Here is a 246,134-nt window from a genome sequence, read left to right as displayed (position 1 = left end):
CGCCAAAACAGCTGTGGTGGTTGGGTGGCAGTTTAGGTGGGTTATAGCACCAAACTACGACTTTACCCCGAAGAGGACGAATTTGCAATCAATATAAAATTCTGAGAAGTTAATTGATTTAAAAGTATTAATAAATATATTTTAGGCTTCCCAGTTGCAAAAGAAGTAATGCCAAACGGTGGCAGTACTGGATTCAACCAAGTGGATTCGCTTTATTTGTAATGAAATTAGGCTACGTTTGGTGACCTGTAATTGCGTATCAGCTATAATGAAGGGAGGGGGGATGTAGGTCATTGTTTAGGTGGGGGTAGGGTAGATTCCTACAAAAGTACATTTTAATGGACAAACTGCTTATTCTTCCTGAGGCTTCAGATAAATGTTGAAAGAGGTAGTGGGGAGTAGGAATTAAATTAAAATGTTTCTCTATACAGCTAAAATGTTACATTACCATATCTGAAAGCACATAAGTGGAAAAGGCAAGGAAGGTCATCATCAACCCCGCCAAGAAATTTCTTTGGGATGGCAAATACTGCTAGGAACTTAGTTTTCGGCAATTTTATATGGTAATATTTTTCTTTTTCTATTGATATGAAGTACTTCAATGTATTTAAACAAATGTACATAAAACTTTTGTTGATAGGAAAATAATGTTATAAAGGTAGGTATTATCTCAGACACGTCGTTGATCCAAAATCTCACAGAGTTTCCATCCATAGAAACAGTAATCTTTCTTTTATTTCAATAAAAATTCTTCTATTATAATATTAACAAGGACTTTTCACCAATTTTACTATTCATCGCCAATTTTTTAAGCAAATTCAAATTTTATCCAAAATTGAAATTGCAATTTTAAACGTAGGACGGTACAGATCAACATACAATTACTGATTTACACATTTTAAAAGCGATCAACCAGGGATTTAAGTGACCGGAATCTCAAATTATATCTTGGTTAGGCCTGGGTATAGTTTGTAGAAAAGTCAGAAATTAAATAACAAAAAGAGCTTTTCAACTGAAAGCAAGGAAGAGATTTGGAACCTATTTGAACAGAATATTCTTTGTGTAAAGGAGGCTGTCTACTCCCTAGTCTTTACTGTGAAGTTGGGCTTTTTCCCAAATTTTTTAGAAAATAAGTAATTTGAAAAAATAAGATTTTTCGAAGCACTAAAAAAAATTTGTTTAATGAACAAAGTGTTGAGAAGGGGGCAGTCCGCTTTATATACACAGTAATTTATATTTATTTTAAGTTTTAAACTTGCTCCTTAGTTTAGTTGAAAAACCTTATACTTTACTTTAGCTCCTTACTTTAGTTGAAAAACTGTAAGGTTTTATGAAAGCAATACTTTTGGTAGCGCAGGAAAATCTACCAATATTTCAATGATCTCTATTTGGATGTTGATGGATAATCAAACAATTCGGGGTAACGAACTGTAAGTAAGGAGCGCCCCGGCTCACTAGTAACCGAGACTCTGTTTGAGTTGAGAATTTTGATACCAATAGATATATCGAAAGAATTGGCTTATTATGCTTATTCCGAGTACATAAGTTTCATTAAGTTTAGTCTTACCCATCAAAAGCTGCGAGCCTGAGAAAATTTGTCTGATTTTCGAAAAAAAAGAAGGAAAGACCCCCTATAAGTAATTGGATTTTAATGAAAAACACATCATCAGATTCAGCGTATCAAAGAACCCTATTGTATAGGTTTCAAGCTCATATCTACAAAAATGTGGATTTGTAATTTTTGCCAGAAGAAAGATCACGAATGCGTGTTAATTTTTTTCCCAGGGGTGATTGTATCGACCCAGTGGGCCTAGAACGTCGGGAGATGGTTCATTTTAGTTCTAGTGCCCTTTTTAAATGGCCAAAAAATTGGAGGGCAACCAAAATCCTCCGATCTAAATTTTGAGATAGTTTTTTGTTCAGCATTGTTGAAAGGCCCAATAACTATGTCTGGACATAAAATGACCCCTAAGGCCTCTGGGGAAAGGTTTTTAAGTTATAAAATTTGCCCATTGTTTTATTTTTTATTGGAAAGTATACGTATATTTTTCGGGTGGAAGGGGAGGACAAATTTTCTGCTCGGAGAATTTTCCATGGATAGGGAAGTCTCCAGGAGTTGAACTTTTAAGGGGAAAGTTTGCACTGGGTGAATTTGATAGAATTCCTATACGAAATTTGTTATATGTCTTGCTTTTTCTTTATCGATTCAATTTTACGCGTGGAGATGTTAAGTTTAATTATCCGGGGTAAATTTTCGCCAGAATTGAATTGCACAGAGGATATTTTTATGGGGAGGGGGATATTTCCATGGAGGTGGAGTCAGGTAGTCTGGCGTTATTTAAAAAACGATCAGAAAGTAAACAAAAAATCGAGTTTTTTCAACCGAAAGTAAGGAGCAATATTAAAACTTAAAACGAACAGAAATTATTACGTATATGGGGGGAGGATGCCCCTCCTCAACATCTTGCTCTTCACGCTAAAGTTTATATATTGTCCGAATTCTTTAAAAAAAGACTCCTGAAACACAAGGGTCGTTTAATTAGAACAATAAGTAACTTTTTTTAGTGCCGAAAACTGTAGCGTGAAGAGCGAAGTGTTGGGGAGGGGGCAACTCCCTAATATACATAATAAATTTCTGTTGGTTTAAGTTTAAATGTTGCTCCTTATTTTCAGTTGGAAAAACTCGTTTTTTTCTTTAATTTCTGGTCGTTTTTTGAATAACGCCAGGATTTCTTTATTTCATGAAGCTTAGAGAGTAACATTTTTCGAAAGGCAATGAAAAAAGTATGTAAGTTAAAGTAAAACTATATACAAATGAAAAAAGTTCGTAATTACAACAATTACACAAAACAATAGCCTACTTGCAGAAAATAAGATATAAACTCCCAGTATTCAGTTTTGTTGACCAATGCCGAAGAGTTGGACGGATATTTGAACTTGGACGGATATTTGAACTTGATTATCAAACACCAAAATATTTAATGTCTTTAGACTTAGTGTTTATAAAAATAACGTATTATCAAAGTAGTTTCTTCAAAGTAAAACATTAAAACTAAAATTAAGAAAATCAGATAAAAATTTATAAGTCAACATTTTTAATTTAATTTTGAATGCCAAAAACCAATACATTTGACACATTTATGCTTCATAACTGTAAAAAACTAAATCTTTTTCAAAATGACAACTAGATAAATACAATCACTCCTGGAAAAAAATTATAATAAAACACAGAAAACATGTCATTTCAGGGGGAAAATACAGAAATTCTCAGCATTCCGTTCAGGAGAAAGATTTCTGATTATAGTGGCTTCGTGTATCAGCTCATTACTCTTGCAATGCAAGCAAAAGTTGACGGCATATTTTGTACCGAAATTGCCCCTTATTCATGGGCGCCCATAAGCTGAATTCCAGGGGGGGGGGCAAACTTCGTCTAATTGCTACTTTTAATGCTATATAATAGAAATCCCAGAGCAAAAATATAAAAATAAGGCAGCATCATTCAGCCAGGGGGGCCCGCGCCCCCCCCCTGCCCCCCCCCCCATATGGGCGCCCATGCCCTTATTAAGTTGTTTTCTATAATTATACGAACTTTCTTGCGTACTAATAACTGCGTTAATTACTAATGAACAAATACATATTTAGGATCACCAAAAAAAGCTGATTCTTTGATTAAATGTTATCAATAGTTTGGCTCTTATACCTTCCTTATTGACAAGGATCGTTATACTTACCATTCATTGCTATGAAGAATTTGAATTTTTTTTTTTTTTTTGTTGCTCCAACCAAACCATATAGAAAAAATATTAGTGGAAAACTCGAAAGGGGTTACTCAGTCTCAAATTAGAATGTTTATTTTCTTTATTAATGGTCCAAATCTATTGGCAGGCAGCCACAATGGGGCAACACACATTTTTGTCCATGGTTTTCCCTATTCTGCTCTCTTTCCTTTGGTTTCCTTATAATTACTTTATAGTTCCCCCCCCCCCGCCGGTGCCCGTGTTGTAGGTTCTTGAACGTGTGGGTTTGGTGGTATAATTTTCGTTAACATCAGCCCCGATTTTGGTTTGTCTCCTTCTTCTTTTTTTAATTGTGTAAATTTTCTTACACAGCTTAGTTTTAAAGGCTTCCTTTAAACTATAAGAAATTCGCATGTATTGAATCATCATAAACAGTAGATTCATGTGACGAAAATTTGAAAAATAACACTTCCAAAAAGGTTTTCAAAGGAAAGTAGAGAGTTGTATCAAAACCACTGACTAGCAGAAATAAAGTAATATAATAATTCAAACTTAAATGATCTCACTCTTAAAAGGTCAAAGCGTTATTTGTGCTTTACTGACAGCAAAATATATTTTAAATATTTTATTTTTTATAGCATTAATATATCAATATAACTGAGACTTCCAGAAATAACATCATAATATCTTAAACAATCAGTCTCTTTAGTTTCAGTAGTCTTGGCTATTATAAGGATTTTCTTTTGTTTTTTGGTTGTGTTTAGATATGTTTTTTTTCGTTTTTATTTATGTTATGACAAATAAAACGCGCTGCTGGATCTACAAAACGTTTCCGGTAGAGCGTAAATGGCACTCTTGTCTTTAAAAAGTTGAGGATGCTTTAGTCTTGCCCTTGTTTGTGGTAATTTCTTTTCGTTTCAAGTTTAACTTGATTATTCATTTTAATTTCTGTTCATTTTGTTTTTTTAAGTGTGTTTTCAGTTTGAGTTATTATATGGTCTTATTTCTGCTCGTCTTTAGTTGCAACATAACTCTTTACTTTTCTTGGATTTATTTTTCTTAGTTAATTTATGCTCGTTTTTAGCTAATATAGTTTTTTACTAGTTAACAGGAATATTTTTAAATATTTTTTGTTTCTGTTTTTCTGCTTCATAATTAAAATTTTGGCTAGGGATTTAAATTTAGGGCAAAATCATAATATTCAGCCAAATTTTTTGACAAAAAAAAATTTGTGCAACCAACAAGGCTTCGATAATAGTTTTACTATAGAATTTTGGTATAGAATGTTGTTCAAACGGGAAATAAGCTTATTTTTTGTGTTTCTATAGGGTTGAAGCCATCCTGCTACAGCCTTAAAAATTGACGAATGATCTACCATTTTATTATAATAATCTTATTGTATTATATTTATTTATAGCTACTTAATTGTTAAAGTAATTAAAGTAATTGTTAAAGCGTCAAAGTAGCTTAATTGTTTAAGTAAATGTATGTCGAGGTAATCAAACAGTTCGTGGTAACGAACTGTAAGTAAGGAGCGACCCGGCTCAATGGTAACCGAAACTCTAGAAAACGGGTTTTTGATACCAATAGATACATCAAAAGAATCAGATTTCAATGCTGATTTCAAATATATAACTTTCATCAAGTTTAATGCTACCCATCAGTTTTAAAGTTACGCGCCTGAGAAGATTTGGCTGATTTTCAAAAAAAGGGGAAAGACCCTCTAAAAATTACAGAACCTTGATGAAAATCACACCATCATATTCAGCGTATGAAAAAACCCTACCGCAGAGGTTTCAAGCTCCTATCGACAAAAATATGGAATTTTGCATTTTTTGCCTGAAGAAAGTTCACGGGTGCGTGTTTATTTGTTTTGTTTTTTCAGGGATGATCGTATCGACCTAGTGGTCCTAGAATATCGTGGGAGGGCTCATTGGAATGGAAATTAAAAGTTCTAGTGCCTTTATAAAGTAACCAAAAAAAATGGAGGGCAACTAGGCCCGCTCCCACGCTTGTTTTTTTCTCAAAGTCACCCGATCAAAATTTTGAGGTAGCAATTTTGTTCAGCATGGTCGAAAATATGATGAATATGTCCTTTAGGATGACTTAATCCCCCGAAGTCCCCAGGGGGAGGGCTAAAAGTTATGAACTTTACCCAATGTTAACATATGGTATTGGTTATTGGGAAGTATACAGAAGTTTTCAGCAGGGTTTTTTTCTGGTAGTGGGGGGGGGGGGTCGGGGTGATATTGGAGGATCTGTCCATGAAGGAAGTATTCATGGGGAAAGGGAAATTGCCATGAAGGGGGCGCCGGACTTGCCAGCATTATTTATTGGTTATTGGGAAGTATACAGACATTTTCAGGAAGGATTTTTTTGGAGGGGGCTAGAGGAGGGGGATACTCTGGAGAATCTTTCCGTGGAGGATGTTTCTATGGGGTAAGGGACATTTCTGTGAAGGGGGCGCTGGATTTCCAAGCATTATTTAAAAACCGATCAGAAATTAAATAAAAAAAAACAAGTTTTTTTCAACTGAAAGTAAGAAGCAACATTAGAACTTAAAACGAACAGAAATTATAACGTATGTGAGGGGGTTCTCCCCCAAGTCAATACCTCACTCTTTACGCTACAGTTTTTTCAGTACTTTCAAAAGAGCTATATGTTATAATTAAACGGCCTTTGTGATTCAGGGGTTTGTGAATCAAAAAATTTTTTAACTTTTAACGTAAAGAGCGTGGTATTGACTAAGGGGAGAACCCCCTCATATACGTAATAACATATACGTAATAAAAAAAACAATGACGGAATTTTGATGTCAATAAATATATCAAAAGAATGTGTTTATAATGCTGATTCTAAATATATAAATTTTATTAAGTTTAGTATTATTCATCAAAGTCCACGAGCCTGAGAATATTTACCCGATTTTTTAAGGAGGGGGGAAACATCTCCTACAAGTGAAAGAATTTTCATGAAAATAAAACCGTCAGATTCAGCGTATCAGAAAACCCTATTGCATAGGTTTCAAGCTACTATCTGCAAAAATCTGCAACTTTGTATTTTTTGCCAGAAGAAACATATACGAATATAGAAGTTAGTTACGTAAGTTAATTTGTAAATTACGTCATAACCAAATTTAGAGATATCCATTTGGCAAAAGAAAAGTAAAATTTTTATGCAAATTTTGTTTACTTATTCAATGACGGTGAACCAAAATAAAAGCTGCATTAACTAAAAAACGATCAGAAATTAAATAAAAAAAACAAGTTTTTTAAACTGAAAGTAAGGAGCGACATTAAAACTTAAAACGAACAGAAATTATTCCGTATATGAAAGGGGCTGTCCCCTCCTCAACGCTTCGCTCTTTACGCTAAAGTTTGACTCTGTCTCGCAACTTTATTTTTTAAAACAATAAAAAATTTTAGCGTAAAGAGCGAAGCGTTGAGGAGGGGACAACCCCTTTCATATACGGAATAATTTCTGTTCGTTTTAAGTTTTAATGTCGCTCCTTACTTTCAGTTAAAAAAACTTGTTTTTTTTATTTAATTTATTAAGAAGAGTTAATAGATTACCTCTATTAAAAAGACTAGCTTTAAGTTTCAGCAAGCACCAAGCTGCTCTCAAGATCTTGCTATTCATGCCCCTTATCAGGGGAGCTGTGGGGATAATGTCATTCTCGAAGTCATGTTTATTAAATCTTTCGACTATTTTGAATAGAATGGCAATTTATAGATTTTTGATCAGATTTCTTAAGCGGTTGGAGGGGATAGCGAAAAAGGACATGGAAGGGGGTGGGCTACCATTAAATCACTGTCGACTCTAAAAAGGGCTCTACAACTTTCTATTTTAAAGGCCCATTCACGGTCCTGGGATATTACAGATGTCGTATTTTCTAACTTGGATGAACGTGGTCTTCTTTTTATTTACTCCTACCCTTTCCCTCAGGTTATAATTCAATTTCTACTTGCTCCCCCCCTCCCTTCCTAATATTCTGAGAAGGTTTCAACTTAATATCCTAAGCCGTTCACAAGATATTCAAGTTACACCAGTTTTACATAACATCCTTGATTTATTTGGTTTACATAGTGTCTTCTACTTAACGGCGTATAAATTAGGCTCTATAGTATCTTGATGGGCAAAAACATTCTTTTTAACTTGATCAACGGCAAAAGTTGTTTAGCCCCTTCCTCCTGGGCTAAAAGGTATCTTTAACTTGATCGAAGACTTAATTTGTCCATCCCCTCCCCACTGGGGCTAAAATGGCGACCACAAAATTTTGATCGGATTTCTTGGAGGCGGCGGAGTGGGTAGCGAAAAGGGAACAGGAGCAGGACTGGTTGCCTTTCAACGACTTTCGGCTGTAAAAAGGGCACTAGAATGTTCAATCAAATGAACCCCCATCCGAGGCTTCTACAACCACCCATTCTATACTTACAGTTCGTTACCAAAAACTGCATGATTATAACTATCCTCACAACTATGATAATTTTGTGTATGGAAATGTAAAATGAAGCCAAAGCTTCCGCAAGTACTTTTGCAATTTTTATCTGTAGCTAATGCCAAATTATGTTATATCTGTGCGGAAAAAGTGGTAAATTTTGAATTAAAATGATAAGATGTTTAAAGTGTGCTATTTATTGAACTTGACAGGCAAGCAATGAGACGCCACACTAAACGGGACGGAAGACATCTAAAACACGTTCCATATAAATGTTGCTTCGAGTGAGTGTATGGCAAAATGTAATATTGCTTAACTCAGGATAGCTTATTCCATGTCTAAACTCATAATAGCCTATTCAAGTTTCAGACATTTCAGAGAAGAGGGTAGTAGCATTAGACTTAAAGCATTGTTCTAGTAAGACCTACACTCTGTAGATTATTTCTTTTTCTTAAAATTGACCTCTTTTAAATTCCTCTTAAATGCAAACATTCTGTTTAGCATAATTTTGTACTCTTTTGCATTACATTCTAATCATTATCAGCTATTTCTTGGTCGCCATCGATTTCAACTATATCTTGAAATTTCTGGGTGTATCTATCAGTATTGCAGCATCTACTGCCCATGAACCACAGCGGGGGCGGATCCAAGATTTTTTTTAGGAGGGCACAGAATAGGTCAATCCGATAAACTTGCGTTAGGAGCAAGTTTAATTGACGCAAACTTGCGTTAATTAAGTAAATTACACTACTTTAGACGACGTTAGGGAGGAGCCCCGCCCCCCCCCCCCTGGATCCGCCACCGATTACAGTTGTAGTGCACCACATGCAACTATTTCCAACGATATAAAACTTGTATGTTAACGTTTTGTGCAGAATTATACAACTAAATAAATAAGTTTTATGTACACGAAGCAAAGATAAAACTGATACGCCGAAGATGTTATTTTTTTACAAATGTCTTGTGTCCACGAAGCTTTAGTTTTTACCTGTGACGGGCAAGGAAGATTTCTTGCGGTCATGGATCGCCCATAAAACGGTGGATTTACGGATACAACAGTGCATCTTTGCCGACAAATCAAAAAAAAACTAAAAGCTCATATGGCATTTGCTAATAGCAGCAAATGCTCCATAAGGTATCGGATCAGACTTGAATCCTCCAAAAGTTGAAGACAAAACCTCAGCCACTTAAAGCGACCACATTTCAGTGAGGTCCAATAACTAAGCTATACTGGCGGATGACGATGACAAGAATGTGGCGTTCTCTCACAGATGTCCAATCGAGCAGGGACAGCCGACACCTAAACTATAACTGATAACGAGGTTTTTTTGAATGGATCATGACATTGTGCTTATGACAAGAATTTAGCCCTCCCCCCTCTTCTCAGTAAAGGTGAAGTAGATCTCGAACTTTGAAAAGACATAGTTAGGATATCCACTGTTACGTCTGACTGAATTTCGCAGACACCTGGCAACCCATTTTGGTCGATACTGTTGTTGCAAGAACTTGCATACCCTCTATCTTCAACACTTCCGCGATCGGTCAGTCTGCTCCTGAGCCCCCAAACATGTACAAATAAGACCCTGACTGTTGCCTATCATTGAGTTTGAATAGGTCGAACAATGTCATCTGGTAAATGTCCTGATGAAAAGAATTTAGGAACCGCTCCTACTACAGAGGTTGGATTGAATCTGGACTTCGAAAAGGCAAAACGTGGAAATTAAGTGCCCATTCCCACAAAATGTTGTTGAAATCTGATAACTGATTGCGTTCAAAATCCTGATTGCAGGAATTTAAGTTCGATACATATCTAAGAGTCTGCTAATGATAGATGAATTAGAGGGACCTGAAGCTAGCTCCCTTCAAGCTTTCTTAAAATGTGATTAGCCCTTCTGGTAGATGTGCAGATGTCCTGGAAAATCCCTCCCCCCCCTTCCTACATATGAGTTGGATTGCAGCTGGACTTGTTTCAGTCTAGTTGTATGGGGACTAGACAAAAGCCTCATACGTATATATACGAAAACTTAATATGCTTCAAGCCTTAGATGTACACGAAATTTTGGAAAATTTGGTCAAAATAGTCGTAAAGAGGAAAATAATGTGAATTGGCGATTTCAAGAATGACTTTTGAGGATTTATTTTCTACAAATATTTAAGAGATAGAGTTTTGATGGAATCAGGTTCCCCCGGCATTGCATCATCCCTAAATAGTTTATTTTTCTTCGCTACGACAGTTTCGCTTTGTGTCTTGTTTGTAACAGCAGTAAGGTTGGAAAAAATGATTATTTTTCTAGAAACAACTGAAATTCTTCTCAAGGCACTGAGAAGAAAAGATTGACGAAAGCAGTAGTGTTGTATTGCAGCCCAATGAGCGAGAAAATGCCCGGATAAAAATTGTAACGCTTAGTGAACATAAGGAATTAATGAAAAAAACAGATTTAAGAGCAAAACGTGAAGTCGTTTCATATTACAACTTTGCCCTCCAGTCCGATAGTCGCTCGTCAAATCAATTAGGTAATTGTTAAGTTTGAATAAAGCAGATGCCCAAATAAATTTTAAGTTAAGTTCTAGTTCATTTTCAACCACCAGGCTATGACATAAGGAAGCTACAAAGCCACAGATATTTCAGCTTGATATCCATTAAAGCAATCTTCTGCTCTGAAAGTTAAAAAAAGAAGAGAAACCATAAGGAATATTAGAGTATCTGTCAGCAACGCTGTTTATTAAGAGATAAAAGTCTATAATTCCTTCTTACTTTTCTTCTGAAAAAGGAGCTGAGTTAATTAAGAGCTTGAAAATTAAGTCTAGGGTCTGATTAAGTGTCTTGATTTTTTAAAACCATGAGCCCTCAATTGCCCTTCTTCTACAACCAAGCACTGACGTTGCACCTAAGAGAGGAGTTGCATGTGATCTTAGACAATCTTAATAATTTTAACGGTTCAAAATCTCTGTAATTTCAACGGTACAGATTTGTTTTTTCATTTTGTAAGGAAGATTCATAATGCCATCAATTATTGGATGATATTTGACTCGTTTATGCATTTATATAATTACTCGTTTAATCAACTAACTCACCCTCGTTAAAGGTCGGGGTAACCCTCAAAGGGTCTGAAGCCAGTACCTCATGGAAATGACCTCGATCAAGGTCTAAGAAGTAGGCTGCTAATCCCTTTATGGCTGACCATCTGTAAATATGTAACGAAAATGAATTGCGACTGTGTTAATTCTATGTAACCCTCAGCTTTTTATCAAAATAGAAATTTTTGTACTTTTGCATAAAAAAAACTCTTAGATAAGTATGTCTTTATGTAGGCCTATAGCTGAAGAAGAGGGCAGTTTAAAAGGGTCCTGCAAGTAAACATTTTATTTTTTACATTTTAGCATGCGCACTCTTCAAAATTTGGATTTAAAAAGGTTTTTGATGTCCTACCCACCCCCATGAAAAGCCCTTGGCCTTGTCGATACTTTAAAATTCTAGGGGATGTCAACCGATGCTCATATCTGAAAACTGGCCCTACTGGTTCAGCCTCAAAAGTAAATATATTCTTGCTGCTGCTGAAGATTAAAGTCAAGCTTCAACTACAAGGTATTCGCGATGACTCAGGGGTGCAATCTTTTTCAATATTTTTCAAACAGAGGAACAGACCACATCACGTACAGACTGTCAATAAAGATTTTCTTTTTAATTTTTTTTCTAATTTGCTTTTGAACGGTTTTTTTTTTACTTCATGAAGGTTTTTACCAGCCTTTCTATGTAGTGACTGTAATGGTGATATCGTACCAGGGTTAAGGTTTATTATCCACATTGCAAACACAAAAGGGGTCTTAGCCATAAACTGTTTTTCCCAAAAAAAAACATTTACAAATAGTAGTACCCGTTAAAGCGTATGACAAAAAAAGGATAGCTTCCTTTAACCCTTAAAAAAGGGTAGGATTAGGGTTAAAGCTATTGATCCCCAGCAGCTTTTATATCTTTCTTATTGATAGTGATATTACATTGTACCCTTTCGGTGTAAGATATTTTGTTTTAGATTTTATTATTTTATTAACAGCACGTGTGCAATTTAATGAACAGCATAGGTTTTGCTAAAAGCTACCCTTTTGTTGCTAAAAAAAGTGTCGAACTTTCGCAGTATACTGCGTTTCTTAAAGTTACCTTAATGTTTATTTAACATGAAAGCTAGACGAACTTTGATAGTTTCTATACGGGCGATAGCCTGCAATCAGGAGCCTAACTAGGTTTTGTTTTAGAGGAGGAGAGAGATGTAACTACGGAACAGTCTAATATTCCACTGTTATCAAAACATATGGACTCGTCATCCTTTTGGATGAGGAGTCTGGAACATCCAATCCTCCTCTTGCCTACACCAGTGTTTTCAGTGCTCAACAAGATTCAATTAGAAAGGGGTTGAAAATTGTAAGGAAATTTTCAGAGGGCTGCAGCCCTCTGGAGATTTATTTGTCAATTTCCATGAGACTTTCGAGACGAGTGACGATTTATTCGTCAATTTCCATTTGTTTTTCGAGACGAGAGGCGAATGAAATTGGACTTACTAATATTCAATTTACTGTTTTGAAGATCAGACATTATTCTATGTTCTTAGGGCAGGGGTTGAAAGAGGAATAGTTAACAAAGCTTCGAAATAATTGAGCCACATTAATCTCTATGAAACGAAGACAATAGAACATACGTCTGGAAACAAGAAGTAAAACATAACTCTTTGCCAGCAGTACATTTTAACCTAACGTTAACTACAACGATAATGCAAGGGAGAAAAAGCTGTAGAGTTTAAAAATTTCAGTTAGGTTAATGGAATCATAGTCCAAATTGGGCCAAAAAGACCTGACCTTCAGGGGATTTCTATATTTAATAAAATTCCCCAATTTACATAAATAATTTTAGAATTCAATGTAAAGTGCTGGTTTTCATTTACTTTCAAGTCCACATGGGTGCCATTTTAAAAATAATTAAGGGGATCAGTTGTAGACCTTGACCTGAAATAATCACTCCGTGAAAAACTAAGGAAACGCTTCGTTGGTTCAAATAACGTCCCTGTCCCGCCTGACATGTATTTCGAAATTGGCTTTAGATGTGTTTGATGGCAAATGTGTGCGTTTAATTTGAAAAACGGTGAAAGTTTGTTCAAGTTTTGAATTTACTCAAGAAACGCTGATATCCCCTTGAACAAGAATGGGACGATGCACTGGGACCCACAGCACATCTTCGTCGGTAGCTCTGGAGGCAGAGTCTAATGCAGCGATTAAGGCTCATCTCCGAAGGAAAGTTCCATTCTAGAATGTAAATATGTGTCGATGTATTAGCCTTAATCTTTTTAAAACTATTCTCCCTGGTAAAACATCCTCTGATTCATCCCCCTCGTAAAATTGAGTTTTAGGTCTGTCTACCTTATATACCTTGAATGACAATAATTGGAGATAATAAGGGAGGCCAAGGAAACTTGTCAAACTCGAACTTCTCAGCTATCATTTACTCTCTCCTGATAATTCATCTCAAAACTTTACCGTAATGTTTTGATATATTTGCATGTTTTACCGTAATTTTCCCAAATTTACCGGAATTTTCTGATGTGTCAGAGGCACGCTATAGCGTTGGCTGTAGCAAAGGCCATAAGGCTCCAACATTTTTTTTTTCCAGAGGCGCTTCATATGGAAGGAGTCGTCGCATAAACTTCGGAAGGAGCTCATTCGATTGAAAATCGATTGAAATTCGATTGAAATTCCCCAAATGCATCCGATAAAAATTTTGAGATAGCTATTTTGTTAAAAATATTTCAAAGATCATACAAAAAAAACTCCAGTGTCGACACAACCCCCAGGGGCCTGGGGGCAGGCATTGTAATTTATGCCCTGTGGGCATATATGGTTCTTATGGAAGGGATACTCGTATAAATCTCAGAGAGGGCTCATTTGACTGAAAATTGAAAGCAAATAGTTCACTTTTTAAGAGTCAAAGGAGATCGAAAGGCAATTAACCCCACCCACCCACCCCCTCCACGCCCTTTTTCCTCGCACCCATCTGATAAGAACTTTGAGATGACAATTTTGTTAAAAATAGTTCAAAGATCTTATAACGAAAACTATGGGTCGAAACAACCCCCCAGGGCCTGGGGGGAGGCGTATTAAGTTATGCCCAGGGGGCATATATGTTTCATATGGAGGGGATGCTTGTATAAACTTCACAAAGTACTCATTTGATTGGAAATTAAAAGTTCAAGATCAGTTTTTGAGAGTTAAAAGAGATTGGAGGGCAACTAGCCCCCCCCCCAAGCCCCTTTTTCTCCAAATGCATCCGATAAAAATTTTGAGATAGCCATTTTGTTAAAAGTAGTTCAAAGGTCAGATAAAAAAAACTCAGGTGTCGACAAAACCCCCCAGGGCCCGGGGTAAGGCTTTTTTTTGACAGTATGACCGTATCGGAAGGACCCTAAAAGATCGGGAGAGAGCTTATTTAAACAGAAATGAAAAGTGCTAGTGCCCATTTTAAGTGACCAAAAAGATTGCAGCGCAACTAGCCCCCCTCCCATGCCCCTTTCTCCCCAAAATTACGATATAAAAATTTTGAGATAACTCTTTTGTTCAGAATAGTTGAAAGGTCAAGTAACCATACATCAGGGAATAACGTGACCCCCACACCTCTAGTCCCTGGGGAAAGGGTGTTAAGTTATACAATTTACATATTGTTTATATGTAGTATTTGCTACTGGGAAGTAAACCGACATTTTTTCAGGAAGGAGGAATTTTCCGCGGGGGAGGAAGATTTACACAGGGGAATTTTCCGTGGGGAGGCAAGTTTTTGGGGATGAACTGTCAAACGGAAATTTTTACACAGGGGAATTTGACAGAATTTCTATACGAGATTATGTTTATTTGTGTTACTTTCTCTTTGCCGACTCAATTTTACAGGTGAAGATGTTCAGGGGAAATTGCACAGGGGAAATTTTCAAAGGAATTGTCAGGGGGATTTCTCCATGGGGGGGGATTTATGCGTGAGAAATTCTCCATGGGAAAATTTTCTGCGGTAAAAATTCTTCCCGGGGGAGTTTTTCCGGGTAGAAACTCCATTTGGGGGGGAGGGGTAGGAAATTTCCTGGAAATTTTACCATGAGGGGGATTTTCGGGGTGATTTGAAAAACTATTGGAAATGAAACGAAAAACAAGCTGTTGTTTTTTTCAATGAAAGTAGGCTAAGGAGAATATTCCAGGCAGAGCTACCGCAAGCAATTTCCTGGAGAGAATTTTTAGTGAGGATGGAATTGTCCACGGGAGCGGACTTTACGGTATAGAAATTCCATGGAGGAATTTCGTGAGGGGAATTTTCAATTCCCACTCTCCTCACTCTTCCTCGTCCTCAATACCTCACTCTTTACGCTAAAGTTTGAACTTTTGTCCCAATTCTTTAAGAAGGGCTCCCGAAACACAAGGGCTGTTTAATTAGAACCAGAAGTTTTTAAAATTACTAAAAAACTTTGTAAAGAAGAGCTTGGTATTCAGGAGGGCGCATCCCTCATCATATACGGAATAACTTATGTTCGTTTTAAGTTTTAATACTGCTCCTTACTCTCAATTGAAAAAACTTATTTTTTTTTTATTTAACCTCATATAAAAGACGAAACTGAAATCCCGTTAAAAAAATTTGAATTGAATTGAATTGAAATCCTGGGTACGACCTTGCAATAATGTGTCTAAATAGGGACGGAAGGACTTCCAAACCTACCCCTAATAGCTGCGTTTTTTTTCGAAGTTCCGTTTTTGATCGTTAATGTTCCAAGTTTAATGTTATATCCCAAAAGCGCAGTTTATGTCGCTTTAGTGATATCTTTCGATGTTACGGAGTGAACGTATAAAAAATAAATTTAGGAAAAGTGGCAAAATATTGAAAACTGTGGAAACATATTGAAAAATTCTGAGCTTTTTACTTGCCTGTTTTCTTGTACACATGTGTTTCACCTTGGCCTCTATTCAAAAACGCATATTCAGTAGGATCTATGTCCATTTTCTTCCCTTCCATCTTATCCTTTCTTTTGTCATCTACAGATAACTTTTCTCTATCTGGATAGGGACCAATCGAACACGCAACACGCACAAAGAGCAAGGTCCAAGTTTGAGGAAACAGACAGTCGAACAGGCAACACGATGTTTCGTGTTTCGCAATAAAACGAAGTTTTGTTAAAACATGATGTTACGTGTTTTGTCAAAAACGCAAAAATGGCAAAACACGATTAAACCACGGAACCAACCACGCAAAAAAAACGCCACTAATATCTGTAAAATTACAAGAACTGGGTTCATAGAAAATTTCTTTTGATAAGATACTTCATGCATGAGGACTAACCCTCTCCCTGAAAGTGGCAGTTTTTGCTATGCCATCCTAAATGCAATATATGATGATGCCTTTAACTTCTATGAATTACCGGGACATAAATTACGCATTGAAGCAAGACATTACTTAATAAGTAGACGTATTTGCTCGCAGATCATGTAAGTCATAAAAAAGCGAAGCGTTAGCCTAAAGGCTAGCCCACTATGAGTCAAATGCAATTTTTAAGGAAGAGAATTGCAATTCAGTTTTTGCATACTCATCAGGCATAGCTAATACTGTCTAGCCGAGGGGTATTCACGTTTTACTGGCCAGTTAAATACATTGCAGCTTCAAATTTGTCTGCTAATAATTTAAATGTGTGGAAGATGTTTTTTCGCTGCAGCATATTTAACTGGACAGCAGAATCTGAACTGCACACTAACGCAGGGGAATGATGTTTCTCCTGAAACGAAGGTTTTCGCTATTTTCCCTAGAATTCCTACCCTTTTTTCGTCTTTTTTAGTTAAAGTATCCCTTTGTATCTGCCTTCTTACACCATGAAACGTCTTTCTCTTACTAAGTTCTACATTCAAAAATTAAATTAAGGCCAATTCTGAAAAAAATAAGGTTATTTTGAATAAGAATGTGTTTCGTAGCCAGAATTTACTTAAGACGATGAATAAAATAGGTGCTTAAATAAAAACGAAGTAGGGAATTCTACGAAAAATAGAAAAAATCATCATTTCGCGAGAATCCTCATCCCTCTGTACACCGCCGCCTCCCGTGGTTCAAGTTTTGCTTCATCCTTTTCTGTCAAGTTAAATAAATTTCTGCTCAAAATTTGTGTACTTTTTACTGAAATGTACGGGCGATGCTTTTTTAATTCCAAACTTTAAATTCAAAGTAGGGTATAATATGAAAGTAGGAGTGTTTCAACCGCATAATAAAATTTTTGTTTTCAAAAACTAAATAGGCGATATGTAATATGTAAATATTTACATAAAAAATGGCTTAAATAATATTCGACTGATATTCTTTCTCCTCACTATTGTCCTATATTTTTTACTCTTCTTATGTATGTATTATTTGCTGTAGAAAAAAATGGCTTAAATAATATTCGACTGATATTCTTTCTCCTCACTATTGTCCTATATTTTTTACTCTTCTTCCAAAATATTTGACTATATCAAATATTTTATTATTAAATATTGTAGCTTTTATTAACTGAAGGGAATTTATAAGAAATTTTCAGTAACTTCAGGGAACTTATCCTTGGTTATTTATTTATATTGTTTGAAAAAAAATAAGCTTTAGGCTTGTGTCGTTGACACGGGATCAGTAATATGGCAGGCACGTACAGTTCGGGCCTGGACTCGACTATAATTTCCAAGTTTTTTAGTTTTCCTGTCTTTTTCAATGATTTGCCTGTTCAAGGGTGGTCTCAGGGAACCTAACCCACCCAAAATATCCACCTACCTTAGAAATAAATTCTTGCCTTTGTGTCTGCATTGCCCCCACTCCTGTCTACTTGATACGGAAATGCTAACTTTAGTCTAAATAAATAGTTGTGACCTCCTCAGCTTATTTCATCGCTTTTGCGCTTTTTGGGAAACACAACAATGGCGGACCTATCAGAGGTGGGGACATCTTGGAATATTTTGCCTGTTGTCCAGATATTCAAATCATTAGCATATTTAAATTCTTTTCACCATGGTTCTGAAGCCAGACAAGAACAATACAAACAAAATGCAGCTGAGAACTGTTCGTTGTGGTAGAACTTTTACTATCCTCCTCTCACTCGGTTCCTCTTTTCCATTGACTCGTGCTTTAAGCCGTCAATTCTGCAAGAAGTCATCCAGAAAATCAACTGTTTTGTCTGGAAAGCCCATGCTAGTCGGTTTATTGCCCAAAAGGGTACTACCTACGTTGTCCTACGGAAGTCTAGAAGCGCTGCCTCAGAACCAGGCCGTTTGAATGGGGTTCGCAAATAGTGGTATCCAAGTGTCGTGTCGCATTTATGGCTAAGTGAAATTGACAGTGTCCACAGTGTGTCCTTGGGGGGGGGGAGTTGGTTTTCTTTTTGCAGAACCGTCTAACACGGTTATAAACCATCTATTCAAATATTCTACCGAAAATCGGGGAAAGCGTAAAAGGGTAGTATGAAGATGAATTGTCCTTGTCTTTTCCCTTATTTCAGTGCAGGAACTAGGAAAGATGTTTTCCAGGTCCCTGGCAATTTTTTCTTAAGCCAGTATGTGTTGCTTACATGTAAACTCATCTGAGAGGAAAAAGAGTCACTATAGATGAATTTCATCGGAGCCAGGGAAACTTTTAGATTATTGTTTTTCTAGCTATCCCTAGGTTTGGCTTGTTAAAAGGAAGGGGTCATGCAAGCTGCTGCTTCCAAGGGGTGGTGAATTTTGGACTGGCTGTCAATTTTTTTAATCTATGGGTTAGATGCAGCTTCATTGTACTTTCACAGCACTAGCCGATTAGCCAGTGCAGCAGGGCTTGCAGGGTTGTAAAGAGGCTATTATTAACATTGCCTTGTTAAACTCTCAAACAAATCTTGTGAGAAGATTCATTGACTCTTTGGCCATAATACAAAAGATAATTTTAAGCTTCATGATTGTCTGAAAGAAATTTCAATGACATACACTGAAGTTTTGAAAATTATCCAAACTCTCACTACTCTGCCTAGCACAACTGCTACTAATGACAGATTCTGTTTTGCACTATGCCTGACTAAAACTTATTCTAGATCAACAATGTGATATGGAAGGCCGAGTGCTATGGTATTAATGCTAAGTGAAAAGGCTCCTGTGAAATCGCTGAATCTAGACGCTCTGGTTGACATTCTTGGAAAAATGAAACCTCGTTCATTCCCAGTGTTCCAGTAAAGCTGTAACTTTCTTTCCAACGTCAATTGTACAACGTCATTAAATGTTTTAAATTCTGTCTTCCTTTTATTAGCTAATTTTAGGAGAAGTCTGTGCCACATTAAGGTGCTCGTAAAATATACCCAGTCCCCTTGTTTTCAGAAGTACATGACACCACTAGTCAATAAAAATAAAAGACTTATTAGGTCAATAAAATACTTATTATTGCCAACTGGCTATATCTGATATATTATGTTAAGCTTTCTGCTGAGCCCTTGCTAAATTTTAACATGCAGGGAGGAGAAAAAGGTACATGACATGGCAGCCTAATAATACTATAATCACTGTCCGTTCTCTCTCTTCATTTCTTTGACATTTTTTCATCTAATTTTCTGTCTTTTTGATTTTTAAAATTAAATGTAATTATAAGCTGCAAATGGACTTGCTTGGGAAAGAAACACACACTTTGCATCATATCTTTGAGAACTGGTATACCATTTATAATATTTTTTATACCTTCAAGCGAATGAACGTTTTATAGGGACCTGGATGTTTAGCCTAATTTGGGGCAATTTTTATCTTGGGGTGATCCCCCTCAACCCCCCTCCGAACAGTTAAGTGTTTGAATGTGATCTTTTACAGCCTTCATATCCTCATTCATAACCATTGCGCAATAACAGCTACCGCCCCTCAGCACCTATTTTTAACAGCAAATTTGAATACACTCCTTCAATTAAAGATCAGTTACAGGGTAACCCCTCCCCCATATTTCAATCTGAAGGACCAATCAGAAAAACGTGTAACAATTTGTAAAATTTTTAACATGTTTTGATTTTGAACATCTTTATTTCAATATTAGCCTAAAACCTGTTAATAGCAAGCTCATAAACCCTTGAATACTACTTTTGATAGAAATGGACCATTATTTTCAAAGTATTTTCATTATTTTCGATGTATTTTGTTTTTGACAGTCGTGGTTCAATCTCGATTATCTTAAATGATTAAAACTCAAAATCAAAAGTTCGCGAAGCTGGGACGAAGGTTGTTTTAAGAGACATGGCCCTAAAGACTCAAATTATAGCCCTCTAATCATGCAGGTTGAAAATTATTGCATTACTTAACTTCAACAAAAATCCTTAAGGGTCTTGGTTGAACAGAAAAAATCATCTTTCTCGCGATTTTAGACGGTCGCGCGGCATATGGAGTGAATGCATGCCCAAAGTTTTCATTTTGGCTCTTCGAATTGTATATATAGGGAGTCTTTGTGCATTTATAATTTGCCCCTTAGGCTACATAGTTCTTTTCGCACGGGAGGAAGATAATTTAGACCTTTCAAGCGTATGGATTAGAGTGCCTATCTTAAAAATTTCGTCATACAGGCACTATTGGGGCACCTTGGGCGTTGAGGGGCGGGGGTGCAATTTGCCTTCAAATCGGTATCAACTCCTGTAAATGCTACAAAAGTCTAATTTGCAATCAAATGAGCCTTCTCCCAAGTTTATATGGTCATCTGTTCTACATGATGAGGCCAGGGACAAAATGTAATAAAGCCTAGGAGACACATCGCATGTTAATTTTTGTTACTTTAAGTGTGAAATGTATCTATGATCTCTTTGTTTTAGACAGAATACAATAATCATATCACCAACAGAGGCATAGTTTTCCTATCTTCCGACTGTTCTGATTAAAATGGACAGGGATGCATGGGGCTTTGAAGGGATGGCAGATTGATGCCCTGCGATTCTTTGGTATTTTGAAAATGGCATGATAAATTTTAGTGTATGGTTGAACTAGCTCTCCTTCACGTTTCCGAATGGCGCCAGAACTTTCAGTTTCAAGCCGAATGAGCCCCCTCCGAAGTCTCTATGACCAATCCTTCCATACAAAGTGGCCTTGGCAAAAGAAAAAAACTAAACATTGAAGGCATATCGCCCTTTACTTAGGCAGCACTATGGGGCTGCCTATGGAAGATATTCACTTTTTTTTCACATTTTATAAAAGTTCAAAAATAGAGAGGAATGAAGAGAAGAATAAAGCCTCTATACATTTATTGCTTCATTTATAGCTCCTTTTCAACTTACATCTATCGGATCAGCTATGCTAGCAACTAAACGAAAGGACTTACTCTATCATAAGAAATTAGTTCTAAAAGCTTATATTGTATTTTCCTGCAAAATGTACCATAGTATTTTACTCTCTTACAATATTCAGAGTTTGTAGACCATAAAACTCGAGATTTTATAATACCAAAGATTGTACAGCCTTTAGGCTTCTAGATTTCCGGGGATTCCCAGCATGTTGTCTTTATTAATAGCAGCGTTTATACAAGAAGGCTCAAGTTAATTAGCTAATATTTTGGTCCTAGTACAAATGCATTACTTTAGTCAATGAATGTTTGTAGAATAAACTAGCTGAGTCCGGCTTAAACGGGAAATGAAACCTTTTCTGTTCTTCTATTGTTAAACTAATCACCAGCTGGTTTAAATTAGGAATAACTTATGGGATTTAGGTGATCGGGCTGATGTAAGGAATTTGCCTTCTAAGATAATTCTGAAGGACCCACCCTTTCTCAGGAAAAAAGAAAAAATGAAGGTATTTAAAGAGGAGAAGTGGTGAACAACTTGACAAGACATGCGACAACGAGGAGCAGAAACAATTAAAAAGTAAAGCGAAGAAAAAAGAATTATGCAGCTAAGAGCTATGCCATAGCGAGAACAAAGAGATATGAGGTCATAAGATAAATGGCAGCGAGAATTAAAAGCGAGCGAGAATCAGAGCCTGTCAAAATATTTTGGACAATTAGCATGTTGGGATTTTTGGCCTGCAAAATATAACATTCAAATTGTAATTAATCTATTTGCGAAAGGCGTTTTAAGCAGTTTAGCAATGCATAGAGGACAAATGAATAGCCTAGGTTATCAAATATGACAAGACTGATCCGAGCAGCTAAGGTAAAGGGCATTGAAAAAATATCTAAAGTAATGATAAACGAAAATGAAGAACAAAGAAATATACGCTTAGAATACATGCGACATCGACAATAACAACGAGTCAGAGTTGAAAGTGAAGAACAAAGATATATCTGGTTAGAATATAAGCGGCAGCGAGAATCAAAACAAGTCAAAACAAAAGTGAAAAGCAAAGAAATATGCGGTTAAAAGACATATGATAACGAGGAGCAGAACAAATTAAAATGAGAGTGCAAAAAAAGCAAATATGCGATTAAGAGATATACCATTTAGAATAAAGAAATTTGTGGTTATAAGATACACGACAGGAGAATTACAATCAACAGCGAGAATCAGAACTTTTCAAAAATATTTTGATAAGCAAAGATGAAGAACAAAGAAATATGCGGATAGAATACTTATGGCAAAGATAATTGCAAAGAGTCAAAAACGAAAGTGAAGAGCAAAAAATATGCTGTTAGAAGATAAATGAAGAACAAAGAAATATGCGGTTAGAATACTTGCGATAACGACCAGTACAAGAGTCAAAACACGAAAGGGAAGACCAGAGAATTGTGCGATTAGAAGAAAAGCGGCAGTGAGAATTACGAGTCAAAAACGAAAATGAATAACAAAGAAATATGTGGTTACAAGACAAGGGACAACGAGGATCATAACGAATCAAAAATGAAAGTAAAGAACAAAGAAATATGCGGTTAGGGGATACGCGACAGTGAGAAGATAATCGGCAGCAAGAATTACAACGAGTCAAAAACGAAATTGAAGAATAAAAACAAAACATGCAGTTATAAGAAGTGCGACAACGAAGATCAGAACAAATCAAAAATGAAAGTGAAGAGTAAAGAAATATGTGGCTAAGAGATAAACGACGGCGAGAATCACAACGAGTCAAAAACGGAAGTGAAGAACAAAGAAATATGCGGTTATAAGATCTGTGATAATGACAATCACAACGAATAAAAAATTAAAGTGGATCCTCATGAGTTAAAACTAAAGAATAACGTTATGATTATGCTAATGCGTAATTAAAAAATCAAATATGTACAAGCCTGTGGTGAAAGTTAAGAACAAAGACATATGCGGTTACAAGACATGTGACAACGACGAGGAGAACGAATTAAAAATTAAAGTGAAGAACAATAAAATGTGCTGTCAGAAGATATGCGACAACGACAGCCATAACGAATAAAAAACGAAAGTGAGAACTCATGATTTAAGACCTAAAGAAAAGCGTGATGATTATGCTAATGCACACTTAGGAATCAAATATGTACAAGTCTGCCGCGTCTCGAGTGCCGGGGCCTGGCTTCGATGCTGCAGTTTTTAAACCCCGATGAAGCTGTTGAAGCATACCTTGTAAATTCTTTGAATTATGAGATCTCTTGTAGCCGAATGAATCCCTTGGAAAGAATATCAAACAGTTCGTGGTAACGAACTGTATGTAAGGAGCGACACGGCTCAATAATGACCGAAACTCTAAAAAACGATACTTTGATACCAATAGATACATAAAAAAATCAGATTTTTATACTGATTTCAAACATATAATTTTCATCAAGTATAGTGTTACCCATCAAAAGTAACGCGCCTGAGAAAATTTGCCTTATTTTCGAAAAAGGGGAAAACAACCCTTAAAAGTCCCATAGCACTTTAATAAAATTAACACCATCAGATTCAGCGTATCAGAGAACCATACTATAGATGTGTCAAGCTCCTATCTGCAAAAATGTGGAATTTTGTATTTTCTGCCAGAAGAAAGATCACGGATGCGTGTTTATTTGTTTGTTTGCTTGTTGTTTTTTTTTCCCCAGGGGTGATCATATTGATCCAGTTGTCCTAGAATATCGTGAGAGGGCTCATTTGAACGAAAATTAAAAGTTCTGGTGCCCTTTTTAAGTGACCAAAAAAATTGGAGGGCAACTTGGCCCCCTCCCACGCTCATTTTTTCTCCGAAGTCACCCAATCAAAATTTTGAGACAGCCATTTTGTTCAGCATAGCCAAAAAATCTAATAAATATGCCTTTGAGGATGACTTAATCCCCCACGCCCACAGTTCCCGGGGGAAGGGCTGCAAGTTATGAACTTTGCCCATTGTTTACATATAGTATTGGTTAATGGGAAGTATACAGACGTTTTCAGAAGGAATTTTTTCTGTTGGAGGGGGGGGGGGTCGGAGGACCGGTTTACGGGAGAATATATTTCCATGGATGATGTTTTCTTGGGGGAAGGGACATTTCTATGAAGGGGGCACTGGATTTCCCAGCATTATTTAAAAAAACGATCAGAAATTAAATTTAAAAAAACAAGTTTTTTTCAACTGAAAGTAAGGGCCAACATTAAACTTAAAACGCACAGAAATTATTATGTTACGAGGGGGGTTCATCCCCAAGTCAATACCTCGATCTTTACGCTAAAGTTTTTTTTAGTACTTTCAAAAGAGCTATCTATTCTAATTAACCAGGCTTTTTTATTCAGGGGTTTGTGATTCCAACTAAATTCGAACTTTAGCGCAAAGGGCGAGGTATGGAGTAGGGGGCGAACTCCCTAATATACCTAATAAAAACATAGGAATATAGAAGCTCGTTGCGTAAGTTAATTCGTAAGTTACGTCAGAACAAAATTTCGAGAAAGCCATTTTAGCCAAAAACAAGTAAAATTAATATGCAGATTTCGTTTTAATTATTCATGTACGGTAAGCCAGAATCAAAACCTGCATTAATTCAAAAACATTCAGCAATTAAATAAAAAAATAGGTGTTTTTAGCTTAAATTAAGGAGTAACATTAAAAATTAAAGCGAACAGAAATTATTCCGTATATGAAAGGGGCTGTCCCCTCCTCAACGCCTCGCTCTTTACGCTAAAGTTTGACTCTTTCTCACAACTTTATTTTTTTTAAACAATCAAAAACTTTAGCGTAAAGAGCGAGGCGTTGAGGAGGGGACAGCCCCTTTCATTGTACGGAATAATTTCTGTTCGTTTTAAGTTTTAATGTCGCTCCTTACTTTCAGTTAAAAACACCTTTTTTTATTATTTAATTGCGAAACAAAAACAACTATGCCAAAGGTTATATGAAAATGCGAGAAATGGAGGATGATGTAAATCAACGTGCTGCTCCACTGGGACTACAACCTCGGTTAGAAGACTAGCGACAGTGAGAATCAATGTATACCCGCTTGCCCGGTAGACTTTCCGGGGACTGGTGGAGAAGCCGCCGGTATCCTGGTATTATACATACGTTCATATATGTCAGTATTTTTTGGGGGAAATTACTGCATTCATGTATGATAAATAAGCAGTTTTGTTTTCATAGTTATTAATTAAGACTAAGACTCAAATAATCACACACACACACACACACACACAAAAAAAAAAAAAAAAAAAAACTGCGAACTAAATTTAAATTCCCCCTTTAAGCACAATTTTGATTCTCGCCTTCGTCTCTGTTTTCAAATTTACATGTGTAAAGGCATGTTAAGACAACATTATTGTTATTACTGATTAATATTTTTGCTCCATCTTAACAGTTTTAACCATCTTGCCGCGTAGCCGTGCCGAGTCCCGGTGGCGATATATATATATATATATATATATATATATATATATATATATATATATATATACTTACTTGTACTTGTACTTGTTGCACGTTCAAGCCACATCCAGACTCATCGTGGCGCCCAGAAGATGACGACATGTCTCCTCCCATTGGTTCTGCTCGATGGTGGCAAGATCCAGCAGTTCCAGCCACTGGTGATCTCAGTGACGGGCGCATTTTCGGAATCCCCCCATTGGCTCCATACTAGACTTAACTATTGCTAGCCAAGCCTTCTTTTGGCCTCCTGCCCTCTTCTTCCAAGCAGGTAGTGGTAGACGTCTGGGGCATTTTTTGTTAATATAGTCATCTGGTCCTTTCAATGTGTGGCCTAATCCTCCCAGTCTTTTAAGCTTAACAATGCCAGAAACATTTGGGCAATCCCTACATTTCTCCTTACTTGATCATTTAAGATTGTGTCTGAGGAGCGGATACCAAGGATATAGCGCAGGCATTTTTGGTTGAATATATTCAAACTCAATAACTCTGCTGTTTTAAATGACCATGTTTCAAACCCATAGAGGAGAACAGAGAGAGCTATAGCTTCATGCACTTGGAGCTTTGTGCGTACTGATATTTCGCTCCGCTTCCAGAGATATTTCCGTAATTAATGGAACACACTCTAGGCTGAGAATATGTGGCTCTGGATTTCTTCTGAAGATTCACCGAGAGGGTTTACAATCGATCCGAGGTATTTGAATGACTAGACATGCTCGATAGGATTACAATTTAGAGTCACGGGGATTTCATCCATCCCATCTGTTCGCATGGATTTTGTTTTTGGTAGGCTTATTTGGTGACCAGTAGACAGTACCTTGACTGGCACGTCATTTAACATAGCCTGGGTTTTTGAAACGGACTAAGAAAGCATGTCCACATCGCCACGATAGTCAAGATGTGTCATAGAGAAAGACTGTCTAACTACAATGTCCTTACAATTGCTCAGGACCCATAAGGTCAAATTAACGATTAAATTGAAAAATATTGGTTAAATGACACAGTCTTGACGTACACCCTCCTTAATGTGGACCGGATCTAGAAGATTCCCATTGATACCTGCTCGGGTCTCTGTTTTAGCATAGTAGACCTCGAGCAGATTAATGATTTTCTTAGGTACACTGTCCTCTCTTATTGCTTACAATATTGCATCACGATGAACCGAATCAAACGCGGTAATGAAGTCTATGAAGATTTGGATTGTTTTCTGCTGGTGTTTAAACCGGTGTTTAAGGATCTGTCGCAGGCTAAAAATCTGGTCTTAGCAACCCATACCCGGCCTGAACCCTGCTTGGTTGGGTCGCGTTCGGGTGTATCTGGTGTCTCTGAATCTATTTAAAAGTATGACCGCGAACAGCTTGGGAGCAATGGATATAAGTAATATACCTCGGTAGTTTTGGCAGTCCATTTGGTTTCTTTTTTTGAAATTGGAGATAACAATTGATGTCTTTCACTCGTATAAGATTTACTCATGGTCCCAGACTTCGGTAATCACGCTATGAAGTTCATCTACGACCGCCTCGAGGGGAGCTTTCAGTAGCTTGGCGGGAATACTACCTATTCCTGGGTTTTTATGGCTTTTTAAAACTTTGATCACCTTAATTGCTTCATCCATGCAGGTTGGGTCCATGCATAAAATTTCAAATGTTGTGTGGGGATTTCTGTGGCGCTGTGAGTGGTTGCTTTTGATAACTGTTGTCTGTTAGTCTCAATAGTTATTGGAAGTGAACTCGCCATTTTTCGATACGGTCCTCACTGTCTGTGAGTATTTGCCATCCTTCACCTCAAGTGAAAGAATGGTGGTTTTTTTCTTTTTCCTAGTTCATTTTCTCAGTATATGATAGAGTTGTCGTATATTTTTCCTTGATGCGGCTCTTTACATATCACTGGAAACATTAGACCAGTAGGGTTTTTTGTCAGCTCTTGCTGATTTTTGACATTCTTGTCGTAGCACTTTGTACGTGGGGGACTTCCTGTTGGTAATTTCTTTTTTCTTGGGAGAGAGTTTGATTGTGTTTTCTGTGATCTATTTCTAGATTTTACGCTTGAAAAATCCATGTATATTTGCGGTAGCTTCATTGATGTGTTCCCTGAATCTGCTCCTTTTATTCTCAATCTTTATCTTAAGGCACTGGTCAGTCGAGATTGCCTCCTCGGAATCATCTTAAAGGATACCGAAGCGTTTTGAGATTTAAAGGACAAATGCTCCTTAGTACTCATCTACCTTCAACTTTGACACGTCCTTTTTCCGGCTCGGCAGTGTAGCCGCCCTTGCGATAAGTCTGTACTTTAGCCCTGTCTTCAGAAGTAAGTGGTCAGATTTACTTTTCGATCCCGTTGCAGCACCTCTGTTAACTCTCGGGTCCGAACCCAAAAATTTCAATCGTCGGGATAAAGGGATATCATCTATTTAGGCCTTTATTCTTCCATCACGGGATTCCCATGTATACTTATGACAGGGCTTGTGCCTAAACCAGGTGTTAGCCACAGCGAGATTGTTCTGCATTGTGAACAGCAAAAGCCTGTTTCTATTTGTGCACCTGTCTCCAAGGCCGTGCTTGCCGATCGCATGTTCCGAGTTATTCACTTTCCGCCGATTCTGGCATTGAAGTCGCCTCCAATTAGGAGGATATATTTCCGGGGAATCTTATCAATTACTGTCTGCAGTTCACTGTAAAACTGATCTTTTTTCTGTTGAGTGGCATCTCTTATTTGGGTGTGAACGCTAAGGGCAGTCAGATTGTTCTTGCGACCTTTAATTCTTGCCCATACGATTCTCTCAGGCACAGGCTCATATTTGATGAGCCCAATGACTGCTTTGGGGGACAACAGGATACCTACTCCTGCTCGGCCAGATCCATCTAATGGTCCCGAGTTATAAAAAGAGACCGCCTTCCCAGCCGAGGATTCCAGGGTTAAGATGTTACGTCCATTTAGTCTCGTCTCAGAAACGCGCAGAATATCAAGGTTATAAAGATAAATTCATCAGCTACAAAAGCTCGTTTCAAAGAACATTTAACTGAGCATATGTTGCAGCAGCCGATATTCAGGCCTTGTCTTCTTGATAGGACGTTAGCTAGCATATTTTTCGACGAGAGCGTCATTCTCGTTGCATCGCATAATACCGGGGATGCCGTAGCCAAACTTTCATCATTATATTTGTCATCATCGTATATTTGTCATCATTATATTTGTCATCATATATATATATATATATATATATATACATATATATATATATATATATATATATATATATATATATATATATATATATATATATATATATATATATATATATATATATTATTATTATTATTATTATTATTATTATTATATATATATATATATATATATATATATATATATATATATATATATATATATATATATATATATATATATATATATATATATATATATATATATATATATATATATATATATATCAAATAATTCGTGGTAACGAACTGTAAGTAAGGAACGACCCGGCAACATGGTAACCGAAACTGTAGAAAAAGGGATGTTGATACTAATAGATACATCACAAAAATCAGATTTTAATGCTTACTTCAAATATATAGGTTTCATCATGCTTAGTCCTGCCTATCAAAAGTTATGCGCCTGAGAAAATTTAGCTGATTTTCGAAAAAAAGGGGAAAAGACCCCCTAAAAGTTATAGAACCCTAATAAAAATCACACCATCATATTCAGCTTATCAGGAAACCCTACTGCAGAGGTTTCAAGCTCCTATTTACCAAATTGTGGAATTTTGCATTTTTTGCCAGAAGAAAGATCACGGATGCGTGTTTATTTGTTTGTTTGTTTGTTTGTTGTTTTTTTTCCCCAGGAGTGATCGTATCGACCCAGTGGTCCTAGAATATTTGGAGAGGATTCATTGAAACGGGAATTAAAAGTTCTAATGCCCTTTTTAAGTGACCGAAAAATTGGAGGGCAACTAGGCCCCCTCCCATGCTCATTTTTTTTCCCAAAATCCCCCGATCAAAATTTTGAGATAGCCATTTTATTCAACATGGTAGAAAATATAATAAATATGTCTTTTAGGATTACTTAATCCCCCAAAGTCCCCGGGGGAGGGCTGAAAGTTATGAACTTTGCCTAATGTTAAAATGCAGTATTGTTTATTGTGAAATATACAGACGTGTCCTGAGGGGATATTTTGTGGTAGTGGGATGGGGGGAGTGAGTCGGGGGTTATTGTGGATAATCTATAGCCTACGGCCTAGGCAATGGTAGTATAGCCAATTCTATGCCAGGAGTGCCAGCTTTCCAAGCATTACTTAAAAAATGATCAGAAATTAAACATAAAAAAAGCAAGTTTTTTAACTGAAAGTGAGGAGCCACATAAACATTTAAGACAACAGAAGAAATTACGTATATTATTGGGTTCATCCCCTAGTCAATACCTCGCTCTTTAAGCCAAAGATTATTTAGTACTTTCATAAGAGCTATTTATTTTAATTAACGGCATTTGTGATTAAGGGGTCATTTTTAAAGAATTGGAACAAAATTCGAACTTTAGCTTAAAGAGCAAGGTATTGACTAGGGGGCGAACCCTCTAATTTACGTATTAAAAATATAAGAATATAGAGGTTCGTTACGTAAGTTAATTTGTAGGTGACGTATACTTATTACTAGTAAAAACGTTCGTAAATAAAATTAGACAGATTTTAAGAAAGCCATTTAACCAAATAAAAGTAAGATTAACATTCAATTTTTTTTTAATTATTCATGTACGGTGAGCCAAAATCAAAACCTGCATTAATTCAAAAACGTTCAAAAATTAAATAAAAAAAAACAAGTTTTTTTAATTGAAAGTAAGGAACGACGTTAAAACTTAAAACGAACAGAAATTATTCTGTATACGAAAGGGGCTGTCCCCTCCTCAACGCCTCGCTCTTTACGCTAAAGTTTGATTTTCTCACAACTCTATTTTTTTTTAAACAATGAAAAACTTTAGGGAAATAGGGAAATATGGCACCCCCTTCCTGGAAATGTCCCTTCCCCCAAGGAAATATCTTCCATGGAAATATCCTCTGGCGTAACAAAGGGGGCCAAGCTGCCCTCCAATTTTTTCGGTCACTTAAAAAGGGTACTAGAACTTTTAATTCCCGTTCGAATGAGCCCTCTCACGATATTCTACGACTACTGGACCGATACGATGACCCCTGGAAAAAAAAATAAAAAATAAACACGCATCCGTGATCTTTCTTCTGGCCAAAAAATACAAAATTACAAATTTTTGCTGATAGGAGCTTGAAACATCTACTGATGGTTTTTGTGCTATGCTGAATATGATGATTTTATTTTAATTAATTTAATCTTAAAAGCGACCCGGCTCAATGATAACTGAAACTCTATAAAACGGGATTTTGATACCAATAGATACATACAAGGAATCAAATTTTAATACTGATTTTAAATATAGAAGTTTCATCAAGTTTAATCCTACCCATCAAAAGTTACGCGCCTGAGAAAATTTGGCTGATTTTCGAAAAAGGGGGAGAAGACCCCCTAAAAGCTATAGAACCTTAATGAAAACAATTTTGCATTTTTTTCCAGAAGAAAGATCACGGATGCGTGTTTATTTGTTTTTTTTTGTTTGTTTTTTCTCAGGGGTGATCGTATCAAACCAGTGGTCCTAGAATATCGTGGGAGGGCTCATTGGAACGGAAATTAAAAGTTCTAGTGCCCTTTTTAAGTGACCAAAAAAAAATGGAGGGCAACTAGGCCCCCTCCCATGCTTATTTTTTCCCAAAGTCACTCGATCAAAATTTTGAGATTGCCATTTTGTTCATAGTGGTCGAAAATATGATAACTATGTATTTTAGGATGACTTAGTCCCCCTAAGTCCCCGGGGGGGGGGCTGAAAGTTATGAACTTTACTCGATGTTAACATATAGTATTGGTTATTGGGAAGTATATAGAAGTTTTCAGGAGGAGTTTTTTCTGGTAGTGGGGGGGGGGACTCGGGGGTTATGTGGGAGGATCGGTCCATGAAGGAAGTTTTCATTGGGGAAGGGAAATCGCTATGAAGGGGGCACCAGACTTGCCAGCATTATTTAAAACAAAGATCAGAAATTAAATATAAAAAAAAAGTTCTTTCAACTGAAAGTAAGAAGCATTATTAGAACTTAAAACGAACAGAAATTATTACGTATATGAGGGGGTTCTCCCCCAAGTCAATACCTCGCTCTTTAAGCTACAGTTTTTTTATTGCTTTAAAAAGAGATATATATTCTAATTAAACGGCCTTTGTGATTCAGGGGTTTGTTAATTAAATTTTTTTTAACTTTTAACTTAAAGAGCGTGGTATTGACTAAGGGAGAACCCCCCTCATATACGTAATAATATATACGTAATAAAAAAAAACAATAAAGAAAAAACAAGCGATACGGCTCAATAGTAATCGAAACTTTTAAAAACGGAACTTTGATGTCAATAAATGTATCAAAAGAATGGGCTTATAATGCTGATTCTAAATATATAAATTTTATTAAGTGTAGTATTACTCATCAAAAGCTACGAGCCTGAGAAAATTTACCTGATTTTTAAAGAGGGCGGAAACATCCCCTACAAGTCAAAGAATTTTAATGAAAATCACACCGTCAGATTCAGCGTATCAGAAAACCCTATTACATAGGTTTCAAGCTCATATCTGCAAATATCTGCAACTTTGTATTTTTGGCCAGAAGAAAAATATACGAATATGGAAGTTCGTTACGTAAGTTAATTTGTAAATTACGTCACACCCAAATTTAGAGACAGCCATTTAGCAAAAGAAAAGTAAAAATCTTACGCAAATTTTTTTTACTTATTCAATGACGGCGAGCCAAAATAAAAGCTACATTAACTAAAAAACAATCAGAAATTAAATTAAAAAAAAATTTTAAACTGAAAGTAAGGAGCGACATTAAAACTTAAAACGAACAGAAATTATCCCGTATATGAAAGGGGCTGTCCCCTCCTCTACGCCTGGCTCTTTACGCTAAAGTTTTACTTTCTCACAACTCTATTTTTGTTAAACAATAAAAAACTTTAGCTTAAAGAGCAAGGCGTTGAGGAGGGGACAGCCCCTTTCATATACGGAATAATTACTATTTTGACTATTAAAAGTGAGCTCAAACTTTCAATATCCAATCAAATGAGCTCTCTGCGAACTTTATACGAGTATCCCTTTCATAAGAACCATATATGCCCCAGGGCATAACATACAACGCCTGCCCCCGGGCCCTGGGGGGGGGAGGTATGACGACAACTGAGTTTTTATTATCTGAATTTTGAGCAATTTTTAACATAATGGCTATCTCAAAATTGTTACTTGATGCATTTGTGGAAGAAGGGGCGTGGGCGGGTACTAGTTGCCCTCCAGTCTCTTTTGACTCTAAAAAACTGAACTAGGACTTTCAATTTCCAATCAAATGAGCCCTCTTTGAAGTTTTTACAAGCATCCCTTAAATAAGAACCATATATTCCCCCAGGATATAACTTACAACACCTGCCCTCGGGCCCTTGGGGGCTCTCTCGACCCCGGAGTTTTTGTTATATGTTCTTAGAACTATTTTTAAAGAAAAAGCCTATCTCAAAGTTCTTATCGGATGGGTTTGAGAGAAAAGGGCGTGGGGGAGGGCTAGGTGCCCTCCAATCTCTTTTGACTCTTAAAAAGTGAACTAGAACTTTCAATTTCCAATCAAATTAGGCCTCTTTAATACGAGCATCCCTCCCATTAGACCCATATATGCCCCCAGGGCATAACTTACAACGCCTGCCCCCGGCCCCTGGGGGGGGGGGGGTGTCGACACTGGAATTTTTGTTATATGATCTTTTTAACAAATAGCTATCTCAAAATTTTTATCGGATGCATTTGGGAATTGAGGGTTTGGGGGGGGGAGCTTGTTACCCTCCGATATCTTTTGACGCTTAAAAATGGAACTAGAACTTTCAATTTCCAATCAAATAAGCCCTCTCTGAAGTTTAGACGAGCATTCCTTCCATAAAAACTATATATGCCCCCAGGGCATAACTTATAACCCTTGCTCTGAAGACTATCGGCGGAGTATCCTGCTCAAACATATAATTTCTAGAACTTCCAACTACGTTGAACAAAATGGCTATATACAAATTTTGATTGGATGTGTTTGGGGAAATGGTGGGCGTGGAAGGGGTGTTAGTTGCCTTCCGATCACTTTCGACTATTAAAAAGGGAACTACCCATTTAAATTTCCAATCGAATGAGCCCTTTCTGAAGTTTCTACGACAACGTCGTAGAAACTTTCAATAAAAACCTAATATGCCCCCAGAGCTTAACTTACACCCCTTGCCCTGGGGGCGGTGGGGGGGGGGGTTATCCTCAAAGGCCCAATTTCCTGAATTTTCAACTACATTGAACAAAATGGCTATCTAAAAATTTTTACTGGATGTGTTATGGAAAAAGATGGGCGTGAGAAGGAAGTCAGTCGCCCTCCAGTCACTTCCGACTATTAAAAATCGCACTAGCCCTTAGAATTTCCAATCGAATGAGTCCTTTTTCATATTTCTACGACTAATCTTTCTGTAAAAGCCTAATATGCCCCCAGGGCATAAGTTACAAGCCTTGCACTGAGGCCTGTTGGGGAGTGTCCTCCTCAAAAACATAATTTCTATCTGAAAATCAACTACGCTGAAGAAAATGGCTATCTCAAAATTTTGATTGGATGTGTTTGGGAAACTGGTGGGTGTGGAAGGGGTGCTAGTTGCCTTCAAATCCTTTTTTGGCCCTTAAAAAGGGCACTAGAACTCTCAATTTTCAATCGAATGAGCCCCCTTTGAAGTTTCTATTTCGACCCCTTCCATATGAAGTGCCACTGATCTAGAAAAATAAAAACAATAAATAATAAAATATTGGAGCCGTATGGCCTTTACTACAGGCAACGCCAGGCACGTACGCAGGAATTTGTTTCGGGGGGGGGGGGGGCAATTTGTTTCGGGGGGGGGGGGGCAAATCTTTCAAACTCATTATTCTGTGAGAAAAATCAGAAAATTATGGGAAAACGAAAAAAATCGTCAGATTTCGGGGGTGGGTGGGTGGGCCCGGAGGCCCCCCCCTTTGTACGTCCCTGGGCAACGCTATAGTGTTGCCTCTGATAAGAGCAGTTATTAGAACACAAGAACGTTTGTTTCTTGTGTGAAAGTTTGACTACTTTGAAAATTCGTTACTTTTTATAAACAGTGAGTCTAAAGACTTTAAATATTTTGGTGATTGATAATCAAATTCAAAACTGTCGATATTGCTGAAGAATATCCGCCCAACGCCTCGGCATTGCTCCAAACAACTGAATGCTGGGAGTTTATATCTTAGTTTTTATAAGTAAGCTATTGTTTTGTGTATTTTTTGTAATTACTTACTTTTTTTATTTTTATATACTTTTACTTTAATTAACATACTTACTTCATTTCCGTTAGAAAATTGTTTCTTTGTAATCATAATTGGATAAAGAAAAAAAACAAGTTTTTTCAACTGAAAGTATTTAAAACGAACAGAAACGTTTACATATATGAGGGGGTTGTCCCCCTCCTCAACACCTCGCTCTTGACGCTAGAATTATTCGGCACTTTAAAAAAAATTACTTATTGTTCTAATTGAACGACCCTTGTGTTTCAGGAGTCGTTTTTAAAGAACTGGGACAAAATTTAAATTTTATCGTAAAGAGCAAGATGTTGAAGAGGGGGCAACCCCTTCATATACGTAGTAATTTCTGTTCGTTCTAAGTTTTAATGTTGTTCCTTACTTTCAGTTGAAAAAACTTGTGTTTTTTGTTCAATTTTGAACGTTTTTTAAATAACGCCAGGATAACGGGCTCCACATCCACGGAAAAATCCCACTCCCCATAGAAATATCCTCTGGACAATTCAATCCTGGTGAAAATTTACCCCGGACAATTACCCTTAACATCTCCACGCGTAAAATTTGATCGGTAAAGAGAAAATAAGACACATAAAGAAATTTCGTATATGAATTCTGGCGAATTCACCCAGTGTACAATTTCTTCTGAAAATTTTACCCCTGAAAACTATCCTCTCCATTGAAAGTTCTTCCAGCAGGAAATTCGTCTCCCCTCCCTATCCGAAAAATGTATGACTACTTCCCAATAACAAATAAAACAAAGGGCGAATTTTATACCTTAAAAACCTTTCCCCAGGGGCTGTAGGGGGTCAGTTTATCTCCAAAGACATAGTTATTGAGCCATTTAACTATGCTGAACATAAAAGATATCTCAAAATTTTGATCGGACGATTTTAGAAAATAAGTGGCATGGGAGGGGGCCTAGTTGCGCTCCGATGTTTTTGGTCATTTAAAAAGGGGGCAATAGAACTTGTCATTTCCGTTAGAATGAGCCCTATCCCGACGTTCTAGACCCACTGGGTCGATAGATTACCCCAAGGAAAAAAAAACAACAGAAAAACAAATAAACACGCATCCATGATTTTTCTTCTGCTAAAAATTACAAAATTCCACATTTTTACAGATATGAGCTTGAAACGTCTACAGTAGGGTTCTTTGATACGTCGAATCTGATGGTGTGATTTTCATTAAAATTATATAACTTCAAGGGGTCTTCCCCCCTTTTTTCGAAAATCAGACAAATGTTGTTAGGATCTTAGCTTTTGATAGGTAAAACTAAACTTAATGAAATTTATATAGTTGGAATCAGCATAATAAGTCAATTCTTTTAATATTTCTATTGGTATCAAGATTCTGTTTTTTATAGCTTCGTTTACTATTGAGCCAGGTCGCTCCTTACTTACAGGTCGTTACCAAGAACTGTTCGATTACCCATCAAAATCCAAACTGAGATCATTAAAATATTGATCGTTTTTCAGCCTTACCAAAAGTATTGTATTCATAAGACTTTACAGTTTCAAGAAATGTAATTGAACAAATAGAAAAGGTTTTCATCTAAAATTAGGAGCGAGTTTAAAACTTAAAACACATATAAATTATTCTTTAATTCTCGACGCCTTCCTCATTAATTTTTTTATTTGGAAAAAGCTAAACTTCACAGTAAAGAGTAAGGAGCTAAGGAGGAGACAGCCCCCTTCATACAAAGAATATCCTGTTCAAATAGGTTCCAAATCTGTTCCTTGCTTTCAGTTGAAAAGCTCTTTTTTTATTTAATTTCTGATTGTTTTCCAAATCATACCCAGGCCTAACCAAGATCTAATTTAAGGTATTATTGTTTGTATGGATGGAAATTCTGTGAGACTTTGGATCTTCTACATAACTGAAGCCATCACAACCTCTACAATAGGAGTTTATTATCTATAAATACGTTACATATAGTTTTTAAAAATGCATTGAAGTACTTCACATAAATAGAAAAAGAAAAATATTATCATATAAAATTGATGAAAACTAAGTTCCTAGCAGTATTTGCCACCCAAAGAAATTTCATGGCGGGACTGATGATGACCTGCCTTGCCTTTTCCACCTCTATGTTGGTAGATATGGGAATGTAACATATTAGCTGTATAGAGAAACATTTTAGCTAATTTTACTCCCCCTTTTCAACATTTATCTGAAGCCTCACGAGGAGTAAGCAGTTTGTCCATTAAAATTAACTTTTGTAGGAATCTAACCTACCCCCACCTAAACAATGACTCACACACCCCCGTTATTGCTGATACGCAATTAAAGATCACCAAACATAGCCTGATTTTATTACAAATAAAGTGAATCAACTTGGTTGAATGCAGTACTACCATCGTGTTACATTACTTCTTTTGCACCTGGGAAGCCTAAAATATAGTTATTGATACTTTTAAATCAATTAGCTTCTCAGGATTTTAAACTGATTACAAATTCGCTCTCTTCGGGGTAAAGTTGTAGTTTGGTGACTTAAACCACCTGAACTGTCACCAAACCACCATTGCTGTTCTGGTGTCTGCCCCCCCCCCTGTAAAATGTTCTGCTGGCACCCTTGGACCAGAGATCCATTTGCACTTTACTAAAAACAAGTATATATTAAACATTTTCTCTTTTAAAATTATGGCATTAAAAAATCGAAAACCGTTGAAATTTCCAGAAATTATATTTTTGTATAATAAAGGATCATTCTACTTTCACTAGTTCTTTCCAGCAATCTTGATTACTGGAAAAATATATTTTTCAGAATCGGGGATGGGGTGGGGAAGGAAGGTGAACAAATTTGTCGTTTATTCCATTTTTTGAATCAAAAACCAAATGAAAAGTCATTTTCAATGAAAATACCAAAAAGTGTGCTTTTCAAAACGTACAAAAAAGGAGGTAAGAAATCTTAGGGGCAAATGACACCCCTCTCTAATTGTAAACACTAATCAAGAGGCTTTGTGAACTACTCTTTGGGTAACCAACGGTTCCAGAGGAACTAAAATCTAATGCTAGAGTTTTAGTTAATCATAATTTAAGTTTTAAATTCAGTAACCGGAGATAAGAATGCTTGCATTTCTGAAATTTTAGATTTTTGTCTTTATTGATTGGCGTGTTATCGTATTTATTTAAATTTGCCAATTTTTAAATGAGAAAACGAGGCAGGAAGTCAGCCTTAAAAACACCCTATATTCAGGTATTTAGATCCAATCAATAATTAAAGCGCGTACTATTTCCAAAGGAATGACAGTTGATGGGGGGCTATCGCTGTGGTGACAAGTTCTGTGCGTAAAACTCCTCCCACAGCGTCTGCGTTGCGCATCTCCCTCTCTTCTAGTTGCCAAGCGGGGAATACGCGAATTTTAGGCCGGGCACTGAAGAGGCGGGCATTCCCCATTCGTGCTCACATCAGAGATAAGCCTATTCCGCCATTATTGTGAGTTTGAGGAATTAAGCCTTTTTTTGTTATTTTCCTTATACTGGAATAAGTTCGATTGGTGTTGAGTGTGATTAACGAATGGTGGATGTGGTCCATGCTAGAAGCTGTTTAGAATATGAGGTATGTGCTGATTTTCTCTTTTCAGAGAGGAAAATTTAGGGCCTATCCATGTCTTAAATAGGTTGTTTTCATAAAAGAGGTTTTCTCAGTATGGTTATAGCTTGAATTTTGCAGCCTAGTCTGTTGATTTTTCTGTCTTACTTGTGTTCAGGCCCTGACAAGCTGTAGCCTAGGCCTACTTTTTCGGTCAATATCTACCAAATCATAGCCTATTATTGAGTTAGGAATAAAGTGAATACACCATTCGATGCCTTTTTTTATGCTGATTACGAATATAATAAGCAATTCTATCGGAAATTAATTTCAGCCCCCCCCCCTATATCGGCCAATTCCGGGGTTGGTGTGGTTGGGTTAGGTATAGCCTATATAGGGGGGGGGGGCTGAAATACATTTCCGATAGAAATGATTATTATATTCGTAATCATCATAAAAAAGGCATCGAATGGTGTAGGCCTATTCACTTTATTCCTAACTCAATAATATGATTTGGTAGATATTGACCACTTTTTCTTGTGGACCTAAATCCATATTTTGTTTTTGGCAAACTGGAATTTGGCATTAGCCTATGTTTAGGTTCCTAGTTGCCTAATTTTGATTATATTTCTATAGGTCTACACTATTATAAAACAGAAAAACTGTCACTTAGGCTAGGCTAAATACAGAAAACTAAAGTATTACCTTCTCACTAGGCTACCCTAGCCTGCATTGGTCATTTGGTTAGGTTTTTTTTCCTATGATATTTTTCTTTATTGGAAGATAATCCAAACGAAAATCAAAAGAAATAAAAACAATTGGAAAAATATGACATGCCTTTTGTAATCCTTACAATTACCCTTTGGCTTTGGCTGACTTCTAAAAACTTTCATCTAAAATATTTTTTCTTGATGTGCAGTGTTATAAATTGAGCTTCAGCTGGTTTCTTTAAGCATGACACATTTAGGCATAGGCCTAATCTAACTTGGAGGCCTAGGAGAGTCTATGGTTACATTCCTGAATTTTAAAGTACACTGGAAGCACTCATATCCAAAATGGAGGTAGTTGCCCATTTTGGTTTTGGCAAACTATATTCTTAAATTAAACCTTGCTTTTTTTGCAAGGCTAAAGTCAACGGTTTTCAGTATCTACCTCCATCCCTTTCCTTCTCTGGCTGCTGACTTTATGAACTAGGTGAATAAATTATCAGAAACAAATTTGCTTCTCAAATAAGGTCCCTACTTGTGAAGTCTGAAAGATTCTATGAAAATTAGCCATAACTTTCAGTAAAATTCAAACTTGGCTTGGGAACTCTAAGCTAGAACTGAAAAATAGCCTAATCCCCTACTCCTTAGTAAAATAAAGGGCTATAAGTTTTCACATAACCTTCAAAGCATTAGAAATAGGGAAAGGATGACTGTGACAACTTGAAGACACTTTTCCAGGCTCTAATTTTCCTTAAGATTCATGTCTGAAAGTTTTTACTTAGGCTACATCAGCTTACCAACTTCTCCAAGATGGCAAAACCCTTTTGTTGTATTTTTAGGGTACCCAGAAGAGGGCCTGAGCAGGTATTTAAGGTTTGTAAGATGTAAAAAAAAGATTGCAGCCTAATATTGAATAAGAGTTCAAGTTTGGCTTCAAATCCAAATGTTGGAACCATTTTTTGACTATTTTCTAAAAAGCTATGACAGGCATACTCACAGAATGTTCAAAACCTTCAAGTATGAAAGGAATGAACATAGTAGCATAGTAACCACCTTCCCAAGTCCTAATTTGGACTGCAGATCCCTTCATGAAAGTATTATTTGTGTACACAACAACTTTTAGATGTGTATCCTCACTGCTTAGGGTTGCCAGATGTCCTCCTTGTAGAGGACATTTCTTCCTTTTTAGCTGCTGTCCTCTCCTTTTACAAAAAATTTGAATTGATCCTCCTTTTTGTGTTTAACCAATATAAAACTATGATTCCCTGACAGAAAACTGAATAGTAGTAAAAATGTACATTTTAAGATAAGATGTATAACAATTTGTTCATTACAACAGAGTTTTTTTGTTGTGGTATTCTTAGAAATGTTATCTATGATTATAAACCATGGTATATTACCAATGTGCTCCTTGACTTCCAAGTCTGTATATTGTTATTGATTAATTGCATTACCAAACCCTTGTTGTTCTTAGTATTTCTTACTATGTATTATCAAATTACTAAGATGCTCACTGACATCATATGTAACTAGTATGCTTATTATTATTAACAAAGTTAACTTTTACTTCATACTTTGTTATATAATTAAATGTGATGGTTGATTTTTTTTTAATTGACCTGTTAGAAATTCCAAAACACAAAATGTCCTCCTTCAAACAGATGTCCTCCTTTGAGATACTTCAAGATGTTAACCTTGTAGCTCCTTTCCTCCTTATAAAGTTTAAAAATTTTATGAAAATAGGACCTATCCTAACCTTCAACAAAAATTCAAGTGTGGCTCAGATCATAGGAAATATCTTTCCAGGGTCTACAGTCTAAAAGAAGTACACATGAAGCAATTACTAAAACCTGACAAGTAGTGATGGGATGGAAACAGGAGCTTGGGCCAGTTTTCTTACTGCAGCAAATTTTGGATTCAGTTCATAAAATATTATGTTTTTTAAAAATAATGGTTGCTTGACAGGAAAACCCTATTTACAGAGCCTATTAATCTTTCTTTTGGTTATTATTGTATATATATATATATATATATATATATATATATATATATATATATATATATATATATATATATATATATATATATATATATATATATATATATATATATATATATATATATATATATATATATATATATATATATATATATATATATATATATATATATATATATATATATATATATATTGGCTGTATAGACAACAAATAACACTCAACACGTTCAAATCACAAGTGTCCAGAATATTCCGGTGTAATTTAAAGTCTGTGCACCTTATAAAACCCCCTATTTGCTTTTCTAATTATCTTTGTTGCATGAAGTAAATAACCAATTCATTAAATGGTATACTATTCCATAAAAATATAGAGAAGCTGAGGTATATTGCCATAACTCAAAAATCTCTTCTGAAAAATAAGATTGAGGAATCTGTTGTGTTTTTCTTGAATTGGTGATATGTTACTCCTTGTGCATATATTTGCTGAATTACCTATCATTTTGAGTTTCTCTGTGGTATCAACAGATAATGTTTATTCAGCAGATACAGTTGAAATTTTTATATTTCTCTTTAAACCAATCATTGTTCTAAGGTTTTCCAACTATATTTTGGAAACAAAGGCACTGCTATGGTCCAATATCATCTATAGAAGACATCACAAATAGTCTATATTAAGATAGTAGTGGTGGATCACCAGTGAACTAGATATTTGTCATTTTCCAGTTGTAACCGTTCTTCAAAATCAGCGCGCACTCCCTTATCAAATAGTCTTTTTTGCCACATTTTAAAATCTGGGTACATGTATGAACATGGCTCTCCACGTGGAATTATAATATGTGATGAAAAATAGAAATATATGGATACCAGGTATCAAATAAGGAGCATTGAATAGAAAATGCTGAAGCTTTTAGAATATGCAAAATATTTTGGGAGAAAGCATCTCACTGCCAAGACACGTCTGACCATTTAAATATTTGTCTAGATCATGAATTCAAACAAAGGTTTTAACATATTTGTTTACTTTATTAGTTGAAATGAAAGATGATTGTCACCCACTGTAGATGGCTACTGTATTTCAGATGCATTATATTTTACCAGGAAGCCAAATTCTAACGCACCTGTCTTCAAACACTTTGAACATTTAATATGTATATCTTGAAGCACTGGCCTTTTGACTCAAGAACAAAATAATGGGACTCACTGATTTCCATATGAAAGTCTTTGACTTATCTGATGAACCTTCATTTTCTAGGGGAAAATAATTTATATACTCAGTATTAGTCAAAGTTCCTCAGGTGGGTTTGAGTTTTTGTCAATCTGACTATGTTTTACCTTAATCCCAATAACATGATCATTGCTGATAGTTGTTTCATTAAATTACTAAGCACTGTATGGATGGTGACTTTTGCAATCTTTATGTGGGGGATGTCAATTTCCCCTTACTGAGCTTTTCCTATCCCATATATATGCATATATTTATATATTTAGTAATAATAGGCATTTCATTTCTTGTGAATCACACTGATTTGTTTACCCAACCAAAGTTTCAGGAGAGAGAATGAGAAGGTTAATGGATAGGGAACCTGAATTTTAAGGATTATGTTTTTCCATATTATCTAGGGCGAGTTCCACTGGACCTATCTGGGGGATTCCCCCTGTGCAAAGATTTGAATCAATCGGGACATCGATTTTCGTACTTTTGTCAATTCCAATTATTCATTGGAAATCGTTGTATAGAATAAAGTAGTACAAACCACAATTTACTGGAAATAAAGCACGATTTTATTAGTAAAGAACCATGTACCTTCAATGATTATTTTTTATTTTTGCCCCTGACCACTTTTTATTGGAAGGGGTGCTTGTAGAAACTCGGAAGGGGGCTGATTTGATTGGAAACTGAAAGTTGTAGCTTCGTTATAAGGGACGATAGTGATTGGAGGCTAATCAACTCCTCCCGTGCCTTTTTTGCCACCGGCCTCCTGACCTCCCAAGATGTTCGGTGGAAATTTTGAGATAACCATCTCTCACGAAAAAGCTGAGGGGTTCAGTAAATACGCCTCTAAGAACAATATGGCCATCCCGGCCCTTAGGATAAGGGTCGTAAATCATGCGAATTGCCAACTGTTTACGGGTAGATTAGACAGAATAGGAAAAATTGGGCCACAAACTCTATTTCTGAACTGTTTGGAACTTAAAAAAACTCAGGTTCAGTTGAAAAAAAAAAAAAATCTGAACGGCTTGAAACAAGACCGTAAGTTCTCAGTCAAGTAGACCCTAATATACAAAATAATTGCCCGGGGACAAAGACCCCCTAAAAGTTAAGGTCCTAAAACACCTTTTGTTTGTCAAGCCGATTTTAAATAAAAGTTCAAATAGGGATGAAATCCTTTTAATAGACAGTGATGATGATAACAGTTATAGAAATTCACAAAAATACCAGATATTTCGGTCACATGCAGTGACCGTCATCAGTAGTAAAATTAAAAAACAGAACAAAACATACAATTAAAGAGCTGTTATATGTTCAATGTATTACGAGTATTTTTTTGCCCGAGGCTGTTTCATATAGAAGGAGTTGGCGTAGAAAATTCGGAGGGGGCTCATTCGATTGGAAATTGTATGTTCTAGTTCCATTTTTAAGAGTCAAAAGTAGTTGAAGGGCAACCAGCCCCGGCCACACGCCCTTTTAACTGCCTCCTTTTCTAATACATTCGATCAAAATTTTGAGAAAGGCATTTTGTCCAAAACTGTCAAAGGTTTGATAACGATGTCTATGACATGTCCCCCACAGCTCTTGGGGCAAGGAAAATTAGCTATGCAAGGTTGCCTATTGTTTACGCATAGATTTTCTTGTTTAGAAATGGGGATGTCTTGAATCATGGGTCATGGGTCTAATAATAATATATTGAAAACCCGTCGTATACAGTAAATATACAATGACAGAGTATACAAAATAGTGCGAAAAGAGGAAACAAAAAAGGAAACATACTAAAAAATAACAACAAAAGCAATAACTTCTTAAATAATATACAATATAGTTCGAAAAGAGGAAACAAAAAGATAACATACTCAAAAATGACAACAGAAACAAAAACTTCTTCGAAGATAGCAGCAAGGACAACAACTTCTGAAAGGAGAAAAAAAAAAGAAAAAGGAAACAAGAGGGAAAATTAAACCAGCAAACTTGCCCACTCGTTCTTTAAAATTGCTGGTTTTATTTTTTGCCGGCTAATAAGTATCTCAACAGCTAGATGTGGGTCATCTAGGTTGTAGCGCCGAATCAGAAAACTATTTTTTGTCCATGGTGGGAATTTTAGTAGGTAATTGGCAAAACGGAAAAACAAAGAACGGGTTTTAGACTTCACGGTTTGCCAATAATTTCCAGAAAGGGATCACACATAATATATGTGGCAGAGCGGTAGCGTTGACCACAGCAAAAATTGAATGAAGTTCAATCATGGATCTCCAAAAAGACTAAGGATGTTATGTTGCAACTTTCAGGGAATGTTGAGGGGGTTGCTCATCAAATTAAAAAAGTAGCATATTCGTGCAGATTGTTAAAAGGGCGTATCAGCAATATCGCAGGAGTGGCTGAGGGTATTTAGCTGAAATTTTCAGGGGATGCTGAAGTAACGAAAAAACTACATGTGGATGGTACTATTACTACTACTACTACTACTAACAACGCACTGCAGCACCAAGCTGCCTGAGGCCAACACAGCTACGCACGCTCCTCCTCCATCCCAATCTACTCAAAGTCTCCTTTTTTACCCCCGCCCACGAATTTCCCATTTCCTTTAAATCCTTCTTTATGACGTCCTCTCACCCCAGACGAGGACGACCTGCTTTCCGTTTAGCCCTAGACGGTTGGCCGAAAAGAACAATCTTCGACAATCTATCATCCGCACAACGTACCCTAGCCACCTCAACCTTTCTTTCATTTTAGCCCTAGAGAGCGGTATTTAACCACATTTTTCGTATAGCCTATTGTTTGAAATACGGTCAGTCAGCCGGGTACCCAGAACAATCCCCAAGCAATTTCTCTGGAAAACATCGAGCAAATCTTCATCCGCTTTTCGGAGCGTCCATGCTTCAGAGCCATATTTGACCACTGTCATCACTGTAGCTTCTAATATTCTAATCTTGGTTTTCAGACTTGTCTTCCTATTCTTCCAAACTTTTCTAACTGTGAAAAAACACCCTGAGCCTTGGCTATTCTACTTTTAACATCCTCACTGCTCCCACCATTTTTATTAATAATACTACCAAGGTAAGTGAAGCTGCCCACCTGATCAATCTTTTCATTACCCAACGTCACCTTTTCATCTTCACTTATTCCTAGCCTTAGTGACTTAGTCTTCTTAACATTAATTTTCAAACCTATTTTAGCACCCTGAACTTGCAAAACCTCTAAAACTTCATTCATTTTGCTCACACTTTCATCTAGGATGCTTAAATTATCAGCATAATCTAAGTCCAGAGACTTTTTCCTCCCCATTTGATTCCGTGGTCTCCCAGTGCCTTTCCTGTGCTCCTTAAAACAAAGTCCATCAAAATAATCCATATAAAGGGGGATAGAATACAACCCTGCCTAACTTCTGATTTAATACAAAATCAGCTGCTAACCTCATTTCCTACCTCAACCGCAGCCGTGTTATTCTCGTAGCACTAATCACTTTAATGTATTTGTCTGGTATACCATACAAGGATAAAACCTTTACTAAAGCTCTTATATCAACAGAATCAAACGCTTTCTTATAATCTATAAAACTGAGGACCAAAGGAGTTGGAAAACTCAGGCACTTCTCAATTATTAGCCTAAGAGTGAAAATTTGATCGACGCATCCTCTACCTTTTCTAAAACCGCACTGTTCTTCTCTTAAAACTTTGTCTACGGCATCTCTCTGTCTAAAAAGTAATTTACTACCTACAGAGACCAGACTAATGCCTCGATAAGTACGACCCTCACTTTTATCACCTTTCTTATGAAGTGGTTTAATTAAGGTTATTCTAAAATCGTTAGGTACTTCGCCTTTTGCAAAGATCGTATTCATAATGTTCAGTGATTTGTTTCTAGACTCAAAGCCACCGTATTTAAGAAACTAACATACCACATTATTAGCACCTGGAGCCTTATTATTTTTTAATCCTTTTAGTACTGTTGTTAATTCCTCCTCACAAAACAAATATTCCTTCACATTCAAGGTATCACAAACTTTTTCACTTTCCTCTATATCTTTTCCTGCAACTCTATCTCTGTTAAGCAAATTCTCAAAATGTTTGGCCCATTTCTCTTTAGATTTTGCATTGCCGGTAGTTGTGGACTCGTTTCTATCTTTAGCTGTGCCAAGTCTACATCGACACCTCCATCTCAATTGATTGACTTATCTATACAGGATTTTAGTATTATGCTATTCAGCTCCATCTTTCACAGCCTCGGCAACTTTATCCTTGATCTTAACTTATCACGTTTATAGTTCATATTTTAATGCTTTCCTCACCTTCTTTAAATTCCTGTTATTGTCATATCATATGTCGTTAAAAAAATACCTGTACAAGTCCTTTCTTTTTTCTACTAAATATAACGCTTTTTTACCGATAACCTTAGCTGGAAGCCTACCTTTTTTCCCTATGACACCATCAGCAACTTCACAAGATATTTTTCTAAAATTATTCAAACAATTTTCGACATTGAAAGATTTTAAACTCTGAAGTTTAGTATTCAACTGTTCCTGGAAATGTTCTCTGAAATTCTCATCCTGGAGTCTACCAACATCATAACTTCCCGGGAGGTAGTTACCCTTCCGATATTTCAAACTAAATCAAAAGAGCTCTAAGTGCATCAAGTTGTCAAAATGGCATAGGAATATCCCAGGAACAGAATAGGATATTAAGTTGAAACTTTCAAGGAAAGTTGAGGGTAACGTCCAACTATGTGCAACTACGATTTTTATAAGGGCGTCTGTGCAATACCCCATGAGCAGCTAAGGATATTACGTTTGAACTATGTACATTCATGGTTGTCAGGACCGTTCAGGGCATGTTTGAGGCGCGTGTGACCACCATCCAGGTGGTCGGAAAGACGTATCTGCAACATTTCAGGAACTGCTGAGTTATTAATTTGGAGCTTCCAAGAAATGTTTAGGGAGAATGTTGAACTGCGTCAAAAGACACTGTGTGCATCCTGGTTGTCAAAAGGGTATATCTGCAATATCTATAAAACGGATAAGGGTATCTATTTGAAACTCTCAGTTAGTCATCCGGGAAATGTTGAAATAAATCAAAATACGCTATGTGCATCCAGGTTGACTAACAGGAGTATCTACATTACCTTTGGGTATTTGAGCTATTTGACCTATTGGGTATTAAGTTGAAACTTTAATGGAATGCTGGGGGATGTTGAACTAAATCTAAAGACGCTAGACCTATATGGATCCAATAAGTCAAAAGGACGAATCTGAAATATATCATGAACGGCTTAGAGTATCGAACATTTCAAGTTGAACCTTTCAGGGATTCTTAAGCTAAATCAAAAGGTACTGTGTGTATTCATGTAGTCAAAAGGCGTATCTGAAATATCTCAGGTACGGCTAAGGGTATAAATTGAAGGCTTAAGCTCAAGGGAACCTGCTGAGACTGTGAAGGAATATTGGACGGGCAGATAAAGTAGATTTTATATTTTGACTTGGGTAGACCAAGGGTAGCTTATCGAGGATAAAAATTTTTGGATAAAAATTTTGTTATTTGGTTTGTAGTGTGAAATGTTCCGTTTTATGTTAGTCTGGGTAAATTAGTATTTTAATTTTGATTGATGTGTGCTAAGGCAGGAGTTGTGCTGAGTGTTAAGTTAGTAGTAGAAGGTTAAATGATTTCGTAGTTATGTTTTGTTTCTGAGGTTAAATGTTAATCATTATTATTTTTTATTTTTGGGTTTATTTTGATTATCCCTCCTTCATATAATGCTGTGGCATTTGGAGGGGATGTGTTTATGTTAAGTTTTTTGTTAATAATCGGTATTAAATAAATATATAAATAAAATAGTTTCCGGCCTTGAAAACGCCGAAACAAATATGGTTGCATTGATTCTTGACGTTTTTTTTTTTTTTTTTTTTTTTTTACAAGAAATAAGAAATTTTTTTTAATAAATGAGCTCAAAATGCATTTATGTATACATAAGATTAGTTAAAACAGAAGAAGATTCTCATAATAAAAGTATCGATTAGTATTTGATGGGGGCTAGAATGGCATCAGCCCGATAGAAGCCCAAAAACTGTACAGATTTAAAATCCATTTATCTGAATAATATCCGCCGTATCCATCCATCCAAAGTGCTGTAGTAGCCTACAACTATTATCGAAATTTTTTTACATTTGTCCAAAATATTAATGGCAAGCCAAAATATTGATTTTTGAGGAGAAGAAATCAAAAAAAGCTCTACAAAGTTTCCTTCTATTAACCAATAAAAGAAACCCTGTGTATCAAAAATAAGTAGAAATTAATTTAAAAAACTTTCAGAAAAGAAGTTTTCCAAAGAAAAGTAAAGAACTACAGTAAACCAAAGCCGGGAAGAAATAAAGTCAAATAACAATTCAAGTGTAAAAAAGCAAATATCGTTACCATTAAATAAATAAAACCCCAAGGAAGCGAAATTTCAATAAATAATCAAATCAAACTTAAAACAAACAGAAATTACCAAAAACCGGAGTAGGGATAATGTCCCCTACTTCTTCTGAAGACCAGAACCTGTAAAGAATTGGCAACTTGAATAATTTACGACCTTTGCTCCAGGGACTGTGGAGGTTGTATCATTCCTGAAGGCCTATTTATTGAACCTTCTGACTATTTTAAACGAAATGCAATCATCCCTATCCTCATGGATATAGTTTTTGTTTTACCCTTCCTTTACAGAAACCTAGTCACAAGGCCGTATCCAGGGGGGGGGGGTTACCCGGTTTGAACCCCCCCCCCCCTCGAAATTTTTGACCGAGTCGAAAATTAGTAAAACCTAGGTAAAAATCAGTAAAATTAGTCAAAAATTAGTAACCCCCCCCTCCTGAAAAAAATCCTGGATCCGCCCTTGCCTAGTCATTATTTGATGCCTTGGTTGAGTTTGTTGCGCTAGTTCATTTTCTAATTATCTAAAATAATTTCCTGTTTTTTGTCTATCAGTGTACAAGTCCTTTTCTGCATATTTAGTTGAAGTGCATTTATTGCTCACTATAATCACGTATTTTAATAACCTGAATTTGCAAAAATTTCATATCTCTAGTTACCTGAATTGCCTTTTCAAGTAGGATATTTTTTTTCGGCATTGCGGGAACAACGCTTTGATTCTTTTGTGTTTGTTTCCTATTCTGCCGATTTAAGTTTATTACGAGAAATTTGTAAGGGCCTAATCTTCGCAGTGTTTCCGGAAAGTCTGGAACTATGGCTGGATTGGCAAATACGACGTAGCATTTTGGAAAGTTCTGTGTAGTTTTAGGTCCTAGTTTTAGTTAATTAGCTCCGAAAAAAATAAAATAAATCCTCTGCAGAAAAAAAAGCAGGAGGCAAAAGTGGGCTAGTGATCCCTTTGTCACCCCTCCCCTCCTCGTCCACTTTTAGCAAAAAGGTTGGTATATCACGTTAGTTTTTCCAAATGTGAGCGTGCGGCCCTTCTAACATGCTCTCTCCGCCAAGTCATCGGCAGAAAGGTAAGTATGTTGCACTTTATTTGAACCAGAATCATGCACAGATCTTTGACCTGTAATATTAGACGACCAAAATGGACTTGTGACCTCTTTAAGCCCCCGTCCCTTTCAATCCCTTTGTCGACTTGCTTGGTAAAGAGTACAATCACGTTGTACCGTGTTTGAATCGGAACCATGCAAGGATTTTCAATCAGTATTCTAATTTAGTTCAGTCTAAAAATTAGATTCTTTTGATGTATCTATTGTTATCAAAAGTCTGTTTGTTAGAGTTTCGTTTTCTATTGAGCCGCGTCGCTCCTTACTTGCAGTTCGTTACCACGAACTGCTTGATACCTTATTAATCTTATTACTATAAGATGTCATCGACACAAGATGTGTATTATAAGATGTAAGCTTATATTGAATGTGTGAGAAATCATCGACACATTCAATATAAGCTTATTGCAAACGATTGCAATTGATTTTCACCGCTGAAACCAATGAAAAGCATTGTGTTAGAAAGAAGATGGTTTTCGTTGGCTGTTAGTGACGAAAATCAATTGCAATCGATTGCTTATTGACCGAGGGTTATATTTTAGCTCCGATGACACGTCGTCTGATTAATTTGCGAATGCTGCGGGGACCGATATCTCGTACTCTTTTTTTTCCAAAGAGAAGAATGTCTAATCGAAATCCTAAATGCTACCGCCTGTTTAGATGCATGCTTTGTCTACTCGTCCAATCACCCGTCACATATGTTCAATCAAAGTGCATGACATATCTTTTTCTGACTTGCATAAATAGTCGGAAATAAGGAATTGTAGTGTCAAGTTGGATGTCCTAAAAGTTAATATAAAAAAATGGTCATAAAAAAAAACAACCAAAAAATTCGAAACATATTTTCAATTTTTCTGTTCCTCTGTACAATTTATGTAATGTAACAATGATCTCTGAAACTTAACTATAGGTCTTCCTTTCTTCACTGCGTCTGCATTTATCTGATAAACTAATAACAGTCTCCGTACGAGCTAATACGGATATTATGATTGCCTGCACCTGTTTTGTAAATTTCTTTCTTGCAAAGTAAAATTTTCTTGCCCGAATTACAACCCCCTATTTTCTTCTTTCATGTTCCATCTGTTCTACATCCGGAAGGATTTGTCCATTCTTGATTTTAGTTGGGGAAGATTTTAGGTATTGCGCAATTGTGTAATTTGCAATGCTTTTCATCTTGGAAAATATCGGCCCACAAGTAGGTTGAGGAGGACCCTAAGATGTGTCCAGTGAGCCCTCTTCCACAACTGTTTTATGAAGAACGTCGAATATGCATAAATATGAGTGTCTGGTATTTTTTAGGCATCACCCCTCCCCCGCTGTAAAATTTCCATTATGTTCCCCTAAGGCCCTGAACTGCATGGATCCAGTCGCCTTTTGTTAGTGGCAATGCTTCTTATCTTAAAATACATTAGTAAACAAGGGGTGGGGTTTTAAAGACGTGTCTGGCGACCCCACTTTCATGGTCTTTTTGTAAAAATGTTGAAGTATGCATAACTATTGAGTATCTGATCAAAAAATTTACTTTGATAGTAATTGGAACTTGGCCTTTTACAGTTTATATGAAACCCCCCCCCCCCCCTAGGCCGTTACCTGTGTTGATGCGGTTATCTTTATCCATTTTGTAGTAGAATAGTCCCGGGGAGCATTTGGTGAACCTACCAAGAATGTCATGGTAACAGTTTTTTTCTGTCTCAATGAATTTAAACCAAAATCATGGCTTTGAATGTGCGCAAATAAAAAAGAGGATAAATGAAATATAAAAATATTTGCAAAATGAATTGAGAAATATTTGTAAATCTGTGTGCGAAATAGATCTCAAGACTACATAGGGTTAATTTTAAGAGCTTTAAATAGGAGGCCATCCCCTTTAGCAGACTGTGTATCTAAAAAAGAAAGTTTTTGACCTGAAAGGATAGAATGAAATTGAAACCTGAGTCTAACTGAAAAACCTTAAATACAAGGAGTCTGCTCTTCAACCCTTAGCTCTTTACGCTAAAGTTTGACCCGTGTTTTAATTAAATCAATATATAGTACATTTTCAAACGTGCATCTTTATCACAATACTCTGTGAATGAATGAAGGCTGCTAATTTATTGTATTTGCTCTAAAGTATTGGGTTTTCAGTATCATTGGTTCAATTTCAAATATTCTGAAAAATAATAGGCAGATAAAACACTAGAAATTACGTACAGACGTTTGTTTCATTCTAGCTGGCTTTCAGTAAAATGTAAGTAAATCTTTAGCGGGAAGAATAGGGTGCTGAGAGAGGGACGGAAGCCCCGTCGTATTTCTTTAGTGTAAATCCTTATTATTGTATATAATTTTTGAAAGAGGAGAGGAACACCCTCCCCCCCCAAAAAAAGGGGGGCGGTCTTGAATTTGCTACGCCTAATTTACAATTTTCTACACAAGACCGAGGCAGTTTTAACGTCACTCTTCATGGTCATGTGACAGACAATTGTTTTTTTTTTATGTTAATTTCTTTCCATTTTTAATTTAATCGGAGTCAAGGCACTACCGTCGACTTAATAAAGAGAGACGTGCCTCTATCATTTTCAATAAGATGTAAATGGCGTTCTATCCTTAATTGGTTTTGAGGAGTCAGGAACACTACTCATAATTGTCGTATTTTGTATTCGTTTTAGTCTGCTTTAATTCAGTTTAATTTCTGTTCATTTTAAGTTAGTTTTGACAACTTTATTTCACTTTATTTCTTTCTGGATTCCTTTTATTCATTCATAGTAATTTTATCAAAACTTTATGAAAAAAATACTATAATTTAAAACGAGCAGAAATTTTTGCTCCATTTCGGTTATGGTACCCCGCTCTTTACTTTTCTTTGAAAAAAAATATGGGAAATTTTTTTTTAATCAATCACAAAAACATGCTTTTTCTTGGCAAAGATTTAGTTCTTAACAGGATAGACATTCAATAACCAAAATATTTTTTATAAACAAATATTTTGGTTAATTTAATAAAAACTAATTAAAAAATACTTGACTTTTAAGTATTTTATCAGTGAAAATGATGTATATACTGTTTATATGACTAAAGTAGAGTAAAGAAGCGGGTGATTCAGTATTTCTTGATGTCAAGACTCTTAAAAACAGCAAGAGTTAAAAATTAAATTAGTTTCTGACTTGATAAAAGACAAGTAAAAGAAGAAATAGAGACGAAGAAGAACATAAAATTACATTTTTTGTTAGAATCCACTGACTTTATGGAATACAATTACACATTTCCGTAATGCTCTTGGAATTCATTGCTTTAATCTTGGCATCGTACACCTTTTTTTCTTGCTTTTTTCCTGTTCCGCGGTTTAAATTTTTGGCATGGTCAATTTTGCGTGATTTGTTTATTCTGGCCTAAATGACGAAATTATCTTATCAGTCTTGTCCATCCTGTCTATGAAGGTAGGCAAACGGACTATGTTCCTATCATTTTTTTTTTCCCAAGATAAACACTTTCAAACTGTTCATGGTAATGGACGGCAAATAAAGAGCAGACCCTGTCAACAGAAAAAAAGAAAATCTAGAATACTCTATCTATTTATATATATATATATATATATATATATATATATATATATATATATATATATATATATATATATATATATATATATATATATATATATATATATATATATATATATATATATATATATATATATATATATATATATATATATATATATATATATATATATATATATATATATATATATATATATATATATATATATATATATATATATATATATATATATATATATATATATATATATAAAATATGTAACACACAATACTATACAGTTTAAAACAAGGTACTGAAGTTTATGCTGATTGAAACTATACAAAAACTCATAACTTAAAGTTGCCCATCAAAAGCTATTAGCATGAGAAAATTTGTATAATTTTTGAAAGAGGAGGGGAACACCCCCCCCCCCCCGAAAAAAAGTGGGCGGTCTTGAATTTGCTATGCCTAATTTACAATTTTCTACACAAGACATTGGCATATTGTAGTTGTGAATACATTCTTCATGGGATAATTTTGTTAAAATATGCAAAAAAGCCGTAGACAGTAAGGCGTCTCCAGGAAAGTTAAAAATAGTATAAGAGCTATTACTATTAATACAAATTGCATCATCCAGATATGCGTACACGATGTTTTTAAGGCTGTATTTTTACAAATTTGTGATCCTTTTATGTCGTATCTTAGATGCTCTAAAGGATTTGTTCTTACAGAAAAAGTTCACTTATGAAACTAAGCTCTTAAATACTTAATAACGAAATTTGTAAAAGATAACACAACAATTGACGTTAATAATACGTTAAGAAAATCCTGGGTATAGTCACAAAACAGAGGAGTCAATGGGGAAGGGGGCGTTCAGGCGGGCATCCCCCCCACACTCACTAGATTTTGAAAATACATTTTTAGGTTATTTTCATTGAAAATACCTTTTTTTGTATTCACATTGGAAATATCAAAAAACAATCTTCAGAGTTATGGCCAGATCCCAGTTCCGGAACAGTCAAACTACTAAATAGTTTTATTTGGTGCCATTATAAGTCCAACAAATGTTGATACAATTCCTCATTTTGGGGGGGAGGGGCTGATGTCTCTAAACCCTTAACTGGCTACCTTTGCTGCTCACCCATTCATAATACAAAGTTTGTTGTCTAAATCGAAAATTTGAAGAGCTCAAATTCAACTTTTAGTAAAAAAAAAATTCAACTTTTATCAAACAGAAAGAATTCAATTTTTATCAAACAACTAGATAACTTATTTTACGTAACAGCAACAACCATGTAAATCAGTTTCTAAATGTCCTATTAACAACAACAACAGTAGGGATAATCACACGTGAAAATAACGTCATTTGTAATTGCTCACGGATGCAATTCACGAATATAGCCTTTCGTGGAAAATTAGTCTGTCTGAGCCTAGAGTAAGAAGCACACTTTATATTTTATAAAAAATATAAATCTAGCTTTTAAGTCAGTGAAAATATTCAGTAATTATCAATGCAAATTAGACGAAATTTAATGATTAGGTTAATGTATCTTGTTGGTGCATATATCGAGAAATCCAGGAAGATCGAAAGTTTTTCTAAGGGAAATTTAATGAGCAGAAAAACAAATCTCTCGTCTTAGCTTTTAATTTCCCTTTTGCAAGAACATGTAAGCCGTTGTAAATTGTAAGATTTACACCTAAGAGCAGCTTTAATAAATATATTGCAGCATTGCAAGAACCTTGCAACCCTTGTCGTTTTTTCTATTTTCATTTCAGTAGTAATCACAGGAAAAGATTTGACAACACCTTGGGGCTGTGTTGCTGGTAGTGCATAATACTCTTTCAGTTCTTTCATTTTAAGATCTGAATTAGAATGCGTCTAGTCGTTTTGAAAAAAGGGATCTTTAAATTGTATAAAAAGAATCACTAATACGAAATATACATTATATGTATCGTCGCTGATTTGCCTAAATGTCGTATCCGACATTTTCAAACTTCTGAAATAATTGCCAAAACTCTTTGCTGGCTGCTCTTAAAGGGAGGATCAGCAGGGTGATGTATATGCAATCGCACTTATGGTCAGATTTTGGCAATTACCCTAGAAGTGTGAAAATGCCAGATCCAACCTTGAGGCGTAGCAACGATGATATGCTCGTATATGGCTGTGCATAGGAAGGAAGATAGGTGGAACAATTCCCAAGTATCTTTCAAGGAATAACAGAAACATATTCGTGAAAACATGATAAAATAGATATATATCCGACATTCTTTTCAAGACATCACAACACCCCCTCCTTCTCATAACCTCCACGATTGAATAGCTTATCGTATATATAATACAATTCGTAGTAACTAACTGTAAGTAAGGAGTGACTTGACCCAATAGTAATTGAAGTTTTCCATAACGGAACTTTGATAACAACAGATGCATCGAAAGAATTGAATGTTTACGCTTATTCCAAATTATAAAATTCATTAAGTTTAATGTTAACTATCAAAAGCCACGTTGAGGGGGATGTTTAACTAACCACAAGGTACTATGTGCATGTTGCCACTGTCACTACTCTGACGTTTGACACGACTACTATTTCTACTGAGGTTAAGGATATTAAGGAGAAATTCCAGGGAGAACTGTACCTACTGTTACTACTACTACCGCTACTGTTTCTGCTACCATTACTATTATTACTACGACTATTACTACTGAGGCCAAGAGTGGGAAGTTGAATTTTCCAGGGAATGTTAAACTAAATAAAAACAGACTCTGTGCATGCAGGTTATCAAAAGAGTGTATCAGCAGTATCCTAGGAATGACCTAGGGTATTAAGTTGAAACTTTCAGGACATGTTAAGGGGGATGTTGAACTAGGTAAAATTCTAATTTGCATAGGCTGCTATTACAACTACTAATACTACTGCTACAACTACTACTACTAGTACTGCTTAAGCTAAGGATATTTCAGTGAAACTTATAGGGAACGTTGAAGAGGAGAGTGAACTAAATTGAGACACACTATGTGGATGTAAGTTACTAAAAGGCTGTAACAGCTATATCTCAGAAACCGATTAGAACATTAAGTTGACATATTCAGTGCGTGTTAAGGGGGATGTTGAACCAACCAAAAGGTATTATATATATACTGCCCCTAATACTACTGCTACTGATACTGCTATTAAGGCTAAGGGTATTGCTACTGCTGTTAGTACTAATATTACTAAGGCTTATGATATTAATGCGGAACATTCAGGGGCTGTTGATGGGGATGTTGGGCTCAATAAATACATAGTGTAAATTTTTGAGGAAAACTAGAGGATCTGTAAAACTAAATTAACACCTGACAAGGTGTTAACAAGGTTTGTCCAGATTTTAAAAAGGATGTATGCTATAAAAAATTGTTGAAAAATCTTGTTCAATGTATAAATTGTAAAGCCAAACTATAGATTCTTACAGAAAAAACCGAAAAGATTTAGAATATTCTTTTCTTTTCCAACGAAAAAGACTTTGTCAAGAAAAAACGAACATAAATTAATTTTAAGACTTTTTCCACGAAATAAGTTTTTCAAAGAAAAGTAATGAGCTAATCTAAACCAAAAATGAGTAGAAATAAAGAAAATAATTTTTTAAGCGTAAAGCTACAAAAAAAAAAAGATCAATAAACAAATGAAACCCAAAACGAATAGAAACTACAATAGTTAAGTGAGTCAAACTCTAAGCGAGCAGAAATTAAGATGTCGTAAAGCGTCTGAAGATCAGAACTTTTTGCACTTTACTGAAAACAAAATTACATTAAATGTTTTCACTTTTGCAGCCTTAATAAATCCAAGTTATTTGGACTTTAAGGAATAAATATCAGAATATGTATATTAAACAGCCAATCCATATTCATTTGTTTTTTTTTTTATTTAATTTCGGATCGTTTTTTAGTTAATGCAGCTTTTATTTTGGCTCGCCGTCATTGAATAAGCAAACAAAATTTGCATAAAATTTTTTCTTTTCTTTTGCTAAATGGCTGTCTCTAAATTTGGTTCTGACGTAATTTACAAATTAACTTACGTAACGAACTTCTATATTCGTATATTTTTCTTCTGGCAAAAAATACAAAGTTGCAGATTTTTGCAGATATGAGCTTGAAACCCATGTTATAGGGTTTTCTGATACGCTGAATCTGACGGTGTGATTTTCATTAAAATTCTTTCAATTTTAGGGGATGTTCCCCCCCCTCTTTAAAAAATCAGGTAAATTTTCTCAGGCTCGTAGCCTTTGATGAGTAATACTAAACTTAATAAAATTCATATATTTAGAATCAGCATTATAAGCCCATTCTTTTAATACATTTATTGACATCAAAGTTCCGTTTTTAAAAGTTTCGATTACTATTGAGCCGTATCGATTGTTTTTTTTCTTTTTTTTAATTACGTATATGTTATTACGTATATGATGGGGTTCTCCCCTTTGTCAATACCACGCTCTTTACGTTAAAAGTTAAAAAAAAAATTAATTCACAAACCCCTGAATCACAAAGGCCGTTTTATTAGAATAGATAGCTCTTTTGAAAGCACAAAAAAAAAACTGTAGCGTAAAGAGTGAGGTATTGACTTGGGAGAGAACCCCCTCATATACGTAATAATTTCTGTTCATTTTAAGTTCTAATGCTGATTCTTAATTCCAGTTGAAGAAACTTGTTTTTTTAATTTAATTTCTTATCATTTTTTAAATAATGCTTGGAAATACGGCGCCCCTTCATAGAAATGTCCCTTACCCCAAGAAAACATCCTCCAGGAACATATTCTCCTGACTCGCCCGAGCCGCCACCCCCCCCCCCCAGAAAAAATTCTTACTGAAAATTTCTGTATACTTCCCAATAACCAAAACAAAATGTAAGAAATGGGCAAAGTTCATAACTTGCAGCCCATCCCCTGGGAACTGTGGGGGATTAAGTCATCGTAAAAGACATATTTATTAGATTTTCGACTATGCTGAACAAAATGGCTATCTCAAAATTTTAATTGGGTGAATTGGAGAAAAAAATTAGCGTGGGAGGGGGCCTAGTTGCCCTCCATTTTTTTTGGTCACTTAAAAAGGGCACTAAACTTTTAATTTCCGTTCCAATGAGCCCTCCTACGATATTCTAGGACCACTGGGTCAATACAATTACCCTTTCTGGCAAAAAATGCAAAATTCCACATTTTTGTAGATAGGAGCTTGAAACCTCTACAGTAGGGTTCTCTAATACGCTGAATATGATGGTGTAATTTTCATTAAGGTTCTATAACTTTTAGGGGGTCTTTTACCATTTTTTCGAAAATAAGACACATTTTCCCAGGCGCTTAACTTTTGATGGGCAGGATTAAACTTGATGAAACTTATATATTTGAAATCAGAACTAGAAGCTGATTCTTTTTATGTATCTATTGGTATCAAAATTCCTTTTTTAGAGTTTCGGTTACCATTGTGCCGGGTCGCTCCTTACTTACAGTTCGTTACCACGAACTGTTTGACAAGGATCGTTGAGTTTACAAGAGCAGGTTGTTCATCTTCCACATTATTTTCGTAGTGATAAGGAGGATCCCCAAAGGGCAAATCGAAAACTATTTGGAAAACAAATCCTACTAAAGAACAAAATACTTAATATTTGTGCCTAAAAATTGTTGTTTTTTTGCGTTTCGGACCCCTTTCTCGAGAAATCACGCTGTCTCCTCCCTTAAGCCTTTGACTCTAAGCTAGGCACGTACAGAGGACGTCCTACGCCCGCCTCCCTTTCCCGACACATAATGATTTTATTGTTGTTATTTTGCTTATGTTTTTAGAATTCTGATTTAATTCGCTTATTTCGCGAATGTTTCCCCTTCCCCTGGATTTAAATTCCAGCAGACGTGATTCTTCTGTCCTTTTGGCTTCGACCCTTCTCGGTTATAATATTCTTTAAGGAATGCACACACTGAACTTTGAAAGCTTAAACCAGTATTTAAAAGAGCGTTAAACGGCATCATAAGTGTCAAACTGAGCTTAAACTATTTTAGTTGGCTTCGTTCATGAAATTCTAACCTTTTCGTTACATTATTTATTTTAAAGGAGGGTGATGGTTTTTTTAAACTAGCCATATAAACGCAGCCAACACTTTAAAAGAAGAGTCAGTATTTTTCAAGGAGAAAGTAATTTTTGCACAGACACATTTATAATTTGCATATTTTAACGCATCGACATTATCTAGAAAAATCACTAATTTTAAGAAAAAGATTCATCAAATACTTCTAGCTCAATTTATTTGGCTTCTCAAAATATCTAACTGAAATTGGATCTCCTCCTTTTTGGAAAGATTTTCATATAGTATTGTCTCTACTTTTGAACTTAGAGAGTGCCTTTAAGAAGTAGAATGTAGAAAATTATGATTAGGTAGGCCTAATGAAAGAAAAATGCAGAAAAGTTCCAGAAACTATGTCATACACTTATAAGGAAACCAAATTATTGAGGTTTTGTTATTTAGGATGATCAACTATCTTTTTTGGAAATGTGTAATTAAATCTTGGAGCACATAGCTGGAACTGCCTGGGATCAGGTGGAAACAGAGGTGGTTATTTAAATTCTAAAATTATTTTGAAGAATTCCCGCTCCCAGAATTATAAGAAAATAATTTCCAAAACGCGTAATTGTATTCCAGCCCTTGTTCCTCCTCGCAGAAATTGTTTACTTTTTCGTATAGGAGATATTAGCATTCGCCTTAGGAAAGGCTCTTTTGGCATAAATATCTGGTTTTTGCATATTTTCCATGTTTTGTTAGGTTTTATAATTTACGGGATACGGGAGGGGATGATCGACCCATTATTTGTTCTGAGAAGAATTCCCCTTCGCCTCTTATGTGTAGCTAACATCTCTTTCTTAACTTTTTAAGTTAGACCGAATTTTCGATTAGATAGGCTTGTTCAAAAAGGACACTCAATATGTTCAAGATCCGGATCCTTGTACCCTTTTACTCATATTTCCTTGAATTTTCTCAAGTCGATTATAGGACTATTCATACAAAGCAGGATTTCTTCTTATCATCCAAGAAAATGAAGCAAGTTTTCCTAAGTTATTAAAGTTTCAAAATATCGCCCTGGATACTGGTATCTAGAATGGATAAAAGTACAAAAACCATTTTTAATAATGATGGTAGAATTACCAACACACGGATTTGTTTTTTCAACGCTAGAAATATTTTTCTTTTTATTGATGTTCGTGTCTATTGGCTCAAACGAAAACGAACTAAACTTAAAAATCATGACAGTTATTACAATAATGTATTTGTTTAAATTCTTTATTTTCCCAGAGATAGTGCAAAATCAATATCGCAGGAATACAATTCAGGCATTGGATACAATTCGTTTTCCTCTAGGCTGTTTTGTCTTTAATTAACGATTCAACTTAACTTGGTCTATTTAGATGTGTTATTAAAAAAAAAAAAAAAAAAAAAAAAAAAAAAAAAAAAAAACACTTTCCCAAAAAGAAGTTTCTCAAAGAAATGTTAAGAGTCATGTTAAACTTAAGACGAGCAGAACCAAAGTCCTATAAGAATTCAAACTTAAAACACCAAAAATTGCTATCAAAGAGTAAACGAAACCCAAAACGAACAGCAAATAAAATAAATAATGGTCGGATCTCCATCAGACTTGATGGGAAGTAAGAGCTAGTGTCCTATTTGTGCATTTTGGGGATCCAAATCGAAGCGATCTTTAACGGGAGGGATTCATAAATTCTTGTGATCAAGACGATTTACCACATGGGGATATTGAATTTTATACAAAACGGATCGGAAAGTAAGAGTTAATGCACTAATTGTTCTTATTTGGGGATCAGGTTCTCATCTCGGCTTTGTAGGGGAGGGAACAAATATTCGTTCAAATGGGTATCCGGTAGCTCCATTTATTTAGACAGTGAAAACAGGTACAAAAGATTAGATATTTCCATCACATATACAGCGACCGTCATCAGTAGAAATACATCAGTAGAAAATAGATTTATCCCCATTTGAACGTTTATTTGTTCGTCATAGAACGGCAGTGTAGTCTGAGACAAGGATACCTAATTTAAGGTGTTAAAAGTAGGGGAGGGAAAGGCGATACACCCATAAATATTTATCGTTAGAAAAAATAGCAAATGGGCAGGCGGATCAAGAGACCAAATTTGGATGGAAGTAAGATAAAATGTCTTAGTTTGGGATATTGAGGTCCTTACCCATCTTACCTCTGTGGGTAGAGGGGCTCCCTGAATTCTTGCCGTCACGATGTCTGCCAGAACGGGGGGTTGTTGGGTCTCAACCGGTCTCGGTCGGAAGCAAGAGTAGGGCCTAAGTGTCTTTTTTCAGAAATTATTGTGTAACGTGTTGCGTAAAATAGCTAAAACAACTTATGCGTTTTGGGGTGTTAGAACATAATAGCAGCCCCAAAATCTTCGTCATTGAGAAATCTAGGAGAAGAGGTTTAAGGATCTCATCCAAAGTTGCTCGGAAGAGAGATTAAGCATCTTAATTTTGCCTCAGTAGGTGGAGAGGGTCCATAAATTCTTGTCATTACAGCATGCACCAGAACGGATTTTCCAATAAAACTTAGTGCCAAGCAAGAATAGGCATCCTGGCTCTTTTGTTTTTCTTTTTTTTTTAATTTGCAAATAATCTTCACCATACATAGTCAGAGGCAAAATTCGATACGCTATCTGCCTTTTTGAAGTCAGGAAGCCATTCGACCACTCTGGGAGGGGGGATGAAGGGCAATCCTAATCAGAATCAGCCGGAGTAGGTCGTAAAACCTCAACCAAAGCATGCCTGCTAGAAACGAACGCCGTGTCCCAACCAAACGCGACGGGTAGTAAAAAAAAAAAAAAAAATCTGTCTTTGATGTATTTTTGGTGTTCTGACGGAATCTGACCTATGCAGAGGGGAGAAGGTATCTAAACTGTTGTCGTCAGGACATCTACAAGATTAGGTCGTCAGATCTTATCCAAGCATGTTGGAGAATAAGAACAGACTAACTGTCCAAGTATTGCCTCCCTGAAGCTCTTGACCTTTTCAGGTTGTGGGGGAGGGGTCCATCGATTTTTGTCATGCTAGCATCCGTAGAATGGTTGCCAGACATAGATTAACTTGATGGTGTGGGGGGGGGGAGGGGTGGTAATGTCCCACTCCTAATTTTATGTTGGCTAGATTTGATCCTCTCTCTGGGCAGTCTATTTCTCTAAATGGGGCAAATTATTGTAATCGGGGCATATAGCATACCGGGTTTTCATGAACAAATGTGGTAGAATTTGAGAGCGGATCTCCACATTGTGCCTTTGGAGTCCTAATGCGATCGGGCCTATGCAAGGGGGAAGAGACTAGTGAATGTTTTATATCAGGACGTCTGTCGAGAGGATATTTTTCAATCTCAAGCAAACTTGATGAGACCAAATAGCTTATGTGGCAGTTATTTTTTCGGTGTTCAAGATATATCTGACCTCTTTGATGTGGGATAACTAATTATAGTCGTCAGGGTTTCTACCAGAAGGGGATTGATAGATCTTAGCCAAACTTAGTCAAGAGTGACAGTAAAAAAAAAAAACACATGCTCTATTATTAGCCATTCTATATGAACAAGGCAAGTCTCTTTGAATTTCACTAAATTATGTAAAAAAAAAAAAAAAAAAAAAAATGGTCCAACGAATCGTGTAAGGAAAAAACCCTTTGACCTCGCCTTTATCTGTATCCCAAGGCTGTTCTCATAACCAACACAAATCAAATATAGTTTTTGAAAACTATTAAATGCTAATATAGCAAAGCTACACTTTATCCTGGATCCTATCCTATAAGCATCTCATATAATTGTATGCTATTTATTTAGTGATTTTTTAGATTACTACATAGTCACTTTGAGGTAATGATGGCATGTTTTTAACCAACCTTTCTATTCTTCCTCTCGCTTTCGCTCTAAAAGAGAGGGAGAGAAAAAAAAGTAGAAATACACTGTATTGGAAAGGCAATTTGATGTACATTGATATCCTGTTGGTCACCTGGGAAATCGTTAATACTAAGCTATTTATATGGTCCCGAGACTTTTTGAAGGTCTCCTGGAAATCATACTGACAGCCGACGTTTGGCCTCTTATTTCTAAGCCTGTTTTAATTTCTAATTTAATTTTGAAACTTTTGAGTTTTTATTGAAGTTCTCTAAAATGTTTCTTAACAAATAATATCCAAAACACCCTTTACAAAGAATCTGGTTTTCAGGAAGCTTGGTTTATATTATATGTATGTATGAATCATGCAATAACAGTTTCAGGAGAAAAACAAAACCCTAGGGTTAAAAAGGAATTTTAGGAGGAGGGGGGCTGGGGGATCTAGAAGTTATTCTGTGCATAAGAGCGTCAGTTCGTCTAGGTTTTATGTACATATTATCAAGGCCGCATCCAGGGGGGGGGGTTAAGGTGTTTGGACCCCCCCCCCGAAATGTTCGACCGACTGATACAAACGTAATAAAAAGGAATATAAATAAATTTTTTATGCGTCTTTGAAGTTTTTTGTACCCCCCCCCCCCCGAAGAAATCCTGGATATGTTCTTTCACATTATATAGTAAATGCTTCAGAAAACGTGTAGTAGAAAGTTTATGACTATAGCATTGCTGCATTTTTTTTTGTGAAGTGAGCTACTACCTGCACTTCACTCCATTTATCCTAAATAAGCTGTATCTTCGATAATTGTAATTTAGAAATAGTATAATCTCTATGTAAAAAAAAAAAAACACCCTCGAAGGGAAGAATTGATGTTATTTTTCGGTATATGTGATTTTTTTTAATCTTGTTGTTTTATTCTAGGCCTTTGAAGGGGCTTCAACAGCATGGGCAGCCCCAATGATGTGGCAGAGCCCGGTCCAGCAGAGCCTCCTCTTTCAGCTGGCTCTGATGCCTTCTGCCTGCGATGGAAAGACCACAGTCAGCATCTGCTAGATGTGTTTGGACAACTTTATCAGGCAAGTCCTGTGTGTTTTAGCTAAATAAGTGCCCAAAATAATTACAAGATCGAAGGGAGAGATAAGGGGTTTTCTAGGGAACGGTTCTATAGACAGGGACGTTTTCCCTGGGAAATTAGCGTGATTAATTGTTGAATTTATGTGAAAATTATGCTTCACCTTCGCTAAAATTGATTGCTAAATCTCCAGTGATGGTTTAGCTTCTGGTCCGATTGACAGAGGTATATTTACTTACTAGGAGGTAGGGAGACCAGCCGCGATTGGGAGGCGACTATGTCATTACCTCTAGCGGAAAGGTTACCTAAGATATTATACCAAAATGAAGCCGCGCAATTCAGATAATAACTGTGATTTTTTTTTTTTTTTTACACGGATATTGAAGGTAAAAGCAATATGAGGGGGGGACCCCCTGAAATTTGAGATACGTTTCCTTCACAATTATTACAATTACTATTCGATTCACCTGCTTTTTTGGCTTTTGTTAAGTTATGAGTTTCAAATTTTATTTTCAAAAATTTTCTTAGTCTTATTTTCAAAAATTTTCAGTAAGAATAAAGAAGAAAATAAGTTTTCTTCAAGACTTGTGGACAAGTCTTTTGTCCACAAAAGACTAAATTATACCTAGATTCTTGGTCTTGACGTGTTTTTGTTTGTTTGTTTTATTTTGAATTCTGGCAGTGCAACACATAACATTTTTTTCGCTTTGGGGGGTTATACAGAGACCCACTAACCACTACGTAAGACTTCTTTTTTCCAACATCGACCTCTCCTAATTTTTCCAAATATGAAATAATGAAACGTACGTAAACTACGGTTTCAACTGCGTTTATCTATGCAATGGCTTTTATTTCACATGGACAATAGTCAGTTTATTTCAAAGCACTTGGACCTGGTTCCTGAAAACTGTGCTTGAGTTAGTAGCTTTAAGGCGCACCTAAACTTAGGGATGGAAGTGATCTTTAAAGTTTTAATTACATCACGTAGACTACCAAGTGTGGGTAGAAGACACAAAACTGGCTAAGTATCTGATTAAAAAAAGAAAAACTTTTATTTCTATCTCCTTAACTTACACTTTCCTGTTAAACCAGTCTTTTATTTGCCTATCTCGGTACAATCGGTCATTATGCTGAAGGTGTTTGTTTAAAATTAAATTGGCAAAGTTTCCTTTAGTTAAGCCTTTAATTCAACTTTAAATATTCCCAATGAAACTGTTATAAGAGTTTTTGTCATTTAGCTATCAATGCAACTAAGTCAAGTGGAAATACAACAGGTAACCAACCTTTTTGTAAAAATAAGAAAAGTATTAGTAATTTTAACTAACTTGAGGTAACAAATTTCTCTCTTTATTGTCTCTGGGTTAGAAACGTTAACAGAATATAATTTTTTCTCTTCACCAAAGAAACGATTGCTCAAGTTTGCTCTTAAGCCACGTAAATCAACTGTAAAAAAGCATATGTGATTTTATTGGATATTAATATTGTTTTAGTTCGATATCGATATATCAAAATTGATATATCGTGCTTTTACACGTATAATACATATCACAAGCAGCGCTGTTAAGTAAAGAGCGAAGTGGGCACAATGTATTAATTTTGTTTTTCTGATCGAGGAAGTTGGTAATAGAAGGAGTTGCCATATAAACTTCGGAAGGAGCTCATTCGATTGGAAATTGATAGTTCTAGGGACCTTTTCAAGAATCAATAGTAATTGGAGGGCAACCAGCCCTCCCAACGCCCTTCATTTCCCTAAACGCATCCAATCAATATTTTGAGATAGCTATTTTGTTCAGCATAGTTGAAAGGCCAGTAATTATGTCTTTGGGGATGTCAATGCCCCACATCGTTCAGGGCAGGGGCTATAAGTTATTCTAGTTGTCAATTATTGAAAAATGTTTTTATGGAAGGGGTGGTCGTATAAAAGTTCGGAGGGGGCTCGTTCGATTGGAAATCGGAAGTTCTAGTGCCCTTTTTAAGAGTCAAAAGTGATCAGAGGGTAGCCAGCCCCCACGCTCTTTCCCTCCAAATGCTTTCAATCAATTTTTGAGATAGTCCTTTCTGTTCGAAATAGTCCGAAGGTCAAATAACCATGGTTCTGGGTTTTGTAATCCCCCCAGCTCTCGGGGCAAGTCCTATAAGTTATGTTAGTTGCCCATTGTTGACATATAAGGTTTTTTTGGAAAGGGTGGTCGTATAAACCTCGGAGAAGGTTCATTCGACTGGAAGTCGTATGTTTTAATGCTCTTTTTAACAGTTAAAAGTGATCGGAGGGTACCCCCCTCCCCTCACGCCTTTCCCCCCAAATGTATCCAATAGAAACTTTGAGATAACCATTTTTTCCAAAATAGTCCGAAAGTCAAATAATTATAACTCAGGGATTGACAAATCCCCCAGCCCCTGGGGCAAGGGTCGTAACTCATGCAAGTTACCCACTGTTAACATATTGGAGGGTTTCTGTGTAGGGGGTAGTCGTATAAACTTTGGAGGAGGCTCATCCGATTGCAAATTGAAAGCTAGTTCCTTTTTGAAGTGCTCATTTTAAGAGCCAAAAGTGATTGGGGGGGACCCCCCCCACGCCAATCAATTCCCCAAACACATCCAATCAAAATTTTGATATATAATTTTGTTCTTAATAGTTGTAAAGTCCATTAACTATGTTATTTGGGATATCCACCCCCCCCCCCCGCCGTCAGCTCTAGGTAAGGGCTGTAAGTTATGCAATTCGCCCCATGGTTACATATTGTAATTCCTATCGAGAGAGTCAGAAATGTTTGACCTACAGGCTTGTATCATAGGCAGCGCAACAGCGCTGCCTAAGTAAAGAACGATGTTGGCACAATGTATTATTTATTTATTACTATTTTTTTTTCCATACCCGGGCACTTATGGACGTATCGAAGGAGTTGTCGTAGAAACTTTGAAAAGGGCTCATTCGATGGGAAATTTGAGTGGCTAGTGCCCTTTTTAACAGTCGAAAGTGATTGTAGGGCAATTAGCCCCCCCCCACGCCCATCATTCCCCCAAACACATCCAATCAAAATTTGATATCGTCATTTTGTTCAGCGTAGTTGATTTCTATATAGAATACACGTTTTTTAGGAGGACACTCCCCCACAACCCTCAGGGCAAGGGTCTTAAGTTATATCCTGAGGGCACATAAGAACGATGTTGGCACAATGTATTATTTATTATTTTTTCTTTCGAGCAGGGCACTTCGTATCGAAGAAGTTGTCGTTGAAAGTTTGAAAAGGGCTCATTCAATTGGAAATTGGAGTGGCTTGTGCCCTTTTTCATAGTCGAAAGTGATTGGAAGGCGACTAACACCCCTTCCACGCCCACCATTTCTCGAAAGACATCCAATCAAAATTTTGTGATAGCCATTTTGTTCAGCGTTGTTGATTTCCAAATAGAAATTATGTTTTTCAGGAGGACACTCCCTCACAGCCTTCAGGCCAAGGTTTTAAGTTATGCCCTGAGGGTATATAAGGTTTTTATAGAAGGCGTTGTCGTAGAAACTTCAAAAAAAGCTCATTCGATTCGAAATTCAAAGGGCTAGTGTCGTTTTTAATATTCGGAAGTGATTGGAGGGCAACTAACCCCCCTCTCACGCCCACCTTTTCTCCAAACACATCCAATCAAAATTTTGAGATAGCCATTTTATCCAACGTAGTTTTAAGGTCTGTAAATTAGTTGTTTGAGGATGACAACCCCCTAACAGCCCTCAGGGCAAGGGTTGTAAGTTATGCCCTGGGGGCTTACAAGGTTTTTTAGAACGCATTGTCCTAGAAACTTCAAAAAGGGCTCATTCGATTAGAAATTGAAATGGCTAGTGCCCTTTTTAATAGTCGAAAGTGATTGGAAGGCAACTAACACCCCTTTCACGCCCAGCATTTCCCCAAACACATCCAATTAAAATTTTGAGATAGCCATTCTGTTCCACGCAGTTTAAAGTTCAGGAAATTATACCTTTGAGCAGAACACTGCCCCACAGGCCTCAGGGCAAGGGTTGTAAGTTATTAACTGGGAGTATAAAATGCTTTTACTGAGATCTTTGTCGTAAAAACTGCAAAAGGGGGTTATTCGATCCAATACGCAAAGGTCTAGTGCCCTTTTAAATAGTTGAAAGCGAGTGATGGGTAATCATTGCGCCTTTCACAACCAACTTTTCCCCTAGCACCTCCAATTCCAAATTTTGAACCGCCGTGTTGTCCAACGTAATATCCAGTGTTTAAAATAAGTTATTTATGGATGACAACCCATTCCCCCCACATCCTTAAGGGCATGGGTTGTAAGTTATGCCTTGGGAGCATGTAAGGTTTTTATAGAAAGCGATGTTATAAAAAACATCAAAAAGGGCTCATTCAGTTGAAAATTGAAAGGGCTAGTGCCCTTTTAATAGTGGAAAGGGATTGAAGGGCAGCTAACGCCCACCCTTTCCTCAAACACATCCAATCAAAATTTTGAGATATCCATTTTGTTCAACGTAGTCGAAAGTTCTGAAAATTTGGTATTTTAGGATGATAACCCCTTCAGAGCCCTCAGTCCAAGGGTTGTAAGTTAAGCCTTGGGAGCATATAAGGTTTATATAGAAAGTTGTTTAAAAATTTCAAAAAGGGCTCATTTGTTTGGAAATTGAAATTGCCCTTTTTAATAGTCGACAGTGAGAGAGTAATTGACCCCGCTTTCACGCCCACCATTTCCCCAAACACATCCAATCAAAATTTTGAGATATCCATTTTGTTCAACGTAGTCGAAAGTTCTGAAAATTAGGTATTTTAGGATGATAACCCCTTCAGAGCCCTCAGTGCAAGGGTTGTAAGTTATGCCTTGGGGGCATATAAGGTTTATATAGAAAGTTGTTGTAAAAATTTCAAAAAGGGCTCATTTGTTTGGAAATTGAAATTGCCCTTTTTAATAGTCGACAGTGAGAGAGTAATTGACCCCCCTCTCACGCCCACCTTTTCCCCAAACACATCCAATCAAGATTTTTAGATTGCCATATTGTTCAACGTAGTTGAAAGTTTTGGAAATTAGGTCTTTAAGGATGACAACCCCACAGCCCTCAGGACAAGGGTTGTAAGTTACGCCTTGGGGGCACATAAGGTTTTTATTGAAAGTGTTGTCGTAGAAACTTCAAAAGGGCTCATTCAGTTGGAAATTGAAAGGGCTAGGACCTTTCTTAATAATAGAAAGTGATTGAAGAACGACTAACGCCGCTCTCACGCCCACCATTTTCCAAAACACATCCAATCAAAATTTTTAGATATCCATTTGTTCAGCGTAGTTGAAAGTTCTTGAAATTATGTCTTTTAGGATGATAACCCCCTTAGTTCAAGGGTTGTAAGTTAAGCCCTGGGGGCATATAAAGTTTATATAGAAAGTTGTTGTAGAAATTTCAAAAAGGGTTCATTTGATTGGAAATTGAAATTGTCCTTTTAATAGTCAAAAGTGAGTGGAGAGTAATTAACCCCCCCCCCCTTTCACGCCCACTATTTCCGCAAAAACATTCAATCAAAGTTCAGAGATAGCCATTTTGTTCAACGTAGTTGAAAGTTCTGGAAATTATGTATTTAAGGATGAGAAACCCCCTAGAGCCCCAAGGGCAAAGGTTGTAAGTTATGACCTTGGGGCATAGTTATAGATAGAGTTGTTGTAAAACTTCAAAAGGGGCTCATTCAATTGGAAATTGAGTGGGCTAGTGCCCTTTTTAATAGTCGAAAGTGATTGGAGGGTAACTAACCCCCCTCTCACACCCACCATTTCTCCAAACACATCCAATCAAAATCTTCAGATAGCCATTTTGTTGAACGTAGTAGAAAGTTCTGGACATTAGGTCTTTGAGAATGATACCCTCCGCAGCCCTCATGGCAAGGGTTGTAAGTTATGCCCTGGGAGCATATAAGATATTTTTTGAAAGTGTTGTCGTGGAAACTTCAAAACGGCTCAGAACAAAATTTGCACTTTACTGAAAAAAATACAAATGAATGTGCATTGTCAGTTTAATATACATATACTGATATTTAGTAATCGAAATGTTAATATTGGTTTATTAAAGTTATAAAAGTAAAAAAATTATATTTTTTTCAGTAAAGTGCAAATTATGTTCTGGCCTTGGGAAGGCATAGGGGTTTTGAGCCCAACTTATGTTAATTTATGCTTGTTTTGATTTTGACTCGGTTAATTATTCTAATTTCTTTTCGTTTTGGGTTTCATTTAGTTATCGATGCTGATTTGTGATAGTTTCACGCTTGGTAGATTATTTGATTTTATTTTTGCTCATTTTTTGTTTAATGGAGTTCTTTACTTTTCTTTGAAAAAACTAATTTGTCGAGAAAGTTTTTTTTAATTAATCGTAGCCAAAAGACGAAGGGTATTCAGGCGAAGCTTTCGGAGAATATTGAAGGTAGTGTTGAACTAAATTAAAACACGGTATGTATATAGGGGTTGTCAAAAGGGCGTAATTTAGGAATGACTGAGTGTATTAATTTGAAACTTTCAGGAAATCGTAAGGAGAATGATTGATTGACCAAAAATGTATTTTCACGATACTACTACTACTGCTTTTGCTACTACTACTGCAACTACTCAAACTGTTACCACTACTACCATTACAATCACTGCTTCTGTAGCGAGTACAACTAAGGCGGAGGGCATTAAAGTGAAAATTTGAGGAAGTGTTTGGGAAGTTGAACTAAATCAAAACATTATGTGCATACCGATTGTCAAAAGGGCGTATTAGCAAAATTTTTGGAACTGCTTACCGTATCGAGCTGAACCGTCCATGGCATAAAGAGGGGATGTTCAACTGGCCAAAAGGCAACATGTGCATACTACTACCCCTACTGCTCCTACTACTACCACTGCTGTTATGACACTAGTACTATTGAGATTAAGGGTATTGAGCTAAAAGTTTGAGAGAATGTAGAAGGGAAATTTGAATCAAATCAAAAGACACTATGTTCATGCAGATTGTCGAAAGGGCGTATCTCCAGTAAGGATTAGGTTATTAAGTTGGAACTTCCAAGGAATACTTAAAGGGGAAGATCAATTGACCAAAAGGCAATACTTGCACGCCACAACTACTACCACTACAACTGTCGCTTCTCTAGCGAATTTTACCAAGGCTGAGGATATTGAAATGAAAATTTGAGGAAATGTTTTGGGGAAAGTCGAACTAAATTTGAAAATAGTATGTGCATACAGATTTTCAGAAGGGCGTATCAACAATTTCCTTGAAAATTTTAATTGATCGGATTGGAAATTGAAAGCTCTAGTGCCCTTTTCAAGAGTCAAAAGTGAGTGGAGGGCAACCAGACCCCCCCCCCCCTCCAACATCCGTCAATTCCCCAAACACACCCAAACAAACAAACTAATATAGATTAATTAATATAATCAATTTCATTTGTCTATGGCTCGTACTCCAAGGTTCGTCCTCTCTAGGTTCCAAAGGGAATCCTCGGATACCGGCTCTAAGTGTTCAATTGCAAACCTACGATTTATGTTACTAACGGTAATTAGTTAATTGAGATGAGGCAAAAAGAAATCAATGTTTATTTTTACTATCAGTTCCAATTTTTCTTCTTCTTCTTTTTTGCGAGAAATCTCCTCAAAAAAGCAAAGAAAAATTAGGTTTGCTTCGAAGCCAGTTTGGCTGCTAAGAAATATTCGTTCATTATTCAACTTGAAAACAGTTGATCGCAAAATAAATGACTCTGAAACAGTTTTTATATTGCAAAAAAGAAGCTATATTTCATCATCCCTGCTTTATATTCAAACCAGAAATAAAAAAATAAACAGAAAGCCAATCAAAAGAAGCATACGAAAGGTTTTAATATAGCCATGAAATTGGGCTTATCAGAAACGAACCGAACAAACAGGTTTGTATTTTTGTGAGGTTGCACGAAATAACCGAATTTTCCCTTGTAAATAATAACTGAATTTTCTAAGAACCGAAATATCAAGAGAATCGAATAGAAGAAATATCAACAAAACTTAAAAACAATTTTTTTAAATTCCAGTCGGTTCACGATGATGAACGGTAAGTAAAGAGTGACCCTTGCTAATAGTAACCAAATTTCTAGAATGTGGCATTCGAAAACAACATACATCAAGATAGAAAACTTATCTTATTTTCTCAAAATAGGGAAAATATCCCCAACCGCTGTGAAACTTCGATAAAAATTATACCATCCAATTCAGTATGTTTTGGAATCCCACAAAGCAACCTTAACTTTCTATTAATGCAAAATTTAGCACTAGACTCGAAGAGGACGATCACAGATGCGTGTTGGTTTGTTAACTTTTTTTCTGGTCTTGTAAAATCCGTAGAGGGCTCATTCCGACAGAAATCTCGAATCCTAGTACCTCCTTTTTTTATTAACTAAAGAGTTTGGAACATACTAAAATACCATATTATGAATTTCGGCCCTAAGAGGGTCAAATGCTAACAAAATCCGGGTATAACCAATCACTGGGAAACGATCGAATACCTTTGTAAAGAACATCCCAGTTCCTGAGGGCAAACAGAGTTGGAGGGGGGAGTGACACATTCGACCCTCGGCATTTATACCGTACATACACCATGAAAAATCGTAATTGACAATAACTTCAATAGATAAATATATCTGAGACCTCATTCATTTATGTACATTACTGCATATTTGAATGCCAGTTCTCAACAGCGGGCTAGGGGAAGGGGTCAGTCGATTAATTCGTGGGGGAAGACTCAAAGGTACGTTTTAAGGCTAGTTTTTCCAAATTTTTTTTTAGTGAGGGCCTTCAGTTTAATCTAAAAAAGGGAATTTACCTTCCCTCCCCTTATCTTTGATTGAAATTGTGATTTAGCCCTAAGGATTGATGCTGAGGGGGTGAGAGCTCTCCTCTTGTTGCAGAAAAAAATAACTATGGAAGATTCACTTCCTATGCGTACTTTACAGAGCGATAGTAGGTAGAGGGCATCGGAACGAGATCAAGACTGTCCAAAGGACGATCATCCCCTTGAAGAGTAGAGAAAGAGTAGCCCAAAAACTGTCATGATTGGAAAAACCGTCTGAAATTAAATATAAAGTAAGTTTTTTCGATCAGTAGTAAGGAGAAGCATTAAAACTTAAAACCGAAACAAATTATACCATATATTAGAGGGAATACCGCTTCCTCAACCCTCGCCCTTTCGGCTAAAGTCTAAGTTTGTGCCACAATTCTTTAAGAAAGACTGCTCAAACACAACGGCGGTTGAATTTGAGTGAGACATGTTTTTAAAGAAATTAAAGACTTTAGCGTAAAGAGAGAGGGTTGAGGAAAGGGTAGCCTCCCTTATATATGGAATAATGTATTTTCTTTTTAAGTTTTAATGTTGATCCGTACTTAAAGTTGAAAAAAATATTTTTTTTTATTTAATTAAGATAGGGGTCATACAAAGCATTAGACTGCTGATTCAAACGGAATTTTAAATTCTAGTGCCTTTTTAAGTAGTAAAATCTATCGCACTTAAAAAAAAACTTCCCTTTTCCATCATTTATCATAGCCAAACGGCTATTTAGGTCCAAATTGGGCCAACAAGCCATAAGTCAACAAATTATGAGACAGCCATTCAGTTTAAGGCGTCGAAAAGCGTAATATGGATCAACCAGTTTCCAAGGCCACATTTCCACGCCGTGGTGCGTTTGGTTTACACGTTTTTGGGCAGTCTATAATTTCTTTGCTATAAACGAATTAAAATGAACAGAAATGGCATTTAAAAATATGAGATGTTTCGACATGATTAAATGAAAGCAAACACCAATATCTAAGAGTTAAATCAAACAGAAATGGCTAAAAAAAAATTATGAGAGGAAGGGTCTGTCTTCCTTTAAGCTAAAGTTTAACACAAGCTTCACTGAAAGCTAACTAGAATATAGGAGACATTTTTTTAAATCTACTTGTTGCGTTAAAAATTTTTTTTTGGGAGTCAATTAAATGCGCTTGAATAAGCGAAGAAAGGGCTCTTTGAACAGGCCAAAGAGCTTTCGGGAGAAAAGTAAAGTGTAAATTTGAATGAATATTATCTTTATAATATCTTTATAGTCAAGAGACATAAGGCTTCAATGTTTTACTATTTACTTATTTTTCTCAGAGGCGCTTCATATGGAAGGAGTCGTCGTACAGACTTTGGATGGGGCTCATTGTATCTGATCAAGATTTTGAGACAGCCCTTTCGTTCAAAATAGGCCGAAGATCAACTAATTATGCTTTCAGGGTTGACATCCCCCCCATTCCTGAGGGAAGAGGTTGTAAGTTATGCTAGTTGCCCATTGTTAAAATACAAGGTTTTTATGGAAGGGATGGTCGTTAAACTCCGGAGGGAGGTCATTCGATTCGAAGCCGAAAGTTCTAGTTCCATTTTCAAGGGTGATTGGAGGGTGATTGGGTGATTGGAGGGCAACCAGTCCCCCCCTCATGCGCCCATTTTCCCCAAATGTTTCCTGTCAAAATTTTGAAATAGCCATTTTGTTCAAAATAATCCGAAAGTCAAATAGTTATGCTCCCGGATTTGAGAACCCCCCAGTCCGAGGGACAAGGGCTATAAGTTATGCAAGCTGCCCGTTGTTGAAATATAAAGTTCTTATGTAAGGAGTTGTTGTATAAACTTTAGAAGATGTTCATTCAATCGAAAATCGAAAGTTCTAGCTCTTTTTAAGAGTCAAAAATAATCGGAGGGCAACCAGCCCACCCTCCTCCCCTTTTCCCCAAATACATCTCATCAAAATTTTTAAATAGCCGTTTTGTGTAAAATAGCCTGAAGGCAGAATAACTATGCTTCTGGAGTTGAAACCCGCCCCCCACCAACCCGAGGGGCAGGAGCTGTAAGTCATGCAAATTGCTTATTTTAATATATAAGGTTTTTATGAAAGAAATGGTGGAGGCTCATTCGATTGGAAATCGAAATTTTTAGTGCCCTTTTTGAGAGTAAAAAATGATCGGCCCCCTCCCCCCTCCCACTTTCCCCCAAATGCGTCAAATAAAAATTTTGACATATCCATTTTGTTCAAATGTCAAATAATTATACATCTGAGGTTGACGTAGCCCCCACAGCCCCTGGGGCAAGTGTTGTGAGTTATATTAGTTGTCCATTGTTTATATACAAGGTTAGTTATTCGGAAAGGGGCTATGTTTGATACTGAGTCTCCAAAAAGGCTAAGAGTAATAAGGTAGAACTTTTAGAATGTTACAGAGATGTCAAACAAAATCAAAGCACGCTATATGTCGGAGAATTGTCAAAAGGATACGACAAAACTAAGGAACGGCTAAGGATATTAAGCTAAAACTTTAAAGGTATGTTGAGAGGGGTATTGAAAAAGGAACGAAGGGTAATCCCCCCTTGCCCTTTTAGATGCTCTCCTTAACACTGATAGAGATCTTAAAGAGCCATTTTATTTGAAATAATCAAAAAGTCCAATAGCTATGCTTTTATGGATGTCATGCCACCACAGCCCCTAGGTTCAGGAATGTAAATTACGTAATTTGTCCATATTTTATATGCATGATTTATCATTGAGAAAGGGGGGAATGTTTCTTTTTCGATTTAGACGGTGATCCAAAAAAAAAATCCTACAAAAAAGGGCTTGGGCCGAAAGAACCCTATTAGCAGGCCTAGATTTGCCAATCGGCCCTCTAGGCCCGGGTCTAGGGGCGCAAAATGCCATGAGGTGCAATAAATTATTACTGAGTGATTTTTTCTTAACGCAATAGGGCTGATGTGACTTATTGTCAAAGTGCCAGGTGCACTCCGCCGCCGCCCTGCCTATTCACAGAGAGCTGATTTTGAAACGATACAGGAATTCCTTGGCCACTTATAAACTGTCAGATGTCTCCCAATAATGGCTGCTGAGATGATCGGATGAGTTCGGGTGAGAGTAAACGGCTTGGGCCTAGAAGCGTCAAAGCTTCCGGCCCTGCCTCTTAGGTGCAATTTTTATTTTCCATCCCCCGAAACATTACATTTTCTCACCTTTTTCAGTGCAGGATTATAATTTCAAATCGTAGCTGATCGAGATTTGTTAGTGCTGGATTTTGTTTCTGTTTTATGGCTGGATCGGCCTGAACATCGGTTATATACTCAAATGGGGAGGTGGGAAATAAAAAAAAAGAAAAAAGATTCTAATCTACCTCTGATTAGATGTGATTCCCAAGGCACTAAAAATGTTTCCATGGATTTATACTTTATTATAAAAAATAGTATCTTCCATCTCCGGAATCAAAATTACGTCATTAAATGTTGAATTGATTAAAACAGGAACATTAATGTGAAAATTTTGGGATTGTAAAACATGGTACAGTAAGGTAAAGATAATTTTGTTTCAGTAAACATTTACAAAATCCATGTGCGCCTTTGGTTAGCATCGTTCAACTATGCAGGGTGCTGACAAGCCTGCATGTAGATCTAGAGCAAAGTACCGACTCCCTACGCTTTTGAGAGTTACCACTTATTTTTTTAGGGTACACAGAACGCTATAGGCCTCTCTTCATATTTTAAAGGGATGTCGCTCTGAATATTCATTGTCTTTTGCGCATGCTGACTACCATCACAATTGGTAGGCTATCTAAAGAGACTAGAGTAATTGATGGTACCCTGAATCCTACAATTAATAAACGCAATAAAAAAAGTAACCATAAGGGTATTTCGTCTTATACACAATAAATAGAAATAAAAGCTCGCATACACTGACATTTGGTTCTCTTTTTTTTTTTTTTTATTGATGTGCTCGATTTAGACACACCCAACTATTTATTGCAAGTCAGAAATGCCTACAAGGCCTTAAATAATTCTAAAGACAGTTGAAAAAAAGAAGCAAATCTGTTCATAATGGCTGCGGGACATGTAGATACTATCAGATCCTCTGTAATGACTCATCAAATAACTCTGAGGAAGACAAATTAGCAGAAGTGGCAAAAAATCTGAGGGTTCGCTCAGGTTTTACGTCGTTGCACCTATGCCCAGATCACTGATCCAGTTGTCTCACTATATCTTTTGGTAAATCTTACTCCAGAGTCATTCCGAGCTAAGCCAAGTATGCTTACAAGATGTCTAACCCAAAGCGTTATCTATTGAAGACATTGCAGTAGGATGCGATCAAGGGGTTGTGCACTCGGTAATCCCGTTGCATTCCAACGATTCGTTTAACATTTTCGTTTTTAATTTATTTGTATTGTTAGATTTTGTTACTCACTGTTATATTACATTTGTATCCATACTAGTTCCTGGAAGGATAGAGTGAAGCCCCCCTCTCGATATTGGTCTTAGAGCACCGGTATCCTATCGGCCTAAACTGAGAAATTGCGGGTCGAAAAGGATTTTTCTTTTTTGGCTTTATTTCACTCCTGGGTAAATCCTAGAACAGCTCTCCCTAAAGATATGATCCTTGTGTATACCGGTGCTCTTCTCTCTCTCTCTCTCTCTCTCTCTCTCTCTCTCTCTCTCTCTCTCTCTCTCTCTCTCTCTCTCTCTCTCTCTCTCTCTCTCTCTCTCTCTCTCTCTCTCTCTCTCTCTCTCTCTCTCTCTCTCTCTCTCTCTCTCTCTCTCTCTCTCTCTCTCTCTCTCTCTCTCTCTCTCTCTCTCTCTCTCTCTCTCTCTCTCTCTCTCTCTCTCTCTCTCTCTCTCTCTCTCTCTCTCTCTCGTCTCTCTGTCTCTCTCTGTTTCTGTCTCACCCTTTCTCTTAATTTTATTGTTGTATTTTTAGTAGATTTTTTCAGGGTTCTTTAAAGTGATCTTTTTTAAATTTTATATTTAAGTAAATAAGTCGTATATAGATAATTTGCAATATACAGTGCCATTTTTTTTAGGACGAAGCTCTTGTGGATGTTACTTTGGCTGTGGAAGGTCGCTCGATTCGAGCTCACAAGATGGTGTTGTCTGCATGCTCAAGTTTTTTTCGTGATTTATTTGCGTCACATCCTGAATCCCACCCAATAATTATATTAAATGATACCCCTTACTCAGAACTACAGACCCTCTTGGATTTTATGTACAAGGGTGAAGTGAATGTTGAACAAGAAAACTTAGATAACCTTTTAAGAACAGCTCATGAACTGTGCATACGTGGACTGGCTGATATATTAAGTCAGTACAAAGCTAGATCCAGTAAACTCAATAGCGCATCGGCAACACTGGACGTGGCAGCATCAGACGACAACTATTTGAATTATTGCAATAGGCTAATAAAACGAGAATATCCCAGTGGCGAGGAATTATCTGACAGCAACACAATGAGAGCAGGTAGTGTTGAAAACGAGATGGAAGGTGAAGGCCCGATGGAGGATAAAGTGGATGATGTTGCGGATGTAGTTAATGAAGAGGCTCAAGACTTGAGTCGTCCTTTTGTCGCTCTGCCCTCCTCCCCGCCTACTGTGAATATGTATCCAAATAGTGTAATATCAACCGTGCAGAAGTTTAACTGGCCAGCTATTTCCGATTCGGAAGAATCAGATGGGGAGATGGAGGAATCTTCCATACCACCAGGAGTTGCCTCATACTCTCAACCAGTCTGTGATGCACCATCAAAACTCTCTCCTGAGGAAACTGGTTGTGTAAGTACTCTCTTTCTTAGCCTTTATCATTGCATTTAGTTTTTCATAATAATTAAATTTTAAATTAGCTTTATTTGAGTCAAAAAATTCTATACCCAAACGATTCAACTTTCGATGATTTTCAAATCTTGTTTTCAAGAGTGGGGATAATACCATTTTGGCTGTGTCTGGTGCTAAGAATCATGTTATTATAAAAATTAAATTTTTGCTATAACTTTTTTTATGACAATGCATTTATACTTCGAATTATTAGGGAAAGAGTTACATTAGCACTTATTTCTACTTTTTCAATAGTTAGATTTTAATACAGTCAAATCTATATCTATTTAATTGTGATGATGGCTATGCATATTTAGCTGTCATTGGTTAATTCAATATAAACATTTTCATAACTTCAAGCTATAATCAAGAACTCTTTTTAGTGCAATTACGATAAGCGTAAAATATGTATAATCAATCTACAGAATGTTAGTCCTTCTTCAGAAAGGGACAAAAAGTGAAAGGGTCAGCATTAATATAGTTAACTTTTTGCACCCACAGACATTTAGCTATTTTAATAATATTTAAGCTAAAAATGTTTTAAGTTTAGGATTAAATATTGATCAGTTCTTGCATTTGTTCTTACCAATTTACTAGAGGAGGGGTTTCGTGGACAATTTCTAAGGAAGGGAATGGCATCAACATCCCTATGTAGAGGTACGACTCTAATTTGCCGGTCCCTGTATCTAAATAAACTAATAAATTGTAAATAAGTAAGTATGACGGCACTAAATCTTCAAGGTCCAAACCGTCAGTGCTGATCCCCGTTTCGCAGTCCTTCAGCAAGGAAGTGCAAGGGGGAGGGGCAGCCATCCTATGGTGTTCGTCTATAAAACGGACAGCCTGTAATAATCTTGAACTAAGACAGTTTTTTTTCTTTTGAAACTAATCTAATTCTTCATTGGTTTTAATTATTTTTTTTTTGTTTCAACTTTACGACTGTCTCAAGTTCTCATGCCCTTAAACATTATTCCTTCCGAGCAAAATGCCAGGGGTATTGAATCTATATTTTGATCTCCGACAGATTAGCAAAAAGTAGAATCTTCAGTAACTTGGCTATTGTCTTGTATAAGACAAAAGGGGATAGGAAAGCTTTGGTTTCGGATTTCCTTTTTTTTCAGTATTATTTTTTTTAAAAAGGTTTTCTACAAAACAGGTTTTTCGGAAAAAAGTAAACAGCTACATTAGGCCAAAGAGGAGCAGAAATAAAGTCAAATAAACTTTAGTTAAACCTAAAACGAGCAGAAACTGACCACAATGGAGAATAGGGAGAACGCCCCCCGTACCTTTTGAAGACCAAAAGGTAATATGTACTTTATTGAAAACGATTTCATCGTAGCACACTATGTGTTAAATATGATTACCTACTTTATTAGATATGCCCCCCCCCTTTCTAAATAACCAACCTTGTATAGAAACTATGGGTAACTGATATAACTTACAGCACTTGGCCTAGAGGCTGTGGTGGGTTACGTCATCCCCGGAGGTATAGTTATTTGACTTTTCAACTATTTTGAACAAGATGGCTATTCCAAAATTTTTATAGTATATCTTTGGAGGAAGGACAGCTAAAACGGGTACAACTTACTCTCGGCTGTTCTTGTGTAGTTGCAGATGCACCTTTTTGATAAACAGTATTCACATAGTATTTTTATAATTAGTTTAACAATCCCCCTCAACATTCCCCGAAGTTTCATATTAATACTTCACTTTTCACTGTTCAATCATATCTAGAATATACATCACCCCTTTTCCTATTGATAAATCCTGCCTGTAAAAATCCTGCCTGCATAGTTTACAATCATTGCCCTAAGGGTTGTGGGACATTGCATCCCCGGAGGCCTAGTCACTTGGGCTTTTCATTGTTTTGAACTGAGTTGTTTTTTCAAAATCTGGATCAGTGATGAGGAAAGGGAGGATCTAAAATCAGCAAGGGGGGCTGGTTGTGCTCCGATAGCTTTTCAACATCCCCTGAATATTTTAACTTAATACCTTGAGCCGTTCCTAAGATATTGGTGATGTCTTTCTGACCACCAGCAAACACACAGTGTGTTCATCATCCCTCCCTAAAGATGTGGAGAGGGGCATGGGTGTAGGCAGCATATTGTCTACGGGGGGCAGTCGATAGTGTGATGGAGTTTTATCAACTGCTTTTTCCAAACCATCTGCTTTTTCAGCCATATCTAATGTAAATTTGAAGGTCTAGGGGGGGCAGCTGCCCCCCTGCCCCCCCTCCCTACGCCCATGGAGGGGTGGGTGTCATCCCCACAGTCGTAGTTATTGGAGGTTTTCACTATTTTGAACAAAATGTCTCTTTAAATTTTGACCAAACATTTTTGGTGGAAGGAAGGCTGAAAAGGACGTGGGAGAGGGCTGACGACCCTCAACCACTTTTCAATGCACCCATCAAAATGTCCTTAGAGTTTCAACTGAATACCCTCAACCGTCCTTAAAATATTTCTGATCCTCTTATTTGATAAACTGGATACACATAGTGGTTTTTGATTTACTATTACATTCCCCTCAATATTCTCCAAAGTTTCACCTCAATGACCTTAGCCTTTTTGAATGCACCCAAAATCAAATATTTCCTCATTTCCTAATGATAAATCTGCATGAAACATTGGGCAAGTTGTATAATTTACCATACTTGGCCTGGGGCTATGTGGGCATGACATTCTTGGAAGTATAGCTATTGGACGCTTGACTAGTTTGAACAAAATGAAAATTCCAAAATTTGTGTCAAATCACCACTGCTACTACTACTACCACACTGCTCCATTTATAATATTGACGGGAAATTTGAACTGAATCAAAAGACGCTATGTGCATGTGCGTCGAAAGAGCGTATCTCAAGAATTGATTTGGGTATTAAGTTGAAACATTCAGAAAATGCTAAAAGGGGAAGACCATCTAAACAAAAGGCAATATGTGCATGCTGCTATTAATACTACCATCACTTTTTTTTCTTTTTTATTAGTAGTACACCCGCGCAAGCGACGCTTTTGATGTGCTACCGATTAATTTTGTCTCAATCGTGGTGTGCTACTGTTTTTTTTGCTTTTTCTTTATAATAAATTGCTATCACTACACTACTGCTACATTTACTACTACTACTACTATTGCAGCTACTTGCAAAGGCAACACGTCAATACTACTGCTGCTACTATATGTACTGACACTACTATGTTCTGGTCTAAAGACTAGAACATAATTTGTACGTTACTGAAAACAAAATACATTTTGAAGGTTTTAACTTGTTTTGACATTATTAAATAACTTTTATTAACTTTAAGGAATAAATATCGGTATATGTAGGTTACTAACAATCCACGGTCTTTTTTTTCTTTTTTTTTCAGTAAAGTGTAAATTTTTCTCTGATCGTGAGAAGGCATGGTCAGCCCTACTCATGTAATTTTTGCTCGTTTTGAGTTTGACTTGGTTATTTGTTGTAATTTCTGTTTGTTTGGGGTTTCATTTATTTATTGATGTTGATTTATGGTAGTTTATTTCTTGGAAGATTATTTGACTTTATTTTTAATCATGTTTGATTTAATGGAGCTATTTACTTTTCTTTAAAAAACTTTTTTATGGAAATTCTTTTTAATTAATCTTAAAATAAGCAGAAAAAAAATTCAACCATGTTCTCTGTTGCAATCCCAAAAAGATCTCTGGGATGGTGTTACAGTAGCGCCACCAAAAGAGTTGCCAGGAAGAGCAAGTGGTATCAGGTTTTTGCCAAGATTTAAATAAGAATATTCATCATATTTTTATTTTATGCTCTTTTCATGTTTCTTTTTTTGTTTCCAAAAGGAGGGTGCACTGCTCTCCTGGCCCAGAAGAAAGACCAGAACATATTGTATCAACATTAATTTGTTTATGTTTGTTTTATTTGTATCTGATATCACATGACAGGTGGGCCATAATTAAGCTAAACGTTGTTCGAGGACCTCTATCTCAACAAGTACCTTACTTAATTCTCATACAATTTTTGTTGTTCTACCTCGATTTGTTTCACTTTAACTCAGCTCAAGTAAAAGCCAATCAGTACAGTATAATTGAAGCCGTCAAAACCCAAACACAACAGGTTTAAACTTGAAAAATCTTCTGTACTTAGCACAGGAAGGTTATTCTACAGATTTCGCAAAACTCATTCCAGAATTCAATATTTTAACATTGAAAATAAAGAAGAATGCATGTCCGATTTTACTCTTGCTTACCTACCAAATCATACTTACATAGGGAGGAACAGTGGTGTTAATAAGCCCCTCCTCAAACACATACACACACGTAAAATCATCTAATGTGCTCCAGCCTTCATGGAAAACATGCAAATTATTGCTCCAAAAATGAATTTGTTCGTATTTTGATCTGCTTTCTAGAACAGTCTTCTAAGACTCGTGTCTGGGCATTCTAGATTCTTGAGTATCGTAAGATCTTTTCACGTGCAGAATCAGAGGCAACGCTGTAGCGTTGCCTATAGTAAAGGCCATACGGCTCCAATGTTTTATTATTATTTATTATTTTTTTTTTCCCAGAGGCACTTCATATGGAAGGAATTGTCGTAGAAACTACAAAGAGGGATCATTTGATTGCAAATTGAGAGTTCTAGTGCCCTTTTTAATAGTCGAAAGTGATTGGAGGGAAGCAAGCCCCCCACGCCCATCATTCCACCAAACACATCCAATCAAAATTTTGAGATTGCCATTTTGTTCAGCGTAGTTGATTGTTTTTGAGGAGGACAGTCCCCCACAACCTTCAGGGCAAGGGTTTTAAGACATTTTATTATATTTTGGTGTTTCATGCAAGAAAATGCATGTTCCACAAAGTTTGAGGTACAGTTTTCCGCTCAAATAGAAAAGCCTAGAAGCCATAGAACATAACCAACTAGGGCGATGAGTTTCAAAAAATGGCATAGTTAAAAAAAAAATGGCAAAACTTTACGAGTCTTGAACAGTCTTATAAAGTATAAATCAAATCAAATATAATATTAGATATATAATGATATTAATTGTTGAAATATACATCAGTACATGATTTTTTTTTTTCACTGTAATTTTATTTACATTTTCAATGCTGTAAGAACTGGAAAATAATAAGTTTGTAATATACGAGTAATTCGTTTTCAGTGAAGCACCAAAAACGCAGAAGGCTTTAGGTTTTTACAGTTAAAGAAGGGGGCAGTATCCAAATTTTGTTTGTAGTGAAACTATATTTGTCTTGACTAATCTTGAAAAGAACTAATAAATTAAACTGAGTATTTGATGCACAATTATATTAATTGCTAAAACCTCATCAGTTCAAAATTTTACTGTGATTTTAATACTTATTTTAAATAATAAGTACAAAAGAAAACATTTGTAATATAATTCGCTTTCATTAATGCACCAATGAAGCAGTATCTTTTATGGCTTATGCACTAATATGAGACCGGCACTCTTGTTCTTAGTTATATTTATTAGATTATAACTATAGTTGAATATTCAATTCCTGTCTTACTCGTTCTAAGATTTATTTATTTATTTAATTAATGTGTATTGTATATTTGTTCGCATTGATACTTATTTAACTTCTGTTCGTTTTAAGTTTCATTTATACTTTAATAGCAAAATATTTGTTTTCGTTTTAAGCTTGATTTTCATATTCAATCTAAGCCTTACTCGGTTTAAGATCTATTTATTCATTTATATTATTTCTTGTTGTATGTTTTTTGCTATGATTGTTGATTTAATTTCTGTTTTGGGTTTCATTTATTCTTTAACAGTAATTTCTGGCCGTTTTTAGTTTGAATTTAAAAAGGTAATTTTATATACTGGTCTTAAGTTTAAAATGGCCTTTACTTTTCTTTGAAAACTTATTTTTCGGAAAGTTTTTTTTTTAATTAATAATGTGAAAAAAGGAAGTGTATTATAAAGCTCAGCATCTTTCAAATTTTCTCAGAGGGTCTAGGGGATATGCTAGAAAGGAGTTTCTCTGTCGTGTGTGTGTAAAGGTGCATACAGATCTGACTTTTTTTTGGAGGGGGTCGAGATTGGAAAAAGGTATATTTTTTTGCTACAAGCTTTCATTTACCAGAGAAGGGCTCTTTGAACCAATCCTGGGACCCCTTCCCATTTGTGCAAGTCTGTCCAGTTAAAAGTTTTTTTTTTACTCTAGGGTTCTCAGACATCTTAAATTTGAGGGTGTAATTTTCATTAACACCCATGTTCCTCTCTTTGGGGGAGTTTTGCTGTTTCTCTAAAATTATACAAATTTTTCTTGATTCTAGCTACTGATGGGTAACTTCAAAATTAGTAAATTTTACTTATTTGGAATCACAATAAAAAGGCTTGTGTACATATTGTTGTCAAAATTTGGTTGTTAAAGTTTTAGCTTCTGTAGACAAGGAGAGCTCTTTATTTACAGTTCGTTACCATAAGGGATTTGATAATATTTGTAGTCTTCCAAAACCTAACATTTGAAATTAATATTTGATTGTATAAAATAAAAATTACTGAATGAACAAATATAATTTTACAATGAACGAACACCGGTCCAAATCCCAGGTGTAGAGACCGGATTATTTTTCACACGGGGGGGGGGGGGTGAAAAGCCAGAAAACTTGCATTTTAGGGCTCGATTCTTAGAGGGGTCACTTCCCCCACTATCCTCCTTCATCCCCCCCCACAATATTTAGGTATACATTATGTCAATAGAAAAGTATAGACTAATCGTCAGCAAAGACAAAATTGGAAATATCTACGAGCTGACATCGAGAAACAAACCATTAAGGTTCCTCATTTGGCCTTTAAAGTGCCTTTGTTTATGGGCATTGCAGTTTGTTATAAAAATTCATTTAGCCAAATAAATCTTGCTAAACGGTGGTTGTAAATACTTTTACGATCCCAAATAAAAGATGCTAGGCCCTCGGAACTTGTTAAGAAACGGCCTCTGGTTCTTTAATTCTACTGGTTGCAGCCTATTTTAACTAACCATTTGTGCTATCATGGTCGCAGTGACAGCTGCAACCTAGTTAACAGCGAAACATGGCCCACCGTAATGAAAAATTAAAAAATATGGCTTTCAATAAATTTTGGGTATTTATTCTTATCCTGATCCAATTTCATAATGCTGTATAGTCGGAAAAGTCAAATTTTTGTGTTTCTCGAAAAAGAGCCTAAAACTTATGAATAGTGGTGTAAAAAAACAACAAAAAAAAAAAACAACATCAAACGCCATACGCAAACTCGTAACTAGGACTAACAGTGCCTCATCTGAAAAATCAACGAAAATTGTAGTATTAGTGGTAACGCTATTTATTTTTCCTTTTTCTTCTTCAGCACCAGCAGCCTACAGGGTGGTCGTATGCGGGTACAACATCTGTTGGTGGTCACATGGTTGTAATAGCTCATTCGACAAATAATTTTGTGTCTATTCTTATTATAAATACTTTGCTTAACACCAGCACAAAGTGTCTTACGGTGCAAAGTTTTAACTTTTGGTGCTAACTCTGCTATTATTGAAGCTAAAAAGCCAGTTAGCCCCTGCTCTAAAGAACTCTTTTCAAAGATACTTTTTGATGAGAATATGAAATCGATGGGTTTCTTAGCCATCATCATGCCAAATGAACCGTTACCGCATAGAAATCAACTATATTCCCTCCTTAGGTGATGAAGGGGTTTGATAGAAAATAACTTTTATAAGCTATTCAAAGGGTAATCTATAAAGCTGTACAAGAACAGCTCCAGACGGTTTATTCACCTCAGTGCCTATGGTGCAGATAAAAATAACTTCTGGGTGTCACCTGTGGGGTGGGTATGGCTAGAAGACTGGTTAGACTTATTTGTATTTATATTGTCCAGGGATTATTTGATGCGGACAATGTCTCAAATAAGCATGCTCTTAGCTCCTTGGCCCCTTGGTGCCACAGTCCTTCCTTTTCAGAGGACTCAAGAGTCATTCATTATCTCATACTTTTTTGTTGCTGGGCCATGCAACAACATTGAAACAATCTAACGAATATGTTTCCTTTTTTCCCTAATTAAATAAAAAATAAGTTTTTTCAACTGAAAGTAAGGAGCAATTTAAAACTTAAAACGAACAGTAATTATTACGTATATGAGGGGGGTTGCTCTTCTTCAACACCTTCACGCTAAAGTTTTTTTCCAGTACTTTTGTAAATAGCTTCTTATTGTTGTAATCAAACGAACAATGTTTCAGAAGTTGTTCTTAAAGAATTGAGACAGAATTCAAAGCTTAGCGTAAAATGCTTGGTGTTGAGAAAAAGCAACGCCTCTCATATACGGAATAAATTTCTGTTCGTTTTAAGTTTTAATGTTGCTCCTTACTTTTAGTTGAAAAAACTTCTGTTTTTCTATTTAATTTCTGATCCTTTTTCAAATAATGCCAGGAAATCTGGATACTCTTCCATGGAAAAATCCCTCCTCCTCAAGGATTTATTCTCTAGACAATTCAATTCTGGTGAAAACTTACCCCGGACAATTTTTCTTAACATCTCCACGCGTAAAATTGAGTCGGCAAAGAGAAAGCAAGACACTAGATGAATTTGTATAAGAATTCTGGCAAATTATCCCTAGTGTAAAATTTCCCCTCAAAAATTCACTCCCTGGAAACTTCCCTTCCCGTGAAAAATTATCCCCGTGGAAAATCCCACCCAGGAGAAAATTCCCCCCTTCCCCATCCTAAAAATGTATGCATACTTCCCAATAACAAATACTAGACGTAAACAATGGAGAACTTTTGCAACTTAAATACCTTTCCCCAGGGGCTGTGGGGGGGGGGGTTATGATCTTGTCGAAGGCATAGTTATTCGGCCTTTCAACTATGTTGAAGAAAATGGCTATCTCGATTTTGATCGGACGATTTTGAGAAAAGAAGGGGCATGGAAGGGGACCTAGTTGCCCTCCAATTTTTTTGGTAACTTAAAAAGGACACAAGAACTATTAATTTTCGTTCAAATGGTCCCTCTACCGATATTCTAGGACCACTGGGTCGAAACGATCACTCCTAGGAAAAAGAAAAAAAAACAATAAACACGCATCCCTGATCTTTCTTCTGGCAAAAAAAAATACAAAATTCCACATTTTTGCAGATAGGAGCTTGAAACCTCTACAATGGGGCTCTCTGACACGATAATCTGATGGTGTGATTTAAGATCATTAAGATTCTATGATTTTAAGGGATGTTTCCCCTTTTTTCGAAAATACGGCAAATTTCTTCAGCCTCTTAACCTTTAATGGGTAATACTAAACTTAATGAAACTTGAATATTTGAAATAAGCATAAAAATCCGATTCTTTTTATATATCTATTGGTATCAAAATTCCGTTTTTTAGAATTTTTTGCTACTATTGAACCGGGTCGCTCCTTACTTACAGTTCTACCCTAGGATGGATGGATGATATTGAACAACAATTGAAAATGCCATCATTTTTTATACAATCCTGAAAAAAGGCTTATGCTAACTTTGCTTCTCATTAAGACTACCTGTCTTGGCTTTGTCTCCAATTGGCCGATGGCTTGATGGCAACTTGATTTTAATTCAAAAATAAAAGAAAAACAAGAACCGTTTGATTATGCCTGTTAAAACTTAGATACATTATTTGAAATAGCTTAGTAATGTTTTTGTAGCTTAGTCGTAATCTTTAGCCGTCCCAGTATCATTGCAAGGGTACGGGTTTGAATGTAACATTGGGCATTTAGTAAGTAAGTAAGTAAGTTTATTTATAACTCGCAATATAAAATAAATGCGGAGTAATAAAGAAAAAATCAAAATAATATTATCCACAAGGAAATAATAAGAAAAATACAACATAAATAACATAACAATGTTTATAAATCTCCCTTGGAGTATTGGTCCTCAGGTCCTTAGCGATTTTATCAAGCAGCACTAGAGGGTCGATAAGTCCAAAATGAGAAATAATATTGTGATTTCTGTACCACCTTGGTAAATATAGCAGGAATTTACAATATTTAAAATAGCCTTTCCTTAGCTGAAGACGGTCTTTTTTGCGCATTAAAGGCTGCAAATCGGAAAGAAAAGGAATTGTAGGAGAACAAAAACTATGGTAAAGTTTACATAAGCCTCGGCGGCTGTACCTCCCTTTTGTTTTTGAAATGTTTTCTTTGTTTTACTTCACTATCATACTTTTACACTTTTATATACTTTTATTTTTACAAACATACTTTACTTAACATACTTCACTTCTTTTTTTTCACTTCTATATATCTTGATATTAAATTTATAATATAAGACGAAAATTCATTTTATACGCATTTTAATGGCACAACGTTAAAATATCAAAATAAAAAGAAAATAACTTGTTTCTATTATTTATTATTTCCGGTAAAGGAAAGATTATAATGTATTATTTATATACTAAAATTGGCTTATATAAATAAGCGTTGTCTTTCAGCTAAAAGAGAAACAAAAATCGGTATTTAAGTGCAAAAAAAAACAAAAAAAAACAAGCTAAAGTAAAAAAAAAAGTTAAAATTAAAAAAAACTTTACTTAACATACTTCACTTTTTTTAGATTCACTTCTATATATGTTGGTATTAAATTTATAGTAAAAGACGAAGATTCATTTTATACGCATTTTAATGGCACAACGTTAAAACATCAAAATAAAAAGAAAATAACTTGTTTCTATTACTTATTATTTCCGGTAAAAGAAAGATTATAATGTATTTATGTACTCAAATTGGCTTATATAAATAAGCGTTGTCTTTCAGCTAAGAGAAAAATAATAATCGGTATTTAAATGCAAAAAAAAACAAGCTAAAATAAAAAAAAACAAGTTAAAATTAAAAAAAAAACTTTACTTAACATACTTCACTTTTTTTATTTCACTTCTATATATGTTGGTATTAAATTTATAGTAAAAGACGAAGATTCATTTTATACGCATTTTAATGGCACAACGTTAAAACATCAAAATAAAAAGAAAATAACTTGTTTTTATTATTTCTTGTTTCCGGTAAAATTTACAATAATACAACATACAACCTATTTGGTAATCACAATAGTTTATAAATTTCGAAAAAAATGAATTGTTTTCATATTTATATCGAAAATGTGCCGTTTCAGTAGCGCAAGCAACCATGGCAGTTACGAGTGGTTATAATTTTTGCTCGTTTTTAATTTTTAGCGTCACTATTTACTTGTATTTTAATTTTTTATCTCGAAAGAAAATATGAACAAGACAAGAGTATTGTTGTCATATTATCATATGTTTACAAAGTTTAAACACAAGATGGGTAGACCTAGGGGTGTCATGCAGTTTTTTTTTATGGCTCTTCTGTTTCATAGAAACGTATATTCTTAGACGAAACGTTCGAATTTTTCATGGTCTCAGTGTGTCTCGCTCGTTTTTGGGGGAGGGGAGGTGTTCTTCATATTATTACCTTGTCCTACTAAATCTCCACCATATAGTTAGTGTATTGTCAATTGGGACACCATTTCTTGGGCATCAGAACTTTTGGGGACAAGGGTCCCACGGCTAGTTGTGGCTAAATTATTTATTTTGTCTAGTTAAATTCCCTCCTTTCAGAGATATGTCCCATCTTGGAAATTAAGTGAAAGTAAAGGCCTCACTTTTCAGTTCTCTATGCTGCACAGTATACATCTGGGATGATACTATATTGCCTTTGGAAAACTATGGGGGATGGCTCCTATGTCCATCTTTGGCTTGAATGACTCAGTGTCCTTGTTAAACAGCCTTTTTCCAAAGCTTCCTGTCTTCTCTTGAAAATAAAGTAAGAACCATGGCTTTTTTGGTCCATCCCCCAATGCATCCCGGACATTTGATTTTACTTGTAATATTGTTGTTAGTATATTAAGAATATAAGATCTATTAATAAGAGATGAAGTATAACTATAACAATTAAACAAAACACGGGCAGAAAGTATGTGCAGGAAATAAATTTCTCACAGCAGAAAGCAGAGCTCAGTGAGCTGAGTATCAGAACAATGTAAAACATAGTGCTGGAAAATGACTCTCTATAATCAATTGACAAAATAGTTAAGGGGGAAGAAATTAAGCAAAAATTAGAGGAAGTTTTGATGACTGAGTGAAAGAAAAAGTATTTGCGAAAATACGAGTGTTGTATTTTATTGCAGATAGCGGTCCAGGACCTCCGCTTAAGGGTTCCCAGATATTTTGAATTTACTGATGTATGTTTCACCAAGACTGTAATCCTTTTGGGATTAACCTCTTGTTGTCCCTAAAATTATGCAAATTTTATTACGCTGATAACTTTAGATGGGTAAATTATAAACTCACTAGTTCACTTATTTGGAATCAATATTACCAGCTGTTTCTTTCTATGTATTAACTAAAAAAACAAGTTTTTTTAACTGAAAGTAAGGAGCGACATTAAAACTTAAAACGAACAGAAATTATTCCGTATATGAAAGGGGCTGTCCCCTCCTCAGCGCCTCGCTCTTTACGCTAAAGTTTTTTATTGTTTTAAAAAATAAAGTTGTGAGACAGAGTCAAACTTTAGAGGAAAGAGCGAGGCTTTGAGGAGGGGATAGCCTCTTTCATATACGGAATAATTTCTGTTCGTTTTAAGTGTTAATGTCGCTCCTTACTTTCAGTTAAAAAAACTTTTTTTTTAGTAAGTTTCTAAACGTTTTTGAATTGATGCAGCTTTGATTTTGGCTCACCGTACATGAATAATTAAAACGAAATTCGCATGTTAATTTTCCTTTTTTGGGCTAATTGGCTTCTCGAAATTTTTGTTCTGACGTAACTTACGAATTAACTTACGTAAGGAATTTCTATATTCGTATGTTTTCATTACGTATATTAGGGAGTTCGTTCCCTAATCAATACCTCGCTCTTTACGCTAAAGTTCGAATTTTGTTCGAATCACAAACCCCTGAATCACAAAGGCCGGTTTATTAGAATAGATAGCTCTTTTAAAAGTACTAAAAAACTTTAGCGTAAAGAGCGAGGTATTGACTAGGGGGTGAACCCTCTCATATACGTAATAATTTCTGTTCGTTTTAAGTTTTAATGTTGCTCCCTATTTTCAATTCAAAAAAACTTAATTTCTGATCGTTTTTTAAATAATGCTGTGAAATTTTTCATTAAATGAATATCTCTAGAAATAAACATCCTTCATGGAAATGTTCCTTCCCCCAAGGAAATATCCTCCATGGAAAGATCCTCCCCCGTAACCCCTACTCCGACCCCGACCCCCGACTAGAAAAAAATTCCTCCTGAAAACGCATGTATACTTCCCAATAACCAATACTAGCCAATATGTAAACAATGGGTAAAGTTAATAACTCGCAGCCCTTCCCCTCGGACTGCGGGACTGTGGGAGATTAAGTCGTCTTCAAAAACATATTAATTAGATTTTCGACTATGCTAAACAAAATGGATATCTCAAAATTTTGATTGTCTGACTTCGGGAAAAAAATTAGCGTGGGAGGGGGCCAAGTTGCCCTCCAATTTTTTTTGTTTACTTAAAAAGGGCACTAGAACTTTTAATTTCCGTTCAAATGAGCCCTCTCACGATATTCTAGGACTACTGGATCGATACGATCACTCCTAAAAAAAAAAAAAAAAAAAACACGCATCCGTGATCTTTCTTCTGGCCAAAAAAATACAGAATTCCACATTTTTGCAGATAGGAGCTTGAAACTTCCATAGTAGGGTTCTCTGATACGCTTAATCTGATGGTGTGATTTTCCTTAGAGTTCTATGACTTTTAGGGGTTGTTTCGCCCTTTTTTCGAAAATCAGGCAAATTGTCTCAGGCGCGTAACTTTTGATGGGTAAGACTAAACTTGATGAAACTTATATATTTGAAATCAGCATAAAAATCTGATTCTTTTGATGGATCTATTGGTATCAAAATTCCGATTTTTAGAGTTTCGGTTACTATTGAACCGGGTCGCTCCTTACTTACAGTTCGTTACCACGAACTGTTTGATATGCTACCGTGAATGTCCGAAATCTGGTTAATATCGACATTCACTGGTGAAAGTCCGTAATTTCTTGTTCTCTGTCTGAACTCAATTAGCTTTGCGGGTAGGATTTTTCAGTCTTATGGAAGCTATGATGGTAAAGTTAGGTTAGATTATGTTAGATTAGGTTATGTTAAACTTGGTTATAAATATCAGAAATGGGTTAAAAACCTAAGCTAACCCAACCTAACCTGTCATCATCAAACCTCGAATTAAACTGAAAAAGTTGACTGACAACGCTGACTAAATCCAAAGAGAAAACAAAGGTATTTCGGACTTTCACCGGTGAATGTCAACATTCGCCAATGTCGGAAATTCACGGTAGCATATTTACTGTTACCAGAATTTAGTTTTTAGAGTTTTGATAACTTACCTTTCATTAACATGAACTGTAGGTTTGCTAATTTCGAAAACCACAATGCCTTTCCATGACGATAAATATCACTTTGAATAGGGATAAATCCTTTTATTAGACAGTGAAAAAGAACAATCAATAATATACTGGATATTTTGATCACTTGTACAATGTACAGTGATCGTAGTCAGCAGAAATTCTAAAATTTTAGCATTTCTGCTGATGACAATCACTGTACCGGTGATTGAAATATCCAGTATATTTTTTTCTTCTCTGTCTAATACAAGGATTTATCCCTAGTTGAACTGTTATTTATTGTATTGTATGCTAGCAAATTGACAATTAAATAAGATAGCAATTGTCAGTTTTGTTAATGTTAAGTCATCGTGGGGGACTACTTTTGTCTTTCGAACATCGCACCTTGAAAGCCGTCCAAGCGTGAAGAAGCAGAGAATGCAGTAGTAAAATCTCGTGAAGTAGACTTTTATTCTATTTTTGTTTTTGCAATATCATCCAAAAAGAGCTTACATGTAGCATTTTTTTTTAAGTGTGTAAAAGGCGAAATAAAAAAAAACAACTTATTTTTAGAACTTGACTCTTTGTTTGCACTGAGAAAAAATTATGGTTGTCATAATTCAGACCGATGTATCTCATCTTAATTTTTTTTTCCTGACCTCTTATAAAACTTTTTATTCTGTATAGTAGACTCATCGACCGCAAATTTGGAGTTCTAGTGCCCTTTTTGGTAGACAAGATTGTTTAAAGGGTATTCAATTTCCCTTTTTGGTCCATGTGGTATTGCCTTAAGATTTCAAGATAATAGTTTTAATAAAGACGATTGAAAAGCCTGAAAATATGCACCCCTCGGTGGTAATAGTCTGTTTCAGCTTAAGGCTTTCGAGATACCACTTTGTAGAAAAATGGACGTTTTTTGACTTGTTGAAGTCAGAATTAGGTCACGATGATTCTTCTGTATAATCAGAGTGCCTTGGATCAGAACCCCCCCCCCTCCTCTCAACTTTGTAAATATAAACATGTTGTTTTCGACTCATGGTCATTTAAGGATCATTTAGTGAATGGTCCTAAATTATTTGATGTTAATGATTAAGAACCAATTACTTAAATAAATTAGATGCATGAACTAATGAACATACAGCTGAAATTTAAGGTAATGTTCAAATTTACTGCTAAACCAGATAAACTGCTACTGTTGCTATCGAAACTATTCCCACTCACAACTGCTTTTACGACATTAAGAGTACTCTACCTCGACTTTTTGTGGCACCGCTTCTCTTGACCATGAATAGTCTTGTCATGACTACTCCTGGTAGGTCACCACTACCACTTTCCGACTACTCTTACCATGACTAAATTTTCTGGGCTAAATGTCCGGATTTTCTCCAAATATTTTGGGGCAGGGGAGTATTTCAGATTGATGTTACCCCCGCCTCTTTCATGTTTTTTTTTTCAGATCCGGACATAAATACATAAATCGATTCCAGCGGAATTTTCATCACATTCATTCTATATCTGCAATGCTTCCTTTTCTTTATCTTTTTCAAAGATCGGGCAAAGTTCTATTGAATTCGGTAAATTTTCGGTAAATTCGAAAAAAATACCAGTAGAAAAAATCAGTTAGTATTATCCTCAGGTGGTCTCAGATGAGTTTTCTGAATCGAACAAGGCGTTTTTTTAATCGGCTCTAATAAGTGGAGTGCGGCATTGTGTCCTATTTTTAGTATCCTCGCGACCCTTGGGAAATTGGCACGGAAGGTTCTATACGAAATGCATCAAAATTTATTAAACACCCAACTTTCAACAAACGCGGGCAGTTGCACATTTTTCAGTTTTAGTGAATGCCGTTAGAAATAGAATAAATTGGATCATCAATTTATTATTTATATTCCCTCATGAACTCCTGAATCGCTAATGCAACCAACATAGGCACCATCGGCAGCATAAGAAAAAGCAAAACTATGTAATCACTCAAGTGCTTCCGTGTCTTGTAGCCTACTAGCTTGGAAAAACCTTGAATTCGAAAATTAAAGTTTATTTGTTGACAAGCAATAAAGCGATGTTTGATAAATTATTTGGTTAAATGTTCTGAAGTCTATAAATAAACAAAGAGCAAAACAAATTTACATGCAATTACCAAATGGTTATATGTGTTGCCCTCAGAAGAGCTTTCCGCGAAGCACTAGTAAAGCTTTAGCGTAAAGAATGGAGGGAGACTACTAGGAGTAGTGGCTCCCCTCATCCACAAGATAATTTTTGTCCCTTTTAACTTATTTTGTCGCTCTTTACTTTCATTTAAAAAACTGGTTTTTCTAAAATTAAAGGCGATTCAAGGTCAGCAATTTGAGCTATATAAGCCTGAACTAATTTCTTCAGACACCCAAAAAAAAATGGCAAGAAGTTTCCTAGATTATGTTAAGCAGAATTTGCTTGAATCGCAATAATAGATGTACCGGTATCATTATTTGTTGCTTGGTCGTGAGGTATGATAGTGGTATTTACAAAAAATGTCATGAGATATCACACAAATCGGTAGGCATGGTAGCACTGTATATCTGGCATGATTTCCTTTTTGATGCTAGAATAATGATTGAATTCATTCACTGGAATTAATATTTTGACTTGGATATTTTTATCCTAAAATATAGTTTGTGGTACCTGGAAGCTAATTAAATATCACAAGATTTCTTATTTTTGTATTTTAATTTAATAGAACAGTGCCCAATTTTTGCATCATTTAGCGGTTTTTGTGGTACATCTGAAACTCTACACTGCAGTCTCTATTCCCTCTTGACTTAAATTGTTTTCTGCATCTTACGAAAAACAAGGTTTGCTTCAAATACTTCCAATAAGAGTATTTCTGAGGAACTAATAAATAGAATAAGATATGTTTTCGAGGGGCAACCATGCATTATTTTGTTACTAGCTATTGCCTCAGCAACAATCGAGAATTCGTGTGGCTCTCAAATATTCATGCGATTGAAGTTGTGTTTCCATGATAGTTCTTTTTTTTGCCATTCAATTTATTATTTGTCGCAATTCTTCTATTAAAAGTATTTTTGAGAAAATGGCCAGTGGAATAAGATATGTTTTCGAGGGGCATCCCTGCATTATTTTGTTACTAGGCTATTGCCTCGTCAACAATCAGGAGATCGTGGCTCTTCGATATCATAACAATTGAAATTATGTTTCTAAGATTTTTTTTGCTATTCAATATGATATTTGTTTAACATTTAGTTTTGATCAGATGTACTGTACGTAAAGAAAAGCATTGGAAGGGGATCATGTTCGATAATAAACGGCGGCACTGGCCATCTTAACACAGTAACATAACTTGTCTTCCCGGGAAAACACTGTTATTTCAACTACATCGAATAATACGAATTTAGTTCGAGTAAGAAGACCAATGAAAAGGTCTCTTTGAATCTACTCAATGTTGAATAAATTTCTTAACATAGTCCTGTGGTGGCGTAGGGGGTGTAACCCCAGCTTGATAATGCGGGGCCCAGAGATTGAACCTGACTGTAGCAACACACTACATGATCGACGCAAGGACCTTAGCAGTCAAGAAGCGTTGCTAATCCGATACAGTACAATACAATTTCTTACTATGGGTATTCTTGGCCACCTGAAAGAGGGAGGGAGTAGGATAAGTTAAAAGAGTATTCAACTCCTGAGCAGCAAAGACTGCGAGCCACAAATTGTTTTAGGCGCTTGTGTGCAAGTGGCCTTAACATGCCGATTTTCAAAGGATTAGTTACCCTACATGTAGGGTTTGTGATATTTGTCTGGGCTTCAGCATTTTCTGAAGGGATCGAGGGTTCAAAAAGACTCATAATCCATTCATGGGTGCTGTAAAGCAAACCCACCTTCCTCTGTTTTTTTTTTTTTTTTTATCAGCTTATAAATGAAATCTATAATAATGAATAGTTCTATTTATATAAGCAATCATAGTTTAGAATAAAAATTCCAACTAGATGGCGCAAGTACTTACAACGAAAACAAGAAAAACACGAGACTATAACTTATTAAACACTGACATGTAAAAAGGAATGAACGAATTGGCGTAATAGTTTGTTCTTCGAGTAGGTAATTGCAGTCTCACTTTGTTAACTGCCCTTGTGTTTATTTTATTCCTGATAATTGGTGGTAGAATCTCTCTATGTTTTCCACTGCTAAAAAGAAATTGGCCAAATTTGCAGATGGAATCCAAACGCCATTCATGAAGGGGCGGTAGGTTCAGTAGAGATAATGCCGATTCATAACTTACTTATGCGTCTGAAAGAATAACTTTAAAGGTTCTTTTTTGTAGTGACTCAAGTTGATCGCTTAGGTAACTTGTGTTGTTGACTTGAGGGCCCTATACGAGGCAAGCATACTCGAGACTTGGTCAGTATGTAATATAAGCTATTTTAAGTTGGGACACAGGAAAACCGAACGACGTAGTAAGATAAGGGTACGCATCGCGCCATTTGCCTTTATAGTGATTGTATCAACATGAGTACTAAACGAGCAGTCAACGCTAAATGTGGCACCGAGAATTACAGCCAAAGACACACTAGGATACGGTGGAGGAGGACTGACAAAGTTCCTCTTAAGAGGATTAAAGCGAAGGATTTTGGTTTTTCCTTCGTTGATTTGAAGGCTGTTGATAGTACATTGGTCTTTAAAGTTGCTCATTATTGCATCACTGAATTGGGGAACTGCCTCTAAGTTTTCAATGAGATATTTCAGAAGAACTGACAAGTCGTCTACATACTTAAGCCTGTCCTCAAACTCAGAAAGAACAAAGTTTATTACTGCTAAAAACAACAGCGCTGCAAGTTTCGTGCCTTTTGCAGAACCACCCATGAGCTCAGCCCTTTCGGAGTTTGTGTCTCCAAGGAAAAGGTTGTAGACGCACTGGAAGCGGTCTTGCAAAAAATCGATCATTAAAAGGATCATTTGCTTGCGTGCACCCATTGCGCGTAAATTTGTCACAGCTATGAAATGGCGAATAAGGTTCAAAGGCTCCTATAGCCTTTGAACCTAGGCTCGCATAGTTCCTATTCAGCTTCTGAAGTTCCTTGTAAACCGCAAACTCGGAAATTTCACCTGCATCATCAATCTCTGCTTCAATAATGAGTCTCGATTTCTGAACTGGTGATTGACGGAAAGGTGGTACAGATGCCAACAAAAAGGAGTTCACTTCCGTAGGCGATAACAAGGTACTATCCTCTTTCAATACCCTTAACTCACTGGGTGACGCTTTACCAGCAAGCATTTTTACTGACGAATGCCATTTGTGTGGATCTGTCTTAAGTAAGGGCATAATTTTGTCCTTCACATATTGTCTCTTCGCTCGCCTGTTCAGTTTGACAATATGGTTCCGCAACTTGGCGAAAGAACTGAATCGCCATTGCTATGAAGGTGGCAGCGAGTCTTAATTAGGTTCTTGAGGTCGCTTGTGATCCATGGTTTATCAGTATATGTAACGGTAATGACTTTATTCGGGAAACAAGCATGGGACTTCTCCTGAAGTAGGCTATTTAGCTTACTGACTACTGAAGTCTGTAAGGTTCGTTAAGATCAAATTAAGTATGCTGCCACTCTGATGGGTCGGTATTGCGACAACTTGCCGCAAGTCCAAGTCACTGGAAACCCACTGTTTTTTTGTTTGGTTAAAGTCACCAGCAGTTACAAAGGCAGGAGAGGCATACTTTTGGCGATTTTTTTTTCTACGAAGAACTGTATGTGCTCAATAAGTTCTTTCCTGTTTCTATCACTCTCAGGGTAAGAGACCGAAGCGACTATCAAACACGAGAATCTTCTTGATAAATGTGTTGGTTTACATTTTTGACTCGTTTGGTTTTGGGGATTGCTGAATTTGCTTCCCAGAAAATTATGAAATGATCGGAATTCTAGAGGGGTCCTAGGGACCGCGGTGCGTCGTAGAAGTCTGTAAGGTTCGTTAAGATCAAATCAAGTATGCTGCCACTCTGATGGGTCGGTATTGCGACAACTTGCCGCAAATCCAAGACTGGAAACTCTGTGTTTGTTTGTTTGGTTAAAGTCACCAGCAAACAAAAAGGCAGGAGAGGCATACTTTTGGCGCATTTTGTCTACAAAAAACTGTATGTGCTCAATAAGTTCTTTCCTGTTTCTATCACTCTCAGGGTAAGAGACCGAAGTGACTATCAAACACGAGAATCTTCTTGATAGATGTGTTGGTTTGCATTCCACCCACAATATCTCATGGTCGGAGTAAATTGGATCGCTTAACAACTTCGACGGTAGATCGTCCCGAAAGTAAAGTCCTACGCCACCTCCACGACGATTCAGGCCGCGGTCGCGACGAGCATTAAATTAGCCAGTGTAGCCTTTAATGCGCGCTGGCTCATAAGTAATGTTCCAACATTCACTTATTATTGCGATTGAGGCGTTGTTCTGCTTGATTATAACTTCGTGTTTGTCGATTTTATTGTTCAAGGAACGCGCGTTACACACGAGTATATTAGGCAGCTTTTGTTTAGGTGAAAAACACTGAGGACGTAGAGCAGGTGGCGTTTTGTCACAATCGCTAATCACAACGGGTTCACTATACCAAGAAGTGAGCACAGGCGGCGTTTTGTGAGCAGGAAAGCAATTTACTGGGTACTAGACAACTTGGTCTACGCGGTAGGGCTTTAGGCTTGGTCCTAGTTGATATAAACACTGGTTATCTTCATCCCCTTCTTGAGTCTACCTTCACGTTTCCCAAGATGAGAGTATTTGATAGATGATGTGGCTATGGTAGAGCCAGCTGGTGGCGCTTTTAGAAGTCCAAATTGCTGTAAGCTACAAAATGTAGATGGCGCCATCACCAAGCAAGGTGAAGTAAGTTCAAATAGGGTGATCTTCTCGTATTTAGTTTGCATGACAATAGCACTAAGCAAGGTCAGGAAAATTAAGTCTTTGGTTACATACACCATCAGTGCAGGAAACTCGAAAAAACAGGACAAAACAAGATACAAAATGTAAATGACGCCACCGCCAAGCAAGGTGAATGAAGTTCAAATCGGGTGATCTTCTCATGTGCATGACAATAGCACTGAGCAAGGTCAGGAACGCTAAGTCTCTGGTTACTTACACAATCACTGCAGGAAACTCGGAAAAACTAGCACAAAACAAGCTAAACTGAGATGACGAGGGTCAGCTGTTTCATTGTGCTCACAGCGCCATCATATGTCGCTGTTACCGTGAATGTCCGCAAATTGGTGAATGCGCGGAATAGCTTTTTTTCTTCTTGGATTTAATCAGTGTCGCCTGTCAAATTTTTCAATTTAATGCAAGGTTTAATGATGACAGGTTAGGTCAGATTAGATTAGTTTTGGTTAGGTGAGGTTGGTTTAGCTTAGGTTTTTAACTCATTTCTGATATTTATAACCAAATTTAACCTAATCTAACCTGATCTAATCTAAACTAACATGATCTAACCAAACTTTAACTTTTACCATCATAGCTTGCATAAGATTGAAAAGGCTGACTTACAAAGCTAATTGAATCCAAGGAGAGAAAAAGGAATTTCGAACATTCACCGGTGAATGTCGAAATTAACCAGATTTCGAACATTCACGGTAACATCGCCACCATAATGATTTATCGTAGCCAATTTGCTTACAGAACCATAACCAAAGTAGTCAGGGTCTCCAGTGTAGTCACTTAATTTTAGAAGCCAGTGCCACAAAAGTTTTATTTTTCAAAATTGATGTACTCTAATGCTGAACCGAAAGAGTATGGTAAGCTGATGAGAGATGACACTTTATCGCTCTAAATGAATTTATTAGGAATTAAAACTACTAGCGTCATTGAAAGCTTGATGTTACTGAGCAGAGCTTGTAAAATTTGAAATAATATCAATTTTTTATTATTACAGTTAGGACTTCAATAAAAGTCTCAAGTTTATTCGCGCCTCACCTAAAATTTCTGCAATATTAGGCATATAATTCCGTGTGCTCACTGTCTTCCTTGAGTTTGCAAAGTATGTTGGGTCAGGTTAGTATGTAGAACTGAAGCGAGTTAAAAAACAAAACAAATATGTATAAATACAGTCTACCTATTGTATCCATTTGTCAAAAATGGTTCTTCCATCTTAGGCCAATTTAGAGCAATAGCAAAAAAGGGGAAATAATTTATGTAACTAATTTTGATAGCTAAGTACGTAAAAATTAAATAATAACAATACCGAAGGCTTACTAATAAGTGTGTAAGACATCTTTTTCCAACACGGGCGGCCTCTGGCGAGAGATATTGAAAAACACCTTTTTTTCATTGAAAGAGGGCTTTCTTTTTTGTGATTAAATAAGAAATCTATTTACGTATAATCCACATTTGGAAAAATTTAGGGCACCTAAAACTTGTGAATTATCTACTCCTGCGTTAAAAATCCGCCGGAGAATTGTCTCTATATAAAGCGTATCCCTGTTTCTGGACTTTCCTATTTTATTGATTTTATTCCTTTCTCTTTTGAAAAGCTTGCGGAAGTATAGCCACCGATAAGTCTTCCTTGAAGTAGTACTTTTTCTCTTACATTATTAATTAGCCATGAAAATGTTGCTGCCCCCTCATCCAAGTTTTAGTTGTGTTACACCAAAAAATCTTATTTTTTTTTTTTTTTATTATTTACATCAGAAGAATGTTTTTTGGCTGATATCGAGCGCGTTATCATTTTTTTTTTTTTCATTACTGCACTAAAGTGTTCCCCTAATATATCTATGAAATTTTATCTTCCGGAATCTTGGGCGATTTTATTCTATTTAAAAATGTATAGCTCTTATTATCAAATTTTTTTTCTTAAACGACTATTTGTGACGAAAAACAGTTTTTTTATTTAATTTTTCAAATGCATGATTTGAGCAAGCTTTCAGTTTTTTTTTAAATCAAAATTATTTTAATAGACGCAGCCTGTGGCGTTCTCGGTTGTTTTGTGCCACAAAACATCAGTTTTGCCCAAAGAGGGTCAAAATGTCGGGAAATACAAATTCTAAGATAGTCAATCTATTTGTTATGGTCTAAAACCCTCAAATGGAGGTCTTCACCCCTCAACTTGAAAAACAACCCTACAATATACAGATCAATCATTACAATATGACGTGAATGCCGCAGTTTTGATCTTGAAAATGAGGAAAATCGTGTTAGTGCTAGAGGAAAATGGTTAGAATTCATTTCATTATTTATTTGTCTTTATTTTTCTGCCAGGGGAAGCAGGTTAAGATTACAGATACATATTTAGTGGGTTCTTTAAAACCTTCTGCAAATTTCTACATACCTCTTATAAAGTCGTCTTAACACCTCATCGTAAAGCATTAAATGGTGCGCCAAAAATTGCACATTTGATGCCATATCTGGAGTGAAAAGGCTGAAATGGTTATGGTCGAAAATCCTATGCAGGAAATTTAAGGTTCCCTGACTTGAACAACAAGGAAAATCGCTTTTTGTATGGGTAGCACTAATGTGTCCTCTTCTCCCTTTTTTTTCCTTTTTTTTCCTTTTTTTTCCTTTTTTTTCCTGCTAGGGGAGCTCTGGGACATCGTAGAGAGCTGTTCAATGACTGATTTTAAAATAACATGCTATATCTACGTGCTTTTTATGCAACAAAACATAATATTTAAAATAAAATGAAATTTTTGAAAAAAAAACTGCATCTTCATATGCAAAATGATGTAACATACGTATCTTTGGAAAAAATACTTGGTATGATGTCATATATGAACGATTTCGCTGCCGACTCCTTCTGGTTTGTTCTTTACTAGATCCCAACAAAGAAAAAGCCGGAGTTTTTTTTCTGTGTGTGATACACAATTAAATGATCGGTATAGAGCCTTATAAATTAGGCTTAGCTTCTGCAGGCTACTTATGAAGTTTATACTCGTGATAAAACAGCCTGTTTTTGGGGTGGGTGTTGTCAGTAAAACGCTAGTTTTAGAATTCTACAGATGCTGGAAAATATTACGAGTCAGGTTGTTTGATCTATTTTATAGATTTATCTTCCGTAATCTGAGAAGCAATAAATTTTTGTTCGTTTTAAGTTCCATCTTTGCTCTTTACTTCTGTAAGAAAGATTTGTTTTTTTAATTAATGAGGAGAAAAGAGGAATCATGGTCCTTTTTTACTTTTCAAGAAATAGCGGAAATTGCTCAACGTCATGTACTCTAGTGACAACAACCTAAAATCCTTCTCCCATCTCTAGCCACTTAAACCTGGTTTGAAGATTTCCACTTCAGGGCTGAACACGAAGAGTTATTGTGCCCTTCCGAAAGCTCAGGTAAAAAGTGGATCTCAGATAGTGTAGATCCATCACGCCTAATGCGGAAAAAGCCAAGTATTAAAAAAAAATCTGGCCATCAGCTTGGCCCTCTAAAATCTAAACATGTCCCATGAAAAATAAAATAAAAAATGGACAGCTGTAGTTTGAAGTTACGGGGGTTATAAAATGACCGCCAACAGTAGGCCGGAACAGTGGTGAAAAAGGAAATATGAAGGACTTTGTGGGTATTCCCAATCGAAATAGCAGGAGTGATTACAATATCCGATGCATCTACCACGAATCCTGTTTCTTGCAAAGAACGTGTTTTGATTTTGCATAGCCACCCTTGTTAGAATTAAATAAAAAAAACAAGTTTTTTTAACTGAAAGTAAGGAACGACGTTAAAACTTAAAACGAACAGAAATTATTCCGTATATGAAGGGGACTGTCCCCTCCTCAACGCCTCGCTCTTTACGCTAAAGTTTTTTTATTGTTAAAAAAAATAGAGTTGTGAGAAAGTCAAACTTTAGCGTAAAGAGCGAGGCGTTGAGGAGGGGACAGCCCCTTCATATACGGAATAATTTCTGTTCGTTTTAAGTTTTAACGTCGTTCCTTACTTTCAGTTAAAAAAACTTGTTTTTTTTATTTAATTTTTGAACGTTTTTGAATTAATGCAGGTTTTGATTTTGGCTCACCGTACATGAATAATTAAAACAAAATTTGCATATTATATTTGGTTAAATGGCTTTCTCGAAACTTGTTTAATTTTATTTACGAACGTTTTTATTAGTAATAAATATACGTAACTTAGAATTAACTTACGTAACGACCTTCTATATTCATAAATTTTTAACATGTATATTAGGGGGTCCGCCCCCTAGTCAATACCCTGCTCTTTAAACTATAGTTCGAATTTTTTTTTTCCAGTTCTTAAAAAATGACCTCTTAATCACAATAAGTTGATAATTTGAAAAACTTTTTTTTTTTTATTTAATTCCTTATATTTTTCTTTAATAATGATGGGAAATCAGGCGCCCCCTTCATAGCAATGTCCCTTCCCCCATGAAAACTTCCTTCATGGAAAGATCCTTCCATATAGCCCCCGACCCTCTCCTTCCCCCAACTACCAGAAAAATCTCCTCTGAAAAGAACCAATACTATATGTTAACATTGAGTAAAGTTCATAACTTTCAGCCCTCCCCTGGGGACTTTGGGGGATCAAGTCATCCTAAAAGACATTTTTATCATATTTTCGACCATGCTGAACAAAATGGCTATCTCAAAATTTTGATCGGGTGACTTTGGGAAAAAAATGAGAGTGGGTGGGGGCCTAGTTGCCCACAATTTTTGTTGGTCACTTAAAAAGGGCAATAGAAATTTTAATTTCCGTTCCAATGCCCCCACCAACCATATTCTATGACCACGGGGTCTATACGATCACCCCGGGGTAAAAAAAAAAAAAAAAAAAAAAAAAAAACAAATAAACACGCATCCGTGATCTTTCTTCTGGCAAAAAATGGAAAACTCCACATTTTTGTAGATAGGAGCTTGAAACCTCTACAGTAGGGTTCTCTGATACGCTGAATATGATGGTGTGATTTTCATTAAGGTTCTATAACTTTTAGGGGTCTTTCCCCCTTTTTTCGAAAATCAGCCAAATTTTCTCAGGCACGTAACTTTTGATGGGTAAGATTAAACTTAATGAAACTTATATATTTGAAATCAGAATTGAAATCTGATTCTTTTGATGTATCTATTAGTATCAAAATCCCGTTTTTTAGAGTTTCGGTTACCATTGAGCCGGGTCGCTCCTTACTTACAGTTCGTTACCACGAACTGTTTGAAAGAGACTCTTCATCGATTAATAATAAACATCTTTTAAGTTTTCCCACCTTTTCACTAACGATTGTTTAGAAAGAAAATGTATTTCGCAATGATTTATTGAAAAGAATTTACGTATTCTTCTGAGGACGTATCTTCTGTATTAATCATATGAATGTTATGTTCAGAAAAATGCAAAGTTCAAGCAATCTTCCCTTCCTAAAATTTTGCCACGCATAATATAAGTGTATGCATGTATTATATATTTATAACTCCGGAAAAACCGACGAACGAGATTACCATTTGCAAAAGTTTTTGCATTCAAGTTTCGTTTGAAATTGCAATTAGCAAAAACTTCGGACTTTGCCACATTTGCTGTGTACGGGATGTTTGCAAAAAGTGGAATATCTTCTGCGTTTGGTTTTGGCATGGCAACCGGCTTATTTGCGAATAAATTATGCCGAAAGGGTCAATCGCTCATGCGGACCTTTATTTCTATACAATCAAATAGGCTTGCGAATGTATTGCAAATGTGCAGAGTTAAATATCTAGTTAGAGATTTTGGTCTTCTAAAATATAAACGTGGAAAGACAAGTTTGGAATATGCAATTGAAATTTATGGATTTGGAAGGGACATACGCAGGGTTAAATGTCTAAAATTAGGCGCATAGTGATAGCACATTGTATTATTATTGTTATTGATTTGCTACTTGCAAAAAAACAAAATAGAAAAGACAGCACAGAAGAAAAAAAAAATCAAATGTACTTCAACAAAGCATTATCAAATCACAGGAATGATTGGATTTAGTCACATCAGCTCTGATTTTTTTTTTTTTTTTTTTTGACAATAAGGAAGGGGCCTGTAATGTTGTATTTGTTGGATGTGCTTAGGCTACATTTCTTTGCCACTCGGGAAACATTTATACTGAATGTGTTATCTATACGGTCTGTAGTCGGAACACAATTCTGAACATTGTTGACGGCTTTAGTTAAATGCAGTGCGTGCTTAGGTTGTGCTCTAGCGATTCGTGACTCTGAGTACGCGCCTGATAGTTCTTTTAAAATTTGTCACGATTAAAGGATAAGCCTGCTTGGCTATTTTAGTATTTATCCATTTATTTTGCCTGTATTTGTTTATAGCACATGTCTTGAGTTAGTTTGAGATAACCTCAAGACAGACAAAAACTATGCCTTTAGATGTTCATTGAATAGCTGGCTGGAGGGGTAGGGGAAACACTGGGGGCCCTACCCCTCCGCTTGAATGAGACTAAACAAAATAACCTAAAATTATCCTAGGCTTCTGAGGATGTTTGTTGAAGCAGAAGCTGTAAATAAAGCGAAATGTAAGAAAACTTGTTGTCCATGAACGATTAAGGAGACGTAACACCTAGTAAAGTTTGTGATAAAAAAAAAACTATTCTAAATAGGATCTGATCAGGTTAAGTAGCTTTTTGATAAAGGCACTAGTTCTGTTGACAGTTTTTTTTTTTTAGTGGAAAGAGAGTGTGTTTTAAGGCATTGCTTATTCCAAAGAACTCAGTACTCAATGTGTGTGGAGAGTTAACACAGATTGAGTGCTTAAATATTAATTCAAATATGCCTAAACGAGTGTTCATAAACGTTTAGCAAACAAAAGTGATTTAAAATTCCCAACATCATTTTAAGTCCTTATTAAGACAGAAGTGATTACGAAGAGCATGAACAGGGTGTTCGTAGGGGAGAGTTCCATCCTATTAAGTTGGCCTATAAATGATGCTCTGTGACTTGCCTTCGCTTCTGAGTCTTGAAGATACAAAGAAAAATGCTGACCTTTTTTTTTTTTTTTTTTGAAAGAAGCTTTACATGTGTTGCTATCAGCTAATTTTCAGCAAAAGGACAGTTATATTTAAGAATGAAAAGAGACATGTTTTTCAGAACAGTAATCTTTCCGTTATAAATAGGCTGTTACTGCTCGTTCTAAGGTCTAGTGTCAATCTTAGATGATGGAGAGGCTGTTATATACGCTATGTGTGGAGCCATACGTTTCATGGCTGTTTTTTCTTCTTTTTTTTTACCATGGAAATATATTTTAGACAAGTACATTCTGTTTAAAGGAGGACCCCTCGGAGAGGAATAAGTGGTTTATTGCAATTACTTATTGCATGTGTGGAATTTAATAATCTTACGCTTCTTCTTGGCTTAAATTCATAGATATGTGTGTTCAAAAGTAAGGGTGAGAATTGAAGCTATGTGACAAAAAGAGCTCGAGGTCTCATTTAGGGGATATGCCTGAAGAATGAGTGGCAGCAAAAAGATTTCTCGGCAAAAATAAAACAGAGTAAATATGGATAAAGAAGAATATCCTATTCTTTTGTAAAAGAGGTTGGGTTCTCGATGCAGAAATATATTTTTTTCTTCTACATTATTTGGTAATTATTATTTGTTCTTGTTTCTGGGCTTCTGCTTATAATATTTATAAGTCTGAATTATTATTTGCAAGCTTGCAGCTACTGCTGCGACTATGAAAATATTGACATATTACAAAACTGTTCTCTATCAACAGTTAATTATTTTCTTTTTCAAATATTCTAAAACTGACAATCTTTTGTGTCCTTTGTTTGACTCAATCAACCCTCCCTTTTTTTAAAGGGTGTTCTAAAAAAACGGTTTGCTGAACTGCTTTTCAGGCATTTTTCGTTAAAAACCTGGCTTAAGCATTTTCTCCAAAGCCTGGTAGTATCTCACTTGCAGCGTTAAATTAAACCTACAAAATCATGTTCTTAATTTTAGATTTTCCGATTCATATTTTTTTTTTTTTTTTAAAAAATACTTCATTTTAGGGTCAAATCTAGTAATAATTGTTCACTCCGAAAATCGCCTTTGTTGGCCTACACCAGTGAAGAATATCTTGATGTAAAAATCTGTTCCTAATTGAATCCTATTTAGTGCCAACTTCTTAATTAATGTAGAATCTTTAAATTCTTACTTCACGGCTTCTGTGGTGTACGATTTCATCTGTACTGCCTAGTTTCCGTTTCAGGATTCATTAATCAATTCAAATAATTATTTACGACTACATAAAATACAGCTGAGCCCCCCCCCTCCCCACTCACTCAAAGCAATTTATAAGTTATGACGGACAAAAAAACGTACAAATTTAAACAAATTTGTTTAGAAGCGTCCCTTCGAAGAGATGGACTGTAGAATCATTGTGCAAACTGCACAAAGACTCGACTTGTTTCGCGAATCGAGATTACAACCTTCTGGGAGAGGAGACTCGTGTAAAAACTCAAACTGCAAGTTTGCTTAGAGCATCTATCAAAGAATTCATATAAAACACGATTTAGATAGCGTACACAAGGACTCTTAAATGAGTCCACGTTACTCCGTGTTTAAGATCCGTAGAATATATGTGTAAGGTGTTGAGGGAAAATGTACTCTGGGCAGGCTTCCAGTCAAAGTTCTTCCCCCTCTTTTCAACTAGAGATTTTTTTTTTGCTAATCTTTCATACCTTGTGTTCAACTTGTTTTCATGAACAAGGATTTCTGGTAGCTGACGTCTTACCACAGCCTAGGGACGTACGCAGGGGGGGGGATCCGGGCCCGCCCTCCCCCCGAAATCTCACGATTTTTTTCATTTTCTGATAATTTTCTGATTTTTCTCACATAATAATGGATTTGAAGGATTTGCCCCCCCCCCTCGAAACAAATTCCTGCGTACGTGCCTGCCCCAGCCCATCAATGTGTGACGTACTCTCGGAGTTTGTGTTAAAAAAGAGGCCGAAACTCTTGTACACAAGAGTAGCTAGGACGGAAACAATTGTATAAGCTGCTATGAATTATGCTCCACTATTGTAATATGAATTGTCTACTTGCCAAAGCTCATTTAAGTAAAACAAAAAAGGTTTATTTGAAATTTATTCCAGATTAAAAAAAAAAATATGCGTTGTATGGACTGAAACCAGCGTGCAAATTGTTTTGCTTCAAGTTTGAAAAGCCAGATAAAATAAGTTTAAACATTAAGATTAATTGCAAAAATAAAAATCAAATACCAAAAAGAATTGAAAAAGAAAAAAGAAACGCCAGCAGTCTATAGCCCCGGTGCTCTGGGATATCAAACGCTGCCCAGAGTGCCCAGTGGTGCCTCTCCGAGAATTCCCTCCACTTTATCATTTTCAATGAGTTGCGCATAATACACAAGTACCAAAATTCCTTCCCCCTACGGAAATTACAAAAATAAAACCCAAATAAAATTCTCAAATTCGGAAGGCCTTATTTTCCACGGGGGGTATTTTCCGTGGGGGTGGTATTTTCCGTGGGGGGTGGGGGGGTAAAGACCTAGTATCACCCCGAAGTATCCTTAGACGATTCCTCTGAAAAATATTTAGGGTATCTTCCTCAACGTTTCTAAGTGTCTACGATTAAGAGTCGTGTTCAGTGACAGTTATCGTCATCATTTATAGCATCCTAGGCCTATTTATAAAATTATCTTAACGTATTCAAACTGTTGAAAAATACTCTGCACTCCGGCTATTTACTTTTTACCTGCATCCACGAGCCTTGCTATTAGCTACCTAGGTAAGCGAAGATTAAGTTAGGTTAGCCTTCTATTAGGTTAGGTAAGCAAAGCGTTGTCAATTTGTCTACGTTGGTCAATTTTCTCGTTACCTAACATGACTTCTTCATGCTCATTTATTCACAATTTAAGCGACCTAGTCTTCCTAGCATTATTCTTCAAACTTCCTCTTTCACACCCTATTCTCAAAACCTCCCAATTCACTTATCTGTATGTATAACTATATAACTTATCGAGTATTCCTCTCTTCATTCGAGTAATCCAGACTGGCTAATTTCAAATCAATTTCTTAACATGTCGCATTTCTAGCTTGTCGGTTTTAATTTTTCATTGTTTTTACAACATTTTCAAGTAGGTTCGGGTTAATTAATGGTATCCCGCGCTATTCTTCTTAGTTTAATGTAAAAAAAAATAAAAAAAAAAAAAAAAATAGAGCAGTGGAAGACAGCTTCCGCATTTTACTGAACGTTAGGGGACAAATGATTTGCTCATAATAAAGCAAACATAAGAAACGTTTCACGTCTGCCAGCGTTAAGGCATTAACTTAATGAGCTAAAATTCGCCTGTATGAAAATCGGTAGGTTGTGCCATTCTTATATATGAAATTCACCATAGTTGTTAAAAAGATGTGGTTTTATTTTTAGGACTTCGGTTCCCTGATGAGGCACTAGTCTGGTCAGTTTCATTAAGATGCTAAGAAAGGGTGATAATTTTTGACCTTCTCAAATTGTTGAGCTTGGATTGCCGGTTTGACCGTGCTATCTTGAAACTAATTTTTTTTAAGATATTTAAAGTTACTCGAATTTTTAAAGTTACCCGATGTTGCTATTTTTCAAGCATGAAAAAAATACCGTGTAAACTGAGATAAAAAATTTCTTTATCGGAGGTTTATTCCCTACTGAGGTGAAGTTGGAGCTGCGTGCAACATTGGGCGGTGAGTCTCATCCCTCATCAATGGCTGTCCAACGTGGATGGCGGACTTCAAATAGGTCGTACGAGAAAAGTCCTAAAAAATTCACAAAACAATCAGGAATGATCAGTGTTTGAAATTAACCGATGTGGCCGAGATTGCTGGCATGTCTGAAGAAACAACGCATCCCTTCCTAATTGAGTTATTGTAGATGAAAAAATTGGTTGCAAGATGGGTGCCGTGCTTGTTGACTCCTGACCAAAAATGACAAGTAGTAATGAATAGTATCGGACAACACTTGGCTATATATCCAGCTCAATTTTTTGGAGTATGTTGTGTTGAAGGAGGTCATTCTTATAGCTTCGAGACCAAAATAATGGAGATAGAAGGGAGAACCAGGGGCAAACAACTTTTGTAGAAATAAAATGAATTTCCGTCATAATTCAGTTTTTTCCGTATTTGGCCAAAAACTTGCCATCTCACCCTCATATGCTACCTGATCTCGGCTATGGTAAATGCAAATGTTTTTGACATAGTATACTCTGCTATTATTATTTTTGTAGTAATCATAGTAACTCGTTATGGCTGAAAATTTCCTCTGATCAATGATGCATCTAGAAGATTTATAGATGGCGAATGAGTTCTGTTTTCTCTGTCAAAATGTTGCCTTTGTAAGGACTCCGTTCATAAAAACAATCGATTGAACTACTCACAACGGCTGTACACAAATACGACGTAAAACTTTCTTGTTATTCTGGAAGGGCCAGAGGTATTGATGTAGGGCAAATCAATGGGCCGAAGACACTAATTCGTATGGATCCACGAAATTGAACGGCACTAACTTAAAATCTGACACTAAGTTTAGATCCCCGACCCATGCGGGAAACAGTACAGTATAATTTACGTAAAACAAATAATCCACATCCTATATACTTACTACTTATCAATTGACGAACTACAATGATGACGTCCAAGCAAGAATGGCCAATTCGCAAGACTCTAAAATCAAGAAGAATGGAGAAATCCTTGCATTTTTACAAAGGAGAGGGTTCTTCGGAACTTTTTTGAAATCACTGGCGTAGACTTTGTAACATTTTGAATATATAACATAATCTAAGGAAGTTTTAGGGTATATCCTGTCTGTATTCAAAAAGGCTTTTAGGGAATGGTCGACTCACAATAGAAATATGTACTACCTGCTTCTATTGTCCCCATTTGCTGTAACGTTTACTCTCCAAATTCTCTTTTAGCTTTTAATTTGAAATAGTGAAGCCTTTTTAAGTGGAATTGAGCATTCAAATGTCTTTTCTTTCACATAACTTTCCTAGACTTATTTGTAATCGCCTCTTCAATTAGGGTTGAAACCCATTAGCGAATTACTTTTCTAGGGATCTTTTTTTAAAGCTAAGGTACAATAGCCTTAATTAGTATTCTCCCTATTCTTTTTTATTAATTCTAGAAAAATAGCTTTCTCAAAAAATAAATTTTTGAAAGAAAAGTAAAGATCCATATTAAACACTAAAAAAATTAGAAATAAAGTCATATAATAATCCAAATATAAAACGAACATAAATAACTATGAATGAATAAATGAAACCCAAAACGGACAGAAATTAAAATCCATATTCTCATAAAACAAAGATAACAGGTACTGCTATGGATGAACAGATTAATCCTTATTCCAACAGAAAGTAAAATGAATTTTCAAAGTCAAACTTAAATCGAACAGAAATTATCACAAATAAAGTCCGACATTTTAGACCATGACAAACCGATTGACTATCCTAGAATTTGAATTCCCCGGCCTTTTTGCCCTCTTTTGGCAAAGAGTATATTTTATAGCGCAAAAATGCAGAAAATGGCAGTTTGCTGTACTACAACTTTTTTGCTTTAAGTTTCTAATTTAGGATTTCTGATAATGTCAATTTTAGTGGTGTACTTTTTATTTCGATTCGACGTCATTTTTGAGGGGTTTAGGGCTCTTTTTGATCTTCTCAAATTTTGTTCGTGAATTAAAAAATAACTATTCTGTTAAGCCTGAATAATAGTTATTGTTTCTAAACCAGCGCCCATTGGAATATGTTTCTCCCTTGACAATTTCTTAGAAAATGCGCTTTTAAGGTTTTGGTTTCTATGTGCCGTTTTTAGAACTTTACTAGGTTGCATGTATTGCTTTAACAGTGATCAACTTCAGGACTGACAAATCTAAATTGTTCCTGTTTATTTGCTTTTATTTTTTTGTTTATGGTAAACCGTCTTAACATGGGATACGCTAAACATAAAAAAAAACAACTCACTTCCGTATCGTCTATCTTCCCAGCATACACTTTTGTGCCACTACGTCTCACGGCTCAGTAAAGTAAGTGCTCTTTGGAGAATTTGAAAGTTTTTGTCCAAAACCATTCCGCACATCGCCTTACCATACAGTGTTGTTATATTTCAGGAATAAGATAGTGCAGTCAATAAGGTGAAAATAATATAAAGGTGCATTTTTTTGGGGGGAAAATGTCAATTTGCAAATTTTAACGCATAAGCACCTTGTAAAGGCACCCAAATAGCCCATATTTGGACACCTGGCTGTAAAACTAACCTGAAAGATATTTCCCAAATTGTTCCATGTTACAATTATACCCTTGTTATTAATGAGCTCAAAAACACTTGAATACTGATGTTTAATGGGAAGTGAAATATTATAATTTTAATGCCATAAGCCTCAAAAGCCGAAAATTTGAACCGTGACGGAAATTAGTTAGCTTTGACAATCCTGACTTGTAAGGAGTTCTATGGATTGGGCGCTGTTTAGTGTATAGTTGAGTAAGAACTGTCTGACCACACAGCTTCATCGAATTATGGAATGGAGCGAACCACGTAAAGGGCGTAAAGAGTGAACCACGGCCCATAGTAAGCAAAAGTTAAAAAAAACTGTCTTATGAGAAAAATTCTCGGTTTTTGCTGATTCAGGAATGGTAGCTATTATTCCTATTAATCTTAATAGTAAAATAGTATTTTGAAAATTAATTTACAGCCGCAAACCCCTCAAAAATGACCTGTACGCCATTCAAAAATGAAAATGAAAGCACATCATTGGAATGGCCATTGTTGAAAACCTTGTGCGAGAAAACTATATCCTCCCCCCCCCCACCTTGAACAACAAGGAAAATCACTTGTTTGCTTGAGTAGCACTGGCGTGTCCTTTTTTTTTTACTAGAATATCTTAGAGAGCTATTTAATGGCTCATTTAAAAGCTAATTTGTATATCTAATCTCTGTTTTGAATTCGACTTGAATGATCGCTTAACTGAAAACACGAAATTGACACAACAAAACACATAAGGAACAGAAAAGCCCTTAAGTATCCTGCAGAAAATAAAAGACTAATTTATAAGTTTGTCATTAGTCTATCACTGGCCATGTAATCAATAAATTCTAGCATACAATTTTAATTATCTCAAAAGCTCGAGTAAGATCAGTTTTCAGTAAAGCGCTAGTCTTAATTCTACAAATTTGGGGACATATTACAAGTCAGTTTATTTATATCAATATTGCAGATTTATGTTGCAATATCAGCGTAGCAAAATTTTTGTTCATTGAAGTTTCATCTTCGTTCTAAACTTCCTTAAAAACTTGTTTTTTAGAAATATACGTCGAGATTGCATATGAGCAAGAAGTGCATTCTGTGGCTGTAATTTGTTTATTTCTTCTTTATCTGACCAGATTACTTCCCCCTCCCTCCTCTCTTGTGCTTGTAGTTTTGCTTGTGAATTTACTTGAGGAATTGATAACCTTTCCCATAGATCAAATATTTGTTCTAACTTCGCTTGCTCGGAGCTTATTTCTACATTGTCTATTCCGTACCCCTCTATAATAGTTTCAATAAATATTTATTGTGCTTAATGGAACAATGACATTTTCTTTCAACACCCTGTTTCTTGCATCTTTCAACTTCCATAGGGTTCTCTTTTATTGCGAACTTATGGGATTTCGCGAAGTTGCGAAAATACTATAGATTTATAAGGACAATAAAGGAGGGGGTTTTCTATTTCCTAGGCGAATGTTAATCAATCAAACATGCTTTTGTATTCGACTGGGAATGAGCGAGGAAGCTCTGCTTTGCAAATTCCATTAGATCTGCAAAATGAATATAGAGGGAACGAAAGTGCCTTGAGGGGGATTGCTTAGAAGATAGAGATAACCCTCTTGCAATTCAAAGAGACGCTCTGATAGGCAATTGGGTTGATTGTAGAGACGGATGTTTTAAGGAAAATGAGTTGCAGTTACTATGGAAGTTATTGCTTCAATAAACCTAGTGGATTTGTTCTGTTGCTTGTTCTTAGCGACGCTGTTCAATTTTTCTTGCTCTTAGCTCGTGGAGGAGGTGCGGTAGTAATCAAACGACTTCTCTAGATGATAAGACCGTCGAAAAGATTTATTTTGATGCTATATTTGGTATGATGTGTCCCTCTTTGATACATATTTCATAACTTTTAAAGCGTGCAGAGGAGAAGAGTAGGCATAGTATATCCTTTTCCATATAGTATATCTCATCCCCTTGGAAATAACCTTGTAAAAAATGAAGAAAATATTCAAATATATCTCACTTTTAAAAAGCATGATCGAACGGTGTCTTCAAAAAACACCCACCTCGCATTAACATGGAAACGGTAAAGTTGGGTTTACAATCAGCTATATTAATTGAATTGATAAGAAATACAAATAGAGAGAAATCTTTACCATTGCATTACCCAATACCTTGGCTAACCCAATAATGTTTGCAACTCAATATTTCAGCAGCTCTTATCACTCAAGTGAGAGGGGAGGGGGAGAGACAGACTTCAGAAGGGACATTTTAGAAATAATTTAAACCGACTGTAGAAGGAAGGAGTTGATAAAACAAAAACTCGCAAAGAAGAGAGAAACAAAAACAGCCATTGAAAATTAGAAGAAAAATGATGCAAATGTTTCAGTTGATACCTCCGCTCAACCGTCCTCAGTGCAGATAAAAAAATGCAGACAAAAGTTCAAAGGACAATATAAAAACCAAACCTCAAAATAAACACTGGACTAAAATAGAGGACCCTTTCGAAGCAACGATGAAAGGGTAACTGAATAAAAATACAATACTGAATAGCATTTCACAATTTTATTTTATGTAAAGCATTCTTAAAGGCTAATCGCTTGCCATGTAGGGTATCATCAGACTTTTATTAGATTGCGAAATATAATTTTGTAGACGGATATAAAAACAATCGGAGTTAAAGTTCATTATAAATGGGGCTTAGAAAAGTTTCTCCAGCGTCTCTATTGAGGGCGCAGTTTATTGAATAGAACAGTAAGCTTATCGCAGATTATTTCTGGTCTTCGTTCTCGGTACAAACAAAAAGCTCCTCCCACTATTTCTGCATTAGCGGTTTAGTCTGTTTTCGTCAATCACTGAGAAATGGTTACCAAGTGCATTATTCGTAATAGCGGGTTTCCACTTGTTTCAGATTAGATCACAGTCTGACTTGTCTATCCATGAAAAGATCTGACTTCGCTTATGTTTATATCTGCAAAAACGTTCTCCGGAGCACTCGCACCCCGGTCCGGGTTTTTATAATGGGTGAGATAGAGAATGATCATACTGCTATTTATATAAACTGTGATTGAGGGCGACCTTTAGGTGAATTTGCTTCTTTATTTCAACTTCCTCCCTGAAAACTTGCATGAGCGCTGCCTAAGTAAAGAACGATGTTGGCACAATGTATTATTTTTTTTTTCTAGACCAGGGCACTTTGTATCGAGGGAGTTGTGGTAGAAACTTCGAAAAGGGCTCATTCGATCGGAAATTGGTTTGGCAAGTGCCCTTTTTAATAGTCGAAAGTGATTGGAAGGCAACTAACACCCCCTTCCACGCCCACCATTTCCCCAAACACATCCAATAAAAATTTTGAGACAGCCATTTTGTTCAACGTAGTTGATCCCCAGATATAAATTATGTTTTTGAGGAGGACACTCCCCTAAAGCCCTCGGGGCAAGGGTTGTGAGTTATGCCCTGGGGGCAAATAAGGTTTCTATAGTAGAAACTCTGTCGTAGAAACTTCAAAAAGGGCTCATTCGATTGGAAATTCAAAGGGCCAGTGGCCTTTTTGATACTCGAAAGTGATTGGAGGGCAACTAATCTCCCTCTCACTTCCACCTTTTCCCCAAACACATCCAATCAAAATTTTGAGATAGCCATTTTGTTCAACGTAGTTGAAAGTTTTGGAAATTAGGTCTTTGAGGATTACAACTCCCCCCCCCCTACCCCAGAGCCTTCAGGGCAAGGGTTGTAAGTTATGCTCTGGGGGCATATAAGGTTTTCATAGAAAGTGGTGTCGTAGAAACTTCAGGAAGGGCTCATTGTATTGGGAATTGAAATGGCTAGTGCTCTTCTTAATAGTCGAAAGTAATTGGAGGGCAACTATTACCCCTCTCACGCCCGCCATTTCCCCAAACACATGCAATCAAAATTTGGAGATATCCATTTTTTCAACGTAGTTGAAATTTCTGGAAATTAGGTCTTTGAGGAGGACGCCCCCCCCCCAAAGCCCTCAGGGCAAGGGTTGCAAGTTATAATTTGTACTTTACTGAAAAAAAATTCTTTTAAATGTTGTCAATTTTATAACTTTAAGAAATAAAAAATTAATTAAGATTTTCGGGAATAAATATCAGCTCATGTATATTAAACTGACAATGCACATTTTTTCAGTAAATTCATTTGAATTGTTTCGGTAAAGTGGAAATTATATTCTGGCTTTTAGAAAGCATAGGGTTTAGAACCCTACTCAGATTAATTTCTGCTCGTTTTGAGTTTGACTTATTTTAAGTTATGTTTATTTTGGGTTTTTTTTATTTATTGATACTGATTTGTGGTAGTTGTATGCTTGGTAGATTATTTGATTCTATTTTTTTTTTTCATTTTCGGTTTAATGAGTTCTTTACTTTTTTTTGAAAAACTTATTTTGTGCAAAGGTTTTTTTTACTAATTTTCAAACAAAATGAATGATAAGGGTTGTCATAGAGCCAAGGCGGAATGAAAAGTCTCAGATCTTTGGTGTGTCCCCATGGCTTTGTCGATTGAGGACCTGTGTTCCGATTGAGGACCTCTCCCCTAATTGCTATTGGATTCCACCAACATAAAAACAGCCACAAGAACAGGGAATTTTATACACACCACTACCCGGAATGCGGCTGGTTTTATTTTTGCCGCTATTGAAAAAGCTCTGTATTGTATTTGAGTTTTTAAAGGTGACAATAAGGTTAGGCTATGTTTTTTTTTGTTTTTTTTGTTCGATTCTTTTCAGTTGGTCACCCAATTTGGGGATACAGGGTAGAACACTGAAAAGTTTCTTATCACCCACCTAGGGGTTGATGTCTGTTGGGGGTTGTTGAGTTGATGTATTCCTTTTTGCCTTTTTTGGTCTTTTTTCTATGATGGATTCAAGTAATTTTATGGGATGCCCATTGCAAAATAGTATGTCCTTAAGATAGTTCAATTGGGGGAACACATGAGCTTCTAAGCATATTCTTATTACACGGTCAACCAAAGATATAACTAATGCTCTTTTTACGCAAGGAGAGTGGTTGGAAGGAAAAATGTAAACACCTTCCAACCACTCTCCTTGTGATATGGAAGCAACTAGAGAGAGAGAAGTGGAGATTGTCGTTTCAATAAATAATATATGTTGTGGGAGGTAGCGTCATACATGTAGAGGGAGGTAGTGTGGAACTTGTATTTATTTTAGCCATTCCCATAAGTTTTCCTTTCATAATAGGGGCTTACCATATTTGAAACCCCCTATTCCTGAAATGGCACACAAAAGAAGCCCTTTTTGACGCCATACAGCATTCAAACGTGTTGCTTTCGATGTCGATTTAAATAAGGACGTGAGGTTATGCTGCTTTAGTATCCAATCGATTTTGTATGTCTTTCAATAATTCATAGGGGATCAAGAGAGTAGCATGCTAAGTATGGATTTGCTTGCAGGCATAGGAATTCCCATGCTATTTGCTTGCAGCTATAGGAAAAACATTTCCAGAGCATATACCTATGGATTCTAGCAGACTATGTTCCTTCCTGTGCTATTTGGGGCCTTTACGTTCCTTGACACTTTTCCAAGACAGATTACCAGACTGGTTATTGCTATTGATATCAATTGCACATGGAAACAGTTTGACGTGTTTGGGGAGATTACGTTCCTTGGCACCTTTTCAGAGTATGTACTTATGGATACCTTTCCAAGCAACGTGATTAAACACGCTTTTACAATCGGAATTGTTTGATTAACATTTTTGCAAAAAGGGATAAGGAATTCGCAAATTGGACACTATGAACGATATTAATTAATGTTTTGAATAAAAGGAGTGTGATTGATTCTAATTAGTGATTGGATAATTTTTTAACAAGAAATCTCTGAATAAAATATTTTTGGAGGGATGGGAGAGAGTTTTGCTTGCCTTTCATTGGTACCTTTCCAAGCGAGCGGGGATTCCCTTCCGGTTCCTAAACATTGCAAAAAAGATAACAGTATGAGCGGGGATTCCCCACACAAGTTTGTTTCAACTCCAAGTTTTTCAACCAGACTGTTTTTTTTGCTAACAACCGTTTTTTAGGAGCCAATGAGAGACATTGGAGCTTGGAAGATGGAGAAAAAAAAGGGTTAAAGTGATCAGCAGTTAAGGTAACCCTGAAGAGTATGTTAATTCATACCTTATTTATTATAAATTTGGAACAATATCAATCTATGAAGATAGTATATGATGTTAGAATGACATTCTGAGTTGACCTAGCTTTACTTCTTCGATGTCTTCTGTATAATACACAAGTTATGTTTGAACAGTGTTGTTAGTTTAAAGTATGGTTCAACATTATAGTATACTTAAAAGGTGATACTAACAGAGATGTAGATGGCAAAAAAATAATTTTAATAAAGAAATTCAGAACAAACCATAGAAATCCTTGCAAATTAAGTAGTAAGGTGTATGTGAGTACGAACCATCAAGGATCATAAGCACCAATGACCCTAACCAGCAGAGACATCAACCCTCCATAGGTCCCCTATCCCTAAACTCGAAGGGCGCCCCCTCTTTTATTTTTTTTAATTTTTTTTGGCAATTGACATTTTTTCTGATAACAAGTATCATTCATTACGATCATAGCTTTAAAATGTGAAATAAGTCCATTTTTGGATCGAAAAATAAACTATTTATATAAAATCTGAGTTAATAAGAGTTTTTGACCGTAAACTCTAGTTTTTTGTAAGAAAATTATGGAGAATACAATTCTCTGGTTCAAATGTGAAACTTAAGTCCCTTTTTGGATCGAAAAATAAAATTATTTATGTAAAATCTGAGTTATTAAGGGTTTTTGACCACAAACTCTAGTTTTTTGTAAGAAAATTTTAGAACATACAATTCGCAGATTCAAATGTGAATTTCAAGTCCAGTTTTGAATCAGAAATAAAAAGTATTTCTTTAAAATCTTAGCTAATAAAGGTTTTTGACCGTAAACTCTAGTTTTTTTGTAAGAAAACTATGGAAAATACAATTTTCTGGCTCAAATGTGAAACTTAAGTCCCTTTTTGGATCGAAAAATAAAACTATTTCTGTAAAATCTGAGTTAATAGTGGTTTCTGACCGTAAACTCTAGTTTTTTGTAAGAAAATTATAGAAAATACAATTCTCTGCTTCAAATGTGAAACTTAAGTCCATTCATGGATCGAAAAATAAAACTATTTCTGTAAAATTTGAGCTAATTAGGGTTTTTGACCGTAAAATATAGTTTTTTGTAAGAAAATTATGGAAAATACAATTCTCTGATTCAAATGTGAATCTTAAGTCCATTTTTGGATCGAAAAAATAAATTATTTCTTTAAAATCTGAGCTAATAAGGGTATTTGACCGTAAACTCTAGTTTTTTGCAAGAAAATTATGGAAAATACAATTCTCTGGTTCAAATGTGAAACTTAAGTCCATTTATGGATCGAAAAATAAAACTATTTCCGTAAAATCGGAGCTAATAAGTGTTTGTGGCCATAAAATCTAGTTTGTTCTAAGAAAATTATGGCGAATACAATTCTCTGATTCAAATGTGAAACTTAAGTCCATTTATGGATCGAAAAATAAAATTATTTCCGTAAAATCTGAGCTAATGAGGGTTTTTGACCGTAAACTCTAGTTTTTTTATAAGAAAATTTTAGAACATACAGTTCGCTGGTTCAAATGTCAATTTTAAGTCCATTTTTGAATCGAAAAAATTAATTATTTCTTTAAAATCTTATCTAATAAAGGTTTTTGACCGTAAACTCTAGTTTTTTGTAAGAAAACTATGGAAAATACAACTTTCTGGTTCAAATGTGAAACTTAAGTCCATTTTTGGATCGAAAAATAAAACTATTTCTGTAAAATTTGAGTTAATTAGGGTTTCTGACCGTAAACTCTAGTTTTTTGTAAGAAAATTGTAGAAAATACAATTCTCTGATTCAAATGTGAATCTTAAGTCCATTTTTGGATCGAAAAAACTAAATTATTTCTTTAAAATCTGAGCTAATAAGGGTTTTTGACCGTAAACTCTAGTTTTTTGCAAGCAAATTATGCAAAATACAATTCTCTGGTTCAAATGTGAAACTTAAGTCCATTTATGGATCGAAAAATAAAACTAGTTCCGTAGAACCTAAGCTAATAGGGGTTTTTGACCCTAAACTCTAGTTTTTGGCAAGACAACTGAGAAAAATACAATTCGTTGGTTCATAGGTGAAACTTAAGTCCAGGTATGGATCGAAAAATAAACTATTTCTGTAGAATCTGAGCTAATAAGGGTTTTTGACCATAAACACTAGTTTCCTGTAAGAAAATTATGGAAAATACAATTCTCTCGTTCAAATGTGAAACTTAGATCCATTCTCTGGTTCAAATGTGAAACTTAAATCCAGTTTTGGATACTCATAATAATGAGGACCGATGGTTCTAATTCAATTTTTTTTTCATAAAAACAAACTATTTTTTTAACTTCAAAATTATTCAACTGTATTTAATTATTTTTGACCAGAGGAATTTTTGAAATTTTTCATTGGTCGGAGATACAACAATGGTACAGTTTTTTAAAAGCATGGATAAGAAAGAGTATTGAATGCCTCGTTGTTTAATTTAAGAGGTGAAATCAAGACCAGAGGAATTTTTGAAATTTTTCTTTGGTCAGAGAGTTTTATGGCTCCTCCCCACAATGAATTCAGATGGTTTTAGGAGGATTTACCTTGTCACAGTTACATTCTCTTGATTTTTCAAAGTTCATTTTGGATTTCCTTGCTTGAAAAGCAAGAGTTGCAATATTTCAGTAGTGTTCAGTCGGGGTCTACCTTGTCACAGTTACATTCTCTTGATTTTTCAAAAGTTCATTTTTGGATTTCTTTCGTTGAAATGCAAGAGTTGGAATATTTCAGTAGTGTTTTGTTATGGTTTACCTTGTCACAGTTACATTCTCTTGATCTTTCAAAGTTCATTTTGGATTTCCTTCCTTGAAATGCAGGAGTTGGAATATTTCAGTAGTGTTTTGTTGTGGTTTACCATATCACAATTACATTCTCCTGATTTTTCAAAGTTAATTTTGAATTTCTTTTTTGAAATATAAGAGTTGGAATATTTCAGTAGTGTTTTGTCGTGGTTTACCTTTTCACAGTTACATTCTCTTTATTTTTAAAAGCTCAATTTTGATTTATTTCGTTGAAATGAAAGAGTTGGAATATTTCAATAGTGTTTTGTCGTGGTTTACATTGTCAAAGTTACATTATCTTGATTTTTCAAAGTTCATTTTGGATTTCTTTCATTGAAATGCAAGAGTTGGAATATTTCAGTAGTGTTTTGTCATGGTTTACCTTGTCACAGTTACATTCTTTTGATTTTTCAAAGTTCATTTTTGGATTTCTTTCGTTGAAATGCAAGAGTTGGAATATTTCAGTAGTGTTTTGTTATGGTTTACCTTGTCACAGTTACATTCTCTTGATTTTTCAAAGTTCATTTTGGATTTTTACATTCTCAGATTTTTCAAAGTTCATTTTGAATTTATTTCGTTGAAATGCAAGTTGGAATATTTCAGGAGTGTCTTGTTGTGCTTTACCTTGTCACTATTACATTCTCTTGATTTTTCAAAGTTCATTTTGGATTTGTTTCGTTGAAATGCAAGAGTTGGAATATTTCAGTTGTGTCATGTCGTGGTTTACCTTGTCACAGTTACATTCTCTTAATTTTTCAAAGTTCATTTTGAATTTCTTTCATTTAAATGCAAGAGTAGGAATATTTAAATAGTTTATTGTTGTTCTTTACCTTGTCACAGATACATTCGCTTGATTTTTCAAAGTTCAGATTTAAATTATTTCGTTGAAATGTAAGAGTTAGAATATTTCAATAGTATTTTGTTGTACTTTACCCTATCACAGATACATTCTCTTGATTTTTCAAAGTTCATTTTGAATTTCTTTCGTGAAATGCAAGAGTAGGAATATTTCAGTAGTGTTTTGTCATGGTTTACCTTGTCACAGTGACATTCTCTTGATTTTTCAAAGTTCATCTTGAATTTCTTTCGTTTAAATGCAAGAGTTGGAATATTTCAATAGTGTTTGGTCATGGTTTACCGTCTCACAGTTGCATTCTGCTTATTTTTCAAAGTTTATTGTGGATTTCTATTATTGAAATGTGCTTTGTTGTGCTTTACCTTGTCACAGTTACATTCTCTTGATTTTTCCAAGTTCATTTTGGATTTTTCTTTTAAAATGCAAGAGTTAGAATATTCAGTGGTTTTTTGTCGTGGTTTATCGTGTTACAATTACATTCTGTTGACTTTTCAAAGTTCATTTTGAATTTCTTTCCCACGTACGCATTTTTTTTGTATGTAAGTTTTTGTGTGTGTGTGTAATTTTTTGTTTGTGTGTAAGTTTTTATGTGTGTGTAATTTTTTATGTTCGTGTAAATTTTTGTGTATGTGTGTGTTAGTTTTTGTGTGTGTGTAAGTTTTTGTGTGTGTGTGTGTGTGTAAGTGTGTAATTTTTTTTTGTGTGTGTGTAAGTTTTTGTGTGTGTGTGTAGTTTTGTGTGTGTGTAGTTTTATGTGTGTGTAAGTTTTTGTGTTCGTGTAAATTTTTGTGTGTGTGTGTAAGTTTTTGTGTGTGTGTAAGTTTTGTGTGTGTGTAAGTTTTTGTGTGTGTGTAAGTTTTTGTGTGTGTGTTAGTTTTGTGTGTTTGTGTAAGATTTTGTGTTTGTGTTTGTGTTTGTGTGTGTGTTTGTGTGTGTGTTTTTGTTTTTTTGTGTGTGTATGTTTTTTTTGTGTGTGTAAGTTTTTTGTGTGCGTTTAAGTTTTTGTTTGTGTGTGTGTGTGTAGTTTTGTGTGTGTGTAAGTTTTTGTGTGTCTGTGTAAGTTTTTGTGTGTTTGTAAGTTTTTGTATGTGTGTAAGTTTTTGTGTGTGTGTATATTTTTGTATGAGTGTAAGTTTTTGTGTGTGTAAGTTTTTGTGTGTGTGTAAGTTTTTGTATGTGTGTATGTTTGTGTGTGTAAGTTTGTGTGTGTGTGTGTGTGTAAGTTTTTGCGTGTGTGTAAGTTTTTTTGTGCGTGTGTAAGTTTATGTGTGTGTAAGTTTTTGTGTGTGTGTAAGTTTTTGTGTGTGTGTCTAAATTTTTGTGTGTGTGTAATTTTTTGTGTGTGTGTGTGTGTAAGTTTTTGTGTGTGTATCAGTTTTTGTGTGTGTTAGTTTTTGTGTGTGTGTAAGTTTTTGTGTGTGTGTGTAAGTTTTTGTGTGTGTTAAAACATAAGAAATTCACATTTAATATTTTCCAATTTCAAAATGGGCACAGACACAAAAACTTACACACACAAACTTACACACACACACACACACACACACACTTACACACACACACACACACACAAAAACTTACACACACACAAAAACTTACAAGCACAAAAAAACTTACACACAAAAAAAACTTACACAAAAAAACTTACACACACACAGAAACACGCACACACAAAAACTAACACAGACACAAAAACTTACACACACACAAAAACTTACACACACACACAAAAACTTACACACACACAAAAAAACACACACATACACACACACAAAAACTTACACTCACACAAAAATTTAGACACTCACACAAAAACTTACACACACAAAAACTTACACACACACAAAAACTTACACACACACAAAAATTTAGACACACACACAAAAACTTACACACACACAAAAACTTACACACACATAAAAACTAACACACACAAAAAAAACTTACACACAAAAAAACTTACACAAACACACACACACAAAAAAACTTACACACACACACAAAAACTTACACACACACAAAAACTTACACACATACAAAAACTTACACACACAAAAACTTAAGCACACACAAAAACTTACACGCATACAAAAATTTACACACACACAAAAACTTACACACAAACAAAAACTTACACACACACACACACAAAAACTTACACACACACATAAAAATTAACACACAAAAAACTTAAACACGCACACAAAAACATACACACACACACACACACACACACACAAAATCTTACACACACACAAAAAAACTAACACACAAACAAAAACCTACACACAAATAAACACATACTCACAAACAAAAACTTACACACACACAAAAACTTACACACACAAAAACTTACACACACACATAAACTAACAAACACAAAAAATTAAACACACACACACAAAAACTTACGCACACACAAAAATTTACTCAAAAACTTACACACACACGCACAAAAAACTTACACACACACAAAAACTTACACACACACAAAAAAAACTTACACACACACACACACACAAAAAAAATTTACACACGCTCAAAAACTTACACACACATAAAAACTTACACACACACAAAAACTTACACATACACACAAAAACTTAAACACACACAAAAAAACTTACACACAAACAAAAAAACTTACACACACACAAAAACTTACACACACACAAAAAAAACACACACTTACACACACACAAAAAAAACTTACACACACACACAAAAACTTACACACACACACACAAAAATTTACACGCAGACAAAAACTTACACCCACTTAAAAACTTACAAACACATACAAAAACTTACACACACACACAAAAACTTACACACACAAAAAAAATGCATACGTGGGAAAGAAATTCAAAATGAACTTTGAAAAGTCAGGAGAATGTAACTCTAACATGGTAAACCACGACAAAAAACTACTGAAATATTCTATCTCTTGCATTTTACGAAAGAAATCAAAAATGAACTTTGAAAAATCAAAAGAATGTAACTGTGACAAGGTAAAGCACAACAAAACTCTACTGAAATATTTCAGCTCTTGCATTTCAACGAAAAAAATCCAAAATGAACTTTGAAAAATCAAGAGAATGTAACTGTGACAAGGTAAAGCACAACAAAACACATTTCAATGATAGAAATCCATAATGAACTTTGAAAAATCAAGAGAATGCAACTGTGAGACGGTAAACCACGAAAAAACACTATTGAAATATTCCAACTCTTGCATTTCACAACATAAATTAAAAATGAACTTTAAAAAATCAAGAGAATGTAACTGTGACAAGGTAAACCACAACAAAAATACTATTGAACTATTCGTACTCGTGCATTTCAACGAAATAATTCAATTCTGAACTTTAAAAAATCAAGAGAATGTATCTGTGATAGGGTAAAGTACAACAAAATACTACTGAAATATTCCTACTCTTTTATTTAAACGAAAGAATTTCAAAAAGGAATTTGAAAAATTAAGAGAATGTTTCTGTGACAAGGTAAAACACGACAAGACACTACTGAAATATTCCAACTCTTGCATTTCAACGAAAGAAATCCAAAATGAACTTTGAAAAATCAAGAGAATGTAACAGTGACAAGGTAAAGCACATGAAGAAACTACTGAAATATTCCAACTCTTGCATTTCAACGAAATAAATTCAAAATGTTCTTTGAAAAATTGAAAATGTAGAAATCAAAAATTAACTTTGAAAAATCAAAAGAATGTAATTGTGACAAGGTATACCACGACGAAACACTACTGAAATATTCCAACTCTTGCATTTCAAGGAATGAAATCCAAAATGAACCTTGAAAAATCAAGAGAATGTAACTGTGACAAGGTAAACCATAACAAAACACTATTGAAATATTCCAACGCTTGCATTTCAACGAAAGAAATCCAAAAATGAACTTTGACAAATCAAGAGAATGTTACTTTGACATGGTATACCACGACAAGGCACTACTTAAATATTCAAACTCTTATATTTCAAGGAAAGATATCCGAAAATGTACTTTGAAAGATCAAGAGTATGTAACTTTGACAAGGTAAACCACGACAAAACACTTCTGAAAAATTCAAGCTCTTACATTTCAATGAAATATATCCAAAACTAACTTTGAAAAATCAACAGAATGTAACTGTGACAAGGTAAACCCCTACAAAACACTATTTAAACATTCCAACTCTTGCATTTCACGAAATAAATTCAATATGAACTTTGAAAAATCAAGAGAATGTCACTGTGACAAGGTAAACCATGATAAAACACTATTGAAATATTCCAACTCTTGCATTTCAAGGAAAGAAATCCAAAATGAACCTTTAAAAATCAAGAGAATGTAACTGTGACAAGGTAAACCATAACAAAACACTAATGAAATATCCCAACTCTTGCATTTCAACGAAAGAAATCTAAAAATGAACTTTTGCAAAATCAAGAGAATGTAACTGTGACAAGGTAGACCACGACAAAACACTACTGAAATATTCCAAATCTTGCATTTCAAGGAAGGAAATTCAAAATGAACTTTGAAAAATCAAGAGAATGTAACTGTGACAAGGTAAACCCTCCTAAAACCATCTGAATTCATTGTGGGGAGGAGCCATAAAACCCTCTCTGACCAATGAAAAATCTCAAAAATTCCTCTGGTCTTGATTTCACCTCTTAACTTAAACAACGAGGCATTCAATACTCGTTCTTTTCCATGCTATTAAAAAACTGTACCATTGTTGTATATCCGACCAATGAAAAATCTCAAAAATTCCTCTGGTCGAAAATAAATAAATAAAGTTGAATAATTTCGAAGTTTAAAAAAAATAGTTTTTTTTCATTAAAAAATAAATAAATAAAGTTGAATAATTTCGAAGCTAAAAAAAATAGTTTGTTTCTATGAAAAAAAAAAATTGAATTAGAACCATCAGTCCTCATTATTATAAGTATCAAAAACTGGACTTAAGTTTCAAATTTGAACCAGAGAATGGATCTAAGTTTCACATTTGAACGAGAGAATTGTATTTTCCATAATTTTCTTACAGGAAACTAGAGTTTATGGTCGAAAAGCATTATTACATCAGATAATAGAGAAATATTTTATATTTCAATCTATACCTGGACTTAAGTTTCAGCTATGAGCCAACGCATTATATTTTACTCAGATGTCTTGCAAAAAAATAGATTTTAGGGTCAAAAACCCCTATTAGCTCAGGTTCTACGGAAATAGTTTTATTTTTCGATCCATAAATGGACTTAAGTTTCACATTTGAACCAGAGAATTGTATTTTCCATAATATTTCTTGAAAAAAACTAGTTTACGGTAAAAAATCCTTACTAGCTCAGATTTTAAGGAAATAATTCATTTTTTCGATCCAAAAATGGACTTAAGATTCACATTTGAATCAGAGAATTGTATTTTCCATAATTTTCTTACAAAAAACTATAGTTTACGGTCAAAAACCCTAATTAGCTCAGATTTTACAGAAATAGTTTTATTTTTCGATCCATAAATGGACTTAAGTTTCACATTTGAACCAAAGAATTGTATTTTCCATAATTTTCTTACAACAAACTAGTTTACGGTCAAAAACCCTTATTAGCTCAGATTTTACAGAAATAGTTTTATTTTTCGATCCATAAATGGACTTAAGTTTTACATTTGAACCATAGAACTGTATTTTCCATAATTTCCTTGCAAAAAACTAGATTTTACGATAAAAAAACTTTCCTAGCTCAGATTTTAAGGAATTAATTTATTTTTTCGATCCAAAAAGGGACTTAAAATTCAAATTTGAATCAGAGAATTGTATTTTCCATAATTTTCTTACAACAAACTAGAGTTTACGGTCAAAAACACTAATTAGCTCAGATTTTACGGAAATAGTTTTATTTTTCGATCCATAAATGGACTTAAGTTTCACATTTGAACCAGAGATTTGTATTTTCCATAATTTTCTTACAACAAACTAGAGTTTACGGTCAAAAACTCTTATTAGCTCAGATTTTACGAAAATAGTTTTATTTTTCGATCCAAAAAGGGACTTAAGTTTCACATTTGAACCAGAGAATTGTATTTTCCATTATTTTCTTACAAAAAACTAGAGTTTACGGTCAAAAACTCTTATTAACTCAGATTTTATAGAAATAGTTTATTTTTCGATCCAAAAATGGACTTAAGTTTCACATTTGAAAGCTATGATCGTACTGAATGATACTTGTTATCAGAAAAAATGTCAATTGCCAAAAAAAAAAAAAATGGGTGTGGGGTGGAGAGGGGGCCCAAACAGTAGGAGGGCGGGGCCGCCCTTCGAATTTGGGGATAGGGGACCTATGGAGAGTTGATGTCTCTGCTGGTTAGGGTCATTAGTGCTTATGATCCTTGATGGTTTGTACTCACATACACCTTACTACTTGATTTGCAAGGATTTCTATGGTTTGTTCTGAATTTTTTTATTAAAATTATTTTTTTACCATCTACATCTCTCTTAGTATCAACTTTTTAGTATACTATAATGTTGGACCCTATTTTCAACTGACAACACTGTTCAAACACAACTTGTGTATTATACAGAACACATCGAAGAACTAAAGCTAGGTCAACTCACAATGTCATTCTATCATCATTAACCATTTTCATAGATTGATATTGTTCCAAATTTATAATAAATAAGGTATGAATTAACCTACTCTTCAGGGTTACCTTAACTGCTGATCACTTTAACCCTTTTTTTTCTCCATCTTCTAAGCTCCGATGTCTCTGATTGGCTCCTAAAAAACGGATGTTAGCTAAAAAAAAAAACAGTCTGGTTGAAAAACTTGGAGTTGAAACAAACTTGTGTGGGGAATCCCCGCTCATACTGTTATCTTTTTTGCAATATTTAGGAACCGGAAGGGAATCCCCGCTCGCTTGGAAAGGTACCAATGAAAGGCAAGCAAAACTCTCCCATCCCTCCAAAAATATTTTATTCAGAGATTTCTTGTTAAAAAAATTATCCAATCACTAATTAGAATCAATCACACTCCTTTTATTCAAAACATTAATTAATATCGTTCATAGTGTCCAATTTGCGAATTCCTTATCCCTTTTTGCAAAAATGTCAATCAAACAATTCCGATTGTAAAAGCGTGTTTAATCACGTTGCTTGGAAAGGTATCCATAAGTACATAGTCTGAAAAGGTGCCAAGGAACGTAATCTCCCCAAACACGTCAAACTGTTTCCATGTGCAATTGATATCAATAGCAATAACCAGTCTGGTAATCTGCCTTGGAAAGGTGTCAAGGAACGTCAAGGCCCCAAATAGCACAGGAAGGAACATAGTCTGCTAGAATCCATAGGTATATGCTCTGGAAATGTTTTTCCTATAGCTGCAAGCAAATAGCATGGGAATTCCTATACCTGCAAGCAAATCCATACTTAGCATACTACTCAAGAGTTCAGTCTTTTATTCCGCCGCATTCTGGAAATTGTACCCACAACTGTGCATGCCGTATGGCACTCAAACTTGGCACTGTCAGTGCTCATTTACAGATAGTACGGGGCAATTAACATTGGCTGTTGTATAAGCCCTCGTTCGCTCCTCTACGCCCATCTGTTTTACACCATGACCCCCTGGAAAAAAATAAAGAAAAAAAGAGACATTTGTGCCGACGGACAAGCGCGATTTTTTTTCAAGATGGAGGGGGATGTAAACCTCCATTGAAAGATTGCGATTTAAGTATATACTTTTTGTTTTTATTTGCAGCCATGTCTGAGAGGTTTCAGGCTCTTTTCTGAAATGTCTGAAAATTTGTGTTTGAATCAACAAAATATTTTTCAATTGAATATGAATAAAAAGCACCATTTCCGAATCAGTGGGAGTTGGGAAGTTACAAAACGAGTGATACTTTCTAGCCAACTAGTCACTCTAGCCACTTACTAGCCAGAGTGTTGAAGTCTGATCCGACTGATGGACTGAATGGAATTTGAATATTGCCATAATTACGAAGATAATATGTAGAATGGTCAGAGAAAAGAGACGATCTAGTTTTAATGGCCACTGGAACATCACCGTATAATTTAAGAAAAACTAAGGAAACACATGAAACAATTTAACGTGAATTCAAATCAAGCAACGTGTAATTGATAGAGCTATCCTTTCGGGAATAAGGTCCTTGCTTTGTCATATGCCCTAGGGACTGGTATCAAAAATGAAGAAAATGTTGAGATCCATACAGTGGGGCAATGTCAGGGAGCCATTTTAATCAAAACGGTTTAAAAATACAAAAAATGCCATCGGAGATCGTTACTTTCATAAGGAAGGTAGGTGGGGCTTGTACCTCCGAAAATCAATCAATTATAAACAATTATTGCACCAAACTACGCCTGATTGGAAATTTCAATTCAACAATCGCATTTGGCCTAAGATTTAAAACTACACGCCTGTGGTTTAGTTCTTAATCAGAAAAGCTGAAAGAAAAATTTACAAATACCGCTACAATTAGCACACTTGAAAGTTATGTCAGTTAAAAATGGACTGAAATTAGTTTGAATAAAGGCTTTTCAAAGAAAGTGGGGAGTCTATATTGCGCAGAACTTGTAACGAGCAGAAAAAAAGTCATATGTCAAGTTGTGTTGAAAACGAATGGCAATCACTGTGGATGAATGAATGAAACCAGAAATGAACAGAAATTAAATTGAGTAATCAAGTCTTAAAACCTGCAAAAATTGCCAAAAATAAAGTTAGGTAGTTGCTCCATCGAACCCCTAAAGGCTAGGATGTCATTTGTGCTTTACTGAAAGCAAAATATATTTTAAAATTTTTTTGTTACCGCTTCAACAATAGTCAAAAATTTAAATACTGGTTAAGTTTACAAGAAAGAAAGAAACAACTTGTTAGAACACACATGTATATTATATATATATATATATATATATATATATATATATATATATATATATATATATACTACTAACAATTCACCGCAGCACCAAGTCACCTGAGGCCAACACAGCTACGCACGCTCCTCCTCCATCCCAATCTATTTAAAGCCTCCCTCTTAACACCCGCCACGAAGTTCCAATTTCCTTTAAATCTTTGTTCATTACATCCTCCCACGCCAGACAGGGATGACCTGCTTTCCGTGTAGCCCTAGATGGAAGGCTGAAAAGAACAATCTTCGGCAATCTATCATCCTTCTTCCGCAAAACGTGCCCTAGCCACCTCAACCTTTCTTTCATTATAGTCCTAGAGAGCGGTATTGAACCACATTTTTCGTATAGCCTATTGTTTGAAATATGGTCAATCAGCCGGGTACCCAGAACAATCCTTAAGCAAATTCCCTGAAAAACATCTAGCAAATCTTCATCGGCTTTTCGGAGCGTCCATGCTTCAGAGCCATATTTGACCACTGTCATCACTGTAGCTTCTAATATTTTAATCTTGGTTTGCAGACTTATCTTCCTATTCTTCTAAACTTTTTTTATTCTGTGAAAAAAACACCCTGAGCCCTCGATCTTTTACTTTTAACATCTTCACTGATCCCACTATCATTACTAATAATACTACCAAGGTAAGTGAAGCTGCCCACCTGATCAATCCTTTCATTACTCAACGTAACCTTTTCATCTTCACTTATTCCTAGCCTTAGTGACTTAGTCTTCCTAACATTAATTTCAAACCTATTCTAGCACCCTGAACTCGCAAAACCTCTAAAACTTCATTCATTTTGCTCACACTTTCATCTAGGATGCTTAAATCATCAGCATAATCTAAGTCAAGGAGACTTTTTCCTCCCCATTTGATTCCGTGATCTCCCATTGCCTTTTCCTGTGCTCCTTAAGACAAAATCCGTCAAAATAATCCATATAAAGGGGGATAGAACACAACCCTGCTTAACTCCTGATTTAATACAAAACCAGCTGCTAACCTCATTTCCTACTTTAACCGCAGCAGTGTTATTCTCGCACATAAAACTAATCATTTTAATGTGTTTTTCTGGTGCACCATACAAGGATAAGATCTTTACTAATTCTCTTCTATCAATATAATTAAATAATAGCTCATAAACGATAATCCTGCCAACTAAGGCTCTTTGAAAACTCAGGCACTTCTCAATTATTAACCTAAGAGTGAAAATTTGGTCGACACATCCTCTACTTCTTCGAAAACCACACTGTTCTTCTCTTATAACTTTGTCTACAGCATCTCTCAGTCTAATAAGTATCACATTACTAAGTAATTCGCTACCTAGAGAGACCATACTAATGCCTCGATAATTACCACACTCACTTTTATCACCTTTTTTATAAAGTGGCCTAATTAAGGTTTTCCTAAAATCGTTAGGGATTTCCGATTTTTCAAAAATAATAATCATAATTTTCAGTAACTTATCTCTAACCTCAGAGCCACCATATTTAAGAAACTCATTTACCACCCTATCAGCACCTGGAGCCTTATTATTCTTTAATCCTTTTAATACTGTTGCTAATTCCTCCTCACAAAACAAATCTTTCTTCACATCCAAGGTATCACAAACTTTTTCATTTTCCTCTATATTTTTTCCTGCAACTCTATCTCCGTTAAGCAAGTTCTCAAAATGTTCGGCCCATCTCGCTTTAGTTTTTTCCTTATCGCTAATTGCGACCCCATTCCTATCTTTAACTGGGACAATTCTGGATTGACTACTCCCTCTCAATTTGTTAACGTGCCAGTACAATATTTTACTATTATGCCGTCTAGCTGCATCTTCCAGATCCTCGGCAATTTTATCCATGGACTCCACTTCACTCCTCCTTAGATCATATTTTAATGCTTTCTCCACTTTCTTTACATTTCTTTTGTTTTTGCCAACTTACATTGAAAAAGCGTTTCAGACAGGCAATTGATGTTTAAAAAAAAACTTGGATGGGCTCTGGTGTTGAGGACTTGTTTTGTGTGTGCTGGTTGATGAAAATGTAATTATCTTATTGTTTTTTTTTGCGGTAGAAAGAAATTTTTTTTTTTTTAATTTGTATTGTTGCCTTCTGCAGTAGTGAGCTAGAGCGAGCAGGAAGAGCCGTATTGGGACCAGCCGGTTTGTAGGCCATAGATCACTGAGAACAGGCAGCTCGAGTACTTGTACTTCCCACAAGCCAATCAAGTTTTATATTTTTTTGTGATTTCTTGTTGATATGTTTAAAAAATGGTAAGAAAAAAAAGAATAAGCAGTTATATTTTGAGGTCAAGGACGCATCCAGGGGATAGGTAGGTGATTTGAACCCCCCCCCCCCCTGCTGGAATCTTATCCAAGTCGTAAAAATGCATCTAAAGCAAATTTTTGATGTGATTTAAGTTTTTTTGTAAATCCCTTTCCTCCTCGAAAAAATACCCCCCCCCCCTTCCGAACATGGAGCTGTTTCTCCTGTGTTGTTACCAGGTGTTTTTTGTAGGAAGAAGAAGAATACTTAATGGTGAATCAACATTATTACAATTTTGCATAGAATAAATTACATAATTTAGTAGAAATTTAATATTGCCCTATCCGTGATATACATTTAATGAGTTAAATTATGCATCATAAATAAACTCAAATTTTGAGCATTTGTTTACATTCTTTAAAGTTGTTATTTAATTTTGGCACAGGAACGCTATTTATAATTTGGCTATTTAACAGGGGTATTTCTTTTTCTGGGGTATATCAATTTATTTTTTCATTTCGCACAATTACGCTAAATAGGGAAACTTGTTTAAACAGGTTAATTTGTGTCTGTGTTTGTCCCGTTACAAATGGGCTTATGAAAGATTTGTTTTAAATAGTTAAACCAAGAATACGTGTGTAAATTTTGAACTTGTACCTATAAAAAGAACCTATAGAATTCGTGTCACTTAAAATTTGATTTTAAAAAGAGCACTGTTACAAGAAGTTGACTTTCATGAGCTCAGATAAATTGTGCGACTCTAGGATGTTGTATATTTCTGGAAGAAAAGAACTTGTTTAATTTTGATAATTACTTCATCACTTAAGGCTTTTCCGTGAAGAAATGAGGAAAAAATGAAAATAATGATTGTCAACTTCTTGTGCTTAGAAATCGAAATTCGATTTTAGAAGTGGTCGGAAGTCGATTTCAGTATTGCAAGAAGTTGAGGTTACCATTTTCATTTTTTCCTCCTCTCTTCTAGGCAAGTCCTGGATTTTCGCTACGACTGCCACGACCAATGGATCACACAGTTATAAAAGGATGCGACTCAGTGCAACCTCAGTCCCCGGTTTTGGATGCCGAACATGTCTTAAATTTGAGTTTTGGTTCACGAAGCCGGCAAAGCAGTGGAAATCGTGATGGCAAACCACCAGAATTTGAGGCTTCGCTGCTTGACCAGAAACCGTTAATGTATCCGATTGAGACTATTCCACGTCCACCTTTTCGTATGCCACTCAGCGGCAATATGTCAATAGACAATCATTTTTCAGCAATAACTAGCCAAAATGTTATAGCTTCGTTAATAAACGATGCAGCTCATCTGTCAGTGCCTGCAGATCTTAGCCTAGCCAGCACTATGTTTCCACGTGTCTCTCATGGCGTTCAAGAAGGAGTTTCTGGCATAAATTTACCCTGTTTTCCTCGTATGCCAATGATGAGACGTCACATGTTGACTCCAACACATAGGTTTAGCCTTCCTACTTTAGCTCTCTCTGATTCAGGTCAAACACAACTCCGTTTTTGCCCCCCAGGAACCATTTGCAAATACTGTGGGAAATCTTTTACAGAAATGAGTGCACTATTAGCACACCTCCCTTTTCATACCGGTGATCGTCCCTTTCGATGTGATTTCTGCGGAAAGGCATTCAAACTTCGTCATCATATGAAAGATCACGCCCGTGTCCATACTGGTGAGCGGCCCTTTTCGTGTCGCACATGTGGAAAAACGTTTTCACGCTCTACCATACTCAAAGCACACGAAAAGACGCATTTACCTAAAGCAGAAAGAGTTTTATCACAGGATGCAAATCATTTTCCACCATGAAGTCCCGTTTTTGGTTTAGTTTTAGTAATTAGTGAATTTGGTGGGTGATTTATAAGTGCGAATACTTTTTGCATATAGGGTGAACACTTATACCGGCTTCAAAACTCCTATGTTGCACTGAGAGCTGTGATAGTTTATTATATACTTGTAGAATTTAAGCCGAAATAGAGGCAGACGTTGTTATGGGGGAATTATTTTTAGGTTAATTTATTTCGAAGTTTGGGCTTTGAAGTCGCATCGTCTGTGATAAAGTTTGTTTGCAACTTGGATTGTAAGATAAATTGAACCTGGATTGTGATTTATATATGTGGTTGGTCATTTTTCTTACTCCTCTTTTACAAGCCAACACTAATTCGCTGGTATTTCCCTTGATATTAAAAGCTTTGGACCATATGGTCGAGTTTTAATTATTTTTAGGGTATGTGGGTTGAGCGGTCAACCGTTATTATTAAAAATACAGTAGATTATTTTGAAGGCTTGGAAATTTTATTGGGTGCTCAGTGAGTCCAAGGCGGTCTCAGGGGTGGCTCTTGCTCCTTATCCCTTGGAAGTTGGTATACATACTCATACCGAGAAATAACAAAATAAAGAATAATTGCGAGCTCTCTAAAGAGTGCGATGAACAACGAATAATTGTTGTTAAACCAGCAGCATTGTCTGTCAATTATCAGTAACAGTATTTTATTTATCAACAAAGATGACTAACAGACATTATTACCTGGAAGAGAAGAAAAATGCATACTTTCAAGTCTCTTTTTTTTTTTTTTTTTTTTTTTTTTTTTTTTTTTTGTTTGCCAACCCAGTAGTAAGTTCTGTCTCAGAGCGACTTGATTCTTACATCGCATCAGTGCTGGTGGGATTTTGCTATCAGGGGTGGGATGGGGTCACGAAAAGTATGGCTTGAAAAGAAAGGAGTGAGAAATAGAATGTATTGTTTAGATTATTGCTGTCTAGGAAATGTTCGCTTTAAATTTTGCTAGATCAATCTTGAAATATTAATTTTCTTAGGTACATTCTACTATATATTTTTTTGTGTTTATTTTTCACATATAAAACTAACGATTGTCAGTGTATAGGCCACGGTTGAAGGACTTATAGCTGTTATGCGGTAGTGACATTTCACTAAAGACTGACCGAGCACTTTAACTTGAGAAACAATCAAATTATCAACCACTTTCTTGTCTGAAATTGTTTCAAGAGTAGTGTATTTTCAATAGGGAATTCTTTGAAGAGTAGGGAAGCCAGGTTGTCAGTAGTTGAAGTCACACACGTGTGCAGGGAATTTAAATTGAGATGCATGCACTTCTGAGTGGAGCGAGGCTAAATTTTGTCAAAACAGCCAAAAAAGAGGCTAAGGGTCTGAACATAACAGAAAAATTGTAAAAATCAGCAGAAAAATGAGACCGAGGGTAGATTTTTAAGAAAGTATTATCATATGATTGAGAACTGTTGTGTTTACTGACATATTTCAATCTTGGCCTGGATATCAAAATTGTGAGTATACAGTACATGTATGTACGAAACCGTAGGATGGGACACCCCTACATATCATGATTTATATGGCTTTCCATATATTTTCTTCCCCCAGATTTGAGTAGGCACAAACATTAAAATCTTCTACTTATGTATTTTAGCAAGAGATTGCTATGTCAGTTGTAAAATAATGCTGATAAATTTATACAAATTATCATTCATATTCATGTATTTGTCGAAAGCTGAGCACCTAACTCAACTGCATGAATGCGTCCAATCTTTTTTTTTTGTCCTTTTTATTTTCTAGCTCGAGTACAGTCTAAAATTATCAATAAAATAGATGTCGCTGAGTTGGTGTGTAAACCTTCACTGTTTCCTAAACTGTCATGAAGCGACTCGAAACTTTTAATAGAAGCGACTACTATACTGATGTATTCTTAATGTAAAATATCAATCGAGTTAATGAATGGATAGTAGAATGTGCCTTTTTAGAAATATGTCAAACTAGCTAATGCTACTTTAATCAGAAAATATCTCATAAACAGATAATTTTGAGGAAAAATTAGCTAAGATTGAGAATAATCACCTGTTTCTCTAATTTTATGATTTAATTAAGTTCTCAGCAGGTTTACTGTTCTATCGAGTTTCCAAAAGTGTTCAGACATACCTTAACTGCACATTACGTAGCCCTAAAAATAACACATTTCTTGAACAGCTTTCCTTCTTCGTTTTAGCGGAGCGAAAATGAAGAGCTTATAAAGTAACCTGTTTTCGTTGTCCGACTGGGCTAATATGAGAAATTTTACATGGTCTACGCTTTTCATATGTATAATTGATAAAATAATGAAAGATTTGGGGATCGTGTCTTCTTTAGTTTGTGTGTGTTGGGAAAGTATAAAAGGAAATTGCAGAAAATATTGCTCAAATTCACACCTGAGCTGGCGTTATTATGACTTACCTTGAAATAATTATATTATGCAGGCTAAAACTGAATTTAATAACGAGATATTCACTGTTTATGTTGCTTTGTTAACCCCTACAGTGTTTCATCTCTCTTGTTTTGTGAAAGTGAATGGGATCCATGATTACCAGTGAATGGGGTTTGCGTCGCGGCATTTTACCCTTGGGAAAGCGCATTATTTTTATCCTGTTCAACAGTCCTAGAAATATTAGATGGCGTTAATGTAGCATTAGTTAGGAATTGTGTAAGTACTTAGAGAATTGTGCCTATTGAAGGAAAGCGTTTTCTAGTCGGTTACTAGTTTAGAAAATGCACTGTAAAGTGAGGTTGTGTGATTATGACAAAATGTGATAGACCTGCAGGTTGTGATCTTAGCGAATGAATTGGCGACAATGCTCAAACTGGGATTGTGCTTTGCCTACCAGTTTTAAAGTGGGGCTTTTGCAGGCCTGCCCAAGGTTCCTAATTATAGTATAAAAAACGCAATGGCGTATTGCCAAAATATAAAATAATGTCCAGTAAGCCTCGTTTTATTTACTCGTGTATTGGGGGGATTAAGTCCTAAAATCTTCATTATCATTTTGCCTCGCACTCAATTGACACTGATGACGTTTTATTTATCTCTAAGAATATCTATTCATGTGTTCTGTCTGACAGGACACGTAAATTCGTACTCAATTCTCCATTTTACGCTGTAGCCTTATGCTACATATTTTCTCGGTTGGCTCATTTTTTACGGCAGGACTAAAAAACGGACGCATAACCTAGATGGACAAAATTGACACACATTCTTTGCAGTACGTTTATATGTATATTACGTGGTTTAATTTTGATTTCGGACTGAGGTTATCCTATGAATAAAATTATAACTGAGTGAAATATTTTTTTCGCAAATAGAACGAGGTTTTGCTTATTTATTGGATCTTTAATTAATTCTATGACTGTGTAACCTGTATTTCGCCCCACTCAAAAATAAATTACGTGTATCTTGTCTAGCACTTTTCGTAGCTTGAAGTAAGAGGAAGCAAAAATAAGGAATCTTTATTTTTAAATGTTATTCACGTTCATAGGTGAACGGTGTCAATTTTGATTGGGCAAAACAATGAAAATTGGACATTTTTACATCCACACAGTCTGAAACTTGTCAGAGTTTATTTGTAGGCTACTTGTTTAGTCATTTCAGAGTGGCTAGTCGAAACCCAACATTGTATGGTTTTATGGTTATGTTATTTTAGGTTGGATTTAAAAAGAGATTAAACCTTAATTTGTAAGCAACCAGCATTGTTAGCGATACACTAATAAAAGTTTTAGTCATAGATTCGTTATATATGTCATCTGTTCGTGAACTGGCGGAAAATATCTCTTCTATCTACAGTCAAGTACTTTTTCCATTTTCAAGTGCTTCTCCGAGTCCAATAAAAGAAATAGAAACTTAAGTTTGCCAAGTCAAGTTTTTTCACTCTCTTTTTTTACGAGATTTATTTAAGAACAAAGTAGTAGAGGCAGTTGAGGTCAGAGTTACCGTTAAGGTTCATTTTCCATGTGAAACATACGATTTTGTGCCAAGCCAACCGCTGTAACTTGGACCGAAATGACGGTTTATTTATATATGTCGTTAATTTCATATCTATCTATTCACTTAGCCAGAATTATAATATTACCCATACTTTTTCTTAAAGAGTATTCTAAACTTGGTTTTTCCGATCTTTCATCTTTGAGTCTTGTTGTTAACCTCTTTTCGGTAGGTAGAGGCTGAATCTCAGCCGTTGAATGATAGTAAACTTTTGGTGTTACGTTGAAATGTTAAAACCATAGAACTGCAGAAGTCCAAGCAAATTCAGTCCCCCGGTTTGCATACTATTCGAGTCGTCATGACATTGTCCGTCACGAGTCAAACCAAAAATATAGATCATCCATTAGTTCTATGGCTATCTACCCTAGTTCTTCCCTAGGATAGATGGGTGGATGATAGACCATCTATCAACAAGTGAAAATGAAATCATTGTTATACAGTCCTGAAAAAGGCTTATGCCAGCTTTGCCTCTCATTCAGACTATCTGTCTTGGGTTTGTCTCCAATTGGCCAATAGCTTGATGGGGAGTTGAATTTAATTCAAAAATCAACGGACTCGGTCGAGGCCTAACCTGGCAAAAACTTGCTCAGGGAAACATAAACATTTTGGCTGTGGTCCAAATTTTGGCTTAATCACGACTGTGGTCCCTCCTTTGTCCCTAAATGATGGTCCAGCTTCCTACAAGCGAAAAGTAAACAAATAATATATAATGGAATACCTTGTTGAAGCAGCGCTTTATCTGCATGTTTATTTTAGATCTTTAATAGTGGAAAAATGAGAAATATTCTAAATTTCGATTCATTGTGAGATATCTCAATACCTTTGACTAATTCATTGTGTAAGATTAGTGACCTGTGCCTTTTCTAGTCTGAATTATGATAGAACTATAAGTGTATGCGATATCACGAGTGGTAGAATGGTTTTTAAAGGATATAAACGTCAAAAATCGTCTCATTTGAAATTTCTTGAATTATAAAATTTTAAGCCGCTAGGGTACAAGTTCGGTACTACAACTATACATGTCAGAATGTGAATTAAATAGCTACTTTACAGAGATTACGTGTGTAAGGTGCTTAAGGAATAGCACTAATGTTCTTAATATGGACGTATAAACTGGGCCAATATGTAAGATTCGCGAAGTAAGTGCTTAAATGGGTATTTGAATTCACCATAAACCTGGTTCATATGGATGGGATTTTTATTGACGCAAACTGGCTCACTTGTAGTAGATGCACGAAAATGGAGAGTAGTTTCTATTAAATCCGTTAAAATCAGGTTTATCCGTTAAAATTTGTGTGGAATATGTTGAACCATAGATATAAAAATGGATACCGGCTTGGCTAAAATCAAATAGCAAAATATTAGGCAAAAATTTAAGAAAAAGGAGCTTTGACAACAATATATACATCAAAACAATCGTGTTTTATGTTTCCATGTATATAAAATTCGTCAAGTTTAAAATTATCCTCCAAAAGTTACGAACTTGAGAGAAATTCCCTGATTTTTGAAAAAAGGGGGAAGCACCCCTAAAAACGGAATGATCTCGATTGGAAATTACACCCCAAATTCAACATATCGGGAAGTTTTTTTTTGCAGGGGTTTCAAGGCTCTATCGACAAAAATGGAATTTTTCTCTTTTTCCGAGAAGGATGATCACCAATACGTGTTTATTTGTTTGTTTGTTTTAGTTATATATTTTTTTCTAAGGGTGATCGTATTCTACCAATCGTCCTATAATATCAGGAAACAGCACATTCGAACGGGAAATTGAAAGTTTTAGTGTCGTATTTAAGTAGCAAAAGAGACTATGTGATAGCAAAGGAGTGTTTCCTGCCATTTTGTGATGCGAGACAACAATTTTGGCACAAAGAGACCCTAAACGCTATCGATTGTAAATTCTGAGATAGCCAATCGATTTGAAATTATTGAAAATTATTAATTAAGCTTCTGCATTTCAGAGGCAGTAACGCCAAGCAGTGACGCATTCGCCATTTATAAAGATACACGTAATTATACATACTTAAAGGTTAACAAAGACGATTATTTTAAAGCTTATCCATTTGAGGCTCGAAAAAATTATGTAAAGTGGTATAGGATATCGTAACATCTATTAAAGGTTATGATTGGTGGATCTTTGTGTAGGTAGGTGGGGATTTTGCCCGAAGCCTTAGAAAGCGGGTGTGTATGTCTGCATTTTTTAGCTCTCAGTAAGCCTTCAGCCAAATATAAAAGGGGGCTTGAACTGGGGATAAAATTAAAATATCTTCCATAACTCCAAGGAATATTCTGCCAAATTAATCAGCAGGGATTCTGAAAACCATTGAAAGAGTTTTATGTTGTCTACCAGTCTTAGAACCCATAGAAGAGTGCGGGATACTATTCCTCCCAAACATACATACAATCCGGAGTATCGTATAGTTGCTTATACCGTTTATTAGAAGGTTGGTCAAAGAATTGTCTAAGGATGGGGGGAGAGGTATATAAGCCTCAGAAAAGTGTTTTAGGCCCTTTTTTGTAACTTTCTATGAGAGGTCCTTCAGGTGAATTAAATATTTTTTCCCTGTGTCATCGTGTCAAGCCAGTAGTCAGATATTGAAAGATGGTTCATTTAAATAAACAATTAAAGATCTAGTATCCATTTTAAGCATCAAAAGAGATGATGCCACCGGAAAATGGATACATTTCGGTATTTTGGACCGTAAAATGGCAATGTTTGGAAGCATTTATGACATCACTCATAAATGCTTTCAGTAAAGCACTGAAAACTTCAACTTCAGCATAAAGAAGGAGGTAGGATGGAGTAGCCCCCCCCCCCCCCTCATGTCCAGAATAATTTCTGTTTGTTAAGTTTCAATGTCTTAATTTACTTTCATTTGGATTCTTCTTTTTATTTAATGAATAAAGGAAATTACTTGCTTTATAATTACTCTAAATGAGAATTCGAGTTTTGAATTCTCGGCATTATTTGCTTTCAAATACTAAATTTAATTTTTCCCGAAATTTATATTTTCTCATCAGCCTTTAGAGATCTGAAAAAATTTCTAGCAAAAAAAAAAGTTCAGTCATTATTTTGATTTTGAAAAGCGTCGTTTTTAGGAATTAATATTTATGCCCATTTTCACGATGTGCAACAACCAAGCCTCATTATATCTCTGCTCAGAGCCATCTATTTAAACCAGTGCCATCTAAATAAGAATTATGAATTATTATCGTCTATCTAGTATACCTTATTGTTTATGTTAGTGTACAATTCCAACGAAAGAGGTATACTCTTGTTGAAATTTGATTTGATGTTCCTTTTTTTTTACTTTCTAAGCTATTATAACTGGTTCCATCGTTATTTTTGGTCCTTTATTCTTCTGTCAAATTTTGATAATGAAATTCTCATTTAAATTATTGAGGGTAAAAAAAAGGCCCAAGATGTGAGAAAAGTTGACGCAATGAAGGGATAGTTTTTAATTTCAACAACAAGTTCAACAATCCTTTCTTATTAAAAAAAGAAATTAAATCTGTTTAACAAAATACTATAAATCCTAGATTAGGGCTGATCTTAAGTTAAAACAGGGCTTGAATTTGATCTGAGATTATGTCAAGTAAAGCTCCGAATTGTGGACGTTAAAGAATATATAGAATTTAAGAAAAGATAAATCTAGAATTAAGCTACACAAGTATATATTGTAGATTAAAATCATTATATGGTTGCTGAGTCGGAATTTTGTGTATCTATCCGTTGTAAGTCATGTCTGTTATTGTTAAAAGCGTTATTCGATCTTCTAAATTAAAACACGCTCCAAACCTAAGAAGCAAGTTTTTAGTAATTGTAGTTTAAAATTTGGATGTTTGCATTTAAAAATGCTAGACTAGTTTCTTCCTTGAACAATGATGAACTGAAAAAGGGAGATCTACTATTTTTGACGATATCACCAATATACTCAGCATAAGTAATAACCATATTCAACGCATCTAACTCACACCTTTCTTTAGCGGGGATTGTGTTTGGGGTTGAAAACCAGTATTATGTGATAATTATTCAGTGATGACATTGTTGAATAGTTTATTTGGGCTAATTTTCAGCTTTCATGTTTTTACCCAAATCAATTATGTGAATCAAACCTTAATTCCTCTTGTGTTTTGTCTTGTCAGAAACGCTAAGGAAGTTGAGCATGATAGAACGTAAAGCTCTATTGTAGGTCGATTGCTTACTGTTGGCAACCTTTGTACCAAAATTCCCGTATGATTCGGAAATCGCTGTATCATTGCTCTCAGAAAACAAAATTAAACTTAACGATTATTTTTGTGGAAATCATTACTTGAAGTCAAATACTAATTTAAGTTAACATAATAGTGAATTGTTCAGGAACATGGTAACTGATCCATTTAATGCCAATGATTGTTATTTAATAGTTATTTGACCATGATGCTTAATTGAAACATCTTGTGAGGGTTGTTGTTCAAATCTAATTAATCGGTCACAACCTCGACTGTTCTTCACTGAAACGAGAACGCGGCCAGTTCAAATCATTTATTATGGAAAGGGTTGGATTAGTTTTTTTGTTGCAGTATACGAGGTGCTTGATGTCAAAAAGTTCCCAGGCTCTACTTTTTATGACTATTTTGCTTGACCTTATAGGCCTGGTAGGCCTACTCTCAAGGTATTTAGTCCTAATCGTAGTTGATCGCTTCGTTGGAACGGCGTCAGGGTCAGGTGTGGTAATTAAAAAGACGATTAATAAAGGCAGGGTCGTATCCAGGATTTTTTTTTGGGGGGAGGGGTGCTACAAATGATTTTTTTTTTGAGGGTACAAAAAACTTTAAAAATGCATAAAAAAAATTGGTTTATATTATCTTTTTAATTTTGTACGAGCCGGACAAGCATTTTTTTTTGGGGGGGGGGGAGTCCAAACACCTTCCCCTCCCCCTGGATAGGCCTTGACTGCAGGACATAAATTTTTGGACCCTTAAAAATCACTTTAAACTTTAAAAATGCATAAAAAAATGGTTTATTTTATTTTTTTTACTTTTTTTTACGAGCCGGACAAGCATTTCGGGGGGGGGGGGGTCCAAACACCTCCCCACCCCCCTGGATGCGGCCTTGACTGCAGGACATAAATTTTACAGAACTGAAGAAATAAAAATTGGTTTATTTTTGTTATTGTAAACAAGTAATTGTCTGTACAAAAAAAGGTTTTAAGGCGTCCCAGACATGTAAAAACAAAGCCAAAGGGTCTGTATGAAAAGCTCCACTGTTAACTGTTTTGGTGAATGAGAAAAGTTGATATTTTGAGCAATTTTAATTTTGAGCAATTGAAATTTTGAACAATTTGTCATAAAAATCAAATAAATGCAGTAAAATGGATTTAACCAATCAGTGGAATGCTCTGAACTTAATAGGATGGGTGTAAACCTTAATTTGGCCAAAAATGTCATATAGCACGTATTTAATTACTACATCTAGTGTGTATGAGTTTGATTATGCTTGCAATTTTTTAATCGCCGAAAGGGACTATTATGCCTAGAAATACTGAAGATCTTATGCTTATCTAATACTGATAAATACTGACAATACGGGGATCGTATCGCAGCCTGTTTTTGGTCTTTAGGTTCCGTTTGGCCCAACAAATTGTGTATGTAAGTCTCAACCCGATCGAAAAAAAAATTTGGCCTGTTTTCGGGGTCTAATTTTTTTTTTTTTTTGGGGGGGGGCCCTATTGGTCCAATGACTTACGGCTGTATGTTTAAACGTCTTCAGAGACAGCAAGTTTCTTACCCCTTTTCGCGCCCCTTAACAACCTTCTAATGAAAGAGTATGGTTCATTTGGCCGAGGGAACAATTCATGAAAGTTTCAAGTCTATCAAAGGCCGTTACCAAGGCGAGGCTAGGGGGTTTGACCCCCCGCCCCCCCCCCGAAATGTTTGTCTGACTCGTAAAAACGTAACAAAAATGGATATAAACAAATTTTGTATGCCTTTTTTAAGTTTTTTTTTTGTGTAACCCCTCCCCCGGAAAAAAAATCCTTGTGTAAAACAGCCCCGAAAAAAAAATCCTGGATACGGCCCTGAGTCTATTGGACAGCTAAGATGAAACCTATCCATCTTTTATTTACGATAAAACCTATATTTAAAACAACGATCAATTCGTATAATTTAAGGCCCCTGGGGCTGTATGGGTCAGATCATTCTTGGGGAATACTAATTGCATCTCGGGGCTGTTCTGAGAAAAGCGATTATATGAAAAGTTTTACCTGATACCAAGGAGGGTTACGGGAGTGCCTGGATGCAAAAAGTACACAATATTCCCTGGGGCTGCTTGGGTCATGTCATACTCAGAGGCATACTTATTGGACCTTTTGATTAGTCTGTAAAAATTGGCTATCTGGATATTTTGATCTAACTCCATAGGGATTAAAATGGTGATTGGGGACAAAAAGGGGCACGATGTAGACTGGTTGTCCTCCAAACACTTTGGACCCTTAAAAATCACTGGACCATTCTATATCCAATTGAATGAGCGCCATCCCAAGTTTCTACGACCACACCTTTCAGATAAAGTGGCCAGGGAAAAAAATAATATGCGGAAGGCACTTCGCTCTTTACTTATTGCCACCGCGCTGATTCTGGAATTTGAAGAAATAAACAGAACATGGGAATACAACTGCAAAAACCGGGACATTTTTGTAGCTTCTGGACCCGAAAGAGCCCCTTTACACTTGCGTTTATAATGTCGTGTGAAAATAAGGGAGATAAAAATTAGTTGATGTACTGACTGATAATCTTAAATTTAGGGCGATGTATGCTAGAATGTTTCAAGAACAACTCCCTATCACACTTTATATTTCATTTATACAAGTTAGTTTCTGTCCCATGTTCTGTCTAAAAGACTATTTTTGTCTCGACTTTTTTGTTGAAGAAATAAGTATAGTATTTTTTAAAGCATAAACAACTGAATATTTGAAATTCACTGTCATAAGTATGTTTATATATTAATACATTTTTCTATTTGTCACGGTCATGACAACAGAAGGTTGCTTATACTGATTTTCTTATTCTAGTGTTTGGAACAAGAGCAATTACAATCGAATGATCCGCTGCAAGATGAAAACCAAGTGGAACAAACTAAGTGTGACGGAAAAACTCCAGAGGAAGAAGACCCACAAGGACCAAATTCACCCAGCGGAAATTCGACTAAAATCATGCCGATGTATGGGGGTCGTTTTTATTTACCTGGTGGACCAACATTCCCTGGACTGAGGTCGAGTGTGGGGTTATCACCAAACCACCAAGGTGATTCTAGTCAGAGACAAATGTTTGCATTTCCAGGTCAATCTGGGGATTTCCCTTTCTTTCAAATGCTTCCATTTGACTTTGGTCTCCGATTTCCTTATCAGTTTCCACCACCTGTACACGAAAGAGCACCGCCAAGTGAAGACGGCAACTCACCTAAGGCATGTAAAGATGGTAGCAGTGGACAATCAAGTAAGGTTCCTCCACTTGGTTTAAAGGGTGTTACCGAAGCCAACAGAGATATAGCACAAGCTTTAATAGAGTCTCATTTAGGACAAGGTTATAGTCTGGGATCGCGAGAAAAACCTTATAAGTGCGATCAGTGCGGTCAGTGTTATAAATACTTATCAGCCTTCTCAAAGCACAAAGAGCAAAATCACACAGCTCGTTTACCGGGTGAAAAACCATTTCGTTGCGAAGTCTGTGGAATGCAATTTAAATACTTAAAGTCTTTCAAAAAGCACAGACTCAACCATGCTGTTGAAAGACTGCAGCAGCCTTTCCAACGGTCTTCCGGTGAGGAACGCAGTGTACTTGATATGCTTGGGAAAAGCCCTTCAGAACAGTCGCCAGAACAACCAATACCTTTAGTGACTGGTTCTGCTCCAAGTACCCCCACCCCAATGGCGGTGCCAACTGGTGCTCAGCCGCTGCCTTTAAATTCTGCTCAATCTTTGCCTTCCTGCGGAAGCGGTGCAACGTCACCTACCAAGAAAAATGATGATGTCGCAGAAGATTTGACTCAGCCAAAAAGTGATGAGCAGCCAAATCCTGCACCAGGTCCAAGTCGGACTACAGATCAGGACTCGACAAGCTTAGAACAGCAAATGTGTATTTGTCCAAGCTGCAAAGGCAGATTTTATAATGAGGAAAGCCTCAGGATCCATAGCGCCTCATGTCGATCTCAAACGGAAGAAAGGCGTTTCCATCCGCATCTGGACCACTCTGGATTTTACGAGATTGTCCGGAGACAAGCCTTAATGGCGGCTAGGGCAGCTATGGATGCAAAAATTCCTGTCAGTCCATCTACTGAGGTTAAGCAAAATGTAGTTCCTCCGCCTATAAGTACCCCTAGTGGAGCTACTAATATAGCTCCTAGATATGACAGTACTCCAGAAGAAACAATGGATATATCTGATAGGGAAACATCTGATCCTGATAACGAAGACCAGCAAAACGATCCGAATTGCTTTCACCGATCTCTCAACTTTCCACAGCCTAACTTTAGCTTCCCATCTGGCCCGCCAGGTTCTTCTCACCTACAATTAGCTGTATTTGGTCATCCTCCATTTGGTAGCTTACCACCAGACTATGATCCTGGACGTCCACATCTGTGTCCCTTCTGTGGGAAAGGTTTCAGAGCAAAAGAAAATTTGAAACTTCATATTAGAAAGCATACTGGCGAGAGGCCCTTTCAGTGTGGGTACTGTCACAGAGCTTTTGGTGGGAAAAGTGATATGAATCGTCACGTTAGAATACATACAGGGGAACGCCCTTATCGTTGCGATGCATGCGGTAAAACCTTCGCCCGGGCGGATTACCTGTCAAAGCATTTATCTACGCACTTGGCCTAATGGTGCAACAGTTTTCCATAAATAGAGCACCTCTAAATTTCATCTGTGATTATTTCGGAAAGAAAAAATTAGCCCATGCAATCTTTAGTTTTGTAATTTCCCCCTCCACTCTATTTTTTGGTATCTCCAAATTTGTAATGTTTCTGTGATTTTGGCGTTTGCTTCTAAAGCCGCAACTTTTTGTTGCAATCTTTTTTCTTTAGTTCTAAACTGCAGAGTAAGCTTTAAGTTTGCAGAATTGCAACCGAGTTGCTTCAAATATGTGAGATAAATATGCGAGTTGTGCCCTCAAGAGAAAATTTACATTTTCTGTGATATGTGGAAAATTATCCAGTGACATTAAATTCTTGTATCCTAAAGGATGAAGAGGAAGAAAACCCGGTTTGTAACTGCCCAGTTGCTAAGCAACTTTAAATTAAAAGAGGTATGCTCTGAAAAAAATACGAAGTACAATGAAGTTGAAAAGCGTAATATTTAATTTTTACTTAAGTGCCAATATTTTACTAATCCAAGATGTAGTGACAGTTTAGCTAGTTATGCTTTACAATTTTGGACCCGTTGAACATTCAAACACACAAAATTGCGAATTTTAAAAATCAAAATCTTTGCGCCTTTGGTGATGTGTGTCTGAAGACACGCGACTCTTTTTCATTTTGTCTTCTTTTTTTAGTTTTGTGTTTTAACACCAGGAGCGCGAGTGAAGCTTCAGTATTTCGTTTATCTTCTTTAGTGTTGTGCGCGAAGAGGAGCTTTTTTTTAATCACAAAATGGCCTTGAAAAAAATGTTTATTTTTATGAGGAAAAAAAAGTTTATTTTGGCATGATCTCGTATCCATTCGCTAAAACCTGGTGCTTCTTGTTTGTAAAATTTGAGTGACTATTTAATGTATGATGTGTTCGTTTTATAATTTTGATTTATTCTTTTGTCTTTTTGTTGTTGTTGTTTTTTTGTGCGTGTGTGTATAGTTTTTTTTTCTCAATTTTATACGGATAGTGGTGCGGAGGGCTTCGATATCTTGTAAGGAATTGTGCAAGCAATGAAGGGTTGTGCATGTTTTCTTCTTGTTTGTTTAGTAATGTACCTGTTGCGGTGCAATTAGATAGTCAATAATGTAAATGGTGTCAAATGTAACATGCACAAAACTTCAAGTACCTCCGGTTAACGAATCATGCGCTTACTCCAAAAATAGATAAAAATCGAGAATGTAGTTTTGCATAAAAAAGTACCTGTAGGACTGCTGCTAAAAGCATCGACTGTCCATAAGAACCAAAAGTGCTTAATAAACCTTTTTTTAATTAAAAAAAGAAGCATCAATAATTATTGTTTGTAATTCGTTTCACATCTAAAACAAGAAACCTTATACAAGCAGGAAATATTTATTTTCTTCAACAAAGAAGTTCTGTCCTCTAATACAAAGAGGATTTGTCAAATGAAAAGTTTATGTTGACATGTACGATATAATAAAAAGATAAAATGGTCACGTAAATCGATGGTCCTTCACCCCCTTTTTTATGCGAGTGTACATCTATCTTTTTTCTTTTCTTCTTTTTATTCTTTTTATTAAGCTATCCTGGAGTTTCCTATTTTTAGCCTAAGGTGATACTTAACTGTCTTTAATAAAGATATTTAAGTGAAAAGAAATTAGGAATGCTAAAGATGTTTGGTAATATTTTTTTTTTTGGGGGGGAGGGTGGTGGGAGGGGGTTGGAATCCAAAAAGGAGATACTTTTGATTAAGTCTCACATCATGCTAGCATTAGATGAACACTGGGTTTCTGACCGTTTTCTAGCATTGTCGCCGTGTTGCGTGCCACGCTATTCATATAAATAAATATTCAAAATTTAAATAAAAGATAAATGGTAAACGTGTATGCTTATTCTCCTGAAAAGAGGGGTGGGGCTTTCCTAGGGTAAACCTTCGGAGCCAAAAATACGCTTTTTGTGTCTTTGGCTAATGGTGGCCAACTCTGACCCACATTTATTTGAACTCATTTTTTTTTTCGAACTGTGGCCTATTTGTTTTGAACTGCCCATTTTGAAAAATTTTCTTGGACTTCTTAAATAAAATTTTTTTAAAATGGCCACAGCATTTTTATTGTAAAGCAGATTGTGTGATATTTTTATGTTGACCAAAAATGTGTGCTCTGAGCACCGAACTTTTGTGAAACCGGTGATAAGCCTTTAAAGATTTCTAAAATCTGATGTTGTATTGCGTTGATTTTATAGTCCATTTGATTATGATGTTTAATTCGTTATAATTGATATAGTTTATTAGTCTTTCTTTTAGTAATGAATATTAATTTAATTGAAATGAATATATTATTTAATAATCATTCACTTATCAATTATTTCTGATATTTGTGGATTTAGCCCAATTTATGGCTAAATGATTATAATAAAGTGATTAATATAATCTTACTCTATTCAATTTTGAAAATTCGAATTGTTGTTCGTTCTTTCAAAGTGTATATCAGTTATTTTTGAACTATTAACGATTAAATATAATGATTTAATTCCTGTTGTAGTAACCTTATACATAAATTCTTATTTATTAGGAACTCAATATTTTAAAATCTTTGCAGTTAATATTATTTATTAAAATAACAAGGAAATAAATATTCGGTGCTAAAACCCAGAACGATATTAATTAGTTTAACTTCATTCAAATTTTAGTGCAGTTTTCCAGGATAAAACTTTTGATTTAACTGTGTGAGTGATGTATAGTGAAATACTAAAAAATACTTTGGGTAAGATACTCTGTAGTCAGACAGCTAAGCACCATTCTTAACTGAAAATTCATCTTAAAAACGGTTTACCACCTAGAAATTTGATTTTTCACCATTGCATCTGTCTAGATTTTTAACAAGTATGTCATTAGTTTCAATATTTATTATATCAAAAAATAAAACAAGGTAAAAGCAATATACAATACTATATATTTCAAGTGCACTCATAGTTTAATAGTGGAGCTTGATCACAAATGGACGTTTTTAACTTGATTCTAATCTTAAAAAACACAACCCAATCTGGGAGACATAATCTGAAAGCTGGTACAAAGCACCTCAAAAAATGAGACAAAGCCTCTAAAATCACAGACAGCTTCAATCGTTGACAGGTTTAATCATAGACAAGTGTTGTGAAAAGGAATAATTGTATTTAAGTTGGCTAGGCCATACGGGTGTCTTTTACTTAACCTTAAATGTTAAAACTGAAGTTTTCCAAAACAGCAGTTAGCCTATCCCAGCTAGCCTAGTCTTGTCTAAAACTATGTACAGCATGTAAGTTTTTTGTACAACACCCCCGAAAAAAAAAAATGCCACATTCCCTCTCACAAAAATCCTGGATACGGCATTGAAGCTATATCTTTTACTATTCTAATATATTATATTATGCTGATGCTGGCTTATTACTTATTACTTTCTTTTCCTCAATAAATTATGGATAAAATCTACAAAAACAGTCTTATATTATGTATATCAGTGGTGGCCTCTTACTCTCGTTTTCTTATGTTCAATTATAAATTTTATTACTACTATTAAGGGGCAAAATTACTGTTTGAAAAAAAAAACACGATTACCCTCTAATCGTTTAATCATCCATTTTTTCTGGTACATTATGAAGATGGCAATGTTTAAACTAAATTTTAAACACTTCACAGAAAATTAACCAATCAGTTGACTCGTTTTAAGCGACTAGTTTAGAAATAAAACTAATTCACGAGAAAAAGTCTTTTAAGAACGTTTTAATTCAAAAAAGATTGGACAAAGCGCATGATTCGGCTTCAGACTTTTAAAGAAGTATTTACATCTGCGCAATGTTTTTTTTTTTTTAACTTAGTGTTCCTGTTTATGAGGCTAAAATGGCTTAACACAGGAATAATCTAGAAGGTTTATCTGCATTGCCACTTTTTTAAGAGAATTTCTGGTATGTGTGTCAGGGTTGACACATGAAAATGTCTAAGTGACATTTTCTTGACGCTTTTAATTGTGAAATTTAAGGCTAGATTTAAACATGTTTAGCTTAAATCTGGTTTTAAGGAGAATCTGAGTTTTGTAAATCTAATTAAGAGGGGTCTATTTCAACCTGTAAAAAATGAAATTAATGGTTTAGAGACCGGAAAGCTCCATGGAACAGATATTACTTTCGAAGTCGTAAGCTTTAAGTGCCAACCCTGGTAGTCACAACTGGGGGACGTAATTTTGGTTTTTTGTAACACTTGCTTTTTTCTAGTTTTGTTTTATAGGTTATCCAAAGCAACTCTATAGACTACTTGAAAAACTGGTTTGGGTTATTTATTTTCATTTCAAAATTCAATTGTTTCGGTATGGTTGTAGTTTTTAAATGCTAGAGCATATAGCATTTTCTACTGGGCTGCCTAAAGATAACCTTATGAAGAAATTTAATGTTCCTCAAAAATTGTAGGATTAGATTTTATTTTGTGCAAGATATCCAAGTGTTCGAGTGTTGGAGAAAAAGGCCGGAAAGGTATTATATCATAGTGTCATAGGCACTCTAAAGATAATTTTGAACGGGTCTTGATTTTCGCTTGAAACACTCCTCTGGAACAAAGATTGTTGAGAAACAGCCCAAGGCAATATACATCGGCTCTTTGTCCCAGTGGAGTTGCAAGAAAGTGCGAAGCACTCTAAAAATTTGCTAGGATGGTATGATTTCATATTTTGTAATAATCTAGGCCTAGTTTTAGCTTCTTAAGGGTGTACTGTCAGTGTTTTTGTTTGTTCTTTTTTTTTCATTTTTGTACGTGATGAATAACATCGAGAGCCTAAAGCCGTCCTTGATTATCCGGAGCTGTGGGCTGCATACCGCCCCAGCTCAAGCTGGAAAACACGGCTCATTAACTTGCTTAGTTTGCAGAGCTTCGAACTTACTTTACTCGGGTTTAGAACTCGACATGCAGTACTCCATACTGCCACAATTTTTCGGTTCAGCCATCTACCGATTAGTTATGTTAGGGCTTTGATAAGTTACTTTCTGCTGGTTGCCATAGCATGCCAGAAGCGTAGTAAATGTTGCATTGCCGGTCCCGGCGGACTTGGTGTTGCCATGTAAGCTGGCAAATAGTTGGACAGTTTGAAAATAGTGCCCGTCTGGGTTGCATACCGCCCGACGCGCTTCGGTTTCAAAATAAATTTTAAGCCAGTTCATTGCGCTGACAACTGCGTATTCAAGAGAACTGTTTTTTTTTATGTTTTATGACCCCTTTTATAATCCTCTAATGCTTCAGTAGTTTCTGATCAGTGTTGCTGCAGGTTAGCTGCTTACCGCTGACCTGCATTTAGTTAGTAGCTACTGTATGTCTTAAGTGGTATACACCGCTTGCTTGCTTCATTCATTAGGATTTGGTGTTGTACTCTGGGTTAATTAATTACCCTCCCTTTGTAAGGCAATTGTTTCGAGTTCCTTCTCACGGGCTACTTTCTACATTTTGTAATCAATCATATGCTGGGTACAAAATTGTTGGGGTTAAAATATTTTTTTTTCTCTTTTTTTAGCTCGACTTTAGTTCACAAAAACTGGATTATTTAGTACCTTTTCATTTTGTTACATTCCATTTTTTTTCCTTTGGCTACACTACATTTCGGAATAAAATTTTCAATCTGCCAAGTCAACGTTTGAAGGAACTCAAGCTGCGTCAACACTAGTTTATATCCTCTCATATCCAGTTTAGTTTTCTGTTAAGGATTCCAAAAAGCCCTAGGAATTTCATATTCAGATATTCATTTGTGTTGCCGTTTCTGGTTAATATTGGAACTACTATAAAATGGTGATGTGGGTGGGATTAAACATTGTTAAGCAGTTTCTTTCATTGCCACAATATTTCCACTGCTGGTTTTCCGTTTCTCTTCGTACTTACAGTTGTATTTTGACAGGTACGGCGTGCCATCGAAGGTCTATCTGATCAGATCCTTAGTGTTGAAGCTATTTTTAAGTAAACTGTCATTTATATCTTTTCCGGCATTAATTTTTTACTTATAATTGCACTTAAATGAAACTTTCTTTAACAAAAACTAAGGTAATAAATTCGTTTTTGGTTTGTTCAGGTTTGTGTGAACCCCTTATTTTTTTGTATTGTTGATTTCAACGAATATTGATATTGTTTCATAAAAGGGACGACATATCCTCATAATAATCTAGAAGATATACTTTGAGTTCATATGCCATATAGTTTATAACTTGTACCTTTATTCGATTAGAATTCTCTAGATTTACAGCAATTCTTTTACATAATTTTTTTTTGGTTACAACCCATTAAAAGCTAATGTTATTATTTAAGTTTTTCTCAGTTTGAGAACCGGATAATTTTTATTTTGCACTTGGATATTATTTTTTGTTGTTTTATTTTTTCATAGACTGAGTCAAGAAAAGCTCACTAGAAAAGAAGCTTCTTTGAAAAATAGTAAATAGGTCTGATCCTGTCTCTGGACTCTCGCTCTCTGTAACTAAGAAGACTACCTAGAAAAGAAAATAGGGAGTTTTGTTTTGAATTTAGATGTATTTATTGAATCATGAAACATAGAAAATTAGAGTCGTCTTGCTTAGTTTTTGAATCTGCAGCTTTTTTATAATAAGTCGACTCGATTGGATTTTTTTTTTTTGTTCGGAAATATGCCAAATGTTTTGAGGTTGCATTTTCTGTGGAAATGGACCCTAAACAATAAATAAGCATTTAAAAAAATAATGATAGAAGTTAATCTGTTAATGAAACTCGGAAATGAAACATTTGTCTTTAAATTTGAAGTAAGTTTGCTCTGGTTTTATTGGTTTGCTCTGTTTTCTTCACGCTAACAAATTAAAACTGCTGCTTGGTTTTCATTTAGTACTAAATTTATTATCGTTCAGCATTCGATATTGTACTATCCAAGTTGGAGAGATTTAAATTTCTTATTTTAAAAGAATCACAAATTCAAAATTTTATTCCATAAATACAGCTGTGTTATCACAGTAAAGTAGAAACAAAAAAACAGTTTATGGGAATAAATTTCGTACTCTTTAAAAACCATGCTTTAAGCAGTGTTGCCGACTAAAAATATTCCTATAACAATGTCGTTTTTAGATACATTTTAGCTGGCTGAAGAATTTGGTGACAACCCGATGTTTAAGTTTTAGGTTGAAAAGAAACAATAATTCCTCTGGTAGTCAACTGTTTATTCGTTTTTGGGCAGAATGGCACGCCGTATTATATCGAGTTTGCTATATAGACAAGGCAACAGTTCTGATCTACAAATGACAGTATAGATGGCTTAATCGTATCACACAGTTTGACAAGCCATAGATCTACACAACACATACTTTTTCGGCTCCATATATCCATTACTAAATTCCCGGTTCTATACACGTGCCGCCACAAGCCATCACTTACTGCTCGAACGTTCTGATTACGTCAGGGTTTAGTGTTCACGGTTTTGCCCTTATGTTTTAAATATGTGATTTTTAAATATTTATTTAAAAAGTAAATATTCATTTAAATTTAAATATTTAATAATCTCAAAATACTGGTACATATAAACCCACTGATTCATTAATGACGGTCTCTTGCAAATTCTAGTGCATAATTTACAGTTTTGCGTAATAAACAACATTCACAAGAATGGGGGAGGGTATTTTCTTATTTAAAACTAAATGCTAAATGAACTGTAAGATGGCAGCTTCTGCTATATTTTTGTGAGTGTTGTTCGACTTTTCCTTCTCCCACTCACATGTTTAGTATTCAAGAATAAAATGTAACAAAACATAATCTTTTTTAATAAATATGCTTCTCAACAATATTGAATCTTCGATAAACTTGAAAGTAAAATTATAGACCATAAATTTATTTATATGTTATAAAATAAAAACGTTTCTTAATCACTCGATAACAGAAAACCATCCTTCTCCTCCTAAGAGTAAATTTTAAGTTTGTTTTTATCTCAAGCTATTATTTACATATAACATATATGTGTTAAGGGATATATTAGTAAATTCATTTAGATTTGGTTTTCTCACAGTTCCACTGTATAAGAACTTGCAGTTCTACGCCGTATAATCTTTGTGAATTAGAACAGCATAAATGAATCATAGTAGCTTTAATAAACAGCATGGCAATTAAAATCAAAATTTTGTATCCTCTCTTGAAGATAATATTTCAGAAAATAGCACATACTCAGGGCAATTAAGAACCTAAGGAGACTGGGGCATCGGGAATAATTTCTTCTTGCCCTACCCTTCTCCTCGCTCTTTAATTGACATTTCTATTCAGTAAAAGGGAAAGGGGCCCATTTAAAGTTCAGACCCTGGGACCCCCCCCCCCATTCTTAACTTGAACAGCACTGCTCATTTCTGCAATAAAATGGTGCTCTTAATTTAATGCCTAAATTCTGTTTCTACTTATTGCTTTTCAAATTCTTTCAGGAGTTGTTTTTAGGAGAAGGAATAATCGAAAACTTCGATAGTTCTGATTATCGAAAAAGATATTAAGCTACGTTTGAAGGGGTGTGCTGTTCTTTTGTGGTTGTTATGGCATGAAAAAAAAATGAGCCAGGGTGAATCGTTGATCTAGATCATCGATTCTCAATATGCAGTTTAAGACCAGCTGAAGGATCTTTAAGGTTTATTCGACTTAACTGGGTGCTCGGCGTTTGAATGGAATAGTTTTATTCCACTTGGCCAGGTTATTATAGTTTTAAACATCCTGAGAAAAGCTGAAACACAATTATAAGAAAGTCGGCTCTAGATTATTTGATGTAAAATCTACATTCCACTTCAAACTGATAATATATAAACTAAAAATTGCTTTTGATTTATGATTTTTTACCGTAAAAACATTGTCAGCATAAAGTTTTTTTTTTTTATTCGAGCTTGGTTTTTGGAACTCAAAGTTCTATATAATTTAAGAAACGAAATAAATAAACAAGCTTAATTAATTCATGATATTCGTTGGATTCTGTGAGCCAATTTTATAGCAATATAAATACTGTCTCATTAATGATGAAGGAAGAATATTTCCAAAGGTTCATAAGCTAAGTTCATTTTAATATTGAGTAAAAATCTCCGAAACTCTCGAAGAACTAAGACATCTGTTTTAAAATTTTTACTTATACCAATAGATAAAGTTGATTTTTCGCTTTTTTAATGAAAATTTACCCCTGTTGACTCGGGGGAGTGGGTTTTTCACTGACACTATTGTTTTTTGTTTTTTTTAAACACCGTGTTCTTCAAAATTATGCAAACAGGCAATATAATTGTTCTCTTACAGATTTATATTGACGTGGCCATTCTTAAAATGTCGCTGCTTTCAAATACAACTATGTCATCACAGTTTTAGCATAATTTTAGATTTAAAAAATCGAAAAGTAAAAGCGAATGAATAAATGGCGTAAAGTGTAATTCAAAGAGCAATGGGAAAGTATACTCATATAGTGCTCCATTTTTCCAATTATACACAAGAGAATATATATATGTATACATGTTGAATTTGACAAAAAGGGCAAACGTCTGCTTTTGACAGCCAAAATTGCATACAAAAATCCGTGATCACTTTTTATTACGTGTTTGGTTTTGTGCACACGTGCAGGTATACAGTTATTTGCAACAGAGGAGGTGTTTTTAGGCCCGATGTCTTGACTATGAGGTGCTAAATTAGTGCCTCAGACTAGATCCGCCCAAAAGGTATAGACCGGTGTTGTTAATATTAGAAATTCGGAAGATGGGTGTTCTTTTTTATATTGGGACAGAATTAATAATATCTCATGAATTATGACATAGTTCTGACCACTGTTTTAAAGTTTCGGTATTAATCATTTCTCCTCGTTGGAGGAGTCCACCTTTACAATAACACTTCTCAGTAAGTGAAAGGCTTTTGGGTATCAAAGTTAATATCAAAACTTGAAATCCGCTGTTGTTCAGACTAAAGTGTCTTTTCAGCTGTTTAATTTTTCTTGAATTTTAAGCGAACAAAGAGAATAAAGTAAAGTAATTCGCAAGCTGTTTATTGTATTTATTGACGAGATATTATAAATTCTATCCATTTAATCTCATTGTTTTAATGTTTTGTCAACCATTTTTGCTAAAAAACAATTAGTGGGTTTTATGAATTGTTTCTATATAATTTGGGATCAAAATTGATTATTTTATTACATTTGGCTGTTTGTACTTTGTACAATTGGACAAAAGTCGTGTTTTTTTCTAAATTGCTGAATTTTTTTCAGCATTGCCCTGTTTTGGGTAGCAGTTACTGATTAGATATTAATAAAGAAAATAAAAGTGAGCCCGCTGCCATTTCTTACAAGTGCATGGTTTTGTTGACATGTGATACAGAGCATTGAAATTTCAATCATAATAAAATGTTTGAAAAATTCTATTATGTGTATTCTTTTTTAGCCAACCAAATTTTAGATAGCATCATAATTAAAATGCCAGTGAAGGTTTGGCTAAATAATGTACTCAGACATTTCCATTCTGTTGCCTAATCTTCCCCTTCTCTCTCCCACCCTTTCTCTCTCTGTCTCTCTTTCTCTCTCTTCATCCAATGAAAGGTGCATAAAAAGAACTGAAAGTGAAGAAATTAAGGATTAGTGGCATTATGGAAGATGACAAAGAAATTATAATGAAGGTATTAGATTAAAAGAAGATTAATTTTTTCAGTATCCCCATAATAGACAATATCCCCTAAAATAGGAGGGACTGGATTGTTTATTTATAAATAAGAATGTAAATGGATTGACTTTTCTACAAAATTATTTGAACTTAGACCTAGTTCTTTCTACGGCTAGAGTCGCATAGGGCAGCAACAGAAGTCCCATACATAAATTTATCCTGAGTATTCGCCTAGAGCCTCTCTCCCCAAGTAATTTCTAGAAGTCAGTTATCCACACGAGGGAAATGTACATACTTAAGGATTTGGGTGATCAGCAAGCAGCAGAAGGTTTCATCAGAATGCACTCTGATGTTCGATCATGCTTAATACGAAAATCAACGTTATATAGTTGACAAGTAGGTGCAACATCCTCATTTCGTCAAATTCCCTAAAAATTGTTCTCAATTGGCAAAAACCCCTTAAAATCAGTAAAAAATTTCAAACTGCTTCAAAATTGCTCTATTATAGGTCAAATTAAAGAAAATTGAATATAGATCAATATTCTTTTTTCAGAGTTGTATTGTCTTTTGCTGTTCAATTGTAATCTTTAAAAATCGACGAAAAGATAACATAATTTATAGAATTTTAGCAATAATGTTGATCCTTCTTGAAAGTTTGCCTGCATAAGGTGTTTTTTTTTTTTAAATAAAGGATTCGGAGGATGTTTATCGCTCCAGAAAATGAACGGTATAGAAATTCTGTAATTCTTTTCGTTCCTAAATCAAAAGCGAAGAAGCGGAGCGACCTAATTTTTAGCTCTGATAACCATAGGCATGTATATCCAGCACAAATGAACCTGTCCTGGTAGATCTAATAGAGAAACTCCGTCAAAGCAATAGATTCTATGGATGAGCATACTGCTGCTACTTCAATGGAGCCTGACGCAAAAGATGGAATTATTATGAAAAACACCGAAATTCCGAAAAAATGTAACAGAAACTGTTCCTTGTTATCTTCTAATCTTATTCAACCAGAAAAGTTTGGTAACATGTACCAAAAGTAAAAAATAGAGATGACAAAAAATATGTAGAGGTCTCAATGGTTTGCCAGTTTATCAAAAGGTTCCCTTTTCAGAATTTTTTTACGATCTAGCTTCTTTCTACTACGTTGCCAACGAAGCTTATGAATGTGTCAAGTGACTCAGCACAATCTCAACCATATTTTGGTTTCAACCGTTTCTCAGCTGTGTATGATAATAAGGCTGCTATTCCTATTACTATGATCGGATGCCTGTCAGTGGTTCCCCCTTCGCTCTAACCCAGCAGTCATGGAAGAAGTCATTAAGACTTTCCAGAAACCTATGACTATGTTACACCGTTGTCACATGCGACCAGGCTGTATATTAAATGGTATATGCCTTTAAAAGTGAAAATCTGGCATGACATTCTGATGTCCTCAGAATGGGGGTCTTCATTTTCTAACGGATTTTGTGAATGTGATTGGTAATATAATGGCTTAGAAGAGAAGATTTATTAGACTGGAATTCAACTAGAAGGACCTGCAAAGAAAAGGATGATTGGAAAACCATATTATAAAGCTCTCGCCGATCATACCTTAGTTCTCGAGGCTATATCTGTTCTGTACTGGGAAGCTTTAGAAGATTATTATATTGAATCCGAATTTGCTATCAAATGCCAAGGCAAAGTCAAAACTGACTGAGCTTTTATTTGACAAATTTGAAAACTTATTCTAGGCGCTTCAAGCAGGTTTGACAGTCTACCTCTCCAGAGGATTTCAAGATTAGATGAAAATAGTGATGATCAGTAAAAGTGGAAATATTTATACAGGCTTTAAAAAGTGTTTGAGTTGTACTCATGAAGAGGCGGATGCTAGAGTTGTGTCGCACACGTTGTACTGTTGAAGAGGGGTATTGGTATTGAATATGTTGATGCGAATGACACAGCATTGACGTCCTTTTGCTGTATCATTATGAGCTATTCTTTTGGTACCGCTCATATTGTCAAAAACAAAGTTTTTGTCCGATTCTGTGAATATTTAGTGCCTATACATCAACTTTCCAGGAATTTACCAAACGATCTAGTTTTTTCCATCTGGCTTCTTCATACGAGTTTTTCCCATCTGGGTTCTTTAGATTGATTAAATAAAAAAACAAGTTTTTTTAACTGAAAGTAAGGAGCGACATTAAAACTTAAAACGAACAGAAATTATTCCGTATATGAAAGAGGCTGTCCCCTCCTCAACGTCTCGCTCTTTGCGCTAAAGTTTTTCATTGTTAAAAAAAAAAAGAGTTGTGAGAAAGTCAAACTTTAGCGTAAACACACACACACACACACTTTCCTTACTTTCAGTTAAAAAAACTTGTTTTTTTATTTAATTTTTGAACGTTTCTGAAAAAATGCAGGTTTTGATCTTGGCTCACCGTACATGAATAATTACAACAAAATTTGCATATTAATTTACCTTTATTTGGTTAAATGGCTTTCTCGAAACTTGTTTAATTTTATTTACGAACGTTTTTATAAGTAATAAATATACGTAACTTACGAATTAACTTACGTAACGAACTTCAATATTCATATATTTTGAATACGTATATTAGGGGGTTCGCCCCCCAGTCAATACCTTGCTCTTTAAGCGAAAGTTCGAATTTTGTTCCAATTCTTTAAAAATGACCGCTTAATCACAAACACGTTAATTAGAATAAATAGCTCTTATGAAAGTACTAAAAAATCTTTGGCTTAAAGAGTGAGGTATTGACTAGGGGGTAAACCCAATCATATGTGTAATATTTTCTGTTCGTTTAAAGTTTTGATGTTGCTGCTGTTGCAGTTGAAAAACTTGTTTTTTTTATATTTAAACAAAAAAACACACACAAAAAAACACACAAACACAAAAACAAACACAAACACACAAACACACACACACACAAACAGAAACACACAAACACACACATACAAACAAACAAACACAAACACACACAAACACACACAAAAATACACAAACATACACACATACACACATATATATATATATATATATATATATATATATATATATATATATATATATATATATATATATATATATATATATATATATATATATATATATATATATATATATATATATATATATATATATATATATATATATATATATATATATGTGTGTGTGTGTGTATATATATATATATATATACTCCCGCCATTTAAACATTTGCCTCTCAATTATATATATATATATATATATATATATATATATATATATATATATATATATATATATATATATATATATATATATATATATATATATATATATATATATATATATATATATATATATATATATATATATATATTATTTATATATATATATATATGTGTATATATATGTATATATATATATATATATATATATATATATATATATATATATATATATATATATATATATATATATATATATATATATATATATATATATATATATATACCTATATATACTCCCGCCATTTAAACATTTGCCTCTCAATTACTTGGAATATCTGTCTTGGCTTTTTTCTGTCTACAATTAGCCATGTCTTGATATAGCCTATACAGCCTACTGCAAAATACTTTATAACTTCAATTCAAAATCTTGACTTTGAATTGAAGTTATCAAGTATTTTGCAGTAGGTTACATAGATTGCATCAAGACATGGCTAATTGTAGACAGAGAAAAGCCAAGACAGATAGTCCAAGTAGATAGTACAAGAGGCGAAAACCTAAATATGAATCATTATTAGATATAGAATTTAAATCGATTAATTGTAAATTAAAAAAAATGTAAATTGTAAAAATTATTTAAATTGATCAAGGTTCATAAACTTTAAATAAAACTGCAGTACAGCTTACAGGTATTGTTTGAGATCAAATGTCCGTTTAAATATTACGCTATTTAAGGCATCCTAGCTTTTTCTTAAAGAATCTGGAACCAAATGGCTGCTATTTTTGGGGGTTAGTTGACGAATTGCTTATAAGGTAATATTTGTTAGCAGAGGAAGAATTTTTGATGTTCAATTCTGTCATAAACTTTGGGTTATACCAATAGCTTTTACTTGTGTCTTTCATGTTACAGTATTTAAAGCAAGAAAAGAAGAAATATCACACCCCAAAATGTTGCAAAATATAAAAGGAGAAAAAATTGTATCAATAATCTTTGGTTCAAGATATGTCCTGGTTTGACAAAATCCCTGTATGATACCATTAATTTAGAAGCTGATTTAGCAGTAATTAAAGACATTTTAAAATTGAAATCCCATAATTTACTGACAAATTCAAAAAGAACTTTTAAGTCATCTCTCCCCCAGAAAACAAATGTATTGAAATGTCAAATATTTATATTAACAAGTCTATAGTTTGTTATGTCATTTGCGTTTTATGGAAAAATATGTGTATCTCAAACATTGTGCTTTTGTTCAAATTTTATTTCACTGTAATTTCTATTTTTTATTTTTCAATGTTGTGAGTATAAAAGAAAATTTTTGAAATATATTTCCTTTTCAGTAAAGCACAAATGACGCAATAACCTTTAGACTGTTAAGGTTAGGGAAAAGGGTAGTAGCCAAACTCCTGCTTGTAGCAGTTTTGTTTGTTTTAAGTTTGACTTGGACATTTGATTTGATTTTTCTGGTTTAAATTTGTTTATTCATCCATATTAGTACCTGTTGCTCTATGTTTTCTATGATCGTTTATTTCAATTTCTATTCGTTTTGGGTTTCATTTATTCCTTAATAGTAATCTCTGGTGGTTTTGTGTTTGAATTATTATTCAAACACAAACTTGAAAAACATCTTTTTCAAAAGCTTTTTTAATTAATTTAGGTTTGTTTTTGATCGCCAAAGTTTCACTAATATTTACCTAGTTTTTCATGTCTCTGACATAAGAATTGAAATATCCAAAACTAATTTAATCTTTCTAATTAATGGCTTTTGATTTCTATCAACACCCCCCCCCAACATTCCCTAAAAGTTCAAACTAAATGCAATTTGCCATTTCTGGGGTCTGCAATCAAATGAGCCCCCCCTGAAGTTCATACAACTACCCTTCCATATGAAGTGCTTCTGAAAAATAAATAAATAATATTACATTGAAGGCTCTTTACTATAGGCAACGCTATAGCGTTGCCTCTGATGACATCAACAAAATAAGAAGTAAAGTCATATTAAACAAGATTGCTGAAAAGATCTAACGAAATGCAGATTAGCAGTTTGATGTATATTGACATACGTTCCTGAAAATCTCAGCAACTTTGTATTTGTTAGCGTTATAAAAGAGAAAATGTTTAAAATGAATTTGTTTTCAGTAAAGTGCAAATGACGTTCTGGTCTTTACAAGTCGTAGGAAGTGTTAGCCCTACTCCAGTTTCTCCCTGGAAGTCTCAACTTAATAAACTTAACCATTCCTCAGATAGCGTAGGTACTCCCTTTGACAACAGTGGATGCACGTATTGTCTATTGATTTAATTAAACATCAAGAAAAACATGCCCTGAAAGTTCCAAATTAATACCCTTAGCTGCTGCTGGGGTATTGCACAGACACCCGTTTGGCAATCTGGAATTACATGCTGTCTTTGAATTTAGTTTCACATACCCCTTAACTTTCCCTAAAAATTTAAACTTAATACCCTATTCTGTTACTGAGATATTGCATCTGTGTGCCATTTTGACAACCTGGATCCACTTAAACTCTTTTGTCTAGTTTAATGGTTATAATGGTAGAAGTAGTAGTTGTATTAGTAGCAGTACTGGCAGTCGTAGCAGTAGAAGTTCCAGTCGCAAGTAGTTCCACGAACTGTTTGATAATGGACCAGAACCAATTGTTTCCATATAGGGTTTGTTGTAGGAAAAAGGGGGGCATATTTGATCCTGGCTTTCCAAACGGGCTAAAGGTCTTAAGGTAATATTTTCAGGGAATGTTGAGAGGATGCTGAACTAGTTCAAAAAGCACTATGCGCATATGCGTTGTCAGAAGGGCGTATCAGTAACATCTCAGGAACGGCTTAGAGCATTAAGTTGAAATTTTCAGGGCATGTTGAAGGGAATGTTGAACTAAACAAAAGGCAGTGTGTGCATACTTCTACTATTACAATTATTACTACTGCTACTAATGCTACTACTACTACTACTTAGGCTAAAGTTAAGGGGTGACACTTTTAGAGAATGTTAAGGGGGGGTGTTGAACTAAATAAAAATACAATGTACATACAGATTGTCAAAAAGGCGTATCGGCAATACCTTAGGAACGGCTTAGAGCATTAAGTTGAACCTCACAGAGCATGGTGGGAGGGATGTTGGAAAAACCAAAAGCCACTATGTACATAATACTACTACTGCGACAACTGCTACTACTAGTACTACTACTACTGCTGCTACTATTAATGCTACTACTACTAGTGCTGCTACTACTACTAGGACATATCAGCAATATCTAATGAACAGTTTATTGTATTAAGTCAAAACTTTCAAGGCATATTGAGGGGATCTCAAACTAACCAAAAAACACTATGTGTATACTGTCCCTACTACTACTACTACTATAAGGGTGAAACTTGAAGGAAATGTTGAACCAAATAAAAATCATTATGTGCATTCAGGTTGTCGAAAAGGCGTATCAGCAGTATGTCACTAAAGGCTTGGGCTATTAAGTTGAAATTTTCACGGCATGTTGAGGAGGATGTTGAACTAAAAAAAAAGTCACTGTGTGAATACTACTACTACTACACTGTGACCACGACTAACTGCGATTTCGACTGCAACGTCTTCTGACTACGACTACTTGTAATTGCAACTACTTGCGATTGCGACTATATGTGACTGCGATGAATTGCATCTGTGACTGCTTGCAACTGCGACTTCTTGCAGCTGCAGCTGTGACTACTTGCGACTTCTACTGCAACCACTTGCGACTAAAACTACTTAAGACTGTGGCTACTTGTGACTGCGACTACTTACGACTAATCCTATGACTACTTGGAAATGCATCTACTTACAACTGCAGCTATTTGTGACTGTGACTACAACTACTTGCCACTGTTTACTACTCCGAACGTGACTACTTACGACTGCTACACTTGCCAACGCAGCTAAAACTACTTGCGATTGCCACTTCTTGCCATTGCGACTACTTGCGACTGCGATTCCTTGCGTCTGTGACTACTTGTAACTGTGAATGCAGCTACTTGTGATTGTAACAGCAACTATTTGCGATTGCGACTTCGTCTACTTTTAACTGTAACTGCAACTAATTGCAACTGCGACTGCAACTACTTATGACTACGACTACTTCCAACTGCGACTACTGAAAACTGCGACTTCTTGCGGATCTAGCTGTAACTACTTGCGACTGGAACTTCTACTGCTACGACTGCCGGCACTGCTACTACTACAACTACTACTTCTACTATTATAACCATTAAACTAGACAAAACAGTTTAAGTGGATCCAGGTTGTCAAAATGGCACACAGATGCAATATCTCAGTAACAGAATAGGGTATTAAGTTTCAATTTTTAGGGAAAGTTAAGGGGTATGTGAAACTAAATTCAAAGACAGCATGTAATTCCAAATTGCCAAACGGGTGTCTGTGCAATATCCCAGCAGCAGCTAAGGGTATTAATTTGGAACTTTCAGGGTATGTTTTTCTTGATGTTTAATTAAATCAATAGACAATACGTGCATCCACTGTTGTCAAAGAAAGTACCTACGCTATCTGAGGAATGGTTAAGTTTATTAAGTTGAGACTTCCAGGGAGAAACTGGAGTAGGGCTAACACTTCCTACGACTTGTAAAGACCAGAACGTCATTTGCACTTTACTGAAAACAAATTCATTTTAAACATTTTCTCTTTTATAACGCTAACAAATACAAAGTTGCTGAGATTTTCAGGAACGTATGTCAATATACATCAAACTGCTAATCTGCATTTCATTAGATCTTTTCAGTAATCTTGTTTAATATGATTTTACTTCTTATTTTGTTGATGTCATCAGAGGCAACGCTATAGCGTTGCCTATAATAAAGAGCCTTCAATGTAATATTATTTATTTATTTTTCAGAAGCACTTCATATGGAAGGGTAGTTGTATGAACTTCAGAGGGGGCTCATTTGATTGCAGACCCCAGAAATGGCAAATTGCATTTAGTTTAAACTTTTAGGGAATGTTGTTGGTGGGGGGTTTGATAGAAATCAAAAGCCATTAATTAGAAATATTAAATTAGTTTTGGATATTTCAATTCTTATATCAGAAACATGAAAAACTAGGTAAATATTAGTGAAACTTTGGTGATCAAAAACAAACCTAAATTAATTAAATAAGCTTTTGAAAAAGAAGTTTTTCAAGTTTGTGTTTGAATAATAATTCAAACAAGAGACCACCAGAGATTACTATTAAAGAATAAATGAAACCCAAAACGAATAGAAATTGAAATAAACGATCATAGAAAACATAGAGCAACAGGTACTAATATGGATGAATAAACAAATTTAAACCAGAAAAATCAAATCAAATGTCCAAGTCAAACTTAAAACAAAAAAAACTGCTACAAGCAGGACTTTGGCTACTACCCTTTTCCCTAACCTTAAAAGTCTAAAGGTTATTGCGTCATTTGCGCTTTACTGAAAAGGAAATATATTTCAAAAATTTTCTTTTATGCTCACAACATTGAAAAATAAAAAATAGAAATTACAGTGAAATAAAATTTTAACAAAAGCACAATGTTTGAGATACATATATTTTTCCATAAAACGCAAATGACATAACAAGCTATAGACTTGTTAATATAAATATTTGACATTTCAATACATTTGGTTTCTGGGGAAGAGATGACTTAAAAGTTCTTTTTGAATTTGTCAGTAAATTATGGGATTTCAATTTTAAAATGTCTTTAATTACTGCTAAATCAGCTTCTAGCGTATACATGAACCTTTTGAATGTTGGCAGTAGCCTACAAAACAAAATTAATGGTATCATACAGGGATTTTGTCAAACCAGGACATATCTTGAACCAAAGATTATTGATATAATTTATTCTCCTTTTATATTTTGCAACATTTTGGGGTGTGATATTTCGTCTTTTCTTGCTTTAAATACTGTAACATGAAAGACACAAGTAAAAGCTATTGGTATAACCCAAAGTTTATGACAGAATTGAACATCAAAAATTCTTCCTCTGCTAACAAATATTACTTTATACGCAATTCGTCAACTAACCCCCAAAAATAGCAGCCATTTGGTTCCAAATTCTTTAAGAAAAAGCTAGGATGCCTTAAATAGCGTAATATTTAAACGGACACTTGATCTCAAAGAATACCTGTAAGCTGTACTGCAGTTTTATTTAAAGTTTATGAACCTTGATCAATTTAAATAATTTTTACAATTTATATTTTTTTTCAATTTACAATTAATCGATTTAAATTCTATATCTAATAATGATTCATATTTAGGTTTTCGCCTAATAGCTCTCTTGTATTATCTACTTGGACTATCTGTCTTTGCTTTTCTCTGTCTACAATTAGCCATGTCTTGATGCAATCTATGCCACCTACTGCAAAATACTTGATAACTTCAATTCAAAGTCAAGATTTTGAATTGAAGTTATCAAGTATTTTGCAGTAGGTTGCATAGGTTGTATCAAGACATGGCTAATTGTAGACAGAAAAAAACCAAGACAGATAGTCCAAGTAATTGAGAGGCAAATGTTTAAATGGGGGGAGTATACATATATATATATATTTTTATATATATATATATATATATATATATATATATATATATATATATATATATATATATATATATATATATATATATATATATATATATATATATATATATATATATATATATATATATATATATATATATATATATATATATATATATATATATATATATGTATATATGTATATATGTATATATGTATATATGATAAATATATATATATATATATATATATATATATATATATATATATATATATATATATATATATATATATATATATATATATATATATATATAAAGCCGGTTTCTAGTCCTTTCCCAATCGTTGCGAAAAACCGTCTGAACTTGCATCCTTACCATCTGAAAGAATCTCTCAAAATTGGAACTTACCTTTTGCTCTTTCCTTAGTAGTAAATAAACTATAAAAAGCATGTAAGTATAAGCTGGCCCTAAAACATAATTTCGATAATAGGCATGTCGTCCAACGGGCTTTCTGCTGCTATTCCATAGAAAACAACCAGCTGTATTTTTTTTTCTTCCTTTTTTTTTAGCAGGACCGCATAAAGAGCAAATATCGACCAGCAATCCTGATGGTCCTGTTTATCCAACGAATATTCAGAGCTAAGGATATTAGTCAAAAAATGTCTTCTAAATATAGCTTTTTCTTTCAGTAATTTTACCCAAAATGATATAATCCTCGGCAGGTTGCTAGGAAGGCAGGCAAAGTTGGCTATAGTCAGGGAGCCGCTCGCCGAAAATGTGACCGGTAGGTTATCAGTAAGCAGCAGAAGGTTTGACAACAGAATATGAAGTAATCTATAGCGCTGATTACGGATATGAGCGTTATATACTTGGCCGGGGGAGGGGTACTAGTCTTCAAAATTTGAAAAAATCGCATTTTTTAGCTCTTAAAAAATAGGTTTTGCAAAACTTCCAACAATGATCACGCAGACTATGGTAGTCGATACCACTGATTAAGCGTGCCCTGCAATGGTGACGACCTTGAAACTTGCAATTTTATTAATTTAATTAATAGAAAAAAATCGCTATAATATTCATATGTAATTTCATAGACCACACTGGCTTTCAATTCACAGAATTTAACAAATGAAAATACGGAGAGAAAACGGGTATAATATTTAAACAAAGCAGTAGACAAAAAAAAAACTTTACATAACAAAATTCCGAATATTTCGATTCCACACCCGAGAGCCTTTATCAGCGGGAAAAATTAATTAAGCTAAATAAAACGCAACGTATGAAGAAAAAAAAATAAATAGATATTATTCACAATTACTAACTTCAGTGATATTGGAAGTAATTAAAATGTGAGTTTTATTTATTTGCTCTTGTTTTTCTTTAAATGTTGTGTTTAATTTAACTTAATTCATTTTTTTTCCATTGATAAGGGCTACCGGAATTGGAATCCAAGTAACACCCATTTTCTCTATGTTTTCATTTGTCAAATTTTCTAATATTCAAGTATTTAGCGAGTACCAGAAAGTAGTTCTCTGACTATTTCTAATAGCAACTTCTAGCATGTTACTTACTAATGAGCAAATTTTAGAAGATACTAACTCAGTCAATCACATTTTTCAATCTAAAGAAGCCAGATGGGAAAAACTCGTATGAAGAAGCCAGATCGAAAAAACTAGATCGTTTGGTAAATTCCTGCAAAAGTTGATGCATAGGCACTAAATATTCACAGAATCGGACAAAAACTTTGTTTTTCACAATATGAGCGGTACCAAAAGAATAGCTCATAATGATACAGCATAAGGACATCAATGCTGTGTCATTCGCATCGACATATTCAATACCAATACCCCTCTTCAACAGTCCAACGTGTGCGACACAACTCTAGCATCCGCCTCTTCATGAGTACAACTCAAACACTTTTTTAAAGCCTGTATAAATATTTCCACTTTTACTGATCATCACTATTTTCATCTAATCTTGAAATCCTCTGGAGAGGTAGACTGTCAAACCTGCTTGAAGCGCCTAGAATAAGTTTTCAAATTTGTCAAATAAAAGTTCAGTCAGTTTTGACTTTGCCTTGGAATTTGATAGCAAATTCGGATTCAATGCAATAATCTTCTTCCAAAGTTCTAATCTTGGACTTGTATTGAATCTAATTTGCAGACTTGTCTTACTATTCTTCCAAACTTTTTTTTAACATTTAAAAACACCCTGAGCTTTGTAAATTCTTTATTTTAACATTTTCACTGCTCCCACTGTATTTACTAATAATGCTACCAATGTAAGTGAAGCTGTCTACCTGATTAATCTTTTCGCTACCCAGCGTCACCTTTTCATCTTCACTTATTCCTAGCCTTAGTGACTTAGTCTTCTTAGCATTTGTTTATAAACCTATTCTAGCTCCCTAAACTCGCAAAACCTCTATAAATTCATTCATTTTACTCACACTTCCATCTAAGATGCTTAAATGATCAGCAGAATCTAAGTCCAGGAGATGTCTTCCCTTCCCATTTTCTTCTTTGGTCTCCCATTGCCTTTCCTGTGCTCCTTAAGACCATCAAATCCATCAAAATGGTCCATATAAATTTACCATATTTGTTATTACTAGACTGTTATACCTACAAAATTGCAGAAGTCTGTAGCCATTGCTGTTTTTTTTCAGTAGTAAATTTACCTAGGCTGTAATGCCATATACCCCTATTTTTACTGACCTGAGCGTAAAAATCTCCTAATAAAAACACCATATTTCTACCTGGGGTCCAGTCTATTTGCTCCTCTAACTGTAAGTAAAATTCATATGAGTCACTAGTATCTCTATCAGTTGGCTTTCCAAGGGCATATACTATTATAACTGATACCCTGAATTTTTTAGTCATAAAATGAACAATTAGTATTCTATTATTAATACCTTCCCAGTCTAAACAACACTTAGCAGCTTTCTTATTCATCATAAGCCATACTCCCTGTCTATGTATCCCATTTTTCGATCCTGAGTAAATAAATTCTACATCATCTATTTTCATGCTTCCTACCCCTGGGATATGAGTTTCCAAAACTCATAATAAGTCCAGTTCGAATCTTCTTAATTCGTCATTCAAAATGTTGATACGATACTCATTTTTTAACGTCGTAACATTCCAAGTTCTAATTTTCATATTCTGTAAATTATTGAAATTATTTTGGCCTCAGAAAAGCAATGGTCCCAGATACCAGTGCATCTTCCCTAGGTTGGAGACCAAAAAATCTTCCCAAGTCTACACCGAAGCGCTCAAGCCGGCTTAGAAGTTCCCGGGACCTCCAATATGAATGGAGGTTTTTTGCAATTCTTGGTCACAGCATGCTTTTCAGCACTTAGCGATGCCCTTCTGTCAACAAGAGTCGAAATCCTGCACAGTCAGTCTCAAGCTTATATCTCCGACTCATTATATTCATGCCTAAAAAATATTATGCTACAACGGGGAGGCAACTCATGGTAGATAAATTAGCTAGGAAGAGGCTCTCAAGTGGGGATAGAGTTGACCGCAAGTTCCCCAGTATTACTGGTACCCCGAAAGGGTTGAAGTAGCCCTTTGCAAAGGCTGTTGTCTATAAATATGGGTCTTACGTCCTGCTGCAGTTGTCCTCCTATAGAAGATCCTTCCACAATGGTATTCTGTATCACCATACAGTTTAACCCATTACTGGGAGAAGGTTTGGAACTCATGGGCGGTGTGCACACACTGTTGGGCCCTGTTGAGTGTATATTCGAGGGGCCTTCTTCCTCCTCCACCTGTATCTATGGTCCCGGGTGAGGGTGTCTCAGTTTTCATTATGGACCTCCAAGAACAAGGTTACCCCTTGGTCCGTGCCTCTTATGGAGGTACCCTACATATATGCAGCGTGTTTCCCTGTCGCCACCTGGGGACACGCTGACTGGCCTGGTTGAGTTCCGTACCTATCAGCCTAGATGGATAATATAAGAAAAGCTAAGACAAAGTATTATCTACCTAGTTAGATGTTCATGCTGCACCTAAGGCAAATAATTGTCTAGCTAGATAAAATTATTTGTGCTTCATATTACAACCAAACTACTTAGACAATCTACTTATCTGCCTAGTTGGATAATATAATAATCCAAACTCAAATGACCAAAATTGTCAATAAAGAATAAATGAAACCCAAACAAACAGAAATTAAATAAACTACTGTAGCAAACATAGAGATAACAATTACTAACACAAATGAATAAATAAACATTTGAATGAGTAAAAATTGAATTGGGCTTTCAACTTCAAGCAAAAGTTAAACTTTGAATTCGTAGACTTAAAGGTCAAACTTCAAACAAACAAAAACCACTGCAAACAGGAGTTTTGTTACTGCCCCCTTCCTTTACCCGTAAAAGTCTAAGCCTATTGTGTGACAATTATGTTTTATTAACAACTATACACGCCAGTATGCCTTTGTTTTTCAAAACACAGACGACAAATAAAAAAAATAATTCACTATCACAATATATATGACTAAAAAGATCACATATATATAACAATCAAGATGACTGAAAAGAATTAATGAAAATAAACTGAATATTTAATATATAACAACATTAATTACTGGAAACTCAGCTTTCACCATAATTTTGATTTTTCAATGTTCTAAATACAAAAGAAATATTTGTAATACAATACGTTTTAAGTAAAGAACAAATGCTAGGAGAAAAGGGTGTTGAAGAGAGAATGAGAATGATTATTTTTTACCCTTGAACCTTAAGCTAAGGGGCACTAGAAGTCTCAATTTCTAATGAACTGAGTGCCACCGAAGTTTATATGATGACTCCTTTGTCACAAAGTGTCTCTGATAAAAAAAAAACAATATATATTGGAAACTATGGCCCTCTACTATATGCAACACTATAGCATTACCTGTTTGTTTTATCCCCCATATCATGAAACTACGTGTTGTTTTGTGCTGCTACCTTTTGATGGTGCAACCCCAAAGTTAAATTAATTTTCAGAAAAAAAATAATAAACAAAAATAATACGGGTGACTTCGGGAGTCTTCACTCAGGTGGAATAATATATATTCTTTGCTTTGGCTCCCCCCCCCCCCCGTTGGCTTTCATTTGAAGACTCTACAAGGAGTATTCTCGAGTTGTGGGATACTCACACGTTGCAATGGGACTCTTTTAAAGATTCCTCACACATGAACATTAAACCAATTCTAGATCGTTTTCACTTATCTGAAAAGATAATTCTTTTCTGAATTATCTATTTTCTGACTCCTCTAGTTACGAGCTAACAGTTCTTAGTCATCAGTAACGCTTTTAGCACTATACCTCCGGTATATGGAATAAGGCAAAGATGGACCAGGAATGGCAGTTCGTATCGAGTGTAACTTTATCTGAAGGTTTGAATCTTGAAAATTTCGGTGACTCTGACATAGTGGTGTATTGGTGCCGTATCCTTACACTAAAATCTGCAACTGGAGCAGTAATGTTTCCAAACGTTTCAAAATTGATATAATATTTTTTTCCTTGCCAATGTCGAATGTCATTATTGAGTGCCTTTTTTAATTTTTTAGAGGAAGTCAAAACTGACATGCAGAATCATCTTAGTTCAATAAAACGTCAGCAAAATCATTAGCTCAATATAACGTCAGCAGACTAATTTGCTAACTCTGTCGTTGACATTAAAAGTGGTTTTTTTTTCTCTTTTTTGGTTATCGATATCGACCTCCGGGCTTCAACCGTCATCCCGGCTAATCTGTTTCCTAAAAAAAAAATACTGTCATCTTGGGCTCGCCATGTATATCGGTTCATAGGAAGGAGAAGAAGAAATTTTTCTTGAAACAAAAATTCTACCTTCCACTTTAAAATTCTGTTCATTTTTCTTTCTGATTTTTCGGATGAAAAGAGGTAGGTAAAAGAGCATTAGGCAATTCAGTATGTTGTCATAGGCAGCGCAATCGAGACGTCTAAGTAAAGAAAAATGTTGGCACAATGTATTATTTTTTTTTTTCCATACCAGGGCAATTCGTATTGAAGGAGTTGTCGTAGAAACTTCAAAAAGGGCTCATTCGATTGGAAATTGGAATAACTAGTGCCCTTTTTAATAGTCGAAAGTGATTGGAAGGCAGCAAACATCCCTTCCATGCCCATCCTTTCAACAAACACATCCAATAAAAATTTTAAAATAGCCATTTTGTTCAGTGTAACTGATTTCCAGAGAGAAAATTTGTTTACGAGGAGATTACTCCCACTAAACCCATAGGGCAAGGGTTTTCTAGTTATACCCTGGATGTATATATGAACGATTTTGGCACAATGTATTATTTATTATTTTTTCCTTTAGACTAGGGCACTTCATATCGAAGAAGTTGTCGTAGAAACTTCGAAAAGGGATCATTCAATTAGAGATTGGAGTGGCTTGTGCCCTTTTTAATAGTCGAAAATGATTGAAAGGCAACTAACACCTCTTCCACGCCCATCATTTCCCGAAACACATACAATCAAAATTTTGAGATAGCCATTTTGTTTAACGTAGTTGAAAGTTCTGGAAATTGGGTCTTAGAGGATGACAACCACCCTAACAGCCCTTAGGGTAAGGGTTGTAATTTATGCCCCGGGGGCATATACGGTGTTTATAGAAAGCGTTGTCGTAGAAACTTAAAAAGGGATGATTAGTTTGGAAATCGAAAGGCCTAGTGCCCTTTTTAATAGTCGAAAGTGATTCGAAGGCTTGACATTTTTATAGTAAAGATCGATGTGGGTATAATGTATCATTTTTGTTGTTGTTGTTGTTGTGTAGACCAGGGCACTTCGTATCGAAGGAGTTGTCGTAGGAACTTAGAAAAAGGCTAATTCAATTGAAAATAGAAAGGGCTGATGCCCTTTTTAATAGTCGAAAGTGATTGGAGGGAAACTAATCCCCCTCCCATGCCCACCCTCCCATTTGCTGTTATGTTTAAAAACTCAATGTTGCCTTAATATTAAATCAAAATGTACAGTGTTAATGCTAATTCCCAATAAGGCATCTCAGCAGTATCTCAAGAACGACTGAGGGAATTATGTTCAAACTTTCAGGGCTTCTTCTGCTCTTAAGATTTGACCAAATCAAAATAGCGTAAGTGTATCCAAGCTATCAAAGAAAGTAAACAAATTTTTTTGCGAATGTTATCAAGTTTTCTATTTCAGGTCAACTAGAGGAGGTATGAAACTAAATTAAACACTATTATTTGTGTCCAGATTTTTATAAGGGTCTATGTTGTTAAATTTTGCTGAAAATTGTTTTCCAGTATACAAATAGCAGGCCAAACTATAAATTCTTAAAAAAAACAAAAAGATTTAAAGTGTGATTTTGTTTTTCCCTGAAAAGACTATGTCAATATAAAACAAACAGAAATTAATTAAAAAAACTGTTTCCAAAAAATTAGTATTTCAAAGAAAAGTAAAGAACTCCATTAAACCAAAAATGAACAAAATTAAAAGTCAAATAATCTACCAAGCGTGAAACTACCACAAATCAGCATCGATAAATAAATGAAACCCAAAACGAACAGACATTACTATAAATAACCGAGTCAAACTCAAAATGAGTAGAAATTAACATAAGTTTGGCTCAAAACCCCTATGCTTTCCCAAGGCCAGAACAAAATTTGCGCTTCAGTGACAAAAAAACAAATGGATGTGCATTGTCAGTTTAATGTGTATATACTGATATTTATTAATCAAATGCTAATATTATTTGATTTATTAAAGTTATAAAAGTAAAAAAATTTATATTTTTTTAGTAAAGTGCAATTTATGTTCTGGCCTTGGTAAAGCATAGGGGTTTTGAGCCCAACTTGTGTTAATTTCTGCTCGTTTCGAGTTTGACTCAGTTATTTATTGCTATTTTTGTTCGTTTTTGGTTTAATTTATTTATCGATGCTGATTTGCAGTAGTTTCCCGCTAGGTAGATTATCTAGAGCTAGTATAGAAATATATCTATAGAAATGAATTACATTTTTTTTCACAGTTAGCAGAGCATACTGAAGTTGAAATAGCCTTAAACTTTAACTTGAAACGTTATATATTGACCACTTATTTCAGAAAATAATTTCGAAGGGTTATTACGTGTTGATAAGATAAGAGGGTAAAGGTTCAGTTTGGTTCTTCCTGAAGTGTACTGCGCAGGAGCCCTATGGTGAAGCTGGAGGTTTGTTCTCCCTTATAAAACAACTTATTTCAGAAGATACAAAGAAGAAGCCCATTCGCGGCATTCTGTGGGACCACAAGATACAGTACTAGTATCAGATCTCGCGTGTGGCAGCTTACGCTCGTCAAGTTCTGGCTGTACCGGACACGTGTGCCCCAGTTAAACGGCTTTTTAGCACGACGGGACTGATAGTGACTGCCAAAAGGTCAATGGCTCCAGGCAGAGTGAACAAACTGACTTTTGTTACATCAGTTGTAACTGATGTTATGTAACCGCTGATTTAAAATTGTTGGTGTTGTTAAGCCATGGTTTCTTACTTGTTTACAGTGTTTTTTCGATGTTGTTATTTGTTTTTTTTTTTTCACTTCCTTTTAGTATTTATTTGATGAACAGGAGATGTTTTAAATTAAAACTTTGAAATTCATAAAAACATTATCCCAAATAATTAAAAAGAAGGAAATGACTAAACACGGGATTTTATAGGAACAATGCGATATTAAATATAAACACAACATAGGTTTCCCTGGATCTAGTGGCTAAAAATGAGAATTCTACTTGGTCTGATGGACGGTGAACATAAACACTTTCCGCACGGCCCAAAAAATTCCTGTTTTGTCATATTGTTCTTGTGTGTTCTTAGACAACCATTTAAAAATCCTTACTAAAATCGAGGTTAAACGTGCTTGGTGAAGTGGAATTTTTGTTATTATTTTAACTTAGAAAAATCGGCACGCGGGGGCGTCCCGGCGGTAGAAACTCGGCGGTATATTGTAAAAATAAATTCGGTGCGCCGCCGCCGATACTAAATCGCACATACGCCGCCGGCCTGTCGGCGTGGCGTGGCGTCGGGGTCTACTGGGGAGGTATTTGGTGAGTATAGGTTATAAAAAGCCTGATTGACTTGTAAATAAGTCAAATGAACTATAAAAAGTAGCCTAGACTGTAATTTAACCTTGGGTTGGTAATACTAGTGGTTAAAAGGGATATCTACATGGTATTGCCTGATAAGTTTGTTTAGGCCTATGCTATGCCGACAATGCACCTCCCTCCTAATCGTTCAGATATGGTCCTGAACTATATTGGCCATTTTTTATTGTTCCTTTGCTAATACAGAATTGCTGTACCCATAAAAATCACTGTAGGCTGTAAGGGATTTCAAAGAAGTTATTGAATAAGTATTTTTTTTAAATGTGTTTAACCTTGGGTTGGTAATACTAGTAGTTAAAAGGGCTATCTTTGTGGTATTGCCTGATAAGCCTGAATTGCCTGAATTGGTATATATAGCCTAGGGATGGGGGTAAGTTTCATTTTGACAAAAATGATCATTATATTTGTTAAGAACATAAAAAGGGCATCAAGCAGTATGTTTACTTTATTTGTAAGTCAATAATATGAACTGAAAATTTATCACCGGTTTTCTATTAGATAGCCTATATAATGGGTAGGCTTATATACAATAGGCCTACAAAAAGAAAACAATAAGACCATAACAGTCTTCCTTTGTAAAGTGTAATACACTTTATTGATTACATTACCATAGTTTTCTTCATATTTATCTATGTCTTAAATAATATTTATTCAACAATTTCTTTGAAGTTCCTATATAGTCCAGGACATTATTTGGAACCATTAGCAGAGGGTTCGGTAAAATTCGACTTTAGCTACTTTTGACTATCTTGAAAAGAGGTTAGGTTAAGAAAATTAAACTTTCATAGATGGTACTAAAGACTAAAGCATGTCCTGGGAAGATATTTTGAGTACCCACCTCTACTCCTCCATCCAGACGGTCCTGACCTTTGATGACCTTTAAGAATATGTGTGCTATAGAAGTGAAACATTGCAAAACAGATCGGCTTAAATGAAGCACAACACAATTGTTTTCAGCTTCACAACTTTGCTCAATCCCAATTTATAAGGTTTTAAAGACATGCAAATACATTTCCTGAATTTTGGAAATAAACTATTTATATGTCTTAAAATTCTACTCAAATAACTGAAATTGCATTTTCAGAGCTAAAGCCAGAGAAAAAGAAACTGATAACTTAAAATTAATGTAAAATGTTGTTTTGTCAAAATTTCAATGGGTATAGACCTGTCATGTAGGCAAATTTCATGACCCTCTAGAGGGAGAAGGAGTGGAGGTATGTAAGTCAAAATACCTTCCCGGGAAATACTTTAGCCTGTAGACTCATCCCTGAAAGTCTCATTTTCCTAACCTAACCCCTTCCCAAGATAGCCAAAAGTAGCTAAAGTAGAATTTTACACTACTAGTATTACCAGCCCAATGTTAAACACAATTAAAAAAATACTTATTCAATAGCTTCTTTGAAATCCCTAACAGCCTACAGTGATTTTTATGGAAACAGCAATTCTGTATTTGCAAAGGGAAAATAAAAAATGGCCATTATAGTTCAGGAGCATATCTGAACCATTAGGAGCGAGGTGCATTGTCTGAATAACATAGACCTAAGCAAACTTATCATGCAATACCATGTAGAGAGCCCTTATAAACACTAGTATTACCAACCCAAGGTTAAATTACAGTCTAGGCTACTTTTTATAGTTCATTTGACTTATTTACAAGTCAATCAGGCTTTTTATAACCTATACTCACCAAATACCTCACCAGTAGTCCCCGACGCCACGCCGCGCCAACAGGCCGGCGGCGAATGTGTGATTTAGTATCGCCGGCGGCGCGCCGAATTTTTTTTGGCAGTGCGCCGCCGATTTTAGACTGGTGGGGCGCCAAGGCGCGCAGATTTTTCTGATTCAAAATAATAATAAAAAATCCACTTCACCAAGCACGTTCAACCTCGATTTTACAAAGGATTTTTAAATGGTTGTCTAAGAACATACAAGAACAATATGACAAAACAGGAATTTTTTGGGCCGTGCGGAAAGTGTTTATGTTCACCGTCCATCAGACCAAGTAGAATTCTCATTTTTAGCCACTAGACCCAGGGAAACCTATGTTGTGTTTATGTTAATGGTAAGTTTATATGTAACAGCATGTAGCAAGGCCATTACATGATTTAAAAAGACAAAGGAGAAAAAATTGAAAAATGATTCAAAAACAGATTTTCTCTGTTGTTCTTAGTTTAAGATGAAAATTTACTAAAGTTTAGCTTTTATTGTACTTTTTTATTTCCTTAAAGATTATTATAATTTCGTCGGAGCTTTGTTTATATCTTTATAGAAATTAATGTGTCTGAGAAGAATTTATTCCTCTTTTTTATGAAGATAACTCAGTTTCCCAAGAGAAGTAGACAACTGTTTTGCTGCATTTTCTTTAATACGTCCAGTTTTACTTTCAAAAACAAGTTTTTTATTAATTCAAAATATCATTATTGAAAAAATATACGAACTATTTCTGCTGATCTGCACTATTTTTGTCTTTGAAAATAAAGTCCATATTTCCTCGCTACCATTTAGGCTTGAGTAATTTATTGGGATGTTTAGAATAGGTATTTCTAGTGTAAAACAGCCACACAAAACAATGTTAATCATCTGGTGTTGCCTGGTAAGTTTGTGTACTATATATAGGATTCTAACAAATCAGATCCATACAATACACCACGGGTTACTAATTTATTATAAAACTGATTCACTTTGCTATAAAAGTATAAGGCTGAAATATCCACGCCTCTTTTGTCAGTTCCTGGATGCAGAAAAAATGGCAGTAACTCCTAAAAACTTTCCCACCCCTGATAAATGTTAAAAGCAAGTGTGAAGCTTTCCTTAAACAAAATATAATATTTTCACCCTTAGGCTACGAAATAAAAAAGATTTATGAATTACTCTTAGGTTTACAAAAAAAAATTTATAAAGTCATCAAGGAGCAATTAGCATATACATCAGTTCAAGAGATGATAATATTTTTAACAGAAGGAGACAAAATATTTAACTGGGTCAAAGGGATTTTGGACTATAACCCTTCCATTATTTCTAAGAATGTTCTTTCATGTTCTTCATATAATTTTGGCTAAGATATGAATTGGTTTTCAAAAATTACGTTTTTAGTATCTAAATCAAAAAAGAAAACCGAAGGGAAGTTTTTGTCCCCCTCCCAAATTTTCTTGAATTGGCTGTGCTGTAATTTTCTTATTTTATGAAGCTTTTCTCATCTACCCACCCAACCTCCTGTGCTTTATTGAGATTATATTCTTTGCTGCCGATCATACTATTTTGACGACCACTGGATGGCAAAGATTGCTAATGAATTGTCCTGTCAGTGCCACAAAGCTTAAAAGTCTCTTTATTACAAAAAACAAAAAAATCCTCGGGAGCAATGTGCCGACGAAATTCCTTAGGGGGGCATTTGCCCCTTCTTGCCCCCCTAGTTACGCCACTGCAGTCACCTATTTACGGTAGTTTGAAATCCCTACAAATTTGACCCTTGTAGACTCACCAGACAGTCCCCTTCAAATCCCTGTCATCAGAATCCCCTTTCAACGGAATGAAAAAAATTATATTTCTGAAAAACCCAGAGGTATTCATACTTTTTACCCTTCACCCTTTTGGTTGTCACTGGACTTGCATGTTCGGTGAGCAGAGCAAGAACACTAATACAATCAAGTCAATGATCCAGTCAGAGTTTTCACAATCCTTAGGGGCTATCACTTCCTACCCTTCAATGCGGAATATGTTCCAGGTCAAAAATTAGTTTTTCTCCCCCTGGAGAGGATTCAAGCTTGCAGTTCTATTTTTAATCAACTGATTTGGGATACAGAGGCTACTTGAGAGATTTTGGGAAGTGATAAGCCCTGAGGATTGTGGAAAATCTGACCACTCATCAGCCCTTGTTACAACTATCATTCTAATCGTGGAATTATATTTCAGGTTTCCTTTCACAAGCTTCCAAGTGATAAGGATCTGAGAAAGGAGTGGCTTGTGAAGATTCAAAGAGATGAAGGTCCCTTGTTCCAAATCTCAGATGCCTACACTAGAGTATGTTCTAGACATTTCAACACTGAGGACTTCTATGCTGGTTTTGCATCCGGAAGAAAAGAACTCAAACCAGGATCTATCCCAAGTATTTTTCCTTGGACAAATGAGTCATTTTTCAGGCGAAAAGCTCCTAAAGAAAGACAAGTTAGTGAGAAACATCACAAAGGCCGGAAAAAACTCAGTGCTGAGATTACTCAAGTTGAAGATGTGTCTGCAAGTGGGCTACTGCACACTATAACAAGCAAGGAACTTTTTGGAAGTGGTGAAGGCGAGGAACCTTGTGAAATTGGTGAAATAACTAGCTCAGGGAATGTTAGCAGTACCAGCGATAATGTGGCTGCCAGTTTATCATCAATAGTTAGAGAACTAGAAGCAAAGTCAAAGTACTTGCAAATTGAACTTCAAGATAAAAAGAAAGAGATTGAAAAACTGCAGCACATTCATATGGACATAAAAAGCAAACTCGCTGCCTTTGGTGAAGCTTTGAAAGATAGTAAATTTACTTATGCTCACGTGAAAAAGGATAACACACTCCTGCAGTTGGGTACTATACTGGGTTCACCTGTTCATCTGACTTTGAGTCTTTTTTTGAATTCATCAACTGTGGTGAAAATGTGAGACTCACTGAAGCTCATGTGAGAGTTCCCAAAGGTTCAGCTAAGAGACGCAACAGAAAGCTCTCTGGACGTGATCAGTTGCTTCTTGTCCTTTGCAAGCTAAAAGTGGGATTATACGAACAAGACCTGGCACTCCGTTTTTCCATTAGTCAGGGGACCGTTAGCGAAATCCTTGTGAGCTGGATCAATTTCTTATATATACAGTTGGGAAGACTTGTTCTCTGGCCGTCAAGACAATATGTCGACAGAAATATGCCAGATGACTTTAAAGCTGAATATCCCACAACTCTTGTTGTGATCGACGCAACTGAAATTCAGTGTCAAGTTCCTTCGTCATTCCTAAATAAAACTCTGTCTTATTTGTCATACAAAAGTCGGCAGACTAAAAAAGGTCTCATTGGCATTGCCCCAAACGGCATTGTGACGTTTGTATCTGAGTTGTACGATGGGTCCATCTCTGATGTAGAACTTGCCAAAAGATGTGGAATCCTGAAGATGCCATATGATGATGGTGATAGTATAATGGCTGATAAGGGTTTCCACAAACAGACTGACTTGCCTTCTTGCGTAAGCCTAAATATTCCCCCGTTTCTTCAAAATGCTGGGCAATTTGCAGCTTCTGATGTTATTGAAACACAGAAGATTGCCCGCCTCCGAATACACGTTGAGAGACTCATAATGCGAATTAAGTGCTATGGGATCTTAAGAGAAACAATCCCAGTTACCCTTGTCCCAGTTCTGAATCAGATGTGAACTGTTTGTGCCATAATGACAGTCTTTATGAACCCCATCATCAGCTCTTCAGGTGAATAAGCAGAACCTAGTGAAGAATAGTTATTTTTTTCCTTTGAGTCTACTTTTATTTGAAGCATATGCCGATCCCATGCTTAAGTATATTGAAGGGTAAATAAAAGTAATTTAAATAGAGGATACACAAATAAAAGTTCAAAGTTTTTTTTATTATATAATAGTATTTACAGAAACAGAAGATTTTGTAGAAGCAACTAATACAACCGAATCTTTTTGTAAAATTATTTGAAAAAAAACTACGTTTTCTAAAGATTTAAAGAGGCTGAGTCACACGTTCTACCATTAAAACGTACTGGTATTAGGTGGTGCTGTTGTGGGGCTGTCGCCCCCCAAACCCCCGCTTCCGTATATGAAAGGGGCTGTGCTCTCCTCAACGCCTCGCTCTTTATGCTAAAGTTTGACTTTCTCACAACTCTTTTAAACAATAAAAACTTTAGCGTAAAGAGCGAGGCGTTGAGGAGGGCACAGCCCCTTTCATATACGGAAGAGAGGGTTTGGGGGGTGGCCGCTCCCCAACTGCACATCCTAATCCCTGTACGTTTTAAGGTTAGAACTTGTGACTCAGCCTCGTTAAATCTTTAGAAAAAGTAGTTTTTTTCAAATAATTTCTGCACGTTTTTGTACAGTTTATTACTTATTATTGCTTGACTAACAGTTTGCTGATCTTTTCAGGAGTTAAAGATGGGGGGCGGCCGCCTCCCAAACCCCCCGCTTTTGAAGATTCTTGTGTTAATGCTTTTAATTCCTGAATACTCAAATAAATGCACAGTAAGATTTTATTTTTTCAACTTTTCTCCGAGAATGTGGGTATACGGCATGTTATCAAAGCAGTGGAGACTTACCTGTAACCTGAAGGCCGACTGTGATATTCTTCTGGAGACGCCTGTTGAGCCGAAGGATTTAATAGATTGGATTTAAAAAAGAAACTGAGTTTCTTTTTTAAATCCATTAAAAAAAGAAACTGAGTTTCTTTTTTAAACTTTAAATTCAATATATAAAAAATTTTCTCTGACAGGGAATTGAACCCGGATCTTCCGCTTGCCAGTCAGGAGCATCGACCAATGTACCACAGAGACACTTGTTATATTATTTTAGTCTCTCGTATGTATTTTTGACGCAAACAAATCCCCACAAAACTTGATATTTGTTTTTTGGAAAATAGGGAAGGAAGGATCGGATTGAGCTGAAATTTTGAGGATAAGCTCGCAGGCCCAAGGAAAGCTTATCCTCTAAATTTCAACCCGATCGGACGACGTTAAAGGGGGGTTGTGGTGGGAAAAATTAACATGGGCTCTTATAGGAAAACGAGGTTTTTCGTAAATGTAATTCGGGGGATAATTTTTTCGGTCTGAAAATGTCAACAGGTCCGAACAGGTCAAATTCCGCTTCGAATGAGTCCTCATTCACCCGGATCCGTTGCCAACGGTGGCTTGTAGGCGTGGCTGATAAAAAAAAAAAGAGAAATGAACATTAAATGGCTATATTTGTTTTTTGGAAAACAGGGAAGGAGTGGTCGGATTGAACTAAAATTTCAAAGATAAGCTCCCAAGCCCTAGGAATGCTTAACCTTTTAATTTCAAACCAATCTGGACAACGTTAAAGGGGTGGGGGCTGTGGTCGGAGGGTCGAAACTTCCGGCCCACTTTTACCCATGAAGATAAACTCGGAGGGGGGTAAAATTTTGCACGTTTCTTAGTTGGAACTTGGGCTACAAAATACAATCACCGCTGTCTCTCTGCGACCGCTAGGACCGGAAATCGCTTAACATTGTGGTGGGTCGCCTCTTTAAAGAGGCACAAGTGTGCCTCCTTGATTTTCAAGGTAGAAATAAATAAAGAAAAATTTGAGAGTTCAAGCCTCGGAGATGAGGGTAGAGATTTCATGCATGGTGTACCAAACAAAGAAGAAACCAAAGTACTTGGAACAGTTTTCAACAACAGTTGGAAGAAAACGCAGAAAAAAAATTGGAATGAAATTAGAAGCAATGTAAAAAAGGCAATTTCTTATGGAAACAACTGAAGTCTAACTATACACCAGAAGGCTCTGCATGTAATTATTTCTGTATGCCCTATAATATGGTATTCTGCACCAGTTTCTCTACCGAATAAAACAACATTAAAGGAAATAACAAGAATAATTTATCAATTTGTATGGAAAGGAAAGTAGCCAGCCAGATTAAAGAAAACGGATTTGACTAGTGGCCGTATTTTTGATGAAAGATAGGTTTTAGTTAGGTTTTTTTATATATATATAGGTTAAAAAAAAGAATGCTTATATTCGCAGGAACTCATAATCACATATATCAAAGGAACTCTGAATCACAAAAATCAAAGAAACCCGAAATACATTACTTCGACATTTCCGAAAAGTGTTGCTTCTGCAACATGGACCGTTACTGAAACTTGAGCGTCAACCAATCAGCGTCGCGAAACTCAACTCAAACGTGTTCGCAACGATTTTTTTTTCAGTAACTGGTGCCTGTGAGGGGCTCTCTTTCGTGGTTTCTGGATACGTCGAAAAGGTTTATCACATTAATCAAAGGACCTCAAATTACAGAAGCTCAGACAAGTATTCCAGATAATGTTGGAAATAGAAATCAGTCAGAGTTTTGACTTCATTTTCCCAGAAAACTTTATCAAAAGGTATCCTTTGTATTATTATAACATTTTTTGTCCATGATACAAAGTCACACCGTGATAGTCCAGTAATGCCAAGTTGCCCTTGGATCTGATAATAATAGTGGTGGTCTTTTCTCAAGCATGGGAGGTATGGGCATTCAGCTAAAAACTGTTCCTCAGTTTTGTCTCGAAGACTATATGGGCACTTGACTTCAATAATGTCATGTGAGTCTCTTTTGCATGGGTCAAACACACGTCTATCAGGAGACGTGGCAAGCCAGTACTCAGCTGGTATCACAATCCCACAGTCCATAACCACAACGTCCCTTCCTCTTTTTTTCATAGTTTTTTTGTAAATTCGAACAGCAGTTGCTTCATGCGTCCTGCCCCACTTTACAGCTGGGTTTCTATCCAAATTTCGATCTTCAAAGTTTGACGAAACTGATTTTTTGCTCCAAGGAGTGACCCTTTTCACCACCAAACCGAGTTTACTGGAGGTAAGTCTAAACTTACGTGCACGGAACCACGTTTCACTTTCAGCCTGTCTGCAAGAATTTTTTTTCAATTTCTTTGGCTTCTGATGCTGATACTCTTAAGGAGTCTATCACTCGCTGCTGTTTTGGATCAGTATTTGTCAACATGTAACTACCTGTACGCTCATACACAGGAAAATCAGGAAACTCAGCAGCCTTGAACAATGCACTGGTTACAACACTGAGATTGGTTATAATACTAGAAGCAGGATCATCTACTTGTTAATGGTTGGTCAATGTTGACAGCACTGGGCATTCCAATAATCTATTCTGAACAAGCTTGGCCTGGGAATATTCTCCTCTTTCGATGCCGTCTTTCAAAAGATCTGCAAGAAAATCGTTTTTTAAAGGTCTACTTAACACAAAAATACATGTTTTGGCATGCCTTAGACTTCAAACTTAAATTGCTTGCATCAATCTGGAAATGAGAGAGGCATCGGCGTAGCCAGGATTTCGTTTCGGGGGGGCGGCGCGTCACGCGACATAAGATAGTAGTCAAGAAAGCGAAAAATGGCATTAATTGTAGTGACGGACCCAAGATTTGCGATGAAAGGAGGGGGGGGGGAAGAAGTAAAAAGGACGGCCTTGTCTCAAGCAGTTTGAATTATAGGCAAGGTCATTCTAATTCCTTCACCTTAGGAAGGTACGACGAAAATCTGCGGACAAAGTCAAATCTGTGCAGAAAATTTTGAGGTTTGAAGTGGTAAATATATCTATTTCGGGCGAGAAGATGGTTTGAAAGCAGTGCTTTCTGCTGCAAAGCGGCGAAAATTTTAGAACCATGTATCACTAAAAAGTGTACTATTCCATATATTTACTTCTTTTACACCTATCTTTGAGGATTAAATTATCTTAAAACTAGTGTTGTGTGAAGAGTCTAAGTTTTAAGAAAATGTCTAGTAAGAAATGTCATTTTCTATTTTTTTTTTTTGCTCATAATAAAGTTGGTGAATAGTCAAGGATAGAAAAGTATTTTCTGGCATGAAGCACTACATTTTTGGATTTACCACTACAGTGTACATTTTTTTTTTTATGAACAAGTAATTACTCTTTGGCTCCTTAATGCCTCCCGCCTACAGGACCTAATCCTCTGTGCCAACCATACTATTTTGATGGCCATTGGATGGTGTAGATTGCTAATGAATTGTCCTGTCAGTGCCAAAAGCTTAATTTTTCTGTTGAAAATGCATTTTAAAGTCTCTCTATTACAAAACCCAAAAAAAAAAAATTCCTCTTGTGCAATGTATCAACCCATCCTTAGTTACGCAACTGATGATAAGTTCTAGTGTTTTCGAACAGTCTGGAATAAGCAATTTAAGGCATTACAAGAACGCCGTCGCCCCCTTTGGGCTGGGAGAATTTCCAATTTTATGGCATTTATGACAAACTTTACCAGATTTCAGAGGGAGGGCGATCCCCCCGATCCCCCCCCTAATATATGATACTGACCGCTGCAACCATGAAAGCCATGTAAAACCTTAGATAATATTTTAAGACAACCCCTTTTGCTTTATTGAAACTTGTTATCTGTTGTCTTATTCTTTGGCGTGTGTCCTGGTAGTCCTGAAGCAAAACTTTTGAGATGCAAGTCAAAACAGCAACTCACAGCATGCTTAATGCATGGAACCGTGCAGCTACTACATTCCCCAGTTCAAAGCCCAGAAAACTGTCCAAAGAAAGAGCAGAGAAATGCAAAGAAAAGGGTTTTCCTCATCATCGAAATGTTCACATGAGAGCCATCTCAGGATCCCAAGTCCATGTACAGCTTACATTTGAAGGTATAATTTTTAAACATAAGTTATTGTTTCTGAGAGTAAAATAAAATTGCTTTAGTGAATCAGATTTACCTTTATAAAAAGTCATTAACAAAAATAAACAAAGATTATGTGACAGAAACTCTGTCCTACCTGAAAATGCAGATACAGCCGGGCTAAGGGAAGAACTAAGTTGCACAACTTGCAATCTCAGACTGAGACAATCATCTTTACTGACCCGCGGGTCATACAGCTGCACTGTTTTTGGAGTTGACAGTCCTCCTTCTAAAACTTGGCAAATGTCAATGTCCATCACCCTTGATGGCTCAAGATCCTTCTTTGTCGTGTAATTCCATTGTTGAGAAATCTTGATGCAGCTCATGCAGGCGGGGATTTCTTTGTACTTCAGACTCTGCATCAAACTGATAATTTTCAAGAGCGACACCAGGTGATTGCAAAAAACACTTCCAGCAACACATGAACAAGCACTGTTGATAATCTGACTGTCACATGAAAGATAGACTGTGATGGAATGTGGTTTCTCCCTCTTTTTAAAACTTTAAGAGCAAGTCCCTGTGATCACTAACAATGGCGGCTAGAAAATTATGTAATCTTATAAAAGATGCATAGTTTACATTGAAAGATATGACTCTACAAATAAGTTGTAGATACTATTGATTTGCTGGAGAGTTGAATTTGAATATGTGTAACAATATTCCCTAAGAGTGTATTAGATAAGTGGGACAATATCAAGATTTCTGAACCATTAGCCCTAAAAAATATGAGAAAATGAGAGCTGAAAAATTTTTTACTGACTTGCTCTTCAAATAGACCTAGGCCTAAACAGTTAAACTGAGGCGAGGTTAGTCTGGTGTTTGGGCCTGAAATGACTGTATAAAGTTCTGAGAGTTTTGGAAGAGTAAAACTGCTATGGGCTGCTTTATATCAGTGGGTGAGGGGGGGGGGGGGGGTCACCAGCTCCAGACTAAAAAAAAAGAACTGGATTGGACTGGTCTTGACAATCTTGGGAAATTTCAGGGGGCCCAGGCCCCTGGCCCCCCCCCCTAAACATGCCACAACGTTAAATTATGTTTTTAGGAACTCTGGTATGCTTTTGTGTGACAGACATACAGCAAACTTTTTTTTGGAGATCTGAGATCAGACACTGGAGGCCAGAGTGCTAAAAAGACAAATTTATACTCTTGTGTTTGGTGTAGCCTGAGGAAAAGTTAGAAAAAATCAAGCTATCCTGCTGCTGAAGGAAAAGCAGGAGAAAAACAGATTAGGATCAAGGTCCGTTTTCAGGAAAGGAAGAGGACTATTGCCATGTGCTGAACTACTCCGAATGGACTTAAATCTCCCTGATAGCTGACGAAAACCAGAGCCAGAACTAGGGGGGCAAAGGGGGAAGCTGCCCTGGGCGCTGAGTTGCGGGGCGCCAAAGGTGTCCCCTGCAACCCTCCAAAGTTAATTAATGCTTCCAAAAAACATATTTTGATTCGGTTCTAGGGACAGAAACTGAGAGAGGGGAATCCTGAGCTCCTCAAAACCTCAAATGGCGCCCTTCTCAGCTAGGTCAACTCATAAATTCTCAGTCACAACATAATAACCGAATTTTTCATTAATATGTGCTCACTCTGCAAAACTCACTTGTACTTTTCATTGGATCCAATATGTTCATGGAACAAAAATCGATTCTGATAATCGATTAATCAAATTTAATTTCACATTGAATTCATCAAATAAAATTAACTCAATTAATTGAATAATTAATTTGAATTCAATTTCAAAATCAATTCCGAATAGCTTATATTCTATAAGTAAATCATTTTTTTGTATTCATATATTCAGAATCTAGTTATTGGTAATAGCAAGGCCCAGGGACATAGGCAGGGGCAGGGGCGTCCCCAAGGAGGGGGGGGGGCATAATATTTATTTTAAAATTATTTGCTTTCCTAGGAAGAAATCTGAGATGCAAATGAAAAAAAAAAATACACGTTTTAGTAGGAAGTTTGAAAATTTTCCAGCACTTTGCACCAGAAAATACCATTTCAGACCATCCAATTATTTTATCTGCTGGCAAATAAGCAGGGAAACAAACTGACAATATCCTTGAACTAAATTTATAAAATTTGATCCTTCGCGGCAAACTATTAGTTAATGATTATTATATTTGGATTTAGCATGAAATTCTAAATGGAGAGGTAGGTCTATTTCTTAGCTATCTCAATATTCCGTGAATGGAAAAATATACCAAAATGTTACCACATGATGCCTGTGCAGTTAGAAGACAAAATATTAACCTGGCTGGACAAAGAGGAAGTTCTAGAAGGGCACGGACCCCAAAACCATCCAATTATCATCACCTTTGTAGCAGAATCTAGCCTAAGTATTCTTGGTACTGATTCACAATGTTAATTTCTAAGGGTCAAATTTTCGTTAAAAACTGGAAAGTCAACCCAGGTTCTTAGGTCATAAACATGTTAAAATTATTGTAGAGACTACGGTGGATCTTTCTGTGTCACTTCTGTTAACTTCTTTGCCTTTTTTGGCACCTAAATAAATGTTTGTAATTTTCAAGTTGGAGTCCATGATTGGCTGGGCAAAGATATAGCTTAGTACAGGCTAAACATACGACCCAAGCTCAGGAAAAATCAATCCAGAATGCAGGTGATGTACAGCCTTGCTATTAACAAGATTATCAACAAAATTAACTCACCAGTGCCTTCTGAATTTCAGGAAATTCCATGATAAGTTCCATGTCTGCACAACAAACTTGCTAACAATATGGCCGATTTTTGTGCAGCGTTCAGGCGGAAAAACGAATAAGGTGTATAGGTTAGAATGGCATCACGTCTAGTTCCCTTGTAAACAACTGTTCGGAGAATTTTATAAATCAGTGATAAGTTGAATATCAAGGAAAGTTGACAGCTTAGGTCAAAATCCTTATCAACGCTGTTTATGCTCAAAGCAAAATGTTCAAAAAGAAAAACCATCTTGAGAGAAGCGAATTTTGAAGAGAAACGAACTGAGTTTACTAGAAGAGACGACTTGTGCAAACTCATCTAAACTTTGTTACCACAGGTCGAATTTGGTGATTCAATTTTTTTTTGGTACTTATAGTCAAGTTACCTGGGTGCCTAGGCTATATGGGGGTGGCTCCCACCCCCCTGGCTGAATGGGTAAAGTTCTACGAAATCATATTATTGAGTTAGAATACACCATTCGATGCCTTTTTGGTAAAATTCTACTTTAGTTACTTTTGAATATCTTAGGAAGGGGTTAGGTTAGGAAAATGAAACTTTCAGGGATGGGTCTACAGGCTAAAGTATGTCCCGGAAGGTATTTTAAAGTACCTACCTCCAATCCTCCCTCTAGAGGGTCCCTGACCTTTGATGGCCTTTGAGAATCTGTGTGCTATAAAAGTGAAACCTTGCAAAATAGATCTTCTGCTTAAATGAAGTATAACAAAATTGTTTTCAGCTTCACAGCTTTGCTCAATCCCAATTTATAAGGTTTTAAAGATGTGCAAATACATTTCCTACATTTTGGGAATAAACATTGATATGGCACAAAAATTCTGCTCAAATAACTGAAAGTGCATTTTCAGAGCTAAAGCCAGAGAAAAAGAAAATGATAACTAAAAATTATGGTAAAATGTTGTTTTGTCAAAATTTCAATGGGTATTGACCTGTCATGTAAGCAAATTTCAGGACCCTCTAGAGAGAGAAGGAGTGGAGGTAGGTACTTCAAAATACCTTCCTAGGACATACTTTAGCCTGTAGATCTATCCCTGAAAGTTTCTTTTTTCTAACCAAACTCCTTTCCAAGATAGTCAGAAGTAGCTAAAGTAGAACTTTACCGCCTTTTTTTATGCTGATTATAAATATATTAATCATTTCTATCGGAAATGAATTTCAGCCCCCCCCCCCTATATCGGCCCATTCCGGGGGTGGTTAGGCTAGGTATAGCATGTATCGGGGGGGGGGGAGCTGAAATTCATTTCGAATAGAAATGCTTATTATATTTGTAATCAGCATAAAAAAAGGCATCGAATGGTGTATTCACTTTATTCCTAACTCAATAATATGATTTCATAGAACTTTACCGCTGAATGATGCTGCCTTATTTTTATATTTTTGTTCTGAGATTTCTATTATATAGCATTAAAAGTGCCAATTAGAGGAGGTTTGCCCCCCCCCTAGCTGAATGATGCTCTTATTTTCATATTTTTGTTCTGAGATTTCTGTTAGGCTATATAGCATTAAAAGTACCAATTAGACTAGGTTTGCCCCCCCCCCCTGGAATTCAGCTTATGGGTGCCCATGAACTGAAACTTTACATTTGAGCACCAGAACTGCTAGGCTACCTTGATGGCTAGACCCTCCCTTGCAATGTCTGGATATAAATCCAGGTAAAGTTCTCCCAAATCAAATTATTGAGTTAGGACTAAAGTGAATACACCATTTGATGCCTTTTTTTCTGCTGATTACAAATATGATAATCATTTCTTTTGGAAATGAATTTCAGCCCCCTATATATGCCAATTCAGGGTTAGGTTATGTTGGGTTAGTTTAGGTATATTTAGGGGGGGGGCTGAAACTAATTTCTGATAGAAATGATTGTTATATTTGTAATCAGCATAAGAAAAGGCATCGAATGGTGTATTCACTTTATTCCTAACTTAATAATATGATTTGGTAGAACTTTACCTAAATCCAAGCTATGTAGAAAAATTGGTAAATTTCTCATTATTCATATTACTGACTTACAAATAACGTAAACATACCACTCAATGCCTTTTTTTATGCTCTTTCCAAATATAATAATCATTTTTTGCTATCCAAGTAATATTACTTTCCAAGTAATAATAATTAATTTCCAACAAAAATGATTATTATGTTTGGAAAGACCATAAAATAAGGCATCAAGTGGTATGTTAACTTTATTTGTAAGTCATTAATATAAATAACAAAAATTTACTAAAAACTTGCTGATTTTTGGTTGGCCTATTTATTTTGGTAATTTTTTTTGCAAATCATATTAATGACTTACAAATAAAGTAAAGGCAATTTTTTACCAAATCATATTACTGTCTTACAAATAAGTAAATATACCACTTGATGCTTTTTTTATGTTCTTTCCAAATATAATAATCATTTTTGTTGGAAATGAATTTCACCCCCACCCCTATATATACCAATTGAGGCTATATATTTGCACATTAGGGGCAGGGGGTGTTTTTGCAGATTTTATTTCTGATGTAAATGGGAGGTAAGTTTAAACTTTACCCCCACCCCCCTAATGTGCAAATATATACCCTGAATTGGTATATAGGGGTGGGGGTGAAATTGTTTTGTAGGTTAAGGTCTTGTTGATCTAGGAACTTACAGAAGTAAACTTCAAGCCATTTGGAAAGCTTTAAGAGAGAAAAAGGGTTTAATTAATCAAGCAGGGAACAAAACATACTAAAAACAAAACACAACAAAAAGCAGATCAGATAAAAATTGTTTTTCTATTTCTCAGGCACAATTTTTGGATGCCTTTGCCCCAATACAATTTTTTGTTACATCAGTTTTCTTTTAGCCAAGGGACTTTGGCTGTAAGTTTCTAACTAGTGATGAATAAGAAATTTTTGGCACATTCCCATGCCTCTGAATAACTGGCCCCTTCCCAAAAAGGGAACTCAGGAAACAATGTCTGAAAGTTTTGGTCCAATTTGCTACTCAAGATCAAACACGCCCCCTTTTATCATTGTAAAACGTCCTTGTAAAAAAATGGCAATTTCTAAACTTTGGGGTCTTTTCATCTTAGAAAGTATATTTGTTGAATTTCAAACAATATGGCTAAATAAAGATTTTAACTTGATATTACAGGAGCCATGGGGTTGGGAAAGCAATAAAGAGCACAGAAAAGGGGCTGGTTACCCTCAAATTACTCTCAAAGGTACTAGAACTTTCAATGTCAAACTGAAGAACTCCCCTACAAAGTTTTTGTGACAACCTCTACCATAAAAGGTGACAAGAGAAAAAATAAATAAAAACTAACAGATGCAAGGCAAATTTCTTTTTACAATAGGTTACACAAGAACACTGCATCTGATTTTGCTGTGATGTTGCTCAAATTTGAAAGACACCTTCTAGTAGTGTGTAGAAGAAATTCTCATGTTCTTATTTATTTAGCTTGTTCAAAAGGGTAGATAATTATGAAAATAGACAAAATATTCACGTTCTGAGGATCATCCCAATTTCTGATGCAGCATAAAAGCATGTGCAAGGGTAATATGAATATTGCCTATAGCAAGGAGTGTGTTTGGGACCTGGGATGTGCTTGTGGAAGAGCACTAGAAGTATCATTGAGTTTGCCAAGTTGTTCTCTCTAGCAAAAAAGAACAGAGGAGGGTTGCCTTTAGTTTACAGAGCATTCACTTTTGCAGAAACTATTGCAGTGACATTGGCCAAAAGTGAACAAATATTTAGCAAGATGAAAATTGTCAAGAACAGATTGAGGTCAGCTATTGGACACTATCAACTTGACCATCTCATTCTCATGTTGTCAAAAAAAGACACAGGCTGCTGGAAAATATTGACCTCAACCTACTTGTAGAAAAGTGGAAAGTCAAAAAGCCTTGCAGTCTTAAAGTTTAGCTTATTTTCTTTGCCTTGAATTTGCTTTTATACCTGAGTTTTTCTCTACAATATATGACATTTTCTGCAACTAATAAACATTATTTTAATACCTAAAAAAACAAAGTAACAAATGTTGGTTATCGTCGGCACCTACCTCAATTCATCTGTGCATATTGGACACCCCCCCCCAAGGTAAAAGGCTTGTGATGCCCCTGCCCTTGGCAACTGGTTTTGATATGGCTTCACTGGTTGCAGTGAAGCCATATCAAACCCAGTATCCTGAATACTGGGTTTTTTTAGCTTGAGGGTTTGCAGCTACAGACTTTAAATCCCCCACCTAGAGGAAGAAGGGGTTGACAAGGCTCACCACTTTGTAAACCCTACTCATGTTGAGTAGCTTTGAGCTTGTTTTGAGTTTGACTCAGTTATTTATTGCAATTTCTATTTGATTTGGGTTTCATTTATTTATTGATTGTGATTTTTGGTAGTTTTATGCTTGAGAGATTGTTTGACTTTATTTCTGCTCATTTTTGGTTTATTGGAGCTCTTTAATTTTCTTTTAAAAAGTTGTTGTGTGGAAAATTTTTTTAAATTAATTCCTGTTTGTTTTTTATTGACATTCTTTTTAACATGAAAAAATATTTTGTATCTTTTGTTGTTTTTTTCTGTAAGAATCCTTAGTTTGGCTTGCTTTTTGTATGTTGGAGAAACTTTTTCATAATTGTTTAATCCTGACAAAAATAATATTGTACTGTTTAATTCAATTTTATACCTCCTCAAGTTAACCTAAAAAATAAAACATATTATCAACCCCAAAAATTCTATGTATGTTCTTTGACAAACTGGATACACTTACACTCTTTTGATTGATTTAAATTGTATGAGCAGAAGTAGTAATAGCAGTAGCCTGAAAGTTTCAACTCATACCCCCAGTTGTTCTCAATATATTGCTGAGGTGTTTTATTGGCAACCATACACACAGTGCCTTCTGTTTTAATTTTAAAGCAACATTTAGTTTTAAAGCATAATTGGTCAACTACATAATTGTTGGGGTTTGACCTACCCAATATCCCTTGAGACATAGTTACTGAACCCTTCTACTGTGATGAACACTATAGCAGTCTTGAAATTTTGACTGGATTTGTTTGTGAAATGAATGGGCTTGGGAGGAGGGCTGCTTGCCCTCCAATGTCTTTTGACTGTTGAAAAAGGCACTAGAACTTTTTAATTTAGTTCAGCTTCTGCCTAAATATTCCATGAAAGCTTCACCTTAATATTCTTAGCTTGTACAGTAGCAGTAGCTGTAGTAGCATTAGTAGCAGTATGCTGATAACACCTTTGGTTTCTTCCACATCCCCTTTAACACATTCTGAAAGTTCAAACCATATACCATCAACCATTTCTGAAGCATTTTTGATATGTTCTATTGACAACCTGTGTGGGTATTGTGTGTTCCAAATTTCTTCCATACAGTTTCAATATTAACCCAAATTATTTGCCTTAATAACCTTAGTTTTAGTAGCAGTAGTAGTAGTAGTACAAGTAGAATTAATAGTAGTAGCCTTAGCATTAGTGACAGTAGTAGTAGTAGAAGTATTAATATTAGTAGCAGTAGTAGTAATATGAGTAGAAGCAGTAGCATTAGGATGTGAATATTTTCTTTTTGTTAGTTCAACATCCCCCTCAACAAGCCCTGTTGGTTCCAACTTCACTCACCAAACTGTTTGTAAGATATTGTTGTTACACCCTTTTGACAAACTGCATACTGATGGCGTGTTGTGATTAATTTCACTCCCCCCCCCCCATTGTTGTAACAGTAGTCACAGTAGTAGTATTGGTGTTACTAGTTGTAGTATCAAAAGTGATAGTGGTAGTACTAGTAGCAGCAGTAGCATTAATGTATTGCCTTTACAAGCAGTTGCAATAGAAGTAGTAGTAGTAGTGGTAGCATGCAGCAAATTTTGTCTTTTTGATCATCTTTCTTATCCTTTCTTGATAGATCCAAATTAATATATCCAGTCATTCCTGGATTACACTCTTTTTACCATCCATATACACATAACAGGTTTTGATTTAGTTCAGCACTCCCCTCAACATTTTCTGAAAGGCTGAAAGACTTGAATGTCCTTCATCTGTTTGGAAAGTAAAGTTCAAACATGCATACCTTTCTCAATAATTGCCTAACATACAGCCCTTGCTCTGAGGACTGTGGGAAGGTTGACATCCCCAAAGACATTAATTCCTGGTTCTTTCAACATTGCTGAACAAATAGCTCCCTTAAAATCTTGATTGGATGTTTTTTGGGGAATGATCAGCTTGTGGAAGAGGGGTTGGTTGCCTTCCACTCACTTTTGACTCCTAAAAAGGACACTAGAACTTCCTACTTACAATCAAATGAGCCCTGTCCAATCCGAAGTTTATATGACCACCTGTTCCATCAAAACCTTATATGCCCCAGGGTATAAGTTACAACCTTTTCCCCTGGGATCTGGGCTGTGTCTGCCCTGAAGGCTTTGTTATATGCTCTGTGGACTATTGTGAAAAAAATGGCTATCTCACAATTTCAATCAGATGCATTTGGGGAAAAGTGGGTCTCAGGGGGGGGGCTAGTTGCCCTCCATCACTTTCGACTCTTAAAAGGGAACTAGACCTTTAATTTTCAATCAAATGAGCCTCCTCTGAAGTTCACACAACCACTTCTTCCATCAAAACCTTATATGCCCCAGGGTATAACTTACAACCCTTGCCCCTAAACACTGGGGGAGGGGATGTCAAACCCTAAGGTCTGGTTATGTGATCTTTGGAATGTTTTTGAACAAATGGCTATCTAAAAATTTCTATCAGATGCATTTGAGGAAAACTGGACATGTGGGGGAAGACTAGCTGCCCTCTGATCACTTTTACTCTTAAAAAGGGCACTAGAACTTCCGATTCCTAATCCAATGAGCCTCCTTCGAAGTTTTTATGACCACCCTTTCCATAAAACCTTATATGTCAGAAATGAATTTTACCCCCACCCCTATATGTACTAATTCAGGGTATATATTTGCACATTAGGGGCGTGGGGGTAAAGTTTAAACTTACCTCCCATTTATATCAGAAATAAAATTTACCCCCCTTCCCCTACGGTAAAAATGAACAACTTGAATTTTTATATAGGCTAAAGAGGGGTGGGAGTGAAAATTATTTCTGATTAAAATTATTGTTATATTTGGAAAGAGCATAAAAAAAGGCATTGAGTGGTATGTTTACTTTATTTGTAAGTCAATAATATGATTTGCAAAAAATTTAGCTTTATTTTTCCTCAAGGTAAATTTGGAGATATATATATATATTTAGAGGCAGGTTAAGTGTTACCTATGTTTGACATTATAGAAAATTGTCTCTTTATATCTTAACAATAGAATATTTTCAATTATTACCTTTAAAGAAAGAAGTATAAAGTCAAACATAAGGTAATATTATGCTTTATCTATTTATATAGAATGAGAAAAAAAAAAATCATAGGCGTACAGATGACTTTTTAAACTTGATTCTTTTATAGGCCTACAGCACCCATAAATAAAGTCATACAGATGACTTTTTACACCTTGTTCTATTTTGGAGCAAACATAAATAAAGTCATATAAATGACTTTTTATACCTCATTCTCATAAGGAAAGCATGGAAAAAGTCATACAGATGACTTTCTTTGTTTTCCTTGTATACTGTATATCATGCTGTTGTAGTATTTTACCATAATCAAAATGTTTCAATATAGACATTATAGAGAATGCTCCTAAATATAATAGAAGAAATTTTACTGCCCCATTTCTATATAAAGAAAACAATAAAATATCTTAAAGGATTAGTGACAGTATTGACAATTGTGCCAAAGAGCATGGGAAAGAGGAGTGGGTCAATTTTAGAGCGAAAACCAAAAACGCTCAGAATAAAGATTAATAGGATCTTCCTCAAGAGGAAGCCTCTGAGACCGCTCCTCCCCCATTTTTTAGAGCAGGGTGAAGAGGGGGTCAATTTTGGAGAGAAAACCAAAAATGTTCAGATTTGAAAATAAACGGGATCTGCCTCAAGAGGAAGGCTTAGAGACCCCTCACTTCCCATTTCTGAGGGTTGAGGGAAGGGGGGTAATTTGAGAGGGAAAACTAAAAATATATACATATAGGCCTATTGGAAAACAATATGTACTTCTATTCCAAATGTTTTGTACATTCCTACATTAAGTTTTACAACTTAATGTAAAACTAACGTTTTTTCTATAAGGAAAACTTAAAAAGTTTCCATGCTGTTCCTGAAGTTTTCTCTTTATATGACTGAGCCAGTACACTGTCTTCCATATGACATTTTGGTGAATCATCTAATAGCTATTACAGATAAACTTTTGTAGGCTACTAGTAAATCTTCTTGGTTATGATAAGTAGAAAAAACAAAAAGAAACTTCTATTACAAATATTTTGTATATATAGAGGAAATCAAAAAGTCATCTCTATGATGCTATTCATGTTTGCTCCATAACAGTATAAGGCGTAAAAAGTCATCTCTTTGATTTTATTTATGTTTGCTCTATGATAGAAAAGCCATCTGTTGGACTTTAGGCTATTCATATTTGCTTTATTATAGTGTGAGGAATAAAAAGTCATCTGTATGACTTTATTTATGTTTGCTCTATAATAGAATGAGTTAGGCTATGAAAAGTGATTTGTATGGCTTTATTTATGTTTGCTCTTGTAATAGAATGGGGTATAAAAAGTCATCTGTATGACTTTATTCATGTTTGCTCTATAACAGTGTGAGGTATAAAAAGTTTCCACCTTAGAAGGCTTAATTTAAAGTCTTTTGGCTTGAAAAGGGTTTCAGTAAGAAGGAAAACATGTAGGAATTTAACTGTTTGATTAGAATTTTAAAGTTTTATCCGATTTAATGAAATTGGAGCATTTTCACCTACAAATTGACAGAACAAAAAGTTATCTGTTTTCAACATAAGTTGGAACCCAATTCAACACATGTTCAATTCATAAGCCAATTCTTTTGATATACCTATTAGTATCAAAATTCCGTTTTTAGAGTTTTGGTTACTATTCCACCAGGTCACTCCTTACTTACAGTTCATTACCATGAACTGTTTGATAACCCATCAAAATCCAAATAGAGATCATTGAAATATTGATTGTTTTTGTGTGCTACCAAAAGCATTGTATTCATAAAACTTTACAGTTTTATGAATTGTAATTAAACAAATAGAAAAGGTTTTTCAACTAAAGTAATGACCAAGTTTAAAACTTAAAACAAATATAAATTGGTTGACTACCACCATGCAGCATTACTTCTTTTGCAACTGGGAAGCCTATAATATAGTTATTGATACTTTTAAATCAATTAGCTTCTCAGGATTTTAAATTGATTGCAAATTGGTCCTCTTTGGGGTAAAGTCATAGTTTGGTGGCCTAAACCACCTAAACTGTCGCCACCCCTGCTATTTTGGCATCTGCCCCCTCCCCTTTTTCTGCTGGCGCCCTTGGTTTTGTTTATTTATTGATAGTGTTTTGTGGTAGTTTTATGCTTACAAGATTATTTGACTTTATATATGCTCATTCTTGGCTTAATGGAGCTTTTTTTTTTTCAAAAAATATTTTGTAGAAAAAGATTTTTAAATTAATTGTCTTAAAGGGAAAAATGGTCCCACTTTTAGATTTTGAAAAGTACCTTTTTTGTGTCTTCATTAAGAAACAGAAAGAATCTTTGCATCCCTACATTTTTGTGAATTGGCACCTGTTTCAAAACTCTTAAAAGTATTGATAGGGGGACCTACCTGGCTGGGCAGGAAAAAAAAACATGGAAGCCTCACCCATGCCCATTACATTGCTGTAACATCCCAATACACAAATAAATCCTTTAAGCAAAACAGGAGGGAAAGGTCTGAGGCTGCTAAAAGCACATAGCTCTGCCTGAAAAATACTTAGGAATTACAATTTAGATAAGTTCAGACATTGAGTTAGTTCTTTTTTTGGGAAGTCTTTTTTTTATAATTTTACTCTTTAGCTTGTCCCCCCTCCCTAAGGCATGCTGCCCAGTGAACTTGCCTCATTAGATTTGTCCCTGGAGAGATGGCGTCTTGAGCCTTTGGATTCAATTAAAGTAGGACAAATGTTGCTGCATGTTACCGCACAAATTCCAGAATTGATTAATCAAGCTTGTTAACTGAAGTAGCAATGGACCTCCCAAAATCAAATTTTGGTCAAATATGGCCCGTTAGGAGTTTAGTAATCACTACTGGGGATCTACCTCAGAACGTCCTCTTTATTACACCAAGATTTTTGTTGGCTTTGGGTACTACAGACTGTCTGTGTAAATTGGATTTTAGCCAATCATCAACCAAAACGCCGAGGTCATTTTTAAAGTGACTAGATGTATTAACTATTTAGAGCCATGTCATGATTCCATAAAGTACTGGAACTGGGGATTGTTTGCTTCAAAGTGCTAAAGCTTGCAATTCTGGATATTAAACTCTAGTTGCCTGGTATTTGTCCACATTGAGAATACATCAAGATTTGCTTGGAAATCTATGGTACTTTGAGGGGTCATGAATTGGACTTATTATTTTTGAATCATCCACATATGACAAAATCTTATTCCCTATGCTTGAAGATGCATAATTTATATAGATCTTAAAAAGTGTTGGGCCCAAAACTATGCGCTGGAGTATTCAACTTTCTACAACAGCTGCTTCTCAGAGGAAAGTTGACCCACCATGTCCAAATACTTTTACCACTTACTTTTTGTTGGTAAGAAATTGCATAATCAAATTTATAACTTTATTGCATGGAGTTTAGGATTGAGTCTCCTGTGATGTACTTTATGAAATGCTTTTGATAAGTCTAATAATGTTATATCAACTGGAGATCTAACATCTGTAAGTTTTGTGACATGCTCAAACAAATCAATCAGGTTTTTGTCTATTGATTGACTGGGATGCAAGCCATGTTGGCTACATGGAAATAGTTAGTTCACTCTTAGGTATTCTACAATAGCTGAGTTTACTATGCCTTCAAGAAGTTTTCCCACTTCTGAGGTGAGACTAATTGGTTAATACTTGCTGGTATGGTCTCTGCTGCCCTTTTTATGAACAGGTGTAATGAAAGCATCCTTCCAATCTTGTGGGATAGATTTTGTGTTTAGGGACTTGTGGAATAGTTGAGTAAGAGGATGAGTTAATCCTGCATATGTATCCTTTAATACCCAGGTGTACTTCATCTCTCTTGGGTTGCAGATTTTGGAGCCATCTTGTACAAGTTGAGTGACATAGTGTCTTTTAGACTCACTTGAATATGCATACCTCCAAAATTTCTTAGGTTTGGTTTTTGTTGCAGCTGCCACTGATTCTGTTGCTTCTTGGTGGCATTTCTGGTGAGACTTCTCAGCTGCTTATATGCCTGTTTTCATGTAAATGCCAAGTTTTTTTTTGGTTTAATGGAGCTTTTTTTTCAAAACATATTTTGTAGAAATAGATTTTTAAATTAATTGTCTTCAAGGGAAAAATGGTCCCACCTTTAGATTTTGAAAAGTACCTTTTTTGTGTCTTCATTAAGAAACAGAAAGAATCTTTGCATCCCTACATTTTTGTGAATTAGCACCTGTTTTAAAACTCTTAAAAGTATTGATAGGGGGACCTACCTGGCTGGGCAGAAAAAAAAAACATGGAAGCCTCACCCATGCCCATTACATTGCTGTAACGTCCCAATGCACAAATAAATCCTTTAAGCAAAACAGGAGGGAAAGGTCTGAGGCTGCTAAAAGCACATAGCTCTGCCTGAAAAAATACTTAGGAATTACAATTTAGATAAGACAATTAGAGGTCATTTTTATAGTGACTAGATGTATTAACTATTTAGAGCCATCTCATGATCCCATAAAGTACTGGCACTGGGTATTGTTTGCTTCAAAGTGCTAAAGCTTGCAATTCTGGATATTAAACTCTAGTTTCCTGGTATATGTCCACATTGAGAATACATCAAGATTTGCTTGGACATTTATGGTACTTTGAGGCGTCATAAATAGGACTTATTATTTTTGAATCATCCACATATGACAAAATCTTATTCCCTATGCTTGAAGATGCATAATTTATATAGATCTTAAAAAGTGTTGGGCCCAAAACTGTGCGCTGGAGTATTCAACTTTTTACAACAGCTGCTTCTCAGAGGAAAGTTGACCCACCATCTCCAAATACTTTTACCACTTACTTTTTGTTGGTAAGAAATTGCATAATCAAATTTATAACTTTATCATGAAGTTCTATTGCATGGAGTTTAGTCCACTCTTAGGTATTCTACAATAGCTGAGTTTACTATGCCTTCAAGAATTTTTCCCACTTCTGAGGTGAGACTAATTGGTTGATACTTGCTGGTATGGTCTCTGCTGCCCTTTTTATGAACACGTGTAATGAAAGCACCCTTCCAATCTTGTGGGATAGATTTTGTGTTTAGGGACTTGTGGAATAGTTGAGTAAGAGGATCAGTTAACCCTGCATAAGTATCCTTTAATAGCCAGGTGTACTTCATCTATCTTGGGTTGCAGATTTTGGAGCCATCTTGTACAAGTTGGGTGATAGAGTGTCTTTTAGACTCACCTGAATATGCATACCTCCAAAATTTCTTAGGGTTGGTTTTTGTCGCAGCTGCCACTGATTCTCTTGCTTCTTGGTGGCATTTCTGGTGAGACTTCTCAGCTGGTCGTTATATGCCTGTTTTCATGTAAATGCCAAGGTTTTTTGGTTTAATGGAGCTTTTTTTTTCAAAACATATTTTGTAGAAAAAGATTTGAGTCAGCTCCTGACAAGTTAGGCTGTAATCAGTGTACATATTTTATAAAATCGGGTCTTTGGGAATACAGTCTAAAGCTACAACTTGTCACAACAAGGTCAGTAGCTCCAAATGGTGGTAGGGGTTAAATGCTTACTATAGAATCTTGGTTATTTGCTTGTAGAATTAATCTAACTGCCCGGTACAAATAATGACTAGATAGGCAGTCGGAATATTTCTATTGAATTTTCTCAGAGAATCCACATCTGCTGACCCATTGAACATGTGGAAGGTTAAAATCCCCAACATTAATCAAATTCTCTTGTTGCTTCATTTTAATATTAAATGTAATATTAATCAAACAGTTCGTGGTAACAAAGATTTGCATCCTTATCAGATCATGCTGGAAGGCTTTGAACAATGGAAGTGAGGAACCTGTTAAATTTGTTGGCAATAGCTTAAGGAGACTCAGATAGGTTGAAATTAAGCTGGTCAATTCTCCTGCCACACAATTGTTTTAACCTCTGAAAACTTTTTTTTTTTTTTTTTTTTTTTTTACTAAACAATGGCTCAGTTTATTTTTGTAGGAGGGTCGAGCAGATTTATGAATTTCTTTTTTTTTCAGAGTTTTTCCTTGTTTATTAGCTTCATCCAGTTTGTCATTTCTGAAAAGCTTTAGTTTATTCCTAATTAGGGTTTTTTTGTGAGTTGATTTAGGTAGGGTTTATTATTGAAGCACTTTTTGATTTTTTTTTTTCCTGGGAAAGAAATTATATATTTATCATTTAGTATTTGTGGAAAGTAGCAATTTTTTGTCAAGATTTTGTAAATTGTAAATATTGGACCAATGTTTGGCATTTAGTCATGTACCAAAAGAAATAGGACCAGAATTGTTAAGAGGGTGGTAAGATCTGTAGGTAATTGAAAGAGAATGGTCAAAGTTTGAAGAGGGCGGCAAAAACAGAGAAAGATGATAACTCCCACCCAGTACAGGCAAAACTGAGGATGGACTGTAAAAAGCAATAAAAAAATTTTAAAAGTAACAAACGATACAAAAGAAAAAAAAATTAGGATCCAAACAAATTTTTACCATTTATTTTTAAAGGTACAAAGCAATTGACATTGCCAAACCAACTCAGGTAGTGTATTCTGAACAGCATAATGTATAGTTCAAGGGTTAAATCTGATCTTACTGACATTATGAGAAGTTTTGAGCAGCAAATGAGAGCAAGCTGCAAATATGTCTTTGGAAACAGTGCACATGAGGCTTAATATAAAATTCAGAAACTGTACCAGCCCTCAAGCTGAGCCCTGAGCATGGCTGTTCCAAGGGTTGGTGGCACCCGAGGCAAAATTAATTACGTCACCCCCCGTCCCGGCTCAAATATAAATGAAAACGTCTCAGAAACCCCAACTGGGCCTCCCCCAGCCACGGTGCCCAAGGCAGCTTCGGCTGGTCGCCTCCCTCCTTTCAATGGCCCTGGTCCTGAGGGATAAATTAATTTAGATAAGTTCTATGTAAAGCAGGTTCTCCCCTGTTTAATCAGTTATCTTGCAAGATTATTGGTTACGTAATATGTTAGCATCCCCCCTCCTCCAAGGGTACGACCAGTAGGCAGCTATGTTCTACCCACAGATTGCCAGGGCAGACAAAGTGATCACATCGTCTGGGACTTTTCGTTACTTTTTGCTGTATGGCTTTTTTTTTTTGTCCTGAGTTGCTCATTTATGTTGTTTTGTAATTTTATAATATTCTAAATACTTTTTTGCAGGTACAAATGGATAATTGCAAGCAGGTAACAGTAATTCTTGGCAATGAAGCTTGTGACCTTGATTCAGCTGTTAGTTCTTATGTGTACAGCAAGTTTGTTGAAAGGTCAAAATTATCAGACGAATCAATCAAGCCAGTATTGAATATACCATCTAGTGACTATCACTTGAAGACAGAAGTAAAGTATCTTTTTGATAAGCTATGCATAAGGAAGGAAGAGTTTTGTTTTCGGTAAACAAATCTTTTATGACATTCTGAAAATTCTTTTGCTCTTTAGTTCTTCATTTCTTGTTTTCATAATATCTTAAAAAAGGACAAACATATTTTGGGTATATTTCTTATTTAAAATTTCTCATCACAATCATTATTTTGGTATTGGGATAATAGTGAGACATACCTGAGAGGAGATTTGCAGGCAACAATGAAAAGCTAAAGAGAGTTTTTGAAAAGACAAACTGAAAGTATTATTCATGTTTTTATCTTAATTTTTGCTAGTGAACTTGGTTATACAACAGAACATTTGTATGATCCTTAGTAGGGAGGGGGGGGGGGGGTAAATCGGCAAAATTGCTTTTAATGCTAATATATTTCAGTTCTTCTGGGGGTCTTTGCGACCAAAATCAGAGGCCTTTGGATCAATCTCTGTGCAGATATGCTATAAAAGAAAGCTCAAGAGGCACATTAGTAGTTTGTTATGTACCATAATCCTTTGTACTTTTTGGATTTTTATTAAATGATCAAGTTTTTTTTGTTTTTTTTTTAACTTAGTTTAATATCACAAATAAACTCAATTTATGTTTCCTAGGTAATGTGAACTATTCCAGCAATCTTTGGTCGTTCTAGCTAACGAAAGTAGATGGCAATTTCTTTAAAGACAGTTTCAAAACAGGCTGCTTCAGAGCAAACCGACTTTATGCTCCATTTTCTGACACCCAATCAAGGTTTCCACTTAAAAGAAATGCACCGTGTATACAAGCTAATGTTATATTACTTTACCACAAAGTTTAAAGTCTATCATTTGTTTCACTTTATTTGATAGTAAGGGTAATTTGAATCCGAAAAGGGGGATTTTCCTTAGCCTCAAATTCGCATCAGAAATCAACACACTACAATATTGTTGCCTACAAGTCACTCTCCATGGTAGAGATGAAACGAACGTTTTTAAGCCTCAGATGTGTGTTGGAAGCCATAATAGGTAGGCTAAACAAACTAGAAAAATTATAAGCCCCTCATTGTCAGAAGTGGGCAAAGTTTCATAGCCAATTATTACCCTCAAAATAGTAACCGATGGCAATGTTAATACTGTAAAAACAGAAAATCACGATTGATGAGGAGTAAGCTATATGGCTATTGGGTCGTATGGCTTATATGCGAAACCTTTCTAGATACTAGTAATGAAACGTTGCTGGATCTAAACTGGTATAGGATCAAGCAACTGAATTGGTAGAGGATGGCAAGAAGCTGTCTGGCATTGTATACATCTAACCACTTTCCACATACTGTCAAAAGTGATCTGTCTGGGAACCAGGAATCCTTATTTATCCTTATTCCCTGAATCCTTATTTATTAATGTTAAATTCCAGGAGAAGGACCTTATTCGAGGCAACGTTTACTTACCTGTAAGTGGATCCGTCCTCTTACTTCCTCAGATCCTTTATGAGCTTGTGGAGACAATATGAACTCGTCCGTGTGAGGTTATCATAATGAAAGATGTCAATATGAACTTTTATATAATCTTGTCTCTTCAGTGATGGTGGATTCTCTATCAACTTTGCCTACAGCTGGAATTTTACGTATAGTATGCATGCTGACACATTTAACTGTGATTACGGCGTCCTTTACGGACAAAATTTTCTCCTCTCTTAAGTATGTGCAAAGTTTTGTGCTAGCTTAAGCCTGCGAAGTGGTTATAATGTCGACTTCATCTTAAAATACACAGCTCTGCCTCCCTCTGTGTTTGATCTTTATTGTCAGTCGGGTATCAAAAGGTTGTATCTCCATAATTGTAAATTTTCATAAGAGTAAATATAAAACCTCACAATTTTTTTATTCCCCCCCCCCCCAGATAACCGTAAAACAAAAACGGATTGATATGTAAAATCAATGCATATCAATCTTTTTGGTTTGTTTTTACAGTTATCAGAGGGGAAATAAAAAAGTTGTGATGTTTTTTGTTTGCTCTTCTGAAACTTTACAATTATGGAGATACGACTTTTGATACCCGACTGATGATATGCAAGTAAATAAGGTTGTTTTAATATTTGATTGAAGGATATTTAATATATTCCATGGATGCTTAAAGGTGAAGATCAATTGACCAAAAGGCAATATACTGCTACCACTGCTGCTTTTACTACTTTTACTACTACTCCAAGTACTACTTTTATTGCAACTACTTGAAAGGCTATGTGTATTAAGATAAAAATTTTGGGAAGTATATGAGTAAAAGTTATCAAAAGAGCTTATGAGCAATATTGGAGCAACGGCTAAATGTATTAAGTTGAAACTTCAAGACTTTATGAGGGGGATGCTCAACTGACCAATGTGCTAGTATAATGAGATGTAATATCTTCCATAAAAAAAATAATTCTCGACTACTGTTTGTGTATCATGATAGCCTTGTGGGTTTATGTTTATCTTTTTCCAGTGATCAGTTACCGTACTGTATCTGATTTGCTTTTTATGTGCTGACAAGATAGTTTGGTGATCTTGGAAAATATCAGCCTAATTAATCATTGATTGTTTATTTAGGGACCAAATCAATTTGGCTTCCATAGCTCAGAGCCACGTTCTGAAAATAATCCTTGTCGACCAAAATGTATTACGGGGCAATGATATTTTCTTAGAAGAATATGTAAAAGAAGTAATAGATCATCATGTGTTAGAAAGAAATCCAGATCCTTCTTGTGAATTGACTGTGGAAATGGTTGGATCGTGTGCAACATTGATTGCGGAAAAAATATTTAGAACTGCCCCAGAGTTTTTGGGAGGAAGTTTGGCAACTCTATTATACGGTATAGTGTTTTTTTTATTCTAAATACTATTTAACCTCTGAAAGTAGCCAGTCTTTGCTGGAATTTTTATGTACAATTTACTACCTCGCATCTATCTACTAATGCCATTGATTAAAAAAAAATCTTTTGAAATATTACTTGATTGGAAAGAGACGCTTATGGTCGCCATAAGTGTAAAAATAGTCTAGAAAAGGGAAGAAACTCAATTACATGACGTTTTAAAAACGTTAGTTTTTTGTAAGCTCTCTTACTAATCTTAGAACTAAATAAAACTTTCATGCCTTATTCTCGACAAACGTTAGTACAAGGACTACTTTAGTCCTAGTAAACATTGTTTTGTAAGGTCACATTTCGCAATATAAAGGGGTAAAATTCCAATAAAATCCACTCCCTCCTTCCTGGAGCCTATTGCTGACTTTAGGTGTGAGCAATGTGCAGGCTAAGCCTAGAAATTGTTGCGGTGGTGGTGCTTACTTGTACTTGTTGCACTTCAAGCCGCATCCAGATTCATCATGGCTCCCAGCAGATGACGACATGTCTCCTTCCATGGGTTTCGCTTGAGGGTGGCAGGCTCCACCATTTCAAGCCACTGGCGATCCCAGCGACGGCCATATTCTTGGAATCCTCCGATTGGGTCCAGATCAGACTTAACTGTTGCTAGCCACGTCTTCTTTTGGTCTCCTGCCCTCTTCTTCTATGCCGGTAGTGGTGGACATTTGAAACATTAGAGTTCTAATGCGGTGGTGGTAGAGTTCTAGGAAGCGAAGCTTGACCCTCTGTCCCTAGGTAGCACAGGAAATCTGTCAGTGCACCTCAACGTGGTGAAGGGGTGTAAACATCGCTGATCTTCACGCCGAGCAAGGTGATGGCTAACGCGCTGCAAGCTGTCTTTGAGGAGTGGCTTCCCTCGAGGAAATTATAGCCTAGTAAACGACCGACCAGTATTTGCACTGGATTCTGATTAATAGATAATTCTTCCGGTTTTGGTCTGTTTTGGTAAGTGTTTTTGAACTGAAAAACTGCTTCCTTGCTAATTTACCTACTACGGATTACCTCCCCGTAGGAAAATATATTGGTAGGCATGAATGTATAATGAGTCGGAGGTAATAGGCTTGGGATTGTCTGTACAGTATTTTGACTATTGTTAATAAAAGAGCATCGGCAAGCGCTCAAAACCGTGTTGTAACCAAGATGGACCTAGGATTGGACAAAGCCTCCGTTCAACTGGAGGTCCCACGGACTTCTTGCTGTCCGGTTCTAAGCCGGCTTTAAACGCTTCGTGTAGACTTGAGAAGATGTGTTATTCCCCGTCCTGCACTGGTTCTGGGACCATTTCTTTCCCTGAGGCCAAAATAATTTCAGTGACTTAAAGGATATGAAAATTGCAACTCGGAATATTACAGCGTTAAAAAATAATTATTGTATCGACAATTTGACTGACGTAATCTAGACGCTGTGAACTGGACTAGACGCTGTGAACTGGGGGGGGGGGAACCCCCCCCTCATGTGCAAATATATAGCCCAAATTATGCTTCCCATCTATTCCGTTACCTGTGTTTGTCTTGTCTCACGCTCAGCTGAAAGAAACTAACGAAGAAACCGGTTTGTTCTTGAATTTTACACAGCCTAAACTTGAGTGAGTGGCGCATAGTACACACTTACCAAAATTCCTTCCCCCTACGGAAAACAAAAAAGAACTTAAACGCCGGCCACCATTCACATGATGGTAAGGTAACTATAGTGATTATGTTATTTTAAACCGAATACTGGCAGGATCAAAACAAAATACTGGGTATATAGGAGTGCTGCTACTGATGTTAAAAGTAAGGATCACCATCTAGTAGTGTCTAGGGTTTATTTAAAGTGGACATTTAGGAAGGGTTACTGCCTTCCGGGAAGCTATGGCGTTGGTAGACTCAGGATGAGTATTTGAAAGACATTCCAGGAACACTTGAATAGTAACTGGAGAGTTTAAAATTTGACAATGTAGAGGATGGATGGAATCATTATAGGAAAATAATAAGTGAAGTTGCTGATGGTTTCTTAGGAAAGGAAGTTAGAAATATAGCTAGGAATATTATTACGGCAACTTTACCAAAATCATCAATCATCCGGAATTTTGACAATATCTTTCCATTACGGTACCATGGAGGGAAAAAAGAAGAAATTTACAATACTGGAAATACTGAATACGCAAAGACGAAATATCATTCTTATTTAACAGAGGATAAAACCTGGAAAGATATAGAACCGAATGATTACAAAACGCAGAAAATATTTGCATAAAGCCTTACGATTACATTTAATAATCATACATTTAAATATAGACTGATTTAAACAATCTTCAGAAATATAGCTAACAGAATTGGAGAGGCTATGTTTGCTTCTGCTAAGAACAATTGTGCGAAATTTTCCACCATGTACAATTTTTGGGTATTGTTATATTATCTCGCTATTTTAATTCAACTTTCTGAGAGGGTAAATCACTTTCATGTCGCTGAGTGTCTTTTCGCTTTAACAAGTAAACGAGGGAAAGCCTAAATTTATACAATTAATAATCGTAAATTCTGTGTATAAGCGGTTTTTGAGCATAGTTTTGGTATATAATAAAACGACTATAGCTATTTTGGTATTGACAAATATCTTCAAACAAATGTGTTATGATTAATCTTGATAATTATCACAAGGCTTGTCTTTACGATAACTGCAAGTTCTTGACGATAATTTTATGGTCTTTAATTGAACCTCCTACCTGTTTCATAAGGATTCAAGATCAATGGCTTAAGCGCAGCAGTTAGCTTATTCCAAATAACTTCATAATCTTTGGTATGATCATATTAACTGGGCAAGTAGTCTCACATCATTTTCTACATTTTGCTCAGTTTGGCATTAGATTTTGTAACTGCAAACAATGTTTTCGCTAAAGATTATAGAGTAAACTACAGCTGTAGACGTGAAATGATGAAGCTGAACCAAAAGAAGACATCCCTAGCTATTAAATCAAATTGAAAATTTGAATTAATGAGATCAAACAGAGGTCAGATGCGCTATACAGCTCCAAGGTTCCTTGGAGGATGCTTTGGGAAGACCGCTGTAAGGTTCAGTCTAGTTTCCTGTACCTTTTTTTAGAGATGTGCACTCGCAAGTCTAGTTTAGGGCAGGCTGAAATCCTGTAAATTAGGTCCAGGAAAGTGGACGGCTAATGTCCAGGATCAGTGACTTCTTACTATTTATTATTCCACGAAATTTATGGAAAAGAAAGAGAGAGAACAGCCATTACTTCATCGAAAGATTTATGTTATGTCATCTGAACGTATAAAATGAAAAAAAAAAACAAGTTTTTTAACTGAAAGTAAGGAGCGACATTAAAACTTAAAACAAACAGAAATTATTCCTTATATGAAAACGGCTGTCCCCTCCTCAACGCCTTGCTCTTTACGCTAAAGTTTAAATCTTCCTCACAAGTCTATTTTTTAAAATAATAAAAAACTTTAGTGTAAAGAGCAAGGCGTTGAGGAAGGGACAGCCCCTTTCATATACGGAATAATTTTTGTTCGTTTTAAGTTTTAATGTCGTTCCTTACTTTCAGTTAAAAAAACTTGTTTTTTGTATTTAATTTCTGAACGTTTTTGAATTAATGTAGCTTTGATTTTGGCTCGCCGTACATTAATAATTAAAATGAAATCTTCATATTAATTTTACTTTTTTGACTAAATGGCTTTCTCGAAATTTTGATCTGACGTAACTTACGAAATAACTTATGTAGCGAACTTCTATATTCGTATATTTTTATTACGTAAATGAGGGGTTCTCCCCCTAGTCAATACCTCGCTCTTTACGTTAAAGTTCGAATTTTGTTCCAATTCTTTAAGAATGACCCCTGAATCACAAAGGCCGTTTAATTAGAATAGATAGCTTTTTTGAAAGTACTAAACATACTTTAGCGTAAAGAGCGAGGTATTGACTAGGGGGAGAATTTCTAATATAGGTAATAATTTCTGTTCGTTTAAGTTTTAATGTTGCTACTTACTTTCAGTTGAAAAAACTTGTTTTTTTTATTTAATTTATGATCGTTTTTATAAATAATGCCAAGAAATCTGGCGCCCCCCTCATAGAAATGCCCCTTCCCCCATGACAATATCCTTCATGGAAAGATCCTCCACGTAGCCCCCTCCTGTGACCCCCCTTCCAACCAGAAAAAATCCTTCTTGAAAACGTCAGCATACTTCCAAATAAAAAATACTATATGTAAGCAATGGGCAAAGTTTATAACTTGCAGCCCTTCCCCCGGGGACTGTGGGGGATTAAGTCATCCTCAAAGACATATTTATTAGGTTCTCGACTATGCTGAACAAAATGGCTATCAAAATTTTTATCCGGGGACTTTGGGAAAAAATGAGCGTGGCAGGGGGCCAAGTTGCCTTCCAATTTTTTTGTCACGTAAAAAGGCACTAGAACTTTTGATTTCTTTTCAAATGAGTCCTCCCACGATATTTTATGACCACTGGATCGATACGATCACCCCTGGGAAAAAACAAATAAACATGCATCCGTGATCTTTCTTCTGGTAAAAAATACAAAACTCCACATTTTTGCGGATAGGAGCTTGAAAACTATACTGTAGGATTCTCTGATACGCTAAATCTGATGGTGTGATTAGGCTCGTAACTTTTGATGGGTAAGACTAAACTTGATGAAACTTAAATATTTGGAATCAGCATAAAAATCCGATTCTTTTGATGTATCTATAGGTATCAAAATTAAGCCTTTAGAGTTTTTGTTACTATTGAGCCGGGTCGCTCCTTACTTACAGTTCGTTACCACGAACTGTTTGATTTAATTAATAGATTTTTTTACAGGAGCTATTTTGATTGATACAGCCAATCTATCAGATACAGCTAAGCGTGTGACGAAAAAAGACATGGAAATAGCTGAACAGCTTGCTACACTTCTTCCTGATGTAAACAGAAAGGAATTGTTTAATGAACTTCAAAAAGCGAAAGAAGATTTATCTTCGTTATCTTCTCTGGATATCTTGAGGAAAGATATGAAGTTGATAGGTCCTGTTGGAATGAAGTTGGCGTTCAGCTCGTTCCCTTTGTTTGTAAAAGTAAGCTCTCCTTTACTATAGCTTTCTATTTTACCCAAGAAGTACTAATTATGATTTTGTTTTCTTAACTTTTGTAAAATTTGTGCCGTAAACCAGCAGCTTTCTCCCACGTTCAGTAAATTACTTAAGAAAAGTACAAAGATTTTAGAATACTACAGACTCCAAGCAACGTTATTTCTTAGTGATATCTGCATCTCAATCCTGTTTGGGTAGTAGACACCTTAATAAGTGCCTTCATTGCACAAATACGGTAGTATATTGCAGACTTAGATGCTGCAGTCCAAGATGTTACCCACAAGAAACTCTAGTCTTCTTGGGTCTCGTAATGTAGTTTTAATGACATTTTGTTCTAGTTAAATATAAATCCTGTGAAATAACATGAAAATCAGCGAATTTTAAGTTTTTAAAACGATGAAGTTTTTAGTTACTGCTCTTCCAAAGCATTATTAGACTTTCAAAATATTTCATCATGCTGTCACCCTCCAGATTAGATGAATGTCTCCAATATTCTGAGAGAACGGGCATGTGTCTACCCCACATAAAATATCTAGGAGATTTCTCGCGGGTTTCAGCGCTAAATTATTAGGTTAGAACTTAACGCTTACAAAATCGTTACTAATAAATTTTTGAATAAAACTTAACGAGCTTAGAAGCCTGATGCCGTGGAGGCTTCAAATCTAGTTTTCGTGGAAGACTAACTACGACTGTGTACAATTTAAGCGCCTAAAGAAGGACAGATTTTCTTTTTCCCTTGATTGTTCTTATTTAATATATGTCTGTTTAGCTAATATAGGGACCCTATATAGGGGTACTGCTAATATAGGGGCACTGAAGGAATCCTAGCAGCCAAGGGTTGGGTAATTTTTTAGTGTGATTATTTGAATGAAGAGGTTTCACTCAACTTATTTTGTATTTCATGAAAGTGCGACTTATGTGACTCGTGTCGGTCATTCTTCACGTGGATTTAGAATCCCGTGTATTTAAAAGTCAGTTCTACTAAATTGCTGGCCAGAGAGTAAGAGAAAGGCTGGATGCCTGCTCCTAAGTCTGTTCCCTTAAGGTTAGAAAAAAAAGAAGACTCAATATCTTTGAGGTTCTTTAGGGGGATGCTTAAAGCAGAAGGATTGAACGGTGCGGGATGGCGCAGAAGGGTTCCGAGTTTCTACTATTAGTAGAGACCTTAAGTCAATATTAAGAATCAAATGAGATCTTAAGTCAATATTAAGAATCAAATAAGATGCAAGTCAACCATTTCAGATAGGCACCCGAACAAAATCCTGAATTCATTGGGCGAGCAAGCCTCTGTTATGCATGCGAACCGTTAATAAACTGAATAATGAAATATTGCTGTAAAAACAATTGAATACAGAATTTTGTGAACTATGCTTGCACTGTGAAATGTTATGCTGTATCCTTTACCTGCCTTTAACTTTTATGCTTGGCTTACATCTGCAAAAAAATATCCGAAAATGCTGCAATAAAAGAGCAATTGTGCTCTATTTGCAATGACTAGCTCTTGTCCCGTAATAGCTATAAGACCTCAAGTCTAAAAAAATTATTTAGGAGGTGTTATCAACTTTCTGGAAGCGATGCCAAGGAGGACAGAAGAAAAATTGGTGTAAACACCCCCAGTCAGGCCTTTGGACTATCTGTGGCTTCAGATAGCTTGGTCACAGATGATCGGCTACTTTTTGCAAAGTTGTTGGTTACAGATCGTTAAACATGGTTAATTCATATGCTAAGGTTCCTGGATGTCGATGGTGAATGGAAATGCCTATTCCCCTTACAATTACATTTAAGAATACTTGTTCATGCTGTTACAAGCGTATTCCTCGGTAATTACATGTTTAGATGAAACAGGTTGTGAATCAACAGTACACTAATGGTCTAATTCTTAATCTGCTAATGTTGCGCAGTTTTTTTGTAGTGGTTTCAAACTTGAAAAAGAGTTCTTCGATTAAGCGTCAAATTCGAAATTAAAGTCAACCTAAAGTAAACCTTCATATCCTACCAAAGTTTATTGCAGTTTGAATTATGCTTATGGTGTGTTGGATCTATGGTTTTGATTTTACAGGAATACTTGGAAAGAGCAGATAGTGCTACCACTCTATATGGATTTGCTGTAGAAAAATCATTGAAGTGTCACATTTTAATGGGGTCCAGAATAAGTCCCGAAAGCGGAAATATTGTCCGGGATTTAGGTGTATGCTCCAATGATGATAACTTTGCCGAAAATGTAAGTTTTCTTTCTTATTCATTATGTCTTTGCTGGTAATTTTATAAATTTGTGAAGATGAAATTGTACTTCTTTCGAGGTCAACTTTAAACCAGCTTTTTCAGGGGAGCGAAAAACTGTTGAACAGGTTGACCTTTGCAGGTTTTTAGACACCAAATCTGGCCAACTGAAAAGTTGTTCTTTCAAAGTAATATAACTAAATACATGAAAGTTAGTGTTTCCCTTTTTGTGATATATTCAGGGTATATGAGATAACTGTTTGTTAGGTTTGGGTCCAAAACCAACCATACAAAGCAGTGTTGTCACTCCCTGTGTAGAAGCCAGTCATAGCAGTACCTCGAAATTCATTTTGTTGTATCACCTGCAGCAATTCAAGTAATCCCCAATGCAGGTAGAAAAACTGGAAGAAATCGCCTCTTACTTGTTTATGTCTAATATTGGTTATTTGCAAATTAGCAAGCGAAAAAGAAAAAAATTGCTAGCTAGACTTACAGGCGAAAAAATGGGACACGTCATTTTTTTTTTTATGCCAAGAACACTTGCATAATGTTAGAAACTTGGAACCTGAACTATACCAATTGATACAATGTCATAAGTTTAAAAAAATAAAAGCAAATGACCGCTTGAGATTGTCACATAACAGTTTTTTTTATCGCTGCATCCTATGGATAAATGCCAGAAAATATTGCCCTTAATATCACCTAGTGTGTGTTCCAGAACTCAAATATCATTAAAATAATATAATTATTTTGTATTGTTTTCATTCAAAGATAATGGATAACCAAAAATTGTAGGCAACTTATATCACTGTTAGTGCTAAACTAGCTACGACTTAAGCCCTTTTCATATATCGTAAACATTCAGGAGTATGAGCCATTTTAGGCTGAAGGTAAAAAGAAATTGATTAGTGGCTGCTAATAGTAATTTATTTCTGTAAGACAGCCTTGATATTGTGCACCTTTAGTATTATTTAAAGAGACCATGATTAAAACAGATAACGTTATATCTATGGTGCATGTAACAATTCAAAAGGAACATAGGTCATCATAAAGCACTAAGCATAATTAGTCTATCTAAAAAAGGCGTTTGAATCAGTTTCATAATGCCTAGAAGACAAATGAACAACCTAGACCATAAAACGTGACAAAACCAATTTGAGCAGCTAAGATAAAGGGTACTAAAAAATGTCTGAAGTGATACACGAAAATGAAGAACAAAGAAATACACAGTTATAGAAACATACAGTGTGCCGACCTTGTTTGGATTTGGGACTCCTCTAATGCAATATAGAGAAAATCCATAATAGAATTTCAATTAGCCGTAACTATGTTCTTTATTGAATACAAAATTGAAAATAAATAATATGTGTCAAAATCAAAAGTGTATATGCAATTTTGTGTCAATGTACGATTTTTAAAATTTAATTACAGATTCTGATGAGATGCTCCTTATAATACTATGCTATAATATAATAAAATACTATATCTAAGAATATTATAGAATAACGTAATATAATTATAATAAAGGTTAACAATGATATAATTTATATGATACAATATTCCTTCTATAATAATACTCCTTATAGAAGCTCGTGCTCGCTGTTCAATTCTCTTAGTCCCCTGTCCTGCTGGACTGTGTTTTGTTTCTTTGATGTTGGATCCTCCTCTGTTTTGCTATTAGTTATTTTTATTTTTTTTATTGCTTATAGGTGATAAAGTGCCTGAAAGAAGCAAAAGATCCATCTCTTGGTCTCATCCCAGTGTCGTTCTCAGTGGAATCTACCTCAACGCCTCTAGTCATTCACCTGTTGTCCCAAGAGAATGCTTTGGCATCAAGAAAAGCTATTTTGCCGATTATCAAACATTTTCTAGATGCTGAAAGTGAAATAGGAAGAGGTAATTGAAATTGTATTGTAACTGTAGGTTTATTACCTGAATAGATATCAAATAATTCTGGAAAAGTATCGAAACAGACGGCGTGGTAAATAACCATCAGACACCTAACAAAGATGGTGGCAATCAGTGGTAATAGATATATCGTATTTGTATTGTAAAAGGTATATTGTATTGGTCATGCAGCTGGACACGGAGCTTCGGTGGACAGTTGAAAATTCCCCAGCATCGAAGGGGTACTGGAATTCGCCAGGATCATTTCGAATGAAAACATAAACGGTTACATTTTTGGGGCCTAATTGGAAAAGTATACTTATTTTGGCTGCATAATATTTTTGAAAAGTTTTCCAATCAAAAATTACAAGCATTAAAAGGTGTGAAAAATAAGCCTGGATAAGGCAATACGTAGGACAAATCAATATTGATCTTTCAATTGGTGTTAACTTACAACTACTTCATATTTTCAAGTATTATACTGTATATGCCTTATTTTCCATGTGCAAGACATATATTCCACGTTGCATCGGGGTTGTTGTTTAAAATTTTGGAGATGAATCAAAAATTTTAATCGTAGCCCCCACAAGATAATGAATATTTGGATTGTACTTAAATATCGAAGCAAATTTTGCTTTTAGAGTTTTATCAAACAAACCTCCAAATCAAACAGTTCGTGGTAACGAACTGTAAGTAAGGAGCGACCCGGCTCAATAGTAACCAAAATTCTAAAAACCGGAATTGTGATACCAATAGAAACATCAATAGAATCAGATTTTTATGCTGATTTCAAATATATAAGTTTCATTAAATTTAGTTATACCCATCAAAAGTTACGCGACTGAGAAAAGTTGCCTTATTTTCAAAAAAGGAGGAAACAACCCCTAAAAGTCATAGAACTTCAATGAAAATCACACCATCAGATTTAGCGTATCAGAAAACCTTACTAAACAAGTTTCAAGCTCCTATCTGCAAAAATGTGGAATTTTGTATTTTTTGCCAGAAGAAAGATTCCGGATGCGTATTTATTTGTTTGTTATTTTTTTTGCCCAGGGATAATCGTATCGATCATGGAGTCCTAGAATGTTGTTAGAGGGCTCATCTGGACGGAAATTAAAAGTTCCAGTGCCCTTTTTAAGTGACCAAAAAAATTGGAGGGCACTTGGCCCCCTCCCACGTTCATTTTTTTCCAGAAATCACCCAATCAAAATTTTGAGATAGCCATTTTGATCAGCATAGTCGAAAATCAAATAAATATGTCTTTGAGGATGACTTGATCCCCCACAGTTCCCGGGGGAAGGGCTGTAAGTTATGAACTTTGCCCATTGTTTACATATAGTATTGGTTAATGGGAAGTATACAGACGTTTCATGAGGGATTTTTTTTCTGTGGGGAGGGGGTCGGCGGAGGAGGTTACGCGGGAGGATCTTTCCAAGGAGGATGTTTGCTTGGGGGAAGGAACATTTCTATGAAGGGGGCACTGGACTTTCCAGCATTATTTAAAAAACGATCAGAAATTAAATAAAGAAACAAGTTTTTCAACTGAAAGTAAGGAGCAACATTAAAACTTAAAATAAATAAAAATTATTACGTATATGAGGGGGTTGCCCCCTAGTCAACACGTCACCCTTTACGTTAAAGTTTTTTTAATACTTTCAAAAGAGCTATCTACTCTAATTAACCGGCCTTTGTGATTCAGGGGTCTGTGATTCGAACAAAATTCGAACTTTAGCGTAAAGAGCTAGGTATTAACTAGGGGTAAAGTTCTTTACGTAAATTAATTCGTAAGTTACGTCAGAACAAAATTTCGAGAAAGCCATAAAATTAATATGCAAATTTCATTCTAATTATTCATGTACGGTGAGCCAAAATCAAAGCTGCATTAATTCAAAAACCTTCAGAAATTAAATAAAAAAAACAAGGTTTTTAAACTGAAAGTAAGGAACGACATTAAAACTTAAAACGAACAGAAATTATTCTGTTTATGAAAGGGGCTGTCCCCTCCTAAGCACCACGCTCTTCCTGCGAAAGTTTTTTATTGATTTAAAAAATAGAGTTGTGAGAAAGAGTCCAATTTAAGTTTAAAGAGCGAGGCGTTGAGGAGGGGACAGCTCCTTTCATATACGGAATAATTTCTGTTCGTTTTCAGTTTTAATGTCGCTCCTTACTTTCAGTAAAAAAAAAACTTGTTTTTTTATTTAATATTTGAAGGATCGATATTGGATTTTTTCCCAATAAACCACACTCTTATTTATCTACCTTTTAAATGTTTTTTTTTTTTTACTTGGACACCATTTGAAACACCATTTGGACACCAGTTCAAAATTTATTTCCTTTTTTTGTATAGAATTGTAACATACAACATCTTATAGAGGTCACCATGTGGAATTTTCGAGGTACCTCTAAATTTATTAGCTGAAAGGTGCTATTCCATAGATGCAGGGGCAATAAAAAATAAAAAAAGTTACCCATTTCTCATTTCTCCCATTTTTGTCGGAACCACATTCTGAGATACAAATAACAAAACAGTTCCCTGATTTTTTTTTTTCTGACAAAAATAGTCCCAATGATACAATGTTATTAGTATTATTCTGAGATCATTCTTGTATACAGGCAACGTACAGCCTGATGGCAGTTTTGTTTGAACAGCCCTTTTGATGTAGTTGTTTTTTGTATAATTATTATAGCCCTTGCGCTTTGCTTAGACCAAGCCAGTGTGCTTCTGCCCAAAGAAATATTAAAATTAATCCAAAATAAATGTACAACATTGATTAAAACACATTTCCTCGCTAATGAACTTTATATCAATTGATACTGATGTATATATAATATATATACAAATAATCTGTACATTATACATATACTATATTCATATATTATACATATAATATACATGTATTGTATATTTTCTAGGTTTGGTCTGTTTTAATGGGCGTTTTGGGCTGAAAAACCTCTTCCTAGCTAATCTATCTTCTAAGAGTTGCCTCCCCATAGTAGCATAATATTTGGAGGCATGGATATATAATGAGTCGGCGATTATAGGTTTGACATTGTCTGTGGAGGATTTTGACTCTTGTTTATAGAAGAGCATCGCCAAGTGCTGAAAATCATGTTGTGAAGAAGATGAGCTCAGGATTGCAGAGAGCCTCCATTCAACCGGAGGTCCCAGGGACTTCCTGCTTTCGGTTCTAAGCCGGCTTAAGCGCTTCTGTGTAGACTTGCGAAGATGTGTTAGTCTTCGTCCTGCACTGGCTCTAGGACCCTGAGGCCAAAATAATTTCAATGATTTAAAGAATATTAAAATCACAACTTAGAATTTTACGACGTTAAAAGATAACTATCATACCGACATTTTGACTGACGACTTCAGACGCTTTGGAATGGACTTATTAGGATTTTCAGAAACTCAAATCCCAGGGAAAGGAAACATGAAAATAGGTGATATAGAATTTATTTACTGAGTCAGGAAGAATGGGGTACATAGACAGAGAGTAGGGCTCATGATGAATAAGGAAGGTGCTAATTCCTGTTCGGGTTGGGAAGTATTAGTTTATTAGCTGTTGAATTGTCCCTTTTTGTGTCGTCCCAAACACGCTAATTTGCGTCGGGACCTCTTTTGATATTTTTAGTATTAAATGCAGTTTTGCTTTGTAAGTATTATATGGAGATTCTATGTTGTGTTTTTTGTGACCCATTTGTTAATAAAAAAAAATGATAATAGAATTCTAGTCGCTCATTTTATTACTAAAGAGCGCAGAGTATCAGTCATAGTAGCACGTCATAGTAGTAGCTAATATATAGGCCATGTAAGAGTACATTGCTCTCAACAGGTGGACTTTGATGTCTGCCAAGGAACGTGCCCTGGCGTAAATTGTTATATGGATTTTACTTGTCTCACGTCATGTTCTGTAGTGATGAGATTCACGTCCGAAAAAGGGAAGAAGGGACCCTTTTACCCACGAATAACTTGACAATTCGAACTGGACTTATTAGGAGTTTCAGAAACTCATATCCCAGGGTTAGGAAGCATGAAATTGATATAGAATTTATTTACTCAGGCAGGAAGTATGGAGTACATAGACAGGAAGTAGGGCTCATGATGAATAAGGAAGCTACTAAGTCTTGTTTAGGCTGTGAAGGTATTAATAATAGAATACTAATTGCTCATTTATGACTAGAGATCAAGGTATCAGTTATAGTAGTATATGTTCCTGTAGAACTGACTGACGGAGATAGTAGTGACTCATTTGATTTTTACTTAGCTACAGGAACAAATAAACAGGGTAGAAGTGTGGTATTTTATTAGGAAATTTTAACGTCTAGGTCGGTAGAAATAGGGATAGATGGTATCCTAGCCTTGGTAAATTGGGTGTAGGGAAAGAAAACAGTAATGCTACAGACTGCTGCAATTTTGTAGCTATAATAATCTAGTTATAATCAATATAGCATTTGGTCATAAAATGGCCCTTAAGTTAACATGGTATTCACACGATGGTAAGACAGCTAACCTTATTGATTATTTTATGGTAAACCGGAGGCTGGCAGGATCAATACACGATACTAGGGTATATAGAAGTGCTGTTGCTGATATTAAAAGTAAAGATTACCATCTAGTAGTGTCTAGGGTTAATCTAAAGCTGAAATTTAGGAAGTTTAACTACGATCCGGGAAACTATGACATTGGTAGATTCCAGGATGAGAATTTAATAAAAAATTTCCAGGAACCGTTGAATACCAAACTGGAAAGTTTAAAATTTGACAATGTAGAAGGTGAGTGGAATAATTTTAGGAAATAATTTGGGAAGTTGCTGATGGTGTCTTAGGGAAAGTTAGGAACCCAGATAGGAGTATTAGTGAAAATGGTTTATGTTTAATAGAGGAGGATGGCTTGTACAAGAACTATATGAGTGATAGATCATATGGAAATAGGAGAAATGTAAAGAAAGCGGAAAAAGTATTAAAATATGAACTAGAGAGGTGTGAAGGGGAGACCATGGGTAAAATTGTCGAAAATTTGTCAGATGCAGGTAGACGGCACAAAAGTAAAATATTGTACTGGCATGATAATCAATTGAAAGAGAGTAGTCATTGGCGCATTGGTACACGGAGCCATGCTCCTTCATACGGCAAAAACAGGCGTTCATCCCTCTTCTGCTCACACCTTGAGGAACTTATATTCGCGGCTTAAAGTGCGCATTAAAATTCCGTTTAAGTTACCGTTTCCAATTCATCTAATCTAACACATGCTCCACAAAATATACTCTTTTGTCCCAGTAGCCTACTGAATGATCTGAATAGTTTTGTTTCTGTTTACAAAGGTACGTGTCAAGGTGCTATTACCTCACCTACTCTTTTTAACGACGGTGTTTTAGATGCTCTATCAAAATGCATACCCTCATGCATTCTTCAGCATACTTGAGAGTGAATATTCTAAACTGGGGTTGGAATTTAATTCTGAAATATTCTGAAGTTCTTCTATTTAATTGGGGCAGTTCGGGCCTCATCCCGTCAGTCCAGCTGGGATGTTCTTTAGGAAAGCCAGTTGAAAAACTTGCTTGTCTTTGTCTACCAATTAGGCCATCTCTAAAGCAGACCCGTTTGCTGCTGTTTTCCCACCTTAAAAAATGTGGCGGGTCTTATGCTTCAATTGTCCGAAATAAAAAAACGCTTCAACGGAATAATCCTCGCTAAATTGTGTAATTCAACAGCAATGCCGCATTTCCTATACACAGCACCATTTTGAAAGATTTTCTATCAAACATATAAACTTAAATTCCGTTCAGTGTATTTTAAATTTGCAAAATATTTCTTCATTTACCCCTGTGGACCGAAATTCAGCGTTAATTCGCAAGTATAAAATAGCCGACCCAGCAATAGCTCTATCAAAACGTATTTAGAAAAATAACTGTAAAATCAGTTTTTATCCATGGTATCCCTTCTTATATAGTAATGTTTAAATTTGTTTGTATGTAACTGTTGATCAGTGTTTTATAGATGATCTGTATTAATCGTTATGATAAACGTTGTGGCGTTTTCTTTTTCTTCTTACTCCTTTTTTGTCGTTTTCTATATTTTATACTCCGTCTTTGTTTCCTTTTTTTGTATTGTATTACGAGGTTAAAAATAAATAAATATATAAATTAAACCTCTCTATAAGAAAGGTGACAAGAGTGAGTACGGTAATTATAGAGGCATTAGCTTGGTTTCTGTAGGTAGCAGATTACTTTGTATGATGATACTTTTTAGACTTAGAGGTGCTGTATCCAAAGTTTTAAGAGAAGGACAGTACGGTTTTAGGAAGGGTAGAGGATATGTCGATTAAATTTTCACCCTAATATTAATAATTGAGATGTACATGAGTCATCAAACATCTTTAGTTCTCAGTTTTATAGATTATGAGTAAGCGTTTGATTCAGCTGATAGAAGATGTTTAGCTAAGGTCTTATCCTTGTATGACATACCAGACAAATACATTAAAGTGATTATTTCTATATACGAGAATAACACTGCTGCGATTAAGGTAGGAAATAAGGCAACTAGCTGGTTTCGTACTGAATTAGGAGTGCAGCAGGTTTGTGTTCTATTCCTAATTTTATAGATCGCTTTGATGAGAACTCTCCCATGGAGAATAATAAAGACTATGGGACAGCACGGAACCAAATGGAGAAGTAGAGTTCTCCTAGACTCGGGCCGGGAACGTGATTTGACCTCTCCATGCGAGAGTACTAGCAAAATGAATGAACTTTTAGAGGTTTTGCGAGTTCAGGGTGCTAGAATAGATTTGAAAGTGAATGTTAATACACTAAGTCGCTAAGGCTAGGAATGAATGAAGATGAAAAGGGGACGTTGGCTAACGAAAGTATTGATCAAGTGGACAGCTTCACTTACCTATGTAGTATTATTAGTAAAGATGGAAGTAGAATAGCCAAGGCCCAGGTTATGGCTATATATATATATATATATATATATATATATATATATATATATATATATATATATATATATATATATATATATATATATATATATATATATATATATATATATATATATATATATATATATATATATATATATATATATATATATATATATATATATATATATATATATATATATATATATATATATATATATATATATATCTTTTTTTATATATATATATATATATATATATATATATATATATATATATATATATATATATATATATATATATATATATATATATATATATATATATATATATATATATACTGATAAAAGCTCAAATATGTCGGCCTCATAACGAAAATTGGCTGGCTGCATCTCACCGACACTCAACTATATATAGTAGATTTTCATTTCATACTAATCACAAATAGAAACACATTGGTGTCAAAGAAAACGTTTCCTTACTTAGATTTATTCTTCTTTGAAACTGTTTTATTGGATTTTCTCTTTGCCGTGATTGCATAATTTGAAATTTTACTTATTGTAATTTATTAAATCTGATTTATAGTTATTAAATATTATTTTTTGTTTCATTTTGAAGAGTCAGCCAGGTCATTACATGAATCAAATGGGCAAGATGACATTTCTTCAATTCAGCCTCTCACCCCACCAACTTCCGATGATCGACTGACGAGAGAAGATAGCCCTTTTGTTTTTACCCCACCTTCGATACCTACCCCTAATGGAGTGCATACCCATCTTGTGATGAATATGATGCAGTTTCTAAGTGTCGGAGACTCTCATCAAGTAAGTGGGCTAAGGTTCTTAACCTGTTTCGAGGATTGGATTAAAGACTAGCAATTCCATCAAGTCTGAGGAGCAGTCGTCATACCAACTGTCTATCGTCAGAAATGCGGTAGTTTCGGAAACTAAGTAACTAAGAAACAACAAATAACTTAAAAATCATTCCTTTAATCTGCAGATATATACTATTTATTTTCTTTTGATAAAAACTAACCTGTTGAATAGTTTATTCTGATGCTTTCCAGGCTATCCTTTATTCTTGTTTCTCTTTCATGTTTGATCAACTGCGCGCACTTATTAATCTTTTGAATTTAATCGCGATTTCGAGCGCTATCCGCATTGATTTAAGATATAAAGATGGACAAAAACATGAGCAACATTAAAAACGATAATTCGGAAGAACGCACAGCGTATGTATATCTTTGCTATCCTTTGTTCCTGTCCGTGCGACCAAGATGCCCATAATTGTCTGATGTATCAAGGGATCTAGATCTAGAATTCTAGATACTTAGAATAGAGGTAAAATAGTATACAAGAAACATGACAGTATAAGGAATTTTAATAGGGACATACTTCCAATATGTACATTATTAGTCCAGCGTGCATTCTGCTAAAAGAATTTATTCGTGGGTGTGTTTTAATAAAATATAGAAAAATAAGAATAAATTAGATGTTACTGAAAATATCAAATTAATTCTGTGATTGCACACTTGTTATAAAAAGCTTTAGTGCCCTTTTAAGAGTTGAACGTGATTGGGTGGTACCCGGCTTCCCTCTCGTGCTTTTTTCGCCCTGGGCATCCCGTAATCCTCTCGTGCTAAAGGATTAAATTTTGAGATAGTTGTTTCGTTCAGAATAGTCGAAGGGGGGGGGGGGGGTAGGGAAGAGGATTGATAAATTTTTTGTTGTCTCCGATGCATCTAAACCTTTTGCGTTGGTAGCCCCTTTCGGACATAGAATGTATGCACATTGAAGTGTCAGGTAAATCGAAGGTTTTAGTATGGCTTTGTGCTTTTCGTTGAAAATATTTTCTTTTTTATTATTATATTTTTCCTAAATTGATATTACGATATATCCATATGATTAATGAAATTCGCGGGAATTTCAGTACCAAATATGGATGGATTAGCCCCGTGCGTGCCAATGTAATAAAAGTAAGAAATTCTACATTTTGTTATTTGGCTATTCCTACTCTTGAATTATATAAGCTGCCAAACGGGAAAAAGATGTTGAAACAGTAATATGAAAACAATACTTTTCTTACAACCGGGCCAAGTAATTGTTTGACAATTTTGGCAAATATTGGTTCAAATTCCCGTCTCCTACCTTCCTGAGAGCCTTAGAAACCAGGTATCTAACAAAAACAATAATGGAACTAAAGGGTTTTTGTGGATTTCATGATTGCCCTTTTTGCGTATTTTCGTCTTTTTTCCTTGGTTCCTAAATTTTTTAGGGAAAATTTCCTGATTTTGTCTCTTTTTCAACAGTTCGTGGTAACAAACTACAAGTAAGGACCGACCCGGCTCAATAGTAACCGAAACTCTAAAAAACATAATTTGATACACAGAATATACCAAAAGAACTGGATTTTTATGCTAATTTTAAATATACAATTTTTATTAAGGTTAGTCTTACCCATCAAAGGTTACGAGCCTGAGAAAATTTGCTTGATTTTCGAAAAAAGGGAGAAACTTTTTGTTTTTTGTATAAAGGGAGAAACTTTGCTATTTTGTTTAGCATAGTTGAAAGGCCTAATAACAATGTCTTTAGAGATAACATGCCCCCCCCCCCCACAGCCCCGGGGGAAAGGTTTTTAAGTTATTGAATTTGCCCTGTGTTTACGTATAGTATTTGTTATTGGGAATTATGCATATATTTTTCGTGTGGGGAGGGGAGGATGAATTTTTTTCTGGGGGGGCGGGACTGAATGGGGAGAATTTTCCAGGGGATGGAGTTTTCAGGGGAAATTGTACTGGGGAATTTGCCAGAATTCCTTTACGAAATTTCTATATATATCTTACTTTCTCTTTACTGACTCAATTTTCACCAGGGTCCGGGGTAAATTTTCACCAGGATCGCATCGCCAATAAGATGTTTCTGTAGGTAGGGGGATTTCTCCGGGAAGGTGGAGCTAGGTATCCTGGCACTATTTAAAAAACGATCAGAAATTAAATAAAAAACTATTTTTTCAACTGAAAGCAAGGAGCTATATTAAAACTTAAATCGAACAGAAATTATTACGTATACGAGGGGGGTCGCCCCCTCCTTAACACTTCTCTCTTTACACTCAGGTTTAAATTTTGTCCCAACTCTTTAAAAACGACTCCTGAAACACAAGGTCGTTTAGCTAGAACAATAAGTAACTTTTTAAAAAATGTCGAAAAACTTTAGCGTGAAGAGCGAGGTGTTGAGGAGGGGGCAGTCCCCTCGTATACGTAATAATTTCTGTTCATTTTTAATTTTAATATTGCTCCTTACTTTCAGTTGAAAAAACTTGTTTTTTTTTATTTAATCATCGGAAGAGAGTTGAACATTATCAGAGATAGAATATTGGTAGTGCAAATCAGAAAGAAAAAAAATCAGCAGAAAAAAAAATATTACCAACAAAATTTTATGATTCTTGTTTAGGAAAAATAAAGTATAATTGCTGATGCATTTATTTGGTATTACCAGTAGCGGTAATCATTGTTTTTTTGTAGAAACGTATTGATTTCCAATTGTTATTTTCTTCATAATTTGGGTCTTTTTACTAAAAAATTACTAGAAAATCTTGCTAGTGGAAGTTTTCTTTCGGATTGAAATATATATCATATACATTCGTCCAGCCTCATAGTTTTAGTGTAACGTTCTAAATTTTTGAAGTTGAAAAAAAATCCCTCGAAAAAAAATTGAATTACATTTTTTAATTGAACATTAAAAAATGACTGAATATGAAACTCTGAAGCGGGCGGTTATCTGAAAAAATTCTATCCTCTGTGATTTTCTTAGACTGGTGGGCAGGTACTTAAGTAGTAATGCCTGCACAATGCCTAACTCTATTTAAAGTGGAAGCAAAACAAGAATCATGCAGTTTTTGAAAGTGTTGGGTCCCAATCCCCTATTATGCACGTGCGTAACGTTGGAAATTTAAGACAAGTTAATCATTAATAGCTTGATAGACGTTATAAGTGCGTTATTTTTGCAGGGAAGCTCTAGTCACTCCCACGACTCTTCCAGCTACAATAGTTGTCCCTACACCCCACAGAACAGCTGTGCAGAGGAGCCTACTCCTTCGTATGTGAACCTTCCCAGCTTCAACTCCCGTGACATGCTTGAAAAGATCGAGTCAAAACGTACTAAGCTCCGCGGCTGTGAGATTGAAGAAACTACTACATATCCTTTCACTCCGAAAAATAGTTTTGTTGACAGTAGTTTTGATGATGTTTATAGTCGCTTATCTCAAGTATCTACTATTGATTCAGATGTAATCGTTCGTAAGCTCTCTGAAAAGGTGAAGCATAACCCAATGCCAGACGTTATTGAAGATGAGTAGCTTGAAGTATGGGTTTTAATTAGATGGAAGCGTAATTATAGATGAAGTCACTATCCAACGTTCTATTTCATTATTCATATGGTCAGTCACCTATCAAGGATAATTTTTCTTCAATGGTGTTCTCTCAGAAAAAAATACGATAAGAAAACTAAAGAAAATTACTTAAAGATAAAAACTAGAAGTAATAAAGACTACTGAAACATGAACATGGTTGATTAGAGAACAGATTAAAATCATCTGTTAAATTTAGGCATAAAATGATGGAGCGTAAAAGAACTCCAGTATTTTTACGTCGTCTTTGTGGAATTTATTGAGGTCTATTTGCCAGTCTATCTTGCAGTAGTGGTTTTAGGCCTCACAATCGGGCGGGGGGGGGGGCTATACCATAGGTATGTAAAAATATAAAATAAAAGAAATTTAATGTCAGAATAAATGGGAAGGCAGATGTACACCTGCCCAGGCCTAGAACCGCCACTGCTATCTTGGCCTATTAGCCCCTCAGTCTTAACGCTCTGTCTAGGTAAAATAGTAATATAGTTGCTTTTAAAACTATTGTGGCCAAGAGGAACTATCTGGCGTTGAATGCCAGAGGGAAAATTACAGAGGTTTCTATTCAGAGGGTAATTAAATCACCAGTTAGTGCTTTTTTAGGCCTCAATTTTCCCGGGCGTGGGTATCTGGGTCAATTTTGGTGGGAGGGGATTAACTTATCGCGTGGATCGTCAAGTAAGCCACTTCAAAGGTACATAAAAACAACCGAGTGTTTAGTCGTGCCCTATCTGAATCATTTTTTCACACCGGATAACAAAAAAATTTTTTTACCGAGAAATATTAGTATGCCGATTTTCAGAAAAAAAATATAGTGTCGTTTTTGAGGAAAAATTTATAGATATATAATTATTGCTTGTTTAGTAAGATTACTAATTAATAGATATTATAATTTACTCTAGTTTTGAAAATTTAAAATTTCCCTTAAAGAGTAGGTTTTCATGGGTAACTTATGAAAATTGATGTTTAGTTTTGATTCATATAATTTTTGGTTGATAACTTCTTTTGTTTCATCCCTCTTGAAATCTTTAAGTGTGACCCCGGTGAAAGTTGAAAAGACAAGATTTAAAATGAAGTTTCTGTATAATTCTTAATTCAGGAGTAAAGGAAGAGATGTGAAAACATTTTTTATGAAAGACCAGATAATTTCACAAATTCCAGTTTGTAATTAAAACCGACATATATCTTTCAATATAAGCAGAAAAAAATTAAATTTTCCTTAAATTTTATGTAAGAGGATGGAAAATCATTCTAAGAAGAATGGTTACATGTGACAAAATTTGTACTTACAGATATAATAAAGACAACTTTCCTCAAAACACCCAAAACAGGTTGGCTCATATGAGAATTTGTGGATGGGTAGTTTTTTCCGGCAAGACCAATGAAAGATTAAAAAAATCCATACGATAATTGCGTTGTACTAATAGGAAACCGGACAGGATTCTTTTCATATTTTACGGTTTCTTATATGTTTTGTTCGGTTCTACCTAAATTTTTGTTCTGTTTTCTCTTTCTGTGTGGGTCTGTGTGAACCTCGATTTCCAGTGAAGTTTTAACTGACTATGATGCTTCTTAGTAAAGTGACATAAAAACTATGTTTTGACTTTTACTTAGAAAACGTTTCTCTGCTTTAGTTAAGTTTATGTTTCGTTAATAAAATTGTTGCTCATAGAATTATGATATTTATAACGCGTGGATATTATGAATAACATGGTATGTGTGGTTCCAACACTGAAGTTGGGGTGGGGGAATACAAGGAAAATTGTATTTAAGGCCACATTTGTTAATAGATCTCTAAAGATATCTCGTGAATAATGTCACCTAATAATTATTCGTAATTCTATAACCTAATCTAATCCAACTTTTTTCGTGAATCGGAGTATACGCTCACAATCGCTCCACACCCGACTGCTTTAACGCAGTAATTTGTAACGTTTGTTTACTTGAAATTGGAGTTTTCTTGGATTTTTAAAGAAAATGTTTAAAAATTTTTGGATGCTAATTTTTTTATACTAAAGTAGAAGTTTCGGATGCTAAATTCAAAATGCTAGAACTTTTCTTCGAAATGCTTTTTAAAGTTTTTTTTTGTGAATTTTGGGGTTTCAAATAAAAGAAACTTTTGAAAATCACAGCGTAAAAACTATGGGTGATAAAAAAATACATATTATTTTCTGATCCAGTTTGTTAAGTTTCTTGCAAACAAAAACATTTTTTCTTGCTCCTCAAGTCCTTTAAGATTCCTATGGGAATTTTAGCTTGCTAATGTTTAGTATAAAAAAAAAGAAGAGAAATAATAAGTTCAAATGTCTCAGAAAGTTTTATGTTTAATATTATATTTAATTTTATCTAAATTCAAATTTTGAAAAAAAAAAATTCCAATGCCATGGTCTTTGTATTATGATTTTCCAATTTTTTGTTCCTAGGAAAGTAACATATCCTTGCGCAAATATTATAGGCTGTAGGAAAATTTTATATTATTTCTGAATTTAGCATAAAAAATTTAGTTAGTAAACATTTCTTTTTTTGTCTGTTATATCCAAAACATCCAAATTAAGACAAAAAAACTAAATACTAGCATAAAATGCATGGGATGTGAAAACCTGATTCAATTTAAAATTTTATGTTAAAAGTTTTATTTAAATAGAATGTTATTGTTCTTGAGCCAAAAAACTGTTTAATTTTGTTCCCCAATATTACGAGCTAGACATTTACATATTGCCTGGGAATTGTGAATATTCTTAAGTTACTCATGGAGGGGGGGCACATAGTGTTTATGTAAAAAAAAAATTGTTATTTCATTCTACTGTTAGTAAAGAGGGAATAAAGTAATATGTAGACTTCTTTTACTATTTGTTTTACTGTATATTGGTTTGTTAAATCCCTATCCGTTTCCTCTTCAGTGGCTACTATAATACCATCTAAAATATTTAATAAATAATGACAAGGAGTCGTTTTGATTAGCTTTTATTACCAGTTGTCAGTTACTGTTCTAGTTTCAAATCTGAAATGATGGTTAAATGCTGCCTTTTTTATGAACTAAAATTAGCCCTTCTGAATCCAGTCATGTCTAAAGGTTCTGTTTTGGTCCATTCCTGTAACAGTGGCGTAATTTCGTTCAAATCTTGGGGGGAGTTGTAGCTAATTTTCCCAAATCAAGTGAAAATAACAGTGAAAACTGAAAAATGAGCCATATAGTACCATAAGTAAAGTAAAGATATGCTAAAGAAAACTAGCCCATTTCTGTGGATGCTTGAATTATGCAGGTTGTCTTAGTTTTGCCAAGATTTTCGAAGAAACTAAATTTCAGTTGGGGAGGGGGCAAACTGTGCCCCCCCCCCTCCCCCTGCCCCATAAGAAATTACGCCCCTGTCCTGTAAATCTTCGTAATTTTTTGGAGATATTATTCTACCTTATTTGGTACGTCTGGCCAAATTACCCAATTTCTGGGCATTTATGAACGTTATCATTTTTGATTTATGCAAGGATCAAAAACGAATTGTTCGATGTTTTATCCCTTTTCCTCTATTCTGTAATTAATTCGGAAGACTTTGCCTTTTTGTTGTTTTTTATTCTGTTCTCTTTCTTTTTTTCATTCCCTCGCTTCACTTCTAAAGCATGCCTATACATTCAATCAATTTTGTATGCTGTTTTACCTGTTAAAATAACGAGATTGATTTTAGATAAAATTATGCCGTATCTTTATCTTAGTTTTTTTTTCAATAATTTTATTTAAAATTATATTCACTGTATTATGATTGAACTTTTCAATTTCAAAAAAAATTTCTCGGTAATCTTAAACGTAGACCAACGCAAAAATATTTTTGGGTTTTTATTCTGCAATAATGAAATAAATGATAAGTAACTACAGATTGATAATGTGCTTTATTTTGTTTAAATAAATTTTCTTTTATGTAGAGAGACGCCATTTTTTTAGTGCATGGAGGGAGGGAGGGGGGATAGGAGCCAGAATTTTACCGAGGACAACACTGCTGAATAGCTTGTTTTTACCCAGTCTTAGTCATGTTTTTGGCATATATTTTGATCTGTTCAACCTTTTGTTGGATTTCTCGGGTTTCTCATTTTGATTCTAATTTTGCTAATCGTTTTAAAAGCAACCAGTTGGATTTCGGATAAGTTATGAGTTAGCTTTTCGGACATAGTAAGTTTCACTTTTCAACTGTTCTGTTATTTTCAGGGACTTGTTGTTTTTGTTGATCAGTCTAGGAATAGTGTGTATTCTAGATAGTTCAAATAAAACTTCAAATAATCTTGTGCTTTATTATAAAGTTGAAAGACAGGGTTAAAGCTCAGATCATGCGCTTTGAACAACTTTCTTGGGTTTAATTGTTTAAACTTCCTTTTTTTGTAAATTCGTGGTGCCAGGTATAATTAAATATCTGATTTGCCACTAATCTTTTATCAAGGTTCTTGTTGACTGTTGAATCTTCTTTTGGAAGAGTCAACAGAGAAACTCTTTAAGGATAAATTCTCCAGGAAGACCATTCCAGATTGAAGTGCAACGTTGATTGAAGCTGTTCTTCAAATACTCTGTAATCGGCTTGCCCGTCTCAAGATAACTGGACCGAGCTGTTTGCCTTCGTGTCTGTCTTGTCGGCTGGACTATTGGGGGCACAATAAAAGAAAGATCTAGAGAAGGAGGTGAATTTATATACTTGTAGAAAATAACCATTGACGTTACATCAAAACTCTCACTAACAGACTGGAGATAGTCATAGGGAACGGCCGTACCTGTCCTATTAGCCGTATCCTGGATCTTTTGTATTGGTATCAACAATGTTTTTGGAGCGCCTGCATATAACGTGTATTCATACTCGGCGATGGGCGTGATGCAAGACTTGTAAAGTGAGGTAACATATTTTGAACAGTTTATCCTTTTCTTGTTTATTATAAAAAAAAACTAAAATGCTGGTTCAACTTCCAGGAATATAAAAGGAGTCTTATGGCAGAAATTTACTTGTGAATCATTTTAGTTTTACTATTCCCTCAGTTCTTTTGATTTGTTAATTCGTCATCATTTCTGTTCAAATTAAGTTCGATTTGTTATGTGAATAACATCTGCTCAGTGAAAATTACTGGCTTAAAAGTACGTTTTTTGGATCTTGAGCACCTATGCTCTATGCTGTTAAATAAATGATTCTCAAGAAAAAACTAAAAATACTGATAGCAGTAACAAATCACTGCAGCATCTAGTGACTTGAGGCCAAGACAGCTGCCCACACTCCTCCCCCTCTATACATTCAAAGCCCCTCTCTCTTTATTCTCCCTATCCCTACCTTCATCCTATTATTTTTCCAATGAAGTTTAAATTTCCTGTAAATTTTCCCTTTTGACCTCTTCCTATTCCATTAGGGGAGGTTCTACTTGTTTTTTAGCCTCTGATGAATTGTAAAAACAAGCACATTCTTTGGCAATCTGTCATCTGCAAAACGTGACCTACAGTACCCAGGTAAGTGAAGCTATCCTCTCGAGTTACCTAATATCTCCTCTTCGCCCCCATTATTCCTATTCTATGCGACTTAATTTTATTAACATTAATCTTCAGACTTAAATCTCTTGTAAAAACTTCCTAGAATTCATTTTGCTAGTATATTTTTATTTAGAACACTCAGATCGTCTTCATAGTCTTAGGAGTTTTGCTTACCCATTTAATATCATGTTCCTTCCTAGCTTTTGCCGTCTTCCTCACTAACTTTGGATGATACCCAACAATCACTTTCGGTAAATGTCCCGATAAATATAATATAGACACCCTTCACTCTCCTTCCCCTTCTAAAGGGGTCAGGTAGGTCCAGAACCTCTGGAAAGATGAACTAGGACATTTGTTGTTTGCTTTGAGATTGGAAACCTCTGCTGGTAGGTGTTGTGACTATGAGAATCTAGGAGACCCCCCCTTCCAAAGATGTCGGAAACCCAAGAAAGCCAACTACAATGTGGAAACCTATCCTAGTTTTCCATCTTTTTTTCTTTTTTTTTAATCAGACAACCCCTTGTGGATGATGTCCCGATTACAAGAATGTAATCCCTTTTCTTCCTCAGAGAGGACTGTTGCTGGATCCCAAAAATCGGAAGTCGACTCTCAGGTTTACTTAAATCCGGGAACTTGTTCTGTTGATGTTATGATTACAAGAATGGTAGGAGGCTACCCTCTGTGGAGGGTTGAATTAGGTCCCGTTACAAAAAAGTACAATCAGGACATGAACTCATGTTTCCCACCAAGTTTGGTTGGAATTTGACGTGGCCCTCTGGTAGAGTATTGATGACAAAATTTAGATACCCTCTTCCCATGCGCCACACAAAAATTGGAACTAACCTGAATTGTCAACGTGCACGATTATGACACTAATCTTACTTTCTACTCAGTTTGCTTGAGATCCAACGATCCCTTCTGAAAGATATTTTAACGACAAGAAATTAGGGCTCCCCCCCCCCTCCACAGAATTTCAAATCGATCCTTGTCTTCAAAAAGGCAGAAGTAGCTCTCCAAATGTTTTTTTTTTTTATTTTTCGGTACTTGTTTATTATTCAGAATTATTCAGAACACACTCAAGAAATGAAATTAGGTCAATCTTAATTAAATATACTAAAATATGATGAAAATATAATCCTTTATTAACAAAATTATGGGAACTGCATAGCTTTTGCCGTATTCCTCACTAAGGTTGGATGATATCCAACAATCACTTTTGGTAAATACCCCGATAAATATAATAAAGATACCCATCATTCTCCTTCCCCTTCTAAAGGGGTCAGGTAGGTCTCGAACCTCTGGAAAGATGAACTAGGACATTTGTTGTTTGCTTTGAGATTGGAAACCTCTGCTAGTAGGTGCTGTGACTATGAGAATCTAGGAGACATACCCCCCCCCCCTCCAAAGAAGTCAGATACCCAAGAAAGCCAACTACAATGTGGAAACCTATCCAAGCTTCCCGCCAATTTTTTTTTAAATCAGACAACCTCTTGTGGATGATATCCCGATTACAAGAATGTACCCCCTTCTCTTCCCCAGAGAGGACTGTTGCTGGATCCCAAGAATCGGAAGTCGACTCTCAGGTTTACTTAAATCCGAGAACTTGTTCTGTTGATGTTATGATTACAAGAATGATAGGAGGCTCCCCTCTATGTAGGGCTGAATTGGGCTAGTTACAGAAAAGCACAATCAGGACATGAACTCATGCTTCCCACCAAGATTGATTGGAAGTTGACGTGGCCCCCTGGTAAAGTATTGATGACAAAATTTAGATACCCCCTTCCCATGCGCCACACAAAAATTGAAACTAACCTGAATTCTCAACGTGCACGATTATGAAACTTAATCTTAATTTCTACTCAGTTTGCTTGAGATCCAATGATCCCTTCCGAAAGATTTTAGCGACAAGAAATTAGGGCTCCTCCCCTCCTCAGAAGTTTAAATCGATCCTTGTCTTCAAAAAGGCAGAAATAGCTCTTCAAATGTTTTCTTTTTCGGTACTTGTTATTTATTCAGAACACACTCAAGAAATGAAATTAGGTAAATCTTAATTAAATATACTAAAATATGATGAAAATATAATACTTTATTAAAAAAATTATGGGAACTGCATAGCTTTTGCCGTCTTCCTCGCTAAGATTGGATGATATCCAACAATCACTTTTGGTAAATGCCACGACAAATATAATATAGATACCCTTCATTCTCCTTCCCATGCGCGCCCATAAGCTGAATTCCAGGGGTGGCAGACCTCGTCTAATTGGCACTCTTAATGCTATATAATAGAAATCTCAGAACAAAAATATAAAAGTAAGTCAGTATCATTCAGCCAGGGGGGGGGTGCCCCCCTGCCCCCCTTATGGGCGCCCAAGCTCCTTCCCCTTCTAAAGGGGTCAGGTAGGTCCTGAACCTTTGGAAAGATGAACTAGGACATCAAGAAATGAACTTGATGTCCTAGTCCAGACTCAAGAAATGAAATTAGGTTAATCTTAATTAAATATACTAAAATATGATGAAAATATAATGTTTTATTAACAAAATTGTGGGAACTACAGAAGAAAATTATGGAAAGCAGGCCGTCCAGTACACATTATATTGAATACCCAACCCCTAACCACCTCTATATATTAAATATTGAATTAAAGTTTGACTATATCGTAGTTTTTCTCACTCAAAATAAGCAAATCATAACCGATTGCAGAGAGGCAAACCGATTTTTGTCAGATCTTCCAGAGCGAAAAACAAATACCTCTTTTCCTTCTAGTAATAGTGCTATTAGTTTCATTCAGAAGTCTATCCCCAACACTACCAGCCAAATATCTGTTTGGGAAATTTGACTTGATATATTATGGTGTTTCGTCATTAGAAAATTCAACACAAATGGAATATTCCATATAAAACAAATTTGGTACGCAGTGTTTCCAGCTTGACCTTTCCTGAATTATTTGCACGAAATCTAGACGAGGTACATGCACCAATCCAACGTTATGTGATCTCTAAAAAGTTTCCTCTCAGAGTTGTGACAGTTTTGTTTGGTTCCTTGTTTATGCTTCTGAGTTGGATGGAATTGTTTTCTACTTTGGCCAATAACTAGAATCGAAAAAATGAAATTGTATTGTTAGTAACTTCATGGATCTAGACTTCCTCGAGATTCTTGTGAAATCACAGGCTGTCCTGACCTTAGTTTTTCTTGTGGGTTAAGAGTTAAAATTCAATAAAGATCTTCACAAAATTAGTAAATTCAGGAAAAGAGGTACTATAAAAAACAACAAAACAACTGTACAACAATAAGGCGCCAAAAAAAATAACCTTGCCACACTGGAAGATTTTGATCAATCAGTAATTTCAGCATAACTAAAGCATGGATTTGACCCAATTCATTCAGGCGTTAAAAGGGCCTTCATTAAAAGGGTGGAACAATGGTTATTTGATAAGATAAAAATAATAGTTAAAATCCATTTTATGGAAGTTTCAGTGTAACCCCTTTTGTCTAACTAAATCTATTCAAATGTGTCATTTATGTTAAAATTTGTGTTTGTTCTTCACAATTAGCTAGCAAAAACATTATTAATAATTCAAACTATCAAATATTTAGTCCTTGTATCCTTAAAATGATCAGCGGTGTCAAGAATTTCTGTGGAGGGTAAGGGGAAGCCTCATACCCCGCTATAAATCACAGGCTTGTAAAACTAATTATTCTGTGTTTAATAAACACTTCTTGATTGTTCTTTCAGGTTAGGATAAAAGAACTGAATCTCTGTCTGATATTTTACAACTCTGATTGGGTACCATATAAACAGTATAAATAAATCTTTATTTTATTTACCAAGGCTGGATCTATTCAGTGGCGGATCCAGGGGAAGGGCGAGGGGGCGCCCCCCGCTAATGTAGTCTAAAGTAGCGTAGTTTACTTAATTACCGCAAGTTTGCGTTAATAAAACTTGCTCCTAGTGCAAGTTTATCGGATCAACCTATTTACCCCCCCCCTAAAACATCGTAGATCCGCCCCTGGATATATTAGGCACTTGCAAAGGAGAGAAGGGAGGAAAAATCAATTTTCCGTGTCCCCATATGTTATTCTTGACGCTCCCTTATAAAATACGAGGATCATATCATAATTTTTTTTTCTAACACCAAGAATTAGGCCCTGTTGTCAAAAAGACAAAAATTTAGGGTAACAACAAATCCTTGCCCCAATCCATCTAATAGAGGTTCTCTTCAAATTCTCAAACGGAAATTATAGGGCCAATGCCCATATAAAAGCATAAGAAAATCAGAGATAATCAATCCTCAAGTCGGCTTGTTTAGTATAGTTGTTGTTTCCGTTGATTGGTAAGTAGGGTACATACGGCTCAATCAATCAATTTTATTCAATCAATAAGCTCAACAAAACACACTTCAATATAAACTCCCCCCTAAGGCTCTCTGGCCAAGAAAAAAACAGGAGAGAAGCAAAAATAAAACAAATACAAAAAAAAAACATTTTCAACATCATGCATTCACACCTTTAAGAGACAACACAAGAGAGAAAAAAAAACTTAATTACTATAAAAATTTATGAAAATTATAAAAAATACTATAAAAACTAGCTAGAAAATCACTAACATAATTTTTGAACATACCAAACGAGTGGCAGCTTCGTGCAGACATAGGGAGCGTGTTCCAAATCCTGTTGCAAATTGTCAGAGGGTTGAAGTCAGACCTCATTCATGGAGTATGAGGAACCTGTAAATTGCTGGAAGTACGGACATAATAAGTAGATTGATCGGAATTAAAAGATAAATTATAACATAGGGCAGCAGGAAGATGGCCGTGGAACTGTAAAAAGATGAAAGAAGACCAAGAAAGAAAATAGAGGGATTTCAAATCGAACAAGGGTTTAAGTGAAGATCGTTTAGTTTCCTTAATGAGTCCTTGCTTTATCATAAAGTTTTGAAAGTAGCATCAGAGACGAGGGAAAAGTTGACATCCAAATAACAGAACCATATGAAACATAAGATTGAATTAAGCTGTACAACAAGATTCTATGAATCGACCCTGGAATTATGTCTTTGAAATTACTAGGGATTCTAAGACTCTTGAGGACTTTCATTTAAATAGGGTAAATATAATAATTGAAGGGAAGATCTTCTCCAAGCAAGATGCCTAGGAATTAAACGTAATGATCCTTAGGTCTACTTAGAGAACCTCTTGATACATGTATTTCATTTAAGTCAGGGATAGATGAGTATAGTAACATGGCTGATAACCCTAGTCGATCTATCAAACAGTTCGTGGTAACGAACTGTAAGTAAGGAGCGACCCGGCTCAATGGTAACCGAAACTGTAGAAAACGGAATTTTGATACCAATAGATACATAAAAAAAATCAGATTTTAATTCTGACTTCAAATATATATCATTCATCAAGTTTAGTCCTACCTATCAAAAGTTACGCGCCTGAGAAAATTTGGCTGATTTTCGAAAAAAGGGGGAAAGTACCCCTAAAAGTTATAGAACTTTAATGAAAATCACACCATCATATTCAGCGTATCAGAGAACCCCACTGCAGAGGTTTCAAGATCCTATCTGCAAAAATGTGGAATTTTGTATTTTTTGCCAGAAGAAAGATCACAGATGCGTGTTTATTTGTTTTTTATTGTGTTTTTTTCCCAGGGGTGATCATATCGACCCAGTGGTCCTAGAATATCGTGGGAGGACTCATTCGAACGGAAATTAAAAGTTCTAGTTTCCTTTTCAAGTGACCAAAAAAAAATGGAGGGCAACTAGGCCCCCTCCCACGCTCATTTTTTCCGCAAAGTCACCCGATCAAAATTTTGAGATAGCCATTTTGTTCAGCATGGTCGAAAATATGATAACTATGTCTTTTAGGTTGACTTAATCCCCCGAAGTCCCCGGGGGGAGGGCTGAAAGTTATGAACTTTACCCAATGTTAACATTATTGGTTATTGGGAAGTATTGGGAAGGATATTGGTTATTGGGAAGTATACAGACGTTTTCAGGGGGATTTTTTCTGGTAGTGGGGGGAGTGGGTCGGGGGTTAAGTGGGAGGATCTTTTCATGAAGGAAGTTTTCATGGAGGAAGGGACATTGCTATGAAGGAGGCGCCGGATTTTCCAGCATTATTTAATAAAGATCAGAAATTTATAGTTAAAAAAAACAAGTTTTTCAACTGAAAGTAAGGAGCAACATCAAAACATAAAACGACAGAAAACATTACGTATATGACTGGGTTCACCCCCTTGTCAATACCTCGCTCTTTAAGCCAAAGATTATTTAGTACTTTCATAAGAGCTATTTATTCTAATTAAGGGGTGATTAAGGGGGCATTTTTAAAGAATTGGAACAAAATTCGAACCTTAGCTTAAAAAGCAAAGTATTGACTAGGGGGCGAACCCTCTAATATACGTATTAAAAATCTAAGAAAATAGAAGTTCGTTACGTAATTTAATTCGTAAGTTACGTGTATTTATTACTAATAAAAACGTTCGTAAATAAAACTAAACAAGTTTCGAGAAAGCCATTTAACCAAATAAAAGTAAAATTAATATGCACATTTTGTTTTAATTATGCATGTACTGTGAGCCGAAATCAAAACCTGCATCAATTCAAAAATGTTCAAAAATTAAATAAAAAAAAATAAGTTTTTTAAACTGAAAGTAAGGAACGACGTTAAAACTTAACACTAACAGAAATTATTTCGTATATGTAAGAAACTTTCCCCTCCTCAGCGCCTCGCTCTTTACGCTAAAGTTTAATTTTCTCACGACTATTTTTTTTTTTAACGATAAAAAAATTTAGCGTAACGACCGGAGCGTTGAGTAGGGTACTGCCTCTTTCATACACAACATAATTTCAGTTTGTCTTATGTTTTAACGTCGTGCCTTACTTTCAGTTAAAAAAAACTTCTTTTTTTTTATTTTATCTCCAAGTAAACACTGTCTGACACTCATCCATCAGCTCTTGATCTGTTCTTAAATGTCTTTTAATATGGCTAAGTTAAGCATAGTATTAGTGCGAATTCATGTTTCTGCTGAGTGACCTGTAATTCTTAGGTAAAATGTTCTAATACTGTTGGTAAATGCTATGCAGAAATCAAGGCCATATCCAGGGGGGGGGGGTACCCGGTTTGAACCCCCCCCCCCCCGAAATTTTTGACCAAGTCGAAAATTAGTAAAACCTTAGTAAAAATTAGTCGAAAACCGAGACGAAAATTAGTAAACCCCCCCCCCCCGAACCAAAATCTTGGATCCGCTCTTGGCAGAAATGTCTACAAAATAACTTGTTAAAAAAAAATAATATGCTTATGGCGCCTCCTTTTTCTTATACTTGGGTTCTTTCCTTTGCATAACTTCTCCTAAAATTTCGTCATGGACCTCGATATTCAGCACCTTTTAAGAAAGATTTAAAAATTGTAGCTCTTTTCGTATTTTGATAGTCAGACTTATATGAATTTTTTTTTTGGGGGGGGGGGGAGGGGCTGAAAACTGTTCAATTAAAATGAGAAATTGTGAAGAAAGTCGTGAAAATCTTGGCGAAGGGGTTTTTGGCAGATGTATTTGATGGCGCAGTTCTTGCCCTCCCCACACAGAGATCAGAACTGGTTGAAGGCTTAATTCATGCCCCCCACCCCTCCCGAAAAACAGTCTGACTAGAACGATTATTCTTGCTTTCCACAAAGCTTGACTGAGTTTGTTCTGAATACCTTTTGATGACGAACTTTTTAACCCCCCCCCCCCCCTCTACTAAGAGACTCGAAACAAAATACAACTGAGACGGACTTTTTTTCTAGTTTTTGTTGAAACATAACATCTATTTCTGATTATGAATCCTGATAATGAAAATCATGTCGAATCTTATCTCCGAAAGACATGGTTAGGATCTCCGGTCTTACTTCCTACCAAATTCGGCGAAGATCTGGCAATCCCTCCTGGTAGATATCCTGCTGCTAAGAACTTAAGGACACCATACCACGTAGTGGTTGGATTGCATCTGCACTCACCAAAGGCACAACTAGGATACCGGCTTTTTCTGCCATTAAATTTGGTTGTGGCATGACAACTTCTTCTGGTACATGTGCAAATTACAAGATTTTGGGCTACTCCTCTTTAGAGGCACCAGTGGGAAGAGGCCTATTGCTCCCGGGATTTTATTCCCCCTCGCCCTTAAATTTTGAAGCATACCTTTTTTTGTATAAGAAAAATGCCCTCCCAAACAGATTTTGAAATATACACTTTTGTCTTCATTAAAAAAGAAAGAGAGAGAGAAAAATATCCTTGCCCACCTTCCCATATTTTTTTTAATTGGTGCCCCGCTTTCCTCAGCTTACATTTATGAGTCAAATTGCGGCTGCACTTGTTTTAGTCTACTTCTGGGTCCAATATGCTCTCAAGGTATCAGAAAGTTTGATCGAGCTAAAAAATCTCCTAAATAATTTCGTAATTTAGGACTTCCATATTGACCTTTCCAAAATTATCTCCTAGAAATAAAAAAAAAAATGGAAATTTGACCGTAGGTCTCGAAGAAATAATCCATGCTCTATGTCAATCATAGGTAGCGCAGTAGTGCTGTCTAAGTAAACTGTGAAGTGGCTTCGCTGTTTTTTTGTTTTTTTTTAAGTCACAAGTGATTGGAGGGCAAGCAGTCCCCTTTTTTGCTACTTGCTCCCTCACACTTCTCCAAATACATCCATTCACAATTTTGAGGTAGCCATTTTCTTCAAAATAGTCGAAAGGGCCAACAAATATGACTCCAGGTATGACTTAACCCCTACAGCTCCTAGGGCAAGGGCCGTAAATTATGCAAGTGGTTAAATTTTTTCACACAGATTTTATAATATAAATGGAGAAGGAGTGTTGTCCGATTAGCTTGAAACTTTCAAAGATCGTGTCAGGGGGTCACGAAACGGGCCAGATACTTTTTGTTTCTGAATAGTCGCAGTTCTAGTGAACTTTTACGGGTCGTACGCTATACCAAGATTCCCTGGGTTTCCCAAGAGCATACTTTGGAAATGATAAGTTTACTTGAGTAAATCAAAAGACGCTATGTACACGTGAATTCTCGAACTATTTACAGCATCTCGGGAATGGTCTAATTGATCGAGTTAAAACTGAGGTTATTGTTGAAGAGGGGGGAAACGGTTAAGTGGACCTTAAATTTTGAACTTAGGAAGGCGGGGCAGAGGTAAATAGAAAGACAAAATGGGCATCCAGTTTATCGAAATAGCATGTCTGTAATATATTGGGAACGCTGGGGGGATGAAACTTTCTGATACAGTTGGACAAAGGAAGAGGGGGGGGGGACAGGGGAGATACAAATCTAATTCTTTGAGGAGAAGGGAGGAGCTAGACAATTTTGTCTCCAATTCAGAAAAAAATAACATTTTGGGACTTTAAGGTCCTATGAGATTTATAATGTATGCAGGGTTAAGTTGCGATATAAATCAAAAGACACTCGCTGCTGGCAATATTTGTTCTCGAGAACGGATTATTTGAAGCTTACAAGAAGGCCTACACTTTAAAATGAAGGTCATTTATCAACTCTTTTTAATAATTGATCTCCAAATTCATTTATTTAAATAAACAAAAATTCACAGAAAAATATAATAGAGGAAGAATCATGTAATAAAATGGTTGGTCGAAATTCGTCTGTATCCAAGGTTGTAACAGGATCGGGGTTAGCATGGCTTCAGCCAGTGGCGTAATTTCGTCAAAATCATGGGGGGGGGGGGAAATTTGAGTCAATTTTTCCAAATCAAGTGAAAATGACAGTAAAACCTAAAAAATAAGCCATTTGGTACCATAAAGGTAATATTTATTACTATAAAAGTACTATAAAGGTACTTTATAGTACTATAAAGATAAATATGAACTAAAAAACTGATCTGTTTCTGTTGATGCTTCAATTATGCAGGTTTGTCTTAGTTTTGACAAGAATTTGGAAGAAACCAAATTTCAGCAGGGGGAGGGGCAAACTGGAGTTTGGGAGCGACAGTTGTCCCCCCCCCTGCCCCATAGCAAATTACGCCCCTGGGTTCAGCCCTGTAGAAAGCCAAATTTTCTTTTTGATTTTCAATCCATTTAAATAACATCCCCCCCCCTATCCACTCATAATTCTATAGTAAAACTGTCGTTAAAATTAGTTGCCCAAAATTATTGTTATTCCAAATTTATGATTGAATGCACTAATTTTGTCCAAAATTTAAATAACAAGCCAAAATCTTAAATCTTAAGCTGAAAAACTGAAGGAAAGCTTTACAAATATTCTATAAAAAAAAACTGTGTCAATTCAAAACGAACAGAAAATAATTAAAAAAAAAACATTTTCCGAAAAAAAAACCTCGACGAAAAGTAAAGTGCTGTAATACTGCCAAAGACGAGCACAAAAAAGTCATATAATAATTAAAAATTAAAACGAACAGAAGTTACTTTCAGTAAGTAAATCAGGCCCAAAACGAACAGAATTTAAAATGAAAAAAACGACTTAAACAGAACAGAAATTACAACAAACAGAATTAAGGCTAACGCCTCCTAAACCTTCTAAACCACAGGTCACCATATGAGCTTTGCCGAAATCAAATTATATTTCGAACATCTTCTCTTCAACAAC

At 35.5% G+C, this 246,134-nt stretch overlaps 3 protein-coding genes across 7 annotated transcripts; all 3 read left to right on the top strand.

Annotated features, from left to right (window-relative positions):
* The first annotated feature begins 38,736 nt into the window (after positions 1-38,736).
* On the top strand, positions 38,737-159,843 carry LOC148940730 (uncharacterized). 2 transcript variants are annotated; one of them, XM_089105381.1, is made up of 4 exons: positions 38,737-38,773; positions 64,636-64,790; positions 78,605-79,348; positions 147,687-159,843. In XM_089105381.1, the coding sequence occupies exons 2-4, from the start codon at positions 64,659-64,661 to the stop codon at positions 149,490-149,492; spliced, it is 2,682 nt and encodes an 893-aa protein (XP_088961507.1). In that variant the 5' UTR covers positions 38,737-38,773; positions 64,636-64,658; the 3' UTR covers positions 149,493-159,843. The 2 variants fall into 2 exon arrangements, with proteins under 2 accessions (XP_088961507.1, XP_088961506.1); XM_089105380.1 differs by having other exon boundaries at positions 38,746-38,896.
* A 23,972-nt stretch (positions 159,844-183,815) lies between these two features.
* On the top strand, positions 183,816-184,316 carry LOC148940729 (uncharacterized). The gene has a single exon (XM_089105055.1). It carries the CDS (start codon positions 183,816-183,818, stop codon positions 184,314-184,316), a length of 501 nt encoding a protein of 166 aa, XP_088961181.1.
* Positions 184,317-192,252: 7,936 nt separating this feature from the next.
* On the top strand, positions 192,253-234,307 carry pn (exopolyphosphatase prune). 4 transcript variants are annotated; one of them, XM_089104883.1, is made up of 8 exons: positions 192,253-192,362; positions 206,478-206,707; positions 209,228-209,490; positions 214,350-214,600; positions 216,675-216,836; positions 218,545-218,731; positions 226,257-226,462; positions 229,644-234,307. In XM_089104883.1, the coding sequence occupies exons 2-8, from the start codon at positions 206,484-206,486 to the stop codon at positions 229,989-229,991; spliced, it is 1,641 nt and encodes a 546-aa protein (XP_088961009.1). In that variant the 5' UTR covers positions 192,253-192,362; positions 206,478-206,483; the 3' UTR covers positions 229,992-234,307. The 4 variants fall into 4 exon arrangements, with proteins under 4 accessions (XP_088961009.1, XP_088961010.1, XP_088961011.1 ...); XM_089104884.1 differs by having other exon boundaries at positions 192,268-192,372; XM_089104885.1 differs by having other exon boundaries at positions 192,312-192,391.
* The last annotated feature ends 11,827 nt before the right edge of the window (positions 234,308-246,134 follow it).

This window comes from Artemia sp. Qi Xiang Cuo, chromosome 19 (assembly GCF_049724085.1).
Source record: "Artemia sp. Qi Xiang Cuo chromosome 19, ASM4972408v1, whole genome shotgun sequence".
Taxonomy (NCBI): Eukaryota; Metazoa; Arthropoda; class Branchiopoda; order Anostraca; family Artemiidae; genus Artemia; species Artemia sp. Qi Xiang Cuo.
The sequence above is the reverse complement of the archived record's forward strand: the minus strand, read 5'-3'. Positions and strand labels throughout refer to the sequence as shown.

Coding starts and splice junctions, on each gene's coding strand:
- pn (XM_089104883.1), top strand. CDS start 206,484: ATGGATAATTGCAAGCAGGTAACAGTAATTCTTGGCAATGAAGCTTGT. Junction 218,732..226,256: donor TGAAAGTGAAATAGGAAGAG/GTAATTGAAATT, acceptor TTCATTTTGAAG/AGTCAGCCAGGTCATTACAT. Junction 226,463..229,643: donor GTGTCGGAGACTCTCATCAA/GTAAGTGGGCTA, acceptor TTATTTTTGCAG/GGAAGCTCTAGTCACTCCCA.
- LOC148940730 (XM_089105381.1), top strand. CDS start 64,659: ATGGGCAGCCCCAATGATGTGGCAGAGCCCGGTCCAGCAGAGCCTCCT. Junction 64,791..78,604: donor TGTTTGGACAACTTTATCAG/GCAAGTCCTGTG, acceptor CATTTTTTTTAG/GACGAAGCTCTTGTGGATGT. Junction 79,349..147,686: donor CTCCTGAGGAAACTGGTTGT/GTAAGTACTCTC, acceptor TTCTTATTCTAG/TGTTTGGAACAAGAGCAATT.
- LOC148940729 (XM_089105055.1), top strand. CDS start 183,816: ATGCCAGATGACTTTAAAGCTGAATATCCCACAACTCTTGTTGTGATC.